The sequence below is a fragment of the Delphinapterus leucas genome, chromosome 7, assembly GCF_059928025.1.
Source record: "Delphinapterus leucas isolate spDelLeu-1000000601 "Yukka" chromosome 7, BTC_Dleu_Yukka2, whole genome shotgun sequence".
Classification (NCBI taxonomy): Eukaryota; Metazoa; Chordata; class Mammalia; order Artiodactyla; family Monodontidae; genus Delphinapterus; species Delphinapterus leucas.
Window position 1 is genome coordinate 68,495,637 of NC_143135.1, and position 288,358 is coordinate 68,783,994.

General features: G+C 42.6%; 3 protein-coding genes and 1 pseudogene across 3 annotated transcripts; 2 read left to right on the forward strand and 2 right to left on the reverse strand.

The window, feature by feature from the left end:
- The first annotated feature begins 10,528 nt into the window (after positions 1–10,528).
- Positions 10,529–163,169, forward strand: FAT3 (FAT atypical cadherin 3). The gene is made up of 24 exons (XM_089915870.1): positions 10,529–10,551; positions 11,130–11,220; positions 15,539–15,853; positions 18,179–18,389; positions 26,980–27,119; positions 54,025–54,300; positions 56,743–56,953; positions 61,783–65,856; positions 70,023–70,219; positions 71,239–71,392; positions 73,683–73,916; positions 105,015–105,404; positions 107,950–108,164; positions 109,420–109,557; positions 110,699–110,842; positions 113,819–114,016; positions 117,111–117,909; positions 129,283–129,417; positions 131,447–131,604; positions 139,115–139,583; positions 152,121–152,274; positions 154,583–155,238; positions 158,856–158,969; positions 162,544–163,169. Exons 1-24 carry the CDS (start codon positions 10,529–10,531, stop codon positions 163,167–163,169), a joined length of 10,122 nt encoding a protein of 3,373 aa, XP_089771996.1.
- Positions 163,170–187,067: 23,898 nt separating this feature from the next.
- LOC149748760 (elongation factor 1-alpha 2-like) lies at positions 187,068–188,093 on the reverse strand. Its single transcript, XM_089915871.1, has 3 exons — positions 187,952–188,093; positions 187,396–187,660; positions 187,068–187,314 (listed from the first exon to the last, which is right to left on the reverse strand). Exons 1-3 carry the CDS (start codon positions 188,091–188,093, stop codon positions 187,068–187,070), a joined length of 654 nt encoding a protein of 217 aa, XP_089771997.1.
- A 39-nt stretch (positions 188,094–188,132) lies between these two features.
- Positions 188,133–189,523, reverse strand: LOC111167970 (elongation factor 1-alpha-like; annotated as a pseudogene).
- Positions 189,524–226,134: 36,611 nt separating this feature from the next.
- On the forward strand, positions 226,135–238,994 carry MTNR1B (melatonin receptor 1B). Its single transcript, XM_022561377.2, is given in 4 exon segments — positions 226,135–226,493; positions 237,880–238,278; positions 238,281–238,612; positions 238,827–238,994. Coding segments are annotated over 4 exon segments (1,122 nt in total). The 5' UTR covers positions 226,135–226,270.
- The last annotated feature ends 49,364 nt before the right edge of the window (positions 238,995–288,358 follow it).

Genomic DNA, 288,358 nt, shown 5'->3' on the forward strand with positions numbered 1-288,358 from the left:
GGGAAGCCTAGCTCTGCCATTTTTGAAAGGAATGTGGATAGTGAGAAATATTTCTCTACTCCGAGAAAAATGTCTGCACAGTATTGATGATGAATGACACCTGACATGGCGGCAGTTAGGAACACAATAGAGAGGGGTGGGCCAGTTATTGTGATTTTTTCAGGAGACACTGGGCATTTGAATTTTTATGTGATATCGCTCTAGTTTTCAATGGAGACAGAAATGTTTTCAATAAACTGTATGGGCCAAATAAAAGTATACCTCTTGGCCGCCAGTTCATGATCCGTCCCTTAGTCCATATGTGCGATCATATGTACACATGGGCCTCAATTTTTTAAATTAATAGCCTTAAAATTCATATCTTTAGGTAGACAAAGTATTAAATGACCCGCTAAGTTGCCCTGCAAACCTAGGTTGAATTGCTGAGAGGAGAAAAGCTGTGTTTCCTGAGCTGGTAATAGAACAGTGTCCTTATCTTTGCATTAAGCCCTTACTGTGGAAAGAAAGACCAAAAATCTGGTGCCTGGAGAGTGTTAGAGCTTACAACCAAATCACATCATCAATGGAGCTAAGGCATGAGAGTCTGCCAGGATAAAAGTCACGTAAAGTGTGAGGTCTGGTGCTGTGAAATAGAGGGGAAAGCTACTAATATACACTTCCCATTATAATTCATACCTGGTGGATTCTGTTTCACAGAGAGGGGAGCGTGGAATCGTGTATTGATTGACTGAGGCCTTGGTGTCAGGGGAATTGTGAAATAGGGCAGGGGGATTTAGTCCCAGGGGTAATGTGATGTCACACCTTGGTTCGTGGCAGAACTTTCTTAATGGCCCACATGTGAGCACACAGATTGGACCCATCTGTTTGAAAGGGGGAGTTAGCACATGTGTGGTAATCACCATCCTTCTAAATAAACTTTGAGGAGGTGTTTAGCTCCTGCTGATAGGGAAGATTAGAATCAAGCAAGTTTTATGAATAGAAAATGATGAGCGGATGAGCCTGGAAGGAAATGGAAATGTGATGAGATTAGTAGCTGATGTATACCTCTCTGCAGGGAAAGAAAAGCTTTAAGAGATGTCAGGGTGGGAAATACTTTATTTCCTGAAGTGTGAAGAAGAGATTTGGACAAAGATGTAATATTAGCAGCCACTGCCCACGTGAATCGGTCAAGGATCTTTCTTAAAAAGCTGCCATTTAGCAGTTGCTGGGTCTACACGTGACAAGGAAATGATGCCTTCGTTGTCCTGAGATACAAGGTTCAAACGTGCATTCAACCAACAAATACTTACTGACCACCAGCTCTGCGCTAGCACTGCACTAGCCCTGGGAGTGGCTCACAGACTTGTGGGAATCAATGCCCTGCAGAAGACAGACCACAGGCGCACTGTCTCTGGATGGACTGTGAGCAGATTTTGTCCTGGGGCTCCCCAGGGAGTGTCTTTGGGCAAGGAGAACGATCACAAAAATGAAGAGTATGATTCAGTGGCCTGAAGACTTAACTTCCATGGTTCCATGGTTCCATGGGTCACGGAGCCCCTCTGGTTTGTACCTTTTCAAAAACAACTTTTTAGGAAAAACAAACTTTCTGAAAGACAGTTCAGAGCAAACTCTCATTAGATTTTTCCAATCTGTTCCCCAAAGATTGGCAATCCTAGCATTTAGTGAATGGATTTTTTTTCAATTGAAGTGTAGTTGATTTACAGTGTTGTGTTAGTTTCGGGTGTACAGCACAGTGATTCAGTTATATATTTATATTTTTTTCAGATTCTTTTCCATTATAGGTTGTTACAAGATATTGAAGATAGTTCCCTGTGCTATACAGTAAATCCTTGTTGCTTATCTATTTTACATATAGTCATGTGTATCTGTTAATCCCATGCACCTAATTTATCTCTTTCACCCCTCCTTTCCCCTTTGGTAACCATAAGTTTGTTTTCTATGAGTCTGTTTCTGTTTTGTGAATAAATTCATTGTATTATTTTTTTAGATTCCACATATAAGTGATGTCATATGACATTTGTCTTTGACTAACTTCACTTAGTGTGATAATCTTTAGGTCCATCCATCTTGCTGCAAATGGCAACATTTCATTCTTTTTTGTGGCTGAGTGATATTCCATTTTGTATATATACACTGTATCTTCTTTATCCAAGTGAATGAATTTTCTTATTTCCATGACTTTGTCAATGGCTTTCTCCTATTCTCTTCAGAAGACTGCTCTATTCCATCCAGATTCACCTCTTCTTAAATCTTACCTACCTACCTGCCTTCCTTATTTCCTTCCTCCCCTTCTTTCCTTCCCTACTTCACCACATACTTTAATGTTTTCTTCCTCCTTTTCTTTTCCTTCCTCTCATCTCTTCCTCCCCTCCCTCCTTTCTTTCCTTTCATTCCTCATCCCTTCCTTTTTAAAAATTTCAGATAGAGACTCTTCCCTTATAAAACAAACCGTTCTCTAAATGTATTCAACCTAGTAAATATACATCTCCCGAAATACCTGAGAATATGTCCCTCAACTGTACCTAATAGATAGCAACGTGGGATAGAGAATGCAGGGTGGGAAGGGACCAGGATGCCTTCCCATCCCCACATGGTTTCTTAATGCCAAATTATAGGTCAAATAAGAGGAATTACATGTAATAAATCTAAAGGCAGATAGTTCATGGCTGGTTTTTTATTTCTTTTCCTCCTCCATGGAAAATATGAGTGATACTGGGGGTTTCAGAAAGTTTATCTTCAAGAGTGGCTCCTAGGGCTTCCCTGGTGGTGCAGTGGTTGAGAGTCCGCCTGCCGATGCAGGGGACACGGGTTCGTGCCCCGGTCCAGGAAGATCCCACATGCCGCGGAGCGGCTGGGTCCGTGAGCCATGGCCGCTGAGCCTGCGCGTCCAGAGCCTGTGCTCCGCAACGGGAGAGGCCACAACAGTGAGAGGCCCGCGTACCACCAAAAAAACAAACAAAAAAAGAGTGGCTCCTCCTTTGAAACCTACCCTCTAATTTACTGTTTGCTCATAGTTTCCTTTCTAGAAATGGCAGGAAGCACTTGTCTTCCCAGCAATGCAGGAGTCTGAACCCATAGGCAGACAGGTCTGAATTCCACCCCCTGCCTTGGTATCAGCCCCTGATTATTATTTGAGAAGGTCATTCTCTGTTGCTTCACTTGTGAGGAGGAGATAAAGTTGTTTTCAACCTCTCCTCTGCTATCTTGGGTGGATTAAAGATTTAATGTTTGGGAAACATTTTGAAGATAAAAAGTAAACATGAAAAGTAAACATAACATCTACTCTAAACACATTTCTTTTATTGTTTCAAGAGTCTAGCATTTTGAAAAATACCTAAATTAAAGCCTCTGCCATATTGAAATCACACAGATATTTATATCTGGGAATTTATGAATGTATGCCTCATTTGAAACTCAAAGGGCAGCTTGAAATTGTAGAACTAATCTCTTGGAAAGATTGAGGTTATTGCCAGTAATATGATGTTGGGTTAAGAAGTTCATTGGTCTACACCCATTTCCTCATCTGTAAAGTGAGCAGATTGAAGCAGAATGGGGTCTAAACTCCACGTACTCTTGAATTCTCTTAACGTCTAGTGACTGTGCTTTCCTGAATATAATAGAGGTAAGGAAAGAGACTTTCTCCTACCCTGAGGTTCTGCAATACATATGGCGACATGGCAGGGATAAGAAAATACTCAACAGTGGTCCTTTCATCCATTTGCCTACCTGTGTGGTGACCATAAATGGAGACACCCAAGCACAGGTAAGTGGTAAAAACTGTGCTATCCACAACTGGTCCTTGGTGAAAGTAGATAGGCATCCTCACCAGAATTAACTGTCAGCGGCACCAGCATCTAAAATCCTACCCACGGAGAGAGTGTCCTTTGAATCCAGTGACCTCCAGGCATATTGTGTTAGAATATAATCAGATCCAAGAGAAGGGTGACATTATTTGTAATTTATTACAGGGCTTCCTAACCATTTTCCCTTTATGGTGCACATAGAAGATGATAACATTTGTATGATACCTTTAGGTAAAGGGAAAGGCCAGCCCCAGTTAGAGATCCAGCTGTAAGAGGTCACAGGCATCTACTCAAGAGTTAGGAGGATCAAATATTGCAGCACATCTGACACTGACTTGCCTCATGTGGTTGGAAGCTCTTCCTTAGTTTAATTGGCTTTATCTTTAGATTTCTTCCTTGCACAGAATCTATTAGCCAGATCTTTAGACTTTTGATAATGAAACGGGGGGGAGGTAAAAATAAATCTCCTTTAAGCTTTGTCTTCTGCTTTAGAAAAGTATCAGGTGCTGAAATAGCTCAGACCAATCAGGAGACTCAGAAAAAGGGCACAGAGTACTTCGGAAGAAGAAGGGGTATTGCCAGATGGGCAGAAGGTATGTGGCAGCCAAGTCGGGAGGCTGAGATATTTGGGATTTGGGGCATGTTCAGCCTAGACAGTGGCAGATGGGTTGGTAGTAACAGCACTCTGGATAATTTCATCCTAGATGTGTGAGGCCACATCCCACCTGCGGTGTGAAGAGTGAACTGTTGATGCCTACTGTGGCCTCAGGGTGCAGCTGCCAGATTGGAGCAGCCAAGGCCCATGTGCCATAGACTTGCCAGCTTTGCTCAAAGCTGAAACGATGGTGCCGAGGCCAGTGAAAGGGCATGTTCCAACCGTGTTCACAGGAAGGAGTTGGGACGAGCATTTAGATGAGAGAGAGCATGGGGTGGTGGTTAGGGGCACAGACCCTGGCCCAGGTTGAATCCACTTTACTTTCTAAGCCTCTTTTTTTTTTTTTTCTGTTTCTTTGATGTGGACCATTTTTAAAGTCTTTATTGAATTTGTTACAATGTTGCTTCTGTTTTATATTTTGTCATTTTGGCTGCGAGGCATGTGGGATCTTAGCTTCCCGAACAGGGACCGAACCCGCACCCCCTGCATTGGAAGGCGAAGTCTTAACCACTGGACTGCTAGGGAAGTCCCACTAAACCTCTTTGTGATCTGCCGTGTGGGGATAATTATCCCACCTTCCCCCTGGGACTGATACAAGGATAAATGAGTTAATATTTATTAAGGACTTAGAAGAGTATGTGCACAGAGTAAACACTAAGTGCCTGATGAGTAAGCGATAACAGAAATGGCCACTGGGGACCACTCAGTTTCACCCTCCCTCCTCCCATTGCCTTTATCAGGGCGAAGGGCATGGCGAATTCTGTAAGAGGGAGCTGAAGGTGTAGACGTGTAACAAAATAGTAAGAGAAGGTGTAGCTGCACTAAATAAGTCTTGGAGAGCTGAAAGAAGTTGTAGCCACGACCCATGACCTGGTGGCAGTCTTTCAGCAATTGAGAACAGGAAGGGTGCCACAAGGCAGGAGACGAAGATGATCCCGATTATCAAAGGAGGGAAAAGCTTGACTCTAGAAGCACAGCTACGAGCTTGATGCTGATCCAAAGCCACACTTGGGGAGGGAATTTTAAACAGATGGTTAACAGATGCTTCTACACGGGACGGGCTGCTCAGGATAGGGAAAAGAGCAGGAGCTGGGACGCCAAGCTGACTGGGGTGCAAACCCACGTCCCGTCACTTACTGGCTGAATGGCCTTGCAAAAGTTACAGCGCTTCTGGGTCGTATTGTCTCCAGCTGTAGAATAGAAATGGCAGTGTCTCCAGGGTTCCTGGGAAAAATCGTGATAATGTAAACGATCACACAGAGGACTGAGCAAAGCAGACATGCAGTCAGTGATATCCGTGTAACCAAAGAGGCAGCGGAACACAAGGTTTAGAAGAGAGATCGTGGCAAACTTTTCTGTAAAGAACCAAATAACAAATATTTTAGGCTCTGTGGCCCATACAATCTCTACTTCAAGTACTCAACCTACACCTTTAAAGCAGGAAAACAGTCATAGATAACATGTTCATAGATGGTATGAATGGGTGTGGCTGCAACCCAATAAAACTTTATTTACAAAAACAAGTGTCCAGATTTGGCCTGTAGTGTGCTGATCCGTGGTTTAAAATCAAGCAGCTAGGAATAAAACAAGGCCTTGCCACGATGAGCAGTGTGACCTTGCACAAGTCCATAAATTGAGTTGTTTTGTCTATCAAATGGCTTGTAATAGTACTACCTATCTCATGAGATTGTTTGAACAACAAAAGGAACAATTAAAGGAGCTTGGGCTGTGCCTTTCACGGTGAGTCCTCGATGCCTAGTAAGCTTTTTTTTTTGGCAGTACGCGGGCCTCTTACTGCCGCGGCCTCTCCTGTTACGGAGCACAGGCTCCGGACGCGCAGGCTCAGTGGCCATGGCTCACGGGCCCAGCCACTCCGTGGCATGTGGGATCTTCCCGGACCGGGGCACAAACCCGCGTCCCGTGCATCGGCAGGCAGACTCCCAACCACTGTGCCACCAGGGAAGCCCCCTAGTAAGCTTTTGATACCTGCTTCCTGTCATCGTTAGGATTATCCCAGTAACCTAGAATAGGGAGCCAAAACCTCCAGTAAGATTAAATTGAATAGGAATGAATGTAAAATCCTGTACTTCGGCCTTCAGAAGGAAACCACACACTTATAGTTTAGTGCTTCTCATAAGAAAAAGACCTAAATGGTTTAATTCAATCATGTCACAGAGCTGTGTGACAGGACTGCCACTCAATATAAGTAGAGTCATGAGCTGAATAAATGGACTTGAGATTGTCTCTAAGACTACAGCAATTTACACAAGTCTGAGTAAGGTTGATATGCTATTGTTTTGTCCTGGCCATCGTATTTTAAGAAGGAAGCTGGTATATAAGAAAACATCCTGACAGAGGCAACCAGTATAATGAATAGCAATTCATTATACATAATGAATGACCTGAGAGAACATTATATGAATTAGAATTTTTTCAGTCTGGGGTGTGGATTCTCAAATATCCTTAAGGATTTATGAGTATGGTAGTTTTAAAATATAGCTCCCAAATTACTTGACCCTCTTCTCATCTAGAGGTGGGGTTTATGACCCCACCTCTTGAATCTGGACTCTGGGACTGCTGGCCAGCAGAATATGGATCAAGTGATGCTGTGCCAGTTTCTGGGTTCAAGCCTTAAGAAACTGGCACCTGCCACTTCCTGTCCTTTAGGGCTTTTGCTCAGAACCCAGCCACCATGCTGTGAGGAAGCACAGGCCACACAAAGAGGCTACTTGTAGATATTGGGCCCGTTGACCTCAGCCCCAGCTGAGGTCCCAGCCAGTGGCCACCATCAACCAAAAGACTTGTTTGATGACCACAGGCCCAGATACCTATGACTTGAATTGCATGAAAGATTCCACACAAGAACTGCTCCATTCAACCCCTAGAACAAGGAGAGTTAATAAAAAGATTATGGTTATCTTAAGCCACCTAATTTGGGGTTACTCAGCAGTAGATACCTGGGACAATGTGGGAGAGGAATTTGAGTTTTTCTGTAGAGTTACAAAGAGTAAAAGTAGTCTATAGGAAGCTACAGTCACTCTAGGCTAAGAATAGGTAGATAGAAACAGGTTCAATAAGAAGAAGAACTTTGGGAAGATTGAACCTATCAAACAACAAGTGGACTGCTTCATAAGGGATTAGTTCTTCTTATTGAAAATATCTAAATTAAGGCCAGATGATTGCAGGTCGGGAACATTGCAGAGGATTTGGGGCATGGGGGAGGGGTGAATTTGATAGGAATCCATGCTCGCTGGTTGGTTGGTTGGTTGGTTGATGTCCCAATTTGCCTAGAAAAGAGTTTTGTACCTAGAAGGCACTGGAAGAATATTTTATTAATTCATTTAACAAATATTTATTGAATGCTTATTACACCCACTGTTGTAGATGCTCAGGAAATATCTGTGAACAAAAGAGATGAAAATCCATGCATATACGGAGCTCATATTCTTAAAGAGGGAGACATGCAATAAACAAGCTTATATGTGAAGTGTATATAATATATCAGATGATATAAAGTGTCAAAGGCAAATATAACGTGGAGCAGGGGGGGAGATATGTAATTCTTGAAGAGAGGTTTATAATTTTAAATATAGGGGAATTCCCTGGCAGTCCAGTGGCTAGTGGCCTGGAAATAGCCATTTTTGGTAAATTAAGGGTTGAAGAGAATGACAGAATTGAACTCTTCATCTTAAAAATATTGAATATATTCTCAGACACTCTTGTAATCACTGGGGACAAGGCAGTGGACAAAACACAAGGTCTCGGCTCTCAGGCAGCTTATGTACTTATATTCTACTACATGGAGAGGTAAAACTAAAATAAATACATCAGGCAGTTTCAATGATTGAGAAACATGGCCTTCCAACAGCTGCCATAACTCCAGAATTCTCAACGTTCACGCATTTTTGGTCCTATAAAGCTCTTGCATCGTCCATGGATAGACTTAACAACAGGTTCCTCTTTGTAATTTTGTCATCATAATGCATTGGGCCATGCTGATTGCCTTCTGGCTCTGCCTGGTATTCACAGACCACAAGGGTATCATAGAAAATTGAAACCGGCTGTGCTGTCCTTTCAGGGGTCCTGTGTTATTTCCGGTTCCTTTTGTTAGCTGTAAATAACTAAAGAAATTAATCTTTCAGAACTTTGATTAATTGCCAAGCCACTGACTATTGATCAATAATGAGAACAGAAAATCTAGGTTAGGGTGGCAGAGTGAGAGGACACATGGATAGTTTCTAAACATTGGCTAATTCCTTGCATCATTAATGAAAAATGATGCAGAGGAGGAGATAATGGGGATTCATCTCAGTTTGGCTTAGGTCTCCAGTGCTATTCCTCCCTCCATATAGGCTAATTCCACGTGATGGGCTGAGGTGTAGGGCAGCATGAAGTGTGAAGTCTGAGGAGCTGATGGAATTGTCAACAATTAATATTCCAGGTACCAACATGGCTGGAGACGTGAGTGGGTCTAGAGGAGTGATAACGGACCTTAAGACTTTGAGTTAGTTCAATTCAGCAAACGTTTATCAAGAGTACACTAGTTTCCAGGAAAGAGATGAAAAAAACAAGGTTCCTACCTTCGAGTGGCTCACAGTGTCCTGAAGGAGCCAACACACAAATAGATCATTTGAGTAAACTGTAGACAAGTGTCCACAGTGGCAAGCACAGTTTTGGAAGTAGCTAGAAATCGTTATGAGTAATCATGGGATCGGCAATGTCCTCAGTGACGCAAGATGGGTATGAACCCCAGAGTGCACAGTTAAAATTGTGCCTACCTCTACCTGACCCCATTCAGAGAATCATAAAGCACTTGGGAGATCTTACGTTATCAGTCTCTTCATTTCCTACAGGTAAAGAAGCAGAGACCCTTCACTGTCTGAATGTTCTCTCCATTTATTATCATAGGGAAGAGTTTGGGGTAGATTAATTCTCAGTTTCACTCAACAACATGTATTTGGCACTTAGAACTGTCCCAGGTGTCAGAACAGAACAAGGAATGAGATGGTCTCTGACCTCAAGTTGCTCATGGTCTGGAAGGATTGAGCGCAGACCAACAAGCAAACAGACACATAAAATTGTAAGATGATAATTAGCGTCCTGGAACTATGCACATAGTGGAGTGGGAACAAGGTGAGGGTGTCTACAGCAGTCTGCAGGAGGCAGGAATGGCTTCGCAGAAGGAGTGCTTGAATTGAAGCTTCTGGAATGAGTCAGGCGTATTCCCAAAAGAAGGCCTTCTATGGAAACAAACAGCTATGCAGAGGAATGGAGGTGTAAAAGCATGGCATACTCAGGACCCCCCAGGCTCACCGTGTAGCTGAGCATGGAGGGTGGAAAGGGGCAGGTAGCACATGCTGAGAATCAAGGCAGGCCAGATCCTCAGCCTCAAGGAGCCCCTGAAAAAATGCTATGCTGGTCAGTGACATGATCAGATTTTTGAGGAAGAAATAACACCTTACAACAAAGGTGAAGGCTAGAGGCAGGGAGACCAGGAGGCCCCTGTGGGAGTCCAAGCAAGATGCAAATGAGACCTGTTCCAGGGCAGTACGGCAGAAGAGGTTGGCGTGAGGGGTGCACATGAGAGATGCCTGCTGGCCTTCACATTTGCTTGGATGTGGATAGTTAGAACAGGGACACTAGATGGATGCCCAGGGTTCTGGTGCAGACCAGTGTGTGAGTGAATGTGGGGGGGTGGTCATCACTGAGACAACACAAATGGAAGAAGGAGGAGGTTTGAGGATAATGATTTGTCTGTGACTTTTGGGGGGTTGGGGTGCATGTGAGAGGTCCACAGGGAAGATTCCTGGGAAATAGTTGAACGCATTGGCTTGGAGGTAGGGAACGTGGTTTAGACACGAGAGTGCATATCAGGGAATGATCAGCAAACAGGTGGTGGTTAAAGCCTTGGGTAAGGAAATGGAGGCGTTATGGGTGGAGAGGCAGCTTGGGGTGACTTCATAAAGGGCCTTGAATGATCTACGAAGCCTTTACAAGGTGAGACAGCTTTGGCTAAAGATCTTGTCCAAATAGGACCTGAGTTAGAGTCTAATTTATTAAATAAGTAAACATGAAGCACGGCTTGACACAAAGGTGAGAGCAGTGAACAAAAAGGCAAAATCTGTTTTTGCCCTTATGCAGCCTATCAGCTTGGTGGAGAACCATGTATTAATTTCCACAACCGTAAGTGTTGCAAAAGAAAACTATAGGGTGAATTAAGAGTACATAATTCAGGAGGTGGAGAGAGTGGGGGGCTGGCGCTTGGTCTGTGAGGTCAAGGAGGCGTCTCTGAGGAAATGGCATTTCAGCTAGATCCAAAGGATGAGTAGGCAAGATCCAGTGAAGGGAGGGGGAGAGGACGGCGTGTGCAAATGCCCTGAGATGGAAGACACTGTGTTGGAGCACCTGAAGGATGCCCACGTGGCCTGAGGGAGCATGAGAGCTGGTACCCAGGGTGAGACGGTGATGTAGGTGTGCCTGCTTCCCATCTCATGTGTGGAGGCTGCTTCATGGGCCTCTGCAGCTGCCACCCTTCTCTGCCTATAAGCGGATACCTCGAGGACCTGGGTTTTTAAATCCAGGTCAACCCTGAAAGGAAGCATCTTTATAGCAGCAGAATCCTCAAGTGAGCAGTGAACTGCAGCCAGGAGGGCCTCTCTGTTCCTTGGCAGCCACCTGGCCCTGAGGCAGCCCCAGAGCTCCACCTCGGAGCCCACTGCAGGGAGTTTGTTGACGAGCAATGAGGAGGTGATTTTGTGCACGGTAAACACAGCGAGAGGTGTCTGGATTTGGAAAAGGAGCCGTTCAAGCAGTAAAGAGAGGCAGAGGAGTTGAGCAGCCAAGAAATCAACATGTTTTGGTCAACACAGCTCACCTGGGAGTATAACATTTTAGTTCAGCAGCAGCAGTAAAACATGCCTCTCCAGAAATTACCATGTCCAAGAATTAGCTCAAGAGTCAAAATCCAACCTTGGCACCTAATGGCCTGACGTGTTTCTTTTGTAAAACATAACAAACCAATTGGGAGAATAACCTTGGAAGGAAACTGGATGGATTTTTCTTTTTTTTACACAGAAGGTTCTTATTAGTTATCTATTTCATACATATTAGTATATATATGTCAATCCCAATCTTCCAGTTCATCCCCCACACACACACACTTTCCCCCCTTGGTGTCCATGCATTTGTTCTCTACATCTGTGTCTCTATTTCTGCCCTGAAAACCGGTTCATCTGTACCATTTTTCTAGATTCCACATATATGCGTTAATATACGATATTTGTTTTTCTCTTTCTGACTTACTTCCCTCTGTATGACAGTCTGGGTCCATCCACGTCTCTACAAATGACCCAATTTCATTCCTTTTTATGGTTGAGTAATGTTCCATTTTATTTATGTACCACATCTTCTTTATCCGTTTGTCTGTCGATGGACACGTAGGTTGCTTCCGTGACCTGGCTATTGTAAATAGTGCTGAAATGAACACTGAGGTGCATGTGTCTTTTTTTTTTTTTTTTTTTTCTGTACACAGGCCTCTCACTGTCGTGGCCTCTCCCATTGCGGGGCACAGGCTCCGGACGCACAGGCTCAGTGGCCATGGCTCACGGGCCCAGCCGCTCTGCGGCATGTGGAATCTTACCGGACCGGGACACGAACCCGTGTCCCCTGCATCAGCAGGCAGACTCTCAACCACTGTGCCACCAGGGAAGCACACATGTGTCTTTTTGAACTATGGTTTTCTCAGGGTATATGCCCAGTAGTGGGATTGCTGGCTCATATGATAATTCTATTTTTAGTTTTTTAAGGAACCTCCATACTGTTCTCCATAGTGGCTGTATCGATTTACATTCCCACCAACAGTGCAAGAGGGTTCCCTTTTCTCCACACCCTCTCCAGCATTTGTTGTTTGTAGATTTTCTTATGATGCCCATTCTAACCCATGTGAGGTGATACCTCATGGTAGTTTTGATTTGCATTTCTCTAATAATTAGTGATGTTGAGCAGCTTTTCATGTGCTTCTTGGCCATCTGTATGTCTTCTTTGGAGAAATGTCTATTTAGGTCTTCTGCCCATTTTTTGATTGGGTTGTTTGTTTTTTAATATTGAGCTGCATGAGCTGTTTATATCTTTTGGAAATTAATCCTTTGTCCGTTGATTTGTTTGCAAATATTTTCTCCCATTCTGAGGGTTGTCTTTACATCTCATTTATAGTTTCCTTTGCTGTGCAAAAGCTTTTAAGTTTCATTAGGTCCCATTTGTTTATTTTTGTTTTTATTTCCATTACTATAGGAGGTGGGTCAAAAAAGGTCTTGCTATGATTTATGTCAAAGAGTGTTCTTCCTATGTTTTCCTCTAAGAGTTCTATAGTGTCCAGTCTTACGTTTAGTCTTTAATCCATTTTGAGTTTATTTTTGTACATGGTGTTAGGGAGTGTTCTAATTTCATTCTTTTACATGTAGCTGTCCAGTTTTCCCAGCACTACTTATTGAAGAGACTGTCTTCTCTCCACTGTGTATCCTTGCCTCCTTTGTCATAGATTAGTTGACCATAGGTGTGTGGGTTTATCTCTGGGCTTTCTCTCCCATTCCATTGATCTATATTTCTGTTTTTTGTGCCAGTATCATATTGTCTTGATTACTGTAGCTTTGTAGTATAGTCTAAAGTCAGGGAGTCTCATTCCTCCAACTCTGTTTTTTTTCCCCTCAAGATTGTTTTGGCTATTCGGGGTCTTTTGTGTCTCCATACACATTTTAAGACTTTTTGTTCTAGTTCTGTAAAAAATGCCATTGGTAATTTGATAGGGATTGCACTGAATCTGTAGATTGCTTTGGGTGGTGTAGTCATTTTCACAATATTGATTCTTCTAATCCAAGAACATGGTTTATCTCTCCATCTGTTTGTGTCATCTTTGATTTCTTTCATCAGTGTCTTATAGTTTTCTGAGTACAGGTCTTTTACCTCCTTAGGTAGGTTTATTCCTAGGTATTTAATTCTTTTTGTTGAAGTGGTGAATGGGATTGTTTCCTTAATTTCTTTTTCTGATCTTCCGTCATTAGTGTATAGGAATGCAAGAGATTTCTGTGCATTAATTTTGTATCCTGCGGCTTTACCAAATTCATTGATTACCTCTTAGGATTCTCTATGTAGAGTATCAGGTCATCTGCAAACAGTGACAGTTTTACCTCTTCTTTTCCAATTTGTGTTCCTTTTATTTCTTTTTCTTCTCTGATTGCCATGGTTAAGACTTCCAAAACTATGTTGAATAATAGTGGCGAGAGTGGACATCCTTGTCTTGTTCCTGATCTTAGAGGCAATGCTTTCAGTTTTTCACCATTGAGAACAATGTTTGCTTTGAGTTTGTCATATATGGCCTTTATTATGTTGAGGTAGGTTCCCTCTACGCCCACTTTCTGGAGAGTTTTTATCATAAATCGGTGTTGAATTTTGTCAAAAGCTTTTTCTGCATCTATTGAAATGATCATGTGGTTTTTATTCTTCAATTTGTTAATATGGTGTAGCACATTGATTGATTTGCGTATATTGAAGAATCCTTGCATCCCTGGGATAAATCCCACTTGATCATGGTGTATGATCCTTTAATGTGTTGTTGGATTCTGTTGGCTAGTATTTTGTTGAGCATTTTTGCATCTATATTCATCAGTGAGATTGGTCTGTAATTTTATTTTTTTGTAGTATCTTTGTCTGGTTTTGGTATCAGGGTGATGGATTTTTAAAAGAAAGCAAGAGCGCCTACGAAAATTTATCTGAAATCTATTAAATCCATTCTCCTAAGCTGCTTGTAAGAGAAACCTAACTAGATTGCAGTTCCATTTTGTAAAAAGCCATAAATTTGTTTTTCCACATTTTGGGCCTTTTTTTTCCCTCATTTTTCCTGTCAGGTTGCTTCATTAGGTGGAAAACTGGATGACCAGAGGCTGTAATTTACTGTTGTTTTTCTCCTATTGATGCTGAGTGCATCTTTATGTTTCTTCCAGCCTCCAAATATGTATTTTGAGGTAATAAGCTGTCTTATTCAAGGTAATGATTTAAAGATTGAGTAGAGGTTCCTCTAGGTTTTGTGGTTAAACACAATATCAAGAATTGCCAAAAGTTCAATACCTGACTTTAGGCTTAATAACAATGAGACCTCAAGCCTCTGTTTTCTCACCTGCAAAATGCGAGTAAACAAAACTGCCCCACTTACTGAGGAGAGTGTTTTTGGAAAATGAATGAGATAGTACATGGAAGAGTGCTTATATGGCCTCATCTGCATATTAAGTATTAATATGATAATAATTATCATCACTATGACCAAGAAGAAGATTATTCACACTAAGACTCAAAGACATTTTACATCTGCCATGCAAATTCCTTATCTACATATTCTTCTTTTCTCTCTTCTGTCAACTTTCACAGACACGCATAAGAATAGCATCTCAGATATGGAAAGGGGTTGGCCATCCCCCCCACTTCCCAAAGAGGAAAAAAATTATTTTGTGACTGTTAAGAACATATTTTAACTGTCAAAGGTGCTTACAACCAGCCGTCAAAATTGTGAAGTATACATCAGAGTTTTCCTTTTGTTCGGTGACAATGTAAAAATCACAAATTTTATAGGAAGATGGAAAAGAAAGAAAGGAACATGAATACTGAAGGAATTCGGATGCTGATAGCAGTTCCCAAGAATTAGATGAAATACCCATGGGTTAACATATAATAAAGGTTATATTGTTTTTTGTGTCTGTTGAGGGGAGCATATTTTAAGTCTACTACAGCTGTATAACCTGACACATTTCATAAAGTCAATCCTATTTCTTCTCCCTCTCCACTCCACACCACAATAAGAGCCCTGCCTCCTTCCTGCCCTTTCAGCAATGATTTCCATGACTGGATTTAGGGCCTTCCCTGCTTTTATGGATGAACTATGAAGAGTTATGCATTTGACATGAACTACAGGAATAAGAGAAGTTGAGATGCCCTAAGGCACAGAATAGACCTTTCATGGGGTGGCAGGGGAAAGAGTGGTGAAAAACGTTTTTCTCTTTTCTAATTGTAAAATGCTTTCTCTTTCAAAACTCAGGTGACTGTGACAGATGGTGGTTTCTCTCCAAAACAGTCAACCATTTGGGTGGTGGTTCAGGTTTTGGATGAAAATGACAACAAGCCCCAGTTCCCAGAGAAGGTCTACCAGATCAAGCTGCCAGAACGTGACCGGAAGAAGAGGGGAGAACCCATTTATAGGGCTTTTGCATTTGATAGAGATGAGGGCCCCAATGCAGAAATTTCCTACAGTATCGTGGACGGGAATGATGATGGAAAGTTCTTCATTGACCCTAAGACTGGCATGGTTTCTTCCAGAAAGCAATTTACAGCAGGGAGTTATGACATTCTAACGGTAAGATTTTTCTGAACCTCAATAACATTAATGCGGGGGAGGAAGTTATTTTCTTAGTCATGTATATTTTTTAAGCAAAAAATCTCTGGGGTAAAAAGTGCAGCCACACAACAGTGGAAGGCTACTTTCTGTTTCAGTGATATTCTTAATGAGGCCATTTCCTTTGGTTGTGTCCTATCAGCCAAACTCCCCATTCCCAGTACACAGCCTGCTCCATCATTTACTCAATTACACTTACTGTGGCCCCAGATCATTTCAAGGTACTGAGCATAGATGTAAACTGAGGGGAGGGGAATAGCAGAGTGACATAACCTTCCCACCACTCATTATGTCCTGAAAATCTCCCAAAGAAAACAACTCTTGTAATTGTTGACAATGGGTTAGAACATGAATTTAGCTGTATAAATTGTGAGACACAAATCATAGCTAGGCTCATTCTGTAAAAAGTGAAAAAACTTAAGTAAAAAATGACTAAATTTTTCATTGTTAGAAAATTAAAAATAAAAACAAACATGAGCACCATCTCAAATAGAGGCTTAAACTCCCATACCTAAGGTGCCAGCCTGCACTCCCCACCCCTAACCACTTTAGACTTGTAATGCCTATGCCCAAAGGGGGACTGCTCAGCCTCAAAGGTGATGGGCACTTCCCAGGGTCTCAACAACTGTCAAGAGTTAGCACCATCTTCCATCCTTCTCTTAGTCTTCAGCCTTGTCCACTGTGAATGGTCAATCCTTTATTAATTTAAAGGATAGTCAGAGTGCATTTATTTATCTTTGCTACTCCTATGGCCTGGACTTGGATTCCTTTCCCTGCTCAGTAATGTATCCAGAAGAGTGGGCAGAGAAAAGAAAATAACAATAATAATAAAAAACAGCCCTGTTTCTGCCATTAGCAGCTCTCATGTAATATGTGCTGTTGCAGTTGTGTGAGACTTGCCAATGGGAATCTTTGAGGACTGGATGGATTGCAGTGGATACTGTTGGTACCCTGTCCAGATCCCCGTTATCAGGCTGGTGCAGACATCCCCCAACTCTTGTGAGTGTTAGCTGCTAAGGGCTCACAGCTGTCCCCATCTCCAGAGGGTCATCCTTGGCTGAACTTTTCGGCCCAAGAGGTTCCACACTCCTACCCCAGCCCAGCAGCCCACAGCCAATAACTACTAACTGACACCAGATATAAAAGTCCAACATCCTTGCCTCCAGGTGGATCCAACACTTTGATACAATTATTCAGAGCTCCCTTTGGGATCAGGCTGAAGTTAGACTTCAACTGAGACCACACCCTTGCTTAGCATCTTCCCCGTCCATCCTGCTTTCTTCACTCCCTTTCTCCTGAGAACACTTCCTCCTGAAACCATTTGTACACAAATCCCTATCTCAGACTCTGCTCCTAGGAAACCCTACCTAAGACATCTACCTTTAAGCATCCTTCTTCTCACAGGAATTTTCTGGGGCAGAGTGATCATCCATGAACATAGCATTAGGGAGCTATGAGTTGTCACTCTTTTTAAAGGCTATAGCTATTAGCTATGCACCTAAAAATGTTTTTATTGATGTAATATTTTTAAATCCATTTTTTATTTTGATTTTTAAATTTCTGTCATTGATGTCTGCTTGTCGGACTTAACTTCATTCCCCCCCACCCCACCCAACACACACATTTAAATCCAGGACACCACAGCTGTTAACCCTGCATATCTGAGCAAGGAAACATGCTTTTCTCAGTCCTTATATCAGACCATAAAGAAGAGTCATTAACACCCTCTTCCTTACCCCACTGGCTCGAGGAGCCCATGTTTCCACCAAGAGAGGTCTCTTTCACCTCTTCAGAGTTAGCGTAACTGAAGGGCCTCTGAGATGAATTTTGCAAGGCTGATGCCTTTCCCATGCCCCCTCCCATTATCCTCCTGGAATCCTATGTGACAATTCTATGTGTCTATGTGATGCACTTTGTTCCCTTTCCAACACTACCACCAGAGGTATAAGGAATCAAATTAGCTCTTGCTACTCATGTAACTATCATTCGTGTCCGTAAAACACTAAAATTTGTAAGTGCACCATTTATTTTTCAAGTTTTCCACATCTGCAAGGTTGGCAGTGATTCACATCACCTTCTGGCAAATGTGGTGTGGGCCCCCTACGTGACCAAGTTGTTTTCCCCAATTCCTGAGCCCATTCTCTCCAGATCTCCATTGTCTTCTTCCCCTTGCTGACCCTGTGATGAGGATGGACTCTCAGCCCAACAACATATGAGTGACAGGTCGAGACTTCCACCAGGATCCGGGCTCTAAGACAGTTTTCTGTTCTCTCCGTGTGTGAGTAGATAAAGGCAGTGGACAATGGGCGCCCTCAGAAGTCCTCCACGGCCCGCCTCCACATTGAATGGATTAAGAAACCACCTCCTTCACCTGTACCGTTGACCTTCGATGAGCCATTTTATAATTTTACAGTCATGGAAAGCGATAGAGTCACCGAGATTGTAGGGGTGGTGTCTGTGCAGCCAGCTAACACCCCTCTGTGGTTTGACATCGTTGGTAAGTTCGAGTCCTCCAGAGCAGTACTGGGCAATGTAATCATTGACTGTTCAGAGTAACTAACAAAACAAACAAACAAAAAACACAACGATTAGCACTAAGATTAAAAGATATATAGTGCTGGAATGCAAAAGAGCCAGTAAAATGAATAATCGACCTGTGCTTTCATTCTGACTCTGTAGCTAAGCTGAACAGAAAGTGCTCTCTGGCTGGATTTTCCATAGTACGTTATTTACTGCAATCTTAATGTCTTTCTGTGTGTCATTTAAATTCTATTGTCGCACTTGGCTAATCTCATTTCTAAATGTATTGATGGTACTGGACTTGCTGTCCTTCATTTCTCTCTTTTTCTTCACCTTTTTCTGCATTCTGTTCTTTTTTTTTTTTTCTGCTCCCGACTGCCCTGCTTCAAGGTGGCAAGCATGCTCGAGAGATGTTCTATATTCTACAGACAGCTTGTGGGCAGAACTGTTCAACAGAAGGTACCCTTAGTGCAAACACATTTGCTAAAATACAGCTATCCAATCTGCCTTTTACGGGTTTTTTTTTTTAAGCAAATTAAATTACATCTTTCATAACTGCCTGTGACAGGCTGAAGTGCAGCCCACAAATTTCATACATGCCTCTAACAGCTATTGCATTACTCGTATCCAGTGACTCCTTTGTTTGAGGTTTGATGGGTTTGGATTTGGGGCAGGGGTGGGGGGTTGTTTTGATTTCTTAAAAAAATTTTTTGTTCTTTGCTTTTGAGGTATGTGGGCTTTTTGTTGTTTTGTTTTGATCTTTTTGTAGGTTGGTTTAACTGGGCCTTTTCCAACTGAAAATTAAATTCAAGTAGATCCCAACCCCTCGGTTTTGCAGCAGGAGTGCCATTCGTAGACCAGAAGGCCCCACCAGGAGAGTCTCTGGCTGCTGTCCACAATAGGAAGAGCAGGAAATGCAGCCTAGATATATAGCCAGGGAGAGCTTCCCGTGAGAACCGAATACAGAAAGCAGATGGATGCAGGCAGGATAGACCTTGGAAGCCAACCTTTAAATTCCTTGAAAGAAAGCAAGCAAGCACGCAAGGCTACAAAAAGAGAGGGCAAAACAGCACCACTGCCCTCCACAACCAGGCAGCGAGAGGCAGTGGAGAGGAAATAAGTGCTGAGGGCCAGGAAACAAAACGAGGGGAGAAAGTGTGCGCCAGCCCTGGATCTGACACTGCGTCGAGCTGGAGCTGACTTCCCACGGTTCTCCGTGGAAGGCAGCGAATCTAGAGAGCTGGTCTGGGGGAATCATTTCCTTCCACATGTCACTGCTTGGATAGGATGGGTAGGAACCTGCCTCTCTTCCCAGGAATGGCTGGGTCTGGGGAAAGCATTTAGAACATTCCACATCTGTTTCAATGAAGCACAGAAAAAGAATGCCCCATGGCCCCCAATCAAACTTCAGTAGAGGGTCCTCTGAACTCCCCAAAAGAAAGGGCTTGTTTTCTGCCTATTTCATTTTATGGAATGCCAGTAGAACGTCTGTGTTTTACTTAATGGGCATTAATCACACCATCCCTGTACATGGCCGTCCTCATTCCCAAGCTTTCAACTCCGACTTCATTTCCACTTAATGCATTTGAAATGGAACCTCTTCTGATCCATGAAAGATGTCTTCGCTTCTGTATCTTCTCAGTCATTTTCACGTCATTAAGTTATTATCCAATGCAGTGTCTTCTTTCTTGGTGAAACAGAGGGTCACACCTATGCATCGTCTGGTTGTCTGTGCTGTCACCTTTGGTGATTCCTTCAGAACCACCCTCAGTCAGTCACAGAAGATGCATCTCAGTCTCAATGTGTCCCTGGTGCAATCATGACTTCTTTTAAATAACTTGAGGAAGAGTACAGTGGAAAGCCAACAGGCTGCAGGGCTCCTGCCGTGCTGTCCCGAGATGTGAGAGGAGTTGCCCTCTGCCATCAGCCACCATTTCATCTCCCTCCTCCCCTGACGCTCCAGTTTGCAAGCACCTCTACAGCCTGACAGCACCGCTTCTCTCCCTTGTGTGACGCATGCATGCAACCTCCTGACGTGCAGCACATCCCACCCACCCCAGGATGCCCTTGCTTGCACTTCTTGTCAGAAATCTTGCAAGCACAGCTTTTGCTGATGCTCAGTCTGACCAACCACCTGACCCCCGTTATCCAGTCACTTTTGCAATTCCTCAGCACCCCTGCATGTGTGTGTATGGTGTGTATAGGTAAGCATGCCTAGTGGTGCTACATGTAACCTTACTTGCATGAATTCCATGCCAGCATTATTAGTGCTAGTGTACATTTTCATTTGTGTTTATGTTAGCTTCAATGTTAACCCTTAAGGTCAAGGTCTTTTCCTCCTGATTCCTTCCTTCTGCCAATGCTTCTTTTGATGTCCATCCATGGTGAGTGGAATAAACAATGGTGACCGATGGAGATGCCCCAGGCAGCCCATGTGTTAACACTACTGATGCCTCCTGAGACCCATCCAGAGTCAGTGTGACCTTCCACTGTATTCCCAGCCTGAGCAACACAGCACCTTTGACCAAATGAGGACTGGTCCAAGAAGAGATGGGCAGTTGACAGATGAAAGTTCTCACTGGAAGGAGTCCCTTTAGGCTGCTTCAAATCCATATCCAGGAATCATGATCAAAAACATGGCATCCGTTTTCATGTTTCTCCATCTTTATTCCTAAATCTATACTCTTTTTATAGAATCCTCTCAGTTTTAGTACACAAGTACTTCTCTTAATGAAGACCTACCGGGTTGTTCCTCTAGTCTAGATACTTCCATCACAGATTTCACTGTATATCTCGTGGCATCTAGTCAAGCTTCCCCTGAAAATTGAACTTACTGGGCCAGATGCTCAAACAACATGATTTTATTTCCATCCCCGCATCCAGCCAACATATTAAAATGTCAACTCTTTATTTCACGGCAAAACTACAAACTTTTCCCCGGGTGCTGGCTACACTCAGAATGGATATGGTCCTCCTTCCAGAAAATCCCCCTCCTGAAAATCCTTTCTGATCTAAGAGAGTCATATATTTTTCAACCTGCTGACAACACCTTTCCCCTTCTCTGAAAACCTATTGTTTCCTTTATCATATTCAGATGTTTCATTCTTACTTTCAAGCTTTCTTACTTGTTTATCCTTGGCCACTGAAACTCTCTGCTGTCTCTTCCCTTCCTCCTTACCTAAACATCTTCCCTGGCCAGGCTAACATAGAGGAGAGAGAGGGAAAGTGATTCTCAGTACTTAAGAGACATAGCAGTGTACTATAGCTGGATAGACACCTATACAGACACTTATGGTTACAGACAATACCACCTCCCGGCCTAACAGTTATGGCTTACAAATGCTATAACGAATGAATTCTCATGAAATCAGCAGAAATAGTGTTCCAGCATGCCTTTTCCCCTGAGAGTATTGTCTCCTCATTTCCATATTTTGAAATCTGCCGGAATCTTTTTTAACTGCATTTCTTTTCCTCCCACCATGATATGAATTCACAAAAACCATGTCGAGAGCAAGATTTCGTTCCCAGGTCCAGACCCCGCCAACAAGGACCTGCCAGATACTTTCTTGTGCCTCCAAAGAGACCACTGCTTACAATGTTACGGAGCTGGACTCTCCTCAGCTTCCAGAAACAGAAGCCCACTTGTAATCGAGTTAAGAAAGCTATAATTAAAAGGAAACATTATAAAGTTCAGCTGTTCTGTGGTTAAACAGCCCATTGCACAGCATGTTCCTTCCCTGTGTTAAAAGGGAAAGAAAATGAAGGGAACAAAACTAACCCACAATCCTTTGTGGCTTTATCACATATCTTCACACTTCTCAGGAGACTATGATTTCAACTCAGCAGCATCTTGATTTACATACTCTCTAATGTGCATGCAATCTGGTCCCTGTATCCTTATCCCACGGGCAAATATTTGTATTGTAAAGATCACCGTTATTACACACTTCAAACAACTCCTCTTTACCTCCAGTTTGATGGGGGATGCTACCACCCACTTTTCTAGCTTTTCCCCTGACTTAGACTAGAAAAACTGTTTTCCTTGTAGACAGTAAGCACTTAAAATATCTCTGTTTATTTGCCTCACCCAATATGTAGAGGAGAGAAAGGCTGTTCTTTGAAAATAATCCTCTGATGGTACAAGGGAACACATGGGTCCAGCTCTAGCAGAAATACATTTCTGTGTTGCAGGTACAGAAGGACTGCCTGGGCCCTTAGTTTGTCATAGGTTCCTGTGGAATTTGGGTTCTTGACTGCTTCTGTTTCATAAGCTTATACCTGTCCTTAGACAACCTTGTCCCTAATGGAGCCATCCCTTAATAGGGTTCCATCAAATAGGCAAGGTAAAGTCTTTGATGGCACCCTGACTAGCACTTCATCTCTCTGGGTCTTCTCTAACCTCGTGGCCAGATTTCTTTATCACAAAACTCCCGCACACCCCTCCCAAGTGAAGCCATGTCTGTGTCCCATTTTTAATACAGCTCTTCCTCCATCAGGATGACGCTTGCTCAGAGTCATCAGTTGACATCATTTCTTCTAATTGGATCCCGAACATGCCTCTCTTTTCTCCATAGCAACAATATGGTCCATAGAACACACCTGAAGAGATTTTAGGAAAATGATAAAAAGCCTAAAACAGCTTCGGATATTATCGTTTGTAAGAAAATGAATTTCAAACCAGATTCTAGACATGATTTTCCTTCCTACCACTGTTTCCCACCTCCAGCCTGCATCTCCTGCCTTCCATGTAAATATCCGTTGTAGCCCCTTACTGTGCTTGCTTCATTCCAAGGCAGAAATTATTCATGATCAAACCATAGAAATGGTGTTTAGCATTTTTCCTTAAGTTAGGTGTACATGCTGAACTTGAATGAACAGCTTGCGAACAACTCCTGTAATTCATTGAGATTCAGCGGCTCAGTGTTTTAGAAGCTTCTCCCATAGCTCGTCTCCCTTGGTGACTACTAGATTTTGGTTGGTATTTTTACCATCGCACGTAGAGTGGATTGGAATCATAGCTAGGGGAGCGGCCCGGAAGCTTCTCTAAAGGGAAAGCTGTGAGATAGTCAGCATTGGATCTCATTATGGAGAGATGGTGATTCTTTAAAGAAAAGCTTAACTAAAGCATGGCCCAACACCCAGCTGCCCGGTACATTCCAGCAGTAGCTGCTGGCTCAAAGTATTTTCATTCCTGTCCCATTTTTAAAGCTTTTTGGGACACTCTGACTTGCAATGTTTAACTTTAGAATCCAATAGAAATCCAACACGCCTCTCTCGTGCTCTTTGTTTACTCCTTAACACCCGTCTTGACCGAAAATGGTCAAAGAGAAATGTCCCTGACATGAACTCTCTGTTATGTGGGCTGTTCACAACCTCGCTTTTAACCATGTCTGCCTCACACCCCTGCAGCAACGCTCAGGCTGTGACTTCTCTTAATTCCCCACTTTGTTGAAATCAGACCAGCTCCGCAGTGTCCTCCCTCCTCCCCACCCTTTGTTTAGCCCAGCGCTGCTGCCCCAGCACACTCTGGCTTTGCATGTTGTTACTGGCTCTGAGGAAGCACATCTTCTTTAAACAGAATGCTGCTAGTGAAAGCAGACTCCTTCCATTTAATATTCTCACCCCAGATGAATTGGACATGGGTTCCTACAAAATGAAATAACCTTTCAGGCTAAAAGGGAGCCTGAAAACTGAGGCCTGGGGGAGAGAGACGGAGTCGTTCATGAAATGGGAGGCTTAAGTGGTAGGTTATGAAATTGCGGGAGGGTTGATGGTGAACTGCTGGTCTAGATTCTGTATTCCTTGTCAGAAATTCATCTTAAAACTCAGGGACGATTTGGGGAACCTGGTTTTACATGAAATCTTGGTTTAACTGGGAGCTAAAGCTCTAGAAGTGAGTATCAGAGGCTGCTAGCCTTATTGATGGATGGGAAGACACTCACAGGCTTTCTTTGTCAAGCTTAATCTCCCCTGCCCCTTTCAACTTTTCTGTTCTAGAGTATTTGAAACAATAAAGGTGAATGGGGGAGACACACACACACACACACACACACACACACACACACACACACAGGCAGGAGGAGAGAAAACTGTAAAACATCACTACCATATTGAGGAGAGTTCCCTGTGCTCTGCCCAGTATTCTCCAATAACCTAAATGGGAAAAGAATTTGAAAAAGGGTGTAACTGTATAACTGAATCACTTTGCTGTACACCTGAAACTAACACAACATTGTTAATCAACTATGCTCGAAAATAAAATAAAAATTAAAAAACACCATCATAAAAGTAGCCAAAAATGTTTTTTGATACAAAAAATGACTAATAAGAAGGTGCCCAATCTATCTGCCATATGTAAAATATGTAAATTTTATGCCACTAAGCACATGAAAGGATGATGTATTTCTGTATAGGGAAGGCCCCGAGGAAAATGTGACTCTAGGGCAGTGAGGGAGAGGAAATAGAATTGCCCCATGGAAACAGTAACTGAAACTGGAAATCTTTGCTTGTGTGTTCTCTAAATTTCATTTTTATTTTCTTCAAACTGGAGCAAATCAAAGGCTTATAGTTAGTGTAGTTTCTATTTTACTTTGACCTACAAATTTTCACCTTCCAAAATAATTGACCCTCCTCCACCCCCCAAAAGAAATCACAGTACTCAAATTTAAGAAAGTAAAAATCTTGGTTAGGAAGACATTCTAAAGATGATTTTAAATGTGATTTAAAATATGATTTAATACCCACTAGAAATGGCTTGAGAAGTTGCTTGCCCATCTTTCCTTCTACACAGTCTGAGGCAATTTTATGTCTTTTCTTTGAAAGTTTCCATGGCAGAGGGTTTTTTTTCATAATATACCACTTGATAGCAAATGATTTTTCTTTGCTCATTAGGACGGTTATTCAAGACACTTGAATCAGTCGTACATTTCATTTCATGTGGTTATCAAGATGAAACATTCCCTTTGAAATAGGCATGGTGACCTAAGGCTTACTTCCCTTTCAGCCTAGATTTCCTCCCCTTTCTCTTTATCCTGTTCTTCAAAAGACATTTTTTGGAGTTAACATTTAGTATTTCTCAGTAAATCAATTAAAGATATTAAGTGGAAGATGAGTCTCTTTTTGAGATGAAATTTTTGAAAAATACATCTCCAAGCAATTCTCTGGTACACCCATATCTCCTTAACTTTAATTAAATGTCAAGGGCAATTATGTTCTCTCTAGCAATTAAATAATCTCAAGTGTATATGACAGCTACACGCAATAAGTATCTGAAAAACCTGGTCATATGTATGACCAGGTTTTTTTTAAATACACCATATTATTTATTTCATGTCATTATACATCAGATTCCAGCAGTTCAGGTAAAATTCTCTTTTCCTTTAACTCATCTGCCCATTTCTAATTCTAATATCATAGAAATTGTATATTGTTGACTGATCATCAAAATTAAATGCAAAAAAGAGAAGCCAAGATTTCTTTTCTAAAATATGAAATTCAGTAAATGCATTGCCCTATGTGCTGTAGTTAAATAAAATTACTGTCCAAGAACAAAATTTGTGGACATGATGAAATTTCAGGCTAAAGTAAATAGAGCTTGTGAACATATACTGATACTTAATTAAAATCGTTCCAGCACTTATACCAATATCTTCTCTCCCCTTAAAAAAAAAAAATCTTTCATTTTGAAAAAGATCATAAACTACACTTTGGTTCACAGAGATGGAAACACCTACAGTAATTTCCACAAAGTCTATGCTGTCTTAGGCACATTAGTTACAGATTATGGATTACACCTAGTTCAGGGGGAGAAAAGTAAAGTTTTCTAAACTTTTCTATGAATTATTTTATCAGTTGATGTTCCATAGCTGATGTTTTCATCTCCTTCTTTCCAGATTTCATTTTGTAAATCTCCCATAAACTTTCTATTTTGGGGGGAGAAAGTTAATTCACACTGTCAAGATGGCAAAAATATATTTCTATAAATATCCCAACTTACAGAGAGAGAACTTTTAATAAGAAATTCAATTTTATTGCTTTTTCTTATTTTCTAGTATTTATAACTTTATTTCTGACATCTAATTGAGGGAATCTGAACTCTACCAACCACATGTTTACCATCAATCCTGGAATGGATTTCAGAGTGTCTACTCATTTTTGTTAATAATAATTGGAATGTTTGTTTACCTAGAATTTAATCTATCAATACTTTGGAAAAGCAAAGGATCTACAAATTCCTAGCCCATAAGCCACAAGGGGTTGAAGGGACTTTAGCTTTCTAAATATTTTCTGGAGTCAGTTTATGCTTCACTGCTATAACATTAGTGCTGAGGGGATTTTTGCAATACATTCTTTTTTGTGATATCTGTTATGCATTGTAGAGGCTGTGCTTTGAAATATGAATTAAGTTAAAAAACAAAGGGTCCCATTTAAGATGTACAAAATTGAGCAATAGGGATGCCTGTCAAAAAACGTTTCTATATAAGATCTCCCTTTAAAGCTGTATGCTTCAATATGTGTAATAACTTTTCAGATATGCTAATTTCATGTTGTTTTTGTGAACTCGTCAGGGGGCAATTTTGACAGCTCTTTTGACGCAGAGAAGGGCGTTGGGACCATTGTCATTGCAAAACCTTTGGATGCAGAGCAGAGGTCCATCTATAATATGAGTGTGGAAGTCACCGATGGGACAAATGTTGCTGTCACTCAGGTAAGATGTCAAATTACTAAACAGTGGGAAGGCCGAGAAGTCTGCTAAAGTCAGAGGTGCAAGCAATTAAAATATGTGTTGAAAGTAGTAAATTATGTCCATGGATTTTTAGCACTTAAAAAAAAGCATTTGCAAGAACAGCTTAGACAAAGGATTCTATCAACAATATTACATAACTTAGCTGCCTCTTTCAAGAAATTATGATTGTTCATGCATGGAAGAGTGATGTGTATTTGTTTCCCGATCATTTCCTGTAAGATTTATCTCTTTGACAACAAAGTCAGCTTTCCTTGAATTTACAAAGAGAAGGACATCTGTAGTGTCTGAGTTAACACACCATGATATTCTTCACCTCCTCATGCTTTAGTCACAGAAAGTTAAAGCTAGAGAATGCCTGAGTCCAAATTCATTTTACAAACTAAGATAATCTAAGTAATATATCCAAGGTCACACAGCCTTAATAAAGAACAAGAGAGCTGGGTGTCCTGACTCCCATCTCCCGTTCCAGACCCTATGCCAGTGGTTCTTCATCCTGGCTGCACAGTAAAATCCCCTGGTTGTGGAGGATGTTAAAACCAATAAAGCTTGGGCCCCATCCCCAGAGGTCCTATGTGATTCTAACATGCAGCCAGGGTTGAGGACCATCACTTCTACTCTGCTACTTGAGTGTTCATGAAAGGGCGCTGAGAACAAGGAAGAGGAGAAAAAAATCTCTGGGTGAGGGCTTCCCTGGTGGCGCAGTGGTTGAGAGTCCGCCTGCTGATGCAGGGGACACGGGTTCGTGCCCCAGTCCGGGAGGATCCCACATGCCGCGGAGCGGCTGGGCCCGCGAACCATGGCCACTGAGCCTGCGCGTCCGGAGCCTGTGCTCCGCAACGGGAGAAGCCACAACAGTGAGAGGCCTGCGTACCGGAAAAAAAAAAAAAAAAAAATCTCTGGGTGAGACTAATACAGTGTTAGATATCAATATGGAGCAGATTTATCCTACATATGAGATTTTTGTTTGTTTGTTTTGTATTTTAGCACCAGAGACCTTAAGCCAGTTATAGCAGAGGACTGGCACACACACACAGCCCCTAACCCCTCCCACCCTCCCTGCCTCTCTCTTCTGTTCCCATGACCCCAGAAACCATCACTAATCGATCAAGGGTCTTTGTTTGTTTGTTTGTTTTGGTTTCCTTCCTGCTGAGCGCAGATGTGGCCTCAGAATCCTTCTCAACACAATGCTTCAGGTATTGAAGATGAAATGTTTACCAACCCTAAAGTAAGCAAGTGTTGATTTATTTCAAATATGATGTAAGCTTTTATAACAGTGTGGTTTTTAAAAGGGGAGAGGAGAAGGGTTTTATGTGTTTGTCTGTCCAGCTGTGTCTCAGTTTGAAGCTGTTTCAAAAACATAATGAGACTCTTTCCTTTGAGACTGTTTGTAAGCATAAAGTGGCGGAGTTTGAAGGAAACAGTAGCTTTGGTTTTAGTACAACCCTTTTACTTTTCATTCAGATAAACTGAAACCCAGAAAGGGGACGTGACATGCACTTGATAAGGCAGCCCGTGTGTATCAACTCCTGATCTTTCAACCCATGTCCTTTCCTAGGATGAATATACGACCCTATTTGCCTGAGAGAATCCCATTTATACTTATTGCACTGGTGTAATTATCACGCTCAAAGTTGCCCCAGTTGAGACAGTAAATTGTATGGTCACCCTACCTAAATCCAGACTGCTTCAGAGTATCTTCAAAAGATAGAGATACCTGGAAAGGACCCCAGGATTGAGATCCTGCATGAATCACACAATCTAAAGACTAATACAAAACAACCCACTTGTAGCATTGCTAAGTCTTTAGTGCTAATTCACTTTAAATGGGAATTTAAATTAAACTTTTTAAATTAGCCGTGTCTTAACATATCCAACTTCAACTTTTTAGCACCACTTAGAAACATAAGATGTATTTGAATAAAATACAAATAAAAGTATGGAACCCTATTCATTACTTACTTTTCTCCAGAGTTTCATAACAGTGGAATTAAATGGTGATTCATTGTGCCCAGAATGTTATAGATACATATTAAATATTTTAGAATGAATTAATGGATAGTAGATATTACATTTTCAATAGGGTCTGAATGGCAGGTATGCTGGATCTCCAAAGCACACAACTGATAAATGTTAACCAAAAAAAAATTATCTATGAAACTTTTATTTCAGAAATTCATTAGGACCAGATGATAAATCATTCAACAGCATCTTTTCTACAAATATTTCTTGAGTTCATACCATGTGCAGGGAACTGTAATACATGCCTGAAGTCACAGTGGTTCAGAGTTTTAAACCCAGATAACTGATGTGCACCCACTTTAAAAAAATTAATATGGAAGCATGTATTACAAGACTTTGAATGTACACGTTGTTCACATCCTGCTTTTGCTGATCTTACTTCAGACTAGTGTACAGTTAGGCTTGTCTCTAGAGCCGTTCAGGAATTAGAGAATTGGGGTGAACTTGGAGGTTCCCTTTGGCAAGCCCAAGCTCAATAGGTTAATAAATTAGGATATCAAGAGATTTTCTTGTCAAAAGCTCCCAAGTTACCCTGTGTCTCCAGGGCCATGACCTTCTCAAGAAGTGAGAACTAACAGTTTCCAAACCATAAATTTGTGTGCCATCATTATTACCATCAGAAAACCAATATTCTGTCTATCTGGGCGTATTTGAGCCTGAAGACCCACCAGCCTCTGCCAGTCCAGGCCTCTGCTCACGTTTGCCACGGCTCCTCTGGCAGTGCTGACAGGAGCAATTTCTGAATTAGTCAAAGCCCTCAGTGTCAAGGACATTTTTACTAAAAGGATATTTGTGGAAAGGAAAGGCATTCTAGGCTTCTTTTAGAAACCACTAAAGCACACTCAAACCCATGACCTGAGGCAACTTAATGATTTACCATCAAATGGAGATTCTTCACCATATAACAGAAATGTCCTGTAGCCCCCAAAACACCTGTTCAGTTTTCTTTGGGGAACTTTTCGCTACTTTGTTCATTTGGAACCATAAGACATGGTATGACATGGGCTTCAAATCAGCCATAAAAAACCTGTTGAATTTCACTTCACAAATGTCAAATAAATCACAGCCTCAGGGACCTCTGTGTCTACAAGAAAACCGTTCCTTCATCTTCAGTTTTGGCCTGTTCTCCCAGAATTCTTGTGCCTCAGAGCTACAATACCTGGTGACGAATAAACATCCTTTTCCTCTCTGAGATTCTCTAGCATGAGTACAGAATGTAAAAGGGTTCGGTGGACTTCAAGTTATAAGGATGCAGACGTACTAAACACAAGAACAAAGCATCCTCTTTACAAAAACCTCCTGGACAAGGGCCTCAGTATAAAAGAGTTGTTGATTTTATGTAGGTTATTATTGTGCTTTATATAAATAGCAGAGTATTTGACAAACTGGGCTTTGTAGGGAATAAATCCATGTCCTAATCCCAACTCTGCTATTTACTAACTGAGTCACCTCCAGCCGGTGCAGGTCACTTAATTTCTCTGCACCTTCATCTATGAAATGGGGGTACCAGTACCTACATCATTAGAGGTGCTGTGAGGATTACATGAGTTTACATATACAGAAAAATAGCAAGGGAGATTGGTTCAAAATGGTGGAGTAGAAGGACGTGCTCTCACTCTCTCTTGCAAGAACACCAGAATCACAACTAACTCCTGCACAATAATCGACAGGAAGACACTGGAACTCACCAAAAAAGATACCCACATCCGAAGACACAGGAGAAGCCACAGTGAGACAGTAGGAGGGGCGCAAAAACAAAAATCAAATCCCATAACTGCTGTGTGGGTGACTCACCAACTGGAGAACACTTATACCACAGAAGTCCACCCACTGGAGTGAAGGTTCTGAGCCCCACGTCAGGCTTCCCAATCTGGGGGTCCGGCAACCGGAGGAGGAATTCCTAGAGAATCAGACTTTGAAGGCTAACGGGATTTGATTGCAGGACTTCGACAGGACTGGGGGAAACAGAGACTCCACTCTTGGAGGGCACACACAAAGTAGTGTGCACATCAGGACCCAGGGGAAGGAGCAGTGACCCCATAGGAGACTGAACCAGACCTACCTGCTAGTGTTGGAGGGTCTTCTGCAGAGGCAGGGAGTGACTGTGTCTCACCATGAGGACAAGGACACTGGCACCAGAAGTTCTGGGAAGTACTCCTTGACATGAGCCATCCCAGAGTTCACCATTAGCCCAACCAAAGAGCCCAGGTAGGCACCAGTGCTGGGTCGCCTCAGGCCAAACAACCAACAGGGAGGGAACCCAGCCCCACCCACCAGCAGACAAGTGGATTAAAGTTTTACTGAGCTCTGCCCACCAAAGCACCAGCCAGCTCTACCCACCACCAGTCCCGCCCATCAGGAAACTTGCACAAGCCTCTTAGCCTCATCCACCAGAGGGCAGACAGCAGAAGCAAGAAGAACTACAATCCTGCAGCCTGTGGAACAAAAACCACATTCACAGAAAAATAGACAAGATGAAAAGGCAGAGGGCTATGTACCAGATGAAGGAACAAGATAAAACCCTAGAAAAGAAACTAAATGAAGTGGATATAGGAAACCTTCCAGAAAAATAACTCAGAATAATGGTAATGAAGATGATCCAAGACCTCGGAAAAAGAATGGAGGCAAAGGTAGAGAAGATGCAAGAAATGTTAAACAAAGATCTAGAAGAATTAAAGGACAAACAAACAGAGATGAACAACACAATAACTGAAATGAAAAATACACTAGAAGATATCAATAGCAGAATAACTGAGGCAGAAGAACGGATAAGTGACCTGGAAGACAGAATGGTGGAATTCACTGCCGCGGAACAGGATAAAGAAAAAAGAATGAAAAGAAATGAAGACAGCCTAAGAGACCTCTGGGACGACATTACACGCAACAACATTCACATTATAGGGGTCCCAGAAGGAGAAGAGAGAGAGAAAGGACTCGAGAAAATATTTGAAGAGATTATAGTGAAAAACTTCCCTAACATGGGAAAGGAAATAGCCACCCAAGTCCAAGAAGTGCAGAGAGTCCCATACAGGATAAACCCAAGGAGAAATATGCCGAGACACATAGTAATCAACTTGGCAAAAATTAAAGACAAAGAAAAATTATTGAAAGCAGCAAGGGAAAAGTGACAAATAACATACAAGGGAACTCCCATAAGATTAACAGCTGATTTCTCAGCAGAAACTCTACAAGCCAGAAGGGAGTGGCATGATATACTTAAAGTAACGACAGGGAAGAACCTACGACCAAAATTACTCTACCCAGCAAGGATATCATTCACACTCAACAGAGAAATCAAAAGCTTTACAGACAAGCAAAAGCTAAGAGAATTCAGCACCACCAAAACAGCTCTACAACAAATGCTAAAGGAAATTCACTAAGTGAGAAACACAAAAGAAGAAAAGGACCTACAAAAACAAACCCAAAATAACTAAGAAAATGGTAATAGGAACATACATACTGATAATTACCATAAACGTAAATGGATTAATGCTCCAACCAAAAGACACAGGCTTGCTGAATGGATACAAAAACAAGAACCATATATGTGCTGTCTACAAGAGACCCACTTCAGACCTAGGGGCACATACAGACTGAAAGTGAGGGGATGGAAAAAGATATTCCATGTAAATGGAAATCAAAAGAAAGCTGGAGTAGCAATACTCATATCAGATAAAATAGACTTTAAAATAAAGAATGTTACAAGAGACAAGGAAGGACACTACATAATGATCAAGGGATCAATCCAAGAAGAAGATTTAACAATTATAAATATATATGCACCCAACATAGGAGCACCTCAATACATAAGGCAACTGCTAACAGCTATAAAAGAGGAAATCGACAGTAACACAATAATAGTGGGGGACTTTAACACCTCACTTACACCAATGGACAGACATCCAAACAGAAAATTAATAAGGAAACACAAGCTTTAAATGACACAATAGACAAGATAGATATAATTGCTATTTATAGGACATTCCATCCAAAAACAGCAGATTACACTTTTTTCTCAAGTGTGCACGGAACATCCTCCAGAACAGATCACATCTTGGGTCACAAATCAAGCCTCATTAAATTGAAGAAAATTGAAATCATATTAAGCATCTTTTCTCACCACAACTCTATGAGATTAGAAATCAATTACAAGGAAAAAAACACAAACACATGGAGACTAAACAATACGTTACTAAATAACCAAGAGATCACTGAAGAAATCAAAGAGGAAATCAAAAAATACCTAGAGACAAATGATAATGCAAACACAACGATCCAAAACCTATGGGATGCAGCAAAAGCAGTTCTAAGAGGGAAGTTTATAGCTATATAAGCCTACCTGAAGAAACAAGAAAAATCTCAAAAAGACAATCTAACCTTACACCTAAAGGAACTAGAGAAAGAAGAACAAAAAAAGCCCAAAGTTAGCAGAAGGAAAGAAATCATAAAGATCAGATCAGAAATAAAGGAAATAGAAACAAAGAAAACAATAGCAAAGATCAATAAAACTAAAAGCTGGTTCTTTGAGAAGATAAACAAAATTGATAAACCATTAGTCACTCATCAAGAAAAAGAGGGAGAGGACTCAAATCAATAAAATTAGAAATGAAAAAGGAAAAGTTACAACAGACACCACAGAAATACAAAGCATCCTAAGAGACTCTATGCCAATAAAATTGACAATCTGGAATAAATGGACAAAATCTTAGAAAGGTATAACATTCCAAGCCTGAAACAGGAAGAAATAGAAAATATGAACAGACCAATCACAAGTAATGAAATTGAAACTGTGATTAAAAATCTTACAGCAAACAGATGTCCAGAACCAGATGGCTTCACAGGTGAATTACATCAAACATTTAGAAAAGAGCTAACACCTATCCTTCTCAAACTCTTCCAAAAAATTGCAGAGGAGGGAACACTCCCAAACTCATTCTATGAGGACACCATCACCCTGATACCAAAACCAGACAAAGATACAACAAAAAATAAAATTGCAGACCAATCTCACTGATGAATATAGATGCAAAAATCCTCAACAAAATACCAGCAAACAGAATCCAACAACACATTAAAAACATCGTACACCATGATCAAGTGAGATTTATCCCAGGGATGCAAGGATTCTTCAATATATGCAAATTAATCAATGTGATACACCATATTAACAAACTGAAGAATAAAAACAATATGATCTTCTCAACAGATGCAGAAAAGGCTTTTGACAAAATTCAACACCCATTTATGATAAAAACTCTCCAGAAAGTGGGCGTAGAGGGAACCTACCTCAACATAATGAAGGCCATATACAACAAACCCACAGCAAACATCATTCTCAATGGTGAAAAACTGAAAGCATTTCCTCTAAGATCAGGAACAAGACAAGGATGTCCACTCTCACCACTATTATTCAACATAGTTTTGAAAGTCCTATCCATGGCAATCAGAGAAGAAAAAGAAATAAAAGGAACACAAATTGGAAAAGAAGAAGTAAAACTTCACTGTTTGCAGATGACATGATACTATACAAAGAGAATCCTAAAGATGCTGCCAGAAAACTACTAGAGCTAATCAATGAATTTGGTAAAGTTACAGGATACAAAATTAATGCACAGAAATCTCTTGCATTCCTATACACTAATGATGAAAACTCTGAAAGAGAAATTAAGGAAACACTTCCATTTACCATTGCAACAAAAAGAATAAAATACCTAGGAATAAACCTACCTAGGGAGACAAAAGACCTGTATGCAGAAAACTATTAAGACACTGTTGAAAGAAATTAAGGATGATACCAACAGATGGAGAGATATACCATGTTCTTGGATTGGAAGAATCAGTATTGTGAAAATGACTATACTACCCAACGCAATCTACAGATTCAATGCAATCCCTATCAAATTACCAATGGCATTTTTTACAGAGCTAAAACAAAAAATCTTAAAATTTGTATGGAGACACAAAAGGCCCTGAACAGCCAAAGCAGCCTTGAGGGAAAAAAATGGAGCTGGAGGAATCAGACTCCCTGACTTCAGACTACACTGCAAAGCTACAGTAATCAAGACAATATGGTGCTGGCACAAGAACAGAAATATAGATCAATGGAACAGGATATAAAGCCCAGAGATAAATGCACACACCTGTGGTCAACTAATCTCTGACAAAGGAGGCAAGGGTATACAATGCAGAAAGGACAGTCTCTTCAGTAAGTGGTGCTGGGAAAACTGGACAACTACATGCAAAAGAATGAAGTTAGAACACTCCCTAACACCATACACAAAAATAAGCTCAAGATGTATTATAGACCTAAATGTAAGACTGGACACCATAAAATTCTTAGAGGAAAACATAGGAAGAGCACTCTTTGACATAAATCACAGCAAGATCTTTTTGATCCACCTCCTAGAGTAATGGAAATAAAAAGAAAAATAAACAAATGGGACCTAATGAAACTTAAAAGCTTTTGCAAAGCAAAGGAAACTACAAACAAGATGAAAAGACAACCCTCAGAATGGGAAAAACTATTTGCAAATGAATCAATGGACAAAGGATTAATCTCCAAAATATATAAACAGCTCATGCAGCTCAATATTAAAAAAACAAACAAACCAATCAAAAAATGGGCAGAAGACCTAAATAGACATTTCTCCATAGTGGAAATACAGATGGCCAAGAAGCACATGAAAAGCTGCTCAACATCACTAATTATTAGAGAAATGCAGATGAAAACTACAATGAGGTATCACCTCACACCAGTTAGAAAGGGAATCATCAGAAAATCTACAAACAACAAATGCTGGAGTGGGTGTGGAGAAAACAGAACCCTCTTGCACTGCTGGTGGGATTGTAAATTGATACAGCCACTATGGGGAACAGTATGGAGGTTCCTTAAAAAACTAAAAATAGAATTATCATATGACCCTGCAATCCCACTACTGGGCATATACCCAGAGAAAACCATAATTCAAAAAGACACATGCACCCCAATGTTCATTGCAGCACTATTTACAATAGCTAGGTCATGGAAGCAACCTAAATGCCCAGCAACAGACAAATGGATAAAGAAAATGTGGTACATATATACAATGGAATATTACTCAGCCATGAAAGGGAGCGAAATTGGGTCATTTGTAGGGACATGGATGAATTTAGAGACTGTCATACAGAGTGAAATAAGTCAGAAAGTGAAAAATAAATATCGCATATTAACGCATATATGTGGAACCTAGAAAAATGGTACAGATGAACCGGTTTGCAGGGCAGAAATTGAGACACAGATGTAGAGAACAAACGTATGGACACCAAGCGGGGGAAAGCAGCGGGGGAGCCAGGGTGGTGGTGGTGTGATGAATTGGGAGATTGGGATTGACATGTATACACTGATATGTATAAAAAGGATGGCTAATAAGAACCTGCTGAATAAAAAAATAAATTAAATAAATTAAACAGAAGAATAATAGCAAGAGGTTGAAATGTAATGAGTGCTCAATAAATAGTAGCTACTACTGCTATTATTATTACCATTATCACTTAACGTCTGTGAGCATTTGTATCATGGGGACTGCCCCACAGGTTGTTGTGAGAAATAAGTGAGTGCCTGAGACAGTGCTCTGAAAAAGGGATTATCCAGTGCTGCATCCCAAGCCTTTAGTGGAGAACCATCTTGGAAACCATCTGACTAGTCTTGGAGTAGAAAGTGAGAGATGATCCATTAAGGCACTGTCAATGCTGATGAACCATATAGAAATTGTCAAGAGCTCTGTAAGCACACAAGACCCAGAGTATGTTAGTGGGCTTTTCCTGATTCCTGATGGTCCCTCCCGGGTTGGCCACATTTGACAGCTCTTTGACAGCCTTTTCTTTGCCTGAAACCAGCCAACATTTTTGAGTGCTTTCTGTATTCCAAGAATTATCCCAAGTTATTAAGAGCTGACTTCCAATTTCTACATATATAATATTGTGGAATGGTAGCAAATAATTCATGACTGGCACCAGAAATAACATTCATTGGTCTAGACCAGAGCATGAATAATGTTGAGTGGAGAAATTTAAAACCAACACCCTGGTTCCAGCTATGTTCCCTTCTGTCCACACCCCCTCCCAACCTCCACATCCAGCTGCTTCCAACAAGCTGATGCAAATCAGAACCTAGTTGTGCAAACAAATTAGACTCTTCAAGATAGTTTGAGTCCCTGGCAGATCCTTGAAGCTTATGAAATTGTTGATATATTTTGGTGTGCATGTATATTTTTTCAGAGAGTAGCCCCTTAGTATTTATCATGTTTTTAAGTGGGTAGGTGGCTCAAAAATGGTTAAGGTAAACTAACTCCTCAATATTTTCATTACTCAGAAACTCTAGTTAAAAATTTCAACATGCAGTCACCCAGGCTTCCTAGGAAACATACATACCTAAGGGAGTTGTTGGTTTTCTGATGCCTCCCTGCTCTGGTGACTGGGATGGCTGCTGCCGTGGTGTTTCAAAGCACTGTTGTTCTGGGTTAAGAAAGAGTTAAGTTTGCCTACCAAAGCCCTGGATAGCAAATAGGAAGTTAGCTCCCTTCACGAAATTTTTTTAAAATAGAAATAATCTGTGAAAAAGGGTATCAATATTCTTCAGCATTATGGAAGTATTCCCCACTTGATGTCGTAGAAGGTCAGAGATGAGCAAGGGTGTCTGGCTTAGATGAGAAGAATGAAAAAATTAAGAGAAGTGGGACAGTCTGGTTGGCGGAAAGGTGAGGAATCACAGGAACACTGGCTGTTATAAATAAGAGGGGAAGTGGGAACATGCAGGTGAGATCAGAGGTTCATAAGGGACAGGAATAATGAGATGCTGAGAAGGATGAAGTTATTGTCCAAACATACAAGAGCACTACAAATCCATTTGAAGAGAGATTCTACTCTTAGCAGCCAGACTGTGGTCTCTACATACCATTTCCCATGGAAAGGAACCAGGATTCCTCATAGAAATAGCTGATTCCAGGTTTGGGGCAGGAGCCTGGGCATCTTATCCTGCCACAAAAACCTAGTGGAATCTTGTTAGAAGGTGACGAGAGACAACTTGAACTGCCTTCCACTGGTCAAAGATGGGATAATTTGAGCATCAAAAAGAATAATTATTATAATGGACTGAAACACTTAAAATAGATGAAAAACCCGAGTGTTTATATTATATTCAAAAACAAACAAACTCACTTAACTCTCACAATTACTCCATGAGGCAGGTACTATTTGTGGTGGGCAGAATGCACCCACGTCCCACACCCAAGATGTCTATGTTGTCCTAGTCGTCAGAATTTGTAAATATGTTGCATGGCAAAAGGGGCACTGCAGAGGTAATTAAGGATACAGATCTTAGGGTAGTGAGACTCTCCTGGGTTATTTAGGTGGACCCAGTCTAATCACATGAGCCCTTACACAGATGATTTTGTCCAGCTGGAGTCGGAAGTGATGCAGCAAAGGGGAAGTCAGAGATTCCAAATATGAGAGAATTTAAAACATCATCGCTAGTTTGAATATGGAAGATGCAACACGGCAAGGAATGTAGGCAGCCTTAAGGATCTGAGAGAGGATCCTGCTGACAGCCAGCAAAGATGCAGGGACCTCGGGCCTTTAACCTCAAGAAACTAAATGCAGCCAACAACCTGAGTGACCTTGGAACTGATTCATCCCCAGAGCTTCCAGAAGGGAACACATCTCTGACGACCCCTTGATTTCAGGCTTATGAGACTCTAAGCCACACTATACTCAAACTTCTGACCTGTAGAACTAGGAGATAATAAATGGGTGTTATTTTAAACTGCTAAATCTGTGATAGCTTATTACGTTGGAAATAGGAAAAGAATCCCCTGTTGGCATCCCCATTTTACACGTAAGGAAATTGAAGCAAAACGAGGTTAAGTAACTTGAGTAGATCAGGGTTTAGATGTAGGCAGTTGGATTCTAGAGACTGCTCTGCACTCTCAACCACTACACGGTGCTACCTCGCAAAAGTAAGATTAAATCTTTGCTACCTATTCTAAGGCGGGAAGAGACGCTCATCTGGCTCTACTAGTTATGAGGGGGACACTTTTTAAAGTGGTTGCCCCGTAAACATGGCACCACCTATGGCCATTAGAATGTTTCATAGCTGGTCATACACGCTAGGAAGAGAGCAAAATACCCCAGCCTCTTTATAGCCCTCCCTGCCACCCACTGAGCTTATGAGCTACAGAGACACACACTACCAAGGATGAGAAATGACAAATTTTAACAACTTTCCCCATTATCTACCAAACCCATGTGAGCTGCTGCATCTTCATTGCAAGTTTAAATAAATCTAGAGCCTGGTTCATCCAAAAGACCAAGAGATGAAAATTGATATATAACACCTGTTATTTGCATAATAGCACTTAACAAGCCTCATTCTAAGCTTCATTTCCCTGACACTCTGGGAGTAGTTAAATCAAGTTTTATCATTGCATTCATTTTTCCAGTGAAAAACTGAGGCACAGACAGGTTAGGTGGCCACCCTAGGTGTACACAGGTAGATATACAAAGCCATTTCTTCCTGCTCAAAATCAGATGCCATCTTAGGAACTTTCCCTTACATGTCTATGTATATAAAATATACAGCTTAATTCATTAGGGGAAGTATTTGGTCTAGTGGAAGGAGCACTGCCCCTGAATCAGGTGACCCAGGTTCAAAGTCAGCACTTAACCAGTGGTTGACTGTGTTACCACAGAAGGAAGCTCTATCTCTTGTGAGACTCAGTTTCTCCAACATAATGCGAGTAAGATCTTACATACCTCAGGGGTTATTTTAAGAATAAATAAGATATTATGTGATATCATGAGAGCTGTGATGTGTCAGACACATGTAGGTTTTATTATTGTAGTCTCTTTTCAACTTAAAACTGTAATAATATACCTACTAACTATAAAATATTATGTGTGTGGCTTTTACTCTTATTCATGAAAGGCAGCAGAGATATTCATGCCCAAATAATAATCTAAAAATTACATCAATTTTATTCAGGGACTTATGAAACGTGCTTTTGTGATTTTCATAGGCTTTTCTTATTCAAGTCCTGCTTTGATCTATAAAGATATGAAAATCAGCTTGTATTTGTATGCTCCACAGCCAAACCTGAGATTAAAACTCTCTTTCAGATCATTTCCACATTTCTTAAGCCCCACAAGGCAGTTAATTTAGATTGGCCGCTAAGTCTTCCAGCCAGCGGGTCCCTATTCTCTGGGGCTGGGAGGTCTGTGATGTGCGTTCCTGGGTTAGCCTTGCCCTTGACGGCCATGGGGATTCCATTCCTCTCTTATCTCTAGGTGATGTTGGGAATTCCTAACTGGCCTTCTTTCTTAAAAAGCAGACTTTAACTTGAAGATTTGGATTTTGTCTTACCCTTTTCCTCCACTTTGCACCTGCTTAAAAGGAGGTGGAGGGTAGAAACAAATCACTTTTGCTAATGCTGTTCCATGATCCCTGGATCGAGGGGCTTTCAAGGGACACCCTCATTAAGGGTTTTCTTTTGTTTCCTTTAATATCATCTCCCTCTTAGCAGGTGAAAAAGGCAGTGGCCCAAAGCTTCCTTGTATATTTAGGCTAAGACAATGCTGGAATAAGTGCAGTTATATAGATGAAATAAGGCAGCAAGCCAACTCTACTGTGAGACTTTCTGTTAAAAAAATAATAATGATAAAATCTCACTGAATGTAATAGATCCGTGCCTGACAACTTATGAGTAAATCAATTCTTAAAAATGGATTCCAATTTTAAAGGCAGCAGGGAACTTTCTTTATTTTTAATGTATAATTTTATTTTATTTATTTATTTTTGGCTGCATTGGGTCTTCGTTGCTGTGCGTGGGCTTTCTCTAGTTGCGGTGAGCGGGGGCTACTCTTCATTGAGGTGTGCAGGCTTCTCATTGCAGTGGCTTCTTTTGTTGCGGAGCACGGACTCTAGGCGCGCGGGCTTCAGTAGTTGTGGCATGCGGGCTCTAGAGCAGAGGCTCAGTAGTTGTGGTGCATGGACTTAGTTGCTCCACGGCATGTGGGATCTTCCCGGACCAGGGCTCGAACCCGTGTCCCCTGCATTGGCAGACGGATTCTTAACCACTGCGCCACCAGGGAAACCCAGCAGGGAACTTTCTGTTCAGAATAATTCCATGATTAATGTTCCTGAAATGAGAATGGTCGTGTCAGTTATATGTTTGGTAAATTAGGATTTCCGTATTGCAAGGTACATAATATTTGCACACATGTTTGTTCACATGTATGTTTTGTACATTTATAGTTAATGTGTATATAATTTAAGTGCACGTGGAAACTGTATAATGGAATGCATACAGAATTTGGCTCCGTAAGACCTAGGTTTGAGTGTGGCCTTGCCCTTGTGACTTGGGCACATCCCTTAATTTCTCTGATTCTCATTTTCCTCATTGAGAAACAAGAGATAATACAGTTTAAGAAATGAATATGGTACAGATTTATAAACCGGAAAACAAGCACACGATTTTTCTCCTTAGGCATTCAAAAACAAAACTTGTAAGCTTGGAGAGAATACAAGAGGCATCATCCTTGAAATCACAACTGTAGAATGTTTTAAGTATGGTTTTGAAATGCAAACAGAGGCAGGACAGAATTTTCAGTAATTCAGGATTTAATTGGTTCTAATAAAAGACAGAGGCCTTACCCTCCAACTCACCCCATGGACACTTCATGCCATGAGCCTTTGTAAGGCTGGACTTGGCATCTACCCAGACTTAGCTTAGACGAGCCTGCAAAACCCAAAGTGTTTGTGGTGAGCAGCACTGAAACCAGCTCTGAAGAGGCTTCCCACACTCAGGTTTCCTCCTGCTTTGAATCCATTGTACTTCTTTAGGCATTTCAATTACCATTTTGAACACAACATCTTTGAGAGTTACTTTGCTTTGTTTGGTAGTTCAGGAGCTCACAAATGGCCCCAACTGTGGGAAATAAAAAGCAAATGAGGAAAGGGAAGTCTTTTACAGAGAAACACTTGTTCAGACTGTAGATTAGGCTCAGGACAAAGCAAGCAGAAAGAGGCAAGCTTTTCAAGAGCACATCAACTTTGAAACCTCAGGAAGGTCAGGGCAGGCTTGCTGGCCGGAAAGGCTCTTTTATCCCATTAATATGACTGCTTCTGTGAACACAAATATTTTAGCATCTTGACTAAGTTAACTGGAACTTTTTAAAGGAAAGAATTGGCATTCAAAGAATCTAGTATGGCTTTCCAAATACAGTGGAGATAAAACAATACCCAAAATGCTATAGGCACACTTCTCTAAACTTTTTCTACCATAAACTACAAGCAAAGCTTGTCCCCGCGTCAAACTCGCTCCCACGGCAAGTCGTCCTGGCACAGAAGTCGTAGCACGGCCCTTTTCCTCTCACTCAAAAAAGCACATCTCCACCAAAGTGATGGATAGTACAGTTATTTATAAGAACAACCATGGTCTGACTAAATTTATTTCTAAGAGTAAATAATTGTCTAGAATGCAGCCAGATGCTTGCATATTATTTAATGGAGAACCACTAAAGGCTTTCTTATTAGTCAGGAATAAGACAAGAATATCACTGATTCCACTACTATTTAACATTGTGCTGTAAGTATTAGCCAATACAATTAGCTAAGATAAAGTAATTTGTGTTATAAGAATTATAAAGGAAAAGGTAAACTGCCCTCTATTTACATGTAGTGTAATTATATATCTGAAAAGCTCCAAGGAGGGAATGGAAAAACTACTTCAAATGATAGGAAAATTAGTAAAGTAACAGGTTATAAATTTAACATACAAAAATTAATGGCCTCCATATATAGCCCACCCCCCCCCAAAAAAAAACAGTGAAAAAGTGTAATGAAAAAGAACCCATTTAGGTTAGCACGTATATAAACTTTAAAAGTGTTCAAAACCTATTTGAGGAAAACTAAAACACTCCTGAAAAACAAAATAGTAGATATGAACAAATGAAAAAAGACAAACTATGTTCTTGGATAGGAAGACTCCATCATGAAGAAATTAGTTCTTCCTTAATTATCCTGTACTTTTAACATAACCCCAGTTTAAAATGCTATCATTTTGTCAGGTGCTATAGAAGTTGATTATAAAGTTAATTTAGAAGAACAACAATCGGGACTTCCCTGGAGGTCCAGTGGTTAAATCTTCACCTTCCAATGCAGGGGGTGTGGGTTTGATCCCTGGTCAGGAATCTACGATCCGACATGCCTCATGGTCAAAAATACAAAACATAGAACATAAGCAATATTGTAACAAATTCAATAAAGACAAAAAAACAACAACAACAACAATCAAGAATAGCCATGAAAATCCTGAAGAGAACAAAGAGAAGACCTAGCTTTTCCAAACAATTAAAATATATATAATGGAAATATGGAATCACTATTTGTGCACCAGGAACTAACATAGTATTGTGGGTCAATTATACTGCAAAAGCAAACAAATAAACAAATTCATAGAAAAAGAGATCAGATTTATGGTTACCAAAGGCAGGTGGGAGGGAGAGGGGGAACTGGATGAAGGGTAGTAAAAAAGTACAAACTTCCAGTTATAAGATAAATAAGTACTAGGGATATAATGTACAACATGACAAATATAATTAACACTGCTGTACGTTACATGTGAAATTTGTTAAGAGAGTAAATCCTAAGAGTTCTCATCACAAAGAAAAATGTTTTTTCATTTCTTTAATTTTGTATCTATATGAGATGATAGATGTTGACTAAACTCATTATGATAATCACTTCATGATGTATGTAAGTCAAATCATTATGCTGTACACCTTAAACTTACACAGTGCTTTATGTCAATTATGTCTCAAGAAAACTGGAAGGAAAAAAATACTATAAAGCCCCTGTAATTAAAACATTTTGATGTTGTCGCATGAAAAGACAGATAAACCAATGGAACAAAATAGAAAAGCCAGAAATATACTGTGTGCATAGGTAGAGTTAGCATACAGTAAAAGTGACTTCTCAAATCAGTAAGGAAGTGATGGTCTGCTAAAAAGTAGCATTGAAATAAATAGAGAGCCATGTGGAATAAAATAAAATGGGACCCATTCCTCACATAATATACTAGGAAAAATTCCAAGTGGATTAGAGATGTAAATGTAAGAAAAAGAAGCATTTAAATTCAATTTTTAAAAAATAAGCGTGATCACCAAAATCTGGAAATGTAGAAAATATTCTAAACTATGACTTAACATCCAGAAACAATAAGGGAAAAGACTGATGCATTCAACTACATGAAAATAAAAATAAAATCTTTTGCATGGCAAAAAAAAATTACCATAAACAAAATAAAGATAAATGACAAAATTGAAAACATTTGCAATGTGTATCATCATGCTCCCAAAATAAAGGGAAAAAAGTACCATCTAACCCGTAGAAGAATGAACTTATATAGTTTTAACAGAAAAAGAAATGCAAATGGTTCTTCAACATATGAAAAGATGCTCAACCTCACTCATAACAAGAGAAAGGAAAATTTAAAATACATTGAGATAACATTTCTCATCTATCAGCTTGGCCAAAAACCCAAAAGTTTTACAGCATGCTCTGTTGGCAAGGCTGTGGGAAGACAGTCATTCTTAAATACTGCTATAGAAAGGCAAAGTGATCAAACTTATAGGTAGGGGAATATGGGAAGTATCTCACAAAACCATATAAGCACTTCTCCTTTGATTCAGCGATCCCAATTCTAGGGACAGAAATATATGTTAGCAAAAATGTGAAAAGACACAAGCACAAGGCTCTTCATTGCATGGTCCTTCGAAGAGCAAAAATAGGAATGCACGTCAATAGAGGACTGATTGAGTTAACTATGATACATTTATCCATGGAGAGAAGTATTTCTGTACTGCTGTAGCATGGTCTTCATGATATAAAGCAGCAACATTATTGACCTTTTGAGTCGATAGCTCTTTGTTGCAGGGGGTTATCCTGTGCATTTTAGGATGTTTAGCAACTCCCCTGCCTTCCATCCACTAGGTTCTAGGAAAATGCCTCCCCCGAGCTGTGACAACCAAAGATATCTAGACATTGTGAAATGACCCCAGGAAACAAAGCCATCCTCAGTTGAGAACTATTGATATAATGCAGCAGTCCCCAACCTTTTTGGCACCAGGGAGTGGTTTCATGGAAGACACTTTTTCCACGAGGAGGGGAGGGGGAATGGTTCAGGTGGAAATGTGAATGATGGGAAGCAATGGGGAGCAATAGATGAAGCTTCGCTTGCTTGCCTGCCGCTCACCTCCCACTGGGCAGCCCTGGTTCCTAACAGGCCACGGACTGCTACCGGTCCACCGCCCAGAGGTTGGGGACCCGGGATATAATGTTAAGTGAAATAGCCTGTTGAGGGGAGTGTATACAGTATGTTAATATTAATAAAATAGATGGATAAAATGTACCGTTACTGAAAAAAAAAAAGGTTACCTGAAGAAGAAGGGAATACATGAAAGAGAAAGATACAGAAGCTAAGCTTGACTATAACTTTTTGTAAATTTAACATTGGTAATTTTACATATAATAGAAAACAAAATTAAATGTTAAAAAAGCAAGTCTAAAATTTGCAAGTAAATGGAAGCAGATGAACATATATGTGTATCCAGTTGGGAGCATGTATGCACAGGGAAGAGCTATTCTAAGTGACTTTACATATACTAATTTGACTGTATATGCCTAGTGGGATAAATCCAAAGGACAAAAAGACAAAATAATATCAAATTAGTTTGAATGACCATAATTGTAATGTGATTATAATAACAATGTTGGTGTTATTCAGAGACTTGGGCATGTATTTCAGATATGTGAACATTCAGATAGGTGAATAATTATGGTGATGTCATTGAGCATGAGAAATGTCATCATGAGAGAAAGAAGATAGGTAAAAAGAATGAGATTAAGTAAAAACCTTGATGGGTACCTTAATATTGTCTTTTGTTTTGTTTTTTATTGAAGTATAATTGACTTACAACATCGTATTAGTTTCAGGTGTGCAACATAATGCCTCGATATTTTTATGCATTACAAAATGATCACCATGATAAGTCTACTTACCATTTGTCACCATAAAAAGTTACTATAATATTATCAATTATACTGTATTCCCTTTGCTGTACATTACATCCCTGTGACTTATTTACTTTGTGACTGGAAGTTGTACCTCTTAATCCCCTTAACTTATTTCACTTATTTCCCCACTTCTCTCCCTTCTGGAAACCACCAATTTGTTCTCTGTATCTATGAGTCTCTTTCTGTTTTGTTATGTTTGCTTTGTTTTTTAGTATCCACATATAAATGAAATCATAGAGTATTTGTCCTTTTCTGAGTTTTTTCACTTAGCATGATACTCTCTGTGTCCATCCATATTGTCGCAAATGGCAAGGTTTCATTCTTTTTTATTGCTGAGTAATATTCCATTGTTTGTGTGTGTGTTTCTGTGTGTATGTATACACACACACACACACACACACACACACACACCACCTTCTTTATCCATTCATCTATTGATGGACACTTAGGTTGCTTCCATATCTTGGCTATAGTAAATAATGCTGCCATGAACATAAGGGTACATATGTCTTTTTGAATTAGTGCTTTTCTTTCTTCAGAGAAATACCCAGAAGTGGGATTTCTGGATCATGTGATAGTTCAATTTAAAAATTTTTAGGAACCTCCATACTGTTTTCCATAGCAGCACTACCAATTTACATTCCTACTAACAGTGCATGAGGGTTTCCTTTTCTCAGCCTCTTCATCAACGTTTGTTATTTGTGGTCTTTTTGACCATACTGACAGGTGTGAAGTGATATCTCATTGTGGTTTTTATTTGCATTTCCCTGATGATTAGTGATGTTGAGCATCTTTTCATGTGTCTGTTGGACATCTGTATGTCTTCTCTGGATAAATGTCTATTCAGGTCCTCTGCCCATTTTTTATTCAGGTTGGGTTTTTGATGTTGAGTTGTATGAGTTCTTTGTATATTTTGTATATTAACCCCTTATCAGATATATCATTTGCAAATATCTTCTCCCATTCAGCAGGTTGCCTTTTTGTTTTGTTGATAGTTTCCTTCACTATGAAAATGTTTTTTAGTTTGATGTAGTCCCATTTGGTTTGTTTTTGGCTTTGTTGGCTTTTATTTCCGTAGCCTGGAGAGACATATTCAAAAAATATATTGCTAACACAACATCAAAGAGTGTTATGCCTATGTTTTCTTCTAAGAGTTTTATGATTTCAGCTCTTACATTTAAATCTTTAATCCATTTTGGGTTATTTTTGCATAGGGTGTAAGAAAGTAGTTCAGTTTGATCTTTTGCATATAACTGTCCAGGTTTTCCAACACAATTTACTAAAGAGGCTGGCTTTTCACCATTGTATCTTCTTGCCTCCTTTGTCATAGATTAATGGACCATATAAGCATAGGTTTATTTCTGGGCTATCTGGTCTGTTCCATTGATCTATGTCTCTGTTTTGGTGCCAGTACCATATTTCATTGATTAATGTAGCCTGGTAGGATAGTTCAGGTAGCGTGATACCTCCAGTTTTTTTCTTCTTTCTCAAGATTGGGGTCTTTTGTATTTCCATACAAATTTTAGAATTATTTGTTCTAGTTCTGTGAAACATGCCAATTTTTTTTGATAGGGATTGCATTGAATTTGTAGATTGCCTTAGGTAGTATGGTCATTTTAACAATATTAATTCTTTCAATCTAAGAAGATGGTATATCTTTCCAACTGTTTGCGTCATTGTCAGTTTCTTTCATCAGTCAGTGTCTTATAGTTTTGAGTACAGGTCTTTTACCTCCTTGGTTAGATTTATTCCTAGGTATTTTATTCTTTTTGATACAATTGTAAGTTGGATTGTTTTCTTAATTTCTCTTTCTGATAGTTCATCATTAATGTATAAAAATGCAGCAGATTTCTGTATATTAATTTTGTATCCTGCAACTTTACTGAATTTATTTATCAGTTCCAATAGTTTTTTGGTGGTGGTGTTAGCATTTTCTATATATAGTATCATGTCATTTGCAAACAGTGACAGTTGTACTTCTTCTTTTCCAATTTGAATTTTTAAATTTCTTGTCTGATTTCTGTGACTAAGATTTCTAATACGTAAAAGAATTTCCAATTGCATGAAAATGGTGAGAGTGGGCATCCTTGTCTTGTTCCTTTCTTAGAGGAAATGCTTTCAGTTTTTCACCATTAAGTATGATGTTGGCTGTGGGTTTGTCATATGTGGGCTTTATTATGTTGAGGTGTGTTCCCTCTATACCCACTATGTTGAGAGTTTTTATCATAAATGGATGTTGAATTTTGTCAGAAGCCTTTTCTGCATCTTCTGAGATTATCATATGATTTCTATTCTTCAATTTGTTAATATGGTGTATCACATTGACTGATTTGTGGATGCTGAACCATCCATCCTTCCATCCCTGGGATAAATCCTACTTGATTATGGTGTATGATCCTTTTAATGTATTGTTAATATTTTGTTGAGGATTTTTGCATCTATGTTCATCAGTGATATTGGCCTCTATTTTTCTTTTTGGCAGGTATCTTTGTCTGGTTTTGGTATCAGGGTTCCACTGACCTCGTAGGATGAGTTCAGTAGCATTCCTTCCTCTTCAATTTTCTGGAATATTTTGAGAAGCATAGATACTGACTCTTGAAACATTTTGTAGAATTCGCCTGTGATGCCATCTGGTCCTAGACTTTTGTTTGTTGGGAGTTTTTTGATCACTGATTCAGTTTCAGTACTGGTAATTGATCTGTTCATATTTTCTACCTTCCTGATACAGTCTTGGGAGATTATAAGTTTCTAGGAATTTACCTATTTCCTCTAGGTTGTCCATTTTATTGACATAAAATTTGTCATAGTGATATCTTATGATCCTTTGTATTTCTGTGGTATCAGTTGTAACATCTCTTTCATTTTTAATTTTATCTATTTGGGCCCTCTCCCTTTTCTTTTTGATGAGTCTGGCTGAAAGTTTTTCTTGTTTCCTGAGGTAGGCTTACATCGTTTTGCTTCCCTCTTAGAATTGCTTTGGCTGCATCCCATAAATTTTGGGTCATTGTGTTTCCATTTTCATTTGTCTCCAGGTATGTTTTTTATTTCTTCTTTGATTTCCTCAGTGACCCATTGGTTGTTTAGTAGCATATTGTTTAACTTCTACATCTGTGTTTTTTGCAGTTTTTTTCTTGTGGTTGATTTCTAGTCTCATAATGTGGTGGTTGGAAAAGATGCTTGATATGATTTCAATATTCTTAAAGTTGTTGAGATTTGTTTTGTGGCCTAGCACGTGATCTCTGCTGGAGAATGTTCCATGTGTGTCTGAAAAGAATGTGTATTCTGCTGCTTTTGAATGTAATGTTCTATATATATATATATATATATATATATATATATCAATTAAGTCCATGTGGTTAATGTGTCATTTAAGGCCAATGTTTCCTTATTGATTTTCTGTCTAGATGATCTGTCCATTGGCATAAGTGGAGTGTTAAAGTTCCCTACAATTATTGTATTACTGTTATTTTCTCCCTTTATGTTGTTAATATTTGCTATATATATTTATGTGTGCCTATGTTGAATAAATATATATTTACAATTGTTATATCTTCTTGTTGGATTGATCCCTTTAACATTATGTAATACCCTTCTTTGTCCCTTGTTACAGTCTTTGTTTTAAAGTCTATTTTGTCTAAGTATTGCTACTCCAGCTTTCTTTTGATTTCCATTTGCATGGAGTACCTTTTCCCATTCTCTCACTTTCAGTCTGCACGTGTCTCTAGATCTGAAACGAGTCTCTTGTAGGCAGCATATATGTAGGTCTTGTTTTCTTTTTTATCCATTCAGTCACTCTATGTCTTTTGTTGGAACATTTAGTCCATTTCCATTAAAGTAATTATTGATGGATATGTACTTATTGCCATTTTGTTAATTGTTTTCTGATTGTTTTTGTAGTTCTCCTTTGTTCCTTTTATTCTCTTGCAATCTTCCCTTGTGATTTGATGACTATCTTTAGTGTTCATTTGGATTCTTTTCTCTTTATTTTTTTTGTGTCTATTAAAGGTTTTTGATTTGTGGTTACCATGAGATTCATATATAACATCTAACATGTATGGGTATCTATTTTAAGTTGATGATTTCTTAAGTTTAAATGCATTCTAACAGCCCCACATTTTTACTCCTTTCCCCCCCACATTTTATGTTTTTGACAACATATTTTATATCTTTTTATTCTGTGTATTCCTTATCTACTTATTGTAGATAAAGATGTTTTTACTGTTTTTGTCTTTTCACCTTCCTACTAGCTTTATAAGTGCTTGGTCCACTACCTTTACTATATTTTGCCTTTACCAGTGAGATTTTTCCCATCATAATTTTTTAAATTTCTATTTGTGGCCTTTTCTTTTCCACTTAGAGAAATCCCTTTAATATTTCCTGTAAGGTTGCTTTAGTGGTGATGAACTCCTTTAGCTTTTGCTTGTCTTTAAAACTCTTTATCTCTCCTTCAGTTCTGAATGATATCCTTACCAGATAGATTATTTTTGGATGTAGGCTTTTTTCCCTTTCAGCACTTGGATATATTATGCCATTTCCTTCTGGTCTGCAAATATTCTGCTGAAAAGTCAGCTGAGAGTCTTATGGGAGTTCCCTTGTTTATAACTAGTTGCTTTTCTCTCGCTGCTTTTAATGATCTCTCTTGGGACTTCCCTGGTGGTCCAGTGATTAAGAATCTGCCTTCCAATGCAGGGGATGTGAGTTGAATCCCTGGTCAGGGATCTAAGATCCCACATGCCACAGGGCAACTAAGCCCGAGCACTCTGGAGCCCATGCACCACAATGAAAGATCCTGCATGCTGCAACTAAGACTCGTGCAGCCAAATAAATAAATATTTAAAAAATAAATTATAAAAAATAAAAATGATAAAAAAGGATGAGTATCTTTAATTTTTGACATTTTTATTATTATTTGTCTTGGTGTGGACTCTCTGTACTTCCTGGGCCTGGATATCTGTTTCCTTTCCCAGGTTAGGAAAATTTTCAGCTAGTATATCTTCAAGTATGCTCTCTGCCCCTTTCTCTCTCTATTCTCCTTCTGGGACCTTTAGTGTGCTTGATGTTGGCCTAGAGGTCTCTTAAATTATTCTCATTTTCTGTAATTCTTTTTTTTTGTTGTTTTCTGTTTAGCTTGGGATTTCCACTACTCTGTCTTCTAGTTCACTGATCCTTTACTCTGTATCATCTAATCTACTGTTGACTTCTTCTAGAGTATTTCTTTACTTCAGTTATCATGTTCCTCAGCTCTGTTTGGTTTTTCTTCATATTTTCTAACTCTTTGTTAAAACTTATGACTCTGCTCATCCATTCTTTCTCCAAGCTCGTTAAGCATCTTTATGATCATCCTCTTAAATTCTATGGGAGTAGATTGCTCATCTCCCCTATGCTTAGTTCTTCTTCTGGGGTTTGGTCTTGTTCTTTCATTTAGGACATATTACTCTGTCTCCTCATTTTACCTTATTTTCTGTGTTTGTTTTATGTATTAGGTAGTTCAGTTATGTTTCCTGGTCTTGGAGAAGTAGCCTTGTGTAGGAGACATCCTATGCAGCCCAGCTGCACACTACCCTCTTTTCACCAGGGCTATATATTCTAGTGGTGCCTCCTATGTGGGCTGCATGGGGTCTTTTGTTGTGGCAAAGTCAACTACTGTGGATGTGCTGGTAGGCTCTCAGCTCAATTGGCTGCCAGGCCCTGCCACATGCAGTGGCTGCTGTCCCACAGTGGATGGGGTTGGATCCCAGTGCAGCTGGCCACATGATTCGGGGGGTCCCAGGGCTGGTGCCAGGCCACTGATAGACAGGGTTGTTGACAACTTAATTTTGAATTAGTAGTATCAATATGAACTCATGAAATAATTGTTTAAAACAAAACACTTTCCTGACTCTGTCCACTGAAAAGATAGCAAAGCTAGCAGCAGTAAGCATTCCTAGCACCAGACTGTGGTCTCTAAGTGCCACTTCTAACTAAAAAGAAACCAACACTTCTTGGAGAAATGGATAATTCAAGACTGGGGCAGAAAAAATGTAAAAGATGACCCTGAAAAAATTGCCAGCAGCAATTATTGGAAAGCAAGGAAGCTATCAAAGACTACTTGGGTTGTGTCAGAACATTGCAGAAGCCAACTTGAAGAGGCTCCCCATGGCCAAGGAAGGACCATTTGTGCATCAATAAATATAGTAACTGCAGTAGACAGAAACACATTAGATGTGATTGAATTCATGAGCTCATAATGATGCTTGAAAAAAAATACCTTATTGATCACTTTGGGAGGAGCTGAAGAACCAACTCATTATTTTGAAAAGATCAAGGAAAAGAATTCTCCTTCCTTTTCAACATGAAGTGTACTTCAGAGTAACCAAATAATTGAAGAGAACTTTCTTTTTAGAACTATTCTAGCTAATAAGTGAGGAAGAAATCATAGAATTAAAACACTACTGTTTTGTATTTTTAATGAATTAATGTTATCTGTATCATCAATGGCTGCTAATATCATGGAACAAGATAGAGAACTAGACATTATATTTCTCCAGATGGAAATATATCACCCATGAAAGATTTTTGTCAAAGAAAAAGAAGGAAATTGAATGTGAATTTTATTGTCTCCTACATAAAACTACCAAGTTATAAGAAATACACGGGACAGAGGAACATGTAGAACAAAACCATGGGGATACAATAAGCAAAATTCAGACTGTGGGAACTAAAGAGGAAATGGCTCAATTTTTTGATTGCCAACAATAACAACATAAAAATTGCAAGGAAATCGATGAAGATAGAGAGAGAACCTACAAATTAAAAGATAATTAAAGGAAATGTCAATCAAATGCAATGTCTGTGCCTTATTTGATATCCTGGTTAAAAGAAACTGAAAATATATATGCACATGTACACAAACATATATAACTCATTACAAAACAATTACAGAAGTATGAACACCAACTGAATATTTAAAGACATTAAGGAATTCCTGTTTTCTCTGTTTAGGTGCAGTAGTGGTATTGTATGTATGTGTGTGTTTATTTTGAGTCCCTATCTTTTAGAGATGTACACTGAAATTATATGATGCCTGGGACTTGCTTCAAAATAATATGAGGGAGCAGGTGGAGATGAACGGGCATAAAGATGAAACAAGGTTAGCCATGAATTGATCACTGTCAAAGCTGAGTGATGAATATTCAGGGTTCGTTAAACTATTTTTATAAAATCTGCCTGAAAAATTTTGAAACAACTTGGGAACTTCATATTTTAACTCTCATTAGTACCATGTTCTTTGCTCGACACCTCCCATCTGAAGGAGAGCCACCTCTGTATTCACACCTCTCTTTCCTCTGCCTCTTTGTTACTTATCTTGTCACTGCCTCCACATTAGGTCTACTATAAGAAGCACATAACAAGAATGTAAGATAATAGGAACTTAACAAACTAAGGTCACCTTGTGATCTCTTACATTGTGCCTCAAATAATCTCCTAGAATTATCACCCCCCACCCCAGAGGCTGTCTCATCTGTTCACTTAATCGTGAGAATATTGATCCTCATAGTTTATGTTCCTGCTAATGTGAACTATGGGTTTATCGCCAACCTCTAATTACAGAGTGCTTTCATAAGAATCTTCCTACATATTAAAGTACTTGCTAGAAGCTGGGATCCAGGAACATAGAGGGAGGAGAGAAGGAGGGAGCCTCTTTTACTAGAAATGAGTAAATTGGCATTAGTCATCACTCTTGTCTCCTTTTAACTATAGGTATTTATCAAAGTGCTGGATAATAATGATAATGGCCCAGAATTCTCTCAGCCAAATTACGATGTGACAATTTCCGAGGATGTGCTTCCAGATACTGAGATATTGCAGATTGAAGCCACAGACAGAGATGAGAAGCACAAGCTAAGCTATACTGTCCACAGCAGCATAGATTCTGTCAGCATGAGGAAGTTCCGGATTGACCCCAGCACTGGCGTGCTCTACACAGCTGAGAGGCTGGACCACGAAGCCCAGGACAAGCACATACTCAACATAATGGTAGGACCAAACTGCTTAATATGCTCTCCTAGCAGAATCACTGACCATCCAAGGCACATGCCTTAGCCTTCAGATGTACAGGGCCCTTGAATTTTGTAAGTAGTAGTAAATTTGGTCTTTTCAGCAGCAGGGTTGCATTCATTCTTGCCTTTTTAGTTCAGTGAGGAATTACTATTGTTAGATAGTGACTTCATATGTTTGCCAAACTGAAATATTAGATGAGCTCTACAGACAGTGGCGGCTCAGTAAAGGCTGCTGACAGCCTGATTTGAGCAGGAAGGAGCAGGCCGTGTTTCTGTACTGGTTCACATCCAGAAGATTTTGTGGAAAAGTTTAAAAGAAGTTCCTTGAGAAGTTAATTACAAGGGTAATCATTTATTCAACCTGTACAACGCTCAGCCCTTGGAAGCATTTAGAGAACTGATTGATTACTTATTGCACTGGCATTGGACCTAGTGGTAAATACTGGCCCACAAAAGAGATCTCAAAACTCACCAAAGCCTACAGAGAATGTTGAATTTGGGTTCATGGGGTCTCCAAATTATGTAGAAGATGCTTTCATTTTAAAACAAAGTTTGGCTAGTTTACATAATTGGGAAGTAAAGATTAGTAATAAACACCCTTGTTTATGACCTAAAACCTGTCCCTTTAACTATCCAAGAACCCTATGGGCAATTGTACAACCACTGCCTAACAGGGCCCCCCTGAGTTCCTTAAGACCAGGTAGGATGGCAGAGATGTAATCTTTGTACTGATTGGCTTTAAAATACACTAAGATGCTACCAATTCCCAAGCAGCTGAAGTACAGTTCCACTAAGTACTACTCTTCCTTTCCAAGTCTCTGGGCAAGAAGAAACTAGAGTTCCATGCCTTCGGCTGTGGTTTCCAGATGAGACTCCAGGGAACGGAAGAGGGACTCAGGGTCCATCAGATCCATCCCTCTGGCCATTCATTCATTCATTCAACAGATATTTCTCAAGCACCTACTGTATACTAAATTCTGTTCTAGGCACCGAGGATATAAAAGAGACAAAGTCCCTGCACCTTTGGACATTCGATTGGAACAGACCTAGATTTCAATAATCCCAAAGTACAGAGTCAAGTTTGGTCCTTGGGTGGGGCAGGCTGGTCTACAGACAGGGAAACTCATCACACTCACCGGCTAGCTTTTTGCATATATCTCTTCAGGAGCAGAAATCTACTGCCAGTGACTAACTCTATTCTCATGATTTCTTCAAGCCATTTCTGTTCATTCTTTCCTTAACAAACTTAGAATTCAGTGCACTTACCCTGTATCATTTATGTAAGTGAATATTTAGAGCAAACAACTCCTTTATGCTGCCTTTCTCCAAGCTAAGCCCTTATAGTCATTTTGCTCAATTCCTTTTAGGTAATATTTCTGAAAACCCCTTTCCCTTTGATAGCTTTTCTTGGTATATTTTCTAATTTCTTCAAATCTCTCTGAAGTTAGGGGATCTAAAATTGAACAAGCAAAAAGCACACATTGGATTAATGCTACATACAATGACAGCAAAATCATGTGTTTGAGTTAAAGAATTGATTAGTTGCAAGCTTCTGCCATATGCAAACCAGGGAAAACTTTAAAGCAGTCAGGCAAGGTTCTTTGGTGATTTCACAGTGCTGGAGTCTCACATTTCAAAAATTAAGATTTGGTTCATCTTCCCAGTGGTCAGCGTTCTCTCTTAGTGCTGGGACTTCATTTATGTTCGTTCTTCTTGCCTGAAATATATGCCACGCACCCCGCCCCCCAGCACGTTACTACTTCTACTTGGTTTTGTTACCTTTTCCAAGCTAGGCTAACATCCTTACTAATTACTCATATTCTGGCACTTACCTCTGGGCCTATCTTTCTACTTATTTGTTTGGATTCCCCAGTCAACTATAAGGTTCTTGAGGTCAGGAACTGTATCTCATCCACCGCTGAACCACAAGAGTCAACCCCAGGACTTGGTAGATAATAGATGATAATAAAGGTTTGTTGAATGAATGAATGAATGAATGACAATGGCTACATTGCATTCATTAATTCCACATTTTAGTTTCCCCTTTACAAGGGCGTCCATCCACCATTCCATTAGCAACTGTATACACAAATTCTGGGGGGTGGAGGGGGGCGGGGGGCAGAGGAAAGTGCTGTGTTTGCGATATCCTGACATCAGTTCTACAAGCACAGACTGAACACAGACCAGAGGCCAGGCGTAATGCTGAGCAATAAAGACAGCGTGGCCCCAGCTCTCGCTGTGTTCACAATCAGCATCCTCTCTATAATAGCACTGCTTACTGAATACCTGCTCTGGGCCTGGGACTGGGTCAGGCGGTTTTTGTGCATTATTTCATTTTGATTTCACTTTAGGCACAGCCAGGTGAATTCTTTACAACTTAAAGATTTTAGTCCTACTGCTTCTTATATTTTGCCTAAAGGTCAGAGATCAGGAGTTTCCTTATCGAAGAAACTTGGCCCGAGTCATTGTGAACGTGGAAGATGCTAATGATCACAGCCCCTATTTTACCAACCCGCTGTATGAAGCATCTGTGTTTGAATCGGCTGCTCTGGGATCAGCTGTACTGCAAGTGACGGCTCTGGACAAAGACAAAGGGGAAAATGCAGAACTCATATATACCATAGAAGCAGGTGAGAGCTGGTGCAGATTGCAGTGTGATGCATGGCATTGGACCCTCAGTAGTATTTATCACCATGTAAAATTCACATAGCTACCACTGGAATGTCTCCAGATGAATTTTTTGGCCAAGCAACTGCCCTATTTGCACAACGATGGTGTATCAGGTTCCTGGCATTTCAGTAATATGTTTTTCATCATTGACAGCAAAGAAGGAGTTTCCTTTTACTGTGTTCAATCTCAGATTTTTCTGGAATGGAGAAGAGAGAAGAATGTGTAATAAACTCGGTGGCTTTTACTGATGGGTCAACAAGCCTTGGCCTCAGACTAAAATAACCAAAGCCTCCCGTCATTTGAGGGCTGCCAGAGAGTTTGGTGAATTGAATCTTAAAGGTCAATGCTTACTTGTCAGTAGGTGAGCTGTGGGCTTGTGGGCTTCAGAAATTCCTAGGGTTAGGGTTAGGTTTAGCACAAACTCACTTCATTGGAGGTGATCTGAGTAGCAGAGTAGCTGGTAGGTACTGAACTGCTTGCTTAACCTGACAGATAAATAAATGCAGATTCTCGTGTTGTTAAATTTGAGATTTTTTTTTAAAATCAATTTTAGTATCTAGAAAGCAACACCGTAGTTTCCTGGTGGTTTGCAGTTGGACAGTTACAAAACATTTATGGCAGAAGAGATGAATGTCCAAGCAAAGACAGGACTGTGAGCCTAAAAATTACAAATATCCTTTATCTGCTCTATTTTCCCTTCCCCTGTTCTGTCTTTTTTGAATATTCAAGCCTCATATTCCCAAAACATTCTGCAACATTATGTCTGTCGTGCATAATGCCAAATGCTGTTTCCTTTCCTGCCAGCACTGGAAAGGCTTCTTTCCCTTGATGTAAATATGGAGCATTTTTGTGAGTGGTTGAATTAAAATATGAATGCTAGAATGACAGTTCTGGACTAAAAAATATTGGAAAAAAAGCCAATGACTTTCTTTAAAAATAGCCGCTGTATTTAATGACAATCTAAATCTATTTCCTTTATTAGGCACCTACATTTTACATGAGTCTGTGCTAAAGTCTATACCAAAAAAGAAGAAAAGATGTTGGTTCAGAACAGCCAGGTACCCCAAGAGAATTCACCCCTTTCTTTTCCAGATTTCCATGGAATTTCCTTTTAGCCTAAAGCCTGACAGTACTCTTTTTATAAACGCTATTTTTCATCTCTTGTTTGTCAGAGGATATTTTAATTATTTCATTACACAGTCCTTGTTCTTTTAGCTTCACAAATAATATAGGGAAACTTTAAAATACGTATATTTAAATATTGCCACAGGAAATGTCACCTAACCCAAGAACTCTTTATGTCCGTTCTATAGTTTTCCCCTAATCTTATGTATTTTTTCTTTTCTCGTAATTCATTCATGCATATACATTGTTTCATGACATTGTAATCATTTTGATATAGGGTTTTATTTCTACTTTTCTTAACATCTTCTAAGCATTTGTCTGCGTGTGTACTTGCTTTTTATATTTGTCATGAAGGCTACTACATATACTCCTCTCAGATAGCCAGACATTTTGAAACCAATTTGGAGGTTCTCAGAGTAATTTAAGAGTAATTTACCATAAAGCTGAAAATTCTGCCTCGCTTATCTTTCAGCTTCCACAGACTATAGCCGGGTGCTGAACATAGAGAAAGGACTCAGTCATTTCTTCAACAGTTGGCTAAAACTAGAGAGAAAAGTTATTTCCTTAAAACATCTTTTATATAGAAAAGTCGAGTTTCCCGAAAACCCACAGGAATGCTTGGTATCTCAAAAAGTATCCTTTGATTGGGTGTGTAAAAAGCTAATGAGAATTACAGGACAGAGAGACCTACACTTGACCTGGACTGGTTTTAGTTAAGTCAAGTTTCTTCACGGATCATGGTAGGATACAAGCAGATCCCAGATAGTTCAGGACTTTGAATCAAATAACAAGAGGTTGGTGTAAAGTATATGTTTTATTTAAGTGCTCTCAAAAACCTCAGAGAAGCAAGATTTTACTCTGTTTACTGGTGGGCCATACATTTCCTATCCCCTGTCTGGCCTAAAGCAACTACTGAACCTTTTCATTTTGGCCCGAAAGACTGAGGTGGAATTCAAGTGCAGAACTTCGAGTCTTATATTTAGTTCAGGTTTGATGTTTGGTGCCAACAGTGGTTCATGGGTGGCTCAGAGACAGGGCAGTACAGGAGAGACCAGGACTAAGAAAGTGTTCAGTTAGGATGGGGGCATATTGGACCCCAAGATATATACAGATAGAGACTTAAACATCTTTTTTGATCTACCTCTCTCAATCATTCAACAAATATTTATTGAGCACCTTTTATTTGTGCCAGGCACTGTGCTGTATACCAGATTAATAATGATAAGTAAGGTCAGCACAGCTTTTGCCCCGTTGCCAAAAGTCTATAAGAAGTCATAGATTCCAAGAAAGCAAGCAGAGATTAGCCTCCAAAGATTTAAGTACAGAAGAAGAGAATAAGCAGGAAGTGGATTCTAAGAAAATGGGACAGTGCATTGGAGAGGGAAAGAGGCAAAGAGCCCATTTGGACCTGACGTATGAGCACAGCATCCTGGAAGGGGGTAACAAGCAGGTCAGCAGCCATGGAACAGCAGGGTGGGGAAGCTCTACTCAAGGTTGGAAGCTGGCCTTCCTTCATCCCTGCCATATATATCTTGCTGTGTATGCACGAGCCTGGAGTAAGAAAGGACTCGCCTCGAAACTCCACATGGGACACCATAATGAGGATGTGGCATTCATCATTCAGGGTTGCATGTGTTGCCACTGCTGGAAGGTGACCATTACTCAGGTATCTCTATATTTTCCTCCCCTGAGATGCTAAAGTGAAATGATTCCTGCCTCCTTGTGAGGGTCTATGAATCGAATATTGCAATCACACGTAATTCCACAGTGCTATTTATTGAAAATTTGCAAGTTTGTTCATGAGTTCATTGACCTTCTTGTTGTCACCACAAAATGGTCATGTTCAGGTGGCAAAGTAAAAAATCATGCTGACGTCAAAGATAATTTTGTTTAATATTCATATTTGGGGCCTAGAATCAAATTCTTTATCTCTTTGTTGGACTTGCTCCCTCTTGAGAAATAAGCAAGCATCTTATAGAAATAGATTTTATACAAACATGACGTTTTTGTTTTCAGACATGGAAAAGTTTAAGTAATAAGTATGTAATAAGAAGTGTGCAAATAGCTGTATGTGTTGTATATTCCAAACACATTATCTAACTGCGCTCTCAATCCTGGAGCCTATCTTAATGATATGACATTTAAACTCTCTGTATGTTGCCATACTATAGCACTTCAAAAAGAAAGAAAAATTCAGATATAATTGAATAACCAAACTTTTAACTTGTGATGTAAAAAACACAAGCATGTGTTCTTTGAGAAGCATGGGAAAGCCTCATGAGAGAAGCAAAAAGTAACATGGTGAAGGATGCTGCTTCCCACTGTTCACTACCTGTGAGACACATTCTTTACATTCTTCAAGTTTTGTGTTCCCCATTCTCTCCTCCTCTTTTCCACAGTGTCATGGTTCACAGCCCTTCCCATTTCAGGTTTGTCCAAGTGGGGTGTCAATTTCTTAGTTTCATAAGGATTATGCTCAAGTTCTTGGTTTCTGTGCTGCTTCAGATTTTTAACACTTTCTTATTTCATCAGAAACGTCTCAAATATTGAGCAAATAGAATGGTTACAGATGGAACCATTATACATTTTGTGTCTACTTTTATGTCTGTGTGTGCATATGATGTGTGCGTTGGGGTGTAGGGAAGTGAAGAATAGAAGGAGAGTCAGAAAAAATTCTCACAGCTTACAAAGCAAATGGTGACTTGAGAAGAATTCTCCATACCTGAACAAAGCCCCGTCACCAAGCAGTGTTTGGGATGAAGTTGGTTTTGATGATATGTATGAAACTATACCAACTCCACATAGCAAAGCTTACCTTTGGGAGAGTCTTAAACCGAATGACTATATGATAATGTTCTGAAGCGATTCCTACAACCCTCTTCCTTTTTAAATTTTTTTAAATTTATTTATTTATTTTTGGCTGCGTTGGGTCTTCGTTGCTGCGTGTGGGCTTTGTCTAGTTGTGGCGAGCGGAGGTTACTCTTTGTTGCGGTGCGTGGGCTTCTCACTGCAGTGTCTTCTCTTGTTGCAGAGCATGGGCTCTAAGTGCATCAGCTTCAGTAGTTGTGGCACGTGGGCTCAGTAGTTGTGGTTTGCGGGCTCTAGAGCGCAGGCTCAGTAGTTGTGGCACATGGGCTTAGTTGCTCCGCAGCATGTGGGATCTTCCTGGACCAGGGATTGAACCTGTATCCCCTGCATTGGCAGGCGGATTCTTAACCATTGCACCACCAGGGAAATCCCTACCACCCTCTTTCTTATAATGTAGAACACAGAATTATGGCACTGGTTTCAGGATAAATGCCTTTTTATCAGTGTCATTGGCATGTGCCAGCCCAGTCTGGAAATAAGAAAATCCTAAGCAGGGAAGTCTTTCCTACAAACTCTCCTATTTCCCAGTTTGAATGTACACAGAGGTGTGTTGTTGTTCTTGTTAACCTGAATTAAGAAGATACTGATCTGAAATTCACAATTTACTGGAAAACTCATTTCAGTTGCTTTTGAATACCCCTAAAAGGGAAGTCTCTCATTTTATTTCAGAATAAGGAGGAGTGAAAAATGAATAATTGCTGTTTGCCATGTTGTGTAAAGTAGCCTTAAGATGAAGAGTTAATCTTCAGAAAATGACCCACTTGAACTCATTTCCCTGTTGATTTTTCTATTGTAGGGAACACTGGGAACACATTTAAGATAGAACCAGTCCTGGGCATCATCACTGTTTCTAAAGAGCCAGACATGACAACAATGGGTCAGTTTGTCCTGTCAGTCAAAGTCACGGATCAGGGTTCCCCGCCGATGTCTGCCACCGCGATTGTGCGAATTTCTGTCACCATGTCTGATAATTCTCACCCCAAGTTCACTCACAAAGACTACCAAGCAGAAGTAAATGAAAATGTTGATATTGGAACATCAGTCATTCTAATCTCTGCCATCAGTCAATCCACCCTCATTTATGAAGTCAAAGATGGAAACGTTGATGGGGTTTTCACCATAAATCCCTATTCTGGAGTCATCACCACACGCAAGGCACTGGATTACGAGCATACCTCCTCTTATCAACTCATTGTCCAGGCCACGAACATGGCAGGAATGGCTTCCAACATCACAGTCAATATTCAGGTTGTTGATGAAAATGATAATGCGCCCGTTTTTCTCTTTTCTCAGTATTCGGGTAGCCTAAGCGAGGCAGCCCCCATCAATAGCATCGTCAGGAGCTTGCACAACAGCCCGCTGGTGATTCGAGCCACCGATGCCGACAGCAATCGGAATGCTCTGCTTGTGTATCAGATTGTTGAGTCCACGGCCAAGAGGTTCTTCACAGTGGACTCCAGCACAGGTGCGATCAGAACAATCGCGAACCTGGACCATGAAACCATCGCCCATTTCCATTTTCATGTGCACGTGAGAGACAGTGGTAGCCCCCAGCTGACGGCAGAGAGTCCCGTTGAAGTCAACATAGAAGTGACAGATGTGAATGACAACCCACCTGTGTTCACTCAGGCTGTGTTTGAGACTGTCTTACTTCTACCTACCTATGTCGGAGTGGAGGTTCTGAAAGTTAGTGCCATGGATCCTGACTCCGAGGTGCCCCCAGAACTGACGTACAGCCTAATGGAAGGTAGCTTTGATCATTTTTTAATTGACTCAAAGAGTGGAGTGCTCACTATTACAAACAGCAGCCTCTCCAAGGATCACTACAAGCTGATAGTTAAGGTGTCTGATGGAAAGTTCTGTAGTACTTCCATGGTCACCATCTTGGTTAAAGAAGCCATGGACAGTGGCCTCCACTTTACACAAAGCTTTTACGCCACCTCCATCTCAGAGAACAACACGAACGTAACCAAAGTTGCTATTGTCAATGCAGTGGGAAATCGCCTTAATGAGCCCTTAAAATACAGCATCTTAAACCCAGGAAATAAGTTCAAGATAAAATCTACCTCAGGGGTCATTCAGACCACCGGCGTCCCCTTTGACCGTGAAGAACAAGAGTTATATGAGCTGGTTGTGGAAGCCAGCCGAGAGCTAGACCATCTGCGGGTGGCAAGGGTGGTGGTCAGGGTTAACATCGAAGACATAAATGACAATTCTCCAGTCTTTGTGGGCCTCCCTTACTATGCTGCTGTGCAAGTTGATGCTGAGCCTGGCACCCTGATTTACCGAGTGACAGCCATTGACAAAGACAAAGGTGCAAATGGAGAAGTGACCTACCTCTTACAGGATGACTATGGCCACTTTGAAATTAACCCTAATTCAGGGAAAGTTGTTTTAAAAGAAGCTTTCAACTCTGACTTGTCCAACATTGAGTATGGAGTCACCATCCTAGCCAAAGATGGTGGAAAACCCTCTTTGTCCACATCCGTGGAACTTCCCATCACTATTGTCAACAAAGCAATGCCTGTGTTTGATAAGCCTTTTTATACAGCATCCATCAACGAAGACATCAGCGTCAACACCCCCATTCTAAGCATCAACGCCACCAGCCCAGAAGGCCAAGGCATCATATACATCATTATTGATGGGGATCTTTATAAACAATTTAACATTGACTTTGACACTGGGGTCCTGAAAGTCGTTAGCCCTTTGGATTATGAAATTACATCTGTTTACAAGTTGACAGTAAGAGCCAGTGATGCCCTCACTGGGGCCAGGGCTGAAGTCACCGTTGACTTGCTACTTAATGATGTAAATGACAACCCCCCTATTTTTGATCAACCCACGTACAATACAACATTATCAGAAGCTTCTCTCATTGGGACACCTGTTTTACAAGTTGTCTCTACGGATGCAGACTCAGAAAACAATAAAATGGTCCATTATCAGATTGCCCAGGATACTTACAACAGCACAGATTACTTTCACATAGACAGCGCAAGTGGCTTAATCCTGACAGCGCGGATGCTGGACCATGAGTTAGTGCAACACTGCACTTTGAAAGTCAGAGCCACAGATAATGGCTTCCCATCACTGAGCAGCGAGGTCCTGGTTCATATCTACATCTCGGACGTAAATGACAACCCTCCAGTCTTTAATCAGCTCATTTATGAGTCATATGTGAGTGAATTAGCCCCCCGGGGCCATTTTGTAACTTGTGTGCAAGCCTCCGATGCAGACAGCTCTGATTTTCACAGGTTGGAATACAGCATTTTATCTGGGAATGACCGGACGAGCTTTCTGATGGACAGCAAGAGTGGCGTCATCACGCTCTCCAACCACCGGAAGCAGCGGATGGAGCCTCTGTACAGTCTCAATGTGTCCGTCTCTGATGGACTGTTCACTAGCACTGCCCAGGTGCATATCAGGGTCCTCGGGGCCAACCTGTACAGCCCTGCCTTTTCTCAAAGCACCTACGTAGCTGAGGTGAGAGAGAACACGGCCGCTGGGACAAAGGTGATTCACGTTCGAGCCACGGATGGGGATCCAGGGACATATGGGCAGGTCAGCTACGCCATCATCAATGACTTTGCTAAGGATCGATTCCTCATAGATGGCAATGGACAGGTCATCACAACAGAAAGGCTCGACCGGGAAAACCCTCTGGAAGGAGACATCAGTATTTTTCTGAGGGCCCTTGATGGCGGAGGGAGAACAACTTTCTGCACCGTGAGGGTGATTGTGGTGGATGAAAATGACAACGCCCCCCAGTTCACGACGGTGGAATACAGAGCCAGCGTCAGGGCAGATGTCGGACGGGGTCACCTGGTCACTCAGGTTCAAGCCATGGATCCAGACGATGGAGCGAATGCAAGGATTACTTATTCCCTCTATAGTGAGGCCTCGGTCTCGGTGGCTGACCTCCTGGAAATCGATCCTGACAATGGCTGGATGGTCACAAAGGGCCATTTTAACCAGCTGAAAAACACAGTGCTGTCCTTCTTTGTCAAAGCAGTGGATGGGGGCATTCCAGTGAAGCACTCCCTCATCCCCGTCTACATCCACGTCTTACCCCCTGAAACATTCTTGCCGTCCTTCACCCAGTCTCAGTATTCCTTCACCATTTCAGAAGATACAGCCATTGGGAGCACGGTGGACACCCTGAGGATTTTGCCCACTCAGAAAGTCAAGTTCAGCACAGTTAATGGGGAGCGGCTGGAAAATAACAAAGGAGCTGTCTTCATCATAGAACAGGAAACAGGCACGATCAAGCTGGACAAACGTCTTGACCATGAGATCAGCCCAGCTTTCCACTTCAAAGTAGCAGCCACTATACCCCTGGACAAGGTAGACCTTGTGTTCACGGTGGATGTAGACATCAAGGTATTGGATATGAATGACAACAAGCCAGTCTTTGAAACTTCAAGCTATGAGACGATCATCATGGAAGGGATGCCTGTGGGCACCAAACTCACGCAGGTGAGAGCCATCGATATGGACTGGGGAGCCAATGGGCAGGTCACCTACTCCCTCCACTCAGATTCCCAACCTGAAAAGGTGATGCAAGCGTTCAACATTGACAGCAACACAGGCTGGATCAGTACCTTGAGAGACCTGGATCACGAGACAGACCCCACATTCACCTTCTCCGTGGTGGCCTCCGACCTCGGGGAGGCATTCTCTCTTTCTTCCACAGCATTGGTCTCTGTCAGGGTGACGGATATAAATGACAACGCTCCTGTCTTTGCCCACGAGGTGTACCGAGGGAACGTGAAGGAGAGCGACCCTCCGGGCGAGGTGGTAGCTGTCCTCAGCACATGGGACAGAGACTCTTCTGACATCAATCGACAAGTGAGCTATCATATTACAGGTAAATCTGTCACCCTTGGTTTTCACTATGTGCTCTGCTTTCTAAAGAAAGATGGAAGGTGGCAGAGGGGTAAGAGTAGGAGAGAAGAAGGAAGATGAGAGGAGGGTTTGAGAAGTTATCTTACCTCTCTGGGGCTGAGGAAAATATCTGAGTAGCGTCAGTTTTTTAGTTGTTACTAACTCAGCCTTAGTTTGGAGTTCATTGTTTTGCCTATGACAGATTACCCAGATTGGTACCCAGTCCTTGAGTCAATTTTTACCATTTAAAAAAGAGTCCAGCCAAATATCTCAGTGGAAGAAATGAAAATAACAGCTCTTTTTGATTGGGGGCAGGGGAATGTATGTTTATTTTAAGTATATGCCTTTCTCCTACTTTTTGTAGCAGTAAGAAAAATAAATAGCTTTACTTACAAGTCTTTCCTGGTAGTAAAAACTCAGATGCGTGCACGTACACAACACACACATATACAAATCAAAGGGCATGGTTTGACCTTTTGCTGAAAAATGTTAAATTATAACTCCAAGTCAAAGGGTATGTCTTCTGACATCACAATTTTCTTGGATCCCTTTTCTGTCTTTCCAGATAGAAAATAGCAGTTCAATAGGAAAGCCAAGGTAGACAAATGAGGTCACCCAGAGTGCACAAAAAGCATCACCATTACTCTAAGGGGCAGAGGATCTCATGTCAGAGTGAAGAAAAGGTGTCACTGATCAGGAAGAGCTTTCTGGGGGTGACTGGCCTTAAACTGCAAAGAGGAGAGGGTTGGTGGTATGGGAGCAGCCTTCCTAAAAACTATTTGGGGGTTTTAAAGCTAATATTTTGATGCCATGACATTCAAAGGCAGAACATAAGCAAAGTGCCAAAAGATTTTAAAGAATCCATCCGTACTTGTAGTCAGGTGGCCTCCCTTTAGAAAAACTGCATTATTCAAAGTGAAAAATGAATTAATTAGAGTGCCCTCAGGGCACAGAATCTGCTTAAGTATGTTAGTGGGAAAGTTAATTAATCACTGCAGAATAAGATCCACAGAAGAGCATATGTGTCATTGCTCGGGACCACCACACCTCCCCTCCACAGCACTACTCTTTTTCTTTATGGAACTGTTTTCTTGGTGCTGTTTTCTCTTTAAAGGTCTTAATGCATTTGTGCTTTGTCTGATGCCGTTCATTTGGGGTTTTTTTTTCATTGAAATGTATATTTCTGCAGTAAAGACATGAGTGATAGTGGTAAGGAAAGAAAGGTGAGTAAAGCAACAACTTTGATTCATTTGCATTCAGTTTCAGACAAAAAGCTTCTTAGGCATTCTTTTTTTTTTAAGTTTTTGAAAAATTTTTATTTATTTTTGGCTGCGCATGGGCTTTCTCTAGTTGTGGCGAGCGGGGGCTACTCTTCATTGCAGAGTGCGCGCTTCTCATTGTGGTGGCTTCTCTTGTTGTGGAGCACGGGCTCTAGGCATACAGGCTTCAGTAGTTGTGGCTCGCGGGCTCTAGAGCGCAGGCTCAGTAGTTGTGGCGCGCAGGCTTAGTTTCCGCAGCATGTGGGATCTTCCCGGACCAGGGCTCGAACCCGTGTTCCCTGCGTTGGCAGGCAAATTCTTAACCACTGCGCCACCAGGGAAGCCCTTCTTAGGCATTCTGCGGATAATTTTCTATTTGGAAGAATGGTTAAATACTCAGCTTTAATTATTTACACATCGTCTCTGAATTCTCAGTGGATGGTTTAAGGGACCATCCCACTAACTTTACCAAAGTAATGAGAACAGAGTAGCTTCAAGCTACTGCTACTATTAGCCGTGCCAACCACCAACGGATTTTTATTAGATTTAACTTTTGCTCTTGATGTCACACAACTTGGCTGCCACTGATGAACAAAGGACGATTAATCATTTTATTTCGCAAAAGAGCAGTGTGGGCCTGCACCAGAAGCATTTAATAGAGAGGTTACATTTGTGAATGCTGAAATCTTATTCAACTGAAGTAAAATTGCAGCGTAGCCCGTGGTAGAGGAAAGTGATTTTCCAGGGAGGACCCCGTGCCTCACCAGAGCATGTTTCTCAGCCTCAACATTATTTGCGTTGAGGGCTGGATAAGTCTCTGTTGTGGCATTGTAGGATGACTACCAGCACCTCTGGTTTCTTTCCACTAGATTCCAGTAGCACCACCACCAGCATCACCCCTGATGTGACATTCAGAAATGTCTCTAGATGCTGACAAATGTCCCGGGGGTTTGCGCACAGCCGCTGTCAGTTGAGTTGAGAACCACTGTCCTAGAGGAATGTGCAGCCCTCACCTTCTCTGCACTGTCTGCCCAGTACGGTCCATTTCTCCTGTCATTGTTTTGCCAAAGTTTGGCCTCTGTGCACCGGTGCCAGATTAAATCTTGGAGACAGAGTTTGGGGTGAAGTAGAAAGAAATCGCTTTATTGCTTTGCCAGGCAAAGGGGGCCACAGCGGGCTAATACCCTCAAGACTGTGTGTCCCACCCTGGAGAGGGTACTGAAGAGTCATCTAGTGTTCAAGGAGCAGGGCGTGATCAGCTCACAGACATTCTGATTGGCTGGTAGTGAGGTAATGGGGAGTCAGCTTCATCAACCTGCTGGTTCCAACCGGTCTGGGGTCTACGTGCTTGTGGGCAGCACACGGTTAAATTCTTCTACCTGGTGGAGGATTCAGTATCTGCAAAACAGCTCAAAGGACATGGCTCAGAATATTACCTATAGCCCTTGAGAAGAAGAAAGGCCTTGACTTTGTTTAATGGCTAAAGTATTATTATTTTGTCTTGCTTGACTGTTTTCCTTTCTTTCTTCATTTCCTCACTCTCTGATTGAATTTATTCTTTGACTAAAGTTTTCCTACAGACAAAAGGCAGGTGGAGGTCTATTGTAGGAAGGCCTCATAGGGTCCTTCTTGGTTACAGTTGTTCCACACTGCTGAGCCCCTGGATGCCCGTCCCCCACCCCCCCGCCCCGCCTCCCATGCCTTATATCCAGAGTGCAGTCTGAAGCTCAAAGTCCCACTACTTCTCACTCAGTCCCTCCGGCAGGACCATGGGTTTGCCCTCTGTTCTTTTAAAGATTCATTGTAAGAAGATGAGATGGCTCCACTTTTTCAGTGAAGCAGCAGCCATCAGGCTTTCCTTATTTATTTGTTTATCGTCAGTCTTTCCCATCAGAAAGTGAGCTCCACCACGAGAGCAGGGATTTTGGTCACTTTTGTCCACCGCTGTAGCCCCACTGCCTGGCACAGTGCCTGGCCCAGAGCAGGTGACAAATACGTGGGAATGCTCAAACAAACGAGACAGCGATGACCTAACTGGATTCCGGACTTCTCGCCAGTTGTCTCGTCCAGTCTTCCTCCGTGTTTGAAGTGACATTATTTCCCCCTTCAGGTTTGGAAGGTCAAGGTGGTTTTCTTCTTCCTTCCTCCAAGCTGCTTTTGTCTCCCTGTAATTCAGTGATGTGGGAAAGTCATATTGCTGGGACTACATTCATTGTTTCAGCCTCATCAAGAGCGGTTCCACTCTAGCTTTTCTACGTTTCTTCCATTTTCACCAGCTTCACTGTGTTAAATTTGATCTAATTGCAGTGCTTATCTTTGAACGGCTCCTTCAATGACCCTGCATTGGGGCTATTTAATCCTAATGAGTCTTCCTCTGTCACACAAACTTTTCTTCCCCAAACTTCAGTCCTTATAAGAAGAGCTGCTGTATGATAAAGGCTTCATTAAGATTCCTTAATAGAACTGACTGCCTTTCCTTGATTGCATAATCAACGGCTAATGAAATTGTCTTGGTAACAAGAGCTATAGTGTATTACATCCTCTCTTGAGACGAAGTGGAAAGACAGTTGTATCAGCCCGATAAGAAGATTGATTGTTCACAGTTTGAATTTGATTGTCCTTAAGGGGAGCTAAACAAGAGATCATCTCCCGCTTCTCTAAGTGCATTTTCTTCTCTTGGAAAGTTACTGTTTTACTTTCCACACAAGCCAAGCATATAAATATCATGCTTTGTTGCAGGAGAGTCAAAAGGAAGTGAGTGTCAATTTTTTTCAGCATCGTAAACGATGCAGTTTGAGAGGCACCTGGATGACCCCGCACAGGCCTCTTGCTGTAGGTGGAGATCAAAGCTTTTCATTTCACATCTTCAAAAACTCTTTTTTCACCACAGGAGGGAACCCCCGAGGAAGGTTTGCCCTGGGCCTGGTGCAGAGCGAATGGAAGGTCTACGTGAAGAGACCTCTAGATAGAGAAGAACAAGACGTTTACTTCCTCAATATCACTGCCACTGATGGGCTCTTTGTCACTCAGGCCATGGTAGAAGTGACTGTCAGTGATGTGAATGACAACAGCCCAGTGTGTGATCAGGTGAGATTTGCGGCTGTGTCGGATATGTCACTGCTTTTTACTCTGCTTATTTAAATTAAGTCAAAACCCATTTCACTTTTCTCCTTAAGGCCAGGCTGCTTTCTCATCTTATCTCCTTAATTAACGAGCTCCAAATGGTTATAAGAGGGTAAGAGGCGGACTCTAGGATGAAATATTATAAACATGAAAAGAGTATAGTTAGCACGATCAGTACCTAATTCTGCCCACCAAAAAAAATCAAACAAACAGAAAAATAAAACCAGGAGTCTCAAAATTAAATAATTTTTAAGGACTCATAAAGGACACTATGAATTTTTCTGTCTGAATCACCTATTTCATAAAAGAAGAATGGACCACTCAGAAGTATGAATTACTTTTTTCGTATAAGGTTACACAGCTGGTTGGTAGCAACGTTGGTAATGAAGCTGGGTCTCCAGACCCCTTATGAAGTGGCCTTTCCACCACAGTTCAAAGCGTGACAACGAATGCAAGGTGCCAGTAATTGATTTTATTTCCTTTCTTACCAAAGTTAAATCACCCTTCATTTACCTTTTCCTTACATGTGGATTGAGAGACAGTATTGGTGCTCTTTAGCTCAGAAAAGTGTTGCAAATAGATTTAGTCTCTCATACTAATGCCAGATGTTAGTAGTGGCTCTTTAAAGAGTTGAAGGGTCCCAAGGACTGAGAGGGGCATGATCAATATGTGATGTGGGTCATGGTTCCACAGGGGTGGGGATTTTTGTCTCTTTTCTTCTCCGTTGTACTTCTAGCATCTCAGTGGTACCTAGCACATAGTAGGTGCCCAATCAGTAGTTGTTGATGATGAGCATGGGAGGCACAGAGCAAGAGATATTCTCTGTTTCATCATATGGTATAAGATGATTCTGTGGTAAAGGAAAAACATAGCTGAAGATAAATTATGCGAATGCATTTTTAAAGAAATCATTTATAATACTATATATGACAATTGCCCCACAAATACTAATGATTCAATTACTTTTCTTTACCTTTGCCTAGGTTGCATATACAGCATTATTTCCCGAAGACATTCCGTCAAACAAAATCATCCTGAAGGTCAGTGCCAAGGATGCTGATACTGGATCCAATGGAGATATACGATACTCACTCTATGGATCTGGAAACAATGAATTTTTTCTAGATCCACAAAGTGGTAAGGCGAAATTTATTCTTTGGGTAAATGCCATTGTTAATCCACGAGAGAAGTTAAACTCTCACATGGTCTTATCACTAGGGGGTAGTTAGTATACAAGAGCCTTGATATGATGCCCTGCTATCTTGGACTCTTAAGAAATACCAGTAGCACATGGTGTTTGGAGGACAGAAACCTCACGTGGCCTATAAAACTTGCCCTGACTTTACCTACATTTAGCAGCACCAAGTAATCAGATGTGTCTGTTTGCTTCTCCTCTTCCTCATATCCATGAGTTAAAGCAGCTGACCTATAAATAGTATAAATAGAATTCTATCACAAATGCAAGTTTCCATGCAAACCAGACAGCAGTGCATAGTAAGGAGAGTTTTGCCCTGTTGAAATCCCTTTTGGGTCCCTATGCTTATTAACATACTTGTCTGGTTTTTATTCAACATTCCTGTCTAGTTTCTCCAAAGCTATGAGTCCTCAGACTTGCTTACATATTGAGGTAAAATTTATAAGGTGAAAGGTTATGTACCCTAAAGGCAGATGCCCGCATTGAAGGCCATAGATAATGGAAAAGGCATTTTCTATGGAGGTAAATTATCTCAGTGTTGTGTATTGGATGGCCCATCCATTGACAATTTTTCAATGAAGTGTAAAGATTGAATAATTTGCATATTTCCAGTGTTGTGTTCATCAGAATGAACAACAACTAATTTCTGAGTCTCCAGAAGGTATTAGTTCCTCCCTAGCTCTCTCCCATGTCTGGTGCATCTTACTGGGAAGGGCTTAGCTACATAACAATATGCTACTTGGCTAAAGAGGCCTGGCAATTTTTTATTGAATAGGTAACATTTATTAACTACTAGACCTAAAAGTACTTTATGGGATATTTGTGTTCGATTCCAAGATGAACCAAACAAAGCATCCCCAAGGGATATTGTAACCCAGTGGAGAAGACAGAGCTGCAAGTCAATACTAATAATGACAGAAATAACAACAATAATAGTGAAAGACAGAATGAGTGCCCGGGAGAGATATCAGGAGAGATATATCTGGGCACAGAGGAAGAAGTAGCTAATATTCTGATAAGAGGGAAGGAGAAACTTTTAAAGCAGAGCTGGCATTTGAAATGAGCCAGGTTTCTAGGAGCTAAAGCAGGACACTGCCGGTCACGGGGGCAGCGTGGGCAGAGAGCACGGCACATCCAGGGAAAGCTGTGTACAACATTGTCACTGGTCAGAGGAGCCACAGAATGGCTCGTGAGACAAGTGGTGGAAAAACAACTTTAGGTCAGATTTTGGAGGGTCTTGAATGCCCAACTGAAAAACCCCTGGGTGTTTTGGAGAAGGGGAGAATGATCCAGGCTAGATTTGAGAACTGGCTGCAGTCAGGAAGCCATAGGAGGCACAGCTTTATAAGTATAGATGGCTTCGTCCCAATGACTTCTACTGATTTTGTTAAGAGTACATAATAATATTTCATGAGTCCTACTTTTCACCAAACAGTATTTATTCAGCTCTGTCATCGTGCTTATTGCCATCATCCATTGAAATTTAGGTAGCAAGAATAACAAAATCCCCACAGGGGCTGACACTCAGGACCAGTACAGCTATCTGAGTGATGAAAATACAGACATAACCTCCCTCCATGTTGGTTGCCAAAGAGCTGCTGCTTTAAGCTTCTCAGATAACCCCCCACTGGAATCCTCCCCCAACAGCCACAGGCCCTACCACTGTCCAGCAAGTGGGGTGCGCCTGGCACAGCTGGACTCCTTCATGACCTCTTTCTGCTAAAGCCAGCCTGTTTTGACTGTTTTTCTCTAAAAGGTGGGGTAAAAAAAAAAATGTTAAATATCTGGAAGCAGACAGACTGCCCCTTCTGAGTTTACAAATCATGGACCTGATTGACCGTTAGAGAACTAAGGATACTGGTCCATTTTTCATGCTTTTTTTCTGGAGAAAATCCAGAAACAAGGCCGATCTCCAGAGCAGTTCTTGAGATGTTTAAAGAGGTGTGGAGCTTCTCCATGCTGCCAAGAGAAGGAATCCCTGAAACAAGAGGCTTCACGGTGGGATTCATTCATCTGAAGGTCGTACAGTTGGTTTTTTGTTGCGTCCAGAATCCCATCACTTTTTCCCTGATGCTTAAAAAAATTGAACTTGCTCGATTTTTCAAAGCATGACGCACTGGAGCCAAATGTCAGCGATCCTTCCTGTACTGGGGATTCTGTATGTACAATAATTGATTCTCTGCTCTTCAAAGAGAGACAGTTTTTGAAAAGCTAGGTCATTTATTTTCACAGGTGAGTTAAAAACTTTGGCTCTGTTGGACCGGGAGAGGGTCCCTGCATACAGCCTCATCGCCAGGGCCACCGACGGGGGTGGCAGGTTCTGCCAGTCTGATGTCCGTCTGATCCTGGAGGACGTGAACGATAACCCCCCAGTGTTTTCGTCCGACCACTATAACGCCTGTGTCTATGAGAACACAGCCACCAAGGCTCTGTTGACCAGAGTTCAAGCAGTAGATCCCGATGTCGGTAAGTCAGCTGCACTGATGGGATGCCTCCCTGTTTGTACATCTGACACATCTTCAGGTGCTACCTGTCCTTTAGTTTCATCAGCCCACCTTGGCTCCTTACCATGAAAACAAGTACATTAAACCACATTTCAGCTCTTCCACTGACACACTTCATATGCACAAGAGAACTCTGCAAGGCATCTTCCTGCCTCTTTCTAGGATTTGAAGAAGCGATACTATGAATTCCTTTACCTTTTAACAAAGATCTTGGGGTTTGCACTTTTTTTAACCTTTAGCATAAAAATAATAGCTTTCTTACTTGCCCATTCCTCCTGAACATAGTTAAAATGCTGTGTTGTGTGGCAGGGAGAATTCATTTCCATTTCTATAAAGAATTGCATCCCATGCTTTAGCTGAAATATGGCAATCTCGATTTATGGTGGTACCCCATAGTGCAAAGACCAATTACGAAATGTGCTGCCAGTCCAATGTGGATTTTTTTTAACTGCCGTTTTCCAGAGTATTTTGCTCATATAAACTGACATTACTAAGAGGGGTGTGGGTGTGGGCGATAAGAAGGAATTAGAATTGAAAGTTGCTAATAAAGTTTGTGTTCCAATCCACTTTACATAATGAGATGGTGAGTTAGAAAAGATCGGAGTTAATTGCTAGGTAGTCCTTCTGAGAATGCATAAGTTATTGAGGTGACTGCATGATGGAATCTAAATACGAAAGGGCATATAGACAGCCTCTTGGTTGTGCATTTTAAGAGCTGTAAATCAGGGGACTGGAGAATGATGGGGTGTGTCTGTTATGCTAAACAGGCCTTTATATAATTCAGGGTCTTATTGCTTAATTCTGAATTGAAAGAAAAATTATTGGACTAATGGAAAAGTAAATACATGATAATTAGTTGAAAACAAATGTAGAGCCCAGGGTCTCTGCATATTTCCCCTTAGAGAAATTAGTGGCTACACTATGAATTATTGTTCTTACCTCATTAGCATAATTTCTGAGGCTGAGAACCAACCCTTTAAAAATCTGCATATTGTAAAGCTTGGTAAAAAAGAAAATGATAAACAGGAAAAGACTCTTTTCATTTTGGCTGTGCCACGTGGCTTATGGGATCTTAGCTCCCCGACCAGGGATCAAACCCAGGCCCTTGGCAGTGAAAGCGCCGAGTCCTAACCACTGGACCACCAGGGAATTCCGGAAAAGACTCTTTTATTGATTTATAATTATGTAATACTTACAAATACTCTTTTTTAAATGAGGATTGGAAAACATTCTGTGGACTCTTGATAGCAGACTTTTGGGGAAAAGAGGACAGAAATCATGCAAATGAATCATTAGTAATTTAAATTTGACTCTGAGAATGTGTATTTGGGCCAGAGATGAAATTTTAAGATCTAAAAATGTTTTAATTTAAACTAAAATTTCAATTTTAAAAAATTGGAGTTTTTCTACTCACCTCCTTCCTAAAGGAACTGGGTATGCTCTATGTACTAGAGATTGTACAGAACACAGAGGGAGTCTGATCAGTGCACGTGATGTTTCAGACAGTGGAGGTGGGGAGAGGTTATTGACTCACAGATGTGGTTGTGCTGGAGGGTATGCAGTTAGCTCCATCCTTCTCACTTCTTCTGAGTCAGCTGTCCGGGTTGGCAGTTGGGGAAGAAGGGTTGACCAGACTCTGGGCATTAGCAGGACAGAGATGATAAAGTCTTTCAAAGACCAAACCCAGAATAACGACCTTATCGGCACCTCCCTCTGCTCATTTGCACTAATTAGCAAAAAATTAGCTTACGCTCAGAGCTTCAAACAGACACGGAGTTATGAGTGCTGCTCATATAAGATGTGTTCACCAGGCTATTGTATTCGCTTCCGGAAAACCAGAGCATAGGATACCAGATTCTGGGTCATATTCTCAGTTTTTGTAGAATTCATTTAGCTTTAAAAAAATAAAAACTAAGACAGCCGGGAAAGAACAAATGAACACCTCTAAAAAGGCAAGCTGAGCACCTGCTATTTCCAGGCACCATGCTGAAGAGGTGGGTGTGAAGGTCTAGGTCAGAGCCTGCAGGGGGATTCCAGAGTCAAACCCACATTCTCCAGAGTCCCGGGTGTCAGTGACTGGGGGCTCATGCCATTTTCATTCGCAGCCTGATTCCCCATTTCTCCGTCTTCTGTAAGGCAGCACAGAGGAGCGTTGAGCCGCATACTGAGATGACCAGTGTGTGGAGTGGGCGAATCATCTGGTGGCCAAACTCAGCCTCTGGTCTGAAGCTGAGTTTGCACATGAATCATTAAGACTGAATCCAGCCCTCCAGTATTTTTAGTTTGGCTTACATACAGTGTTCCAAAAAGTTTGAATTAATTAATTGTCAATAAAAGTCAAGAGATATTGATTTGAATTTTCAATTTCTGGCATTTTCTAAAAACAGCACTCAGAAGACTCAGCAATTCCAGGTGCACAGTCTCACCACGGTAGGAGCCTAATAGCAGCTGCCTCCTTGACACCAGCCAGTTCTCACCCTCCCAATCCCCAGCCATCTCACTTACTTACGTTACCACCTGACTTCATAGGCCCCTCTCTAAAGTGACAAGGAAACGTCTGATTTTTAAAGAACTTTTAATTTTGAAATAATCATAGGTTCACAGGAAGTTGCCAAAAACAAAAATGTACAGGAGGTAGCATGTACTTTTCACCCAACCCTTTCTCCCAATGATACCATCTTGCATAACTGTAGTACACTCAGATTTTGGCGCAGGTGCGTGGGTGTGTGTGTGGTTGTGTGTGGTTGTGTGTGTGTGTGTGTGTGTGGTTGTGTGTGTGTGTGTGTGGTTGTGTGTGGGTGTGGTTCTATGCAGTTTTATCACCTGTGCAGCTTCATGTAACCACCACACCCACCTCCTCTGCACACTTCCTTCCCAGTCTCTAACCCCTGGCAACCACTAATCTCCGTATCTATAATTTTGTTATTTCACAAATGTTATTTAAATGGAATCGTGTAGTTTGTCACCTTTTGAAAATGGCCCTTTTCACTCAGCATCATTCCTTTGAGATCCATGCAAGTGGTCTAACTGGTTTCTGACCCTAGTGAAGAACATTGGTTCCATTTGTAAAAATGACAGGGCTATTTGGTCCATGAAACTTCTTTTGTTAAGCATATTCCTTTACCTAAAGTTACAAACGATTTCAACAGCATTTGGCTGCAGTATATACTAAGTCACTACAAACCGCAGAAAAAAGACAAAGATATATTAATCTGAAATCCGATTCCATTGCTTCGTAAATTCAAAATGCTTACAGTGACTTGCTAACCTTTCATATCCTGGTTTCCTAATTTTAAAAAATATTATTGCTTTTAGCCAAACAACTCTTTTCCTATGCCAGATTCATTATTCATAATGAACCAACTGCCTAGGTCAGGAATAAAATAAAAACAGAGGAAGACAAGACCATTTTAGCACCCAATTTATGAGTTCTAAGAAATAGCATGGCAACTGTCTAGATTTCAGCGTTAAATTCTTAGTTTTCCTGTAAAATGGAAACACCCTCAATCCCATGAACTAATGACATGACTTTAAGACCGAACATTTACAAAAATTTAATACTTTCAGTAAAGATTAGGAGACCTTTTGTTGCACCACCTCTTTGGGGTTAATATTTTACTATTTACCGTACCTCTTAAGATAGGAATTGTGTCCAGGTTCTCAATTTTGAGGGTTTTTTAAGCTAGCAAATGGAATATGCAGAGGTGAAAATTGGAGCTAAAATCTGTGACCATTTTAGGCAAAGTGACATGGAAATAAAATGTAAACTTGCACTGGAAAATATGCCAGAGACCATGATTTATTGAGAGGCGAATGTCCAGATATTTGAGATTCAAGAGGACATATTTTTCCTCTTATGGATCAGGGACATAAAGCAAGGAAATGTTCTAAAGAGCAACTCACTCCTTTCCTGTAAAATATTTCCTACAAAGTTTAGAGCTTCTTTCAGGGATTTTGGAGAAACTTGGAAGCTTGTAACATTCATTACATTTATTTTCCATTCAATATAACTAATTAATGAGTAGCTACGTAGCAGGCATTCTGGAAGGAACTATACAAGGAATGTGCAGTGACAGGCCCAGTTTCTATGCAGTAGTGAAGGGCATGAATCGGCAACACATAGACCTTGAATAAAAGGCATAGCTCGCAGAATGAATGGGATTCAACAGGCGGAGGGAGAAAGGCCTTCAGAAAAACAGGAACCAGGAGGATGAAGTTGCAAAGCTGGGAAACTCTGGACCCAATTAAATAGTTGGGAGATCATCACATGGTCAAGGACAGAGAGAAGGCGGTGAGATGAGAGAAGGCATCTGGGCCTGATTGTGGTGGTTCACAAAGACCAGGAATTTTGTGCTTAAACCAATAGATAGAAAAGAACCACTCAGCACTTTGGAGAAAAGAAATTCATCAGTTCTGGGTTTGGGAAATGCTAATCTGATAGGAGCATCTAACATCGGCGTTAGGAAATCTTCTAGTAGAGTATCAAGAAAGATCACGGGGGCCAAAATTCGAGTAGTAGCTTTGGGATTTAAAAGGAAGGAGCGGGGACTTCCCTGGTGGTCCAGTAGCTAAGACTCCATGCTCCCAATGCAGGGGGCCCAGGATTGATCCCTGGTCAGGGAACTAGATCCCCCATGCCACAACTAAGAGTTCACGTGCTGTAACTAAAGATCCCGCATGCTGCAGTGAAGATCCTACACACGGCAACAAAGATACCGCATGCCGCAACTAAGACCCGGCACAGCCAAATAAATAAATAAAAGGAAGGAGCAGAGGAGAGAGAGATGTTACATGTGAAATCTGTCGATTTTGGTACTGACTGGATTGAAGGCACAATGGACAGGCTAGACAAGAACTCAAACTCGTGCACCAGGTGCAGGTGCTGTTTGCACAGAAATAGCTTAGGTGGCCTGAAGCAGGACCTGGTGTAGAAAGATCAAAAACTGGAGACACATTGGGAATTAAAGTACAGTCCTTCAGGAAAAAGTCAGGAATAAAGATAATAAGATTGTTAATCATGACAGAGTAGGGAGGCTTTGCCTTTGAGTGGTTTACAGTCATAGTGGGAAACAGGCAAGCACAAAAGAACATTCAAAGAAAAATGGAATCAGTGTTATAAGAGAGTTGCATCTGTAAAAGTAGGAATTTTGCTTATTTTTAAATTTAATTTCTCTTTTATATTGGACTACAGTTGATTTACAATGTTGTGTTAGTTTCAGGTGTACAGTAAAGTGATTCAGTTATACATATACCTATATTCATTCTTTTGCAGATTTTTTCCCATATAGGTTATGACAGAATATTGAGTAGAGTTCCCTACACTATACAGTAGGTCTTTGTTGATTATCTGTTTTATATATAGTAGTGTGTATGTGTTAATCCTAGACTCCTAATTTATCCCTCCCCCCATGTTTCCCCTTTGGTAATCATAAGTTTGTTTTCAAAGTCTGTGAGTCTGTTTCTGTTTTGTAAATAAGTTCATTTGTACCGTTCTTTTAGATTCCACATATAAGCAATATCATATTATATTTGTCTTTCTCTGTCTGACTTACTTCACTTAGTATGATAATTTCTAGGTCCATCCATGTTGCTGCTAACGACATTATTTCATTCTTATTTGTGGCTAAGTAATATTCCACTGTATATATGTACCACATCTTTTTGTCCATTCCTCTCTCAATGGACATTTAGGTTGCTTCCATGTCTTGGCTTTGTAAATAGTGCTGCAACGAACATTGGGGTGCATGTATCTTTTGGGATTATGATTTTCTCCAGAAAAAATAGGGATTTTGTAACGATTAGTCAATACATGTAAAAGGCTAGCACAGGTCCCTGTGGGAACATGAAAACATGAGCAATGAATTTTCAAGTGGGACAATTCAGGAAGGATTCACAAAGTGGTATTAGCATTTAAGTTGGGTTTTAAGGGTTGGGGCTTTTCAGAGACCTTCAAGATGTCGGAAGAGTAAGGCGAGGCGATCACCTTCCTTCCCACAAATACATCAGAAATACATCTACATGTAGAACAACTCCTACAGAACACCTACTGAACGCTGGCAGAAGACCTCAGACCTCCCAAAAGGCAAGAAGCTCCCCACGTACCTGGGTAGGGCAAAAGAAAAAACAGACAAAAGAATAGGGACAGGACCTGCACCAGTGGGAGGGAGCTGTGAAGGAGGAATGGTTTCCACACACTAGGAAGCCCCTTCACTGGTGGAGATGGGGGGTGACAGGAGGGAAGCTTCGGAGCCACGGAGGAGAGCACAGCAACAGGGATGCAGAGAGCAAAGTGGAGAGATTCCTGCACAGAGGATCGGTGCCGACCAGCACTCGCCAGCCCGAGAGGCTTGTCTGCTCACCCGCTGGGACGGGTGGGGGCTGGGAGCTGAGGCTTGGTCTTCAGAGGTCAGATCCCAGGGAGAGGAATGGGGTTGGCTGCGTAAACACAGCCTGAAGAGGGCTAGTGCACCACAGCTAGCCGGGAGGGAGTCTGGGAAAAGGTCTGGAACTGCGGAAGAGGGAAGAGACCATTGTTTTGGGGTGCCTGAGGAGAGGTGATTCAGAGGACCACCTAAACGAGCTCCAGAGACAGGCGCGAGCCGTGGCTACCAGGGCGGACACAAGAGAGGGGCATGAAACGCTAAAGCTGCTGCTGCAGCCACCAAGAAGCCTGTGTGCACGCACAGGTCACTATCCACACCTCCCCTCCCGGGAGCCTGTGCAGCCCGCCACTGCCAGAGTCCCGTGATCCAGGGACAACTTCCCCGGGAGAATGCACGGCGCGCCTCAGGCTGGTGCAATGTCACACTGGCCTCTGCCGCCGCAGGCTCGCCCCGCATCCGTACCCCTCCCTCCTCCCGGCCTGAGTGAGCCAGAGGCCCCGAATCAGCTGTTCATTTAACGCCGTCCTGCCTGAGCGAAGAACAGACACCCTCAAGAGACCTACACACAGTGGCGGGGCCAATCCAAACCTGAACCCCAGGAGCTGTGCAAACAGAGAAGAGAAAGGGAAATCTCTCCCAGCAGCCTCAGGAGCAGCAGATTAAATCTCCACAATCAACTTGATGTACCCTGCATCTGTGGAATACCTGAATAGACAATGAATCATCCCAAAATTGAGGCGCTGGACCTTGGGAGCAATGATATATATATATTTTTTTTTTTTTCCTTTTTCTCTTTCTGTGAGTATGTATGCGTATGCTTCCTCAAGTGATTTTGTCTGTAAACTTTGCTTTACCATTTGTCCTAGGGTTCTGTCTGTCTGTTTACTTTTATTTTTATTTTTTTAAGTATAGTTTTTAGCACTTGTTGTCATTGGTGGATTTGTTTTTTCGTTTGGTTGCACTCTTCTTTCTTTCTTTTCTTTTTTTTTATTACTTTTTAATTTTAATATTTTCTTTTATTTTAATTACTTTCTTTTCTTTTCTTTCTTTCTTTCTTTTTTCCTCCCTTTTCTTCTGAGCCATGTGGCTGACAGGGTCTTGGTGCTCTGGCCAGGTGTCAGGCCTGTGCTTCTGAGGTCGGAGAGCCAAGTTCAGGACATTGGTCCACCAGAGACCTCCCAGCTCCACGTAATATCAAACTGTGAAAGCTCTCCCAGAGATCTCCACCTCAATGCTAAGACCCAGCTCCACTCAACCATGAGCAAGCTACAGTGCTGGACACCCTATGCCAAACAACTAGCAAGACAGGAACACAACCCCACCCATTAGCAGAGAGGTTGCCTAAAATCATAATAAGGTGACAGACACCCCAAAATACACCACTGGACGAGGTCCTGCCCACCAGAAACACAATATGCAGCCTCATCCACCAGAAAATAGGCACTACTACCCTCCACCAAGAAGCCTACACAGCCCACTGAACCAACCTTAGCCACTGGGGGAAGACATCAAAAACAATGGGAACTACGAACCTGCAGCCTGTGAAAAGGAGACCCCAAACACAGTAAGTTAAGCAAAATGAGAATACAGAGAAACACACAGAATATGAAGTAGTAAAGTAAAAACCCACCAAACCAAACAAATGAAGAGGAAATAGGCAGTCTACATGAAAAAGAATTCAGAGTAATGATAGTAAAGATGATCCAAAATCTTGGAAATAGAATGGAGAAAATACAAGAAACGTTTAAAAAGGACCTAGAAGAACTAAAGAGCAAACAAACAATGGTGAATAACACAATAAATGAAATTTAAAATTTTCTAGAAGGGATCAATAGCAGGATAACTGAGGCAGAAAAACGGACAAGTGACCTGGAAGATAAAATAGTGGAAATAACTACTGCAGAGCAGAAAAAAGAAAAAAGAATGAAGAGAATTGAGGAAGTCTCAAAGACCTCTGGGACAACATGAAACACACCAGCATTTGAATTATAGGGGTCCCAGAAGAAGAGAAAAAGAAAGGGACTGAGAAAATATTTGAAGATATTATAGTCAAAAACTTCCCTAATATGGGAAAGCAAATAGTCAATCAAGTTGAGAAAATGCTGAGAGTCCCATACAGGGTAAATTCAAGGTGAAACATACCAAGACACATATTAATCAAACTATCAAAAATTAAATACAAAGAACAAATATTAAAAGCAGCAAGGGAAAAACAACAAATAACATACAAGGGGATCCCCATAAGGTTAACAGCTGATCTCTCAGCAGAAACTCTGCAAGCCAGAAGGGAGTGGCAGGACATATTTAAAGTGATGAAAGCCTACAACCAAGATTACTCTACCCAGCAAGGATCTCATTCAGATTCCACGGAGAAATTAAAACCTTTACAGACAAGCAAAACCTAACAGAATTCAGCACCACCAAACCAGCTTTGCAACAAATGCTAAAGGAACTTCTCTAGGCAGGAAACACAAGAGAACGAGAAGACCTACAATAAAAAACCCAAGACAATTAAGAAAGTGATAATAGGAACATAGATATCGATAATAACCTTAAATATAAATGGGTTAAATGCTCCAACCAAAAGACATAGACTGGCTGAATGGATACAAAAACAAGACCCATATATACGCTGTCTACAAGAGACCCACTTCAGACGTAGGGACACATAGCGACTGAAAGTGAGGAGATGTAAAAGATATTCCATGCATATGGAAATCAAAAGAAAGCTGGAGTAGCAATTCTCATATCAGACAAAACAGACTTTAAGACAAAGATTATTACAGGAGACAAAGAAGGACACTACATAATGATCAATGGACAATCCAAGAAGAAGATATAACAATTGTAAATATTTATGCATCCAACATAGGAGCACCTCAATACATAGGCAAATGCTAACAGCCATAAAAGCAGAAATCGACAGTAATACACTCATAGTAGGGGACTTTAACACCCCACTTTCACCAAAGGACAGATCATCCAAAACGAAAATAAATAGGGAAACACAAGCTTTAAATGATACATTAAACAAGATGGACTTAATTGATATTTATAGGACATTCCATCCAAAAACAACAGAATACACTTTCTTCTCGAGTACTCATGGAGCATTCTCCAGGATAGATCATATCTCGGATCACAAATCAAGTGTGGTAAATGTAAGAAAATTGAAATCATATCAAGTATCTTTTCTGACCACAATGCTTTGAGACTAGATATCAATTAGAGGAAAAAACCTGTAAATAATACAAACACATGGAGGCTAAACAATACACTACGAAATAGCCAAGAGATAACTGAGGAAATCAAAAAATTCCTAGAAACAAATGACAATGAAAACACAATGACCCAAAACCTACGGGATGCAGCAAAAGCAGTTCTAAGCAGGAAGTTTATAGCAATGTAATCCTACCTCAAGAAACAAGAAACATCTCAAATAAACAACCTAACCTTACACCTAAAACAATTAGGGAAAGAAGAACAAAAAGACACCAAAGTTAGCAGATGAAAGAAATCATAAAGATCAGATCCGAAAAAATGAAAAAGGAATGAAGGAAACAATAGCAAAGATCAATAAAACTAAAACCTGCTTCTCTGAGAAGATAAACAAAATTGGTAAACAATTAGCAACACTCATCTAGAAAAAAGAAGACTGAAATCAATAGAATTAGAAATGGAAAAGGAAAAGTAACAACTGATATTGCAGAAATACAAAGGATCATGAGAGTTTACTATAAGCAACTATATGCCAATAAAATGGACAACCTGGAAGAAATTGACAAGTTCTTAGAAAAGCACAACCTTCCAAAAGTGAACCAGGAAGAAATAGAAAATATAAACAGACCAATCACAGACACTGAAATTGAGACTGAGATTTAAAATGTTCCCACAAACACAAGCACAGGACCAGATGGCTTCACAGACAAATTATATCAAACATTTAGAGAATAGCTAACACCTATCCTTCTCACACTCTTCCAAAATATAGCAGAGGGAGGAACACTCCCAAACTCATTCTACAAGGCCACCATCACCCTGATACCAAAACCAGACAAAGATGTCACAAAAAAAGAAAACTACAGGCCAATATCACTGATGAACATAGATGCAAAAATCCTCAACAAAATACTAGCAAATAGAATCCAACAGCACATTTAAAGGACCACACACCATGATCAAGTGCAGTTTATCCCAGGAATAATCCCAGAAAGGATTCTTCAATACACGCAAATCAATCAATGTGATATACCATATTAACAAATTGAAGGATAAAAACCATATGATCATCGCAACAGATGCAGAAAAAGCTTTCAACAAAATTCAACACCCATTTATGATAAAAACCCTCCAGAAAGTAAGCATAGAGGGAACTTACCTCAACATAATAAAGGCCATATATGACAAACGCACAGCTAACATCATTCTCAATGGTGAAAGACTGAAACCATTTACACTAAGATCAGGAACAAGACAAGGTTGCCCACTGTCACCACTGTCATTCAATATAGTATTTCAAGTTTTAGCCACAGCCATCAGAGAAGAAAAAGAAATAAAAGGAATCCAAATCGGAAGAGAAGAAGTAAAGCTGTCAGTGTTTGCAGAGGACATGATACTATACATAGAGAATCCTAAAGATGCTGCCAGAAAACTACTAGTGCTAATCAATGAATTTGGTAAAGTAGCAGGATACAAAATTAATGCACAGAAATCTCCTATACACTAATGATGAAAAATCTAAAAGAGAAATTAAGGAAACACTCCCATTTACCATTGCAACAAAAAGAATAAAATATCTAGGAATAAACCTACTTAGGGAGACAAAAGACGTGTATTCAGAAAACAATAAGACACTGATGAAAGAAATGAAAGATGATACAAACAGATGGTGAGATATACCATGTTCTTGGATTGGAAGAATCAACATTGTGAAAATGACTATACTACCCAAAGCAATCTACAGATTCAATGCAATCCCTATCAAAATACCAATGGAATTTTTCAAAGAAGTAGAACAAGAAATTTCACAATTTGTATGGAAACACAAAAGACCCCCAATAGCCAAAGCTATCTTGAGAAGGAAAAACGGAGCTGGAGGAATCAGGCTCCCTGACTTCAGACTATACTACAAAGCTACAGTAATCAAGACAGTATGGTACTGGCACAAAAACAGAAATATAGATCAACGGAACAGGATAGAAATCCCAGAGATAAAACCATGCTCATATGGTCACCTTATTTTTGATAAAGGAGGCAAGAATATACAATGGAGAAAAGACAGCCTCCTCAATAATTGGTGTTGGGAAAACTGGACAGCTACATGTAAAAGAATGAAATTAGAACACTCCCTAACACCATACACAAAAATAAACTCAAATTGGAATAAAGAGCTAAATGTAAGGCCAGGCACTATAAAACTCTTAGAGGAAAACATAGGCAAAACACTCTACAATATAAAACACAGCAAGATCCTTTTTGACCCAATTCCTAGAGAAATGAACATAAAAACAAAAATAAACAAATGGGACCTAATGAAACTTAATAGCTTTTGCACAGCAAAGAAAACCATAAACAAGACGAAAAGACAACCCCTAGAATGGGAGAAAATATTTGCAAATGAAGCAACTGACAAAGGATTAATCTCCAAAACATACAAGCAGCTCATGCAGCTCAATATCAAAAAAACAGCCCAATACAAAAATGGGCAGAAGACCTAAATAGACATTTCTCCAAAGAAGATATACAGATGGCCAACAAACACATGAAAGGATGCTCAACATCACTAATCATCAGAGAAATGCAAAACAAAACTACAAAGAGGTATCACCTCACGCTGGTCAGAATGGCCATCATCAAAAATCTACAAACAATAAATGCTGGAGAGTGTGTGGAGAAAAGGGAACCCTCTTGCACTGTGGGTGGGAATGTCATTTGATACAGCCACTATGTAGAACAGTATGGACGTTCCTTAAAAAACTAAAAATAGAACTACCATACGACCCAGCAATCCCACTACTGGGCATATACCCTGAGAAAACCACAATTCAAAAAGTGTCATGTACCACAATGTTCATTGCAGCTATATTTACAATAGCCAGGACATAGAAGCAACCTAAGTGTCCATTGACAGATGAATGGATAAGGAAGATGTGGCACATATATACAATGGAATATTACTCAGCCATAAAAAGGAACTAAATTGAATTATTTGTAGTGAGGTGGATGGACCTAGAGACTGTCATACAGAGTGAAGTAAGTCCGAAAGAGAAAAACAAATACCATATGTTAACACAATATATATGGAATCTAAAAAAAAAAAAAAATCTTCATGAAGAACCTAAGGGCAAGATGGGAATAAAGATGCAGACCTACTAGAGAATAGACTTGAGGACATGGGAAGGGGGAAGGGTAAGCTGGGACGAAGTGAGAGAGTGGCATGAACATACATACACTACCAAATGTAAAATAGATAGCTAGTGGGAAGCAGCCGCATAGCACAGGGAGATTAGCTTGGTGCTTTGTGACCACCTAGAGGGGTGAGATAGGGAGGGTGGGAGGGAGGGAGACGCAAGAGGCAGGAGATATGGGGATATATGTATATGTATAGCTGATTCACTCTGTTATATAGCAGAAACTAACAGACCATTGTAAAGCAATTATACTCCAATAAAGATGTTAAAAAAAAAAAAGGGTGGGGGCTTGAACTTGGGTCAAGAAGAGGGGAACGATCCAGTAGCAAAAGAGAAAGAAAGAGATGAGGGTTGTATTAGCCAAGATAGGCTTGACGAGACTGAGGTAACTTTTTAAAAATCTCAGTGGCTTAGTCCAGCCAAAGTTTAATTCTTGCCCCGAAGTGCAGGTTCGCATGAGTCCATTCAGTGACGTGGAGATCTGGTGCCTCCATCCTGTCAACAGGATCTTCTTGACCTTTGGTGCTCAAGGTCACTGCAGCAGGAGAGGAGAGGGATGAAGGAGGCACACAGGCTTTTAGCTAACTCAGCCTGGGAGAGACGCAGATCACTCTGTCACTTTCCCTTGCCCAGAAGTAGTCAGAAGAGTCTGGGGAATTTAGGAGAGGCCATGGGGTATTTGGTGAGCACTCGTTGTCTCTGCCACAATGATGAAAGCAGGAAAGGACAACTGCCCCAGCAGGTCCCAAAGAGACTGGAGAGGTTAGCATTACTCATATGAGTAGGGAGGGTGAGCCTCAGCAATTTGGAGAGACCACTTGACCTTAGAAATCAAAGGAAGGAGAGGGGCAAAAAGAAAAAAAAACAACTGACACTCAAAGGAAGAAACTAAGAGGGAGATGCTGAGGATAACCCAGTTAGGAGGCACACATCACCCTCAGACATCTCCATGTGGTAAGAGGAGACTAACATGGCGGCAGCTGGGCTGGGCGCTCTGAGGTGAGAGAAGGGAGCTAGTTTCAGGGGCTAAAGGCAACATGAGAGGGAGTCACAAAGAAGTGGGGAAGAGAAATTCCTCACCCACTGAGGGCTCTGTAGGTGCTGGGTTATAGAAATGAACAGACCCAACCAGTAGAGTGAATTACATAAATAGAAAAGATGAGAAGTTCTCTCTCAGAGTCTTTCAGAATGGTGCTTTTCCCTCTAAAGTTAATAGTTAGATCCTCATATTAACAGAGAGAACAAGAAAGAAACAGAGAACACGTATCTCTTGACATAACTTTTCCATTTTTTTTTTCTGACTGCGTCGCGTAGCCTGTGGGATCCTAGCTCCCCAACCAGGAAGTGCAGAGTCCCAACCTCTGGACCACCAGGGAATTCCCAGAACTTTTCCATTTTTACCCAAGTGTTTGTTTTCCAGCAGTCCTCAGCGTCCTTAATTTTGCACTGTCATTCACTGTAGTAATGTAAGCTTGCAGTCCATTTGGGGATTCATTTTCTGCATATTTCACGAGGGAGATAGATGGCATCATGTCTCCAAGCATGCTCTCATGGGGCAGAAGCTGGAATGAACTTGGTTTTCCAGAGAATGGATCTTGTTAGAATAAAGGGCTGGCCCAGTATCTCAGAGCATCATTTGCTCTGAGCGTGTAGCTCCTCATGAAAGAGCGGGAAATTATTTACCTGAGAGGAATGTTCACGAAAATAACCACTGAGGGTTATTAAATAGAGATCTTTCTGACCAAACCACTTTAAATGGATCTCTCCAGTTGTTTCTTGCCTCTTCTGACACATTCCTAGCCTTGTGTGGCTGCCACTTGTTGAGCCGTGAAAAAAGACTCAGGAAGAACAGCTAAGAGATGAGTTAGGGCAAGTGCACCACAAAGTGCTGGAAGGATGACAGAAAAGCATGTGGGTCGAGCACTCTGGGCTGGCTGTTTCCTGCATCGCCCTGGGATGAAGTCTGAGGGAGGGTCATTCAGACCAGTCTGTCAGAGTCAGAAACATTTGTCTACTGGAGCTCTCCCTTACCTTCAGATATGATGGCCAAAGCTTCAACTCCTGGGATGGTGTTAGATTTTAAATATTCCCTCGTCACCCTTCTGGTCTCACAGAGGTCCCTGTAACGGAGTTTGATTTTAAATCTTTCATCATCACCTTCTAGCCTCATGGAGGAAAACAAATATCCATTCAGCATGTACTCTTGGAAGGACTTAGCTGAATATGTTACCTTTACACTGGCCCCCAAAAGCAAAAGAAAAATGTCACATCTGACAAAAGAGATAAATTCTGAAGCATTCCTTTTCCATAGCCTTTGGCACCCAGCTGTGTGGGGCAGAGAGAAGTGTCAGTCTGTGGAGTCTGTGAAGGAAGTTGGAGGTACCCATGTATCCCACAATGGAGGCATGCAGGTGGCCTGCCATTTTTCTCTTTTAGGACTTCCCAAGTAGATAGCTTCTTGGCAGCCTCATACCTCAGCTGAGCCAGCACCGCTGGCCTCCTCTGTACCCTGCATATCATGGGGTTAATCCCTAAATGTCCTTCAGGGACACATCTCCTAGTAACCAGAGATCAAGAGGCCACATGGGTGTGTGGAAAGCCCTGGATGATTAGTGCCCTGTGCTGTGTGCAAGCTTCATGACCTTCGGCTAGTAACTGGTCTCCCTCAGACTGTTTCCTCTTTTATCAGTATAATGTTAGAAGGACAGGTGTAGTGCTTGCTTTGCCAACCTTGAAGGATGAGTGAGAGGCTCACCCAAGAGTGACTAGAAATGAGGGAACTACATTGAGCCACATCTGCCCTCTTTGCAGCTGGATATCCTGCTCTAATCTCCAGCAGCATCTCAAGATTTTCCTTACATGGAACTGCTTGCATATCTCTTCTCTCCTACTCTTAAGCCCCGAAAGGCAAGACTGGGGCTTGGTAAGAATTTTAAATGACAAAAATCATAATACGACTAATAACACTTACTTTGTGAGCTTCTACTACATACCAGGCACCGTGCCAAGTACTGCAGATATATTATTTCCTCTTCTCACAACAACTTCTGCAGGTTGGCAGATATTTTTGTTATTGTTCTATTTAGCATATGAATAAACTCTGAAGGGTTAACTTGCCCTGAAAGAAAAACTAGTTAGTGGCACCAAAGGAGGCTTGGTTAATAGATATCAATAGTTATATTTTAGTCAAGGGCAGTGGTTTTCAAAAAGTGGTCCTTGGACCAAGAGTATCACCTGAGAGCTTGTTGGAAATTGGACTAATTCCCAGGGGATATTAATGCTGCTGTCCCAGGACCGCACTTGGAGAGCCACTTGCTTAGGAATTCCTAAACTTTTTGTGCCACCAGTACTTTAACAGTTTGGTGACACCTACAGATCATGTCTCAGGATAATGTTTTACAATTCATAAAATAAAATACAAAAAGTTACAGAAGAAATGGGGTCCAAATATTTTTTAAACTTGTTATATAGTAATATGAATTTCTGCCTTAATACATTAAATAAGATCTAGCACAGTAGATCTCATAACTTTTATATTTTGGAGTAGTGGTAAGCAGGGTGGGTATGTGCCACAACTATAAATTATGAAAATAGTTGTGATTTCTGTTGGTTACAAAAGCACAGCTGCTGCCCATACTACAGTGATCGGTTGCCAACATTTACCATTGAATGTTGTGCTAAATCCAGTTAGAGGTTAATGAAAATAAAGATGTAAATTTTTCCCTTGGTGGTAGGCAGCTTCTAAGATGGCCCCCAATGACCACCCCCCTACCTCTTGGTCTTCCTATCTCTTTCCTTGAGAGTCCGCTGGACATACTGACTCCTGACTCACTTCTAATGAATAGAATATGGTAGAAGTGATGGCTGATATCACTTCTGAGATTAGCTTACAGAAAGACTGTGACTTCCCTCTTGGGCATGCTCTCTGTATTAGTCTGCTTGGGCTGCCATAACAAAATACCATAGACTGAGGGGCTTAAACAGCAGAAACTAATGTTCTCAGTTCTGGAGGCTGGATGTCAGCTCAGCATGCCAGCATGGTCAGTTCCTGGCTCACAGGTGGCTGCCTTCTCACTGGGCGCTCACATGACCTTTCCTTGGTGTGCGCAGAGAGAGAAAGAGCTCTCTCTGCCTTCCTCTTCTTATAGGCCACCAATCTTGTTGGGTTAGGACCCCACCCTTATGACCTCTTGAACCATAATATCTCCTAAAAGCCCTATCTCTAAATACAGTCACATTAGGGGTTAGCTCTTCAACATTCGGATTTGGTGAGGGACACAATTCTGGGCAAAGCAGTCCCTCTGACTCTCTCTTGCATCGCTCACTCTGGGGAAGAGAGCTAGGATATGGTGAGGCAGCCCTGTGAGGGGCCCACATGACAAGGGACTGGGGACCACCAACGATTGCATGAGTGAGCTTGAAAGTGGACCCCACGCCCGCCTCCACTGGAAACTTCAGATGAAACTGCAGCCCTGCCCAACAGCTTGACTGAAGCCTCATGAGAAACCAGGAGCCACAGACAGCCAGCTAAGCCATTCCTGCCCCACAGAAACGATGAGGTACTAAATATTTGTTGTTTCATGCTGCTAAGTTCTGGGGTAGTTTGGCATGGAGCAATAGAGAACTAATACATTAGTGCAAGTTCATGGACCTCCTGAATTCTACCCACGAATCCTTAAGAATTCTCCACCATAGCCATTATCCTTTCACAGGCTTTACCCAGAGGGAAGAAGGGCTCAAGTGGGTCAGGGGCAATCAAAACAGGGCCTTGCCTCCAGGAGAAGCGGCTCAACCAAGCTGAGAACACGGCTGCCATGACGTGGGCAGGGTGAGTGATGACGTAACAGCTGTTGGCTGCTCTTTGCTGCTCTTCTCCTGGGTTCATGGATTCTCCCTGGGGCACTAGGCCTACTCCTTCTGTGAATCATAGTCCTTATAGATCTTGGGGTGTTATGCTGGGAAAGACCTGAGACTACATCCAGTCAAAACCCTTCTTTTTCTGAGGAGGGAACTGGGGCTCAGAGATAAAGAGACTTACCCAAGATGACTTCGTTAGTGGCAGAGCTGGATCTAAAAGGAGGGTACCCTGACACCTCAGTTCAATGCTCTTTTCTATTCTCTAGTCATTTCTGCCAGAAGATGTTGTGGGGTTGTTTTTTTTTTTATATTTTAATAGCTTTTTTTTTTTTTTTTTTTTGCGGTTCGCGGGCCTCTCACTGTTGTGGCCTCTCCCGTTGCGGAGCACAGGCTCCGGACGCGCAGGCTCAGCGGCCATGGCTCACGGGCCCAGCCGCTCCGCGCCATGTGGGATCTTCCCGGACCGGGGCACGAACCCATGTCCCCTGCATCTGCAGGTGGACTCCCAACCACTGCGCCACCAGGGAAGCCCTTAATAGCTTTTAATAGCTTCATCAATTCTTCTGACAGAGATGAAAATTTTATTTTTAAAATTAAAAAAAAATTTATTGAAATATAGTTGATTTACAATGTTATGTTAGTTTCAGGTGTACGGCAAAGTGGTTCAGTTATACATATATAAATATATACATTCCAGAAGATGTTTTGAGAAGGATTCAATTCTGATGTCAGCCTGTGTGCTCTTAAGTATCACGCATTCTATGTCTTTCCTTAACGCCTTAGAAATTATTACCTCTAAGCTGCATAAATCAGTGATTTAATATGTTTTTTTTCCTTCCCCAAAGCCCTGGTATTTTCTTTTTTTTTTTAAGAACTCTTATGATTTATTCTCTTAAGTTTCAAGCCCTGCTATTTTCTGAAGTATTAAATCTTTGAAGGCAGCTGAGAAACTGTTAAAATGTTTGTAAAAACTAAATAATCCCCCTAAAGACAGAGACATGAGCTGTTCTCTGGAGCACATTGTAGCCAAAGCCCTTTGCCTGTTGTAGATATCAAAAAAGATAATCTCATGTTTGAAGCCTTTCTCCAAAGAGCCCCAAACCCTTACACATGTAATCTTGCTACGGCTAGGGCAGACCTTGATACTCCCACTGACAGGTGGAGAAACTGAAGTTCAAAAAGGCTTCGTGCCCCCTCCCAAGGCGTCTGTAAAATGGGTAGTAGTCCTGAGTAAAGAGCTCCAGGGTGCCGTAAAACCCTCCCCGAATTCTTTACCTTCCACTAGCATCAGGACGTCTGCTGTAATACATGCAGCTACGTGGCAGACTGTGACACCCCATCACCTCTGGGTCACATTGTCCTGTCACTTTGGGAATCACAAAGGGGCTTTGGGATGAGACCAGATTAAATATCCCAGTTCCAACCCTTACTAACTGTCTGGCCTTAAATAAGTTCCCCAACCCCTCTGAACTCCTCTTCCTCCCTGGAAAAATGAGATATTAATTACTTGTTTTCTCTCCAGACTGTGAGCTCCTGGAGGGCTGGCATACCAGCCCAGTCACCAGTGCAGGCAAGGCACCAGCCACCCAGTACATGCTCGATGCATGTCTGCTGAACTGCCAAGCTGTTGGGAGAACTAAGTAGACATTCCACCTAAATCCCCTAACGTCATGTCTAGAACATATGTGGATTCCTTTCTCAAGTGTTTTTACACACAGAGCCTGGGCTCCCTTGTGTAGAAATCTCAGAGGCTGAAAATTCCCCTCTCCAGTCATTGGAGATAATATTTCTGTCACACGGGGCTTAATTTGGGAATGGACTGACCTCCCCTATGCCCAAGAAAATGGGATGCCTTCAGTTGATTAGGGCACTAGGAACTACCCCCTCCCAAATCCAGAATCCAGCAGCAGAGATAAAATAACACATAAAAATCAGACAAACTGGTTGTCAACCCTGGCTGTACACCAGAATGCCCTTGGGAGTTTTTTAAAAATAAACATACAGGCCAGGGCTCCATCTCCAAAATCTGATTCAGGAAGTCTGAGATGGGTCTGGACGTACATTTTTTTCTATAGTTGACTGTGATGTCTTGCCTGGTTTAGGAGTCTTTGCATTGGACACATATAAGTAATTATTATTACTCTTTTTAAAATCTTCCAAGCAGGGGGAGGTCAAAACAATTAGTTATCAAATAAAACAGCGCATTCCTTTCAGAAAGGAGTATCTTAGTGAACTGTTTCAGCGGTCACCTATAGGCAGGGAATTCTGATTTCTAAGAGTTGATCTCTGTGACTCATTCCCGTGAATTCACACGTTCACACGCTGTCTCATCCATAGATGCCACAGGTTGGTAGCAGCCTTCTGAGCTGCTCCTTTGAATCGATCCTGATCCAACACACAGCAGTACACAGGATGGCTTTAAGGGAGCGCTAGCTGTCTGGAGGAATTTCTAATCACCCCTGTGCATTTTGTGCAGAATCCAAGGACCCCAGCTTTGGCTTGGTGCCTCTGCAGGGTATGTTGAGAGTCAGTCGAGTACGCTTATCAGCTTTGCTGCAGGATACATGCTATCATTTCACCTTGTGAAGCCTCCTTGATGGGGGCAATTATGTTGTCCATCATCAGCGGGGAGCTCTTGGAATAACTTCTCCCATATTACATAGCACTTCCCACCCACACACCCTCTCCATCTCACCCCTTCCAATCTTCCTTCTTCTCTCTCTGCTAATTTATCCGTTAACTTCTGCCCAGTTTTTCATTTACTATAGCTATAATTGCTTATAACAGCTCTGGTAATTTGCTAGCAGCTCCGAAAACAGACAGCTTCAGCACCTGCCCTTCTAAATGTGTAATTTTGCAATACTGATCCCTTAACCCTTCTCTGAGTGCCCCTTGCAATTTCATCTTTCTTAACTTCACATATGTTCACATCACCCGAAATGCCCTTTCTTCTTGTCACTTTCCCACTTTGGTACTCCTGACAACTCCTGTATTTCCTTCATGGTTGAATTCAGTTGTTTCCATCTCTGGGAAACTTCCCCTGGCCACCTCTCTCCAACAATCAGCTATATACATGTTTGTCTCCCGAGAAATAGGAGACATTTGAGGGTAGAGATACTGTGACCCTCTTCTTTGTATCCCCAGTGCCTACCATATGGCAGAAATCCTGTGAATATTTATTGGATGGATGAATGAATTGATCCAATGGTCAGAGTCAACAACCCACCCAGGAAACATTTTTAGTGGTACTGCTGAGTGGCAGTTCAGCACAGAAGTTCTGTGCCCCAATAGAGATGGAGTTTTGAGTACATGGTTGATGGATTAATTTATTTATAAAATAAATTAATAAATTTATTAATACATAAGTAAATTTATTGACTATCCCAGTTAGCAAAGTGCCAAGCCATAGATGCTTGAAAGAGTTATACCCTGATGAGCTGCAAGTTCTGAGGGATCACAGAAGGCAATCTCAGCAATGGGGCCAGCTTTATCAGTGTGCAGCCTTTGCAACTGTACAGGGCCCCGTGTTTAGAAGGGCCCCACGTTGGTTTAATGTTCTGCTGTGGCTGCACTGAACTTCTTCACTCTTTTTTGTAATTGAAGTATAGTTGATTTACAATATTATGTTAGTTTCAGGTGTGTACAGCAAAGTGACTCAGATATATACATATATATATGTATATGTATATACATATATATATATATTCTTTTCCATTACAGGTTATTACAAAATATTGAATATAGTTCCCTGTGCTATACAGTAGGTCCTTGTTGTTTATTTTATATATAGTAGTGTGTATCTGTTAATGCCTCCCCCTTAGGTAACCATAAGTTTGCTTTCTCTGTGAGTCTGTTTCTGTTTTGTAAATAAGTCATTTGTTAACATTTTTTAAACAAGTGTCCCTAGATTCCACATATATGCATTAATATAAGACATTTGTTTTTCTCTTTCTGACTTACTTCACTCTGTATGACAGACTCTAGGTCCATCCACGTCTCTACAAATGACCCAATTTCGTTCCTTTTAATTGCTGAGTAATCCAAAAAAGAGGGAATATATGTATACATATAGCTGATTCACTTCGCTGTACAGCAGAAACTAACACAACATTGTTAAACAGCCATACCCCAATAAAAAAATAAATAAATGAATTTATGAAGGATAAACAGAAACACACACATACACACACACACACACACACACAAGGACCCCTGCGTTTTTATGTTCTGTGAGAACTCACATCTTGTGGCCAGTCTTACCCAGCAGAGCCGGTGCCAGCCCAAATGACAAGTCCCCAAGAAGTTTCTGGTACAGTCAGGATCTCCCTTACTCTGTGGCTGGTGCTGCCTTCTGTCTTTTTTTTTTTTTTTTTTGACTATTCAAAAAGAGTCAAAAGGGACTACTGAACCCCAGAGTTGGTATTTTGCATGTGGGAATGTGTCAGGATTAGTTATCACCCAATGAAAAACTTTTAAAAGGCACTTAAAGCAGACATAATTAGAGAGTCTATTTAAAAGTCATTTCTAACTTCAGAAGTAATTGCAATTCCATGGAACTCCTCAGGGCAACTTTCTGCTTTATTTCCTATCATCTGAAGGCATATTTTAAAGACAGAAAAGAACGTTCAGTTTGAGCTCTTTCACTGTGATAGAATTTTATTTGCCTCCCACAGACAATGAGAGAAGAATTTGAGGCTAGCAATTTTCTTCTACTGCTTAAATAGTTTTAAGAATGTATCCCTTGAAATAACTTTATAATAAGAACTTTGACCCCCAAAAAAGTGATTTTCTAAGTAAAGTCAGTGCCTTTCTGAGCAAAAACTAAAATGAGGAATGGAAAGATCCAGAAAAAGAATCTTATAAAAATACCTTTTTCTACAATTATTTCAAGTAGTATGTATGTTGAGAAATAAACTGGCCTGGAAAATAACCTGAAAATTTGACTACTCTCTAAGATTGAAACTAAAGAATTATTTTCTATGTACGTGAGTTTTATAATAATTCTTTTACTTATTACAAACATGATCTGTGTCCACTGTGTAAAATCTGGAAGGACAGACAAAAAGAAAAAAACAGTCAATTCTAACCAATGTTACCATTTTGATAGAAGTCCCTTCCACCTTGTTCTTTACAAAAATGGGCTTCTAAACTAGATACTGTTTTGTAACCTGCTTTTTTCACTGGCTTGCAAACATATTTCTGTGTCACTATATACTCTTTTACACTTTTACGTAATGATATATACAGTATCCTGTGATATGAATGTACTGTGCTCTATTCAGCCAGTCCTTATTCTTGGGAAATTGTGTAGTTACTAGTTTATTTCACAAATGAGAACATCTATTTAGCAATAGCTTTGTATATAATCTATGAATTTTTTGTTGTTGTTGGTTTTTTGTTTTGTTTTGTTTTGTTTTTTGCGGGCCTCTCACTGCTGTGGCCTCTCCCGTTGTGGAGCACAGGCTCTGGACGCGCAGGCTCAGCGGCCATGGCTCACGGGCCCAGCCGCTCCGCGGCATGTGGGATCTTCCCGGACCGGGGCACGAACCCGTGTCCCCTGCATCGGCAGGCGGACTCTCAACCACTGCGCCACCAGGGAAGCCCTATGAATGTTTATGTACATTTTTAGTATTAAATATTTCTGACTTCTCCACTTCGCACTGTTCGGAGGCTCTTCAGTTCTTTGGCCCATGCATTTGCGGTGGGCATGTAACAGCAGTGTGCACACCACCCCTACCTTCATCGTGTTAGCAGCTCATCATAAGCTTGCTGTGGTACCCTGACTGTTTCTTCTGCAGTTCAACATTCATTCTCTCCTGTTGTGTGCCAGGCCCTGGTCTCAGAACCAGGATACAAAGATAATAAGACACAGCCCCTTAGCAGGGGGTGGGAGTGGGGAGTATCAGATGGAGGCAGTCAAAAGGTACAAACTTCCCATTATAGTTATAAGATAAATAAGTACTAGGGACGTAAGGTACAACATGATAAGTATAATGGACACTGCTGTATGTGATATATGAAAGTTGTTAAGAGAGCAAATCCTATGTGAGTCCTCATCACGAAGAAAATTTTTTTTTTTTAAATTTCGTATCTACCTGAGAGGGTGGCTATTCCCAAACTTACTGTGGTAATCATTTCATGATATATGTAAGTCACATCATTATGTACACGTTAAACTTATATAGGGCTATATGTCAATTATATCTCAATAAAACTGGGGGGAAAAGTAAAGTGGAAAGGAAAAAAAAAGACATGGTCCTTCTGCCTAAATGATACATTAATCTAGTGGGAGAAAGGATATAAATATAACTAATGAGAATGCAATAATGATGTTAAGGAAGCAAAGGGAAGGGAGCAACTGGGGAAGTTAAGGAAGCTATCCCAGAGGAGACCCTGCAAAGAATATGTAGGATTTTGACAAGTGAAGGCGGGGAAGAGGATGTTCTGAGTAGAAGGGAAAGCATGAGCAGAGGCCTGCAAGAGTAAATGTGAGTGTGTCTTCAGGAGCGACTGCAGTAGACCACCCAACAGGGAAGTGGGGCAGGAAGTGACCTGGAGAGTGTGGGCTGGGACCAGACTGGAAAGGACTGGAAAGCCATCCTCAATCGTTTTTACTTCTTGCTGTAAGAAGTGAGAAGTTGGTAACTATCTTGAGCAGGTGGGGCAGGACTGGACCCAGCGTTTTAGGAACTTAACTCTGGTTAAATTTAGCCACGAAAGGATGGAGTCCGAGTTTGCAATTAGGGGTCTCTTGCAACAGTGTAGGTGAGAGAAGGTGGAGCCTTGCCTGACTGTGAGTCCCGGCCACAGACATTCAAGAGGTCTCTCAGAGGTAGAATCAAAAGAACTCAACATTGAAGTTCAGGTAGGATTGGAAGACATGCAGGAAACCATAAACTATCTGATAGCTAAGATATTACTTTAATACATAGTTAATAGTTTACGTAATTCCTTGTCAGGTTGCTAAGCTCCTAGGATTAGGGAAGCATCTTTTGGGCTCCACTTCACCTCAGCATGGTGCCTGGAATAGTCAAACAGGTGGCACTTGGCAAATCCTTATCAAATGGGAGGGTCATAGCCAGGGTCTCTGGTGAGAAAGACAGAACCCTTGTGCTTCTCAAAAGTACTATATTTTAAGGATAAGCCTATTGCAAAGGAGTGCAATGACATATTCAAGAACCAAAGCTTTGTTTAGCATTTTTCTTCAAAAGGTGATCCTTGTAGCTTAAATAAGAATGTGTCTTAATCACCACGCCTGGGTCCTAAAGACTGAAATCTAAATGTACTTGTGGGATTTCAAGCACTGATAAATAGACATTCATGAAGGCGGGAGAAAGTGTTGGTTCAAAACAACTTATTAGATTGCCTAGGTCATGGGATTGAGGGACTGACGGCCATGGGACATGAAGGAACTGTAAGGGGCAATTGCAATGCTCTGTATCTTAATGTGGATAGTGGTTCCACGGAGATGTACATTTCTCAGAATTTATGAGCTAGACACTGTACATAAATTATGACACCTCAGTATATCAGTCAAGCTGATACGAAACCACATGATTAGAACCAAAATCAAAAGTGTTTCTAGAGTATGATTGTTGAGACTGTTTCAAATTACTTTTTCCCCAGATATCTATTCTGTATAAATTCAAGTCCCTTTAGAAAAGCCAGTTTACAGCAACTTAGTACAACCCCCGTTTTCTGTGTGCTGCCTACAGGCCAGATCCTGTGCAGGCACTGGAGGATAGAGTGTGAAGGTCACAGACACGGCCCTGCCCTGACAGAGTCAAAGCAGCAGCCGTCATGAGACCCCCTGAGTAAGAGCAGAGCTCTTGTAGTTTCCTTAAGCCCAGGGAGCTTGATCTCAGAAGGAGGGGAGAAAACATTTTTAAAGACCAGGTTAAAAAAAGTCTCAGTGTCCTTGCTGTGTTGGCTGCTCTGGCCATTTGGTTTTGGTACTGATTCTAACAGTCTCAAGTATCAAGCTGAGCTCATCTGACACTAGGTGAGATCCTTGGGGATGATCCTAGCAGTGGGCGTTATTTCTCACTGAGGTATAAAAGCCTTGCTGTAAAATATATGTGTGAACTCTCAACATGTAACTGAATGGTATGAAACTACTGTGTTAAGTTTTCATCCCATCCAGAAGAGTCCAATAGCTCATCCTCACCGGCTTGAATGTGGACTTTTCCTTTGGTGACTCAGCCCATTTATGCCCAGGTCCAGCAACTCATGGCCAGTTGGAGGAGAGGGTCAGCCCTTTGAAAATAAAAATGAAACCAACTCCATTAATTAACTTGCAAATGAATCACAGTGCTGGAAGATCATCTTACACTTCAATGGACTAGGTTCTATCATTTTAAAAATGAAGACACCTGAGACCCAACGAGGTTAAGCTACATGAGTATACTTGGGAAACCCATGGGCTAAAGCAAGATCTCCTGTCTTCCAAGACTGCACCACACTGCCTTCATTCCTAAGCATTTAAAACTTTGACTTTTCTGTACAGTCCATGCTCCCCAAACAGTCCCTCTTTTCATTTGGCCCAGTTGAGAGGAACCTAGCCTCCATTTAGAAATCTTCCAAGGGAGGGAATATAGATGCCCAGGATTTCATAGCCTTCTCTCTGGGAATTTGTACGTGCTATTTCTTTCCTCTCACCCCACTCCACAAAATGCCACTACCTGTTACTTCCTTTGAGCAAATCGGGATTTTAAGCATTCTCTGTTTACTTGATTTTAATCCTCTGAAGGCCTGCCCGCTCCATGCGCCACAGTTAACGCACAGAAACTTCACATGCAATGAAAATCATACTTCTCTTGGTAGTCTGGCATTTCAGCATCTTAAGAAGCTGAGTAGCTCCGTCCTCATTAAATTAAGTGCAAATGGGAGAAGAGAATTAGGTACTTAAAAACACAGACACGAAATGATGGATTAATGTTATACCTTAATATAACACGTCGTGACATGTAGTGAGAGCGTTAGACCAATTAGCAAGCAAGTCTTCTGCTCGGGTTCATCTTTTCTGCCCGGTACGTAGCGAAAAGCTGGTGATTTGAAGAATGGCATTTATCAGACGCCCTTGGATAGAAAGTTTCCACTTTAGTGACGGGACCTGCATTCATTTAACAAAGAGCCCCCATTGCCTGGTAATACAGCAAAAGACCCGAGTGCTCCAACAGAAGTATTGCCTGCACGTTGACATTTATGCATCTGACTTGATTTCTAGAAACCACTGAAATCTGTTGCAATTGTGTCTAAATTGGAGTTTAGATACGTTCCAAAAATATATCCTGCTCTTTTCTTCAGAACTACCAAATCACAAGAGATACCACTTAGCAGGTTTGTTGGTTTGGGTGCCCACCCTGCCCCAACCTTTTCTAGTCTTACTTTCATATAAGTCTGACTGGTAACAGAAAGGAGAGGTAAACCGTAAATCTCCCTGTTCCTCCTGGTGTGAATGCACAAGATACTGTCAGAAGCAAAATATACGGGGAGTGGGGGGAGTTCGGGTCCGCAACTTGTTGGGGATGGTTTTCTGCTGTGATAAAGCAGAAACTCCCTGTCCCTAAGCTTTAAAGGAACAGAACCTACCCAGAGGGGAGCCGTGGTCTTTGTGTGGCTGATCAATGTCAGCCTTGTAAATGCAGGGTTCCAACAACAGGGCTAGCTGGCTGAGCTGGAAGCTCTGAAAACACGGCCTCTCCTGCTTGGAGGTCTGGGCAGAGCCGAGGGCCTCTGAATAGGGCTGGGAGAGAAATCTGCAGACTGGGAACACAGGCAGTATTTTTAATTAGATTTCAGCTATCTGTCCCAGTGAAGGAAACACAGGCAGTCATGAAAAGCACCTTCCCTTTGCGCCTTGCTGCCACAGAGAGCGGCAATGTGCAAACCCAGCCCCTACCTCTCCTAACTCAGCGGGTTGGAGCACCATGGCTTTCAGAACAGGGTCAGAAATGGCCTTCTTCCTACGTGACCTTCAAGCCTGAAGAGGAAGCTTATCCAGGAGCACATCTGAAAATAGGACTTTGTCGCTCCTGCTTACCTACATATGCTAGTGGCACCAGGGAAATCCCTCAGCCCTTGGTTTATGCGTCAGTGAAGTGGGTGTTGTCAGCAGATGTTCAGATGAAAGATCCTGCATGAACTTCCTGCCCCATCTTATTGTTGGTAAGGGAGCTCTTCCATATGCTGGGGCTGGGAGTCAAATCCAGGGAACATGTGTGATTTGAAAACCCACGTGGTGTATTTATGTCAATCACTGATGTGTTTCCATAAATGCATTTTTGTGCCTTTGAGAGGTGTTCTGACACTATCCCGTCAGTCAAGGCAGCTCCCAGGGCACACAGTCAGCTCCGACACCCAGGCAGGGTTATTGTTTTTCAGGTGCAAGCTTGATCACCTCCACGATCCTCTGTGTATTCACCCCAGGAATTTATGTTGAAAAGTTTAATCTTGCAGCCACCTGTAAAAGTAGCCAGAAAGCAACTCTAAAACACCTGCTTTGGGGCCTTATTTCAAGGGACAGCAAGGAAAGAGCAAAGACTTCTTGTTTTTCATCCCAGCACCAATAAAATCAGAGGTTGATGTTTATATATCACGGGGTGGTTGTTTTGAAAGAGAAATAGAAGTAAATGATGAAACTTTGGAAAAAGTGGACTCTCTGGAATGGAACCATGAACAAACTCTCAATGTTGACCTTCTGGTTAAAGCCACATAATGCAATTTCTGTCATTCCCTCCATGATTTTATTGGTTTGCTTGGAATTTTGGCTTAAGGGAAACTGTACATTGAGGGAGTAAAATGTTTAACTCTTATTACTGCCAAAGGCCTGTCCCCATGGTGAGATGGTGTAGTAGAAAATGACAGTGCGTAGGCCCTCCCTGTAAGAGCTTATATTCTAGGGGTCCATGATTCGCAAAAGACATTTTCAGGTAGTTGTCATAGCTAAAGTCATGACTAATGACTGTCTTCATTAAGAGCGTCTAGGCTCAACCTGATGCTTTTTCAGCCTATGAAGTTGTTATGTTTTCTTTCTTATAAACTGTAACTCCTAGTGAATTTGAGGTTTATAAACCATTTTGAAGTGCTGAGCTCCTCGGATGAAAACAGTTAAATCAATCTTCAGAATCGGAAGTTGGTCCAATCATCATTCACTGATTTGTTGGTTGTTAATGAACATTTCCTGGTTGGTAGGTTTTAGCTTTAGTATATATTAAGGTAAAATGGTATTTTGGTAACTACGTGCATTTCTTTAAGTCATGGAACTGGAGACCACCCTCTGACTAGATCCTCTCCCTCCTTTGATGGGGTGCTCTAGGCTTACTGGCCACTGTATTTCTTTTTTCCCTTTATATTCCCCCTTACGACCGCATCCATTCTTTTTTTTTTTTTTTGTGCAGTATGCGGGCCTCTCAGTGTTGTGGCCTCTTCCGTTGCAGAGCACAGGCTCCGGACACGCAGGCTCAGCGGCCATGGCTCACGGGCCCAGCCGCTCCGTGGCATGTGGGATCTTCCCGGACCGGGGCACGAACCCGTGTCCCCTGCATCGGCAGGAGGACCCCCAACCACTGCGCCACCGGGGAAGCCCATGACCGCATCCATTCTTATGGCTCTGCTGGCTCTCTGAATGCTGAAAACCCTCAAAAATGTAACTCCAGTTTGGACCTCTCCTCTGATCTCCAGCCTCCTCTGCTAACTTCCTACTTGAATCTCCACTTAAATATAAAATGTCCATCTCACACTTAATCAGTGCAAAACAGGGCCCGTGATCTTCATCCAAATCCTGTAGTCTTCCCGCAGTCAGTCCTCTCCATGGCAATTGATGATAACTCCCTCTTTTTAGTCGCTCGGGCCCAAACCTAAGAGTCATTCTGGGATCTTCTCTTTCGTTCACATCCCACATCCTGCCAGCCCCACGGTGAGAAAGCGATCTATTCTCACCACCTCCAAGTTCAGAATACATTTAGGGCCCCTCACTTCTCACACCCACGTGTTCAGAGTACATCTGGAACCCGACCACCTCTCACCTCTTCCAACACCACCATCCATTCCAGCTGCCCTTATTGCACACCTGTCTTCCTGCAGGAGACTGCCAGTGGGTCTCTGCTTCCTGTCTTGCTGTTCTGTTCATAACCAGCTGCCTGAACCATCCTGTTAATATCTAATTCATATCGTGTGACTCCCCTCCTCAGAGCCCTCCAGCGCGTCCCAACTACCACCAACCACCACCCCTCCGGGCGATCTGCTCCCCAGTGCGTCACCACCCTGCTCTCATCGCCTGCATCTCTCTTCTTCACTCTGCTCACACTGGTCCTCTCCCCCGTGCTCCTCAAACACACGAGCTCGGCTTCCACCCCAGGCTTGCCTGGGTCCCTCTGCCTGCGGCGTTCTTCCTCAGATTTCTGCACTGCTCACTCCCTCCCTCCCTCCTTCGGGTCTTCACTCAAATGCCAAACTTCCAACCACCTGTATTAAAAGGACCACCCTTCTCCCCAGCTCCCAAACTCCCTCTCCCCCCAGCACTCACGATTACCCCCCATTATGGCTTCATTCTTCTCCCTTTTTATTCCCAAACATACCATGTATTTTACTGATTCTTTGTTCTTGTTCATTTCTTATTTACTCTCACCAGAAAGTAAAAATTTCCCTCAGGAAATGTTTGTCTCTTGTCCATTATGAGAATCTCTAGTCTTTGGAATAGTGCCTGATAGAGTCTAGATAAAAATTTGTCGAGTTAATTAATTAATTTGCCTTTCTCTTTCTGTGGCACATCTTGACGCTTATACCTATTGGCATCTTAGAGTTTTTCTTAAGGATGCATGGTGTTCTTTAATATATTAAGAAGATCCAACTATTTCTTTTTTTATTAAGTTGCTGGATTGTTTATTAGGAGACGCATAATGATCCTCAGGATAAGTTTCAGATGGAGGTTATAAAGATATGAAGAAATTGCTTGAGGGCTTGAATAATAATAGGTTATATGTTCTTCGCTGTTTTCAAAGCGTTTTTCATCTTACTTGTGGCCTAGGCAGGTAAGAAAGACTGTAACTTGTCCAAGCCACACGAGCCAGAAGAACTGAAGTCAGTTTCTCTAACATGATCAAGACAGTTGGTCAGTTATTTGAAAACATTGAAGGAAGGACTCATAACAACGTGACACATGCATGCAAAACGTTTTGCTTTAGATCCAACTATTTCTGATATTTCTTACCAATATTTTCCGCTTCTTTACCATTTGGTTCAGTTGTATATTTGTTATAAACTGAAGTTGTCGTAGGACCAGAGCCATTGGTTTCCACAGTTACCGTTTTTCTTTGTGTGGCTGTTAGACAGTCATCAAAGCCACAGTCTTCTAGTGCAGAGAGCGTCCGGCTGCGTCACTCTCCACTCACGCTCTCGCGTCTCCCACAGGCACCAACAGGAAGGTCGTGTACTCCCTGGCCGACTCAGCCGACGGGTTCTTCTCCATCGACAGCTCGTCTGGCATCATCATCCTGGAGCAGCCACTGGACCGAGAGCAACAGTCCTCCTACAGCATCAGCGTGCAGGCCACCGACCAGAGCCCCGGCCAGGCCCTGTCCTCTCTGGCCACTGTCACCATCACCGTCCTGGACATTAACGACAACCCCCCCGTGTTTGAGAGGAGGGACTACCTGGTGACGGTGCCTGAGGACACCTCCCCTGGCACCCAAGTCCTTGTTGTTTTTGCCACCAGCAAAGATATAGGCACAAATGCCGAGATTACGTACCTCATCCGGTCTGGAAATGAGCAAGGGAAATTTAGGATCAACCCAAAGACAGGTGGGTAAACAGCAACCAACTTAGAATCTAAGGCTTCACTATACCCTGGTTCTCCTCCTAACCCTCTAATCAACCGCCCTTCTTGGTGGAAACAAGTCTTCTCAGAGAAGGACCTGCATGCTGACCTCAGAGTGCCCTCTGACACTCTGTTCCAACGATGCCCCCTGCTAAGTTTCAGCTCCTTGCTGTGGGCTCACTGGGCAAATACTTGGCCCCTAGGTTGGCACCAGGATTTTTCAGATTGACAAGCTCGGGAACAGTCATGTGGTTCAAGATGGAGAGATAGTATTTGCAGATGGAGCCTCAGGGTCTGTTTGTTTCTCTCTCTTTTCTGTTTGCTTGTTTTTGTTACTTGGGTCCTATATTTCTGTGCTGGAACAGCTCCTGGGGATTAGCCTCCAGTTGCCACTGTCCACGCTCAGGTTGCCACTCTCTGGTCACCTACAAAGGCAGATGTTAATGAGTGATCTGCACGGTGACCTTCAGGCCTTCTAAACCCAGCACCCGGCCGGCTAGAATGGGCATTGTATTTGATTCCTACTCACTGCTCCCATAGTCAGAACACTGCCATTTCTCACCACACCCTTTTCAAACTCTGCGGGAGGGCGTGGCATCTCCTGGGGAAGAGATGTCTAGAAAGAAACCAAGAGAACATAGAGAACCCTAGGGCTTTCTCTTCCTCGGGCAGTTAATAACTATTAGGGCTGTTTTGAGTAAGTGAAGAGGATAATTCAGAAAAAAGTTTGGCTATTCTCTGAAAAGTAAACATACTCACACTTGCGTTTTCAAAGAGTGTTTATGTTAATATTTTCAAAGCTCTTTTGTGGATATTCTTATTTGTTTACCTATCCCCCTGTGAATAAGCAAGGCAGCCCATTTCACAGATGAGAAAGGTGAGTCCCTCATACCTTCTGGCCACTGGACATAATTCCGTCATCACTCAAGGAATATGTACTTGTTGAGCAAGAGGGCAAAGGAGGTCTGTTTTCTGTTGGATAATCCAAGACATATGAGCAAGAAACTATCGCAATTAGCAACGTTCATGTAACATGGCAGATACACCAGATTCCTATTAAGTCGTTAGTTACTTCTCCCATTTTCTGTATGAGCAAATCGGCTTCAGAGAGGTTAATTTTTCCAATGTGAATAAGTTGTGGGTGGTGCAGGGATCCAGGATTTGAAGTCAGATCTCCCTGACTCTGGAATACATGCTCTAACCTCTATATAGCACTGCTATGCCATGGGGGTGCAAAAATTGCAGGACACGTAGTCCCTGCCTTAGTATAGGAGGGTGGAAACGTTAATGGAAGGATTGCAGCAGCAGCTTCTCCCCGTAGTAACCCTGTTTATTAAGTGCATTACTTCAAATTAAAATGTATGGGGATTTTCCTCATTTAAATATGTGTTAGCCTTAGCATGTCTAGTTATGGCCATTGTATATGAATACCATGGGGAAATGGTTGAGTACTGTTTAAATCTGGCTCTGGATAACGAGGCTGGGATGCAAAATAAAGCGCTAGGGGTGGTAATTGCTAAGAAAACATAATTATGGAGAGAAAGAGGCTCTTGCTTTAGGTACGACTTCTATTTCTCACCTTAAGTAGAAGGGCAGGCTTAGCTCCCTGAGAAGCTGCCTGTCTGGAAAGAGAACAGATGTGATGTACTCACCTTGGTCCTAGTGACTGTTTTCCAGGTGGGAGAGAGAGGTAAATGCCCTCGAGAACTGCTCTGCAGACGGTACAATGACCAGCTACCAAGTGCAGGAGGCAGGACTGGGTCGCCCACCAGAAAGGGCTAGGATGGGAGGGAAAGAACACTCAAGGAGCCCCTCGCGGAGGTGCCCCCACCTAGCTGCTTTCACCTGTTCTCCTTGCTTAATTTAAGTAGCTCTGTGCCATGGGTATTAGCTCTGCTCTGTAGTTGTAGACACCAAACTCACACTTGCTATTTGGCAACAGATTCCCAAGTGTTTCCTTTTCCGTCACATCACTATATCCTGAACTTTCTGAGGTCTTTGTCCTCTTTGTGCCATAAAAGTTTCAGAAAAGCGGCTTATGAGTAGGGGAGGCACCTTAGTGGTTAATTCAGTCTAAGAGTTAGGTTAAGTCTGCAAGTACATACGTACTGATGAGGGACGGGGTCATACAATCACGTGCACGCATCTTGGCACATTCTCAGCCTGCCTGGGCCCACCTGAGGAATCCTGGGGAGATGCTCACAGGGGATGCTCGCTCCAGTCCCTCCTCCCAGATTGCCTGACAGTGAATAATGCCAGAGATTTTCAGGCTGCCTGAGGGAAGTTCAGAAGCTATTGCGGAAACATGCAAAGACCTGATTCTTCAGCATCGTGTCTGATGGATAGCAATGTTTTAACTGACAGCATTAATCAGACTCCGGGTTGCTTTCAGCTGGGTATTAAGTAAACAAATTCCTGAATATCTCAAACTCTTGGCTGGAAATGATGTTACAAATATTACCATGATTGTGGGACTGCTGACCAGAGTTTTTCCTAATCAAATCTAAAGCTCCCCATTTTCCTTCAAAGGGAGTATCTCTGTGTCTGAGGTCCTGGACTTTGAACTATGCAGAAAGTTTTACCTGGTGGTGGAAGCGAAAGACGGGGGCACCCCCACCCTCAGTGCCATGGCCACTGTCAACATCAACCTCACAGATGTGAATGACAACCCTCCCGAGTTCAGCCAAGATGTCTACAGTGCTGTCATAAGTGAAGACGCCTTGGTCGGGGACTCTGTCATTTTGGTAGGTGCCAGGGGCGTGGTCCAGACACCTGGGACTAATAATCCTCAAGAGAGTGAAAAAGTGAGCAGAGTCTATCTTGGATTCTCTTCGCACTTTCTCTTTTCAGCATCCTTTGGTCCCCAAGAACTTTAGTCAGACACCAGCCTTTCAACTACTCCTTCTCCACATTCTGTTAGAAAGGGTCTGATAAAGTTCATTTATATCAAGGTATAAGTGATCACTCATCACTTTCCTCCCAGGAGTGTATTTTTTTGAGAAACAAAACAGACCATGGAATGAATTTCTAATGATAGCTCCTACTAGTTTGTGACCTCGGATGACAAGTTAGTAGATGGCTAAGGACAGAATAAAAAATCCTCCCCACCCCCCCAAATACACACATACACACACACACACACACACACACACACACACATATACAGAAGGGCAGCTACAAATGGGATCAAGCTTAAGACTGACTGGTTACTCTTAAAGGAGCTCTTTCTGGAAGGAATTTTTTCTATACCAGTAAGAGCAAACTGTGTATTAGGAGGACACAGGTTCTCTTAGACATAGAAATTACATTTGGGAACAGTGAGTCAGTCCCGTCCTCAGCACCCTCATTACCCGTAGGTGGGAGAGGTCCCTTCCACCCAGCCTCATATCTGGCTCCTGCAGCACCAGGTGTTCATTCTTTACACATCCAAGGTAGACTTCCCAGGCCATTTCTCCTGGGGCCTGAAACGATTACAAGACTATTTCCATACATATAAATCCCAACATCACCAATGTGGAGCAGCAGACAGTGGGGCTGTGTGTTTGCCACGTGGGAAAGGGAATTTTCTTGGACTCCCTTAACATGGGAATGCATACGTTTAGAAAATACCTGACTCAGTGGCAGAGACCATTGTTTTGCCGAATTGGGAAAGAATCACCGAAGTATCCCTATCAGTTAGTGTTGGGTCTATCCTTACTGGCTCAAGGCCGGAGGAAAATCAGGCCTAACAAGCATCAGGCTGTAGGCAGATAAAAATGAACATAAATAAAACGGCAGCTCTAGTAATGGTGCTTTCCTCCTTCGGCCAACCCCAAATCTCTTCCCATGGCCAACCCCAAATCTCTTCCCCTGGTGCATGATCACTGGCATTGGTGAGTAGAACGCCTAAGAAAACTCTCAGAGTTGTGCCCATTTGTACAGACCTGGGACCCTAAGAATAAACCTTTTCTCTGTCTGTCATGTCATGTCTTTGCTTTGTTTTGCTTGTGTCCCGTGAAGCTAATAGCAGAAGATGCAGACAGCCAGCCCAATGGACAGATTCGATTTTCCATTGTGAATGGAGATCGAGACGGTGAATTTGCTGTGGATCCTGTCTTGGGACTTGTGAAGGTTAAAAAGAAATTGGACCGGGAACGGGTAAGCTAGTTTAGACCTACTCCCTTCCCATCCACACCCACCCCTTCACTGAAATCAGGCACAGACTCCATGAGTATAAGTAGGAAGGTTCTCCATTCTAAATAACGGGAGTGGGAATTCCCTGGTGATTCAGTAGTTAGGACTCTGCGTTTTCACTGCCGTAGCCTGGGTTCGATCCCTGATTGGTGAACTAAGATCCCATCAGCCTTGAGGTGCAGCCAAAAAAAAAAAGAAACAAACAATCAAACAACGACAACAAAAAAACACACATTGAATAATGGGAGTAAATAGGGATGGACTAAAATGCAGCAGGAGGTATTTTCATTAGACCTTAGAAAGAATTTGTTGCCAGTAGATGCTGGTATTTTCTTATTTTTGGAGGCTTTAAAGAAAAAGCAAAAACCTGACTTTCTAGATGGTTTGAATTTTGGTCCTTCCAAAGCAAGAAAGCAGAAAAGTATATTCAGCGTCGGGATCCTGTGGTCCTGGTTTCATGAACAGCATTGACCCTAAGTGAGCAGATACAAAAGGATAACCTGAAGGTATCTAGGTCAGAAAGAATGATCCAGCAGATTCCTCTGCCCGAGGTTAAACTAAGTTTCTAAACACTGCCTTTTTTGACCAAAAATATGTCTTCAAAGTGAAATTTAAATATGGAAAAAGATGCCATAGGCGTGACGCTTAAACGTGGAAAGACTTCACTGGGTAATAGAAGCCCGTAATATACTCCCAAAGTATCAAAAGTAATACTTAGGACAGATCAGTTGTGACAACTGTTATAGTTTGAACAACGGCCAAGAGCTGTGGTTCTAACCCGGGCTGATTTTACCCCCAGGGGACATCTGGCAATATTTGGAGACATTTTTGGTTGTGACAAGCAGGCAGAGGCAATATTGACTTCTAGTGAGTAGAGACCAGGGATGCTGCTAAACATCCTGCAACGCACAGGTCCGCCCCCGACAACTAAGAATTATCTGGCCCCAAACGCCAGTTGGTGCCGAGGTTGAAAAACCCCGGTCTAAAGACTCAACGTGAAGATGGCTCGTCTTCCGCAAAGCACTGTGAGCCTGCAGCGCCTGAGTGAGCCCAGAAGGAAGCAAGCGCTGTGATTCTTTACTGTCGGCCCTTTGTGCTTTGGCAGGTGTCTGGATACTCCCTGCTCATCCAGGCAGTAGACAGCGGCATTCCTGCGATGTCTTCAACTGCCACTGTCAACATTGATATTTCTGATGTAAACGACAACAGCCCAGTATTTACACCTGCTAACTATACCGCTGTGATTCAGGTGAGCAAATCTGGCCTCCCAGGCTCTTGTCCTTATGCACTCATCCTCCTTCCTCCGCTGTTAGTTACTCATCATGGTTTACTCTTGTTTTTACCTAATATCAACTCATCCCATCATAGGGCTAGTACGAAAAGAGCCTGATTCTTCTACTGCAACTGATTCATAAAACGTCGATCAGCGCTATGGCCAATGGGGCTCTTTCAAGTGTCAGGTGCTTTCCGTACAAGGTCTGTCCTCACGACCGCCCTCACTTTACAGTGAAGGAGGTAAGGATCTGAGAGGTTAAGTAGCTCAACCAGGATCATGAAGCTGTTAGGTGATAAAGTCAGCATTTGAACTCGGGTCTGTCTTCTGAAAAGACTATTCTCTTCCCACAGTGACAGACTGCCTTTAAGCCACTTTGTGCTATTCTAGCAGGGGAAGGAGGTTGATACGAACCATCTTGTTTGTCAAAGGGAGATTGGCCATCAGGCTAGAGCTGCTCCTCATTAAAATCAGTCTTCCAGGGCTTCCCTGGTGGCGCAGTGGTTGAGAGTCCGCCTGCCGATTCAGGGGACACAGGTTCGTGCCCCGGTCCGGGAGGATCCCACATGCTGCGGAGCGGCTGGGCCCGTGAGCCATGGCCTCTGAGCCTGCGCGTCCGGAGCCTGTGCTCTGCAACGGGAGAGGCCACAGCAGTGAGAGGCCCGCGTACTGCAAAAAAAAAAAAAAAAAAAAAAATCAGTCTTCCATAAGCAGTTTGTTTACCAGTTTAAACCCACTTGCTCTCTAAAATTAGACTGCAGGAGAGAGTGACTTACTGCTGGTGTTCTGCTCTCAGAGAGAACAACTTTTCTTCCCAGCTATTTTTGTTTTTTTTTAATTCAAAAGATATCTCGTGAGCACGGTACTAAGCGCCAAGCTACTTCCATTTCCCAGTATTTCTAGAAGCTGAAAGTCCGACTTCAAGAGGATCAGGAAATCCAGTCCAGGAATACTGTCAGCATGGAGGACTTACAGGAGACAGGGATGGATATATGTGTCTTGTGGGGACCACAGATACTTTAGGAAATCAGCCTCAGAATCACCCGCCCATCTTGAGGGGCGCCTTTGGAACAACATTCAAGACTTTGAGTCTGGCCATCTATAGGACCCCAGCTCCCCACACCACTGAGCCCCCCCAGAATCAGGCTGAGCAGCTCTCTGCTCCCTTCCTACCCCTTTCTCAGAAAAACCCGATTCCTTCCCCAGCGGTATTTTGGTTTCCTCTCCTCTCTGATGCTCATTCCAGCAGCTGTGCATTCCTACCCCTCTCCAGCTTCCACAGAGCTCCCCGCCAGGCTCTGCCCCTTCCCCTACTGCCGCTTCCCTCACGGCTCTGCTCCCCACCTGTCCCCACGATGCTGCTCTCTGCCCCCCCTCCCCCACCTCCGCTCACTAGCCCAGCGCCAAATGGGCTCTGCCTACTCAAGGCCAGTTTTATGACACGCGTCGATCAGCCTGACAGACTGCTCTCACATGCACTCCAGGAAGTCAGCAGGGAGAGAACAGAGACTCTGAGCCCACGAGCGGTGACCGTGGCTTCTTGTCTGCAGCACCGGGCCCGTCTGTGTTCTATTTCACCCTCCTTCCTCGGATGCGACCCCTCAGGCACACATCCTCTTACCCTCTCTCTTGTATGGAGGAAATGGCTTTTATAGAGAGAGCAAACAAATCAATAAATCTTCTGTTTTGTGTGGTGCTGAGGATACTGTCAGCTTGCACCAATAAATCTATGCTGGGCTGGGACGTTTCCACAACTTATTCCAGAGGGAGACGGTGTCTAGTTCCCGATAACCAAAAGGTCACTTGAGAGGAGAAGCAACATGAGAAGTCTCTGAGGTTCTTTTCTCCTGCAAAAAAAATGCTCCTCCCGTTGTTCACCCCAGAATAATTTTCTTTTTCCAACACATGGTTCTCATAAGACTAATTCAGCGCCTAAAACATGAGTGCGCCCGCCCCGCCCGTGACTGCTGTCATGCAGGGTATCATTGTCTCCATCTCTGTGACCCAAACTCAGTTAATCCAAAGTCAATGTCATCAGAAGGCCTGAACTAATGAAAATGATTTCAGGCCCGAGCCGTGGGAATGCTGAAGTCTAAACAGAGCAGAGCAAGGAAACCAGTGCCTGAGCCACCGAGGAGTTCAATTTGGTGTTTTCAAAGTAAGGACAACCTTGGGCCCAAGAAGGAGTAACTAGGAGCCTTTGTGTTTCCATCTGGGGTAGAAGGCAGAGTTTCTGCAAAATCATGTTGGCATAATGACATCCGGACTTCCAAAACTTACAAATTCCTTTTCTCTTCATTCGCTAACTGAGGAATATCCATCCCATCCCCTTTCCCTTCCCTTAAGAAATAGCAAAACTGTGTTCTGATGGCTGGGGTGAAAAGCCCTGTTTTTCACCTGACGCCCACCTTTGTATTTTTCCTGGGAAGTCGCCAGGATGTCCCCCTAAAGAGTCCGGTATTGTGACTTCGTGTCACCATGTTGGGCCTCCGCGTAACCGTGCTGTGGTAAGTGTGACGAAGTGCTTTCCCATCCTGAAAGGTTGATGTTTTCTTGTCCCGAGAGGATTTCTGACATCGTCATGAAGGCTGATGAGCACCGTGTATCTCTGGAGCCGTTCGGGTGAACTCAGGGCAATTCCAGCCTTTCGAGGACAAGGTATAACCAGCAGCATCCTTGGAACCTGCAAACCCATTCAAAGCCAAGTCCTCATGTTTTCACCTGCAGCTCACTGTCTCACAGGGCAGCTGTGGAGTGGCAGGGAAGGATGGGAAACATGACGCTCACAGAGGCCAGCACATTTTCAGAAGACAAGATAACATCACAGGGAATCCCTTCCGCAAAAAGCCCTGTTTCTAGCACAGCACTCTCAGCTGGTAATGATGGGTTTTCTTTTTAGATGTGAAGAGAGGTGTAATTTTATCTTCCCTTTTAATATACTCTCTTATGCAGGAAAATAAGCCAGTAGGCACCAGCATTTTGCAGCTCGTGGTGACAGACAGAGACTCCTTTCACAATGGGCCTCCCTTCTCCTTCTCTATTTTGTCGGGAAACGAAGAGGAGGCGTTCGTGTTGGACTCGGATGGGATCCTGCGCTCAGCCGTGGTCTTCCAGCACATGGAGTCTCCAGAGTATGTGCTGTGTGTCCAGGTACAGCCTCATCCTCTGGCCGCATCAGGCCAGCTTTCTCTCGTGCTGGTTGCTGGGCCCGTTGGTTGGGTTTTCTTTGTCAAGCAAGTCAACATAATTCATTACTCATTTTAATCTCAAATTCAATTTCACACCAATAAAAGTGGCCTCTGTATGTGAAGTTGAACAGGAAGGAAAGGAAGCATCATTGTTGAAGTGGGACGTTCCTGTAGGGTGTGCCGGGCTGACGGTCACTGGGCTTAAATCTGCATTCTGAAAATTCCTGGGGTTCTAGTTGAGCCCCAAAGACAACTCATTTGTCAAGGCTTGCTGCTTGGTACTGAGAAGTATTTCCCAGGTCAAGCCAAGTGGGGAAGGAACCAATCCTTGTCCTAATGTGATTGAGCTATTTCATGGCCTCTGCTTTTGAAGAGACCTCAACTTGGTAAGTTTCCGCAGTGAGATGGGAGGGGAACAGGGATTCAGATGGCAATGGCCTCCCAACATTTCAGCTTCTTCAAGGTCATGGTGTAAAATGAAGTGAGACAAAGAGGCAAAAGTGGCAGTTATGGGAAGGGTGTGGATAGGAGCAGGAAAGAGAGAGCACCAAAAATTCACTGGGTGCAAATTTTGCCAGTACCAAGATGTGGGTCCCATCAGTGAAACTGAGTGACTTTTTTTACCCACAGTTGGCACAGAGGGCAACCTAAACTCATTATTAATCGTGGCAATAATAACAATAGCCATTCTTTATGTAGCATTTCATTGTGTACCTTATTTCTTTGGATAAATTATGGCTTACTCTACTCCACGAAACCTTCCAAATTAATGACTTTTGGGTCCAAGCACATTGATAAACTCTTCAGTTGCCACCCATGCGTCCAACAATATTATGTGAATGATTTTATATCACAGTATAGGTCCTCAAGGGCAAGGAGAGAGTTTTAGTGCCTTCTCACAGAAGCTAGTACAGTTCTTTGCATAACTTCTCTGGTTGTTAGAGAGCATATTTCACAACTCAGACTTCGTAAACACCATGGAGAGCTTCCTCCTACTAGTCCCTTATATTAAACTACCACCAAGTCGCACGTTTCTGCCTTCATAAGGTCCCCGTGTGCATCGGGTATGTTCCCTTTGCCATCACCCCACTTTATTCTATATCGCCCGATACTCATACTATTGCAGAAGCCTCCCGGGTGTTCCTCTGGCTTCAGCCTCATTCTTTTGTGATCTATCCCTACACCCCTCCAGGCTAATCATTCCACTTTGATTATATCAGTCCACTTTGATTATGTCATTCCACTAAACCAGAGGTCAACAGACTATAATAGCCCCTGAACCACATCCTTTCCTCAGCCTGTTTTTATAAGTAAAGTTTTATGAGAACACAGCCTCACCGATTCATTTACGTATGCTCTGGGCTTCTTCTCTGCTGGAATGATAGTTGAGTAGTTGATAGAGATCATGTAACCCCAAAGCCTAAACTATTTCTTATCTAGCCCTTTACAGAAAAAGTGTGCCAACCCCTAAACTAAATCCATCTGAGCTCCCTAGTGCCTGAAAACTTGTGAATTCTGACTCTTTCAGACTTTAGGCAGACATGACTGTGCAGTCCTTCTCAGGCCACAAGCCCATGATTCTGCCACCTTACACCCAGTGGCTTCATGCCTTTCTGTCACCTTTCTGGTTTTCAACATCTGAGTGGGCAACCTCTGGCCTATAGTGTCCAAACTCATCACTGTCTTTTTTTTTTTTTCGGTACACGGGTCTCTCACTGTGTGGCCTCTCCCGTTGCGGAGCACAGGCTCCGGACGTGCAGGCTCAGCGGCCATGGCTCACGGGCCCAGCCGCTCCGCGGCATGTGGGATCCTCCCGGACCGGGGCACAAACCCGCGTCCCCTGCATCGGCAGGCGGACTCTCAACCACTGCGCCACCAGGGAAGCCCCATCACTGTCTTTTGAGGCCATACACAGTTTCACTTCAAGTTCAACCTAATTTGCTAAATTTATCTCTTCTTACATGAATTTTCCATTTCAGCATCTCCGGTTCATATAATTCATTTTTAAAAGCATATGGTGATGGTAATAATAACAATGACAACATTACATTAACTCTCACATACTAAGTACTTCTATGAGTCAAGCCTGTGCTAAGTACGTTGCAATCACTGTGTCTGTTAATCCCCACAGTACAAGAATCCTGTGAGGTAGATATGACTATTTTATTCAAATTAAAGATACAGAAATTGAAGCTCGAAGAAGTTAAGTGACTTACTCCAGGCCAGACACATAGAGGCAGAGCCAAGATTCAAACTCAGGTCTCTGTGATGACCAAGCCTGTGCTTTTCTACTGCCTTCTACATACAAGGACACATCTCCTCAGATGGTACCTGGCCTGCAAGGTCCTTTGCAGCCCCACATCTTGAGATACCCGCCCTGGGGACCCAGCCCCTGAGAACCTGCCCTTCTCAGAAGTCCTACAGCACTGACTACCTTCACATTGCACATGGCAGGTTCTCAGTAATGATCTGTTTCAGGGTAGTGGTTCTGTCAATTCTTATGTAAAGAAGGAAGTCAAAATGGGTTTTTTCAGGCTACCTATTTTGCCCTTCAGTGTACCATCTTTTATTCTAAACCCTGATATTGTGTACTTCTCACTTTAAATAACATTGTTTCTTAAATGTGCAGAAAAGTGCTGTCTGGTCCAATCAAAAGCAAAGAAGCCAAAGAGAACAAAGATTTCTCCTACAAGTGGGAATGCCACTTTATGGGGTTCCCCTGTGGCTTCTGTCCAAAATTAAAATAAGGCCAGCCTGTTGTGGGCATGCTGGATCCTATAGCACCCTCTGTTCTCCCTCCCAATTCACCCCCATGGCTTTATTGTGTTGACACATTTTATTGTCCATAACAGAGTGTACATATGGGGACCCCAGGTGATAAATCACTCCTCTTACTTAAATGCACATCCTCAACATTTTGCAGAATAGTGGCAGGGGATGGAGGAAGAAGCAAACATGGTTAAAGGAACAGACACCTTCAGAGTTTTGTTGATCTTTTTTTAATTATTATCTTTTTTTTCTTACTTCCTTGGCTTTCTCCCTCTTGGTTGTTTTAGGCAAAAGACTCAGGCAAACCTCAGCAAGTTTCTAACTCCTACATCCGTGTGCGGGTCATCGAGGAAAGCATCCACAAGCCCACAGCCATCCCCCTGGAAATTTTCATTGTCACCATGGAGGACGACTTTCCTGGTGGGGTCATTGGGAAGATCCATGCCACAGATCAAGATGTGTATGATGTCCTCACATTTGCCCTGAAATCGGAGCAGAAAAGCTTGTTCAAGGTGAACAGTCACGATGGGAAAATCATCGCCCTAGGAGGCCTGGACAGCGGGAAGTACATCCTGAACGTGTCAGTGAGTGATGGCCGTTACCAGGTGCCCATCGACGTGGTCGTGCATGTGGAGCAGCTGGTGCACGAGATGCTGCAGAACACCGTCACCATCCGCTTCGAGAACGTATCCCCCGAGGACTTTGTGGGGCTGCACATGCACGGGTTCCGGCGCACCCTGCGGAACACGGTCCTCACCCAGAAGCAGGACAGCCTGCATATCATCAGCATCCAGCCCGTGGCGGGCACCCATGAGCTGGACATGCTGTTCGCGGTGGAGACGCCCAACGGTGAGTTCTACAAGCCGGCCTACCTGATCCAGAAGCTGTCCAACGCCAGGAGACATCTGGAGAACGTCATGCGCATCTCAGCCATCCTGGAGAAGAACTGCTCCGGGCTGGATTGCCAGGAGCAGCATTGCGAGCAAGGCTTGTCGCTGGATTCCCACGCGCTCATGACCTACAGCACAGCTCGCATCAGCTTCGTGTGCCCGCGTTTCTACAGGAACGTGCGCTGCACCTGTAACGGTGAGTGCGGTTCGGAGAGTTCCCTCGCCAGTCCTGAGCTTTCAGAGGTGGCCTGGATTACCATCCTGGCATGCATACATTCGTTCATTTACTCATTGGACAAAATATTTACTGACCGCCATGTCTTGCACATTGTAAATAGTGCTGCAATGAACGTTGGGGTGCATGTGTCTTTTCAGATTAGAGTTTTTGTCTTTTCTGGGTATACGGCCAGGAGTGGGATTGCTGGATCATACGGTAACTCTATTTTTAGTTTTTTGAGGAACCTCCATACTGTTCTCCATGGTGGCTGCACCAAGTATCATATGAGATCACCTACATGTGGAATCCAAACACAAATTATATGAACGAACTTATTTACAAAACAGAAATTGACTCTCAGTCATAGAAAACAAACTTATGGTTATCAAAGGGGCAAGGTGGAGGGTATAAATTAGGAGTATGGGATTAACAGATAACAGTACTATATGTAAAATAAACAATAAGCACCTACTGTATAGCACAGGGAGCTATATTCAATATCTTGTAATAACATATAATGGAAAAGAATCTGAAAAAGAATATACATATATATATGTAGAACTGAATAACTTTGCTGTACACCTGAAGCTAACAAGTCATTGTAAATCAACTATATTTCAATGTTAAAAAAAAAAAAAAAGTAGGAATTAGATGTGTGTTAACAGGTAGGGGAGGGACAGCATTCCAGTGGAGGGGCTGTTTGTATGAGGCTTAGGGGCAAGACAGCAACCTACAATGAGGGGATTGAAAGAGATTTCCAGTGATGACAAAGGAGACTTGTGAGTCGGCCCAGTGATCACAGAAGAGCCATTAGCCAGGGTGAAGTTCTAGAAATTATCTCAAAGCAGTGGGAGCCATTGGCTCATTTGAGGGGGGAGAAGTGACAGAATCAGGTCTGTATTTCATGAAGAGCCTGCTGGCTGCAGAGGTGAATGGGTTAGACGGGGCCGGGCCAGAGGCAGGGAAACAAGTTCAGAAGCTGTCACAGAGGGGAAAGGCAGCTGGATTTGCTTCAGTGAAAAACAGGGACCAGATATTCTGGAGCACAGTCAAGGGGTGGATTCAGCCCTCAGAGTGGCAGAGGTGGAATGGTTTGTATTTGTCGACGTAACTAGAGTCACTGAACCTTGACCTTCCCTGGTCAGAGGCCATAGCTGCACAGAGTTGCATGACCACGGTGGTCAGCAAGAAGCCTTGCTCTCTCCCTCTTTTTCTCTCTCCGACATGTGGCGCCATAAATTCACTGCCCTCTTCGAAGAAAATTGCACCTGGAGTTTTTCTAGCCAGTGAAAACTTGGCCTAAAGGTACTGTGGCCAGAAGAGAAGCCATTTATAAAACATCCTTTAGGTAATTGAGGACAGGCAGGGCCCCTGCCCTCTTCCCTTGTAGAAAGTTTTGTGTTGCACTTTGGAGAATGAGTTCATCAGAGGAAGGCCCCAGAGATCACAGCTCCCTCGAGAGACCTTTTGATGACCTCCAAGCAGCCTAGAAGAGTGCTGGCCACTCACTTTGTGGTCCCCAGTGAATTCTGTTTGTGTTTTCATCACGTAGATGCAGTGATATCCAAACTGTTGAATATGTAAATTAGCTCCAAAGTAGCTCCAGAGTAACTCCAAGCATGTGTGCTAGGTGAAATGCATTTCTGGCAGAAGCCACCAACATGCAGGATTTATGAATGCCAGTCGTCCAGACCCTACCTATATTTCCTTTGTAGGCAAATTGATTTATGCACCAAAGCTCTGCTAGAGCCTTCCTGCAGTGATTCACAGCAGGGTTCAAAAGAGGTTCGAGACAGGACAGTGCAGACTCTGCAGGAGAAACTAAACCAGCTAATTAATCCTTGTGCTCTGGGAACTCATTTCATTCAGTAAAAAACTGTGGTGCCGGCAATGTCCTAGGCACTGCAGATTCAAAGTGAAAAAAGACACAGTCCCTGCTCTTAGGAGCTGGCTATTGTGAACTCAGTTGTTGCAAGTACCTGTTTGCATTAATAGTGTTATAAGGAATGCTGGGGAGGAAAAAGGACAGAGTGCCTATCATGGCCAGAGGAAAGCTTTCTGTGACATTTAGGCACCAGAGATCACCTATATTCTAAGTTTTGAGGGATGAGTATGAGTTCTTCAAGAAGAGACAAGGGGAGGGCAGACTTAGCAGTTTTCTTCAAAGCAGGGATTTAGATTTTGTTGGAGAGAGGGGTCTTGCTCTGCATTTTGCATGAGACACTGATGTTTGAAATGCAATGAGTTTCAAGGTGGCATCCTGGCCCAGGACTCCTGTCCTCGAATCCCCATAAATCTTTCCACTCCCGGGAAACCCAGAATGCTGGAAGTTTTTGTGATTCAGCCCCGAGACGTCCCAAGAGGAGGCTTTCTCGGTTTAAAAAGCAAGCATTTCCTGAACAAGAGCTCTGTGCAGACTCAGCCTCACTTCTCAGCCCCTTTGCACCTTTAAGTCACTCTTGTAATTAAGCTGCAAAATAAAATACTGGATGTTAGTGGTAAAAGGACCTCAAAACATCATCTGGCCCAATCCCCAACTTCAGCAGCTAATATACGATAATCTCCCTTTTATAAATGTGGTAGCTCCCTGCCTTGCCCAGGGCCATACGGCTGGTGAGAAGGGCATGCTGATTCAATAAAGGTTCATCTTGGGCCCTTGTTTTATTACCTGCATCTTAAGAACAGGAACTCTTCCATTTTTTATATGATTCATAACCCCAGTGCTATGTACTCTATAAGAATATTCAAATAACCCCATTTTTCCTGACTGATCACCAACCTCATAGACCCATGGCAGAATAGCAGAGGATCTCAGACCCCACTATGCCTGTGGCTTACTAGAAATGCCCACTACTGAGAGCCACACTCAAATATAGCAGGAGGTTTTGGGTGGAGCCTAGGAGCCACTATATATGTAGCCTGGGTGATTCTAATTCTGGCGAGTTTGGTGAGGAAACCAAACTCTAAGAAATCTCACATCAACATAAAATAGAAACAATTTCCTCTGGGTTCAGAGGGCAAACTCTTAATTATCATAGTAATGGTTCTCTCGGTTTTTCTGAAGTACCCTCGTAAATAAAAATACAGTGAAGAACTGTTAAGGAAAGCATTAATCATTTTAGACATTTTCTCATTTATTGGAAAGGAGAGGTAATTGAAGTCAGTAAATGCCCCCAGGCCCCCAAACACACACACACACACACACACACACACACACACACACACACGCACGCACGCACACCCAGTATTGCTGCTTGTCTGTTTACCCTAGAAGGTTGGCAGATACAATAAACGGACTTTCCCACCACTTGGTGGAATAATTAGGATGATAAATAGAGGTAGCTGCCCATTCTGGGCTGTGTAGTAATATTTATACAGATTTGGCCTCAATATTCTACCCTCCTCCCAACTTCCAACCCATCTTTCTCTCATGCAGACTTTTGGGTCAAATTAACATCATTTACATCTTAAACCAAAATGCTGAGTTGCTTTGACAAAATACAAACAGGCTTGAAATTTAGTGCCAAAGAGCCTCATTATATTCCAGCCCCCATGAAGCATCACGTTTGAACAAAAGTTTGAGAGCTACAGAGAGAGTTCTGAGGTCGTGCGGTGGCTCCTGGTAAACTTTAGATGTTCAGTGAACTTTGGCACTTGGGTAAGAAAGCCCGACACCAACCTAAACGATGGGGAATGATAAAGGCCCTTGAGCTCCTCTGCGGAAGCCAGAGGACAGAGCATTGGGGCAGCCCATGGGGCCGTGATGATTGTCCATTTTGGAAAATTTTCATTGATTTTTCAAAAGTCTAATCTAGAAATATATCAAAAAGGAGACGCTTGTCCAAGAGAATGGACTTACCACGAGACCATCAGAGTTTAAGACCAATGTGTTTATGAGAATGTTAGTGGAAGTGGATGCCTGATTTGTCTAGTCCTGGTTCAGATATGGAACCCAGACTAGAAACTGGAGCTCCAGTAAAACGCGTGGAGCGTCTGCCGTGGGTGAGCCCTGTGCTGGCAGGGCTGAGGGTGACAGCAGCCGTGCCCTCAGCCAGCGGTGTTTGATACCACTGTGAGGGTTTGCAGGGCAGGGAGAAGAACGCTGAGGGTGATGCCACCTGCACTAGGTCTGAAAGGATGCCTAGAATTAGGTAGGTGATGGCGAGGGAGTGCTCAAGCCTGAGGAACATTAGAGCCAAGGAATAGAGGCGAGAAACCGCGTGCAGTGCAGTGCACAGATAAAGGCAGGGACAAACACAGCAACTAATGTTTAGTGAGCGGTGACCTGTTACTGTGCTGTTTTTCACACATGTGTCATTGCATTTAACCCTCATCATAACCCTAAAGAGTAGGTATCATTAACTTTCCTCAAAAGCTAAGGAAACTTGGACTTGGAAATATCAGTTGACTTGCTCAAGGTCACAAACTTAGTAAGGGTCAAGCTAGGATTCACACCTGGCAGTCCTAACCACTGTACCCTATCACCTCTGCACAGATGTGAAAGGAACTTGAAATTCACCCAGTCCAACCTCCCACCCACTACAGACATCCTGTTTACTGCACTCCTGGCACAATAATTCAGCCAAGGTTTGAACCCCAGTCCGGGCACTCACTACCTCACAAGATGGACCTAACACAACTTCTCTCTTCTAGGGCACCAAAATCCACCTCCTTGTGATGTCACCCAGCTCCACCATTTAGAGCCATACAGAACCCGAGCTGTCTAACCCCTCCTGTACAAGTTGCTCTCCAGTCATCTAAGGATAGTTTTTAGGACCCCTGGAATCTCTTTTTCTAGACAAACAACAGAAGTTCCTTTGCTCCTTGGCTGTGAAAAATAGGAGCTAGAAAGAGTTGTAATTCCTGTAGTTGGGGCACAGAATAAGCATAAAGGAAGGAATCCTCTGTCCTACTTGAAGGAGTCCATGCAAGGCATTGGAAGCAATGAATAGTCCTGGGAAGGTATTTTGAGCAGAGAGAAAAGTGAAGAGAAAAGCCCAGGGATTCGGGGCACCCTTTCATTTGCTCACTCACTCAACAGTGAATTAAATACTTTTCCAAGCCCTAGGCGGGCTGCTGGAGATACAATGGTGAGCGAGGCTAACATGATCCCCATTCTCATGGACCAAGAACCGGCATCGTGTACTGAGCGAACAACAGGGAGCTCAGCTGGATTGAGTTGGATGGTGGGGAGTCTGGACAGTCCTGGAAAAATATGGTAGGATAGGTAAATGGAGCCTGTGAGAGGCAGCCACAGTGATGTACTTCTCATAAGCACAATAAAATAAAATAAAATGATGAACGCTTCTGCAAGGCAGTAAGACACTTAAAACTTAGCCTTGATGAGATTTTAAAAAACATAAAACAGGCCTTCCCTGGTGGCACAGTGGTTGAGAGTCCGCCTGCCGATGCAGGGGACGTGGGTTTGTGCCCCGGTCCGGGAAGATCCCACATGCTGCGGAGCGGCTAGGCCCATGAGCCATGGCCGCTGAGCCTGCACGTCCGGAGCCTGTGCTCCGCAACGGGAGAGGCCACAACAGTGAGAGGCCCGCGTACCGCAAAAAAAAAAAACAACATAAAACAACCTGAGATTGGGTTTGCACTTGGGCTGGGGATTGTTAATGCTAATTCTCAAAGGACAGAGCCCATTGTCCCAACTCCAGGGATTCTGAATAATTTAGTGTTATCTCCGAATCTTAACCAGATTCCCCCTAAAAACTGGGAAGTTTTTATTTCTCATTCACAACAGATATGTCTCTGCAGATCCCTGATCTCCAGCATGCATGAGTCCTGAAGTGCCAGGAGAGGTTTGGAGGTACCCAGTGTGGAGGTGATACCAGCTTCTCACCATGTGGATAACCCCTTATATATTCCATCCACACACAGCTGCCCCAGAGAGGATATGTTGAATGAAACTGTACTCAGCCTTTAGCAGAATCATCCAGAAAATATGGCGGAGCCAAGCAAACGCCAATCAACATGATTCTGTGCTTCTAGGAGAACCACAAGAAACCACTTCAAAGCCAAGGGACCTTAGGAGAATGTGTTTTAAAACTTCATGCAGGCCAGGAATTAAGAAGGAAGCTTATTGACTTATGTGGCATTGGCTGAGACATGGCATCTTGGCAAAGCATGCGAACTCAGGGTGTAGGATGTTTACCATCAGTCATTAGATTCTCAGTATAATGAGGCAGTGATATAAATCAAGAGGTTGAATAAGCTCAAAGTGGCAGCAATAATAATCACAGCTAAATACTGATGTATTAGCTAAAGGCATAGACTTAATGCTGGGAGCTGTGGGAATTCTGGGGAGATAAGGAGAGGAGAGTCATACATAGGGAACTAAGACCCTTTTAAAACCACGGGAGGATCACCTTCCTCCTCCCTGCAGGTTCCAAAGCTCTGAGCTTCTGCTCAAGTGAATTGTATATTGTCAGCTCTGTAGAAAGTGACCTAAATTTCCAACCGAGCGAAGTTTCAGGGGTGGGAAACCTTGTGATGAATGGCCACATCATGGGCACATTTCTCCTGGTAGAGAGACTTTGTGAAAAGAATACCTCTGCCCGAGATAAGCTTGTGAAGGGGCTAACCCAGCTGCACATGGCCTGTGACGCTGATTAACAAAAAGCTCCTCCCACGCACACAGTATTTCATATCATCTGTCAGTTTACAAATCGTGAATCTGACCCAGAAAGAACAGCAAGAAAAGGATTACACTGGAGTTTAGATCTCTGCTATATTGTCAGCCTAGTGTCTCCAGTTTGGGGACCTTGTAGTAATTTGTTTTTATTCTAAATTTTTTTCTTTACAAGTTGCTTTCACATACATTAGCCCATCTAATGCACACAACTCTATGAAGAATCATTATCCTCATTTTTCACAAAAGAAAAGCAAGACCCAGAGAAGTCAAGTGACTTGTTCAGAGCCACACAGGAAATACGTTGAATAAACAGTCAGGGCCAAAATCCAGGGCTGCTGCTTGTCAATGCCGCACCCTTTCCTATTACAGTGCCCCACCTTCCAGAGGGGACCTAGGGATGGGAAACAGAGATTTCTCTGCCTGCTTTATGCTCTGACAATTGCTAAAAACATCTGATCCTTCTGCCCTGCCCTGACTCACCACAAATGGTGTCAGTGGGTTTGATAAAGTGGGACCTTTCTCCCTTCATGCTCACTCTGGCACCAAACTGATGGATGCCTGGAGATGCAGATCGTGAAGGTCTACAGCCTGCATTCCCCCCAAGCTGTCACTGATCACAGAACAAGTTAATTAAACCTGGATTATTTAACGACAGTTAATAAGATAAACTTCCTCCCAGAAGCCAATGGGAGGAGACACTGTTGTCCCTTAATGGTTGTACGGGAGTGGATGAGGCACTTTCCTCCACCAGAGAGAGGGTCTTTAAGACTCCTAACGATAGTAGGTATGAGTGCTTCTCTGCAAAGGGGATGATGTGAGCATATGTTTTCTAAAAACAAGTTAACCCCTCAACACCCATTGAAAGCATACTGGATTCTATGTTGCTGGAAGCTTTACGGCTTTAGCTGGGAAGAGGGTTGTTATCCCCAGGAAAGTGTCCCCAAGACCCAGGCCTGGGTACATCGGAGGTCAAAGGACACACAGCATTGTTCAGGGTTGGCGTATGAGGGTCAAGTCCCTCTCACGATAAATATTTCAGAAAGGACCTAATTTCTTATCATAGTTGAAGAGAGGGAAGAACTACAGTATCGCATATGGGGAGTATTTGGTTTGGGGAAACCTGTTTTTCAGTAACCAGAAGTCTTCCTCTACTTGGAAAAGACTGCATTTCGTGCGCATGCTCACATCTGTCCCCAGCTAAGGAGCATGTTACATTTACACTGACCTCCAGACTCTAATCTGCCTTCATACTTCCTTGAGCCACAAGAGAGCAGACGGTGAACAGAGCAAACTGACAGCAGCAGCTGGCGCCAGAACATTTATGGCTACTCCCGTCCCGGGCCAGGAGGCAGGGAGGAGGCCCCCTAGGATTTTTAAAGCATCGAGAGACAGATCGCTTGCCAGAGCTGTCCCCTCTGCCTTAGGAAACCTATTAAAAAGAAAAGGAAGGAAAAATAACCTATCAAAGTCAATGACTGCTGGAATGAATAGAAATATACATTATTATATGTTTAATATTTACATTAATTTAGAATGCACTTATTATAATATATTAATATATTTTCTATCTGTCTTCCAGCTAGAGTTTTTATAAGGGGAGCTGGATCTAATGCAATTCATTAATTTAATGAATTTAACTATATGGGTTCTACGGTTATGACATAAGGAAAGAAGAAGAAAAAGAGCTGTGAATTTGAACTCCAGTTACTGATCTAAGTGACTTTGTGCTTTAACCCAATATAAGCGATATGGGTGATAAAGTGAGAAGCCCAATGCTAACTACCAGGGCAGGACTGGTGGTAAAAGAAAAGGCCAAAACATGTGAATAAAAGGGAGAAGTACTCAAATGCTGTGTTTATTCTGAAATACAGTGTTTAGCCTTTATTATATGCACTTACAGCTGGGTTTTTTTTTAATTTTTTAAAAAATTTTTCTTAAATTTTTTTTATTATTATTTTATTTATTTTGTGTGTGTGTGTTACGCGGGCCTCTCACTGTTGTGGCCTCTCCCGTTGCGGAGCACAGGCTCTGGATGCACAGGCTCAGCAGCCATGGCTCACGGGCCCAGCCGCTCCGCGGCACGTGGGATCTTCCCGGACCGGGGCACGAACCCGTGTCCCCTGCATCGGCAGGCGGACTCTCAACCACTGCACCACCAGGGAAGCCCTATTATTATTTTTTTACCGTAACTCCTGGCAGGAGAAAATAGCTTTGCTATCATGGGTTTGAAATTATCTAGTCCTCTTTTCCCCTTTAAAACAGAGGCTTTGAAACTGCATTATTGATAATGCAAGTTTTCTAAGCAATGTAGCCAATGCATTAGGGCAAAAAAGACTCTGAATGTAGTATATGTAGCTGTATCTCAGAAACAAACACAGACATTTATAGAAAGGATATCTTTTGGCCGGCTAAAATAGGACATGGGAAGAGGCACGTCCACAGAATGGAAAGGAACAGACTTCTTAAATACATAAATTACTGTTCCCATGTCTAACTGGAAGTTAATGCCCAGGTAATTTAGAGTTACATCCATTTGATGGGATGAATTCTGTGATTCATTTATGCTCATTGCTACCTCCCTGTGGCGTGGTTCCATTTTTGAGCCCATGCTAACTAGTCAACAGGTAGGAGCCACCTAGGAGTTTGCAGGCCTCAGAAACGGAAATGAATCCAATCATGGAGACAGCACAGAGTAGGCTGGGAGAGTTGTGAACTTACCGTAAGTAAACATTAACACGTGCATGCAGTCATGCCACTAACGATGGTAGATTCATTCCCAAGAAACACAGTTCCTTGCTACTCAAAAGAGCTCATCCTTCAAGCCAGAGTTTTTAAAATGCTTTTTTCCTCTGCAAGGACTTCTGACATTCTCCCAGGAAACACAATTGTTCCTTCTCTAGGGCTTCCCTTGCACTCACATACCTCTCGCAATGCAGTTACTTTATTGTACTGTAATCATGTTTTTGTGTATGTGTGTTGTTTCCTGTGGGGAAGAAGAGATGGAACTTTTTTTTTTTCATCTTTATATGTCCAGGCCTATTACCTCGCTGGCCCTAAAAATTTTTTTTTTGTTGGATGAATGCATCAAAAATTCCAAAACTGGTTATCAAAAGCCTCTTGAAGGGACTTCCCTGGTGGTCCAGTGTTAAGACTTTGCACTTCCACTTCAGGGGGCACGGGTTTGAACCCTTGTCAGGGAACTAAGATCCCACATGCTACATGGTGTGGCCAAAAAAATTTAAAAATTAAAAATTAAAAAAAAAATCTGGTATCAAAAGCCACTTGAAACAGATCATAAGGTGGCTGAACAGCTGTTTTAGGTTCTATAAATATTGATAAATACATGGCAGGAATAAAGATTTCTTGGAATGAAATGAGGAAGATGTATTTCAGGGCACTTAGGTCTTTTAGAACCATTTGTGAAGATCAGTCCGAATTTTCAGTTAAAAATCCCTTCATCTTCTAAGACTTTGTAAGCTGGGTCATTGCCAAGAGTATCTTTTATGGCTGAGCTCTCAACCAGTGGAAAATAAGATTTATGAACTCTGAGTTTGCTAGTGCTATACTTACATCTCTCCCCTCCAGGATTACAGTTCCTAAAATGTTTATGTGTGGTTAGCATTAAATGTCTGCTTTCTCCTGGGCAAAGAAGTGACTGTATAATGGAATAATATGCTTAATGAGGAGGAAAGAGTTGGTATAGAAAGGAAGAAGAGAATGGGCCAGATCTTGCTGAAGAAAGATGCTGCTAAGGCCCAGTGTGTTCTTGGTTCACAGAGAAAAGGTGCTTCTTTAGTCCACTGCTAACCCAGCTGTGAGTTGTTTTCAATTTGTGTCTTCTTTTCTACAGTCCTTTTACCACCTAAACTCTCGCCTAATTACATTTGAAATATCCAAGACCTTTGGAAAGTGCATTTTCTTTGGTGGACCCATAGTTGCTGTCACCACAGTTCTGAAAAACTCCCTTGGGTCCTGAATTCCACCTTAATCAGATAATCTGCCTTCCAGAATTTCCTTTCTGAGGAATTAACCTTTCATCTCACTGTGCTATGAACATCGAACAGGTGAAAAGGAAGCCTTCCTTCGCCAAGGAAAATTCTGCTATGTTTGATAGCCAGCAGGGCACATTTACAGCTAATCAATACAATAGCAGGGAGTAGAACGGATTAGGAAACGATGTGAGTTGTGCTTTCACAATCTAGAATGAGTCATACTTTTCTTTAGAAAAGTCTTTTTTCCCTCAATCTGAAAACAACAGCTAACGTCTTGTGAAGTCTACCTAAGATTTTCAGGGCTCCAGGCAAGGAGCATAGAAGAAGTCTAAACTCAAGTGATGCATTCAAATGGCCCCCAGTATGCAGGAGCCCCATCCAATAAAGACTACCCGAGCCCACGTGGTATGATCTTTCTTCACCAGAAGTTGGCCCAGTCACAACCTTAGCATATTTTAGCCTAAACAGAGGAGCTCCATTGACTCTTTGCCCCCAACGTACTTCACTCTGGCAGTGAGCTTTTGGCAGATGCAGGGATGTTTGATGGACACCCACACCAGGTGAAGCTCACGCAGGCATTCCTGCTTCTGGGCGGCCATTTTGTCTCTCAGCTCAGAGCCTATAGAGCCCAGCTCTTGACCCATCCCTGTGCTTCCTGGACTTCCTGGAGTGTAGAGTGATTGCCTTTCTACTGATCATGCGTGTTCCCCTCTGTCACAGGAGGACTGTGCCCGGGGTCCAACGATCCTTGCGTGGAGAAGCCGTGTCCGGGGGACATGCAGTGTGTCGGTTACGAAGCCAGCAGGAGACCGTTCCTCTGCCAGTGTCCACCGGGGAAGCTCGGAGAGTGCTCAGGTGCAGAGCGGGGCAGGATGACGAGGGTCTAAATTCACATTCTGTCTGCATGCAACGTTTTCCTTCCACATGGACCCCAGCTAGCCTCCCCCCTCAAATACTTGAGATTTATTACAGCTGCAGCCTGTGCTCAGGAAACATGCAATGCCTGTGGGCTCCTTATATAATGGGAGGTCACAGCATGTGTTTCGATCATGTCACATGGATGTTAAGGGCGTGAAATTATGGAAAATAGAAGGCTGTTGGTTAGGCAGAGGAGTCGGAGTATCTGTGGCATGGCCTTTGATGTTCAGAGCCTCCACCTTTCAACAGAAGGTAAAGCTGAGCCAGTTCAGCTGACCTTCTGTAGGGTAAGTCCAGCCTAGATCAAGAGACTCTCCACTGCACATGTACAACTAACTGCGTGTTCCCAAAAGGCGAGGGAGGTGCTCACCTCTGTTTCTTAAAGAAAGAAAAAAAAAATCAGTATTTGTGTTACTTCAATCCAAATGATCCTCCATTTCTGATTATCACTCAACTTCAATACTTCTTTTGATTCACATATGCTCTACCACTTCTTTCCTCTAAAAAGAGTCCTGTTCATTTTTGGTACCAATAGAACCTTTTTTTTGGTAGAAGATGTATTTCAAATATAGGCACACTGATACCAATTTCGGAATCCAAGAAATATTTATTGAGTAATGATTATAATAGCCATTATAATGGGAATAAATATGCCTAGTATTTGCAAGGCACTTGTTAAGCACTGGGTTCTAGAAACTCAGCCTTTGCAAAGACAAGCACCGTTCTTAAAAATGGAAGCCAAAGCTCTTTCAGAGTTGACTTCGAGAATGGAGCTGCCCCTGAACTGAAGAGATCACCCGCATACTTGCCTTTGAAGGCTTCTAAGGCTTAGACTTAAAAGATATTTATGCTGACCTCACCCCAACACACCTGCTGTGTATACAGCAGGTGGGTCTGCAGGGTGACAGTCAAGGCCAAGCCTCCTAACTTCAGATGTCCCTTTCTGCCCATCTCCCTTCTCCTTTCCATATGGAAAACTCTTCATAATCCACGATTATCATCCATTTGGCATATTTCCACACTTTCCACCCTCCCCCCACCCCCAGCCAGAGGGCTTTTCAGCCATTACTTTGCTTGTTAAAACATAAAGATGGAGACAATAATAAAAGAGAGGGTTAACTCAGAATTGGGTGATGTGGGTGCAACTAAAGATTCTAGGAAGGGGAGCCTTGAAATTAATGGTCAAAAGGCAGAGCTGTGACTGCACAAGACATGAACTTCCTTTATATCATTATCCTTATCAGCATTTGTGCAAATGACCTAAGTTGTCTGTTCTGCATTAGGAAACTTGGGGAATATGGATATTCTTTTTTTTTTTTTTTTTTTTTTTTTTTGCGGTACGCGGGCCTCTCACTGTTGTGGCCTCTCCCGTTGTGGGGCACAGGCTCCGGGCGCGCAGGCTCAGTGGCCATGGCTCACGGGCCCAGCCGCTCCACGGCATGTGGGATCCTCCCGGACCGGGGCACAAACCCGCGTCCCTTGCATCGGCAGGCAGACCCTCAACCACCGCGCCCCCAGGGAAGCCCTGGATATTCTTTGAGAATATCCAGGATATTCTTTGAGTTTTGTCTTTCCCTTGTTTCATAGCATTGAAAATTCTTAAATATCTAAGTGATGAGGGTGGGCATAAAGGGATATCTTTTAATAGTGCTAATTTTAGAAAATAGGAATTGGGAATTTAGTGACACTAAGAAAATTCAGGTTAGAGAATATACCAAGTTGTCCTTGACATGAGAGAACTAAGATTTTTCAGCATCTGACTAGTAAATTTTTTTTCACTTTGAAATTAGAGTGTGACCTGAAATGGAGAAACAGCTTTTAATCCAAAATGGTTTTTCCTCAGTGGCTTCCCTAACTTCCCATGGTCTTTCATCCACTTGCTTGGTAGTTGTTGGGTGATTTCATGTGTCCCTGCTCGTTTCTGGATGTTAAAAGTATCTATATGTCCTCGTCATGGTCTTTTCAGGGCACACTTCTCTCAGCTTTGCTGGAAACAGTTACATCAAATACCGGCTTTCTGAAAATAGCAAAGAAGAGGACTTTAAACTGGCCCTGCGTCTGCGAACACTGCAAAGCAATGGGATTATAATGTACACCAGAGCAAACCCCTGCATCATTCTGAAGGTAATGAAAATAGGTTCTCTTTTCCCGCAGTCAGTTCTCATGTTAGTATTTTGGCTCTTGGATTGGGGTCTGAAATCATTTTGTCTTTTAAGTTCAGAAACCAGAAGCCGGCTTTAGGGCCAGGGGAGCAGCAGCAGAAGTGGGAAGTGTGCCAACACCCCATTTCCTTCCGTACATTCAGCTTCAAAATTAGCTCTTCGGAGACTGGGGCACCTCTCTCTGGAGTACGTTCAAGAGCCGGCCTCCCCTGAGTTATAATCACTTAACGGTTCATTAGAATGTGTTTCCTGATCAATTCCACGGCAGGGTGGTCCTTTCAAAAGACTGACTGTATCCTCTTCTACCACACGGGTCTATCCCCAATGACCCCTGAAGGTCACTTGTGTTCTCGCTCAGGGAAGAAGCTGGACATCTGGGCTGTAGAAGATTCCATAGGCCCTCTTATGGCCCAAGTAGCCCAATTTTTAAAACATGCCCAGCCTCAGAAACCCTCCAAAGGCACCAGATTTCCTTTAGAGGAGGGGGTCCCCAAGCCCTGGGCCGTGGCCTGGTACCAGTCTGCGGCCTGTTAGGAACCGGGCTGCACAGCAGGAGGTGAGCGGCCGGCGGGTGAGCTAAACTTTATCTGGCGTGCCCCATCGCTCCCCATCGCTCGTGTTACCTCCTGAGCCATCCCCCCCATCTCTCCAATTACCTCCTGAACCATCCCCCCATCGCTCGCGTTACCGCCTGAAATACCTTCCCCGCCATCGCTCGCGTTACCGCCTGAACCATCCCTCCGATCGATCGCTCCAATTACCGCCTGAACCACCCTCCCCCCATCACTCGCATTACCGCCTGAACCATCCCCCCCATCGCTCGCATTACCTTCTGAACCATCCCCCCCATCGCTGCAATTACCACCTGAACCATCCCCCAATCGCTCGCATTACCTCCTGAACCATCCCCCCCATCGCTCCAATTACCGCCTGAACCATCCCCCGCATCGCTCCAATTACCACCTGAACCATCCCCCAATCACTCGCATTACCTCCTGAACCATCTCCCCAACCCTAACCCCACCCCAGCCTGTCTGCGGAAAAATTGTCTTCCACGAAACTGGTCCCTGGTGCCAAAAGGGTTGGGGACCACTGCTTTAGAGCAAGTCTGGCATTTGTAGTCAGGTCAGAGCTTCTGGTCTCTTCATGAAAACAACAACAATAATGCTAACAGCGTGACATGCCTCATTTGATTTGTGTCATAAAGCTAATATAATAAATGTGTTATATATGTATGATCAGCCCCATTTGATCAAGGAGCATATAGAGGTTCAGAGAGTTTAAGTTATTTACCCAAAGTTGTACACCTAATAAGTGGCAGGCCTGGACCTGACTTCCAGTGTCTCTCACACCATGCTCTTTATCTCCATGCTCTCCCCAGCTCTCAGTTTTGTAACATAACTCATTTCATCCAGAATCACATCTGGGCATCTGTAGACAAGATTAAGCCTTCCAGGATGAGAGGAGAAGGGAAAAGTAGGAGGAAGACATGTTTAATTGAACGTTATTCTCACCAGGCTGCTATGCCAGCCCACCGTAAGTGTGTTCAGAGATGGGTGAAGTCTGTCCAGTGGGAGATACCCATCCAAGTGGAAATGGCTAGCGATTTTCTCCTTCCTACTGCTCTGTCACTAAGCTTAACTGGGATCATGGTGGGCCTTTTTAGCTTCTGTTCTTTGATTGCTAGGTCACATCCAAGTTGATTAGATGACCCAGGCTTTAATCCTGGAGGGAGGAAAGTATGTAGAACATTAAATGCCTGTGGCTCCTCCTACCACATAGACCTTTACGTACCTCCTTCTTGTACTGCCAGGTATTACTTGGTGTCCAGAGGGAGTGAGCACAGAGCTGGAGTTTAAAGTTGGCCGTTTTCATGGGCAATCTCCCAATACGCTGACTCATTCAACTCAGAGAATAATTTCAGCTCTGTTAGGAAAGCAGTGTTTTCAAAAGAAAACGAGATAAACGCTCTGGACGCACAGTTTTAGAAGACAATGAATTCAAACCAGATCTTCATGGTGGAAGAATATAAATTCAAAAACCTAAGTTCTGTCTTTTTAACCTTCTAGCCTGTGAAGCAACCTGCCTAGGGCCCTTAGCTCACTTTCTAACTAGCCCTGAGCAGTGGGGTTTGTATAATTACTGGGAAGGTGCTCTGCCCATTCAGTCGTACCAGCTCCCAGGGGCTGTGCCTGGGTGTTGCTGACCTTGCATCTCTCCCCTTCAAGCTTTAGTAAGGCTTGTTGCTGAACGTCCTTAGGAGGCAAATACTTTCTATTAGCAATTCTCTTAAATGGCATTAAATTTGAAAGAGAGCAAAAATATTGGATGTGAATGGCTCGATCCTAAAATGGAGCTTGCCATTTGACACTTCACTGGCAAGTGTCTAAAATGTGCAGAACCCTGGAGATGGGAAAGAAGAATAATTAAACCTTTTAGTCAGCGCTAGCTCCTAAGGTATATTGTATTTCGTGAAACAAGCGTGTTTCTGAAAGTTGTGTAAATTGAATCTCTATAAATGGAATTCTAATAAACTAGGGATGGTTGCTATTTGAAGGAACCCTTCCCTTAGTCCCTCTGTGATGTGAATAATCACCCCCAATCTGTCTGTTCTGTAAGTTTGCTTTTCATATGTTGGCTTTGCCCAAAGCAGGACAGAGCTGTACTGAACTACTGCAGATACTTTCCTACAGTTGCCAGGAATATCCACTTAGGGGATTTGAATCTGTTTGCTTAACATTTTCAGCCTCATGCAAGATTTAATTTCATTGGCTTTAGGTACAGTATGTGCCTTGCACTTTGGTTCAATGACTACGCTGAAATGCTTTGTTTAAACTGCACCTCTTGGTTGTTTATATTTTCCCGGTTAAAGCACATTCCCTAAAAAGTACTTAAGACGATCTGTGGGGTGAAGGGCACCCCTTCAAGACTGTTGAAGAACTGCATGGAGACCTCGGGAAGTGAACATTCTCATGGACGAGGAGCAACGCTGTCTTTTAGCAGCAGTAAAGGCACTCATTCTTCTGTTCACCATTGATACCCTGTCTTCTTCCAAAAGAGATTCCAGGCTTACCATAAATACTCAAATGCAATAAAATCAAAGCACCATTAAGATGAAAGCAAGGATAGGTAAAATAGGGGAAGGGGATCGGGAGGTACGAACTCCCAGTTATAAGTCATGAGGATGTAATGTACAGTGTAGGGAATGTAGTCATTAATATTGTAGTAACTTTGTATGGCAACCAGACTTATCGCTGATCATTTTGTAATGTATAAAAATATCGAATCATGTGGCACACCTGATAAGTCAATTATACGTGAATTTTAAAAAAGATGAAAACAAAAGGTTAAGACTCAACCAATGAAATGGGGACGGACAGAATATCATCATTGAAAAATCTAGACCAGGGGTTAGTTGAACACAAACCATAACTCTGAGTTTCCTGGCAGCCAAAGTCAGGATGAAAATGGTGGGATAGATGCTGTGGCTGTCCTCGAACCTATAAAAGAAACATGTCAGATCACCAGGAGAGACACAAGTAACTTTTCCCCTATGTTAGTCTCTCAGGTGCAATATTATAGCAGAAGCACAAGAAGTACTTGCTTGTTAATCTAGAAATATCACATTTGATCTTTGGGGAAAGTTATAGATGAAACATGACTTTATTTTGATGATTCTCAGACATGGCTAGTTAAGACCCCAGGACTAAGAGGAAGATAGTCAAGGAAAGCTCATTTGGTTTATAAAACAGTCCACTGGGAAGAGCCAGATCCTTGCAACACAGATCAGAAGAGTAACAAGGAAGACCTCACAAGATTCCAGAGTTTCAAGGATATATGAAAGCTATCACTGAGAAGTGAGCTAACTTATAATTACACGTTATAGTAATAATGAAATACCTAAGAGTTTATGAAGTACTTTCACATACATCTATTTTTATTCTTACTCTCCTGTGCATAGAGGTGAGTGCCTACTTTTTCGCCTGTGAGGAAACTGAGATTCAGAGAGAATCATTGACTTGCCTAAACTAATCAGTAGTGGACCTGGCCCTCTGGCCGTGGCAAGCAGGTCAGGAGTACAAGTGTTTATCAAAAGAAGAGATTTGAAGGACTGAGATTTATTCACTCATGTATTCATTCAAAAGTGTATTTTTGGAGCATCTACTGTATGCCAGATAGCTATTCATGGCTGCCTTAAAAATAGGTTTTCAAGAAGTTCGCTTTTCAAAGAATATTTAATGACCCTCTTAAAAGTTTTATCATGATGGTGCATTTGCTAGAGCCACACATGAACACATGAACTGCTTACTGAAGCAGTAAGACTTATGCCATAATTCATACTTTTTACATACTTTTTACTTTTTTACTTTTCACTCAAAATCCTACTTTCCTACAAGATGACTTCTTATAGCTCTGATAGCTTGTCTCCCAAGCTCCAGGCCACAGAAGATCCGGGTTAAATCCACTGATTTCAGACAACCCTGAACACCTGCATATTTCGTAACAGTAGGGCCACACTCTGAATTATGCATTTCACTGAACACATTGCCTACGTGCCTCTGCCCCCTCCCCCGTCCCCCGCACATCATTCAGATCCTTGCTGTAGACTTTTCTTACAGTTTCATGCACACCTCAGTTTCTATTAAAATAGCTTGCCCTCTGCTTTGAGAAAGCTTTGTCCTCTTAAAAGAGAGATCCTTTAAAACTGGATAAACCCTATTCTGAAGACAGAAAAACTAAATATGATCAGCTCATAATTTTCCAAGATGAGAGGACTCAGATATGAAAGTGTTCTTTCCTCTCGCTGACATAATATACTTGTGAAATGGCCAAACATTAACTTTTTGCAAGGTAGCTTTTGGCATCCACATTCTTGTTTGTCATCTAGACAAGGCTTATAATTCCAAACTCCTAGAATTTTGAAGGTACGGATCATTTTTGTTTTCAAAAGCCTGAGGCTCATGTAGGCATCTGGCTTTCTATTCATTCAGCGGTGTTGCCGCTCTTATTTTTTTCAACAGGAAAGAAAAAGGGAAACTTAACCATGCTCGGTGTTACCATGGGAGAATTTTATGTTCCTTAGTGATAGAACGTTGATGTATGTGAGGCTGTCAGAACCATATCAGTTCTCCTGGATGAGTTTCTAACTTGGTTATTATCCCAAGAGGTAGGGCCTTAGGGAGGGGAATGGACCAAGTAATACATTAATTGAATACATCCTTTTCCAAACCTTAGATGAACTGCACCCTCACCACAAGATTTTCCTTGATAGACTGGAGACCCCACTCTGTAGCCACTGAGCAGAACAGCAGACGGACTGTGTCAGGGGCAGGTAGTCCCTAAAGTCACATTTGATCGTTTGATTACTTACACTGAAATAAAGATATGGATATTATCCAGGAGTTGTCACTGAGCAAGTATTCTGGCGTGATTTACAATATTCATTCGGTCCATTTTGTTGAACAACAACAGAAAAAATGACAAAGGCAACAGCAGAGATTACACACACGAAAGGTCTCTGAAAAGAAAATTAACATTTGTCTCCAGTCTTTTCACATTCGTACATTTGCATTACATTACAGAGTGCAGGATGTCTGTACTAACTGCGAATGAGGGGCTGACCGTTCTGCAGTGGACACAGTCAGTCTCCTTGTAAAATAAGTCACAGCAGTTATCTCTGCTTTCCATAGAAGGGGTCTCAAACCCAGAGGGGCCAACCAATGCTCTCCAAGGGACCTGGATGATACATGACAAAGCCAGAATTAGATTTCTCATTTCTAAATTCCCAAGGCTCTGCCTGGTTCACAGAGCCCCCCTACCTTTCATATACACACATTTATGTGGCATAAACTTTACATGCAGGAAGAGAGGGTGACAACAAATTCATAGAGCCATAGGGGCAGTAATGAGAGACCCTAAGAATTAGTTGTCTGCGGAAGACACTGAAGCATAGAAAAATACCCCATTTGTGAGGGTGGGTGAGGTTGTGATCATCCCTAACAGATCTATCAGTAGCCAAATGCATTTTGGAAAGACTGGTTCAGTTTATTTCTATGAATTCACTTGACATTTGTACCTCCTTGGCACTTAGTGCCTGGAAGGTCTGTCTTCCCTCCCCTTCTGTCCCTTCCCCTCTCTTTCTCCACAAGTTCATGTTCTCTACCCAGGTTTTCACATAGGACTATACATAGATCCTAAGTAAAGGCCAGCTGCCCTGGCGTGACTGAGACACTGGCCTCCACAAGATCCAGGGACAAAGACCAGAAAAGTAGCTTCTGTTTCACAGTTTTCTAGCTGTGAATTCCTTCAGGGACCAATAACAATTTGTTGACTAGACATGGGTCCAGCCCTCAATCCCTGTATCCTCAAACCATCTTGCATTTCTGAGAAATGCAGATGACGGTGGACGACAGAGGATTCAAAGGCCAGCCTGTGTCCTTGGCAACAGTTGAACCTGGGTCTCCATGGAGGACCAGTACCTGCCCAACAGCTTTCAACTCGCCAGCATCCTTCAGTAGCACGCTTTCCTGATTTTGGTGTCCCTCTGGGGTCAGGCTGCTGAGGGTGGGGGGACTTGGATGCCCTCTCTGCACCAGTGCAATAAAAAAAGCAGGCAAGTCTCTGTTGTAGCTGACCCCAGATCAGAGGCTGGAAGTATCTACAAGGTGTAAAGAGTTAACCAGATCCTTCCGGAGTTCCACAGGTCATCAAATATACATACATTCTTAGCAAATGGCCAAGGCTTGAGCACTTTGTGAGATAATCTTAACCTAAATGATGAGCAGCAGTCCTGAAGAACTGTTTTAAGAAGATGGCTAGTGTTTAATAGGAGGGTTTTTACATCTTAAATATGTATGAATCTGGGAAGTAAGAAATCTACCTGGCCTCTTTCTCTCCCCTACAGCACAGTCACACAAACTTACCTGGGGAGTATATATGTATTTCTGTGCTGATCTGATTAATAGCCATCTCCCCCACTCAAATATAAGCCCCATGAGGGCAGACCACTTTTGCTAACAGTGGTCCCCATAGCACCTAGCACATTGCTTAGCACATAGTAGATGTTCAATAAATATTCGTAATTAATATTAATGAGTCCACAGAAATCATTCCTGTGCTGGTAGTAACTAGGAAGGGCACAGAGAATAAACAGACTCCCTAAACAAGAAATAGCTGTGAATTTTTAAAGGATGAAGACGGAAAGAATAGGAGCATTCTTAAATATGTAAGTGTGGCTTTCTGAACCTGTGCTCATATTGCTAAATACAAGAAGCTTTGTGAAATATCAGGCATGCATTTGCAAGGCATATAATGAGGAGGGAGAGTTACTATTAAAAATCAAACCACAGCAGATTTATGGCTGGATCAAAAGCGTTGTCCATTCTAAAGCCCAGGCTGGTTGGGAACAGGGTGTCGAGGAACTTATTGCCAGATGCATATTAAAAAGCGCTGCGGTGTTCGTTCCCGCACAGATCGTGGACGGCAAGCTGTGGTTCCAGCTGGACTGCGGCAGCGGCCCCGGAATCTTGGGCATCTCGGGCCGCGCTGTCAACGACGGGAGCTGGCACTCGGTCTTCCTGGAGCTCAACCGCAATTTCACGAGCCTGTCCCTGGACGACAGCTACGTGGAGCGGCGCAGGGCGCCCCTCTACTTCCAGACGCTGAGCACCGAGAGTACCATCTACTTCGGGGCCCTGGTGCAGGCGGATAACATCCGCAGCCTGACCGACACGCGGGTCACGCAGGTGCTGAGCGGCTTCCAGGGCTGCCTGGACTCCGTGGTGCTGAATAACAACGAACTGCCACTGCAGAACAAGCGCAGCAGCTTCGCCGAGGTGGTGGGCCTGACCGAGCTGAAGCTGGGCTGCGTGCTCTACCCTGACGCCTGCGAGCGCAGCCCCTGCCAGCACGGAGGCAGCTGCGCCGGACTGCCCTCCGGGGGTGAGTGAGCCTGCACCCTGGGCACCCTGCCCGTGCCGGGAGGGGGTGGGGGGAGGTAGGGTGGGTAGGGGCGATGGGGGGCAGACCTGAAGGGGGACTCGCTGTCACAAGCATGACCAACCCAAGTGGTCTCCCAGAGAGGTGTATGCACCCATAATGCTGGCCCAGCTTCTTAATCCCCTTTAAGGAAGTCACAAAGCTTGACAATTACAGGAAGGTCCAGTTTAGCCAACCCGTTTGCAGCATCCCACAGGCGCAGTGAGCTGGCTGCAGGAGCCCAGAAGATGCTGGCACGGCTGCCCCCTTCCCTGCCCACTCCACACCCTTCCAGGCCTCAGCAGCCTGGAGGAATAGGATCTCCTTTTAAGTATCTGCCCCTTTGGACCACTTGCAAGTTACTGCAGAACAATGGGTAGCAGTCTGAGTTATGGCATCCATGCACTATCCTTCCACAGGTAGCCATATAATTTTACTAGAAGCTAAAGGATGTGTGGGGTGAACCCACCACCCCAGAAATAGAAGTGTAGTGGACATGTTTTAGAGCATGCTTTTAAAACGTGTGTATTACAAATAAGTCTAGGGACAACTCTATGAAGGATTAGAAAGTGGAGAATAAGGAGAGGGCAATTTACATGAAATATCAAGACAAACCAGTCAGTGAGGGCAATGATACTTTACCCCTGTAAAATTCCCCCCAGAGATACATCATGAAGACGAAAGAAAGAGCAGGGTAGGCCAAAAAAGAGGGGAGGAGTGGTGTAGATTTATAGAGGGTTTCTATAGTTTGAGGGAAAAGCCAAGGTTATTTAAGTCCTAGGAGTCTGACGATGAAAGCATCCCTGACTTTACCCAGATGCAGGATCCGTGTTGATATAAACTAGGTCAGGCGCTCTCCTGGTTGAAGGCTTTGCCACCGCAACAGCCTAACTACTGATTCCACTTTAGCTCCTCTGCAGAGCCTCTCAGTGGGAAGTGTGATTACCAAATTTAAACCTTCCTCACAAATCACTTAGAGATTCTGCTGTGTGCATTACCATCTAATGTTCGTGAAGCCCAACTCGAAATGTAGAGTCGATTTTATTATTATTAAACTGCCCATGAAATGATGCAGTGCCGAAACACAGACAACGAAGTTACTTACACTTGCATATGTTACTGCCACAATGAGGGCCCAGTGCCCTGGGGGGAAATTTCTGCTGTCTCGATTTAAGAAATCTATTTGCTGTTTTTACTGTCTCAGCAGTATATGTAAATAAAGGGTTGTTATGGTGCCATAATTCCTGAATGAAGGGCAGTAACTATACTTCAGTGGTTCTATAAACCAGCCCATTATGACAAGTCATGGCCAGTTTTTCACCAGGCAAAATAATTCTGCTACTGTGAGCCATCCACAATATGTAAAAGGAGCATGTAATTAAATTTGGGCTGAAATAGAACACCACTCCATGTCAAATGCTGGGTACATAGCCACAAATTGTAACATACTTTTAACGATGGCAGGACGTTGTTTTTGCCGGCAAAGCTATGGGCTTCCACAATGGGTTAGCTTTAAAATAATAATAATCACTGTATTAAGGAAAAAGACTGAGGAATCTTGCTTTTTCTTCAGTGTACATTTTAATTTTTTAATTGCCATGAAATCCCTGAGCTAAATATTCAGTGCAGGTATGTTCATTAAATGACTATGACCCCTATGACCCACATCAGAAACAGCAATTTTCCTCTATTTTTTTAATCTTGTTTGGTTTAACCAAATTTCAGGACTGAGGACCCACCTGCCATATACTTTTTCACGTGGTCTAAAGAACCTGCTTTCCCCTCCCCAGGGACCCAACTTTACCCATGGGTTGCACCCTCTCTCAAACTCCTCTTTGTTCCCTGTTCCTCACTTTCCCCTGTGATTGGGCTTGGGCTTGGGCTTGGGATTCTACGGGAGGTACTCTTTCTTCCAAGGGAATAAAGCCTTTTATCAGCTCAAGCTCTCCTTTGTACCAGGAGGCTAATGTTTTCCTTAGACAAAGAAAGTGTCTTTCCTCACCTCCATCTATACAACTCCCTTCTCTCAAGCCTACTACCTGTTTAGTTGAGAGGGCCCAGTGGTCCTTATTTCAGGAGCCCCCGGGTGTGGTCCAGATGGAGAAGTACCGTGCTCTCATGCACAACAGTACTGAGCCCAGGGCCACCAAACTCGTGGCCACTCACCAGGAAATCCAGGAAGAGTGTTTCTGTTGCTTCCCTGGGGAATCAAAGGCACCGGAGCCTTTTTTTTTTTTTTTTTTTTCTGGCTGCGTTGGGTCTTCATTGCTTTGTGCAGGCTTTCTCTAGTTGCGTCAAGTGAGGGCTACTCTTCGTTGCGATGTGCGGGCTTCTCATTGCGGTGGCTTCTCTCGTTGTGGAGCACGGGCTCTAGGCGTGAGAGCTTCAGTAGTTACAGCACACATGCTCAGTAGTTGTGGCGCACGGGCTTTATTGCTCCGCGGCATGTGGGATCTTCCTGGACCAGGGATCAAACCTGTGTCCCGTGCATTGGCAGGCAGATTCTTAACCATTGCACCACCAGGGGAGTCCAGGAGCCCTCTTCTGATGTGTGAGGAGGTACCTACCTGCTTCCTGGCTGTCAGGATTGGGGTTTTGGTTTCTAAGAAAGAGGAGAGAGAATCCATTTTCTTGCCCCCATTATCAGAGGAATTCTTGGTAGGTCTCCGTATCCTATCTGCAAATTCCCTAAATTGGTGCCAAATAGTAGGGAGGGATGGGAGGACAAGAAAAGGAAGAACCAACAATTTTCCCTTTACCTCATATCTATGAAAGTATTTAGCTAATTATAAGCTTATTTAAAATAAAGGAGGGCTTCCCTGGTGGCGCAGTGATTGAGAGTCCGCCTGCCGATGCAGGGGACACGGGTTCGTGCCCCGGTCCGGGAAGATCCCACATGCCGCGGAGCGGCTGGGCCCGTGAGCCATGGCCGCTGAGCCTGCGCGTCCGGAGCCTGTGCTCCGCAACGGGAGAGGCCACAACAGTGAGAGGCCCGCGTACAGCAAAAATAAATAAATAAATAAATAAATAAAGGAAAAGTCATCTTAGTTGTGAGTGATGGTTTAAAAAGAACAATATAAATAAATAAATAAAATAAGGAGAAAAATAATACTGAGTCATTAATGAAAGAATATTCATGCCTGGAAGAATTCCCTCTGGCTACCAGGGTATCTAATCACAGGAAAAGAGTCTTGCTTCCCCAGATCGAAGGCTAGGATGCATGGAGTATTCAGATAGGAAATGTGAGCTGGAGAAAGTAGAGTGAGGTGCTTAAAATGACTCCATGTGAGAATGTTGATAACACAAGTTCATGGTTTGAACATCTTACTGTTGTTGGAACCCTGAGTTATGTGTTGCTCTGAAATTCCATGAGACATATTTTAGCATAATCATTCTCTTGGCCCTTCAAGAATGCTGGGGTATTGGTCATTGGCTCTCCTGGTGACAGACTCCACTCTCTAATTGTGACAATCCTAGCACCAGGCCCTTGTTCCAGAGCATTCAGAGTTTTAAAAGCAGGCAACCCACAGCAAGAAGCAGATTTCTTTCAGAGAAGCAGGATTTTGCTCCAGCCACCTCCAAACCCAACCAAACCCTTGGCATAAGGGGCAAGGAAGCCGAGTCTACTAGCTTGGAATGGCATGGTCAGCAGATTTGCCCAGGGTTATCCCTCTGACTGTCCCAGGAGCAAGCCACGGGAACCCCAGGGGAGTCAAAGCCCAGAACGCTGACTTGTAATAAGAGGGTAAATATGACTCTGTAAGTCAACCACAGAGGGAAGGCTCTCTCTTGGTAAAGCCTTAAAATTATATGTATTTCATAAACATGGACTGGAAATAGCAACCACCATGGAAAAGAAATGGCCTAGTCCCATCGTGACCCCTGCATTTCCAGACCCAGTGGGTGGGCAGCAGCCCAGTGAGCACCCACGGTCTGAAAAGGAGGCCCCAGTCCTTCGTGCCTTATCCTATCCTACTCAGCTCAAGCCCATGACCGGAAAGCCAAGTTGAGGCTAAACTATAATTTGGCGAAGCAAGGCAGCAACTGACGACTATCAGGCCAGAAATAGTCATTCAGATGGCTTTCATGAGCCTGCAAGCTTAACTCTTAAAATGAGAAGTTGATAACTTTTTCGATGGCAGAGTTCCATTTGTTAGTTTGCCATTTTGTTACTATGTGCTTGGTACTGTGTTATCTGTGCTGTGACACAGTTCTCACCCCAGTACTCTGGATCGGTACTACTCTTTGCTCCCTTCAACCCCCATGTTTCAGATAAAGAAACAGGCCAGAGAGGTTAAGTAACCAGCCCAACATCACACAGTAAAGTGAAGAAGCAGGATGTGATCCAGGTTTGCCGAACTTCTCCCCCCCCCACCCAGCCCCCCAGCCTATGCTCTTAACCCTTGTTACTCAAAGTGTGTTCCAGGGACCAGCAGAAGCCACATCACCGGAAATGTTAAAAATGCAGCAACTCAGAATGAAACAGCATCTGTACTTTAACAATATCCCTAGGTGATACGTTGATTTCTCTCTCTGTCTCTGAACTGCCCTGAAACGCCAAAAAGAAATGAGTTTTCTGTTTTCGTGTGTTGTATATAGTGGTTCTCAAACTCCAAGGTGCCTCTGCACCATCTGAGGACCTGATTAAAACAAGACCTTGTTATAGAAGAGTCTTTTGGTTGTTAAGGAAAAAGGAGAATCTGTTGACTTGCCTCTGTCATCCACTGTCCACATCCAAGGAACATTCTCCTAGGTCACTGAGTTGTATTTGCAAGTTCCTGAATTTACCACCAAGAAAAAATTTCTCAGTGAAAACTTTGGAGGAAGAAAGAGACCCAAACCTACGAATCAGAATCTCAGAATCTGCAAGAGTGGAATTCGGGCATCTCTGTTTTTAACAAGCCTCCAAGACAGTTCTATGCAATTCTGAGTTTGAGAACCACTGACATTTGGGAATCCCAGTAAACTCTGTATTTGCCAGAATGTGAATCAGTGAATTACAGGAGACATAGGACATTCAGAAATTGAATGTCAGATGCACAGCCTGCATTTTTAATAACTGATTTAGGGTAAAGATTGAACTTTGTTCCCCAGACAGTCAGAAGTTTGGGGTCACCTGAGTCCCCTTTCAAAGATAATAGTACGTACCTACTCCCTCTAAGCAAGGTGCATAAAACAACAAGTTCCCAGGTTTTGTTAATAGTTGGGCATAGAAGCATCTTCAGCTACAGAGTGACCTGTGCTACTTTGAGTAGCACATCATTTTGCTGAGTATTTTGGGCCCCTAGCTTGTAAGTGTCTAGATTAATTCAGTCTATCAGACTTAATCAAGTGACTGATTTGTGTCGAGCTCTGTGTTGCTGTCTCTGTGACCAGTGGATCCACTTATGTGGCCTCCCTCCCTTCACAGCTGGCTTAAGGGAATTAGACAGGTTCCCTGTATGTGCTCAGCCCACTGGCCCACTGAGCACAGGGGGACAGAGAAAGGAAAAGCCAGCCTCCCAGATAATATACTATGGACAAATTTGACTGAGCTTTGCAGCTAATGGGGAAAAAGTTTTTTTTTTCTGGGTGACTTTCTTCTAAATACTGAGGTAATTTGGGGGGGTACTTTAGAAAAGCCTCATGGTAACAGCGTTAATAATATAATATTGATATTAATAGAAAAACCCAAAACCCTAAAGCAGCCAGGTTATGTGCAGACACAAAAGAACATGCCAGAAGGTGAAAATTTACTTTGTGCTTAATGTTAACACATTAAATGTTTCCAGGTCCTCAAGGAAAGTATTAGAGGTTCAGCCCAATATACAATATGTGAAATGTGAGCCAGCTTTCCTAAGGGAAATTAGAGGTCTCACCTGCAAAGGTTTTCATCTTACAAGGTCTAAAGTTATTGCGTGGACCCTGCTTAGGGAAAGAGAAAAGTCAGAGTGACTACAAGTTGAGAGGGTGAAGTGATGACAGAGGCCATAGTCCTCAGCTAAGCTCATTCCACTTATGATTAGCATCTCACGTGATAACGTGGCCACCAGTTTTCTCAAACTCATCGAGATTCATGTGGACTAGAATTTTCAGTATTTCCCAATATTCAGCCTAAAAGTCAGAGTGAAAAAACTCCCATGGCTTTCTTTTGTTTGGTTTATGAGCAACCCAGAAATGAAGCTGATTTCAGAATCCATAGTAATTACAGTAATTACAACAATAAAGCACCTAATGTTTGTGGGCTGCATTGTGGTTGATGAATCCAGAAACATTATTATCCCCTATGAAGTGGGTATTAGTGAGGCTTAATTATCAGATAAAAACAGGGAGGTCCCTAGAGGTCAGGCGGCTCGGCCACGATCACACCCAGCTGGTGAGGAGCAGCCAGAACTTAGACGTGGACCCACCACATCACAGCTGCCTCCCCAAACTGTAAAGTTCCTGGAGTGTCTAAATGCAGTCATAATTCAGCAAGCATAGTGGTTGACGCTGACTTCAGATCCCAAGTGCTAGTTGCACATCTGTCATTACTTCCACCTTCGTGCGGAAGGTAGATGTTTCCTTATCGAGGCAGCCAAACTGGATCAGAATGATGTTCACCTACCCCAGGTGAACAGGGCCGAAGGTGGACGCTATTACTTGGGTGAATCAGGTCGGAAAATGACTTAAAGTCAAAGGAGTAAGATAGGAATTATCTTGATTATGTGCCTACACAGCCCAAATTCATTCTATAATTGCTCAAACCACTTCTGTTTTTGCATTTCATAGGTTTTGCAATGTTTTTCTTTGAGCAAGGAAAGGAGGGGGCATTTTAAGTCCATCTGGGTGCAGATTTCAAAACCATCTGTATCGGCTGTAACTAGAAGGATTGTAAACAAGAGCACAGCTTTGAGGCAAGGCTTTAAAATACACTTCTCGATGTGGCACATGTATACAATGGAATATTACGCAGCCATCAAAAGAAATGAAATTGAGTTATTTGTAGTGAGGTGGGTGGACCTAGAGTCTGTCATACAGAGTGAAGTAAGTCAGAAAGAGAAAAACAAATACCCTATGCACATATATATGGAATCTAAAAAAAAAAAAATTGGTTCTGAAGAACCTAGGGGCAGGACAGGAATAAAGACGCGGACATAGAGAATGGACTTGAGGACACGGGGAGGGGGAAGGGTAAGCTGGGACGAAGTGAGAGAGTGGCATGGACATATATACACTACCAAATGTAAAATAGATAGCTAGTGGGAAGCAGCCACATAGCACAGGGAGATCAGCTCGGTGCTTTGTGTCCACCTAGAGGGGTGGGATAGGGAGGGTGGGAGGGAGACGCAAGAGGGAGGAGATGTGGGGCTATATGTATACATATAGCTGATTCACTTTGTCATAAAGCAGAAATTACCATGGCATTGTAAAGCAATTATACTCCAATAAAGATGTTAAAAATTTTTTTAAATAAAATAAAATACACTTTTCATTTCACAAGGATTTGAGAGGAGAGAAGCTATGGCATTGTTTGTTTGTTTGTTTTTAATAGGTATTTCAGTGCTCGTGCGACAGTTATCTTTTTTACATCTGGAAACTGGTACGAAGTAGCATCTGCCACTTACTGACTGTAACTTTGGGCAAACAATCTTATGTAAGCCTTAGTTCCCCTTTGGTAGAATAATAGTACCCTCAGCAGAGGGTTGTTGTCAAGTATTAAGTGAGATAGTGCATGGAAAGTTCTTAGCATTTTTCCTAGCGCATAATAAGCTGCTGTTCTTGGTGATAGTTTACTTATTTGACATTCTCCCCCAACCCAAGACAAAAAAATCTACTCTTTTTAATAAGACTTTGAGATTATCCACTGAATTTTATTTTTCTTTTACATTCACAAAAGTGTTAAAATATTATTTGTGATCAAATAATGCCTGGCTATCTTTGGGAATTCTGTCCCCTCTATTTGTGTTTTATATCAACATATGGTAATGCTTTGGGAGAGCAGAAGCTTTATTATGCTATTAGCTTTATTATTTGATGATTATTTGGCTCCCAGAAGGATGTCTGATGCTGTCCGTCTCACTGCATCTCATTGGCTCCCTGGAGAGTTGTGGGGAGTAACTACAAGCCCCTCCTGATTCCTAGTAAGTTGTGAGTTCTGGCTTACTGACAAATTCCAATGCCAATACAGTCTTGTAGAAAGATTTGAGAATCTGAAAGCCTGGATTCAAGTTCAAACTCATCATTTACTAGCTATACATAGTTGAACTAAGCCACTATTCTCTCCAACACCCCCATAGAGTAGGGACGTTAATGGGGCCTCTTATTTTCCTTTCATGGGATTATTGTGATCCTTCATAGAATGACAAAGTGATTTTAGACATTACATCACTTAATATCATTATGGCAGACTTGTTGACATTTTAAAAATTATTAATAATAAGGCCCAGGCCAGGATAATGAGATCATAAATAATGCTTCATTAGAACAGGTTAATTTTATCAACAAGCCTCTTTCACAAAGGCTAAATAGCAAATATAACTTTTCTTTCATTAAAAAAGAAAATCTGACCACTTTTTAAAATCCAATTGCTTTTCCCTTTCATCATGTTGACATAAAAATCCCTCCAAATTTAAAGTTTTTTCTTGCTTTTAGGCAAGATTTCTTCAAAAGGGTCTCTGCCTCCCTTGTCCCATGGGTTTGACATCACGAGAACAGATTCTAGAAAGTTTGCTTCTCTTTTTAATAAACAGAGAAATCCAGATAGAGAGTGTAATAAAGTATGATTGTTAAACTTACAATTCAGGATAATACTGAACAACTCAGGACTCTGGAGCCAGACTACAGGGGTTCAAGTCTACACTAGTTTCATGACTGTAAATAAGTACTCTACTTCTCTGTACCCCGGTTTCCTCATCTATAACATTGGAATAATAATAGTACCTTCATTGAAGGCTTGTTTTAAGATTTAAATGAGTTAATACATGTAAAGTGCTTAGAACTGTTCTTGGTCCATAAAAAATGTCACTATATGTTAGCTACCACCATCATCTTCTTCAAAATGGACAACTAGTTTTCTCAGAGGTAGAACAGGGCTTCTGCCTCGTACAAAGTTTGTAGTGCTCTCTGTGCTCGTCGATGGTGTTTTTCTGGCTTTGTATCCCCAGTCCCTATTTCAGGGGTGTGCTGGAAAACCAAGTCTCTAAAAACAAAAGCCCTGATCTGCCGTGTTTGCTGATTTCTGCGGTGTAAATATTCCCAGCCTTGCTGGCATCAGGCTACCAGCGGTTTAATAACTGTCTGCCAAATTCTTGAATACTTAAAATTCAGTACCCTCGACCCTAGATGAGCTGGCTCCAGCACACCACTGCCGATGGCTTAGACACTCAGTGAATAGGTTAATCAGGCTGGCGGCTGCATCAAGTAGCACTGGATATCCCACAGAAGATAATGAAAATGACAAAATGCAGAAGGAAATGTGTGAGAGTAAAACAGTGCACTAGAGGGAGTGCCTCATCTTTTGTTTTTTTGCGGTACGCGGGCCTCTCACTGCTGTGGCCTCTCCCGTCGCGGAGCACAGGCTCCGGACGCGCATGCTCAGCGGCCATGGCTCACGGGCCCAGCCGCTCCGCGGCATGTAGGATCCTCCCGGACCCGGGCGCGAACCGCAGGCGGACTCTCCACCACTGCGCCGCCAGGGAAGCCCCAAGGGGAGTGCCTCATTTTAAATTCTGATTTTCCAAGGCAGAAAGACACCCAATCAAAGTAATTAAACCCGTGACCCTCGTTAGAATCCAGTTTCCATAATAGTGATTCAAATGTCCCTTATTTCCAGACAGTTAGTTCCTCCTTGCCCCTCCCTGGCCCCCTACTACTGCTGCTATGGTTTTATTTGAGAAAAGGCCAGGGCTTGTCAAATAGGAGCCGGAGAGGGAGGAATTGTACCTGAGCTGACCCACCTTGCCTTAGGTTCCCCCTCCTGACTGCCCTCCCTACTCATCACTGCCCTGCTTTGCAGATTCCCTACTGTCGTTGTTCCGCCCCGCCCTTTAGTCTTGAAAGGAATTGAATTCATTCTCACAAGTCACTCCCCTTCTAAATGGCATGCCATCCTCACCAAAGACTAGCCAGGTGACATAAAGAAGCATTTTTCCCAGGTCTAACTGCTTTCAGCAATCCCCACTTACATTTAGGTGAGCAACTGCCCAAATTGGAAAAAAAATTACCCCAAGTCAGCAGCATAATCTGAAGCAAGCAGACCTCAGACTAATGCATCCTGCCCATAGACTTCAGGCCACCCATCTCTGGACACAGTTTGCATCAACAGTGGTCTTTCCTTATATATTAGTTCCCTGGTGTTTCATTGGTGTTGCATTCAAGAGTATTATGTCTCTCTCTCAGAGCCTCAACCTCTGGCCCTCTGGGTTCTTAGTGCCAGGGAGGCTGGGGCTACCCAGTTCCTTCCTCTTAGGAATGTAAAGATTTCTCTCTTGCCTCTTCCACTTGCCTCCTGAAGATGAGTCCTTCTCTCTCCAAACCTATGAACACCCACACACAGTCATAATGCCCTCCTGTATGTGAGAGTTCTCTGGAGTGGGGATTCAGTAAAACGTCCATGAGAGCATGCTGTATTTCAATCTATAGATTATTAGCTATCTTATACCTATAGAGATCAATCTACAATATCCCAGCATCAGTCACTGACCACTTGGGGAGCAGAGGTTAGCCCAAGAGCCCTTCAAATAAGAGTGAGGATGGTTATTTGCAAACCAAAGTAAATATGATGTGCTTGTTGGATGCTGAGACCCACAAATACTCTTCCTCTACTACCACCCACTCCCCCAAACCTTAGAAACCAGGCCTTTACCCTCCCTCTGGGCAGATGATAGAGCCATTAATGTGGAAATTAACCAACCTTGACCAACCCAAGGGTACTGACACAGTATTGTTGTTGACCAGCCCCACTGATGTGCTTAGAGCTTCCTATCAGATTTCGATTTCTAGTTTTCTTCGACCCCACTCTTCAATATGAGCTGATAAGCCAGGATTACCAGAAAAAGGAAATCCTCTCATGTGGAAGAGATGGACTATATTAAGGTTCTCCAGGGACACAGAAACAATACGATAGATAGACAGATAGATAGATGATTGATGGAAAGGTAGATAGATACATTATAGATAGGTAGGTAGAGAGAGAGATAGACTGACTGATTGATTGATTGATTGATTTTTAAGAAATTTGTTCACAAGATTGTGGGGCTAGCAAGTCTGAAATTTATAGGGCAGGACAGCAGGCTGGAAATTCATGAAGAGTAGATTTTTCAGTCTTTACTTTGAAATCCTCGTAGCTGGAAATTCAGCCAAGATTTCTGTGTTGCAGTCTTGAGGCAGAATTCCTTCTTCTTAAGGCCTTCTTTTGAATGGATAAAGTCCACCCACATTATGTAGGGTAATCTGCTTTACTTAAAGTCAACTGATTATAAACGTTAATCACATCCACAAATACCCTCACAGCAACATCTAGACTAGTGTTTGACCAATAACTGGGCACCGTAGCCTAATCAGTGTGATACATAAAATCTACCTTCACAGAGACCAAATCACAGAAACAGAGAAAAGCAACTTGGAAGAAACTATTTATGACAACATAAATGAAAATCTCAATAAAAGTTTCAAAAGATGAGAAACTCTCTCGGAAAGTAAAGCAAACCCCCACAGAAGTGTAACATGAGAGAAAGATAAAATTAAAGGAAGATCCAAATGATCTAAGATCCAAACCATGAAACTTCCATAAAAACAGAATAGAGAAAACAAAGGAAATCATCAATGCAATAAAGAAAGTTTCACAATCTCCAGATTGTGAGAGCCCAGTACTGGTTCAAGTTAAGTGTACATCATTGTGAAAGCTCAGAAAATTGTTGGGGACAGGAGAAGCCCCTCCAAACTGTTAGCGACAAAAAGAAACTAGGTCACACACAAACTTCAGGAACCAAAACAACTTTGGATTTCTCAAAAGTAACATAGAGGGAATTGCTTAGAATTCCATACATAATTATCAAAGAAGTGTAAGGGTGGAGTAAAAACATGTGCAAGGTCTCACAACATTGACTTCTTATAAACCCCTTCTCAGGAAGCTACTGTAGAATGAGTTCTAATGAAATGAGTATGGAACCTACGATAAACTCCTTCATGGAGACATCCTACCTTTTACAGTAGCAGCCTGGTGGGGAAAGCATCTTCTGCCCCATCCTGGCTTCTGTTCTTGGGATCTGTTCCCTGGGTGTCGCTTACCATTCTCACTAGCATTCATGTATGTGGTTAATTAGGTGAATTTTTGTGGACTAGCACAAGCTTCAAACCATTACTTGGCATTTTTATGCAAGATGGGTTCCAAGTTCAAAATAACCAATTTGCTAATCATCTTGGGAATTTGGGCCCTGCCTAAGATTTGATTCAGAGGAATTAGGCCATGTATGGCCAAGTCCGTGCACTCTGAGCATTACCAGTGGCGTCCATGGCTCATGAGTTCCTCTGTTTCTCCAGGTTATCAGTGTACCTGTCTCTCCCAGTTCACCGGGAGAAACTGTGAATTGGAGATCACAGCCTGCTTCCCAAACCCCTGCCGGAATGGAGGCTCCTGTGACCCCATAGGAAACACTTTCATCTGCACTTGCAAAGCTGGGCTCACCGGAGTCACGTAAGTGAGATTGTGCAATTAGTCTTTCTCTACGCTGCTTCTTGTTGCTAAGGAAACCAAACAGTAAAATACTAACTGGGATTGGGACTTCCCTGGTGGCCCAGCGGTTAAGACTCCACGTTCCCAATGCAGGGGGCCCGGGTTCAATCCTGGGTCAGGGAACTAGATCCTGCATGCCACAACTAAAAAAGATCCTGCACGCTGCAACTGAAGACCCCGCACCGGCGATTAAGATCCCGCATGCTGCAACTAAGACCTGGCGCAGCCAAATAAATAAATATTAAAAAAAAAAAACAACACCTAACTGGCATAAAATATTCACCACTAATAGGATGGGCAGAGGGTTAATATCTGAATATAAAGCGTGCTTACAAATGACTAAAATGTTATCAGGGATTATCTCTGGGTAGTGGGGTTATGGGTTAATTATATTTTTACTTTATACTTCTCTGTATTTTCAAAAATTTATACAATTACTATGTGCTCTATAATCAGGAAAACAATCCCTTTAAAGAAAGTCTTCTCTGACCCCTAATATTTCCAGTATAGCTCTGAGGCAGATATACTATCCATTCCTCAGAACTCATAAACTGGGCTCTACTTTCTAGCATTTTATGATCATTCTGAGACACTGAAAACTTACGTTTCCTTTGCAAATCTTTTTTCCCCCAAGGAAGAGGGAAATTAAAGTGTGAGCCGAATGGAAAGGGAATGTTTTAAGTTCTTAGTAAAACAACGCTTTCAACCATCCTTGATGGTTTTAGAAGTATATATATATATATATATATGTATACGTAATCTCAAGCAAAGTGATATTTTAATTACAGATCAGTCTTACGTATTCATTAAAGTAAATCTCCCGAGGACTTTACCAGGAAATACTTAGCTGACTTTGAATTGTTGGATGTAATTTAAAGTAATAAAGCTGCATTTATTTTTAAATACTCTGTGATTCTGACTAATTTCCAGCTGACCTGGCCTCAATCTGTTCAAATTAGGGACATTTGACTACATTTTAAGAGGTGGATTACCAAAGATAGAAGTGATCGGGCCTTTTAAAATGAACATGTCAGAATAACTGGGGAAGTAGAGGACAGGGAAGAAGAAAGATCTATGTTCTTAAATAATGTTAAACTAAGAAAGAGTAAGACTTACATGTTTGCCTTATAATTATACTCAAAACAAGTCATGGATTGCTTTGAAGAGAATAAAATTGATTTATTTTTCATTAGAATGCTTTAATCATTTTTCCTGATAATCTGCGTTAGCCTTAGCCTTTAACATAAGCATAGAATCCAGAAGATACGATGCTATGTAGCCCTCCACCCACTACCTACATACGCCCTATTACCCCTGCTTCCCAGAGAGACCAAAAATGACTGTATCTATTAGAGAGAAATGTCAGAACCAAAAACTTTCTCCTCCCTGGAAACTCTATCATAGGGTGTCTAGCTTCACAGCTCTTTAAGTGTAGCTCTACAATACCAGAAGCTCTGAGAACTAAAAGGACTGAGGATAAATTCGTGGCAAACTAATTTGGTGGCAAAGTCAGCCAAACCCATTCTGAGGCTACTTCCAGTCTTTATTTCCCTCGTTTATTGTGAATATCCATATGTTTTACTGTAGAAACACTGGCATATTTGATTATGGGTCCTATGTCAGCACCAGTTCCTGGGATGGGGTGGGTATTCTACATAATATGAAAGATATGTACTGTATGTCATTTCTAAAATTGCAATATTTTACATTCTGAGATGCATCTGGCCCTGAGCATTTTGGAGACCAGTACGTCTTCAACAGCGTCTGTGGTTTCTTTTTCTGCTCCTTCTCTTTTCTCCGTTTCCTTCCTCCGACCCGCTAGGGTCAGAATGTGGGAGAGATTGCATTGGGAGAAATCCCTTAATGCATGATGATCACCGGGGTCTACGGTGGGCGCATAAATGCTCACCCACCTCCCGTATACCCTGCATCACATCATTTTTGTCTTGCTTCAGGTACCCTTTAGGTACTTTCTCTCTTTTTTTTTTTTTTTGCGGTACGCGGCACTGTTGCGGCCTCTCCCGTTGCGGAGCACAGGCTCTGGACACACAGGCTCAGCGGCCATGGCTCACGGGCCCAGCCGCTCCGCGGCAAGTGGGAATCTGCCCGGACCAGGGCACGAACCCGTGTCCCCTGCATCAGCAGGCGGACTCTCAACCACTGCGCCACCAGGGAAGTCCGCTTTTTCTCCTTTAAAGATGTCGGTTTAACATGGAACGTCCGCAGGTCCCGATGTTTGAGGGGGGCTTTTGTGTGTTCTGTCGCGAAGGTGCGAGGAGGACGTCAACGAGTGCGAGCGGGAGGAGTGTGAGAACGGCGGCGCCTGCGTGAACGTGTTTGGCTCCTTCCTCTGCAACTGCACACCAGGCTACGTGGGGCAGTACTGCGGCCTGCGCCCCGTCGTGGTACCCAACATCCAGGCCGGCCACTCCTACGTGGGGAAGGAGGAGCTCATCGGCATCGCCGTGGTCCTCTGCGTCATCTTCGTCCTCGTTATCCTCTTCATCTTCTTCCGCAAGAAGGTCTTCCGCAAGAACTACTCCCGCAACAACATCACACTGGTGCAGGACCCTGCTACGGCCGCCCTGCTCAACAAGAGCAACGGCATTCCATTCCGGAACCTGCGGGGCGGCGGGGACAGCCGCAACGTCTACCAGGAGGTGGGGCCCCCGCAGGTCCCCGTGCGCCCCATGGCCTACACCCCGTGCTTCCAGAGCGACTCCAGGAGCAACCTGGACAAGATCGTGGACGGGCTGGGCGGCGAGCACCAGGAGATGACTACATTTCACCCCGAGTCACCGCGCATCCTGACGGCCAGGCGGGGTGTGGTCGTGTGCAGTGTGGCCCCCAACCTCCCTGCCGTGTCCCCCTGCCGTTCTGACTGCGATTCCATCCGGAAGAATGGCTGGGATGCCGGAACTGAAAGTGAGTCGGAAGTAGTAATGCATCATTATTTCTTCCGCTCGTGTTTACTGGAAGGAAATTCGGGAAGGGAGAGCGCCCCAGAGGCACAGAGCTCTCAGTAGGACATGTTCTGACCCTAAATGTTCACACCAGCCCTGAAATATTGCCCTGGTTCTTATCCCCATTTACAGATGGGGAAAATGAGGCTCAGAGAACATACATAATGTGCCCAATATCACACAGCTAATAAGAGGAAGCTGGTACTCCAATACAGGGCTGCCAGCCTCTAAAACCCATGCTCTTCTTCTTTTTTTTAATTAAAAAAAAGTTTTATTTTATATTGGAGTATAGTTGATTAACAATGTTGTGTTAGTTTCAGGTGTACAGCAAAGTGATTCAGTTATACATATACATGTTATCTATTTTTTTCAAATTCTTTTCCCATTTAGGTAGAACCCATGCTCTTCTCACAAAAGCACACTATTGGCAGTAAAACAAGCAGCGTAGCCACTTATGTGATATACAGGAAGTGTGCTATGGAAGGTCAGAAGAGAGTATTTCTAGTCTTAGGGTGAAGACTTGAGGGGAGCAGAGGGATATTCGAGTTGGACCATGGTGGATCAAAGATCCAGGAAAACGAGGGTGTTCCACCACATAGAGGCACCCACATGATCAGAAGAAAAGCAAGTCCATCTGTTTGGCTGGAATGCAGGGTTCAGGAAACAAGAGGGTGAACCACAAGCAGGAAAAGTGGTCCAGGCCAGATGCTAGTGTTTCCCTCTCCTTTTGGCCTCATACAGCAGAATTCTAGGCAAAGAGAAGAGCCACAAGTGCAAAGGCCCTGGGGTGGGAAAGACTTTAGTATATTGAAGAACATAGACAAGGTCAATGTAATTGGAGCTTGGTGAGCAGTGGGGAGAGTGGATACATTTTAACAGCAACACTAATGCAGTTTTTAATCAGGTAAGTAGCTTGATCTAATTTACATTTTTAAAAGATGGCTCTGACTGATCCATGGAGAAGAGACTAAATAGGACCAAAGAGGGAAGGGAGCAGAGACCATTTTGTTGTCCTATATGAACACCTGGGGAGAGGTGGTGATTGTTTTCTCTGTCCTAACATCAGTCAGAATGAAACTAAGGCAAGCTCCGTTGTATCCTACGACTTTTCATCAGGCCTAATGGCTTTATATTCGAGTAGCAGTGACACCCTGTGTAGCAGGAGTTTCCAAAGGCTAGGATTACAGTACTATGATGTATGTCGGGGTAAACGGGGAGGGGGGAGGCTGGTTTCAAATGGAGCTAGAAAGCACATGCACCCAAGGAGATACAGGGCGTCTCCATGAAGGAAGGGGGCATTCCTACTGGTGTCTTTAAGCATGAGTAAGATTTGAGTAGGAAACTATTGGAGAGGGCCTAATGGGAACAGGAAGCAGCTCAGTCAGTGCAGGGGACACGTGAGGGGTTACCTGAGGGTGCCTGGCTCTGTTGTTTAGGAGGAAGGCAGCCAGAGGTGAAAGTTTGGACACCAACTACATGAAAAATGATTGAATCTCTGAGAGTGTGAGCTCACCGAGGGAGCAGGAACAGAGAGAGGATGGTCCATCTGGGCCTCAGAAAGGATCTTGGAGATGCCTACATGTGGGAGGTGGGCAGGGAGTTGGGGCCAGGAAGGGAAACAAACACATGTCAACAAAAAGAGGGCAAGGAAAGCGGAAAGGGCAGCCAAGCAGAAGCCAAGACTACCAATAAGGTCAGCAGGGTTGAGCACCGTAAAGCCATCCAAGAAGACACAGTCTTAACAAAATACTGCACTTGACACCTAGAAGTTTCTTAGCGATCTCAAGAATGTCCCAATGAGTCCTCAAGACAGAGTTCAGCATGCAAGGGTTAAGGACGAAGAGATCTGGTGAGAAAACAGAGGCAGCAGATGAACATGGAAAACCACCACTGCCGTGTGCTGGATCGTCTCCTTAAATCCCCGCAGCTGCCCCACAGGGGACCAATCGGAGGAGTGGACAAGTGAAATGACTTGCCTTAGAGCAGTAACGAGGAAAGGGAGGGGTGAGGATTGGCATCTGGTGCATCAGGGTTCAAAGCCTGTGCTTTTACCCAGACCGCTCTTGGGAGCTTTACCAGGGAAGTGGGAGAGGGACAGGAGAGGGAGAGGGTCTCCTGATGATGGAGGACAGCCTCTATTCTAGTACCACTCCAACTATGCTCTCTGCTGACTCCACCTTTGAGTAGACACACTTATACTTCAAGTCCTTCCCCTTAGATTTTAACCATAAATATATTCCCTCTCGAATTAGTGGTAGAGTTAGACTTTACTGCAGCCTTGCCAATCCCCTGGTTAGTAGAAAGCCTCCTTTTATTTAGCAGTGAAGATTTTGAATAAATGGAAGAGTGGAGAAAGGAGTTTTGTGCACAGCACTATACTCACCAGGGTGGATCATTTGGCATTTCCTTCCTTGTGTTCAGCCTGGTGCCCACCTTGTGCTTTTCCAAGACACATGTTTTCTGCCACATGGCTGTTGGGAGGTGAATATCTCCCTGGCATCTCTGTCCACTTGTATCGGTTGCTTATCCAACTCATCGTTTTGCTGTGGCTTCAGCATCTGATGGCAGATGCAGAGCTGCAGTGCCTGCATGCTTTGTGGAAGAAACAGCGATTTCTCTAGTCATGAAGAACAACTCTTCCCTTAATCACGAGTCCCCGTCTCTTCATACCGTCACATTCCGTGATGATTTTCCTGGTGATCAGTTCCCTCCACCCACTTCGTAATGTGACAGCTTTATTTCCAGAATCCACCTCAGGCCCAAACTCACATGTCCCCCCAAAGTATTGTTGAGCTTTTATCGACTACATCTCCCCCTTTGTTAAGCAAGGCAGAGCTAGCTGGCGAGACAGTCTCTGGGTGACTAATTCATTTTTCACTTGACAACTTCAAGATATGGGTTTTTATTGCTTCTTTTAGTCCATCAAATAAGAAAGTAGCCCTGTAGTGCGTGTGTGTGTGTGTGTGTGTGCAGGCTCTCTTTGTATGGCAAAGAAGGAGAAGTGTGTGGCTAAGAGCACATCCACACCGCTGACTGCTGTCCTCCGGAGTGCCGAATGCTGTCCTTCCCAAAAATGATGTGGCGCTGCCCTCTAGAAGGCAAAGCTGAGAACTCCACTCGCTCCCCAGAGAGGGAAGTTCGGATTAGTGTAATGGCATTCTTGCCTATAAAATATTTATACTCCTATTTTAAAAGTAATCTCATTTAACCTGGTGTTGACACATCAGTTCATGTAAATGATCTAAATTAACTCTGAATGGCAAAGAGCAGCCCAGCCACTTCATCCTAGCTTTCCTCTTCACTTAGTCGCTTCCCTTTGAGGACGGAACAGCGACTTTCGGCTGTCAGCTATTTGGAAGCTCATTTACCACAGGTTAAGGGTTTCGAATCCATAATGTAAATTTCTTGATTGACAGATCTTTGCCCCTGATGGTACAATCAGTTTTCTATTGTGCACTAAATTATTTTCTCTAAGCAAATGAAAGTGCCCCAAGAAGTGAACTCTGGCAGGGGGCGGGGCTGGAAATATGCACAAGGTAACCAGTGTCATTTCTGCTTTCTCTCTGGCTGTCCACGAAGACAAAGGGGTTGATGACCCAGGAGAAGTGACCTGCTTTGCAGGCAGTAATAAAGGCAGCAACTCAGAAGTTCAGTCCCTGAGCTCCTTCCAGTCAGATTCTGGTGACGACAATGGTAAGAAGTCATGGAATTTGTCCCTCCCGGTGGGCTCTGTTTCCTGTGCTGGCGATCACTGGTTGAGAGGAAGGTGTTGGGACCCATCCTGTTTCCTGGCCCAAGCGTGGACTTTTGCTTATGCTCACAGCTTTCGCTGGGCTCCACTGTTGCGTGTCCGCTGAAAAAGCAAGCACTCATTGAGCCGCAGCTGGGAGCAGGCACAGAAGTAGAGGAGGTTCCCGCAGACCTCCAGTAAAGCGTCCTCTTTGACTTAGTTCATGATGGAACTGCCTCATCCCAAAGGATACTCTCTAGCAAAGTGTGATGTGTTTCCTTTTTTATTCTAGCTCATGATGATCTCTTCACACTTCACTATCCATCCAACCTCCCCATCATTAGAAATTAGTTCAGAGGCAAGACCTCCTTCTCGTAGAACCTCCTTCCCAGAGAGGTAGTATCTTCATTCTTCTTCAATCATTTGAGGTCATGGGCCTTTGGAGAATCTTATCTTAGATACGATGGATCAGCTCCTTAGAAAAATACACATACCCCCAAAATGTTGCATACAATTCCATGTGGTTCATGAACCTCACTGACACCCCAAAGCTGCAGCCTCTACCTCCTGTGAACCCATGTTTATGGAGAGGGCGTTAATGAAGGACTGGGTTTTCTGAGCTTGAGGAACCAGCTTTAGAAGATGGGTTGGTCTCCCCAGGGCAGGGAAAGGGTGCAGAAATAGTCATAAAACAGTGAGAATTTACCACATGGTGGTGAACAAAGAATAATTTCACGTAGTCATTGACAGTGACAGGCAGGCTTACCTTAGTCTATACCTTATGCTACTTTCCCATTTATCAAGAATTGGCAAAATTGAATATTTATAATTTATGTAATCATTCACCCCATAAACCCTTGCTGAGTTTCTCCTGAATGTTGAATCCTGTGCTGGGCATTTTGTAGCCTGAAGAACAAAATGAAAATGACATAGTCTTTGCCAACCACCACCCGCCCCCACCCCGCCCCAGGTAAAGACAGGAACAAAGGAGCCCCGAGGCCATAGAAGTAGTCATGGAAGTCATATAGTCTACTTTCCCCATCACCACCCCTAAATCTCTTCCACCTCCATCCCAAATCCCTGGCACTCCTGAGAGGTGCGGAAACCTCAGTGTATCTGACCACTGGGGTAACAAACCATGTAACAGTGGATTTCTTCTGAGCAATCTCAGAAGGTCAGAGGCAGGCCTCCAGATTTCTTTACCTTGGTGTTTACTCCCTTCTTCATCCCCAGCCAGAAGAAAAGTTGTCGCTGGTTTGCATTTTATGTAGAAGCAGCCAAGAACGTAGTGTTTCCAAACTCCAGGCAGCAGCTCCAGCGATGATGCCTGGTTGACTTTTCTCACAGGCTCTTCTTCATCACACACTTGGGCTTTCAGGCTTAGCATTCTAGGTTGATCCTGACTAAAGCAGGCTTCTTAAAGTGCCTGATCACCTCTCCAGAAGCTACTGGTATCAGGTACTAAGGCAACCCGTATGAGCACAGAAATCTCCTTCCCAGTTTCTGACTATTTCAGAGGCCAAATGCTGACTCTCATCTACACTTTACGGGTGGGATCTGGGCCTCGGGTCGTTCTAGGCTATCGGTGACGTCATGTGAGTGTGAAACCATGAGTGCTGCAAAGGTTATCCTTCATCACTGGCATTTGGCTCAGAGCAGCATGGCTGACCAGCAAGTAATTATCCCTGGGAATAGTGAGATCTTCCTTGGAGCCTTTAGGAGTCACTAATGAGAAATTAGCATAAGCTTATGGCCTTTGCCTTCCTAGATTGATTTCACTGGGCCACGAGGTGTGAATTTATGACCCAGCAATTCCTGCCGATCGTGCCTTTCAGGAGGACTGGCCCCAGATTTGCTGCTGTTTCCCTTCCTCCAAGAAGCCAGGGGGATGAAAGTGTCCACTGGAGTCCAATGGATGGACTATGGGAAGCTTTGGGTGTTTGCATGTTGTGCCTTTGTTGTTACCATTGTTGTTAAGACAAGTGAATGTATGTTTAAAATACGTAACTAACCTGAAGCTGTCCTTCTCCTCCCTCCTGTCTTCTTTTCCTGGCCACAAGCATCCATAGTGACTGTCATTCAGCTTGTCAACAATGTAGTTGACACTATAGAGAATGAAGGTATTTACTGTTTTCTTCCATAGCATTTCTTTGTGCAGAGTTAACCTTTTGGAAATATCACTTCCCTGTTACTTTGAACTAGGGGTGACTTTTTTTTTTTTATTGAAGTATAGTATAGTACAATGTTATATAAGTTTCACGTGTACAACGTAGCGATTCACAATATTTGAAGGTTATACTCCATTTATAGTTATTGTAAAATATTGTCTATATTTCCTGTGCTGTACAATATAGCTTTGTAGCTTATTTATTTTATGAACTAGAGGTGATTTTAATCAGTTGGCAGCAGAGGGGGCGGTACAGGTGGTTTCAATGAGACGCTGAACGTCTCTCTCTGGATTGGAGTGAATTTTACAATTTCGAAAAAAAATCCAGGTCATAATTCTTTTCATATGTGAGGCACTCTTTTCATAAAATCCCTTCCGAGAGAAGAGTACCCACTTAATCGAAATCCAGATTAATACTAAATTCATTCTTACATTCAACATGTATTGATTGAGCACCTACTGTGGGCTGGGGATATTTAAGAAATCATTCAAAACTACAATGTTATGGGAATTGATTTCAATCGGGTAACTTTTATTAGTGATTTAATACTATTAGGGCCTGGTACAGATGTGACTTATCTTTTCGTTTCGCAAATAATAACAAGGAGAAATAGGAACATTTTTTTACATCATCTAAAATGTTCTATTGTACCTTCTTCACATGACTTGGACTGTCAGTTTTACTTCTCACTTTGTATTTAAACAGTGTCTGTCACGGATCAAGGACAGAACTACAACCGAGGTGATTCTGCCATGCCCCCAGCATAATATGTTACTTATGCATTTGGAATTGCTGAGTTTGTTCTTACCCTGTCACTCTCCCTCCATCTTTTCTGAGTTTCTTTGATCTGAATTTTGCATGTTCCAGGTGTCTTGTGTGCTTGGTACTGGAGGTGAAAGCCCCAGCCCAGCATCCTCCCTCCCCCAGCCTCTCCCCTGCTCCAGCAACTCATTCGTTTGCACGCACATCTCCCTGCCTCCTGTGGTCCACAGGACGCCTGATGCATCTACCTCTTCGAGCATGTTGCCAGCCTGGATGTGCACTTAGCCTATGGCTAGGAAGAGGAGAGAGGGTTCTAGAACTGTTGTTTGCTCGGCATGCCCTCGCTGGCCATCGCTTCCGGCATGGCTGAGTGGGAGATGCTGCAGCAACCAGGTGTCATCCTCAGAGTTGCCATTGCCTTGTAGTTCCCGGGCCAGAGCATGGCTGGTCCTGAGAGACCCTTGTAAAAAGCATGCGGGTGACCCTGGCTTCTTAGGGTCTCCTGGATGTTAAGAATTGCATGTCAGGTTCCTTGCCTGCTCCTTTCTGAGCCCTGACTCCAGCTCCATTCTGGAGGAAACTAACTGACACGGCTTCTCTCTCACAGCCTATCACTGGGACACCTCTGACTGGATGCCGGGGGCCCGCCTGTCGGACATAGAAGAGGTACCCAACTACGAGAACCAGGAGGGAGGCTCGGCGCACCAGGGCAGCACGCGGGAGTTGGAGAGTGATTACTACCTGGGCGGCTACGACATCGACAGCGAGTACCCACCCCCCCACGAAGAGGAGTTCTTGAGTCAGGACCAGCTGCCCCCACCCCTGCCAGAGGACTTCCCGGACCAGTACGAGGCTCTGCCGCCCTCCCAGCCGGTCTCACTGGCCAGCACGCTGAGCCCAGACTGCAGGAGAAGGCCCCAGTTCCATCCCAGCCAGTACCTCCCTCCCCACCCCTTCCCCAACGAAACGGATTTGGTGGGCCCTCCCGCCACCTGTGAATTCAGTACTTTTGCCGTGAGCATGAACCAGGGCACGGAGACAGCAGCGGGCCCAGCAGACAGTATGTCTCTCTCCTTGCACAATTCCAGAGGCACCTCGTCCTCGGATGTGTCAGCCAGCTGCGGCTTCGAAGACTCTGAAGTAGCCATGAGTGACTATGAGAGCGTCGGAGAGCTTAGCCTCGCCAGCCTTCACATTCCCTTTATGGAGACCCAGCACCAGACCCAAGTGTAGAGGATGCGTTTGGGTGATGCGCGCGGTTTGTTACAGAAACGCGGAGGGAGACTGGCTGGGCTCGCATCTCCACGAAGGGTCCTGTGTTGAGCGAGCGGGAAATGCGGTATTTTCTTCTGAGAACTTCTTCCCGAGCCATACTGTCACAAGCAAGCTCGACTCTAGCTGGCTGAAAAGGAAAGGTTCAGAAATTGCTTCTGAGAGGTGACCCATCACCCTGGCAGTGTGTCCCTGCGCTCATGACCGACAAGACGCACCTAGTTTTTAAAGGGGGAAACAATTTCACCCATTGTTCTACAGTCCATCTGTATGGCTTTGTGCAGTACTGTGCCCTGGAAAAGTGTTACAGCATCGGTCCTTGCAGTATTAATAACTGGCAACAAGCCAAGAGGCATTGTTGCATGTAATTTTGAGCCAAGGGGGAGGGGGGAATGAAAATAGTAGTTATGATTGTTGGAAAAGTTAGTCTCTTAGGCAAAAGAAAAGAGGAATAAATATTATTAAATAAATAAGAAAATGGGATGAAGGCTTTCAAATCAACTCTTTTTTTTTTTTTTTTATCTGCCCAATTTTCAGCTATAAAATTAGGTTTGGGTAACATGTTTGGTATGCTCAGTTATTTTTGTTTGTTTGTGTTAAGCATCCAGTATAATATAGTTGGATTTTATGATCTTTGAGAAAGATATCAATGAAGAGGAATACGTGAGGGTATTTGGGTACCATTTTGTAGGTTGTGCAAACATTAGAAAGAATGTGATTATCTTTCTTTGTGTTTTCCAGTAAATATTCTTGGCTGTAACTTTAATTTTAACATTGCTGCAGAAATTGGGCTTTGTTCTGAGAATCAGGAAATAAAAAGACAAATAAAGGAATATTTTGGTACATTGTTCTCTAGAATGAGAGATATTGAGAGGTTTAAGCAGAATTCACAAATTCAGGGAAAAAAAAGAAAATATAATACTTTCAAAGTTTTCAGCTAGATAATCACAATTCTTGATAATGCAGATAAAAGGTACGTGTTGTTTTAAACTGTTAGCATCATCACTATAAATGCAATTATGTTTTTTAAAAAGGAGAAGAAAGTAGATAGTTCTTGTGTGTAAATTATAATAGTGTGTGTTTCTGGTCCTATGTACAAATATGTGCTTGCACTCAATAAGGCTGCTCTTGAGGAAAGCTGACAGGAAGGTTTTAGGATATAGACTATGTTAAAAATCCTGCCAATGAGGCCAACCTTCCAATTTCTCTGATCTTGATGATATTAGAGAAACACCAAATGCCGTATTTTATTCTGGTTCAGTTAACTTTATTTTGGTACTGCCATTTATATGAACTTGAAGCAAAACTGTGCTTTCTTAGGGAAAAAAAAAACTGTATTTTGTTATAATTTTCCAGAACTAAACTCTCATTTGAAAAATGTGTAAAGTTTCATTACACCCTGGGGTTCTCCTCTCATCTGACCTGTGGGCTTCAGCCTTGAGTTTCCAAATTTGACAGGAGAATCAGCCCACTGGGAATACAATAACCCGGTAGTCGAAGCTTAAAGTTGACGAGTTGAGTGACTTTCCTCTTTTGCTTCAATCAGATCGTGGCCACGGGTGCAGCGGCCATGGTTAAATAAATGCATATTTGCACTCTCTGCATATAAGCAAATCTCTGTGTCCACGGTTTCTGATGACATATGGCATTGGTGTGTCCACCGTACTGTCCTGATCTGTGTGTCATCCACTCAGACATATTTTTAATTGCTTCAGTTGTGTTTAATCCACTTCTTTGCAGGAGTCAGTGTTTCTGAAAGATCGTGGTTAAGAAAAAAAAAAACAACTCCTTTTCATTCCCAAGCTTCCTGAGTATATGCATAAACTTCACAGGTTTCTCAGCTTTTCTCCTCTTCCTATCTCCTAGTCAGACCTACTCATGGAAGCATTATCCACACTGTGGTCTTGAAATAAATGAATTTCACTAAGGCTGCTTGGGAGAATAAAGTCTTTGATATTTCTCTTATGTAAGAAACCATTTGCAAGAATCATGGAGAAAATGACGAACTAATGGTCTAGAATAGAACTGCTGCTACACTTTCGATAATGCAATGACATAAAAAACAAAGTAAAACCAACAATTCATTTCTTGCCCCCAGGAAATATTAGAAGGAGATTAATGCCCATGAGTCAGTCCCGCTTACACAGCATCCCCTCCAGGCAGAGTGCCTAACCAACACAGTAATGAAGGAATAAATAGACCCTAATGCGGTTGTGAAATCACCCATGAAAACTGTGCCCACTCTTGGCTCTGACCTGTATAAAATACCTCTTTCTTCAGGATATCTTCCCCTGATTTTCTGCAGAGTAGCTCTGTAGCTAAATGTATCCCAGATAACCTTGTGTCATACATTGATTCATTATCTTTAAACATGTGATATCTTTTCACTTTTTGGATAGCTTTCCCAGTAGATTCTGAAATGGTTTGCAGTCAGGCCAAGATGGAACTAGGTGGGGTGACCACTGATTCAAGTGCTGGAAGGGTCCTTAAGGTCTGCTTGTCCAATCCCCTTATTTTATAAAAGAGTAAACATACCCAGAGAGGGGAAGGGACCTCCCCAAGCTCACACAGGAAGGTAAGTAGCTGAACAAGAACTGGAACCCATCCATTTGGCCTGCTTCTGCTAGACCTTCTGATTTCTCAGAAGGAATATACTAGAATATACTAGTATATATGCTTTGGAATATACTAGAAGAGAGAACTCATGGAGAGTATTGGAATATACTCTCATGGAGAACTCATGGAGAGTATTTTTCTGGAAGCCTCATGATCCTAGGTTTCCTTGCAGCCCCCATAGGAAAGGTGCAGTTACAGAATTCACACATATCTTTGGACATCTATCAAAACTGCTTTCGCCAAATGAATATTTACTAAAATGAGGATGGAATGATAATTACAGAATGGAACTAAGACCAGTCAGCAAATTCAGTAAAACTTTGATTATATTACCTACTAGGTGCATTTATTTTTCTTCTTTTTCCCCCATCCCCACCCTGGTGTTTATTCCTAACCCATTCACCATGCTGAACCACGTGGGAAAGATTTAAGCCAATTAGTATCTTTCCCATACATATTTTTCTAACACGTATGTGCTACCTCTGGAAGCCATTTTCCATAGCCTATTGTAGGCATTTTACTTGCATCGCACACATTCTGATTAGGTTGAGGATAGCTGGACTAGTGATGTTTGTCATATAGTAAGCAGAAGCTATAGGGCTGTAAAAGATAAATAAAATAGGTGTTGAATTTATTTGCTCTCTTCTATGAGTATTTTTCTGCTGAGTTTTGTTCCATGCCAGCTTTCCATGTACTCATATCCTGCCAGTTCATGAAATGCCATTGAGGTAGACTTAGTGATATGAATAGGTCAGGTCTATGCATCTGAGGTTTACCCTATCAGACAATCAGGGTGAAGACCTAGAAAGGGAATTGATGATGCATTCCTGGAACTTACCTGGAACCACCCTAGGGAATCACTAGCAGAGCCTGGGAAAAAAAGCAAGGAAAACACTATTGGCCAACTCCTGTTTACTTCCCACCCTCACCCCGCCCACTGCCCCCACTAACGCTGAGTCTACATAATCAACGTCGGGGAATAGACATTAGCAAAATAAATCACTTAGGACCCAGAAAGCACTTTCATGGGAAATAATTCAGGAAGATCTGGTGTTCATTTTGCATGGGTTGCCCAGATAATTGTCTGGGCTGTCCACTCTGCTGCCTTCCCAGTGCACAGATATTGCTAAAGTGGTTAGGCTTTTATGTTTTGTTTTTAGCTTCAAACCATGAGAAATGGAGATTTGAAGAGGCATTTCTTTAGCGTCATCATTTTGTGTGGTCTGTGAGAAGGCGGGTTCTGTGTTTGTGTTGAGTTTTGTCCTGCAATGTTCAACTGCACAGTATTCTGGTGGAAATCCACAATGTCTTTGAGCTTCTGGTTGTATAATTCTAGGGTTTAAAGTCTCCATGTGTGGATTTGGCATCAGTTAACATTTAGCCAGCTAGCTAAGAGACAGGAAAAGAATAAGATTTTCTTTCCTTATGTAATAATGAAAAGCAATAATTACAAGTATGTAATATTACACAAAGGCCATAATTAGTCTCTTCCAGTGTTTAGAATGCACTCGAGAATCATAGAGTCATTTGGAGCGTGTTTGGACCCATTAGTATGTACTGTAGTACCCTTCTGGCAAACAAATACCTGAATTGCTACTATTTAACAATTTTATGAGCCCATAATACTGCATTTCGGGAAGTGACAAACGTGTTCAAATGTGTTCGGAAATGGAAGCAGTTCTTTTTAAGCACTGTATCAGAGAGATTGTCTTGTAAATTTACCTGTTACAAACAGGCTGGTTTGTAAAAGATGTATGTTTTGGTGTTTAAAATGTTTATAAAATTGTATATAATGGTTTCAATTTTCCAGGCTTTTGTAGATATACTGTATTTGATGCCTATCAGGATGCTTTAATTTGGGGGGTCGAATATAATTCTAAGTCATCCATGTTGTTGTTCTGCAAACTTCTGAGGTAACTACACACACACACAAAGCATTTTGAAAGTGATGTTTTTTAAACATTTCCAAAAGTACTGTAACCTTTCTTTGGTTCTACTATTTTCATTTAACTCTCTCTGTTTCCAAGAAAATGCTTTTATTGATATTTTAGAAAACAAGTGTGTTTGCTCAGTTACTAAATACCTGATTCTTATGCCATTTCAGATTCAGAATGAATTACATCATTTCTTCACACACATGTGCACTCACCTAAACTTGCACACACATCACACACCAAACGTTATGCAAAGGGAAAGCTAACACTTAAAGTGGGTCTTGTCCCTTATGGAAATAGATTTTTTGTGCATATAATGCTGTTGGCAGTATTCAGTCTTGTGTTCTTTTTCTAAAAAATAAAAGAAAAACAAAAAAAGACAGCCAAAAAAAAAAAAAACCCAACAGTGTACAGGTTTGTAACTGCCAAAATTTGATGGTTAAAACAAGTTTTCAAGTAAAAAGAAAAAAATGAAATTAGCAATTGTGTTGACTCTTTTTAAGTGTTGCCTTTTATTTGTCTTCAGCTAATTGCTCCCATGGCGCTTATATTTGTAGGGATGGCAGTTTTCTCAGAAACTTCTTACCTCCAGAAAGATTTCCATTGGCTCTGGTGCACCCGTGCTGGAACTTTATGTAGCTTCTTACCGGGCACACACCCTGTAGGGTTTTCTCCTGATTAGAACGAAAACAGTGCTCGAGATTTGAGCAAATAAGGGTCATCGAGCCACATCTCTGCAGAACTCATTCGTAAACACATCCCCATGCATTCTAGGCAGCTTTTCCAACAAGCCTCGTCCCCCCTCAAAAAAAAAAAAAAATAAATCCAAAAGCTTGGGGCACAATTAGCACTTGAGTTTTCCTCCAAAGACCAGAGCTCTAGAAATTTTTTTATACAGAGTGAAAGTCAAAATATATACAGGACAAGTTGGGGAGGAGGGACAAACTGACCTTTCAAAGAAGTGACATTACAAGAGGTTAGCTTGAGACCAGGAAGGGCTCCAGAAGGGGAGGGGCACCCTCTGCCCAGCCTTGGTGAGGGAAGGCAAGGTCCTGCTGTAAGAACCACACTGTCTGAGCACCAGCTGCATAAAGGCCCCTCCTCAGGCCCTGGGCCACCCCTGGAGTTGGCCCTGCCTGCACCAGCAGCAAAACTCCACCTACCTGCCCCTGACCAGGATCCTGGAGCCCTGGAGCCACTGTCCCCTGGCTAGGCATTCAGTCTCTTCTTACTGGAAATCCTTACCGCGGGCAGAGTTAGGTGTGCTGCATCCTCTGGTTACTTGTCCATCCACGTATTGGTAGGCACGTAAATGCTTAAGAACTGGATAAAAGAGAGGGTGCACCAATTTGTTGCATTTGCCAACTTCCGTGGTATCGATGCAGAAAACTCGGCCTCTGTGCACCAGTGCCAGATCGAATCTTGGAGACAGAGTTTTGGGTGAAGTAGAAAAGAAGAGCTTTATTGCTTGCCAGGCAAAGGGGGTTACAGTGGGCTCCTGCCCTTCAACACTGTGTGTCCGAACCCGGGGAATTTGGTGAAGAGTTTTATAGCAGTGGTTCAAGGGTGGGGTTGCTGATGAGAACCAGGGTGTGCAATCCTTTAATCTGGTCTCAGGTGGTCTCCTGATGAGCTTCTGTGGTTCTCCTGAGGTTATCAAACTGTGACCTTCTCTCTGGAATGAAGAATACTTCATCAAGTAGTTAACATCCTCCATTTGTTGGGGCTTTGAGTTCTGCAGATACAGTTATGTGTATCCCTTGAGGCAGAACCAGGATCCTGTCCCAAGTCTGCACTATTGTTTCTTGGTGGCTTCTCCCTTGTCTCTGCATCCCCTCCCTTCCCTGATTAACAACTGCTTGAACCTACCGTTTGGAACTCAGGGAAGGTCATGGAGGCTGAAGCCTATTCCCTACAAACAAGAAGCGGGGGACACAGAAAGACTTCCATGCCCAGGAACCCCACAGCGTCCTGCTGGGTTTCAGTATAAACACTTGTGTCATGTCTGGTTTCAAACTACCAAGGTAATGTGAACTGGCTCACAGATTCCTGGGACTCTAGAAAAGCAGTATAAGCCAGCACCAGCAGACCACTGGCTCCCCCATTAGACCAGAAGGCAGAGTTGAGCCTTCACTGTCTTCTTTTTTTTTTTTTTTTTTGCGGTACGTGGGCCTCTCACTGCTGTGACCTCTCCCGTTGCGGAGCACAGGCTCCGGACGTGCAGGCTCAGGGGCCATGGCTCACGGGCCCAGCCGCTCCACAGCATGTGGGATCTTCCCGGACCGGGGCACAAACCCACGTCCCCTGCATCGGCAGGCGGACTCTCAACCACTGCACCACCAGGGAAGCCCTGTAGTTTGTATCTCTTAATTCCACACACCTATTTTGTCCCTCTCCCCCTCCCTCTCCCCACTGGTAGCCACTAGTTTCTTCTCTATATCTGTGAACGTGTTTCTATTTTGTTATATTCATTAGTTGGTTTTACTTTTTAGATTCCACATATAAGTTAATCATGCTTTTCTAGATGGACTGCTTTAATGTTTGGATATTACAGACAAGGCTCTCACAAACATTCTTATGTAAAGGTACACACATGTTAGGATTTCTGAAGGATGGATTCTGGAAGCAGAATTTTTTGGTCAAAGAATATGTCCATTTTTAAGTCTGAGTGTTTCTCCCACTTTAATTGCTTTCGAAATGGTTTCATCAAATAATAATCCCACCAATAGTTCCACACAGTATGTAGCAACATATAACTCACTCTCTCCACCAAGTACATGGAGCTGGCCCCATGTTCCAGAGGCCATACTGCTGCTCTAGATTCTTAGGAGCTCCTAGGTTGGGGACCGCTACGGCAACTTGCTGCCACCATGAGAAATGGCCCATTAAGTCTCTATAAATATTGTCACCTGTGCCACTCTTCTCTGCCTGTGCAGGGCAGGGCTCACAGAGGACGGCCAGATAGCTGACTGGCAGAACCACCTAGAACTCATTCTCACTGGAACACTAAATGCCTGGCTTTCAGGCTGTACATTTGAACAGGAGGGTCCGGGCAAGACAGATTTTGGCAAGAAAAATGTAAGCAGATTCTACAGAGCTTGAATGCTGAGGTTCTCATAACATCAGTCCGTGTCTGAGCCATCGTTATTCCACAACCTTGAACCTGAAGATTATCTGTGTGATGTAGAAAAACTCAAAGGAAGCCTTAAAACATGAATTTCCATATGAGCTTTTGTCAGTTGAAAACAAAAAAAGGACCATCGACAGGAACTATAATGTACTGCTTTAGAGGCTGTGGAGTTAGGCTCTACCATCCTGCTTCTCAAACAGTGGTCCATGGGCCAGCAGCATCAACCTCAGCAGGGAGCTTGCTGGAAGTACAGAATCCCAGCCCCACTGAATCAGAATCCATGTTAAGAAGTTCTCCAGGTGATACGTATGTATGTACGCGAACGTCTGGGAAGCACGGCTGGACTTTTGACTTGGACTCCGATACATACCAGCTGTGTGAACTTGGGTGAGTTACTTAATCACTCTGTATGTACTTCAGTTGCTTCATCTGTAAGACAGGCAGGTTACAGGAAGACAATGATGCAATGCATACAGAGTGTCTGACAAGAAACACTCAAATCGTAGCCACATATGATTTCTCCTAATTTTCATCCTGGTCCTCCTGTATAGAAGCAGCTTTCATCATTTCCAAGAGCCCCAACTAGTCTGGCTGCTGGAGGAACAGTTCAGTTCATAAAGATTAAAGCTATTAATAAAAAAGACAAATCCTTTGAGTTAATGCTCCGGTGTTCTCTGGAGTCATGCTTTGCCAGAAAACTCTTTGGAACATTATCCAGCCTTTTATTTAAATAAATGTGTTTTGCACAGATAGGAGGTACGGGGCCTTGATGCGGCTGCACATCCGTGTTGAGGCCCATCCTTTCTCTCACCCAGTTATTTTCTAATGAAGTCGAGCCCCTGATCAATTTCAGGAGCTCTTTCTCCAGGCATAGATTTTTTTTTTTTTTTTTTTTTTTTGCAGTACGCGGGCTTCTCACTGTTGTGGCCTCTCCCATTGCGGAGCACAGGCTCCGGACACACACGCTCAGCGGCCATGGCTCATGGGCCCAGCCGCTCTGCGGCATGTGGGATCCTCCCGGACCGGGACACGAACCCGTGTCCCCTGCATCGGCAGGCGGACTCTCAACTACTGCGCCACCAGGGAAGCCCCAGGCAGAGATTTTTAAGGCTGTATCATTCCTGTGACCCCCCCCACCCAAAAAAAGAATGTCATTTAACTAGGTCACAAAGGAATTCAGTGACAGGTGACGAGATCTTGGTATGTGGGGAGGCTAACGGTCTGGATGCCTGTTCTAAATGGTAGGAAATTGACTCTGAGAGGAATGAGATTAAAATGACCAAAACGGCAGCAACTTCAGGGGCAAAACTGAAATGCAGTGATAAGATTTACTGTGTAAATAATTCACCTAGCACAGGAAAAAGCTTAGGATGGGCTCTGAGCACAAAGGGACTTTTTCATGTCTCAGAATATAATTAATTAAGAATTCAAGATACAAGGTAATTAGAGAAACTGTAACCTGGAGGCATGCTTCTGAATTATTCTGATCATTTTTAACAATGAGAAAATTTAATTTTCCTGTCATGTGGCATAGAGTTTAAATTTGGATAATGTAAAGAGCAATGTTCAGACAGTGCAATGAGCAAATTAAATTATTTCTTTTGATTTTGCAGGAAAAGTTAGGATCAAATGATTGAATCTAAATCATGGAAATGATTGTCAGAGCTGAAAAAATACTTGAGAGAAAAATGTACAAATTACAATTGACTCTCATTTTCTCTAACACTAAGTTGCCCATGTTGCTCTCTTTGTAATTACTATGTGCATGTGTGTGTGTGAATCTATTTCATTACTTGCCCTGGGACAAAGGGGATGAATAAATTATTCTGATATATAATGGAGGTTATGTTGAGTTACCACCAAATTAAACTCTCTTTCCTTGACAGGAAGAGGCTGTCAACAGCTTTAGACCCCAATTAGTACTCATAGTTAAAAATTAAAAATTAAATTCACTTTTTAAAAAATTCACTTTTTGATGAACCCAGCATTCACAGAAGATGGGCTACAATCTACTGTGCTTAAATTACCCATTTTTCACATTCTTTCAGGCATTGCTTATTTAACTATTTCCAAGGGTACTTGAGATGCTTTTTCATACATCAATTATCCGACGTGCATTTTCAAGAGAGTTACAATGATGTTCCAATATCTGTTGCCTCATTTAGTACCTATAAAATCTCTAACTGTACTATCAAGATTTCAGAAGGTCCCACTCAGAATTTTGTACCCTGAAAAGATGTTGAAATCCTAGCTCCAGTGCCTGTGAATGTGACCTCATTTGGAAATAGGGTTATTGCAGATGTAAGCAAGTTAAAATGAGGTCACACTGGGTTAGGGTGGCCCCTAAGCCAGTATGGCTATTTTCCTTATAAGAAGAGAACACACACACAAGGAGAATGCCATATGAAGACGGAGACAGAGATTGAAGTGGCATGACTACAAGCCAGGGGGACCAAGGATTTTTGTCAACCACCAGAAACTAGGAGAGAGACTCAGAACAGATTTGTCCTCAGAAATTCCAGAAGGAGCAAACCCAGCTGACACATGGATTTTGAAATCTGGTGTTAAAAAACCATATCTACCTTACAAAATTGGGATGAGACGCTGCTTACAGGTACAAACATGATAGGTGCTTGGCACATGCTAGGATTCTAGTTTCTAGTTCCAGGAGGCCTAGAGGTAAGAAACAAACCCAGTAGAGATAACTAACCCTGTCCTCCTCAGGCAAAATGACTGTTCTTTCATTTTGATTGAATATTTTTGATTGATAAGCAACAACAGCAATATGAAATAAGCTTTTGTTGCAGGAGAGGAGAACTCGCCACACTGCTACTACCCTAACAATTTCTATTTTCATTTTCTATGATTACTTTACAGTCTTTCATTCATTTGCATAATGTTTCATAATTGTAATCACAGTATAGACATCATTTCATCTTCTATTTTTTCACTCTGTTATATTTAAATATTTTTCTTGCTTCTACAAAGGCATCGTAATTAAGTGTTAATAATTTACCTTTGAGAGACGGGCGCGAGCCACGGCTAAAAGCACGGACCCCAGGGACGCGCGGGAGACGCTAAGGCTGCTGCTGCCGCCACCAAGGGGCCTGTGTGCAAGCACAGGTCACTATCCACACCCCTCTTCCGCGGAGCCTGTGCAGCCCGCCACTGCCACGGTCCCGGGATCCAGGGACAGCTCACCCGGGAGAACGCACGGCGGGCCTCAGGCTGGTGCAACGTCACGCCGGCCTCTGCCGCCGCAGGCCTGCCCCGCACGCAGTGCCCCTCCCTCCCCCCGGCCTGAGTGCGCCAGAGCCCCCGAATCAGCGGCTCCTTTAACCCCGTCCTGTCTGAACAAAAAACAGACGCCCTCCAGCGACCTACACGCAGAGGCGGGGCCAAATCCAAAGCTGAGGCCCTGGAAGCTGTGAGAACAAAGAAGAGAAAGGGAAATCTCTCCCAGCAGCCTCAGGAGCAGCAGATTAAAGCTCCACAATCAACTTGATGTACCTGTATCTGTGGGATATCTGAATAGACAACGAATCATCCCAAATTGAGGAGGTGGGCTTCGAGAGCAAGAGCTATGATTTTTTTCCCCTTTTCCTCTTTTTGTGAATGTGTATGTGTATGCTTCTGTGTGAGATCTTGTCTGTATAGTTTTGCTTCCACCATTTGTCCTAGGGTTCTATCCGTCCATGGTTTTTTTAAAAAATTTTTTTCTTACTAATTAATTTTAATAACTTTATTATACTTTACCTTCTTTCTTTCTTTCTTTCTTTCTCTTTCTTTCCTTCTTTCTTTCTTTCCTTCCTTCCCTCCTTTAGACAACAAATCACCACAAATTGAGGAGGTGGTCTCTGAGAGCAAGATTTATGATTTTTTTCCCCTTTACCTCTTTTTGTGAGTGTGTATGTGTATGCTTCTGTGTAATATTTTGTCTGTATAGCTTTGCTTCCAACATTTGTCCTAAGGTTCTATCCGTCCCTTTTTTTTTTCTAAATAATTATTTTTTAATTCAATAACTTTATTATACTTTATTTTATTTTACTGTATCGTCTTTCTTTCTGTCTTTTTTCCTTCCTTCCCTCCTTCCTTCCTTCCTCCCTCCCTCCATTCTTTCCTTCTTGCCTTCTTTCCTTCTTTGCTTTTTCTTTCTTTCTTTCTTTCTTTCTTTCTTTCTTTCTTTCTTCCTTCCTTCCTTCCTTCCCTCCTTTCTTTCTTTCTTTCTTCATACTTCTACTAATTCTCTCTACTTTTTCTCCCTTTTATTCTGAGCCGTGTGGATGAAAGGCTCTTGGTGCCTCAGCCAGGAGTCAGGGCTATGCCTCTGAGGTGGGAGAGCCAACTTCAGGACACTGGTCAACAAGAGGCCTCCCAGCTCCACACAATATCAAACGGCGAAAATCTCCCAGAGACCTCCATCTTAACACCAGCACCCAGCTTCACTCAACGACCAGCAGGCTACAGTGCTGGACAACCTATGCCAAACAACTAGCAAAACAGGAACACAACCCCACCCATTAGCAGAGAGGCTGCCTAAGATCATAATAAGTCCACAGACACCCCAAAACACACCACCAGACGTGGACCTGCCCACCAGAGACAAGATCCAGCCTCATCCACCACAACACAGGCACTAGTCCCCTCCACCAGGAAGCCTACACAACCCACTGAACCAACCTTAGCCACTGGAGACAGACATCAAAAACAACGGGAACTACGAACGTGCAGCCTGCAAAAAGGAGACCCCAAACACAGTAAGTTAAGCAAAATGAGAAGACAGAAAAACACACAGCAGATAAAGGAGCAAGATAAAAATGCACCAGACCTAACAAATGAAGAGGAAATAGGCAGTCTACCTGAAAAAGAATTCAGAATAATGATAGTAAGGATGATCCAAAATCTTGGAAATAGAATGGACAAAATGCAAGAAACAGTTAACAAGGACCTAGAAGAAATAAAGATGAAACAAGCAACGATGAACAACACAATAAATGAAATTAAAAGTACTCTAGATGGGATCAATAGCAGAATAACTGAGGCAGAAGAACGGATAAGTGACCTGGAAGATAAAAGAGTGGAAATAACTACCACAGAGCAGAATAAAGAAAAAAGAATGAAAAGAACTGAGGACAGTCTCAGAGACCTCTGGGACAACATTAAATAAATGCACCAACATTCGAATTATAGGGGTTCCAGAAGAAGAAGAGAAAAAGAAAGGGACTGAGAAAATATTTGAAGAGATTATAGTTGAAAACTTCCCTAATATGGGAAAGGAAATAGTTAATCAAGTCCAGGAAGCACAGAGAGTCCCATACAGGATAAGTCCAAGGAGAAATACGCCAAGACACATATTAATCAATCTGTCAAAAATTAAATACAAAGAAAGCATATTAAAAGCAGCAAGGGAAAAACAACAAATAACACACAAGGGAATCCCCATTAGGTGAACAGCTGATCTCTCAGCAGAAACCCTACAAGCCAGAAGGGAGTGGCAGGACATACTGAAAGTGATGAAGGAGAAAAACCTGCAACCAAGATTACTCTACCCAGCAAGAATCTCATTCAGATTTGATGGAGAAATTAAAACCTTTACAGACAAGCAAAAGCTGAGAGAGTTCAGCACCACCAAACCAGCTTTACACCAAATGCTAAAGGAACTTCTCTAAACAAGAAACACAAGAGAAGGAAAAGACCTATAATAATGAACCCAAAACAATTTAGGCAATGGGAATAGGAACGTACATATCGATAATTACCTTAAATGTAAATGGACTAAATGCTCCCACCAAAAGACACAGATTGGCTGAATGAATACAAAAACAAGACCCTTATATATGCTGTCTACAAGAGACCCACTTCAGACCTAGAGACACATACAGACTGAAAGTAAGGGGATGGAAAAATATTCCATGCAAATGGAAACCAAAAGAAAGCTGGAGTAACAATTCTCATATCAGACAAAATGGACTTTAAAATAAGGACTATTAGAAGAGACAAAGAAGGACACTACATAATGATCAAGGGATCGATCCAAGAAGAAGATATAACAATTGTAAATATTTATGCACCCAACATAGGAGCACCTCAATACATAAGGCAAATACTAACAGCCATAAAAGGGGAAATCGACAGTAACACATTCATAGTAGGGGACTTTAACACCCCACTTTCACCCATGGACAGATCATCCAAAATGAAAATAAATAAGGAAACACAAGCTTTAAATGATACATTAAACAAGATGGACTTAATTGATATTTATAGGACACTCCATCCGAAAACAACAGAATACACATTTTTCTCAAGTGCTCATGGAACATTCTCCAGGATAGATCATATCTTGGGTCGCAAATCAAGCCTTGGTAAATTTAAGAAAATTGAAATTGTATCCAGTATCTTTTCTGACCACAACGCCATGAGACTAGATATCAGTTACAGGAAAAGATCTGTAAAAAATACAAACACATGGAGGCTAAACAATACACTACTTAATAATGAAGTGATCACTGAAGAAATCAAAGAGGAAATTAAAAAAAACCTAGAAACAAATGACAATGGAGGCACAATGACCCAAAACCTATGGGATGCAGCAAAAGCAGTTCTAAGGGGGAAGTTTATAGCAATACAAGCCCACGTTAAGAAGCAGGAAACATATCAAATAAACAACCTAACCTTGTACCTCAAGCAATTAGAGAAAGAAGAACAAAAAAACCCCAAAGCTAGCAGAAGGAAAGAAATCATAAAAATCAGATCAGAAATAAATGAAAAAGAAATGAAGGAAACAATGGCAAAGATCAATAAAACTAAAAGCTGGTTCTTTGAGAAGATAAACAAATAGATAAACCACTAGCCAAACTCATCAAGAAAAAAAGGGAGAAGACTCAAATCAATAGAATTAGAAATGAAAAAGGAGAAGTAACAACTGACACTGCAGAAATACAAAAGATCATGAGAGATTACTACAAGCAACTCTATGCCAATAAAATGGACAATCTGGAAGAAATGGACAAATTCATAGAAATGCACAACCTCCCAAGACTGAATCAGGAAGAAATAGAAAATATGAACAGACCAATCACAAGCACTGAAATTGAAACTGTGATTTAAAATCTTCCAACAAACAAAAGCCCAGGACCAGATGGCTTCACAGGTGAATTCTACCAAACATTTAGAGAAGAGCTAACACCTATCCTTCTCAAACTCTTCCAAAATATAGCAGAGGAAGGAACACTCCCAAATTCCTTCTACAAGGCCAGCATCACCTTGATACCAAAACCAGACAAGGATGTCACAAAGAAAGAAAACTACAGGCCAATATCACTGATGAACATAGATGCAAAAATCCTCAACAAAATACTAACAAACAGAATCCAACAGCACATTAAAAGGATCATACACCATGATCAAGTGAGGTTTATTCCAGGAATGCAAGGATTCTTCAATATACGCAAATCTATCAATGTGATAAACCATATTAACAAATTGAAGGAGAAAACCATATGATCATCTCAATAGATGCAGAGAAAGCTTTTGACAAAATTCAACACCCATTTATGATAAAAACCCTGCAGAAAGTAGGCATAGAGGGAACTTTCCTCAACATAATAAAGGCCATATATGACAAGCCCACAGCAAACATCATCCTCAATGGTGAAAAACTGAAAGCATTTCCACTAAGATCAGGAACAAGACAAGGTTGCCCACTCTCACCACTCTTATTCAACATAGTTTTGGAAGTTTTAGCCACAGCAATCAGAGAAGAAAAGGAAATAAAAGGAATCCAAATCGGAAAAGAAGAAGTAAAGCTGTCACTGTTTGCAGATGACATGATACTATACATAGAGAATCCTAAAGATGCTACCAGAAAACTACTAGAGCTAATCAATGAATTTTGTAAAGTAGCAGGATACAAAATTAATGCACAGAAATCTCTGGCATTCCTATATACTAATGATGAAAAATCTGAAAGTGAAATCAAGAAAACACTCCCATTTACCATTGCAACAAAAAGAATAAAATATCTAGGAATAAACCTACCTAAGGAGACAAAAGACCTGTATGCAGAAAATTATAAGACACTGATGAAAGAAATTAAAGATGATACCAATAGATGGAGAGATATACCATGTTCTTGGATGGGAAGAATCAACATTGTGAAAATGACTCTACTACCCAAAGCAATCTATAGATTCAATGTAATCCCTATCAAACTACCACTGGCATTTTTCACAGAACTAGAACAAAAAATTTTGCAATTTGTATGGAAACACAAAAGACCCCGAATAGCCAAAGCCATCTTGAGAATGAAAAAAGGAGCTGGAGGAATCAGGCTCCCTGACTTCAGACTATACTACAAAGCTACAGTAATCAAGACAGTATGGTACTGTCACAAAAACAGAAAGATAGATCAATGGAACAGGATAGAAAACCCAGAGGTAAACCCACACACATATGGACACCTTATCTTTGATAAAGGTGGCAGGAACGTACAGTGGAGAAAGGACAGCCTCTTCAATAAGTGGTGCTGGGAAAACTGGACAGATACATGTAAAAGTATGAGATTAGATCACTCCCTAACACCATACACAAAAATAAGCTCAAAATGGATTAAAGACCTAAATGTAAGGCCAGAAACTATCAAACTCTTAGAGGAAAACATAGGCAGAACACTCTATGACATAAATCACAGCAAGATCCTTTCTGACCCACGTCCTAGAGAAATGGAAATAAAAACAAAAATAAACAAATGGGACCTAATGAAACTTCAAAGCTTTTGCACAGCAAAGGAAACCATAAACAAGACCAAAAGACAACCCTCAGAATGGGAGAAAATATTTGCAAATGAAGCAACTGACAAAAGATTAATCTCCAAAATTTACAAGCAGCTCATGCAGCTCAATATGAAAAAAACAAACAACCCAATCGAAAAATGGGCAGAAGACCTAAATAGACATTTCTCCAAAGAAGATATACAGACTGCCAATAAACACATGAAAGAATGCTCAACATCATTAATCATTAGAGAAATGCAAATCAAAACTACAATGAGATATCATCTCACACCAGTCATAATGGCCATCATCAAAAAATCTAGAAACAATAAATGCTGGAGAGGGTGTGGAGAAAAGGGAACACTCTTGCACTGCTGGTGGGAATGTGAATTGGTTCAGCCACTATGGAGAACAGTATGGAGGTTCCTTAAAGAACTACAAATAGAACTTACCATATGACCCAGCAATCCCACTACTGGGTATATACCCTGAGAAAACCAAAATTCAAAAAGAGTCATGTGCCAAAATGTTCATTGCAGCTCTATTTACAATAGCCCGGAGATGGAAACAACCTAAGTGCCCATCGTCGGATGAATGGATAAAGAAGCTGTGGCACATATATACAATGGAATATTACTCAGCCATAAAAAGAAACGAAATCGAGCTATTTGTAATGAGGTGGATAGACCTAGAGTCTGTCATACAGAGTGAAGGAAGTCAGAAAGAAAAAGACAAATACCGTATGCTAACATATATATATGGAATTTAAGAAAAAAAATGGCATGAAGAACCTAGGGGTAAGACAGGAATAAAGACACAGACCTACTGGAGAACGGACTTGAGGATATGGGGAGGGGGAAGGGTGAGCTGTGACAGGGCGAGAGAGAGTCATGGACATATACACACTAACAAACGTAAGGTAGATAGCTAGTGGGAAGCAGCCGCATGGCACAGGGATATCGGCTGGGTGCTTTGTGACCGCCTGGAGGGGTGGGATAGGGAGGGTGGGAGGGAGGGAGACGCAAGAGGGAAGAGATATGGGAACATATGTATATGTATAACTGATTCACTTTGTTATAAAGCAGAAACTAACACACCATTGTAAAGCAATTATACCCCAATAAAGATGTTAAAAAAAATAAAAAAATAATTTACCTTCTTTATATTTGAGGGTCATGGATGAATTCATGGAAAATGAAGCTTCCAAGCTGGGAAAGCTGAGAGGAGGGGAGAATGAGAAGAATCTTGAATCTTCTGAGGCTGGTATCAGAAAGAAGGAGGCCCCCTTCTCTCTGGACATTCCAGGATCATGAGCCTGTCCACTGGGTTGGGAGGGTCTTGTGTTTGAGGATGAGCCCCCTTGGAGGCATGGATGCTTCCATGAGGCCTTGGGAGACCTAGAGACCAAAGTCCAGGGCCCTGCTGCTCATGAGGAATGGGTATGGGTGCTTTCTAAAACTCCATGCCTTGTTTTCCAGAGGCAATCTCCACAAGGTCCTAGGAAGACTTTCTTGAAGCTATTTTTGCAGGCCAAGCACACTCTTAAGGTTTCACATTTATTTGGGGTGGCTGAAAATTGTGGAGCTCTAAACACCCCCCAAGTCACCGTGTTGGTGTTGTCACTGATCACATGTTTAGCTCAAGGACTGCCTGGAGGATCCACCCCTCCGCTGGGGGAGTCATTAGTCCACTAAACCATATGCTCCTCGTATTAGTCAGGGTTATCCAGAAAAACAGAACCAACAGGACGCATAGGGAGAGAGACTTATTTTAAGGAATTGGCTCATGGGGTTGTGGTGATTTAGTGGGTCCAAAATCTGATAGGGTTGGCGAGCAGTGTGGAGACTCAGGGAAGAGTTATAGTTCAAGTCCAAGGGCAGTCTGCTGACAGAATTTCTTCTTGCTCTGGAGAGATCAGTCTTTGCTCTGTTAAGGCCTTCAACTGATCAGGTGAGACCCACCCATATAATGGAGGATAATCTGCTTGACTTGAAGTCCACTGATTTAAATGTTAATCTCATCCAAAAAAACACCTTCAGAGAATACTGTTTGACCAAAATAGTGTTTAACCAAACACTATAAATAATGTTTGACCAAATATCTGGGCACCATAGACCAGCCAAATTGACACATAATGTTAACTTTCTCCAGGGCTGAAAGCCATGCCCTCTTAGTCATCTCTGAATTCTTCATATGTTTTTATTTTAACTATAAAAGTTATCTACACACATTTAAAATCAGAAGACAAATAGAGAAGAAAGCTAAAATCTTTCCTATCTTCAACTCACTCCCCAAAGTCACCCCCATATAATAATTTGATTTGTATTCTCTGGCTTTTTAAAATAACAAAATGTAAATGTGTGAAATTTGTTTTACAAATATGGGACCCAATGGTACACACTGATCTGAAACATGCCCTTTTCACTTTGTGGAAGTCCCTGGACGTCCTCCTATAGTCAGTACGTTCTTCCAGCAGCTGCATAATATCCTACTGCATGGATGCGCCCTAATTTATTTAACAGCTCCCTTGTTGATGGATATTTTTGTTTCCAGTTTGGGACATTGAACACATTTTAGCAATCCTGTGCAAGAATATTGTACAATAAAGATCTAATAGCAAAATTATAAGATCAAAGATATACTCATTTTAAATATTGCTAGACCTTCCTTATCAAATTAACAGGTGCTTAAGGAGTGTTTGTTGAGTTGATCTGAAAAGACACAGAGTTCTGAAGCAAAGCCAGCCTGGAAGGAAAGGAGAGAGAAAAGGAAAGGGAAGGAAAGAGGGAGATTAGGAAAGAGGTGGACAATGTTTGGCAGCCCATCGGCATTTGGCTCTAGACAGTACTTTGTATCCATGAGGTAAGCTCTAAGAAGGCAGGGCTTCGTTTTGTCATTGATGCAACCCAAGCTGTTCAAACAGAGCCTGATTGGGCTTCCCTGGTGGTGCAGTGTTTAAGAGTCCGCCTGCCGATGCAGGGGACACGGGTTCGTGTCCCGGTCCGGGAAGATCCCACATGCCGCGGAGTGCCTAAGCCCGTGAGCCATGGCCGCTGAGCCTGCGCATCCGGAGCCTGTGCTCCTCGACGGAAGAGGCCACAACAGTGAGAGGCCCGCGTACCGCAAAAAAAAAAAACAAAAAAAAACACACACAAAAAACAGAGCCTGATTAAAAAGAAGAGGCTAGATAGAGAAATACTTGTTGAATAAATAATACAAAGAAAACCAAGACCCATGGAGGTTAAGTTAAATAAGAAAAGATATGTAGTAGTGTGTATCTGTTAATCCCAAACTCCTAATTTATCCCTTCCCTTCCCCCCTATGGTAAGTTTGTTTTCTACATCTGTGAGTCTGTTTTGTAAATAAGTTCATTTGTATTTTTTTTTAGATTCCACATATAAGTGATGTCATATAACATTTATCTTTCTCTGTCTTATTTCAATTAGTATGATAATCTCTAGGTCCATCCATGTTGCTGCAAATGACATTATTTCATCCTTTTATATGGCTGAGTAATATTCCACTGTGTGTGTGTGTGTGTGTGTGTGTGTGTGTGTGTGTGTGTGTGTGTATCTCACACCTTTATCCATTCATCTGTTGATGGACACTTAGGTAGCTTCCAGGTCTTGGCTATTGTAAATAGTGCTACTATAGATAAAAAACAAGGACCTACTGTATAGCACAGAAAACTCTATTCAACATCTTATAATAACATATAATGTAGAAGAATCTAAAAAAATATATATATATATGTGTGTGTGTGTGTATGTATATATAAGTGAATCACTGTGCTGTACACCGGAAGCTAACACAACATTGTAAATCAACTATACCTCAATATAAATAAATAAATAGAAAGATATGAAAAGCATATTGCATGCTGTATGCACTCAGTGCATGGTAGCTGCCTTTATAATAGCAGATACTAAATTGGGTTGTCAGTAAGCATTGGAACAGTGAATACACTCCAGTTTGCTGCCTGCTAAGCGAGTGACTTCCCACTGCCCCACATGGGGTGTCCTTGGCTGAGGGAAATCATCTAGAAAAAGTGGAATTCAGGTTCTATACTTGGATTGAAATTCAAGGACAAGGTAGAGTAACTGAGAGCGGCACATTTTGCAGTAAGCAAAGCAGGGGGGCCTGAAAGACTTGAGCGTGGCCTCTGGTTCCATTTTTCACTTAGGCTCGGGTTGCCAGCTCTATGGGGCATAGAAGGAGGGAATACAAATGTTTTCTTCTGTAGAATTTCCTCTTACAACAAACAGACCAGTTTTAATGATGGTGTTAAAAGAGAGTGGCACAAACGCTGTGTAGGTTCTGCCACACACCCTGTAGCTGTGGCAATTACACCATTTTGGATAATTGTCTTGTAATTGCCGCTGTGATTTAAAACCTAATGTTATCCTCCAATTGTTCTGATGTCTTTTCATGAATAATGTAATCGTCCCATGAGCCCTCCCCCAGTTTCTCATTTAGATTGGCCCTGTGTTTGAGTTATGAACCATTGTCTTACACGCCATTGTCTCATAAAAGGAATGTGCCAAAGACAATACAGGGAATAATTAGGGCTTGGCTAATTATGGGAATGTCAGTGAGTAAGGTATGAAGTTTTTCTCTGGAAATATTTCCAACTTCAATTTGACCTGTAAGTAAAGAGGAGGGGGGCAGATTTCTCTTTGAGGGTCTTCGTCTACTGCTATCTGTGAATGCTGGACATGTTTGTTCTGTCTGATGTGGTGGGATTTTTCTTTTCAGAGCAGAAGGAAGACAGATTTTCCATAGGGTGGCTTTTCTCAGTTGTGTTACGTTGTCATCATTAAATGTAAACCACTCTGTAAATATGAGCTGGTGCATCTCCCTACATGGCCAAAATACCAATTGTTTATATGAATGGGCAATGGCAGCTTGGATTTGAGTTTCTGGAATCTGGGACTTGGTTTAGTATAACAAGAAGAAATCCATTGTATTCAGACAAATGACAAGGGAGTCATTTTAGAATTCCAATTTAGCTTCTACCCTGGGAAGGGAATATCTCAGTCTGGTAGATTTGCTCCTTTATTTCCATGCCAATGACATGGATGCCCTCACTACTAGGCCCTCTCAGGCCTGGTGAACGTGGGTGGAGGGGTACCCTGACCACCTAGCAGAAGAGGGGAGTGTCAAATCAGATCTAGTCACCATGTTCTCTTTGCATTAGAGCCCAAGATAAGTTTCCGAGGCAGATCAAAGCCTACAATTCTCATGCAGAGAAGGACTATTCACCTGAGCTTGGCTTCTCACTGCCTTCATCACCAAGTCCAGACACCCCAGCTTGACATCACAGCCCTTCAAAGACCTGCCCATTCTTGCCATTTCCAATCCGCAGGCCCACCATCCTGACCTCCGGGCTTCGGCTCCCTCTGGGCCTTTGTACCTGTATTTTTTTAAGAGGTCAATATTTCCAGTAAGTTTTCTCTGATTCCTCAAGCTTTGTTGTTGCTCCTCCTGTGTTCTCCATAGCGTCCTGAAGTTAGCCCTGTCACAGCATTTCTTACATCATGTTATACTTTTCTATTCACTTGTCTGTCTCCCTTGCCAGATGGTGGGATCTAAGTGAACAGGATGAAGTGTACAATCCATTTCAACCCCATTTGCCATCAATGAACATCTGGTGAAAGAGGGGATGAGTGAATGAAAGAATAAGTGACTTTGTGTCTTCCTGGCCTCACTCAGGTGGAGGCAGCAGGGCATCCACAGTGAGTCTTCAGGATCGGGGGCTATCAGTTGCAGCCTGGTGTGCTGAGTGGCTGGGACCCGGTGAGAGCTGTGTGTCAGCGCAGAACGAGCTCCCTTCACGAAAGCAGACCACCCCAAGGAGTGAGTTGGGAGCTGCAGATCCTCCTTATTTGGTCTGAGGAGATGGGCTTACAGATGACCTGACAGGAAGCTTTTTAGAGCCCTGGAGTCTGACACAGGCACAGACTGAAATTTCAGAGCCAGGGTGCTTCCTTTTGGGTCTGAGGCTTTTGGGTGATCCAGTGACAGCAGGGAAGCTCCCCCAGCATCCATCCATGATTGGAAGGGAAGCAGCTGCCCAGAAAGTGAGTCAAGCCTCCCGGGAAGTGAGAGAGGAGGCTGGGTTGGGGCAACATGACCTCTCAGGAAAGAGTGGGCCCGAGGTGGAGTGTTGTGACGGGGTAGGGTAGTTTTATTCTGTACAGTAGGGGTGGTTGTTTAATATTTGAAGTTCCCTAAGTGGGACAACAGACTCTAGAGATGGTTGTTTAGCATTTGAAAGAGTAACCAGAAGCCCCTCTGACCTCAGAGGTGTAGGGGACAGCATAATCACAAGTCTCAACCGTATTTATCTCCAATCAGCACCAAAGGGTGTGTTGTTTGTTGTCATGGGTATTAGTAAAGAGTGTTCACTGGTGAAGTGAGCAGAGTTGACACATGGGTTGACTAGAACTATTGTACGGGCATCTTCCTGGATGAACAGGTGAACCCAGGGTCCTTGACCCTTTGAAGTGGCAGCCAAAGCCTAAGGATTCTATCCTGTGTTGAGTCATTTTCAGGGGCTTCTGTCCCCCACTAGAAGGTTAGCTGAAACCTACTGCTGGGATGGCATCCACCTGCATACCAGGTGCTCATCAGAGACCAAAAGGTCTCTGGTGGCTCAGAGACTTCATCAGACTCTACAACAGACATGTGATTGTTTTATGCCTGCTAATAGAAGCATATGTGAAGGAATTGTCTGAGACTTGCTTCATTGTACCAACTGGTCTCAGGGGTGGGCGTGATATCTAACAAGTAGAGGCCTCCAATACCTGCCAACCAAGAACCTAATCACTGTGAACGAACAGGGTGCCTGTGCAGCACAGCACAGCAAAGAGCCACCAGAACTGGCTGAGCCACCAGACTTTGGCACCAAACTGTGGCTCTGGCAGTTCAGGCTTGTAGTGAGAGCTCCGGCATTTTACCTGAGAAGTCGTTCCTTGGAAGAAACCGTGACAGCTAGTCTAAATTTTATTATTAATTTTATTCAGTCAATACACAGAAGTATCTAATCTACATAGTGGAGGTTGCTGAGGAAACTGAATTGCAGGGAGAAGGACACGCTTCATTTCTTGCTGGCTTCACTGCTGACTTAGTGACCGTGGCCACAGATGCCGTCTTCTCCACAGCCTTGATGACGCCAGTGGCCAATGTTTGCCTCATGTCGTGCACAGCAAAACAGCCTGGAGGAGGAAGGAAGGAAGAAGAAAGAGTGAAATTTCTAGAAAGAGGCATAGAAGGAAAGGCTCCTTGGCCTCAGTCAGAGGTGCTTTCCTTCCCAGGACTCAGCAGCCATCAGTCCCTGGCTCACCTAGAGGTGGGTACTCAGAGAAGGTCTCCACACACATGGCCTCGCCGGGGACCATCTGCATTATGGCTGCGTCAGGGCCTTGGGGTTGTCCTCCAGATTCTTGCCTGAGCGCCGGTCAGTCTTTTCCCTCAGTTCAGCAAGCTTGCAGGAGACGTGGGCCGTGTGGCAGTCCAGCACCAGGGAATAGCTGGCATGGGTCTGTCCCGAGTGATTCAAGATGATCCCCTGGCGAGGGGAGGAGGATTGAATTAGAAGAGATCGGATGGCACCTGTGATCTGGGGCCAACTCTCGGCCAACCTGTGCCTTCTGTAGAAGTTGGGGCTAATTTCTAAGAAGCATTTCCATCACCACCAAGCACCAAGGCCCGTGGCCTCCCAGGCAGCTTACCTGCGCCACAAAGCTGCCGGCCTCCATGGGAGGCAGGGGGGGTCGTTCTTGCTGTCTCCGGCCACATTGCCACAACGGATGTCCTTCACAGACACGTTCTTCACGTTGAAGCCCACATTGTCGCCAGGCAGGGCCTCGGGCAGGGCCTCGTGGTGCTTCTCCACAGACTTGACCTCAGTGGTGACGCTGCAAGGGGCAAAAGTGACCATCATGCCAGGTTTCAGGAGGCCGGTCTCCACACAGCCCAAGGGCACAGTGTCGATGCCTGTGCAATGGGAAGGGCACTCAGAAAGATTCTAGACCCACCCAGTGAGAACTGGCTTCTGGGGGAGTCCCTTGTCCTGGGGCGCAAGGACCAAGGCCACCTACAGGACTAGTAGGAAGCACCAGGACCCAGGACTGGCTTAGTTATGCTATGTATCTATCAGATACACTGGAAACGCTGGGGGCTTTGGCACTTTATCCTACCTTAAAAGTCAGGATCTGAACCCTGGCAAGTCAGACACCAGACCTCATTCTCAGCTCCTTCATTCCTTAAGAAGCCCTGTCACCTCACCTTCAATCTTGTACACATCTTGCAGAAGCAGCCTCAGGGGCTTGTTGACAGGGCGAGTGGGCGGGAGGATGGAGTCCAGAGCTTCCAGCAGAGTCACCCCAGTGGTGCTTCGCTCAACCTTCCAGCCCTTGAACCAGGGCATGTGCGGGAGGATGCAGAACGTAGTGGAGGTGAGCCTGGGGCATGGCTCCCGGTGCGCCCACCCCAGTAACAGGACCAGGACCGGGAACAAGACCTGCGACACTCACCTGCAGACCCGGTCCGCACTCACGTTGCTGCTGGGCTCTAGTATGTTGTTGCTGTGCCAGCCCGAGAAGGGCACGAAGGCCACGGACGCAGGGTTGTAGCCAATCTTCTGATATCGGTGCTCACTTCCTCCGTGATCTCCTGGAAGCGCGCGGCGCTGTAGGCGGGCTCGGTCGAGTCCATCTTGTTGATGGCCACGATCAGCTGCTTCACGCCCAAGGTGAAGGCCAGAAGCGTGCGCTCGCGGGTCTGCCCGTTCTTGGAGATGCCCGCCTCGAACTCGCCCACGCCGCCGGCCACGATAAGCACTGCATAGTCGGCCTGCAGGACACAGACACCACGGCGTCAAGGGCTTAGTTAGGGGAGGGGGCGCCAGCCGGACTGGGAAGCCTGCTAGAGTTTCGGGCAGTCCCGGGTCCCTTGGGAAAGCTCGGGGACGGGATGCTCCCCAGAAGTTGATAAGTTCGTGGGTCTCTTGGTTACTGCTGTGCACAGAGGTCCCGCCTCCCAGTTAAACTCTCACCTAGTCCCATAAATGAGCTTTTAGTTTCTTCCTCCCAGACGGACCCCAAGTGATCTACTTGTCTGGGCGTCAGAAAACCTGGTCCCTGCCCCAGCCTGAAAGGGGGCCCGTATCTGAGCCTCACAGTCTGTCCTCCTCTGGTTCTTTCAGAATTGATGATTGGCATGGATGAGGAAAACCTTCTAAGGCTTATGATCCCCTCCTTCCCAGAGCCCCGGAAATAAAGCCTGAGTTTCCTCCCTTCCTCTGCGCCTGCCCCGCCCCCATCCGAAAGGAGGGCCCTGGGAACAAGGGCTGCTTTACCTGGGAGGTGCCCGTGATCATGTTCATGGGGCATCGATGATGGTGATGCAGTACTTGCTGGTTTCAAACTTCCACAGGGAGATGTGGATGGTGATGCCACGCTCTCTCTCTCTGCCTTCAGTTTGTCCAACACCCGGGCGTACTTGAAGGCGCCCCTACCCATCTGGGGGGGGTGGGGAGTGAGTAGAGCACACTGATGGCGAGCAGACGGATCTATCCCAGGGAATTCAGTGGCGCCCTACAGCGCACCCTACTGTCCGCGCTCTGCCACCAGACCCACCCAGAAGTGGGTCATTCATCCTCCAATCCTCCCCGCCCCCACTGCTAGACACCAACACCGCGCGTGAGTGTCTTACCTCGGCTGCCTCCTTCTCAGACTTCTCAATGGTCCTCTTGTCGATCCCCCCACACTCGTAAATGAGATGCCCGGCGGTGGTGGACTTGCCAGAGTCCACGTGGCCGATGACAACGATACTGATATGGGTCGTCTCTTTGCCCATGGCAGCGGGTTCCTTCCTTCAGTCACTGCTAGAGGGGAGCACGGTGCGGGTGAGGCCACAGTGTTCCAGGCCTGCCTCTCTCCTCTCCTCCCCTCCACTCTGCTCCTGCCCAGCACCCCCCTCCCCACTTCACAGCCTAGGCCAGAGCCTGGGACATGGTAGCATCAACTGAAAAGTAAAAGACTTGCCAGGCTCACGCCTTGGCAGGGGTCACAATCCCAGTTCCATAGCCGGTACTTCCAAGCAGTCCTGGCCCATCCATCCTTTCTCCTGTGTGGGCCTTCCCCCCACCCTTCCTCCCATCCTTCCAATCCCCCCATGCAACCCTCACCCCCAGCACACTTCCTGTACAAGAAACCCCAACACGCCATAGTTTGCAACTTCTCTCCTTCCCCATGCAAGTCCCTACCTCCAGAGGAAAAGAAACAAAGTTAATCCAGCAAGAGCTGCAGCAGCTGTGCCTCCTGCTTTTATAAACCTAGCACTGGACCCTCCTCTGGTTCCACCCAAATCTGATACCAGAGCTGGAACTGGTTAAGTAATGCCTCTCCCTACCCCCAAGCCCAGTTGCACAGACTACTTCTTGGACTGATTGAATATATGGGTGAAGAGAGGGTGGGTGAGAAGGTGTGTGGGTGGAGTGGGGGAAGGGAAGATTTTGGAAATAGGAAAAAAATAGAAAGAAAGAGAAATAAATAATTTTGGCGGGAATGAATGCTGCATGGCGCCAGACTTTGCATGCAACTTTCCAAGACTAAGGTGCTGAAAGGTTGTGGCAATTCATTCATTCACTGAGCAGTTTATTGAGAAGTATAGTGCTCAACACTCTGCCGGAGGCTGAGGCTTCCAAATTAGGAAGCAGTCATGGCCTGACTTCGGGAAAGCTCTCAGGCTCCATGACGGACAGCAATCCCAGCTGGGGCTCCGTCAAGTCAGCAGTCTGGGATTGCGGAGGGAAAAGCTTGTGGGACTGCTTTGAGGCTGGCTGTGGCTATTTGGGGTTTTCTTCGAAGCTGAGCATTGTCCTCTTCCCTCCCGGGGAAAGTTCTCAGCAGAGCTCAATCCCTCACACACGGTCAATGCTGACTTTCTCCATCCCCTCTCCCCAGCTCAAGCTTGGACCCAGGATGGCAAGAGGCCAATGCTCTAGACTTTCAGTGTTCCCCATCCCATTGAGGCCCACCTCCTTGAGCATTGCCCATTTCTCATTCTTAAATCATCATCCCCACCTTTACCCCTAAAGAATCAAAAAGCTAGAATGTCAGAGAAGTGGGGTCCTCAGGAAACATCTGTCCCTTCCCTTCCCTCCCCCAATTTTATAGAAGAATCAAGGTCTAAGATGTTCAAAGGATTACCCAAAGGTTCTGCAACTCCTTGGTCCCCCACTATTAACAACTTTCCCTCACCCAGTCACTTTTTAGAAGAGAAGAAGCAGAGCTACGTAGCCCACTGATTCATTCCACTAACACGTAAGAGGGACCACTGCTTAGCTCTGCCTTGGGAGCTGTGGATTCAATGTGAGTGATGCAGCCCCTGTCTTTGAGGGGTTCACACTTTAGTAAGGGAGACAGACCACAAAGAAACTATTTCCATGTAATGAGTGCATCATGAGGGCTGAGAATGAGGCTCTTTTGGAGAGTTCCCAAGTGTGTAGGGTGATGAGGACCTCTTCACACAGAAGTTTTAACAGGTCTTCAAGACCATGGCATCTCAAGGCCCATAGCGGAGGGAGGCACTGGTCAGGTAGAATAGTCAGTTGAACACAATTCTGTACTCAATTTGCCTGGAGGACAGGAAGTGGATGGGAGAAAACAATGGCTAAAGAGATGAAGGGGGTATATCATTATGCATTAATTCCTCAGAGTTTAGTTTTCCTAAACTGTAAGTCTAATTATGTAATCCCCCTGCTTCAATCTCTTGATTACCCTTTATTGCCCTCAGGGGAAAAATGACTCTGTTCCTTCAGCGATGAGAAGCTCCGAGAGACTGAGGCTGTAGGCAGGGAGCCCCTTAGGAGGCCACCACAGGAGTCCTGGCAGTGGGGAATGGGGCCTCAGCCAAGGGGTGCAGCTGACGTGTATGCCACATAAATAGAGGGGGGGTCAGAAAAGAGATGGGGGACCACGTGCCATCGAGGTAAGGAACACACGACTTTGTCAACATCTTCTCCCTCATCCCAAAGTCGAGCTCAAGCCCCTGAAAGAGTACCCAGAGGACCCTGCAGTGAATTCTAAAGGGTCAGAGTCTAGACTCCTTCCTGACTCTGCAGCCCTTCCACCTGGTGCAGTTGAGCTGATCTCTCCCTGGTCTGGATCTGAAATTCCCTAGTCTTACAATGAGACTATAGTACCATCTCGTTTTGGCCTCTTTGAAATAGCACAAAGGCAAATTCAGAATGTAAGACAATTGCACTTCGGAATCAGGTAGACCTGAGTCTAAATCCTGCCTCTTCTACTTCCCAGTTATGTGAATTTTCTATCTCTGAGCTTCCGTTGCCTCATGTGTAAAATGGGGATAATACTTACCTCCTGCTTTGCTTGAGGTTGAACTTGATCATCCTGCACAGTGCCTGGCACGTGGCCAGTGATCCATAACCAGTATCTACTATGGTCCTCTCTTCCTCTCCCTGTCTTGTGTTGCCAGACTCCACTCACTGAGAGGTGAAGTGCTCACATACAGACCAAACAATTTACCCAAGGTCACGGAACACATAAATGAAGAAACAGGAGGATACCCCCTAGTCTCTGGGTTTCCAGGCTTCTGCTGAGCCAGACTGTCTCCTCATTAAGAATTATTATTATTATACTTCTTCCATTTAAGCCATTCACATTACATCTCTGTGGTTTGGCTGACTCAGAACTGAAGAATAATCAGAATGAAGAGGTTTTCTGACATTGGAATCAGCTGAAGGGTAAGTACTCCTGATAGAACGACTTTCCCAGCCTAGTGTAATTGGCTGTCACTAGGGAAATATTCCCATTATTTACAAATTCGAAGGGTCCTGGCAATTATCATTTTATTAGAAATAGTATTTACAATGTATAAACAGAAAGTCATCAGGGTTTCTGGACTGGGACAGTTAAGAATTAGAAGTGAATCTATAGTGACTGTAATGCAGGCTTCAGAGGAGTTGGGATGAAATAAAATCATTTAGAATGACAAGCACAATGCAATGAGAATTCACTGAGACAAATGAAGTTATAAGATCAAGATGTGCTTGTTGGACAACTGCATAAATACAAGAAGAGGTGACTTTGTAGTGAAAAGTTACTCCAGAGAGGGTTGATTCATAAAAAACTAAACAATGTGACCAATATTGGCATATGAACTAAATAATTTATCTACATAACTATTAACTAAAGCCCCTTGGTCTTTAGAGTTAGTGAGCAGAGGTGTAGCTATGAGATCTCCCCAGTTTATTCAGGTTTCTAGAGACAGAACTCATCACAGACATAGACTAAGTCTGTACAACAGTACCAGTAAATTTTAGAAGAAACCCACAAAGTGAAACAAACTGGAGTTTGTCATGGGGAACTTTAAAGGTAAGGGTTCAACACCTAATACTGATACAATAGCCAGGACATGGAAGCAACCTAAATGTCCATCGACAGAGGAAGAGGAATGGATAAAGAAGATGTGGTATATATATATACAATGGAATATTACTCAGCCATAAAAAAGAATGAAATAATGCCATTTTCAACAACATAGATGGACCTAGAGATTATCATTCTAAGTGAAGTAAGCCAGCCAAAAGACAAATATTATATGATATTGCTTATATGTGGAATCTAAAAAAAAAAGATACAAATGATCTTGTTTATGAAACAGAAATAGACCCACAGATGTAGAAAACAAACTTATGGTTACTAAAGGGGAAAAGGGGGGAATAAATTACAAGATTAACAGATACACACTACTATATATAAAATAAACAACAAGGACCTACTGTATAGCACAGGGAACTGAACTCAACATTTTGTAATAACCTAAAAGGGAAAAGAATCTGAAAAAGAATATGTATATTTCAGTTATATATATATATATCTGAATCACTGTGCTGTACACCTGAAACTTATATGTGGAATCTAAAATACAACACAAGTAAACTTATCTATGAAACAGAAACAGATGCACAGACATAGAGAACAGACTTGAGGGTTGCCAACAGGGAGAAGAGGTGGGGGAGGGATGGAGTGGGAGTTTGGGGTTAGCAGATGCAAACTATTATATATAGAATGGATAAAGAACAAGGTCCCACTATATAGCACAGGGAACAATATTCAATATCCTGTGATAAACGATAGTGGAAAAGAATATGAAAAAGAATGTATATACATGTATAACTGAAATTGCTTTGCTGTACAGCAGAAGTTAATACAACATTGTAAACAAATTATATTTTAATTTAAAAATTAATTAATTTAAAAAACGAATTGTTTTGACTTAGTTCAGTCCAATTTCAAGTGTGTGCATGAGAAGAAGGGAAAGCTGACTTTCCTAGGGTCTGATCACTTGAATATGGAGATATCCAGTTTGCAGACCTGCAAAAGTAGGAAATCAAATCCTAAGAAAGAAGGAGCTATTTCTTTGCACAAATACCTACAGAGCATCTTTCCCGTGGTGGTCTTGAAGCTTGAGGCAGGCTAGGATATCTGCTTTCTCTGACTCAACAGCACGAGGGGGAAGCAAGACCAGGCTCATCCAGCCCACACCCCAGGAGCTGAAGTCCAGGCACCGGAGGAGACAAAGAACTGGATATTGGAGTGACTCTAAATTAGTGATTTTCTACTCAAACAACTCCTTGCACAGAGACAAAGGGAGAGGGCCTTCAAGTTCCAGAGCTTGACAACTTTAAGGGGAACGGGCAGTGTGGGAAGATCTGGTGAAGCCCCATTAAAATGGAAAGCTTTTCCTATGAGCTCTCTGAGCATCAGTCATTCAACAAATATTTCCAGAGCACTTTGTGTTACTGCATCCCCACCCCAAAGCTGTTTTTGCCTAACCTCCATTTCACATATGGCTCAGAAAAGTAAAATGAGTTGTCCAGACCACACAACCAGCATGTAGGCAGGAGTAGGGGTGGAATTTTAATCAAGACATGTTCCTTTCTAAAAACAACATACTTACCACAGCCAGGACATGCTACCTCCTGGAAGTTCCCTAGGCATCATTCTAGTGCAGCACCTCATCCTAGATGTAAAAACTGAGTCTCAGGCAAGTCCTATTCAATCTGATTTGAATACGTAAACATTTACATGTCAGGTGTGGTTCAAGAAGGATCCGCACCTTTAGGAATTCCCAGGCAGCTAGGGTGACGCACTCACACCCACACACAGTAGGCTATCACAATACAGAGGTCTGTACACAGGCAGTGGGAGCAGAAGCCTTCAGTAGACCCTGCTGACAGACCTGATCACAGGTGCCTCTATTGAGCATTCATCCAACAAAAGAAGCTTCCCATCATATTTATTTACATAATTGCTTTTCCTCCCCAATGTTCTAGGGGTGACATCTCTCTGCCAAGACTGCAGTTAATTTGGAGTCTCCCAATCTCTCCTCACTTTGGATCATAAGCCAGATAGAAGTATAAATCCAAAAGCAAGTGAATTCTGAACTTCAGCCCAGAGGCAGTACAGGATGGAGACTGAAACTGTTCAAGGCTTCCCCTTCTCCAGCCCCACGCCCTGCTCAGAGAAGTGTCCCAGAGGAAGAACTGGGGCAAAGGAGGGGCTCCTTTCATCTGTGGTTCAACAGGGATGGAGAAGGAAATAGGATGAGGTAGGGGTGGTGGTGGCATAGCTAGAAGAGAGATGCTACAGACACAGGTAAGGTTAATGTCCCAGGAGATTTCCTTTTGAAGCCAGCAAGAGTCTGAGAAGTCGGTGGAGGATGTCAGCATAGAACTGCCCATTCGTTCATTCTTTCATCCATTCATGTAGCAGTGTGGAAGTACATGTTTCCAATTCTAACTTTTTTCATTGTGAAGCATATGCTGTAGGGAAAATCATTTTGTGGATATACCACATATGTGTGCACCCTTCCCTCCCTTGATTCTAGAAATCTAAGTTCAGGTTCTTTCTCTCATTTATCAGTGTGAATTTGCATGAGCTATTGACACTCTGAATCGCAGGCTCTTCACTTGTAGAATAGGACTGATAAACATTCCTGCTTTTCCCTCCACCAGTCCTTAAGAGAATCAGCCAATCAATGGGTTGGTAGTGAAACTGTAGGGTCCACGAGGGATCCACAGAGCAACTGTGCTCAAAGTGAATAGAGATTGAGAACTTTAAACTTAATTCTGCAAAGCTGGCAAAAATAGATGTTACTTCCAGAGCACTGGAGGAGAAAAGTGATTATGTAAATATCATTAGACGCTTCCTGTTTTTGATGGATGCTCAGGGATCATGACGAGCTTATTCATTGCTGTCTCCAAGATGCCATTCACAGTGATTTGCATAGAGTCCACTAATGAAGGATCAAAGGAAGTAGATATCTATTGTGTTGATTCGTTAGTTAATATTTAAAGCATCTTATAAATCTGAAATCATGCTGTTAGCCCTTGAACACATACATGTTTTATGACTACTTTGGTCTCCTTTGGAAATCATTTCATTTGGTCTACTGAGAGACAGTAAGATACCGACAAAAAAATCAGAGGGTAAAGCAAGGCTCTCCTTCCTCTGGGTTGCTCCTAAGGCAAGCACACTCTCTTCCTTACCTCCCCAGATGCACATCTGTTCTAATCCAGATGTTAATGCTCCAGAATTGACAGTACATCAGGTGAACATCTAAAATATTATCCTGAGGAATGTCAGATTCACTGCATAGTGTTTATAATTTAACTGTTATTTAGCCTTTATGGATAACACACATACTTGCATATTGTTTTACAATCGTTTTATAGTTGCTCTGTGAGAGATAATTAAAGGAAATCCACTTTAAGTGAAGCTACTCAGAGGGACAAAGTTGTTGTTTTGCCAATAATGTGCTATGTAAATGCAAATTATCAGGATTTGTATTATAGGGAGACTGCTTAAATCATTTTTCATGAGACCAATATGTAAATGTTATAATAGTTCCCTGATTTATAGAGCACTTTTCTCCCGAAAAGATAAACATACCTAGCCATGCATTACTTAACAGAACTTCCCAAATTCCAGCAGGAGGAAATCCATTCATTTATTGATCCTTTCAATCAGATCCTACAACACTGCCCAGCCCATAGTAGGTCCTTAATGTTTAACAAGTGAACGAACGAATGAGGAGTTACTTTAACAAGGCCATAAACATTTGTAGCCTTCATGCAAAGAATGAGGGTGCAGAGGGGGATGTAATGAAGTAGAAAAGGTCAAGGTTGCCACCTTTGGTGAAGCACTGAAGTAGACAAAAGACTTGGCAAGAACAGAAGGAATGAAAACAGAAAGAATGAGGGTAAGGCTAGGCAGGTGAGTTGAGGCTATTGTCAGCATATGGAGGAAATCTATTTTTCTAACCCTCGGAAAATGAAACTGAAAAAGAAGAAACAATGAGAAAATTCATTAGTAATTGGTGAAGTTAATGTTCTGGAGAAGTGCCCCAGCTGAACAGTAATCCGTACAGGGCTTCCCTGGTGGCGCAGTGGTTGAGAGTCCGCCTGCCGATGCAGGGGACACGGGTTCGTGCCCCGGTCCGGGAAGATCCCACATGCCGCGGAGCGGCTGGGCCCGTGAGCCATGGCCGCTGAGCCTGCGTGTCCGGAGCCTGTGCTCGGCAACGGGAGAGGCCACAACAGTGAGAGGCCTGCATACCGCAAAAAAAAAAAATCTGTACAATTTAAGTACCTGAGAAGCCAAGAAAAATGTAGTGGCGGGAGAACTGTGTCTTCATTAGCACAGGGTAGACCAGCAGTCTCATCAGTGATGAGAACAAAGCAATCCATGCTTTAGATTCTATAGGAGCCCTGTTTCATTGAAAGAAAACTCATCTTAGAGTTCACTCCATGTATTTGATTGGGGAACCCTTTTTTAGAGGTACACAATTAACCACTCATGGAACTAATGTACTAAGGAATACAGTTTGGAAAATAATGGTTTAGAGCCTAGAAAAATAGTACAGAAGAGCAGTCCCCATGGAGGTCATATTTCTTTTCTTTTTTTTAAGATGTTGGGGGTAGGAGTTTATTAATTTATTTATTTTTGTTGTGTTGGGTCTTCGTTTCTGTGCGAGGGCTTTCTCTAGTTGTGGCAAGCAGGGGCCACTTGTCATTGCTGTACGCGGGCCTCTCACTGTCGCGGCCTCTCTTGTTGCGGAGCACAGGCTCCAGACGCGCAGGCTGAGCAGTTGTGGCTCACGGGCCTAGTTGCTCCGCGGCATGTGGGATCCTTCCAGATCAGGGCTCGAACCCGTGTCCCCTGTATTAGCAGGCAGATTCTCAACCACTGTGCCACCAGGGAAGCCCCCATATTTCTTATATAAAGAAACAAATCACATTCCTGTTCATCTTTGGCACTTAACAATCACAAGAGATGTCCCCAAACCTTGAATCCCCAGACTTCTGAATACTACATATAATGTATGTATGTATAGGATATTATGCTTATCATTCCCCTGAATATAACTGGGACATTGAAATGACCCCTTCAAACCCTATTGATTCTATAAACGTGAGAATAAAGTTTTTTTTAATGTAAGCTATTGCTGTCCTTTTTTCACACCATTAAAACACAAAATAGTGCCCTGTCTCTGACCATTGGATCCATGTAGATCCCCATCTTGGGTCTGGACTGGGAAGATAAAAGGCTCATACCTCCAGCCTGTTTTGATGATTGTTGAACAAAGCAAGAGCCTGAATTGTAAACTGCAAAGATCACCGCTAGACTTGTCACCCCAAGGACTGGGTTACCTGTAAAATAAGAAGAATCATTAAGAGTATGTACTGGCCTTCCTAGTGGCGCAGTGGTTGGGGATCCACCCACCAATGCAGGGGACATGGGTTCAAGCTGTGGTCCGGGCATATCCCACATGTCGCGGAGCAACTAAGCCCGTGCACAACAGCTACTGAGCCTGCGCTCTAGAGCCTGCAAGCCACAACTACTGAAGGCCACACGCCTAGAGGCCGTGCTCCACAACAAGAGAAGCCACCGCAATGAGAAGCCCGCGCACTGCAAGGAAGACCCAACACAGCCAAAAATAAATAAACAAAATTTTTTTTAAAAAAGAGTATGTATTGACCTTCTGACATGGTTTTGAGCACTCTGCATGCATTGCATCATCTCATCCTCACTATAACCCTATGAGCTGGACACTATTACAATCCCTGTTTTACAGCTGCAGCTGCTGAGATACAGAAAACCCGTTGGAATATTGCTTTCCTGATATAATGCAAGTATATTTTGTTATTCTCAGGTCTTTATGGTAGAAGTGGCATTTCATGTAGGCCTATGGGAGCACACTGGATATTTTCAATCATAATGAATAGGCTGGGACCCTAACCAAAAGGAGATTTAAATGATCCTCTGAGCTTGAAATAAAGGTCACTAGGTCATCTTTTGAAAGCTTCTGAAGGGTCCTCTCCCCTCCAATACCTTTTTCAAGTTGTGGCACTGAATTGATAGAATGATTTCAAGTTCAAGGTCATAACAAGAGATAGGGAAAACAATGGTGATGGTGGAAGAAACAGGATTTTTTAAAAGAATATGGAATGATATAAAAATAACATAAAGGAAGGAAGGAGATGAGGGGACTTTGGCAATACTTTATGCTGATGGTGGAAAATGATGAAATACACTTACGGCTTTAAGGTTGTGGGCAGAATTGTTAGAAGTTAGGAGGATCTGGAGTCAGACCACTTGGTCCAAACCTCACTCTACTACTTCCTATAGATAAATGACTGTCAACCAGTTAAACCTTCATAAGCCTTGGTTAGCAGCATAAAATTGAAATAATGATATTATCTACCCTCTTACATTTGCTTTGATCCTCTCATGGGAGGATCTATAGAATGGTGCCTGGTATATATTAAACTCTCAGTAACTGACGGTTTTATTATGCCTCCCTTCTCAACAAATCTGTTACACTTCCAAAGCTGGTTCCTACCAAACTTTCTCTGTTAAATAGGTCTTCAAAGAGAGAGCAGCCCATCATGGTGATGAAGAAACCAATTCTACTTTGAAATCATTTTATAAATGAGGTACAACGTGAAAAATCCCTTAGCACAGCGTTGATTGAGCACATAGTAAGTGCTCAATAAATAAAAGGTGTTGTAATATGAATCATTATTTATAATTGTAATATGAATCATTATTTATAATTGCACAATGAATAAGAAAGGATAGAGGCAAATTCACCCCAATTCTTAAACAAGTTACATGTCCAAAGAATGTCAGAACCCCCATAACCCTCATTCTGCTCACATATGATGCACTGTTGGGAAGATGACTTGTGTGCTGAAAACCAGCCCAGGTACCCCAGGGGTAGGAGGGTCACAGATCCTTTGAAGGGACAGAGTGAAGGGAGAAAGGTAGCTGGTCAGACCCTCAGGATGAAAAGGCAGCAGGTGACAGGAGGATCCTCCCTACGGATGGTGGGGAAACACAGGCCTGATGTCACACACTCGGCGGATCTCAGTATCTATCCACATGAAAGGAAAGGGACCCATGGGCAGTCTCAGCATCACCCATAATAAAAACAATATCTACTATTACTTTACAGCAGAACTTGACCAACTATGACCCGTGGGCCAAATCTGACCTGCACCAGCTTTTGTGTGGCCCGTGTGCAAAGAATGACTTTTACATTTTAAAATGATTGAGTAAAATCAAAGAAAAGAAGGATGATTTATGGTATGTGAAAATCAGATGACAGACATTCCAATTTCAGTGTCCATAAATAAAATTTAATTGGAACACAGTCACATCCATTCATTTACCTACATCAATGGCTGCTTTGGGACACACCAGGCGACTGAGTGGTTGCAACAGACCCACAGAGCCTGAACTATTAACTCTGGACTTTTGTACATAAGTTTGCCTGATTTAGAGCATTGTGCTTTTTAGTGTTTTACCATTCATTCATTCATCCATTCATCAAACGTTCTTGAGCATCGCTCTGTCCAGGCACTAAGGAGACTGAGATCCAGGGATGCAGAAAAAGAAAGATGAAACCAAAGCATCCATAGTGCTTTAATAGAGAGGTAACACACAGCTAGGGTAGCGCAAACGGGAGGCGAGAGAGTGGGAGGGTTCAGTAAACGTTTCAGGAAAGAGATTCTCTCAAACATGACAGTCACACAGTGACCAGACTGTTACTCTTTTCTTGGATGCACTATGCATGGCATGTGGCACATGGGATCTTAGTTCCCAGACCAGAGATAGAACCTGCACGCTCCCTGCAGTGGAAGTGCGGAGTCTTAACCACTGGACCATCAGGGAAGTCCCAGACCATTACTATTTTGCAGATGTAGATACTGAAGCAGAGAGAGGCCAACAGCTTGCTGAGGGTCAATTGCTAAAGCAGGGTCAGGACAAGGCCAGAATCTACTTCCAGGCTTCCCAAGTCCAGGCCCATGCGATCTACCTACCAAAACAGGCTGTGTGACAAGAAGGGAAGAACCATCTGTGTAGCAGCGTGGGAGACCAAGGAGAGGGGAAGACGAGGTGACTGTGTCAACGAGTAGATCAGATTCAGTCATGGAGACAGCCAGTGCTTGCTGGTGCAGGACAAATGTATGTTCTGAATGACCATTTGAGAAGGTAGCCAATTTCTGGACCAGAAGTAACTCTCCTCTGAGAAGTGTGTGCAGTTTATTTCAGGAACACTGCTGCCAAAGCCTGGATTTTGTTACCTGCTTTGAAATCACTGGGACCATCCCAAGCTTGCAGTCTGGTTTATTTCCATCACTCTGGTTTGGGACATATCCACAGAAGCTTGGAAGGGGAGAGCATTGTCATTTTAAGTTTAGCCATTTTCTAACCATTTTTGTTTTGTTTAGCAAATGTGTTAAATGTTTACCATGTGTTAGGAAATTTTACATTATGTCATTTCAACAAATCATGGTTACTAGTAAATGGCAATTGTGTTGAGCGGAGAAAGGTTTTGTTTCATTTTATTCTCATAACGAATGACTCTGTGAAACACAGGTTTGTAAAATTGGAAGTGGAAGGTCAGGATGAGAGGTGAAGAGGAAAGGAGAATTGATATTCATTAAGCACCAATCACAGAGTTCAAAAGGTGTTTTCATTTTTTTACTGTTATGAATATTGCTACAGAGAATAACATTAAAATAAAAACATTTTTGTCATGCAAAATATCTAAATTGTTGATTAATATTGACATTGTCTGAAGCTACCCTATATTTTCTCTAGGGGCTTCTTAATGTCCCTGAGGGCAGGGCGTATATCAATCTGATACTGAGCCTGACCTTGGTAATGGTCTTATTCTCCCCTACTCCCCTCAACACACAGGAGAGAATGTGAGCATCTTTTGAAAATATGTAGTTGGGGACATAATTCTCTGAAGGATCCAAAGCTTTGAGTCTATGTCCTGTCTCCCTTCTCTTTCCCCCATCCTACTTCTCTTACTCCAGCCCTGAAGATTAGACCGCCCCTGGGGGTCCTTGGAGCTACTACCAGTGATCCTATTGCCTGAGAACAGGAAGGGGCTTCTCTGTTTTCACTTTGGGATTTGGGTTTTCCCAGCCTAACAATAAACATCTACTCAGGTGAGACTAGAGCATTTTCAGGGAGTCAGTGTATTTGCTAATTAAAGTTTACAGCCTGTAAAAAATTCACCTTTAAGGAACTATGATTTTTCCCCCATCCAAGCCCCTTGATGTCATGATTATTAAATGAAAATCCAATAACTTTATTAAAAACTAATGAGATGCTCTTTGTTCTACCTCTGCATTCCTATAAGGCTACAAGAGGAGACTGAATGTAGATATTGCGTGGAATGCTTCCCTTGTCAGGGTGGTATTAGCCATCTGGCTAATTAAACTCCATATTTAATCCCTTATTATTTCTCACGCATTGCAAAGGCAACTCAGCATTAGGGAGTGCGGCCCTGACACCTTTAGATTTGGGCTTAGACTCCAAGAGCTCCCAGGGATTCATAACAAGGGAGAGGCACAGGAAGACTTGGGCTTCTGCACATACGTAGCCCAGGCTGCTGGGAACTTAACTCTAGCTTTGCTACTTACTAGCTGTGTGACCTTAGGCAAGTCACTTAACATTTCTGAACCTCAATTTTTCATCTGTAAAAAGAGGATGATAACAGTACCTATTTCATAGGATTGTGACTATTAAATGAATCAGTTCATGTAAAGAGCTTAAAACAGTGCCTGAACATAAGGGCCCAATAAATGTTAGCTATTGTGATTAATTATGCTTGTCATTGAATCATGGAAAGGACACATCCAAGTCAGAGCTGCGCCGAGAAAAGTATCTCACCCACGGTAGACAGATTATAATCTGCAGCTCGGATTATACTCGGATCTTCACTTTAAATAAATAAAATGCATTTGCTATTGAGGGGATTGATGTGCATGAACCGTCCGTACATTTTTCATCTAGTCACTCCATGAGTTGAGTTGAGATCCAGGGATAAAATCTATTCATTTCACGAAACTTATTATCAGGCTCTGGGCTAGACTACAAATAGAGATCCACATAGCATGTGTCCATTCAACAATTCTAAATCGAGGTAACAAGTGGTTACATAAAATGGTTTATTTGCTTCCAAGCTGACCTGGAAAGCCTGGTTTGAATTTAGAATTCTTGGAATTCTCAGAGTTCTGGGCCCAAATGTGGCAGGACTGCTGACCTTGACCCCGCCCATGGCCTGACACCTTTTCTTCCCATCCCAGCTCAGTCTGCACACTGTGTCCTTGTACACAGGCATATGGATGCTCTAGCTTGCGTGTCCCAACTGCACTGTGCAGGCCTGGGGGGGGCTCACCCTGATGGCATCATCTACCCTTGTGAGGGGAAACTCAGGTAAGACGTGTTTACGGGGGCAATCTAAGTGGATCCCAGGCCTTTGAGGTAAATAATTCCAGGGTCCTGGGCATCCAGAGCCTTGAATAGACAATTCCCCTGGTCCTGTAGACTCCTTGCACCATGAGAAGAGGTATCACTGGAGCAGGGCAGGAGCAGGAGCCAGGCAGGGACCTTCTTGCTTATGTCTAAGGGCCTTTTCTTTGTTGCCCACACTGTCCTTGACATGGGAGATACCATGATGAGAAGACAGACAGGATACAGAGCATAGCATATGAATAAGCATTAAACAGCTACTTAAATAATTTCCTCCAATTGTGATGATGCTGTGAAAGAGAAATCCAAGGTGTTGTGAGTATATGGAGAGAGAGCCCTGACATCACCTAGGGTTTGTGGGAGGTCTTCCTGGGAAAGCTACATAAGCTGAGACCTAGAGGATATAGAAAGTAAAGAGGGTGACAGAGAGTCTTCCAGGCAGAAGAAACATCACATGCAAAGGCCCTAAAGTGGGAAGCAACCGAAGAAGGTTAACACGTCTGGAGTACAGAGAAGGATGGAGAGGGTGTGGGGAAAGATTGGAGACGCAGGAAGGGGTGAGGTGCTTCAGGGTATGTTTGGAATTTTGTTTTGTGAGGATTTTGTTTAGTAAGGATTTATATAGGAGCCATGGGAAGGCATTTAAGGATTTTAAGCAGGGGTATGATCTGTTGAAATCTGTATTTTTAGAAGTTCTCTTTGCCTCAGCTTAGGGAAGGGGTGGGGATTGGAGGCACAGGCGTGGACATTGTGAGTCCAGCTGGGAGGCTAATGCCAACACAATGGTGGCCTAGAGAAGATGTGGAGAAAAGTGGTGACTCCAAGGCATGGAGCTAAGTGAATGTGGAGGTGAAGCAGGGGGAGGTATCAAAGGTGAATTTCCAAATGTCTGGCTTAGCAACCGGGTGGGTGGTGGCATGTCTAAGAGGGGCAAGACATGCAGACTTGGAGGTGACTTTAAGAACCAGATAGAAACGCCGAGAAGAAGCTCAGAGAAGATGCCTGGGTAGGACCTGTCATTGAGCAGAAGGCAATTGGAGCTGTGGGAGGAGATGGGGTCACCCAAGTGGCATCTCACTACAGGGCTCTCTCCTCAGGGAGAAAAGGTCATGGTTCTTCTCTTCAGGGAGAAGCAGGCATGGTTCTTCTCCTCAGGGAGAAAAGGTCAGGGTTCTCCTCAGAGAGAAGAGCCCTGCGGAGCTCCACAGTGCCCTGTTGAATTCCATAACTTCTCACCCTTATACCACCATCACTCTGGTCCAAACCACCATCATCCCTGTTCCCCACAAGGCAGTCAGGGTGTTCCTTTTAGAACACATGTCAGATCATTTCTCTCCTTGGCACAAAACCCTCCAATAGCCCTCAGCTCACTCAGGCTGGTGGACCACAAGGCCCTGCACAATTTAACACACACACTCCCCCACCTGATTTCCTCTCTGACCTTACTGTCAACCCTTCACCCTCTTGCTCTGCACTAGAGCTTTTGTACTGGCTGTTCCCTCTGCCTGGAATGCTTTTCCCTCAGATGCTGCATAGCTTGCCTCCTTAGTTCCATGTCACTTTATCAGTGAAGTGACACTGATCACCCTATTTAGCCCCACTTGCACCTGGCACTCTCCACCTACCTTCCCACTAAACCATAAGCCTCATGAAGGCTGAGATTTTTGTCTTTCTGTTTTTCACTGCTGTTTCTCAGCACCAGGAAGAGTGCTTGGCACATACTTGGTAGTCAATAAAAATGTGTTGAATGAAAAAATTTAAAATCAGGTAGGATGATAAGGAATCTGAGCTATATCAGCCATTTAAGAAAAATACTTGAGTGATTAGATTCCATTGAAGATGAAGTAGAATTGAAACAGAGCAGGACCCTATGGGGCCTTCCCAGAACAGAACCACCCCTGCATGTCCTCTGCCTGCCTTTTGTCTGTAGAAAAACTTTAGTCAAAGAATAAATTTAATCGGAGAAGTGAGAAAATGCAGAAACAAAAGAAAAGCAGTCAAGCAGGACAAAATAATAATAGTTTAGTCATTAAACAAAGTCAACGACCTTTAGTTCCTCTCAAGCGCTACAGATAATATTCTGAGCCATATCCTTTGAACTGTTTGGTAGATACTGAAACCCCCACCAGGTGGAAGTTAACTACACGATGACCAGATTGTAACCATTACATAAGCTGACACTATTCTGAGAACTGGCCCCAAAGAAATGGAACAGAAGATTAACTCTACTGAAAGCAATCAAGACGACACTGACCAGACCACTGTATGATTAACTTCAAGATGACTGTCGGAGCTGACTCTACTGTTTCCGCATGCAGCCCCCTCCCTCTTCCTATACGCTCCTGAAACTCTCTTTTAAAAGCTCTTGCCCACTGATCAGCAGTGGGGAGTTGGCTTCTGGACATGAGTCCGCCTCTCCCACTGTTGCCGGCCTCCAAAATAAAGCAGACTTTCCTTTCTACCAATACTTGCCTCTCGAGTACGGGCTTTTGAGTGGTGAGCAGCCAGACCTGAGTTTTGGTAAGAAAATGAAGACTGAAATGTGACCTTTGCACTCCTACATGACCAGCTGGTGAGCCACATGAGGACAGGGATCTTTGCTATTTGTTTACAGTGTATTCTCAGTGCCTGGGACAGTGTCCGCAGCACAGCAGATATTCAAATATACACCTTGAATTCATGAATAAATTGACACAGCCGTCATCTGTTGGTGACCTTGGTGATGGCCCCGTTGGCTGTGCAGTGAGGGTGTGAGGCTGACTGAGGGGGTTGTGAAGGATGAGAGGTGAAGAAATGGAGTGCCATGAGCTTGGACAATCTGGAGAAAACTGGCTGAAATACGGAGAGGAGAAAGATGAGGAAGTGGCTGGAGGGAGGTGTGAGATCAATGAAGATTTTCATTGGTTCTTAAAGATGGGAGAGGCAGAACCATGTGCAAATTTTGATTACAGTAAGTCCCCTACATATGAATCTTCAAGTTGTGAGCTTCCAAAGATGTGAACAAGTTTGCATGTCCAATCACATCAGTTAGTACACGAAGGTTGCAGCAGCCATTCAGAATGCAATCCAGTGTTACTGTGTCATCTATGACAAGGAAAAAGAGCTACTACCCAGACATCACTGGATCGCTTTTTCAATTGAAAAGGGGAGATAGAATTGAATCCAGCAAGGAACCAGAACCTGTGTGTCAACAACGTCAGGCGTGACTGAAATTGCAGCCTGGCCTCCGTCTCCTGTTGCTGACGATCCTTCAGCTCTACCATCTCCCACCTCCTCTCCCTCCTCCAGTCAGTAACTCTTCTTGCCTGTTCACTCGATGCCAGCCCCTGTGTGCCAGCTGTTGTACCGTACTAATGTACTTTTCAAGGTACTGTGCTGTGAGATTAAAAACATTTTCTTTGTTTTTTGTGTGTGTTTGTTTTTATGTATTATTTGTGTGAAATGTATTATAAACCTATTACAGTACAGTACTATATAGCCGATTGTGTTAACTGGGTACCTAGGTTAACTTTGTTGGACTTAACGAACAAATTGGATTTACGAACGTGCTCTTGGAACAGAACGCGTTCGTATGTAGGGGACTTACTGTAGAAGGAACCAGCAGAGGGCGATGTGGGAGATTTATGAGAAAGCGAGGAAACCAATATGGTATAAGTTCCTTAAGAAGGCATGATGGCATGGTACCCAGACACTGCACTGGAAGAGACCCCTGTTCTCCAGGGACAGGCAAGGAGCGGCTGGTGCATCCGTGGAAGTTACAGGCATTTCCCCTCATGGCTTCTACTTTCTCTCTGTAGTAAGTAGGAGGAAGGTCAGAGGGAGATTTGGAGTCTTTCAGGGAAATGAGAAGACATTTGGACACAGAATGACAGAGGGTGGGTGTAGGCAGCGTTAATAGGTGGGGGAAAGTGTTTGGTGGAGCCCAGATGAGGAAGTCTCTGGTTATTACATAGAATAGATCAAAACAGATATAAGAGTGTGGGTCAGGGCTCTAAGTTCGATGGACTTCAATCCCCTTCTATATTTGGAGGAAATGACCTAAAATCTCTTTCTACTTTTACGTTTTATAACTCTTTTGAGCCCAGGCAGGTATTAGGTATCAGAACAATGGTGTTGGCTCCCTATAGTATCTTAAGGTAACTGAGAGGGCTGCTTAGTCTCAGAAAGAAATTCCATTAAACACAGGGCTTTTGTCTATCTTCCAACCTCTCCACGAAGCAATAATGCATTATTTCATGAACTAGAAGTAATTAGCCTGAGAAGCTTTGCTGTTTATATTAGGGAATACTGGGTGAACCCTGGCTTCCATGGGCCCACTCCAGGGATTTGAGGCTTCCAGTGGAGGATAAATTGATGTAGAGTGCACAGCCCCTACTCCCAGGAGACCCTGTTGGAGAACAGCAAAAATATGACTAGATCTGGAGTCTTTATCTGGATTCGAATCCTGGATCTTCCACTTGGGGAAAGGAAGGCATGTTGATTTTGAGGGGAACCTCTCTGAGCCTCTGTTTCCCTATGGTCAATCAACTACACACAAATACCTACTGGAATCCTTAACATTCTATGGGCCAGCCACTATTGTGAGTGTGTCTTCTATCAAGCCATTTATCTTCACAACCCTCTGAGAGGATGCTGTTTTCATACTTCTCCGACAGATGAGGAAACTGAGACCGAAAGATGTTAAGTAACTTCCCAAGGTCACCCAGGTAGTAGGAGCTGAGCCATTCTGGCTGCAGAGCTGGTGTGCTTACCCACACTCTGCAGCTGCTTCCAGGCACCAGGGAAACTGACTGCTTACTGAGATTTGCCCACATTACAGATGTTGTTGGGTCCCAGGGCAGGCTGCCCCCAAATATGCCTCAATGTCATATTGATTATTTCGAACTAAAGTTAATTGAGAAAGAGCCTGTGGGGGAAAAAATGAGATTAAAAAAACAAAACCCACGGCTTCCCTGGTGGCGCAGTGGTTGAGAGTCCGCCTGTCGGTGCAGGGGACGCGGGTTTGTGCCCTGGTCCGGGAGGATCCCACGTGCTGTGGAGCGGCTGGGCCCGTGAGCCATGGCCGCTGGGCCTGCGCGTCTGGAGCCTGTGCTCCGCAACGGGAGAGGCCACAACAGTGAGAGGCCCGCGTACCGCAAAAAAACAAACAAACAAAAGAAACAACAAAACCCAAAACACCTGACCCCTCTCTTTCCCCCAAATGCAGGAAATAAATCTCCCGTGTAAAGGTGTCCTCCCCATACCAGGAAGATAAAAAGCATCCTTATCACCAGAGTCAGGGAATTCAAGGCTAAGAAAGCTGTATAGAGAGACTTTGTTACTTCTTCATTAGTCTGCTGCCCCAAGCACAAGCCCCTTTGTTTTGTCAAATCTTCACAAATAGTTTCTTTGTCTGAAAATGATACTTTGGTCATTTCCTATTGTCCTATTTCTATAAGAGCTCTGTGCATATGAATTAAATTTGCTGTTTTTCTTTTCTCCTGTTAAGCTGTCTTGTATCAGTTTAATCATTAGGCCAGCCAAAAGAACTCATGAAGGGGTAGGGGGGAAATTATGCTTAATTATCCCAAGAACCTGCAACATCATTATCACAGGTCATTCATGCGTGAGGCTATAGATGCTCTCAAGTGTTAAATCACTTGTCGGGGAGCACAGAGTCCCTCCGGGCACAAGCCTAGGTTTCTGGCTTCCTTCCACATCGAGGTATCTGATCTAAATAAGGTAACACACGGAAATGCTTGGTAACTTGTAAAACACTGTATGGAGAATGGTATCACCATTCTCGGCAGTTCTGGCTCTCTCCAGAGCTCAGAGCTTCACATTGCTCTTACAGATAAGAAAACTGTGTTTCAGAGCAGGGAGTTACTTTGCCAGCGTGACATGGACAGGAAACAGGAGAGCTGGGATTGGACCCAGAGGAGCCTGGCTCCTTGAGGACCATGACCTCTATGCCCTTCACACTGGGGACCCTTAGGCTCAGGGGTCATGGGTAAGGTGCTTTGCATAAAGTTGATGAATCCTTCTACAGAGTTGACTTTATTCAGAGACTTGGGTAAAATATCATTTTATGTTAAATATAGTGATATATTAGTGCACTGGAATGCAGCATTCACATGAGTTTTTTTTATAATAAATCATGAAACTTCAAAACAATTTTGGTTTGGCTACTGCAGCTTAGGACTATCCCCCCAGGCCCCCAGAGATATAGATTAGTCCTCCTGGCCAGTAGGGTATCTGGGAAGTTTGAGAAGCTCCTCCAACATCTTACTCCAAAATACTGGGGACAAAAATGCAGATACAATAGAGGCATTTGTATCTTCTGGACGTTTTTGTACTAGTGGAGGTGCTGATTGCTTAGAAGTGAATAAAGCTGCTTAACACGAGGTGAAAGGCAGGGTGTTTCATCGTTGTGTGTGTGTTGCTTTCACCCTCTGTGGACACCGTTGTGCACAGTGTCAGTGGAGACTCCAGGGCATAGGTGACAGATGCTACCTTCCAGCTTCCTAGACTCCACTGCTTGTATTTTCCCTTCTCTACCACCGGGGGTCACAAGCGCCCACAGTAATGCTCCATCTCTTTCTAAGAAAGCAAAGGAGTTTCTTTTTTGTAAATGAGAGCTGTGTGTGGCTGCAGCAAGGTCCTTTTGCCCCTTCACTGATAAAAGGGGCAAGTGCGGGGACAGCGCGGGTGGGGAGGGGCAATAAGAGGGGGCGGAGCTTGGAGCTGCAGGGCAGGAGAGCAGCCTCCTCCCAGGGAAGCCGCCACCTCCCTGCTGGTGACCCCTCGGGGTGAGGTGGGAGTAAGTGGGTGGTAAAGCAACTGTGGGGTGATGGGAAGAACTGCCCCATGTGGACCACATCTCCTTCACCCATAGGCTAAATAGCCCCCTGATGTGCTGCTAAAGGACAGCCAGTGTTAAGAACTGGCTTAGATGAGGTCAGAGTTTAGAGGCGAATCAACTTAAAGAAAACATTGAATAAGAAAATGTTTAGGTAACCGTAGGTTTGTTTTCTATGTCTGTGAGTCTGTTTCTGATTTGTACATAGATTCATTTGTAATACTTTTTAGATTCCACAAAGGGGAAAGAGAAGGAGGGGAGGGATAAATTGGGAGTATGGGATGAACAGATACAAACTACTATACGTAAAACAGATAAGCAACAAGAACTTACCGTATAACACAGAGAACAATATTCAATATCTTGTAATAACCTATAATGGAAAATAATCTGAAAAAATATGTATTATGTAACTGGAAAACTTTGCTGTACATCTGAAACTAACACAATATTGTGACTCAACTATGCTTCAATTTGAAAAAAGAAAGAAAGCAGGAAAAGGTTTAGGATGTCCATGCGTATGGCCAAATGAGGGACTGAGCTTGGGAAATGGTTATTTTTGTTGGCTCTTTCTAGGCTGGGCACCTCCATGTTCTCAGGCTTTGTGTTGCCAGAGCCTGGTGTAGCTCCTTGGTGGTGGTAGACTCACAGTAATTGCTGGAAGAAAGTAGAGAGGAAATGAGGGAGGAAGGGAAAAGGAAGGAAGGAAAGAATGGAAGGTACATATGTTAAGCCGGTATAAGTGGCAGATGGCCCCCAGTGACTCCATCTTCCAGTATCCGTGCCCTTGTGTGACCTTCCCCTGAGTGTGGGCTGGTCCTAGTGACTCACTTCTAACAAACAGAATATGGCAAGTGTGGTAGAGTGTCACTGCCAAGATTAGGTAACAAAAAGGCTGTAACTTCTGTCTTGAGCATCCTTCTTGCTCTCTGACTCTGGCTCTGAGGGAAGCCAGCTTCCAAGTTGTGAGCTGCTCCATCAAGAGGATGGTGTGGCAAGGTCTTGATGTCTGGTCAACAACTTGAGAAGACCTGATTTCTGCCAACAGTCAAGTGAGTGAGCTTGGAAGCTGGTCATCCCTGTGAGCCTTCACGACTGCAGCTCCAACCAACATCTTGACTGCATCCTTGTGAGAAACCCTGAGTGTGAGACACCCAGCTCATCACACCGGTTTCCAGACACACAGGAACTGTGAGACAGTAAACGTTTGTTATTTTAAGGTGATAATTTTATGATAAATTATTAGGCAGCAACAGGTAACTAATATAGATTTTGGTACCTGGAAATGAAGTGTGACTGAAATAAATATCTAAAAATGTAGGAGTGCAGGCAGTGGAAGGAGGCTGGGAGGATTTTGAGGAGAGGGTTAGAGAAATCCTAAATGGGCTTGAACAGACTTTCTGTAGAAATCTGGGCTTTAAATCCTCTGCTCTTAACTATTATATCAATACATCCACACATCTCAGAGAATGCAGAGACTCTGCACATATGCAAGAATCTTTATGCAACTGTTTGTCTTCCTCTTCAGCAACTCCAGAGAAGTTATTCCTTTTCATGTTTTTAAATATGGGCATGCTATTATTGTAACTATCCAACAGACATTTGAACTCCTTCTGTATGCCAAGCACATGCTTGGCAAGACAAAGGTGAATAAAATCATTTTTGCCCTCGAAAACATAATCTAGTCAAGTATTTTGTTTGTTTGTTTATTTATATTTTTTGTTTTAAAACTGGACCCCCAACTAGAGGAGTCCTTGCATCTGAAAGCTACGTGTATTAATTTTACTGAGCGCAATGATCATTCCAGAGGCTGTACACCATTTGGGATATAATAGATTTGAGTTAAGCACACACACAGAAGCTCTTAGTAACTCACCATTTTCTCCTTCTCAGAGCCACAATATCATGTCAGCACTGACCAGCTCTAAACAATATGTTGAAGGTGTCATGTTGCAAGAGCTGAAAAAAATCTCTGATGTGCTTCTGTGGACCACATTTGACTGAAAGTTGGTTTAATCACTGTGCAGACCATAGAGGAAAGAGAACTGGGCTGAGGGTCAGAAGCAGGGTTCTAAGTCTTGTCTTTGCCTTTGACTGAGTGATGCTAGGCTAATCGCTTGGATTTTCTGTGCTCTAGAGAATCAATAAAAATGGAGAAACACACCTACAGGTTCTTGTGAATACCATAAACAGAAAAATAGCTAAAATTTCCTTGAAAAAAATTTTGTTCCTCACGTGTATGGTGATAATATTGCAATGTTTATAGAGATCTAATTATAATTTTCCTTCTTTGTTTTTTTTCTTGACAACAATTTCCTATGTTCTGACAACTTTCCCAGAAGTATTTCAGAGATAAGCACCAATGGCCAATAATATATTCCAGATTTAGCATTAATCGTATAAAATTTATAGAATCAAAATGAAATACCTCTTGTCAATGTTTTCCCCATGGAATCCAACAAGGCACATTTTCACTTCCTTCACATGCACCTGCCTCATTTCCTCTTTTCCCACTTTCCTTCTGTCTTCCCTCCTTTTCTTCCCCTGGAAAATAAAGGTGCTAAAAGCCATTTGGCCAAATAAAGCAGATAGGTAATATTTAGGGTTAGCAAGGCAACAGAGAAGAAGACACTTTTCATACTCTGCTGCTGGAATTATAGATTGGCCTGGCTTTTTAAGAGCACCAAGTGGCTATATTTCAAAAATTTTAAATTTTGACCCCCGAAGTTTACAATTTGACCCTAAAAGTTCACTTCCAAGAATTATTTCAACAAAAATTACTTGCACAAGTCATATCATGCATAAGGAGAAACAATCATTCCCAATTCCGTTTAAAATAATGAAAATTCGGAAAGAATATAAATGCCACCAAGGTGTTTATTTACAGTAACTGATAACATGGACTGGTATGCAGCCATTCAGAAGAATTCAATAGATCCGTATATCTACTGGCATGGAAAGATCTCTCAGACATGAGCAAGAAAACAAGTTTACTTTTTCACTTTACTCATGGAACAAATATTTATTTAGCACTTACATGTCGAGCAGTGGTATAGGTGCATGAGATATAACAATGAACAATTCAGGCAAAACTCCTGTCCTCAAGAGTTTGCATTCTAGTTGAAGATCAGTGTTTAAAGTATGACCTCGTTTAGGTTAAAAAGAATCACATATGGATATGTTTGCAAATGAGTAGAAAATGACTTGAAGGATATAAAGATGAATCTGACATGGGCTTCCAGGGCGCAGGAAGGATGTTCCTCTTGACAGCGTGAGCTCAGAGACAGGGACCCGGGTAGGTGGGTACACCCCGAATGTCTGAGTCACAGGGAAGTGTGCTGGATCATAAGGTAGAAGTATGAGTTAGGCAGCTGTGGACTGGCAGGAAGAGTACTCGGTTATTTCTCTCTTTATCCATGTGGATTTTACATACAGATTGTGTTAGTTGGGTACCTAGGCTAATTTTGTTGGACTCACAAACAAATTGGACTTATGAACGCGCTCTCGCAACAGAAATCGTTTGTATGTAGAGGACTTACTCTATTATCTCTGAACAAAACCTGGGCAGTGGGGAGTTGGTTCTTTGGGACATGAGTCCACCTTCTTCCCAAGATTGCTGGCTTCCTCAATAAAGCTATCTTTCCTTTTACGCAACACTTGTCTCTCAGTATTAGATTGTTGAGCAGTGGAACCTGAGTTCAGTAACACCTATAGGATGGTGGCAGCGAATGGAAAGAATTGGATGAATATGGGAGGTCTTCTTACAAGGAGATGAAAGAGAACCAGCAGGTTTGGGGATGGCTGTGGTAACTTCATTTTTAAAGCATTAAGGATAAGATGCCAGTGGACTAGTTTGAGGAGGGCATGAGGCTATTTGAGGGCATCCATTAAAATAGCTGGGTTAGTCCTCACAGTGGGCGCACAGCAGTGAGGGACCAGGTGTCCATCTGGCCACCCCTTCCTGTGAGCCCACACCCCCAGCTCACACGAGCATCACAGTCATGATACAATGATGCTCCTGCATACCCAACTTCCTTCAGATGTGGGAAAAACTGCAGGTGGGTTTGGTTCTGGCTTCTTTCTTCCAGTGTCCCCACCCCACTCAGGGTCTCCCTCCACATGAGGAGGGAGCAGTGAGGAATAGCTGTGAGAGGGGACAGTGATGGAAGGTGTGAGAGTTTCTACTCAGCAGAAAAATATTTTCACTCATTCGCGGAGCAATTTTCAGCTTATTGCATGTTGGGTACCACGTGAGGAACTAATGGGGCTAAAAAAGGAAAAGAAGGTACACTCCATCCTCAAACTGTTCTGGTCTAATGAGAGGGAGAAGGTACATTTATTAGAAACCAGTAGGGAGTTAAATGGGGTATAAAATAAAGGTGAAGTAGACTAGAGAGAGAGGTAGGCACAAATAAGAAATAAAATCATCATTTTTCCGAGGATACTTGAGGAATACCTATGTTATTTCCCCAGCCCTAACGTCACCCAGTGACCTTAGCCTCAGAATTCTTTGTGTTTCCCCAGCAAGTACCAATTTTATTGGGAAAGGAGCTGTATAGTTTAACTATCATATAAAATCTAGACACATAGTGTGACAATGAATTTTTCTCCCGAATTATTAAAATTATTTATATGAAAATATATATAAAGGCATAAGAATTAGATCACATTTGATTGCCCAATTAATAAATTATCCTTATTTAAAAAGGCATAATTAGGGGTACTGGAAAATCTAGAACAGATGCCCTATAATATTATTTGTTGCTTTGTCAGTGTCTCTCCTGCCCACCCCACCCCTATTTGGCCAATTCTCTTTGAGAAAGGGGGCCTAAGCTGAGTGATTTAAAAGATTATAAATCAATCTCTGGACTAAATTGGCTGATTCACAAAACTGTGAGCAATTTATATCTAACTTAGACTTGGCTTGTAACAACCCAGCAATTGGGAACTCTCTACCATGGTTTACTGATATCGTGCTGCTAAGATATTTTTGAAATATTTCTCCTGCTTACATATTCATAGGTGTTTCAGAAGATTTTGGACTAGCTGGCCCAAAAGGGCACTCCAAGGTTTGTCGAGGGACCAAGGAGGGGCTACTTCTCTTGGGCAGCAGCGGGAAAGAGGGAGGGAGGATGCAGGAGAGCAGACATTAGACAGTGAGGCTGTCCCCTGGCCTGTGGGATTTAATCTGGTCATTCAATCCATCGGGAATTGTGGGATGTCTGCCACACATCGGCACCAGAACCACAAGAAGCTAGGAAAGAAGCACTCAATTATGTAGGCTCACAACCTTGAGTGCTTACAGGGGCCAGGCAGGTGAGATCAATGAACTAGTGGGTAGGAGCAAGGGGCACAACCCCCGAGATCTCTTATTTACCTATGTTTAACTTTAACTATTTACCATAAGGAAATAGTACAAGCATGCTGATAGACGGCAATTGATTCTTCTTTGGTATGAAGAGCACAGTAGAGAGAGGTGGTTCCCTGTGGCATGCAGGCCCCATCTAAGGCAGGTGGGAGTGGCAGCTCCAATGAAGCTCTGACTATGGTCAGGCCAGGCATGCCAAAACTCCAATTTTTCAAGCGAAGCCAGATGTCAATTTTTTGGGGTCAGATCTTATTTCTTTTCTATTTTTTTTTTTTTTTTTTTGCGGTACGTGGGCCTCTCACTGTTGTGGCCTCTCCCGTTGCGGAGCACAGGCTCCGGACGCACAGGCTCAGCGACCATGGTTCACGGGCCCAGCCGCTCTGCGGCATGTGGGATCCTCCCAGACTGAGGCACGAACCCATGTCCCCTGCATCGGCAGGCAGACTCCCAAGCACTGCGCCACCAGGGAAGCCCCAGACCTTATTTCTAATGGTTGGCATCTACTTAAAATATTTAGAAAACACCTTTGGAGCCATAATTCTGTGGCCAAGCCAACCTGGTTTCATTCCCTGAAGAAATGGGCCCTGTCCTTAAGCAAGTTGCCATATCCCTGGATGAATAACACATACTAACTTGGGCAGGAAATGAGAATATCTCTGGCATATAATGGTTGCGTGATATATGTTCAACCCCTTCCTCTTTCTCATTATGAAACAATATTTTTTCATATCTTTCCTACTGCTTTCTAAGAAGGGTGAAATCCCTTTCTCCAGTTGGAGAAGGAAAGTGGGCAAGAAAAGAAACACTGAGAGTTTGTTTTGCTAACGAGGGTGACGGGTTAAGGAGGTTAGTAGAGACCTATATTTCTCTAGAATGGACTCAGGGCCGGAGAATCTGGAGAGGAAGAGAAAGGCTGGGGCAAAGGGGGACAGTAAGCAGCAGCAAAGAGATTCAGCTGTTGAAGGGAAAACAACTTTAGGAAAAGAGAAGGCAAAGCTTAAAGGGACCTCAACATATTTTGCCATGTGGTATGTACATAATCCCCTGTACAACCAAGACGTTTAAAAAATAGTCTACAGTCCTCTTCAATGCGTTTGTAGTCCTATTTGTGTTTTCTCTGAGATGAGAATGAAACACAGCCAGGGTTACCTAAGCCTGTGCCTCAAAGAGTGGTAATGACTAAAGGTGACAAAGGTGTGCTGCCTGCATTTTCCAACCAAGAATGGGAGGAACCCAAGTTCTGACAACAGAATGAGATATTTGACCATAAAGGAATGTCATAAAGAGTCGAGGTTCTAAGATTGGCTATGGTAACCAAAAAAGAAGGCTCATTAAAAAGGGAAGATATGAAAGCAGAGGGCAGGGGAGGTGAAGAGGTGCCTGGTGCATCCTGAGGATGGGGGTAAGCAGAAGCTTTATGCCCAGGATATGTCTCATTTTCATGTTAGGAGGGTGGGGCCTGAGTCACCATCAGCTGTAGGTTAGCTTTAATTTAGTCGAGGCTCCAAGCTTTGCTCCCTTACCCCCAGAGTGTCAAAGGACTGTAGGTAAGACCCTCAACATCACATCCTTAGAGACCAGGCTGTCAGACAGTCACTCCAAGGTTCGGATCTTAGAAACATTTGCATGCGTGCAATGGGCACTTGTAACTTCACCGGTTATATTTTTTCCTGCCTGTAGAATCTGGGTCTAGACATTCAGAACTAGCCAGTTCTGCTGAGTCAGTTGTCTGTGTAAGCCTGCACACAGCAAACTCACGAGGTTGGCTACTGAGGAGGTGTCTTCGAACCTGGGTTGGGCCACCTGTCTCAGTATGCTTACAGAGTGAGAGAGGAGAGGTCCAGCGCAGGGATCCAGAAGTTGCCTCTGGCCTGGCTTCCCCACCAGCTGCAAAATCCTCCAGGACCTCGTTGTCAAATGAGGACATTACTGGATCTGCGTGTGAAGATTTTACATTTTATATATTTTTCATTTTTATATATTACATGAAGAAACTAAGGCACAGAGAGGTTAAACAGCTTGTCCAGGGTCACACAGCTAGTGGTCTGGCTCTAGGGTTAACTACTACACTCTATATCTCAGAGATATTATTAACCAAGAAGACAAGAGGCTTTGGAATCAGACAAGCCTGGGCCTGCCAGTTCTTAGCTCCATGGCCTTGGGAAAATTAGTTAATGTCTCTGTGCCTCAGTTTCCTCATCTGTAAAACATGGATAATAAACTTACCTACATCAGAGAGCTGTTGTTTAGTAATGCACAGGAAGTGGTAACACATTATCTAAATATGCTCGATAAACAACTATTATTACTAGATGCAGCCCTGGCTAGGGAATGTAGGTGCAGAAGTAAAAAGAAGAGGTGTAGGAGTAAAGGGTGACAATGAGAGGCCTGGGGATATAGACCCCACAAGAGGACCAACCTTATTTTGCTTTCTCCTATTGATGAAGGTATATCCTGAATGCCAGAGGATCCTGTGTATAGGGAGTGGAGGCGGGGACCAAAAGTGGGGATAGCTGTGTGCTGGGTGGAACAGTGGACAGTGAATTCTCAGGAACTTCAGCCAAGTGCCCATCTATTCCCATGATGTTCCTGGGCACAGGATGAAGAATCCAGTCTCCTCTTAGGACAGGCCACTTTCCAGGTCAAATCATTCATGTCCTCAACAACAGATCACAGGAAGTCAATCAAGTGGTGGCTGGCAGTATTCTGCCCCCTGCCTGGTAGCGCAGGTGATGACAGGCCCTTCCAAACAAGCTGGTTTTCCATGTTTAATCCATATGCTCTTTAATGACAACCAGGCTTGTCTGGTCTATAGGTGACTTTTAGGCCAAAGATACAGGCACTGCCATGCATTATGGAGGGCTGCTTCTCCAAGTGCAGGAACAGACTCAACTCTCTATAATCAAGAAGGCTTCAGCTGGCTGTGGATATTAGTTTGGGGACCAGGCCAGGCCTTGGCAAATTAACTTGGCTGGAAAATAATAGCATGAATTAAGCAATCACAGGGAGAACATAGAGCAAGTCACTCATGTTTAAAATTCTGCCCCAGGCTGAGTGTCCCATTCACTGGCCTTGGAGGCAAAGGTATGACACTACTGACTGAGGCCCTTGGGGGCTGATAAGAGCCAGTCTCTGGGGAAGAGGCCTGGTCTGCTAACAGCATCTCCGCAGGAGCACGGGGGTATTCTCCTAAAATAAACATGCCTCCATGATACGGGAGGGTGGTTACACACCCCACCCAGCTGAAGCTCCAGGAGGGTACACCAGCACCCTCTGTCCCCGGAAATGGAATCCACATTGGCCTTTGGACCATACTTCCCTAATAGCTCGGAGACCTCTCTTCCCTAACAGCTTGTCCCTTGAATGAATTTCCCTGTGACTGGGAAATTTCCCTGTGACTGGAAAGCATTAAGATTCCAAGGTAAATTTCCTTCTGCAGAAGTCAAAACCCTCCCACATTTGGTGTAGCCCTTTCACTGGAATCTTGCTGCTTACGATTTTCTGCTTCAATTTATTTTTACTAGGAAAACATACTGTTCTGGTTAATTGTAAACTATAAACAAAAAAATCTTCCAATAAAGCAAGAATTAAACAATTTAAATTATTTATATAAATACATAAATGATACATATATGCTAAATAATTCATTCTAGATAGTGTGGGATAATAAACACTGATCTGGAGTTCACTGGATTCCAAGGCAAGGGTCAAGCCCTTCTGCTTGAACATTGAGCTGTTAGATTTGATTCAAATCTGAAGTAACCAGGACAGTAACTCTTAGGCTGATGCCTCCTCTGAAGGGAAAGAAAAGTCAGAAAAGGTAAAGATCGTGCAACCAGCAGCGGAGAGAATTTGCTGCTCTGACCTTGCCTGGCCCAGCTGGGTCCCTGGATCACTCTACCGGTCTCTGCCATGAGCATGTGCTGGGTAACAGGAGGAAGACTGTCCAGAGGTGGGGTTTTTGTTGTTTTTGTTGTTTTGTCTTGTTTTCACTCCTTTCTTGTACAATATCCCTCTTTCCAGATTACACCTCAGGAAAAGATTAGGGCAGCTTCTCGATGCTAAGCACTGGTATATCTTCTAAGTTATCTAAATAAAAGTCATCTTTTTCAAAACTCACACAAGCTTTTTCTTCCAGGGTTCAACCTGTCCAACATCATCGAGCTCCCCTTCTCTTAAGGTGAAAAGGAGCCCAGAGGTTTTAATAATCCCCGATGCAAGGGAAAAACTGTACCAGGTTTTGGAATCATCCTAGCTCTGAGACCTACCAGCTGAATCTCAGTTTCTTCACAGTAGACAGTAATCCTACCCATCCCATAGAGATGGGAGGGTTAAATGAAAGTATCCATATGTCTCCTAGCACACAGAAAACACTCATTGTTAGCTGTGGCTGCTATGATTATTTCTTCTGGTATTACTAAAAGGGCAAGTGGCTCTTTCAACCATGTTGCAAACTGATTACCTAAAGAAAGTTTTGATTATATGCTTTATATATTTCATATGGGGGAATATAAGCCATTATACATTCAATCAAAGAATTGGATTCTGGGACTTCCCTGGTGGCTCAGTGGTTAAAACTCTGTGCTCCCAACGCATGGGGCTGGCATGCATGCTGCAACTATGAGTTCATATGCCACAACAGAAGCCAGCAAGCTGCAACTCAGCAGCCTGCGAACTGCAACTAAGGAGCCCACCCGCTGCAACTAAGACCTGGTGCAACCTAATTAATTAATTATTTTAAAAAAAGAAGAAGAATTGGATTCTGTTAGACAGCTGGGTTACAGACTCATCTTGGCCATTCATCAGCCACCAACCTTGGCACATTATTTATCTCCAAGAGTCTGTTCCTTTCTTTTCCAGCTGGGCCAATCATACCTGCCCCCCCAGGCCTCACAGAGCTGTTGAAAGGAGATACAAGATGGCCTGGGTAAAAGTGGTTTGGAAAAGGTTTCAAGTACAATTCAGAGTGAAAGATATTATTGTTGGGATGTGGGAAGCTGAGCTTTTGTGAGCATATTTTGATTTGCGTTTGAACTTGGGGGTCAGGCATAAAGAACACCAGTACTGCTCATTTTTGTAGCCCTAGGACACTCCATAGGTGTTCAAAATGTTGATTTACTTTTTAAAGAAACCAGCTAGGAATCTTGAACCTCTCTCCTTTGGCTCTCTCCTTTCCCTTCTCTAGGGTTTGAATTTTCTTCCCATATAATTTAATTTCACCGTTGGCAGCCACTGTTGGTTTCACCTATTATGAAAAGAATCCTCTTATGTTAAGAAGCCATGAGCCTGGAACACTGGAAGCAATCACCACCGTTCTACACTTGGACATCAACATGGGAATTGCATTCTGTGGCAGACATCCTCTCTGCATTGCAGGGGAAACCTGCCAGAGTGGGGCAGGATGCAGATGCCCGGCAAACCCTTCAACAGATTCTACTGTGCTTGGGATCAAGTCCAGAGTCCTCAAGGTGAACTTGAGGCCTCCCTGGACCAGTTTCTGCCCTATTCTCTAGCCTGATTCTCAGGCCTGAACTTACTTCTTTCGGGATGTCTTTTCAGTTCCTTGAATGTGATACCCTCTCTCTTAAATCTGGGCACTCCTCTCCATCACCTTGGATGTCATAGCTCCAATCTCCCCATCATCATGACTTCTCTCCCTAGATTTGCTTTAGTTTGTCTTGTTGATAGTAGGGTAGATTCTGTTTCGCCAGAAGATGTATGAATCACCCAAAGTCCACAGTTTACATTAGAGCTCACTTTTGGTGTTGTATGTTCTATGGGTTTGGACAAATGTAATGAAACGTATACACCATTGTGGTATCATACAGAGTAGTTTCACTGCCCTAAAAATCCTCTGTGCTCTGTTTATTCATCTCTCTTTCTCCCCTAACCCCTGGCAACCACTGATCTTTTTAGCGCCTGCATAGTTTTGCCTTTTCTAGAATGTCATATATTTGGAAACATACTAGCCTTTTCAGATTGGCTTCTTTCACTTAGTAATATGCATTTAAGGTTCTTCCATGTCCTTTCATGACTTAATATCTCATTTCTTGTTAGTGCTGGAAAACATTTCATTGTATGAATGTACCACAGTTTATTTATCCATTTACCTATTGAAGGACATCTTGGTAGTTTCCAGTTCTGGGAAATTATGAATCAAGCTGCTATAAACATCCATGTGGAGGCTTTTGTGTGGAGATGAGTTTTCAACTTCTTTGGAGAAATGTCAAGGAGTACAATTTATGGATCATGTGATAAGCGTGTGTTTAGTTTTGTTAGAAACGGCTGAACTGTCTTTTTTTAAAAATTTATTTGCTATTTATTTATTTTTTGGCTGCGTTCTTCGTTGCTGTGTGCGGGCTTTCTCCAGTTGCGTCAAGCGGGGCCTACTCTTGGTTGCGGTGTGCCAGCTTCTCATTGCAGTGGCTTCTCTTGTTGCGGAGCATGGGCTTCAGTAGTTGTGGCTCATGGGCTCTAGAGTGCAGGCTCAGTAGTTGTGGCACACAGGTTTAGTTGCTCCGCGGCATGTGGGATCTTCCCAGACCAGGGATCCAACCCGTGTCCCCAGCATTGGCAGGCGGATTCTTAACCACTGCGCCACAAGAGAAGTCCCAAACTGTCTTTCAACTTGGCTATACCATTCTTCTGACCTTTTAAGGCACAGCCTGGTCAGCTGTGCCAGGAGACAGCATGGACTTCTTGGCAGCAAGTACCCCAATTCCAATGTCCAAAGGTCTTGAGATATCTGTTGTGGCTATGTGCATGATCCCAGGCCAGGACAGCACAGGGCAAATACCCTGTGTTTCATACACAATTAACCAATTGTGTGTTATTGGTGTGTCTGAACTGGGGCAACATATATTGTATTTAACTTATCTATTGCTCTGAGGGCCACTGACAGCCAGAGAAGTGCTACTCTATGTTTGCTACATGTGCACTTGTAAGAACAGGGAAAGCATGGCTGTCCCTTCTTTGAAAATGCCCCTAGACACCACCCAGCTGTGCCTCTTCCTCATTCCTGTTGTTCTCCTACAGACTGCCTGCTCATTCCTCCTTGTTCATTGGGGATTCGCCCCCAAATCATGGGTTTCCTTTACTCTCACCACCATAACATTCAGCCCGTGACTTAGGTCCTCGACCTTCTCATTTCAAACAAGCTTCGTCCAGCAACCCACTCCCATCATCACCTCAGAGCCCTCATATCAATAAAATCCATACTCAGAAATGTCAGTTTCAAACAAGTCACTCTCTCAATCTCACAATTTATGTTTTCCGATTCATCCACCATAACTCTTTGAATTCAACCCCTCCCAACCCTTGATCCCGCCCCTTTCCCATGACCCACCAGCGCCCCCCTCCCACCGCCCCATTTTCTCAACTTCTCTTGTTTAACGTCCTCCTAGGGTCCATCTTCCCATCACACCCTCATTCTTCCTTTTGTTAGTTACTCCTCACCGGCAAATCGAAATCCTGAGCGAAGCTCACTCTGCCTTCTCTGTGTCTATCCTGAGCGGCTTAATAACCACCAGCAAGGCTGACTGGCTTCATTTCAAACCATCATCTTAAGCTGTACAGTGGCGCATGCTCTCCTGACACACCTGCCATGCTTTCCTAGTTAGCGTTTCTCTTTTCTGTAATGACATTTCAGACCTTCTCCTGTCTTCAAATCTTCCACACTCTTTTCCCCTGAATCTAATGAGGTAGCGTCGAACACCCTGAGAATACAGCAGCCAGAGAGGAACTCCCTCATCTCATGCCAATCTAGAAACACTTCTGAATTTGTACTGGCTTCTGCTTCATTTCTACTGTAGGGAAGAAAGCCTCTCTCTCCTAACAATAATCTACCTTCCTTGGGCTCCGGATGGGCTTACCTCTCAAGGAGTTTATTGCTTTAATTATTATCTTCTCCCGCATCATCACGTCATTAGAGTCCCTCCTCTCCACTGCATTCGTTTTTGTTTTTATTTGGGGGAGGGGTTGGTGGGAGAGTATAATTTACATATAATAACATACATACAAATAACATCCCAGAAATTCATTTCATGTTCTGTTCCAGTCAATCCTCACCCCCATGGGCAACCATTGCTCTGATTACTATGACCATAGATGATACTTTCTTCCTTTTGGCCATTCTATAATTGGAATTGTATAGAATGTACCCTTTCGTATCTGGCTTCTTTTGCTCAATATAATTTTTTTTTAGATTAATCCATGTTGTTGTGTATATCAGTAGTTTTTATTGCTGGGTGGTATTCACAATTACCACAATTTGTTTACCCGTTCATCTCTCGAGGGACCTTTGGCCTGTTTCCATGTCTGGGTTACTATAAGTAAGGCTGCTCTGGATAATTCGGGCACAGATCTTTTTGTGGGCATATGTTTCATTTTCTCTTCATTTCTGGTCATAGGATGGTATATGTTTAATTCTATAAGAAACTATCAAGCACTTTAAAGCGGCTGTACCATTCTGCATTCTCATAAAAGCGATGTACGAGAGTTCCAGGCACTTTACTTCTTCGCCGGATAGATAATCAGTCATTTTGATTCTAGTGATGCAAACAGAGCTTAAGACAGTGCTTGGCATAAATTTACCCTCAAGACGGATGAGCAGTTGTTATTATCAGAGTAAAAGTGTTCAAGCATTTTAAAGGAAGGGCATCTAAGTTCCTTCTTTCCTATAACCATAGTGCTCTCTTCTTCTTGTTCTAACCCCTCCAAAAACCACATTATAATAACCCCCAGTATTGACCATACATCTATTTAAGTGTTATTATGTTTAAATAGATATTCCTAAATCTATTTAAGTATTGTCATGGCTTTTTAAGGAGGACAGGGCAGAGACATCACCAATACTTCCCACATAAACAGCAAGTGCTCAATAAATAGCACAGGTTCGTCTTTCTCCTGCAGCTGCCTAGAGTGTAACCCTCTCCCTTATTTTGCTCTGGGATCTGTACCCATAGCCTGGAGTCACCACCTCTTTGGGGCTGTACAGCCCCATGGGGACCTCAAACCCTGCCCTTCTTTTTTTTTTTTTTTAACATCATTATTGGAGTATAATTGCTTTACAATGGTGTGTTAGTTTCTGCCTTATAACAAAGTGAACCAGTTATACATATATATATGTTCCCATATCTCTTCCCTCTTGCTTCTCCCTCCCTCCCACCCTCCCTATCCCACCCTTCTAAGTGGTCACAAAGCACCAAGCTGATCTCCCTGTGCCATGCGGCTGCTCCCCACTAGCTATCTATTTTACGTTTGGTAGTGTATATATGTCCATGCCACTCTCTCACTTTGTCACAGCTCACCCTTCCCCCTCCCCATATCCTCAAGTCCATTCTCTAGTAGGTCTGTTTTTCTCTTTCTGACTTACTTCACTTTGTTTTGTTTTTCTCTTTCTGACTTACTTCACTTTGTATGACAGATTGTAGGTCCATCCACCTCACTACAAATAACTCAGTTTCGTTTCTTTTTATGGCAGAGTAATATTCCATTGTATATATGTGCCACATCTTCTTTATCCATTCATCCGATGATGGACACTAAGGTTGCTTCCATATCCTGGCTATTGTAAATAGTGCTGCAATGAACATTTTGGTACATGACTCTTTTTGAATTATGGTTTTCTCAGGGTATATGCCCAGTAGTGGGATTGCTGGGTCGTATGGTAATTGTATTTGTAGTTTTTTAAGGAACCCCATACTGTTTTCCATAGTGGCTGTATCAATTTACATTCCCACCAGCAGTGCCAGAGGGTTCCCTTTTCTCCACACCCTCTCCAACATTTACTGTTTCTAGACTTTTTGATGATGGCCATTCTGACTGGTGTGAGATGGTATCTCATTGTAGCTTTGATTTGCATTTCTCTAACGATTAATGATGTTGAGCATTCTTTCATGTGTTTCTTGGCAATCTGTATATCTTCTTTGGAGAAATGTCTATTCAGGTCTTCTGCCCATTTTTGGATTGGGTTGTTTGTTTTTTTGTTATTGAGCTGCATGAGCTGCTTGTAAATTTTGGAGATTAATCCTTTGTCAGTTGCTTCATTTGCAAATATTTTCTCCCATTCTGAGGGTTGTCTTTTGGTCTTGTTTATGGTTTCCTTCCGACAACCAATCAGCAGGTCCCTGACGAACTGCACCTTTTCTAGTCCGAAAATATGGGTGTCCCTAAACACAGCTTCTCTGACGGTGCGCTCAGGCACTGAGGCCCGAACTGGGCCAGGCACGTGCTGGGCTCCGGGTGGCAGTGCGGGGCGGCGCCGTCGCAGCTGCTCCTGAGCTAGTGGTGGGGGGGCGGGGGACGCGCTCCTTGGGCAACGCCTGCACCCCAAATCCTCCTCCTGTTCCTACGTTTTTCCTCTGTCCCTTGCCCATGTTTATCTCTTCCAGGCCCCTCCCCACTGGCCTTCTCCCTGGCCCGCGCGACCTGGGTAGGGAAGGGGGCGGTAGGAGCGCCGGACTTGGCACTGCGCACCCAGCCTGCGGAGAGACTGGGTGCGTGGTGGCTGGCGCGGTGCGGGAGGGTCCACGATGCCCGAGAACGCCTCCTTCGCCAACTGCTGCGAGGCGGGCGGCCGAGCGGAGAGCCGGGTCTGGACTGGGGCAGGAGGCGCGCAGCCCTCCGGGACCCCCCGGCCGCCCTGGGTGGCGCCCGCGCTGTCCGCCATGCTCATCGTCACCACTGCGGTGGCCATCGTGGCCAACCTCCTGGTCATCCTCTCGGTGCTCGGGAACCGCAAGCTCCGGAACGCAGGTGAGCACCACGCCCGCTGCTGCGTCGGGCCCCTCTCTGGTGTCTGGTCTTGCCCCTGACCCTGATCCTGTCCGTCGTCAGGGCCCCGCGCCGCGTTCCCTTCTCTCTCACCAGTCCCCGAGTTTGGTCTTGAACTCAAAAGTTAGGGTGAGTTGCTGCCTTTCCCCGACTTGCAGCTCTAGCAAGTGGACCAGGAAGCACTTGGCGCATCAGCGCCAGCGTGAATCGGGCGAAGTTTTTCTTGCGCACTTTTTGGCAGACCGGGGCGCTGTGGAAATCCAAGCAGCTGGAAGCCATAGCTCTCCAAGGCGCTCCAATGTGGGCGGGTCCCCATGGTGCCCCTCCCTGGCCACAGAAATCTCACCATCTTCAACACCTCCATCGCCTGCCAAGCACTGTGGTTCACGCAGCAGGTGCTTAGGAAATATTTGCTGAGACAATGAGTGAATGAATGGAAACGCTCCAGTGAATTTTCGTCCTAGACTTACCTCCTCATCTTGGTTCCAAACAAGAGAGTGCCAAAAGCAGACATCTGCAGCCTCTGCTTGGATGGAACTAAATTGTTTTGTGATAACCGTGGTCTCTAATGAAGACGGGGAATGCGTAGGACTAAACGAAGGTTAAAATAGCGATTTGGCAAAATAGTGTTGCAATCCTGAGAATATTTTTCCCCTTTCAGTCCACTCTCATTTCAACTTTCCCATACTCAGGTGTGCCAGGGAACAAAACCAGAGGGAAGGAGTCTCTAAACTCTCGCCCTGAGGGTCACTGGAGCACACTGACCATTCCAGCTTGGGGAGAAGCTCAATGACCTGTTTGTCAATTTGTCATTTCCCAGTTTGGATCTTGGAGGCAACTCAAATATTAGAGTGAATTAAAATGAAAAGATAGCAGAAAGCCAACTATATAGCTTAAACATTCTTTTCTAAGGAGGCTGACCATTCAGAAAGGCTATTTTAAACAAATTGTTATATATATTTTATGTGGCCCTGTGACTCCATGATTTTTATCTAAAGAACAAACAAAAAATAAAAATGTGAGCTTCTGTGCATAATATTGGAAACTTCATATTATTAAGAAGAAGAAACTGTATGGTGACAGATGGTAGCTAGACTTATCATAGTGATCATTTTGAAATGTTAAGAAGCATCGAATCCCTGTATTGTGCCCTAGGAACTAACATATTGTTATAGGTTAATTATACTTCAAAAACAAAGAAAGAAACTCGTAGAGAAAGAGTGGATTTGTGGTTACCAGAGGCAGGAGCTGAGGGGAGAGGGAACTGAGAGAAGGCAGTCAAATGGCGCAAACTTCCGGTTACAAGATAACTAAGTACTAGGGATGTAATGTACAACAGGCCACATATGACTCACTCTGCTGTGTATTACGTATGAAAGTTGTTAAGAGAGTAGATCCTAGTTCTCATGACAAGGAAAAATGTCTTTTTTTCTATTTCTTTTTGTATCTATATGAGATGACGGATGTTCACTAAACTTATCGTGGTAATCATTTCATGGTATATATAAGTCAAATCATCATGCTGTACACCTTAAGCTTATACAGAGCTGGATGTCAATTATATCTCAATAAAACTGGAAGAAAAAAAGTAAGCTTTCTAACTCAGTCATTTCAATAGTGGATGCTCGTATTATCTGCAGTAACTTTTTCAAGATATTATTGTGTCCTTTGAGTAGAGGCTTATCTCCTAGGAAAGAGCAGGTTACTATCAGAAAGCTGTATTTAGTATTTCCATCCTATCGCCCTTTTGTAGCAGCCACAAGAATTCATTTCCTGCCCAGGGAGGCAAGGAGGAGGCAGGGCCTCTCTTCCTGACTAGCAGGGTGTTTAGAGGAGACCCGGTGGGCTGCCTACCACGGGTGGGGTGGCTGAAGGTTGAGGGTGCTTCTTCCTTTTGCCTGAAGGAGACAAGCTTATTCTCCCCTCCTCCGTCCCGAGGAGGGCTGGCCTCTTCTGCTGTCCTAGCGAAGTTCATGGAAACCTTATTGATTTGGCCTGGGTGGGTAATGAGCATGTTAAATTGCTGGCACACCGTATGTCCTATCCTTCCTAACTCCCTTTGAGTCTGCTACAGCCCGGCACCAGAAAAAATTTTAACACTTTATCTAAATGATATTAATTCCTGACACATTCATTAAAGGCTGTTCCGGTCACACAACCAATTTTTATTTGACCCATGGCTTTATTGATGATAGTCATACATACTATGAAAAATCATAGTATTAATGTAAACTAAATAACTTTGGCAGATTGAGATTTCAAAAGATGCCTGAAAACCTACAGCAGTTTGAATAGTTAGCACCCATTCCACTATTAATCAGGTCTTCTCTTACTGAAGAGTATGGACTTACTTTAAGAAACATTTATCTTAGAGCTTTCTGTAATTGAGACTGGTTCCTTAATTCATCGCTATTAAGAAAATAGGGCTGTGACAATGAGAACATGTGTATTTCCGATGACTAAGGCACACAGCCCATATTAAAGTCACAGCAGCATTCTCAGCAGGTGTCAGTATCCTCTACTTGACTATTACAAACCCAGTTTCTCTGTGCAGCAGACTCTCATCATTCATAGCAGGGATGTTCCTGACAGCGGGGTAGGTGGTTAGATTAACTGTCCTTTTTGAGGGAGGGACTCCCCTGTCTTCAGGTTCTGTTGCTCGTGCTTTCGGTTGACTTTTTTAGAGATGGCACTAGAGCAGGGCAGACAGGAAGGGATGGAGGGAAGATGGCGGACAGATTCAGGGCACTGCCCCAACTTAGAAGGTAAGGCCAGGTGTGTGTTACACTCTTTGCTATGTTTCCAGAGCCTCACACATTGCGTGGCACTGGTGGCATTTCATATTTCTCGGTGTGTGCTTTCTGGGGCCCGCCACACTTCAGGCTCTGAGGACTTTTCCTTGTGCCCGCCCCTGTCACTCACCCCCCAGCCCAGACCTCACCAATGTTCATCCCTGTATTTTCTCTCTCTTCCTCTCCTGCTCTCACAGAACTTTCCTCCATCAAGTTCCTTCTCTCTCTTCTATATTTTACATTTCTGTCTCTTTCCCTTTAGCTTACACACACACACACACACACACACACACATGAGGCTCCTTTGCTTAAGAGAAAAAAATCCTTCCTTGGTCTTATGTCTCCTTCTAATTTCGGGGCTACCTTTCTCCTCTTTTCAGCCAGACATCTTAATATAAGAGTTTGCATCCATTAATCACCTCATTGCTTCCCATTTCCTCCTCAGCCCCCTGGGGTCTTCCCTCATGGGAAATGCCCCTCTGTGCTGTGTGTGACACTGAGGGCCACTCCCTCCTTGAGACCTTCCATTCCCTCGGCTTACCCGATGCTAGTTTTTGGACCTCCTTCCTCTCTTCCTCTCTCGGACACCTGATCCCTGGGAGTCCTCTTTGGTTCCTTCATTCCCCAAGCCCTCCTGACTTTTGTCTCATAGCATCTCCCCATTTCCCCCTTTCCTGCCCCCCTACTCCTACTGCCCCAATTTACACCCTCATCCTCCCTTGAACAAACCATGTCCATAGTCACCAGACAGCTTTCCCCACTCCTCTACCCTCCCTGTTACCACGGCCAGGGTCACCCCTGCCTCCAGGGACCACCCTCCATCTACAGAAAGGTGTCCAGCTCCAGAGCACGGCTGGAACAAGCCTCCGGGACCTGCCTAACCCCCTCAATGTCACAGACTTGTCTCACTTCTCCCACTCAATGCGACACGAGCTGCTGTCTCTCCCACACGGTCTGTGTTCTTTTTTTTTTTTAATTGGGGTATAGTTTTACAATGTTGTGTCAGTTCCTGCTGCACAATGAAGTGAATCAGCTATATTTATGCATATATCCCCTCCCTCTTGGACCTCCCTGCCCCCCGCCATCCCACCCATCTAGGTTGATGCTCTATCATCTTGGGAAGCTCTCTGCCTCTTTTCGGCTATTGAATGTCTCTTTCAAACCCCTTCCTCAGCTCCCCTGCGGGTTGTTGATTTTTATCGTTAATAGCATAAAAGGTGTGGTTACTGTCTTTCCCCCTCCCCAGCCCAGCCCAGGCTCCTGCATGCCCTCCCCATACAACACCTCCCTCACTGTATTGCTCTTAGTTTTTTTTCTCTCCCCACTGGACTGTGAGATCCTTGAGAGCAGAGACTTTTATTCCATTTCTAAAACTGAATATAGACTTGCTGAAACAAATTGAAGTGGACAAGATGCCAGGAAGGCAGTGAGACAGAAGGTATTAATTTTGCTTCATGAGGTGAGGTCCACTCAGCACCGCTCACGCCATCAGTACAATTCTCATGGAACTGAATTGCTCTGAGCACTGAAAGCCCAAAGTACACCTGACTCTCGTCCTCAGACACTGAGTGGCACCTGCACTAGGATGTATCTTGATCCCTGCTGTTCCTGTGTGGCCAGGGGGCTCCGTAAAATTGTGCCCCAGTGACTCCTTAGGGAGTTTGTCTTTTTTTTTTTAAATTTTATTGCAGTATAGTTGATTTACAGTGTTGTGTTAGTTTCAGGTATACAGCAAAGTGCATTAGTTATACATATATATATATATATATATATATATATATACCCACTCATTTTTTTTTTTTAAGATTTTTCCCATATAGGTCATTACAGAGTATTGAGTAGAGTTCCCTGTGCTATACAGCAGGTTCTTACTAGTTATCTATTTTATATATAGTACTGTGTATATGCCTCTTGCCCGTCTGGCTGGAGGCTGCCCACTTTAAACTGCCTGTAAAATTGAGCTTCCTGCCCTTACCTGCGCCATCTTGACTGTCAGCCACACAGAAGAGAGCTGAGAGAAACGTGTCCTTACTGTAACATCGAGATAGTCTCCATCAGCAAGGGGAGAGCACAACAGCATTCATGATTCTTGGCCCATCAGTACAGGGACCCTAATTTCCCTGGTGACGATCAAGAGCCATGGTCTGACAATGGATTTTTGTACGGCAGATGGATTAAGAGGCTGTCGGAGAGGTGTTATTAGTGAGCGGATGCATATCCATACCTAGGACATCCCTGTGATTTGTAAGGAAAAAGGATGTGGACTATTTGACAGGAAAACATGGAGGATTTGCTTGCCGAACACCCAGGTCCTTGTCCGGAATCCACTCTGTCCTCTGGAAGCCCAGCGATGCGTAGAGTCTGCATCATCTCTTATCCAGAACCGGTGACTGCATTGCAGACTTCCTGATGGGGATTTTCAGCCTGGCATGTGTTGGCATCCCCAGTTACATTAGAGCAGAGCCTGCCATGTGGCCCCTTTTCCTCCCACTTGTTGATGGAGGAGGTAAATGATGATTGAATAAGGAGGCTGGCCCTAGGCAAAAGCTCTTGAAAGGCCTGGAGGAAATATTTAATAGACCCACAGCCCCTGCCCTTCAGGTGTTACAAGGTAAGGTGGAGCCCACTTCATCCAGGCTCTATCCTACCACTGAATACACCTGGAGGTGCCCCTTGGTGACAGGCGTCTTTTAACCTGCTGAGCTTCTGGGGTTCGGAGGGCTTTTTATCAGCTGAAAACCAAACTGGGCTCCATTGGACTCCATCCCTGGTATTGCCTGAACTTTCCAACTTCACATTTCGCCTCTGAATACTTATTTTCTCTTTACCAGGCAAAAATGAAGGCATTTTAAATCTCTTAATTATGTCTTTAGCCAAATAATCAGGAAAGCTCATAATCCTCGATAATTCCTCCCATAGAGTCCTTAGCAGCCCCGCGTGTGAGCACTTTCATGTTAGACTGCCTTTTTCTTCCCCCCGCACAAAGCCGGAGTCTGTATTTAGCATGATATGCGGCAAAACTCAGAAGATCCTGATGCTGCTGTGAGGTCTTACAGTTTAAAATACTTATGGCTGAAAGAGGAAAAGTTAGGGGGTTGGGAAGTAAAGTTGCAGTTTTGAGGGTATTTACACTCTAGATGCAATGTCCTAATTTCTTCATCGTCCTCACCCTATAGGACTTCTCACATCTTATCTCCCAGGGAGCTTAGTCCAACCTTCTGAGCCTCTTTCTTGTTCTTTGTAATAATAATATAAAACTGTTATAATTGTATATAATTATAATAATATAAAAACTAATAATAATATAAATAATAATGCAGCCGATAATATAAAAATTACAATAATAAATAATAGCTACGATTGTTATGTGTAGGGTTAGCAGATGCAAACTATTATATATAGAATGGATCAATAACAAGGTCCTACTGTATAGCACAGGGAATTATATTCAATATCCTGTGATAAACCATAATAGAAAAGAATATAAAAAAGGACGTATATAGATGTATAACTGAATCGCTTTGCTGTATAGCAGACATTAACACAACATTGTAAATCAACTATACTCCAATGAGAAAAAGATTGCTATGTGCTTATTATGTGTCAGATACAAGCCTCTCTCATTTAAAAGAGAGAGAAAGAGAAGAGAAAAAAAAATATCTTACACAATCTCTCCATCAAAGGATAGCCCTTTCCAAGTACCATCCATTTCTCTCCATTTCTCTTGAAGGCAAAGCTGGTTGGGAGGGCAGCCTCCAGTGCAAAAGTTTATCCTCCAACACTCAACAGAATTCACCCTTGCTAACACCACTGCTGATCTCCTAACTGGCAGGTGACATGGGCACTTTTCTGCTTTTTCTCATTCTTGTGGATGACCAAAAACTCTACACCCTTAATCCCTTTGACATTTCTTTTTCCTGGTTTCCTCTTGTTTCTCTTTTTGCTTTTTCTCCCTCTTTCTCTGTTCACATATTCTGGGTGTTGGTTTCTTGATCTGTAAAATGGAAATCATGCAATCAACCTTAAAGGATTCTTGTGAGAAACAATTGAGTCCGTTTACGTGAATGCACATTATAAACGTCAAGGTACTATACCAATTGTGGGTTGTTTTTTTTTTGTTATAATTAAAGTAATAAAATGACTCCGTAAGAGTTTCCAAGCAATGCCTTGATGGTTATGGAATATGATTTTGTAATAAGCATCTCAGTTAATTATTGAAATGGGTGCATATGCTCTTAAATATATTTTATTCTTTTAAGTGGTTAAAATACCCCCATCATATTTTTTATACGATTAGCTTGCTTAGTAATCCTTTTCTTTTTAAATTAACGTGATGTTAGATTTCAACTCAGCCCTTGTATGATTCATCCACACGCTCCAGGGTTTTCACAATGTGATTTGGGAAGAAAACAATCTCCACCCTCAAAGAATTTGGGAATCTAATTAGGAGCTTATGTTAATATAAAAGTGCATTGTTTTAGTATTTGTGAGGAAGTCACATTTTTAATAAATTATCTGTTCAGTTATTTCAAATGCCTATCCCAGAATATAACTAACAAGAATATCTCACATTAGTTTGGAGACTGTTATTATGTCTTAAATTTTTTCCCATGCAGGATCCCATTTGAGGTGAACAGCCATCCTGGGATGGAGGCAGGCCTTTGTGGTTTTGTCCGGCCCCTTGCTGAATTGTCCTGCTTAACCAGCCCCATCCTCCAGTACTGCCCTCAGCCCCAAGATGACTTAGTTCTTCCCCACTGTTCCCACCACCTCGTGCTAGCCTCCAACCCACTCTCACCACACTGAAGAGCCACTGTTTCTGTTGTCTCTTTCCCCAACAGCACTGTTAGCATCTCAATGGCAGGGGCGTGTCTTTCACCCATCACTGCACCCTACCCAAGTGTGATAGGTGCTCAATAAATATATTACACGTTTGAACAAATGGAGGATGGAAGAAAACCTCAAGGCATGGAAAGTTTAACCCTGTTAGAAATGATAGATCATCTGTTTACTTCCCTATCGTAACCCTCATCACGTCTTGATTTTATTGAATTGTCTCTTCTATGTTTGTAAGAGGAGGGGATGTGTCTCTCTTGCTCACCATGCCCCAGCATAGGCCAGAGCCAATACCTAGTAAATACTCTGCAGTATTTATTGAGCAAATGACTCAATGACTATCTATTTCTACATTGCCAATTGTAGCTCAATGACCAGAGACAATTTAAAACCAAGAAATTCCTCTAGGAAAATAGGGTGGGTAGAGGGAAGAGCTTTATCTTCCAGAATTCTCCTATCTGATGAAAACTAGATAGCTGAACATCTGCTGGGTCCTTCTCCGATTTCCAGATTCCCATTAAGGACTAGGTTTCCCAAAAATAAGGAGAAAGTAGGCCAGGGGGGAGGGGATTATGGTGGCTGTATGTGTGGAGGGATGTGCTTTGTATATGAATGCAAAGGGAAGAGAGTTCCATATCAGTACAAAACCTTGTTGTTGAGGTCTGTCTCCACTAATACGCCCTGTCTGATAGAGGCAGATGGAAATAAGTCACGCCAAGACTCGTGATATAAATATTCATTAGAAACCTGTGCACCAGATGATAAGCAGTGCTGTGTGTCCTGGTTGATTTCTCACCTGTCTGGAGAAAACATGAATAGAGAACTCGCTCTCCCTTTGACTGTCATCTAGACAGGGTCTGGCTTCTTACAGATGGGAGACGAAGCAAGAATTTTATTCGTCTAACTTGGAATTGAGTCAAGAAAGTCAGGAGATGGTATGATGTCTGAGGGCAGATGGATCTACAGCAGAAACTGGTTGATTTCAGCCTTATAGGAACCCCAGAAATAACGGGGGAGAGTAATTGAAACACTTTCCACGTGGAGTTGAATGTATTCTTCCCACTAGTTACAAGCTGTTTGCCAGCTTCTGGGGCATTATTAGGGGATGAGCCACATGAACACGACAGAGCTTGACTTGCTTTCCCGGGAACAGCTGGCTGAGCTAGCACCCGCCCCCAGCCGCTCTTGACTCTCTCCACATGTGCTTGCAAGGGCCAAAAGCTTCTTTGCCACTCAGCCAGGAAGCCAGTGGGCGCTGTGGAGACCAGTATTCCCACATGGGAAAGAAGGGATTTTCATCACAGAAAGAATCATGTGGAGTGTGTGAGGAGGGGGAAGGAGGGCTCCAAAAGAAAAGAAGGGAACGGAAGAAAAAACAGTCACAGAGAAAAGAAGTTCAGTGACTAGGTCAAGCTCAAAGTGGCAGGACTGAGATTACCCCAGATCACTCCAACTTCCAGCGCCACTTCCCAATGTCAAAACAACATTTAATTTTTTTTTTTTTGAGGAGTCTCCATACCGTTTTCCACAATGACGGCTTCAGTGTACATTCCCACCAACAGTGCACGAGGGTTCCCTTTTCTCCACACCCTCTCCAGCATTTGCTATTTGTGTTCTTTTTAATCATAGCCATTCTGACAGGTGTGAGGTGATGTCTCATTGTGGTTTTCATTTGCATTTCCCTGATGATTAGTGATGTTGAGCATCTTTTCATGTGCCTGTTGGCCATTTGGATGTCTTCTTTGGAAAAATATCTATTCAGGTCTTCTGCCCATTTTTTGATCAGGTTGTTTGTTTTTTTGATATTGAGCTGCATGAGCTATTTATGTTTTGGATATTAACCCCTTATCGGACATATCATTTGCAAATAATTTTCTCCCATTCAGTAGGCTGCCCTTAAGATCCAGCAGTTCCACTGCTGGGTATATATCCCCCCAAAAAGAAAACACTAATTTAAAAAGATACACGCACCCCAATGTTCATAGCAGCCTTATTTACAGTTACCAAGGTATGGAAGTAACCTATGTGTCTATCAACAGATGAAAGGATAAAAAAGATGTGGTGTATACACACACACACACACACACACACACACACACACACTGGAATATTACTCAGCTGTAGCAAAGAACGAAATTTTGCCATTTGCAACAACATGGATGGACCTGGAGGGTATTACGCCTGGTAGAATAAGTCAGACAGAGAAAGACAAATACTCTATGTTATCACTTATATGTGAAATCTAAAAAATACAGCAAACTAGTGAATATAACAAAAAAGTAGCAGATTCACAGATATAGAGAACAAACTAGCGGTTATCAGTGGGGAGAGGGAAGGCAGAGGGGCAACATAGTGATAAGGGATTTAGAGAGACAAAATACTATGTACAAAATAAATAAACTATAAGTACTGCACAGGGAATATAGCAAATATTTTATAATAACCTTAAATGGAGTATAATCTATAAAAATACTGAGTCACCTCTGTGCTTTCATTAATGCTATCTGATTTTTCATCTGCTTTATCTGTCTCTGCAGCTTTTTGAAGGCAGGAATTATGTCTTGTGTCTGTATCACTTTCCTCCCAGTTAATCAATAAATGTTTGTTGAATGAAAACAATCATACTGAATCACTATGTTGTACACCTGAAACTAATACAATATTGTAAATCAGCTATACTTTAATTAACCAAAAAGAACACTTAAAATTCTAGAAAGAGACAAGGACTCCTGATTCAGCTGAAAACAAGAAATTCGAGAGAGGAAGTCCCTCTCTTTCTTGAGACCAAGTAAGTTCTCAGTAGTGGAGTCAAAACCTGAAATCCACCAGTGGAGACAGAGAACAAGGCTGAGAATTAAATGAACAAGAAGGAGACTCCCCCGCATCCCAAGCAGGTACTAAGATGTATGTTTCTTGCCTTGTAGTACCAACCATACAGAATTTGAGGGGGCTTTTCTCCCATTAAGTAAATAGATCCCTGAGATAGTAGAATAGGAAGGAATCTCACAGTTCAATCTGAGGCAGGCTTCTCCTTTACCATTCAACTTGTACTTGAATACCTCGAGAGACACGGAAGCTCACTACCTGGAAAGCACTTAAAGTATCCAAATCATCTCCTTCTATTCAGTTACATCCTGTCTCCCTCGGGTCCTAACCTAGCTCTGGACTCAGGAGCAGTTGGGTCCTGAGAACTCCCAGGGAGCTAACAGATGTCTTTTCGGTCAGTTCTAAGTGGAGTTACCCCGAGCATCTGAGGTCAAAATAGGCACTTCAAGAAGGCTGCCTGTGGGTCTTCCAGCTTCCCAGACGTCCTATGGAGTCTTCCCTGAGATGGGTTGAGACTGAGTGTCAGGACATGGAGGGCTGGGAACGCCCTTTCTCTGCCTTGTGGGTTTGCATGTAGCTGCAAGTACAGAGTCTGCTTTGCCTGAGGGTCTGACTCAGGGGAACTCCCCACTGAGTGGCTCTGAAGCTCCCTTTCTCCAAACCCCCTTGAAGCCAGACCACAGCCTGAGTTTTCTGGTTGCTGTGTCTTCTGGATCCCTTCCCTCTGCCTGATGCTTTGGACCCCTGAGGTGGTCACAGCAACCTCCACAGAGTACCCACAGACGTATGGTGGCGGTGGCGCATCAGTGTCCTGGGAGAGTCCCTCCTATGAGGGACAAAGGCTAGAATAGTCTACAGAATAGAGATCGTGGGGTTTTGTCCTGACGACTCTTGCTTCCTGTTTCCCGCTCCAGGTGATTTGTTCTTGGTGAGTCTGGCATCGGCTGACCTGGCCTTGTGCCCCTACCCGCTAATCCTCTTGGCCATCTTCCACGACAGCTGGGCCCTGGGGGAGGCGCGCTGCAAGGCCAGCCCCTTTGTGATGGGTCTGAGCGTCATCGGCTCCGTCTTCGACATCACTGCCGTTGCCATTAACTGCTACTGCTACGTCTGCCACAGTGTGACCTACCACCGCATCTGCTGCCACTGGCACACCCCCCTCTACATCTGCCTTGTCTGTCTCCTCACCCTGCTGGCCCTGGTACCCAGCTTCTTCGTGGGGTTCCTGGAGTATGACCCACGCATCTACTCCTGCACCTTCATCCAGACGGTCAGTGCCCGGTACACGGTGGCAGTGGTGGTCGTCCACTTCCTCCCCCCACGGCTGTTGTGTGCTTCTGTTACCTGCGCACCTGGGTGCTGGTGCTCCGGGCCTGCAGGAAGGTCAAGTCGGAGAGCAATCCATGCCTGTGGTCCAGTAACATCCGGAGCTTTCTGACCACGTTCGTGGTGTTTGTGATCTTTGCCATCTGCTGGGCACCGCTGAACTGCATCAGCCTTGCTGTGGCCATTGACCCAGAAGTGGCTCCCCAGGTCCCAGAGGGCCTCTTTGTCGCTAGCTACTTCCTGGCTTATTTCAACAGCTGCCTTAATGCCATTGTCTATGGGATCCTGAACCAGAACTTCTGCAGGGAACACAAGAAGATCGTCTCTGGGGCTTCCCTGGTGGCGCAGTGGTTGAGAGTCCGCCTGCCGATGCAGGGGACACGGGTTCATGCCCCGGTCCGGGAAGATCCCACATGCCGCGGAGCGGCTGGGCCCAAGAGCCATGGCCGCTGAGCCTGCGCGTCCGGAGCCTGTGCTCCGCAACGGGAGAGGCCACAACAGTGAGAGGCCCGCGTACCGCAAAAAAAAAGAGAAGATCATCTCTGCCCTCTGGAACCCATAGCACTACCTGCAGGACTCTTCCAAGGGCAGCCAGGCATTGGGGCCAGAAAGCCAAGCTCCCACAGTGGTTAACATCCAGCCCCCTGTCCAGGCAGATGCTCTCTTGCCTGATTCCCGGCCGGGCAACAAACTCATGAAATGATGGGAGTGAATCTGCTCCAAGGGTGAGATCAGGCGGCCTCCTGGACCATGCCAGCCATTCACAGGACAGCACACAGTTTGTGGAACTTCATCCTGTGGACAAGAAGCCCGTCAACACCCTTGGTTCAGGTTGGTCAGAGACACCTGCAGGTACTGGGGGCCACGTCCCAGCAAGCACAGCTATGGACCTGGCAGACCCGCTCTCCCGGGAGCGCTAGGGCTTAGCACAGACAAGGGCCAAGGAAGGAACAGAATGCGGAGGCGCCTGGGGTGGAAGAGGCCAGTTCCTTCCCACGGGCTGCCCTCTTGTCCTCCTGCTTTGGCCTCCTTGCTGCTTTTGCCCTTACGCCTGAGAGTGGGTATCTCCTCTGTTAGCAAGGACGGAAGATCAAGCTCTGCAGTGCTGGAAGGTGGGTAGCTCTGCAGGGTCTCTGGGGGCTGGCGTGGTGCAGAGGGTAAGCGTCCTGTACTCTCCACCACTGACCTTCCCTACATATACGTGTGTGCGCACGTGCAGGCATACACACGCACACACGCACACACCACCCTATATGCACTGTACACACCACCACATCACACTCTACACACACACACACACCACACACGCTCTACACAGTCTACACACCACCCCGTATCACCCTGTAAGCACACACATACCACACACACACACACACACACACACACACACACACACACACACTCCTCAGGCATCTGGAGCCTGCCAGGCTCCCTTTCTTGGTTCCACCCTGTTCAAGCTGTGTGACTGGGAGAGGTCCCCTAACCTCTGTTTTCTTCAGTTTACAGCCCTTAAAATGGAGACCATGCTGCTGCCTGCCTCCCGGGGTTGTGTGAGGAGTTGCTGCGATGATACTGTTTAAGAGCTGAGGACCGTGGCTGGCACTCAGTTATCATTCCCTCTTATTATCATCCTAACTACTTAAAATGAAAGGTAACCTTGAAGGAGAGGAGAAGTGACACACAAAGACAGGGAGGGAGGGAAGAGGATGGGAAGGTGTGTGTAGAGGTGGGAGCGGCTGCATCCCAATTCCTTCCTCAGGCTGTGTACTCCCGGGTTTTCTTTTTATTTTTCCAAAACTTAATAACATTGGAATATTATTATTAAACATTCGGTAATCATATTTAAACATTTGACATTTCAGAGAAGGGACAGTTAGTCTTCAATGTAGCTGCTAGATTGTTCTAGCAGTCAGTAAACACACACCTGGGATACCAGGTAGATGCTCACTTTTCAAGTGAAAAACTGAGATTGGTAGAGAAGCAGAACATCGCGAGGGTGATAGCTTATCTTTTCTAACGCTTTCTTTTCTTCATATTCTTTTTTTAAAAATTTACTTACTTATTTTTATTGCAGTATAGTGGATTTACAATGTTGTGTTAGTTTCAGGTGTTCAGCAATCAGACTTTCTATCAGTAGACGTCTCAGGTCCTCATCTGGCACGAATGGATTTAGCCTCCTTCTTCAATTCCACAAAGCATGAATTGAGTGCCCTTTGCTGGCGGGTCCAGAGTGGGGAGCAAAAGGCCTGTTGGCCGCCCTCTGCGTGGTCAGTGTCTGCTAACATTCATGGGGTGTTTGCTTGTATCAAGTGGGGTAGTAAGTGCTGAATATGCATTACCTCATTTAGTTCTTACAAAACTCTTTGAAACGATATTATCCATGTTTATACTAAGAAACTGAACCTTAAAGAAGTGACGTGATTTCCCGAGTTCAGAGCTATTGAGTTCAAAGGTAGGTGTGGAGCCCCGGTCTGTCTGGCAGTAACACCCCCTTCTGCCTGACTCCCCAGACACACACCTCGGAATGTGTGGCAGGAGCAAAGCAGAGTGGGCAAAGTACCCAAATGCAAGAGGTAACTGGGGCATCCAGGGAGACAGAAAGGTTGCCTCAGGCAGCCGCTGCTTTGCAGACGAAGAGACCAGAATGCTGACCTCAGTGTCAGGCTAGATGTTCTCACTTCCCTTATAATGTTAGGAATTAGGATGGGGGCTGTGCCTAGTCACTGGGTCACCACCTAGGAGCTTGTTAAACAGGAATACGCTCCAGGCTCCACCCAAAACATGTCGACTGCGGAGATCTTGGGAAGGGTCTGGGAATCTGATTCTGACCCTGGTGGTCTTTAACCAGACTGTTAGGAATGTAGGTGTTCCAGCCCTGGTTACCTGCAGGTTGGGATCCATCTACCTGGTGTGGAGAGCCCCGTCCAAGGAGGCCTCCCAGTCCAGACCTCAGGCTGAGAGAAAAACCAAGAGCCTAAGGCTTCTCCCTGGGCTGCAGCCACTTTTCTTGTCTCTGGGTGGAGCCTGTGCTGACTGGGTCTGGCATGGGTTTGCTCTCTGTTCTCCCAGTCTCCTACTCGCTGGCACCAACTACAGGGGTTGGCCCATCACTCCTGACATGGAGGCAATGGGGTGTCCCCCAGCTGCTCCCCTTAGCCCTATCTTTTAGCTCCAGGTTGAGTGTATAGCACAAGATCAATGAATACAATTGAAGGAACAAAAGCTCGCTTCAGTTTGCTGGGCCCGCAGCTGTCACCTGGTTTGCCAGGGCTCAGCACTGACAGTCCACTAACTGGGACCTTTTCTCGTTTCCATAGGTTTCGGTGGTGATGGTCCAGGAGCCAAGAGAATGAAGGGGCATACGGAAAACCCATGGCATCGGGCACGTACATGCTCACGCGGAATGGCTTCACACTCTGGACTCTGATTTTAAATAAAGACAATTTTGCTGCAATAGTGTGGGAACTCTGTTCACCCTCTACCTCTTTGATGCTGGACAATCTTGTCAAAGATACCACCTTGCAACCTTCCTTCCCATCTGCGTTAGTTTGCTGGGGCTAGCATGAGAAAGTACCACAGAGCAGGTGGCTTAATCCCAAGAAAACCCTGTTCCTACCCTCAGAATGTTTGAGGCTAGTGTTGAACAGAATCTAACTAAAGCTGCAAGACTAGACCTGGGTAACTACAGGTTAGACTGAGGCAGGAACCCCCCCGCTCCGCCACTGCCCCCGCCACATGCACACACATACCAGAAGCCTGACAGAACAGATGTGCCCTTTTCTGGGAATAAGTTGTTTTTATTTCAGTTTTAACTGCTCTTTTCACAAAATAGCTGGCATACCACAAACCAGAAAAATATGAGACACGCAAAGAGGAAAGAAAATTCAACCCCTGGACAAGAGAAGAATCATCCATAGAAGGAAACCCAGAGATGGTGCAAATGTTGGAGTTGGAAGATAAAAACTTGAAAATAACTGTAAAAAGTATGTTAAAGGATATAGTAGAAAAGGTGGACAACATGTGTGAAGGGGAATTTTAGCACAGAAATGAAAATTATGTTTAAAAATGGAAATGTTGAAATAAAAACTGTGATAACAGGTACGAAAAGTTTATTTGAAGGGTTTAACAGAGAACTGGACAGAGCAGAGTAAAGGAAACAAAGCAAAACTGGCAAAGGAAAAGGGGACCTGAGGGAAATCTGGAGGAAAACAGGTGCCATCTTCCAAGAGTCCTCTCCTAGTAGAACCACACAGGAAACAATTATTCCAGCAACAAATTATTATAACACAGGACTTCCCTGGCGGTCCAGTGGTTAAGACTCTGTGCTTCCACTGCAGGGAGCACAGGTTCAATCCCTGGTGGGGGAACTAAGATCCTGCATGCCACATGACATGGCCAAAAAAAAAAACTTATTATAACACACATGAAGCGTTGTCTCCCAGGGAAACTTGCCTGAGCTAAGGTGCTCAGGGTTTTTATTGGAGCTCAGGAACATAGGCACCCTGTGCTTAGCATGGACCAAAACTCCAGATTCCCCAAAAGGAAGCAGGTGTTCATCACTAGAAACATTATTTGTATAAACAATTTCAGTACAGTGAGCCACTCTTTCAATTATCAAATGGTGAGAACCCTCTCGGAATCCAAGTTCCTAGATGGGGGTCAAGGGCCAACCTCACAAACAGACTTTTCTAAGGATGACAGTCTCAGACCTGCTATGTTAACTCTTTTCTGCACATTCCCTAATTGCAAATTAAGTACATACGTCTAAAAAACCATAGGCCAAAGAAAAATCACAAGGGAAATAAAGTATTTTGAACTGAATGGTAATGTAGAAAGTAATGTATCAGAATTTGTGGAATGAAGCTAAAGCAACACTGAGAGTGATTGCGACTTTAAAGGCCTATATCATAAAAGAAAAAAAGATACGAAATTAATAACCTAAGTTTTCACCCTTAGTGAGACCTATTAAGAAAAAGAGAGTGAAAGAGGACAGAGAAGTAAACAAGTTACAAATATCAAGAACAAAAGAGCGAGAGTTACTATAGATTCTAAAGACATTAAAAGATAGTAAGGCAATTATGAATAATATTATGCCAATAGATTTAACAGCTTAGAAATAATGGATAAATTCAATGAAAGCCACAGATTACTAAAACTGATAAATAATGAAATAGAAAATTTGAAAAGCTCTGCATCTATTAAAGAAATTGAATTTGCAATTAAAAAAATCTTCCCACATAGAAAACTACTGGCCCACATAATTTAATTTGTGAATTCTATCAAACATTTAAGAAAGAAATAATACTAACCTTACACACACATAAAATAGTGGAAGAGAAAGCATTTCCCAATGTATATTGTGAAACCATCATAACCCTTATAGCATACAATGTCATTAGAAAAAGAGAAAAAATTACGTGCAGAAAAGAAAAATTATATCCTGCATAAACAAAGATGCAAAAATCCATAATAATATATTAGCAAATTGATTCCAAAAATATACAAAAAAAGATAATACATCATGATCAAGGTGGTGGTGGGGGGGTTATCCAGGAATATAAAGTTGATTTTTACATTTGAAAATCAAAGTATTGATAATTTATAATATTAATAGAACAAAAGAGAAAATTATCTCAAAAGATGCAAAAATTCATTTTACACCATTCAACCTTCATTCATGATAACAACTTTTGGAAAACTAGGAGTAGAAGGGAATTTCCTCAATCTGGTAAAGGGTATCTTTGAAAAGCCTACAACTAATAGCATACTTTGTGGTGAAACCATGAATGTTTTTCCCCTAAGACAGAACAAGGATATCTACTCTTTCATTGTTTTGCTGGAAGTCCTAACATTACAATAAGTCAAGAAAAAGAAAAGTCACACATATTGTAAAAAGAAGTAAAACTGTCTTTATTCTCAGATTACATAATTGTATATGTCGAAAACCCTATGGAAACTTAAAAAAAAAAAAAGCTACCATAATTAGTGAATTTAGTAAGGTCACATGATACAGGGTAAATATTTTTTAAATCTATAGTTTTTCTGTAGACTACCAATGATAAATTTAAAATAAAATTTTAAAACATACTATTTGTAATAACACAAAAATAAACAGGATTCATCAAACAAAATATGTACAAAGCCTCTACACAGCACTACAAAATACTGCAGAGCAAAAGTAAGGAAGACCTAAATCAATGGAGAGATATACCATGTTCTTGGATTAGAAAAATATTGTTAAAATACCTATTTAAAAAGTTCTTCTACAGATTCAATGAAATCCCAATCTAAATCCTAGCAAGAGTTTTTCAAAATATTAGCAAAATCTGACTCTAAAATTTATATTTAAATGCGGATGATGTAGAATAACCAAAACAATCAACTAACATTATCCAATTTCAAGTTGTGTTATAAAGCGACATTAATAAATTCAGTGTGGTCTTGGCATACGGATAAGCAAATAGATCAACAGAACAGAATAGAATCAAGAAATAAACTCATCCATACATGGTCAATTGATTTTCAACCAAACCACCAAGTCTGTTCAATAGGAAAGTAGACTCTTTTTAACAAATGGTGATGGAACAACTGGATATTAGTAAGGAAAGAGCAAACAAAACTTCAATCCCTCCCTTACTCAGTACACAAAAATAATTCAAGATAGATTAGAGCCTGAACCGTAGAAGATATAATGATAAAGATTCTAGAACACTACACAGGAGAATATCTTTATGCCTTTGGGGTAGGCAAAATTTTCTTAGCCAAGACATAAAAGAACTAACTATAGTCTTCATTACGATACATCAGACTTTATCAAAATTAAAAATGTCTGCTTATCAAAAGATACTATTAAGAAAATAAATAGATTGGGAAAAATATTTAAAATACATATACCTGACAGAGAGATTGTATACATAATATATAAAGAACAGCTACTATTCAACATAAAAAGACAAACAGCCCAATTAAAAATGGACAAAAGCAAATAATGAATCGACATAAATCTCACTCTTTATAGAAAAATCAAGTCAAAATTGATCACAGATTTAAATGTAAAATATAAAACTATAAAAGTTTTAGGAAAAAATAGGAGAAAATCTTTGAGATTTGGGGCTAGGCAAAGAGTTCTTAGACTTGACACTAAAAGCACAATACATAAAAGAAAAAATAAGTAAATTAGACCTCATCAAAATGAAAAGTTTTGCTCCATGAAAGACCCTGTTAAGAGGATAAAAGGACAAGCTATAGACTGGGAGAAAATATTTGCAAATCACATATCTGACAAAGGACTAGTATTTACAGCATATATAAAGAATTTTCAAAACTCAACAGCAAAACACTAAACATTTTAATTAGGACGTGGAAAAAACCCCAGAAATCTCACCAAAGAGGATATATAGATGGCAAGTAAGCACATGAAAAGATGTTCAACATTATTAGCCATTAGAGAAATGAAATTAAAACCACAGTGATATATCACCACATACCTATTAGAATGGTTAAAATAAAAAATAGTTAACACCAAATGTTGGTTAGTGTGCAGAGAAACTGGATCATGTATACATTGCTGGTGGGAATATAAAATGGTACCCACCATTCTGGAAAACAGTTTGCAGTTCCTTATAAACTAACCATGCTGTTATCATATGACCCAATAATTGCACTCCTGGGCATTTATCCCAGAGAAATGCAAACTAATGTCACACAAAAGCCTGTACACAAATGATCATAGTAGCTTTATTCATAATAGTGAAAAGCCTGAAAACAACCCAAATGTCTCTCAGTGAGTAAATGCTTAAGCACGCTGTGGTACATCTAGACCATGTAATACTACTAACAGTAAACAGGAACAAACTATTGATACAAAGAACTTGGAAAACTCTCCAGAGATTTTTGCTAAGTGAAAAAAAATCCCTGAAGGTTACGTACTGTATGATTCCATTTCTATAGCATTTTTTTTTTTTTTTTTTTTTGCGGTAGGCGGGCCTCTCACTGTTGTGGCCTCTCCCGTTGCGGAGCACAGGCTCTGGACGCGCAGGCTCAGCGGCCATGGCTCACGGGCCCAGCCGCTCCGCGACACGTAGGATCTTCCCAGAGTGGGGCACGAACCCATGTCCCCTGCATCGGCAGGCGGACTCTCAACCATTGCGCCACCAGGGAAACCCTACATTCCTGCCTTTTGATGATAGATTTAAAATTTGCAAACAGTCAAAAATCATTCAAAGAGAAATTAGGTGTATCTGTTAAAGAAAGAGGAGTAATTCTCCGTCCTTGCTGCACGTTAGAATGGTTGGAGAAGTTTGAAATAATCAAGAACGCTCAGCTATTCTAACTTATTGGCTTATGGGAGGCCAGTCATGAGTCTTGTTTAAAGCCCCATGAGGTGAGTCTAAAGTGCAGCCAGCATTGAAAACTACACCTGGAAGCTGAGCTTGATTTTCTTGTGCAGTTTATAGACTGACATCTAAAGGTAGTTCCCAAAGAGGAAGTTCCACATGTCCCCTGGGACCACAGCATTGTAGGAACATGTGTACAATGCCCCAAGAGGACTGTCGTGAAGAACAACACACATTTGGATGTATGAATCTTAGTGTGTTTTCAAACACATATTTTGCCTCTTTAAGACCCAACGACCCAATGGAGGGAGACTAAATGTGAAAGATCTACTGACTGGCCTAATGACCTTAGCGAATAAATTCAAACGGTTAAATATAAAATTTTCCAAAACGCATTTTTGTTTTACTAGGGTAAACTAAGTAACTCTCTTCTTTGTTTTTTCAGTTTTGGGCAATGAAAAAGATTACAAGTAGTAATACAGTTCTCTATTTCTTCTCTTTAGAAAATCCCATGCTGACAAGTTATGATCAGCTCTGAGTACACTCATAGAGCAGCAGTGCCATTTCTTTTATGGTAGTAAAGTGGAAGCTTGGAGGTCAACAAGCCACCTGCAATGCTCACAGACGAGGCCCACATCTGCTTGCCAGCGGTCCCCACCCTGAAGCTAGGTCAACAAAGGGCCGAATAGATACATGTATATGTATAACTGAATCATTTTGCTGTACACCTGAAACTAACACAACATGGTTAATCAGCTATACTCCAATATAAAATAAAAATTCTTTTTAATTTAAAAATTGAAAAATAATAAAATTAAATTAAATTAAAAAACCCAAAGGGCCTCGTGGAATGAAGCAATTTGCCAATAACCTGCTTCAGATGTCCACTGTGCATCCCCAGACATGCCTGGTGTGAGAGAGGGATGGTGGCGTTGATTTGCCACCTGCCAAGTCAGCTGCACTCAGTGATTCTTACCTGTGGACTGCCTTACCTGTGCTTGGCACTGTTTGGTCAGCAGAAGGAGGTGCAGATGGTCTCATCCCTCTGAGCAGCTCACAGTTCTATGGGAGGGACTTCAAAAGCAAGGAGAAAACTCTTCTAGGCTTTCCTTCTAAACCCCTGACTAATTTGGTCTCCACACCTCTGTAGTAGAGAGGGGCAGTAAAGGGGGGGATGGAGGAGGTGGACCCCAGCAGGAGGTGTCAGTTCACATGGAAGAATCCAGGGCACTCTCCAAGCCTCAGTCTCCCCATCTATAAAACCGAACAATCACTTCTGCCCACCACCACAGGAGTAATGTAAGACTAGACTAGTTAGACACGTCATGTGACTGCTGAAAATAAGGTCCATATCATGGAAAGCCCCACTGTGTAAATATCTCATAAGGTACCTATTTGTTTGGCAGGCACACTGACACGGGTATCAATTTAGATTATCTCTAAGCAAGCATCTTTTTTCTTCAAAGTATTCTTAACTTTGCTTCATTATCCACAGTATCTCTGAGGGGGCTCTTTGTTCCCAATAACCCCCTTCTCAGGGGCTAAATTCTCTTTAATAGCTATGGTAGCACATTTTTCTAATTGTGTATGGAAGTTTAAAAAAGCAGAACTTTCTTAACGTTGGACCAAGTTGCAATTTCCAAATCAGGATCTGTACCGCCAACAGCCCACAGTCTGAGCCCGTACACTGCTGTTGATGATGAAGGCATTCTAAAGAAACCGGGAAATTTGTCTTGATGTGGGGCATGAAAATTCCCCAGCCCTCATGTTTCCTTGGCTATCTGTTTTCCTTAGCATGGATTGCAAATCACGTCATTTTCATCTTCATCACGCGAAGAGGAATTCTAGCCCACTCCTGGGCTAGCGTGACCCATCAGGTGCGGAGATAGTCACCGTGCACACACAGTCAGCATCACTCATCTGAACAAAGCCTGGCCTGCGCCAGGAGAAGAAAACAGCTGGGATGTACCTGCTGGTTGCGAAGATGCTGCCACTGGGCAAGGCTTTCTGAGACCAGCGCGAACTTACAGACTGCAGTGAGCCCTACAGCCTTGCAAAACATGTACTCTTTCTCCTTAGCTGCAAAGGCAGATTTAGGTAGGATGACCAAATGCTTCTGGAAATGAAAGAGGAACTGTTAATGATTCTGTAAAGACAATATGTCCAAATCAGACTATCCCGGGTAACGTGGAAACTATGGTCTCTAGGTTTAGAGAAAATCCACTGATACAAGGGAAAAGGGCAAGAAAACTGATACGGTGGATCTGTCAGAACCAGTCATGCTAGCTTCTGTCCACCTGAAGTCAAATGCTTGCAAGAGAAATGGAAGAATTCAACCCATTAAAGGTTTAAATTGAAATACTCCTTTAAATGCCTCACTCCCCATCCCCCTGCAAGGCCTGTGAGAACCCAACATAACAATGTTTGCAGAGCGCTTAGACAAGCCTGATCCAGAGAAAGTGCTCATGAATGTAGCCAAAGGTGGTGGTGGAGAGTGGGCGGAGAGTGTCAGGGGTTGTGACAGTAACACCAATAAAGAGCAGGATCGTGTGCTGCAAGAAAAGAGGTGTGGGTAGAGGCCTCTCCAAGGGGGGGACTTAGCTGGCCACCAGGAGCAGCCTGTCCCTTGAGGAAGGAGCAGAAGGATGAAGCCACGTTGCTCTGGAGGTGGAGATGCCGAGGGACCCTTTGCACTTTGGGTTTGCGCACTGAGCCTCTGAAAGGCAGCGTGGGCTGGCGATCAAACAGATGTGGAATTCAATACTGACCTGCCACTTACCAGCAGTGAGAACTTACTCATTGTCTAAATTCTCTGACCCGCATCAGAGGGTCCTCAGGCTCCTAATCTGTGAAATGTGGAGGTTAATAATCGCCTGCAATGCTCACGGGGAGAACTGATGACTGCATGTAGTCAAGGGCCTGGCACCAGTTTGTTCAGCAAAGTAGTTGTCCCATCCCTAGAACTTCATATATAATGCAGGAGAAATGATGGTAAGCAAGAGTGAGAGAAAACTCATGTGCTTTACAAACCTTTTCCTGAAACTAGGGTATTATTTTTTAATATATTGAGCACCTTAGAAAGCTTCCTAGTAGGCAACAGTTTACTTATCAAGACTTGCTATTCCTAAACTATTATGTCACAAAACTTGTTACCTCAAATTAATTACCCACCGTGAAAGACTCACCTTAAACCACTTAAACGCAGACCCCCCCCCAAACTTTACAAATGCCCTCCCTGACCTCCCCCTTCTGAGATACTACTAAGTCCGTCAATGTGGTGTTCTCCCTTCCTGCAGCCGGCTGCATGAACTTAGCTTTGACCAAGAGGCTTTCTGGTGATCTTCTACAGAGCTGACAAGCATCAAGCCAAACCCAGCCATCTGAGGTCCACCACTAGACAGGATTCCCTGTGTTTTGTCCGCACTGCCTGCTTGAATCCTGTCTTTCTCAGAGACCATGATCACACATGGTTATGCATGTTTCCCTCGAGCTCTGAGGCCTCTCCCTTCTCTGAAATGCCGTCCCCCTGGACACACACATTCTTGCTGTTACCTCCTTTACTTTGCCTCATATTAGAGCTGATTATATATTTATTTTGTCACTGTCTGCAGTGCCACCTGTATTTCAATTGAAGATGCCAACATTGGGCCTTGCACATGACCAGGGCACAACAAGCTCATTCTAAAAGTGCTTTGAAAGATTTCCAAAATGTTTAAGGAGAATAAGTCAAAGGGAATGTAAAATCCTTATTTTTTTCCTTTTAGGCAAAAAGTATAAAAGCTAGACCTCTGTTAAAATTCAGAATTGCATTTAGCTTTACCAAATTGGCTTCTTCTAGTTCTTTTCAAAGTCTTTGGTGATTCTTTTTTAGTCTGTTTTGTATTCTTTACACACACACACACACACACACACACACACACACACACACAAAATCCACACACCAAAGCTCATCAGCTTAGGTATCCTGGGATAGTCCTGTACTGTTGTTATAGCTGTCTTTCTCTTTTCTATCTTTTGTACCTTTGGTTTAGTGTGTTGAAACATTTATCTACTTCTTCCCCTTATTATAAATCCCCCTTGAAATGTGTCCCAGGCACTGTGTTGGGCGCCTTATGTAGTGGGGATCCTGCCTGAATGGAGCTCAGGTTCGGATATGCTGCTGGGGGAAAACAGGTGACAGCACACCACACAGTATCTAGACACATTGTTTCTAATGAAAGCTTAAGCATAAACAGACAAGGGTTGATGTACTGCTGAAGTGGTTGTGATGGAAGCAAGATAGCATGGATGGGGGGAATGACAGAAAAATCATCAAAAGTGAGTGGAAGGCGTCAGGCGCAGTGGGACACAACCCGCATGAATGCCTGCATGTCAGTGTCAGGGAGGATAAAGGAGCCAATCCAAGGTCTTCTTGGCCTCATCATGTCAACAGGCTATGGATGTCTTAAGACTTGAGCAAGGTTAAATGAGAAGAAGCAAATATGCCCACAGCTCTTTTACCTTGTTACATTTCACTCTGCTGTCCAAGTTTGCCCTCTCTACTCCCCCCACTCCTCTTTGCTGTCACTATAACAACCACATCCTATGACAAGTAGCAGAACCATTATCAGGAAAGATAGACGATGCAAACCTGCCCGATGACTCCTATTTGGTTCAGCCTCAGATTTCCTGTCTAATTCTCTTCCCTTGAGCTTTTAGTGTCTTGAGATAGATGATATCTGCTCATGAGTTACTGAAAACTTTCCAGCTGGAGGTTAGAACCAGTTCAGGGGTGTTTCTTTGATTCTTGCCAAATATTAACTGATCAATTGATATTAAATGAATATAAAATAAAAATGTGGGTAAAGACAATGGTGAACATTTCTAGCGCAAAAGGAAATGCCCGTGTTCTTTCTTAGTCTGTAAGAAAATGCAGAGGGACAATGGGTTGTATCCTGAGGGCCAAGTGGAGATGAACTATTTTCTAAGCATATTGGCTTTCAGATCCCTGCTGCTTAAGTGGGGAACACCCCCTACCCCAATCTGATTGGAGCCCCTTTCAAGAGCCCTTGTAGGGTACTGCCTGCCTCACCAGTTATCCCAATACCATACCCAGAATCATTGTTTAGAACTGATTGGATCTAAAGTCATGTTTTAGACCTCAAAAAGATCGATGTCCCCTCTCAAAATTTCATCCAGGGAGAAGATTAGGTTGGCTGGAATTTAAAATGTAGCCTGAGATTAAGTCTCCTTTATTTTGGTGACTCAGAAAAATCTTTCTAGGAGCTTATTTGTAGGCAAATTTTATTGCCCAGTTTCCTGTTTATGTACATACTTTGTTGACTGTTTTACCTCATTACCGATAAAAATCAATATGCTAGCAGTGTATTTGTGAATTCATTATTTTGCCTTTTAAAATGATGAATCATTATTAATGTAGCTTGAAGGGCTATTTAACCTATTGAATGATGTGTGAACAACCCCCCCCTCCACGTATATACATATCACAATAGCCTGGATGTTATGTGGCAACAATCTTTTAATATTGCTGTGGCTCTAATCTCACTCCCTTCTAATCTGTTTTTCATAATCCAACCAAAGTGATTTTTCCAAAATGTACAAATGGTTATTTCATCCTCCTATGAATATCATTCTTGTATGTCTTCACATTTATGAATTTCACAAGCTCTTCATGATTTTTTCCTTGCCTTTCTCTCCAACTGCATGATCAGCTGCTCCATTGTCTCCTTCTCTTGTAAATGTACGTACGTACCTAACAATTTAACTTGTGGGACAATTTGTACCATTTGGTATGAGAATGTATATCACCTCATTATTTGTAGCGCTGAAAAATTGGATTCTATATCAACAGAATTATGGTTAACTAGAAAATAGTACATACAAACTATGGAATACTATGTAGGTGTTCAAGGATAGATTTACATACGAACATGGAATTGTGTCCATTATGAAAAACAACAACAAATTGAAGATAATCATGTATAGTATGGTATCATTTCCCCCCCACCAAATATATCTTCTTTATGTGTGTTCATCTGCTTATAATGTGTTTCACACAATAAAAAGTCTCGAGATATATTTACCAAATGTTTACCTTTGGAGAAAAGGATGGACTGTGGTTGAAGGAGAGGGACCCTCAGTTTACACTTTACTTCTTTATTGGTTTTTTCAATGTGAGGATGTCTTATTTAATAACAATTAAAGATTTAAAAACTTTTTTTGAGGGGGGGCCATGCTGCACGGCATGCAGGATCTTAGTTCCCTGACCAGGGATCAAACCAGTGCCCGCTGCAGTGGAAGCACAGAGTCCTAACCACTGGACCACCAGGAAATTCCCCAAAAATGTTTTTAAGTCTACTACATGGCTAGGACTTGTCATCTCTCATGATATCACTGGGCAAGGATAGCTTAACCACAGCAAAAGAGGACAGACAGAGCAGGGTCTGGATGAACTCTTTGGATCTGCATGTACTAACAGAGCAATGGGGTGAGGGAGATGTTGTTGCATTGATAAGACTGGGAAGAAGTACATCCAACATCTATAATCAGGTATTCAAGGACAATGGTGAGAGGTAACAGGTTGAGGCAAACCGCCAGTGTCTGTGGTCCCAGAGATGTACAGGATATCCTTACCCCTGGGTGGCTAGCTAGGAGTGTAGGCTGGAATGTGCTTGGCAGCAGCAATCAGAGGCCTAGCCAAAGCCTCAAGTGCAAGGGAAGGGTCTCGGCCCTTAGGGTGGAGCAGAGGGAGGTGACAAGAGCAAATGAGAACCTTCAGAGGACACATAAACTTGAGTCAGGGAGAATGACAGGGCCACAGCCATGGACCTGTAAAGGAAAAGGCAGAGCCCAGTTTTAGAACAGAGATAAGAGATCCACTCACTTATAACATGACCACTGAGCAGTGTGAGGGGTAGGTCCAAGCCTACACTTGAGGGTCAAATGTTCTGAGCTCTGGGTAAGAAGGCTGTAGGGAGGGAACACGGGCAGACGTTGGTGCCATTCCAGGTGATTGAGAAAGTGCTGTAGACCTTAACCTCTTGGTTGGCTCTCCAAAGCTGTAGAGTCAGAATGTGCTGGGTCTGGACTGTGGCTCAAAAAAAGGAATCCACAACAATAAAGAAATATTAGAAATAGAATTGACTCAAAGTGAAGGCTTCTAGAATTTCTGATAATATTCCTCAGAATAGACTTCATATTTTGAGAGTCATTAGGAACTGAGAGTCTGGTCACAGTAATGCACACCTCCACATTAAGTCCATCAATCTTGATGGCTCTGTCTGAAGCCAGTAGCTACCTACAGTTGATGGAGTGGCAGGCAAAAGGAAGAGACACAAGTGCTGTCTTAGATTTATGACCTCCTGTCTCACTCAAGATAAAAACTCCAGAATTTAGAATACTATATTTTTATCTGATACATGGGACTAGATTAAATGTTGAACTACATGATAGATGAAGGTGGAATTAATTAATGTCAGTTCTCATACAAATGGCTTATGATGAGAAACAATGAAATTAAGGTAAATAGATGTGATACATCATCATTTCTCTTCATTTAACCTAGCTTAGAAGTAGGCTAGGAGGAAGACACATTGCGTAATGAGAAAAATGGGCACAGTTGGTGATAAAGGCACATTCATTTCCCTTTCAGGGTAGTCAGGAGTGGTTCTCATGAACCTCAAATTCATATTTAGTGTACAAACTAGCTCCACGGTTGCAATTAAAAGCAATCTGCCTTGTTCTATCTGTCAATAATATAACCTTTTATTTAAGTGATGAACATTTGCAAGGAAAATTGGGAGAAATTTTCCATGGCTGAAATATTAAAGCTATAACACCTTTCTAGTTAAGTCTTGGATGGGGTGAGTTCCCTTGAAGCCTGGCACTCATGACAGCAGAAAGGATTTAGTATTTTTCCAGATTTGCTCACGTGCATTCAGAAGTCAAAGCCAGACCATTTCCAGGAAGCATGGAGTCAGGTCTGATGATGGACTCTACAGTTCTTTTCCAGTCACCATCTCCATGTTGTCTGCACGGAATGGGTACTAAGAGGCAAGGCAGGGGAGGCTCCTGACGCAGAGAGGCTCCAGTATGGCAGGGCATCACCCAAATATATCAGAGAGGATAAAGTACTTCAAACTACGAAAATCTATTGTGCTAATTTTGTCACCAACTCACATGCAACCAAAATATTTATAGTGTTCATTAAACAAGTACATATGAGCTAGGCCTGGTGTTGGGTGCTGAGGACCCCAAGGTGATTAAGGCTCCTGTCTTAGAGAAATTAATAGTCAGGAAGATAGACACCTAAACAAATAATGTAGAACATGTAATAACAGAAAGTACAACGTGCTGTGGGAACATGTCCTCTGCTTGTGGGATTTATAGAGACTGGCCTTTGGGCTTTGCTCAGAGTAGATAGGCCACCGGTCAGAGGGAGCTGGGTGCGAGAGGCAGAGGAAACTACGAAAGCAATGGCACAGATGCCTGAGGTGTAGAGTCTGATTTCTTTACCTATCAGATTGCCAGTGATTAAAAAATGTATATGCTACCGTGCGGGCAGCTGTGCTGGAAACAAACCCTCTTGTGTGTTGCTGGTTGCAGCGTAAGCTGGGCTGAGCCCTACTGAGGACAGTTTGGCAGATCTCTCATGATTACAAAGGCACCAACGTGTCATCTAGCAATTCCTCTTCTAGGGAGTTGTCCTAGAGACACACTCATCCTTGTGCAAAACATACTAGGTTAATTATTGCAACAGTGCTTGTAGTAGCAAAAGACGGGAAACAATTTAAATGTATGTCACAGGGGACTGTGAAAAGAAACATCAGTGTAGTCCTACAATGCAACAGTATGGCACCATAAAAGAATGACAAGTCTCCTTATAATTCGATATGGGATGATCTCCAAGATATAGTATAAAGGAAAAGCACAAGGTGCAGAACAGCAGGTAGGGAAGACCACTATTTATGTAAATAAAGCGGACAAAATAGAATAAAGGATAAACAGAAGTATTCAGCAATGTATGCATAAGATGTCTCTGAAAAGGAACAAGAAACAAAATGTGTAGACTCAGAGGAGGGAAACTGGGAGGTGGGGTGCAGAAATGGACAGGAGGGTGTCCATGATATACTTTTTGAATGTAACCATATTACCTGTCAAACATCGTCAGATAAATTTTCCCCAGTTTTAATGAACTGTAATTGACAGATAAAATTGTGTACAATTTGATATTTTGACATAGATACATACAGTGTAATAAGTGATCACCACAATCAAACTAAATAACATACCTGTCATCTCACATAGTTACCATTTTCATTTTTGTAGTAAGAACACTTATAATGTACCTTCTTGGCAAATTTCAAGTGTAAATTACAGTGTTGTTTACTGTAGTCACCTTGCTGTACACCAAATCTCCAGAACACAGTTTTCTTGCATAACTGAAACTTTATACCCTTTGACCAACATCTCCCCATTCCTTCTTCCCCACAAGCCCTGGTAATCACCACTCTATTCTCTGCTACTATGAATTTGACATTTAGGTTAATTACATATAAGTGAGATATGCAATATTGTCTTTCTATGCCTAGCTTATTTCACTTAGCATAATGCTTTCCAGGTTCATCCTTGTTGTTGCAAATGTCAAGGCTTCCTTCTTTTTAAATGCTAGATAATATTCCATTGTGCACGTATACAACATTTTCTTTATCCATTCACCTGTCAACAGACAGGTAGGTTGTTTCCATATCTTGGCTATTGTGAATAATGCTGTGATGAACATGGGAACACAGATACCTCTTTGAGATCCTCATTTCATTTCCTTTGGATATATACACCCTTCGATAACTTTAAAGTGTATCGTGTATTTAGAGAATCGTCTACTATGACCGAAGTTCAGGGTGTGTATGACTGTGTTGGGCAGGTGGAGGTATGGGAGATAAGCCCCCAAAAGTTGGAGGTGTAGGGCTTTTTATCCCAATTGTGAAAAAAGAAATAATAGTGTGATGGTGTGATGTTCAGGGCACTGGCTTTGGCAGCAGAGAGAACCTAGTTTTGGAATTCCGCCTGACACTTCCTGACTACCTGTGGCCTTGAGCAAGTTATTAATGCCCTTCAGCCCACATCTCTCAAGTGAGGTGTTAATAGCTTGTGTGATGGTGCCTGGACACAGTAGTCTGGGTAAATCTCTCCTTCCTTCCTTTCCTTTCTTCTTTCTGCTATGTTCTGGCTTCTCAGTTCTTGCATTTATATAAATGGATCAAAGAAAGAAAATGTTTGAGAAGGCCATCCTCCACTGACCCAGCTTAGCTTGGTAATAGGGCATTGAATGAGGTAGGCTTGAAGAGGGGGCATTTAACTCCATGGTACCCGGTGCTTTTCCATGTTCTTTTTCTATAATAGAAAAGGTTGTTACAAACTGAGACCTTCCATTTTAATTATTTTGTTCAGCATGGGACACATTACTACAGTTTTATGCAACTAACAGAAAGGTCTCATGAATCAATATGGCACAGAGAAAATGAATTGAAAATGGAATTGAATGTGAGAGGGTAATTCTGAACACAGAAGTGCATTCAGATTAGCTCAGGCAATTCCATTTACCGTGGCTCTCACCATTAGGAAAATATCATTACTCAGTACTTTACTTCCTTCCTGCGGTGACTAAGTGGTCAAGCAAGACTCAAGATGCAATGCGAGCAGTTTGTCATCATGGTACAGAAAAGGAAAAGTGGGTTTAGAATGTAGTGTGCTTTCTTTTTTTTTTCTTTTGGCCATTTATTTAAACAAGAGGAAAACAGACACATGCTAAAGAATATGAAGAGCACAAAAGAGCACACAATGATATGTTAGCAGCTCCATCCTATAGGTAACTGGTATCAAGTTTTTCTTCTTTCTTTCCAGAAATGTTTTGTGCAAATACACATATGTATTCTTTTTTTTTCTCATTTAAAGTTATTTTATTATGATGAATGTAGTGTGCTTTCTAATGAAGCATGGAGGCTGTAGACCTGGACTGTCAGAAGTCAGAGCCCTCATGGTGGCAGGGCCTGAGAACAGGAGGGACGGAAGACTTAAACCACCCTGAGATGGGAATGGGAGGGGCTGCACTTCTGAGGGACTTAATCATTTATTTTGGTGGAAAGTAATATTTTGGTTTCTACATTTTTATAAATTAGAAAGTGCCTTTCTACTTCTCCTGGTTTCTTTCCTTTCTTGTTTGTTTTTGCATTTATTCAACACATGTTTGTTAAGTGCCTATTACCTTATTTGTCTAACATTGTATAAGGCAATCAGAATACAAGGAAAAATAAAACAGAGTTCACTCCTTGGTGTGCCCCTTCACCTCTTCCCTACTGAAATGGCATTCTTCGGTTCAGAATGTCCATCGATATCAACATCAAACACCCTACTCCCCACAGCACACACACACACACACACACACACACACACAGCTTGTTGTTGCTAACTAAAAGATAAGTAGTGTAAAAATGAAACCGAGCATGACCCTGTGGGAAGTTCCTGGGGACAGACATTCCCTCCCCCACCCCTTTCCCGTGCTTCTTCTTTGTAGAAAAACTTTAGCCTCCTAGGCCTCCCCCAAGTTCCAAAGACAAATTTAATCAGAGAAGTGAGAAAATGCAGAAACAAAGGAAAACAGTCAAGGCAAAATAATAATTGGTTAGCCATAAAACAAAGTCAAGGACATTTAGTTCCTCCTCATGAGCTATGGGTAAAATCCTGAGCCATATCCTTGAGTTGTGTTGCATATACTAAAAAGCCCCACCAGGTGGAAGAACTTAACTGCTGCCCACCATAGATCCCAGACCAGTTTAGAAGGTTGATAATTAAGATTCCCCAAATACCAGCTAGTGACCTCACCACCAACCAATTAGAAGAAGCAATATCCATGAGCTGATCAGGCACCCTGCAACCCTCTCCCTCACCTTGCCTTTAAAAACCCTTCCCCAAAAGCCATTCGGGAGTTTGGGCCTTTTGAGCATTTGCTGCCCATGCTCCTTGCTTGGTACCTTGTAATAAATGCTTTACTTTCCTTCACCACAACCCAGTGTCAGTAGATTGGCTTTTCTGTGCTGCTTGGGTAAGCAGACCAAAGTTTGGTTCAGTAACCAAAATACAAGGAAACTTTCCATTTTTTGGTGGAGAAATCAACCCAGACATTGGCATGTGTGATTTTGATGCTTTGCCAAGAGAGATGGTCAAGAAGGTAAGAGTGAGTCAAAAACTTAGTGTGCATGTCTCGACTATGTAGCCAAACTTAGCATGACTGGTAAGAGAACAAACTGCATTATGCATCTCCAGATGTAATACAATGGGAAATACACATTATCTGAATCTAGTTAGAAGAAAACAATCAGACAACTCTAGAACGTGTGGTATCCTATAAGACAGTTGGCATGGACTTTTCAGAACGTCAATGTCATGTGTGATAGCCACCATCTAAGATGCCCCCCCCCACAGTGATCCTAAATTTTTGGTATCCATGCCCTTGTATAGTCCCTTCTCACACTGACTAGGGCTGACTTGTGTAAATAATAGGGTATTGCAGAATTGACTATGTAAGGCTTCCAAAGCTAGGTCATAAAAGACATTGTGGCTTCTGCCTTGTATATTCTTAGTTGTTCCGGAGGAAGGTAATCACCATGTCATGTGAAAGACACATAAATAGTCCTGTGGAGAGGTCCATGTAGTGAGGAACTGAGACCTCTTGCCAACAGCCAGACCATCTTGTCCACCATGTGAATAAGCCACCTTGGAAGTGAGCCCCCAGCTTCAAGCCTTCAGATGACTGCATCCTCAAGTGACTTATGACTGCAGTCTCATGACCAACCCCAAACCAGAACTGCATGGCTAAGCCATTCTCAAATTCCAAACACACAGAAAATGTGGGTTAACAAGTGTTTAGAGTTAAATCACTACGTTTGGGGTAATTTATTATATAGCAGTAGATAACAAATACATTGTGAAAGAAAATAAAAAGCAAAGAAATTATTCCAAATTAAAGGAGACAAAAAGAACATGGCAACCAAATGTAACACATAACTTGTCATTGAATCCTGGAAATGCAGGTGACAGCTAACAGGAATTTGGAGGATAATTGGGGAAATTTGGGTAACATTTCTGAATCAATGTCAAAAGTTGGGGCATGCTACTAGTGTTGTGGTTAAAGGGTTAGTGACTTTTGTTCTTAGGAGATGTGAAATGGAGTAGACAAGGGTGAAACGTCATGTTTGTAGTATTTAATACTTTCCAAAATAAAATTATAGGGAGAGATAAAGCAAATGTGGTGAAATGAATTTGGTGAAAGTTATATGTTTATTGTACTATTCTTTTGTTTTTCTCTATACTTGAATATTTTAAAAATAAAAATTTGGGAGAAAATGTGCACACAACTTGAGACAGTAGTTAACTTCCAAGAATTTATACTAGTGATGTAATTAAAGATAAGCACAAAGATTTAACTACAAGAATTTTGATCTATTTTATAGTAGTCAAAATGCAATTTTCACATGGATATTTTTGTGCAATTTTTAAAATATTGTTAGGTCTATTTTAAATATGCTCCAGGGGGAACCTTCAAGATAGTGGAGGAGTAAGATGTAGAGATCACCTTTCTCCTCACATATGCATCAGAAATACATCTACGTGTGGAACAACTCCTACAGAACACCTACTGAATGCTGGCAGAAGACCTCAGATTTCCCAAAAGGCAAAAAACTCCCCATGTACCTAGCTAGGGTAAAAGAAAAAAGAGAAAAACAGAGACAAAAGAATAGGGACAGGACCTGCATCTCTGGGAGGGAGCTGTGAAGGAGGAAATGTTTCCACACACTAGGAAGCCCCTTCAGTGGCAGAGACAGGAGGTGCAGGGGGGAAGCTTTGGAGCCAGGGAGGAGAATGCAGCAACAGGGGCGCAGAGGGCAAAGTGGAGAGATTCCTGCACAGAGGATCGCTGCCGACCAGCACTCACCAGCCTGAGAGGCTTGTCTGCTCACCCGCTAGGGCAGGTGGGGGCTGGGAGCTGAGGCTCGGGCTTTGGAGGTCAGATCCCAGGGAGAGGACTGGGGTTGACTGTGTGAACACAGCCTGAAGGAGGCTAGTGCGCCACAGCCAGCTAGGAGGGAGTCCGGGAAAGTCTGGAACTGCCGAAGAGGCAAGAGACCATTGTTTCGGGGTGTACAAGGAAAGGGGATTCCTTCACCGTATGCCCACAGAAGGCAGAGCACCGCCTAAGTGAGCTCCAGAGATGGGCAAGAGCCGCAACTATCAGCTCGGACCCCAGAGATGGACATGACATGCTAACGCTCTGGCCGCTGTCACCAAGAATCCTGTGTGCAAGCTCAGGTCACTATCCACACACCCCTGGGAGCCTGTGCAGCCCGCCACTGCCACGGTACCATGATCCAGGGACAGCTTCCCTGGGAGAACGCACGGTGTGCCTCAGGCTGTTGGAACATCACCCTGGCCTCTGCCACCGCAGGCTTGCCCCGTGTTCCAATTACGACTACTGTACCCCTCCCTCTCCCTGGCATTAGTGAGCAAGAGAGCCCTAATCAGGTGCTGCTTTAACCCCCTCCTGTCTGGGCGGGAAATAGATGCCTATGGGCAACCTACATGCAGAGGTGTGGCCCAAACCAAAGCTGAACTGCAAGAGCTGTGCGAATAAAGAAGAGAAAGGGAAATTTCTCCGTGCAGCCTCAGGAGCAGTGGATTAAATCCCCACAATCAACTTGATGTACCCTGCATCTGTGGAATACCTGAATAGACAACGAATCATCCCAAAATTGAGGCAGTGGGCTTTGGGAGCAACTGTAGACTTGGGGTTTACTGTGTGCGACAGAAGAGTTTCTGATATTTATGTTTATCTTAGTACTGTTTTTAGTGCTTGTTATCAATGATGGATTTGTTTATTGGTTTGGTTGCTCTCCTCTTTTTTTTAATTATTATTTTTTTATTTTAATAACTTTTTTCTTTCTTTTTTTCTTCCTTTTCTTCTGAGCTTTATGGCTGACAGTGTCTTGGTGCTTCTGCCTGGTGTCAGGCCTGAACCTCTGAGGTGGAAGAGCTGAGTTCAGGATGTAGGACCACCAGAGACCTCCTGAAACCACATAATATCAATTGGCAAGAGCTCTCCCAGAGACCTCCATCTCAACACAAAGACCCAGCTCCACCCAATGGCCAGCAAGCTCCAGCAATGGACACCCCATGCCAAAAACTAGCAAGACAGGAACACTGCCTCGCCCATTAGTAGAGAGGCTGCCTAAAATCATACTAAGTTCACAGACACCCCAAAACATACCACCAGATGTGGCTCTGCCCACCAGAAAGACAAGATCCAGCTCCACCTACCAGAACACAGGCACCAGTCGCCTCTACCAGGAAGCCTACACAAGCCATTGAACCAGCCTCACCCGCTAGGGGCAGACACAAAAAACAACGGGAACTATGAACCTGCAGCCTGTGAAAAATAGACTCAGAACAATGTAAGTTAAACAAAATGAGAAGACAGAGAAATATGCAGCAGATGAAGGAGCAAGGTAAAAACACACCAGACCAAACAAATGAAGAGGAAATAGGAAGTCTACCTGAAAAAGAATTCAGAGTAATATAGTTAAGATGATCCAAAATCTTGGAAATAGAATGGAGAAAATAAAATAAAATTTTAACAAGGACCTAGAAGACTAGAGAGCAAACAAACAATGATGAACAACACAATAAATGAAATTTAAAACTCTCTAGAAGGAATCAATAGCAGAATGACTGAGGCAGAAGAATGGATAAGTGACCTGGAAGATAAAATAGTGGAAATAACTACTGCGCAATAAAGAAAAAAGAATGAAAAGAATTGAGGACAGCCTCAGACACCTCTGGGACAACATTAAATGCAAAACATTCAAACTATAGGGGTCCCAGAAGAAGAAGAGAAAAAGAAAGGGTCTGAGAAAATACTTGAAGAGATTATAGTTGAAAAATTCCCTAATATGGGAAAGGAAATAGTCAATCAAGTCCAGGAAGCACAGAGAGTCCCATACAGGATAAATCCAAGGAGAAACATGGCAATACACATATTTATCAAACTATCAAAAATTAAATTCAAAGAAAAAATATTAAAAGCAGCAAGGGAAAATCAACAAATAACATACAAGGGAATCCCCATAAGGTTAACAGGTGAACTTCAGCAGAAACTCTGCAAGCCAGAAGGGAGTGACAGGACATATTTAAAGTGATGAAAGGGGAAAACCTACAACCAAGATTACTCTACCCAACAAGGATCTCATTCAGATCCAACGGAAAAATTAAAACCTTTACAGGCAAGCAAAAGTTAAGAGAATTCAGCACCACCAAACCAGCTTTACAGCAAACGCTAAAGGAACTTCTCTAGGCAGGAAACACAAAAAAGGAAAAGACCTACAGAGACAAACCCAAAACAATTAAGAAACTGGCAATAGGAACATAAACACTGATAATTACCTTAAATGTAAATGCTCCAACCAAAAGACATAAACTGGCTGAAGGACACAAAAACAAGACCCATATATATGCTGTCTACAAGACACACTTCAGACCTAGGGACACATACAGACTGAAAGTGAGGGGATGGAAAAAGATATTCCATGCAAATGGAAATCAAAAGAAAGCTGGAGTAGCAATTCTCATATCAGGCAAAATAGACTTTAAAATAAAGACTATTACAAGAGAAAAGAAGGACACTGCATAGTGATCAAGGGATCAATCCAAGAAGAAGATATAACAATTGTAAATATTTATGCACCCAACGTAGGAGCACCACAATATATAAGGCAAATGCTAACAGCCATAAAATGGGAAATCGACAGTAACACAGTAATAGTAGGGGACTTTAACACTCCACTTTCATCAATGGACAGATCATCGAAAATGAAAATAAGTAAAGAAACACAATCTTTAAATGACACATTAGACAAGATAGACTTAATTGATATTTATAGGACATTCCATCCAAAAACAAAAGAATACATTTTCTTCTCAAGTGCTCATGGAACATTCTCCAGGATAGATCATATCTTGGATCACAAATCAAGCCTTGGTAAATTTAAGAAGATTGAAAGCATATCAAGTATTTTTTCCAACCACAATGCTATGATACTAGATAGATATCAATTACAGGAAAGAAACTGTAAAAAAATACAACCACATGGAGGCTAAACAATACACTACTAAATAACCAAGAGAATAATGAAGAAATCAAAGAGGAAATCAAAACATACCTAGAAACACATGACAATGAAAACACGACAACCTAAAACCTAAGGGATGCTTAGAACATCCTAAGGGATGTTCTAAGAGGGAAGTTTATAACAATACAATCCTAACTAAAGAGACAAGAAAAAGTTCCAATAAACAATCTAACCTTATACCTAAAGCAATTAGAGAAGGAAGAGCAAAAAACCCCTCAAGTTAGCAGAAGGAAAGAAATCATAAAGATCAGATCAGAAATAAATGAAAAAGAAATGAAGGAAACAGTAGCAAAGATCAATAAAACTAAAAGTTGGTTCTTTGAGAAGATAAACAAAATTGAACCATTAGTCAGACTCATCAAGAAAAACAGGGAGAAGACTCAAATCAACAGAATTAGAAATGGAAAAGGAGAAGTAACAATTGACAGTGCAGAAATACAAAGGATCATGAGAGATTGTTAAAAGCAACTATATGCCAATAAAATGGACAGCCTGGAAGAAATGGACAAATTCATAGAAAAGCACAACCTTCCAAGACTGAACGAGGAAGAAATAGAAAATTTAAACAGACCAATCACAAGCACTGAAATTGAAACTATGATTTAAAATCTTCCAACAGGGACTTCCCTGTTTGCACAGTGGTTAAGAATCCACCTGCCAATGCAGAGGACACAGCTTTGATCCCTGGTCTGGAAAGATCCCACATGCTGCAGAGCAACTAAGCCCATGTGCCACAACTACTGAGCCTGCGCTCTAGAGCCTGCGAGCCACAACTACTGAGCCCGCATGCCACAAGTACTGAAGCCCGTGTGCCTAGAGCCTGTGCTCCACAACAAGACAAGCCACCGCAATGAGAAGACTGCACACCACAACAAAGTAGTCCCCACTCGCCACAACTAGAGAAAGCCTGCATGCAACAACAAAGACCCAACACAGCCAAAAATAAATATATAAATGAATAAATTTATTAAAACAAAAAATCTTCCAACAAACAAAAGCCCGGACCGGATGACTTCGCAGGCGAATTCTATCAAATATTTAGAGAAGAGCTAATACCTATCCTTCTCAAACTCTTCCAAAATATAGCAGAGGGAGGAACACTCCCAAGCTCATTCTACAAAGCCACCATCAGCCTGATACCAAAACCAAAGTTGTCACAAAAAAAGAAAACTACAGGCCAATATCACTGATTAACATAGATATCAAAATCCTCAACAAAATACTAGCAAACAGCATCCGATAGCACATTAAAAGGATCATACACCATAATCAAGTGTGGTTTATTCCAGGAATGCAAGGATTCTTCAATATACACAGATCAATCAATGTGATACACCATATTAACAAACTGAAGGATAAAAACCATATGATCCTCTCAATAGATGCAGAAAAAGCTTTTGACAAAATTCAACACCCATTTATGATAAAAAACTCTCCAGAAAGTGGGCATAGAGGGAACCTACCTCAATATAATAAAGGACATATATGACAAACTCACAGCCAACATTGTTCTCAATGATGAAAAACTGAAACCATTTCCTCTAAAATCAGGAAAAAGACAAGGTTGCCCACTCTCACCATTATTATTTAACATAGTTTTGGAAGTTCTAGCCATGGCAATCAGAGAAGAAAAAGAAATCCAAATCAGAAAAGAAGAAGAAAAACTGTCACTGTTTGCAGATGACATGATATTATACATAGAGAATCCTAAAGATGCTACCAGAAAACTACTAGAACTAATCAATGAATTTGGTAAAGTAGCAGGATACAAAATTAATGCACAGAAATCTCTTGCATTCCAATACAATGATGATGAAATATCTGAAAGAGAAATTAGGGAAACACTCCCATTTACCATTGCAACAAAAAGAATAAAATACCTAGGAATAAACCTACCTAAGGAGACAAAAGACCTGTATGCAGAAAATTATAAGACACTGATGAAAGAAATTAAAGACGATACAAACAGATGGAGAGATATACCACGTTCTTGAACTGGAAGAATCAACATTGTGAAAATGACTATACTGCCCAAAGCAATCTACAGATTCAGTGCAATCCCTGTCAAATTACCAATGGCATTTTTTACGGAACTAGAACCAAAAATCTTAAAATTTGTATGGAGACACAAAAGACCCCAAATAGCCAAAGCAGTCTTTAGGGAAAAAAATGGAGCTGGAGGAATCAGAATCCCTGACTTCAGACTATACTACAAAGCTACAGTAATCAAGACAGTATGGTACTGGCACAGAAACAGAAATATAGTTCAATGGAACAGGATAGAAAGCCCAGAGATAAACCTGCACACATATGGTCACCTTATCTTTGATAAGGAGGTAAGAATATACAATGGAGAAAAGACAGTCTCTTCAATAAGTGGTGCTGGGAAAGCTGGACAGCTACATGTAAAAGAATGAAATTAGAACACTCCCTAACACCATACACAAAAAGAAGCTCAAAATGGATTAAAGACCTAAATGTAAGGCCAGACACTATAAAACTCTTAGAGGAAAACATAGGCAGAACACTCTGTGCCGTAAATCACAGCAAGATCCTTTTTGACCCACCTCCTAGAGAAATGGAAATAAAAGCAAAAATAAACAAATGGGACCTAATGAAACTTCAAAGCTTTTGCACAGCAATGGAAACCATAAATGAGAAGAAAAGACAACCCTTACAATGGGAGAAACTATTTGCAAATGAAGCAACTGACAAAGGGTTAACCTCCAAAATATATAAGCAGCTCATCCAGCTCAATATAAATAAAACAAACAACCCAATCAAAAAATGTGCAGAAGACCTAAATAGACATTTCTCTAAAGAAGATATACAGATTGCCAACAAACACATGAAAGGATGCTCAAAGTCACTAATCATTAGATAAATGCAAATCAAAACTACAATGAGATATCATCTCACACCGGTCAGAATGGCCATCATGAAAAAAATCTACAAACGATAAACACTGGAGAGGATGTGGAGAAAAGGGAACCCTCTTACACTGTCGGTGGGAATGTAAACTGATACAGCCACTATGGAGAACAGTATGGAAGTTCCTTAAAAACCTAAAAATAGAACTACCAAACGACCCAGCAATCCCACTACTGGGCATATACCCTGAGAAAACCATAATTCAAAAAGCATCATGTACCACAGTGTTCATTTCAGCACCCTTTACAATAGCCAGGGCATGGAAGCAACCTAAGTGTCCAACGACAGATGAATAGATAAAGAAGATATGGCACAGATATACAATGGAATATTACTCAGCCATAAAAAAACCCCAAAATTGAGCTATTTGTAGTGAGGTGGATGGACCTAGAGTCTGTCATACAGAGTGAAGTAAGTCAGAAAGAGAAAAACAAATACCATATACTAACACATATATATAGAATCTAAAAAAAAAAAAATGGTTCTGTTGAGCCTAGGGATAGGACAGGAATAAAGACGCAGACATAGAGAATAGACTTGAGGACACAGGGAAGGGGAAGCGTAAGCTGGGACAAAGTGAGAGAGTAGTATTCACATATATACACTACCAAATGTAAACTAGATACCTAGTGGGAAGCAGCTGCATAACACAGGGAGATCAGCTCGGTGCTTTGTGACAACCTAGAGTGGTGGGATAGGGAGAGTGGGAGGGAGACGCAAGACAGAGGGGATATGGGGATATATGTATACATGCAGCTGATTCACTTTGTTATACAGCGGAAACTAACACAACATTGTAAAGCAATTATACTCCAATAAAAATGTTTAAAAATAAATAAATATGCCACCCAAAATTTAAAATTTCAATTGCCAACTATCTACATATTCAACCAGTAGAAGAATCATCAAGTTACATCAACGCTGTGGAATAGTATGCCATCATCAAAAATGATGTTAAAGATGAATAGTTATTGCTATTTTAAAAACGTATTGTTGAGTGAATAAAAGGCACATAAATCAGCAGGGGTAGCATGACCTTACTTCTAGAAAATATTTGTGTTATAATACATGTGGAAGGGTAATCCCTCAAGAGATTCCCCCAAGGGGCCATCTCTGTGTCACAGGAGAATGGGTATTTTTTCCTTCTTTTCACTTGTCTGCATCTTTTAACTTTCTTCCATGAATATAAGGGAGAGAAAAGGTTATCACTGATTTAAAATGATGGAGATACTGCTTCATTTTGGTGTCATACACTTATATGCAAATTGGCTGGTACCCTCACAAGAAAAATCAGATTAACCTCCTTCATGTAGAAGGCATGAATTGTAGAGATGATATGAATCTTGGTCAGGTTGGAAAGATCCACTGTTTCCCCAACAACTTAACATACAGATGTATCCTAACCAGCCGTAAGGAGTTGAATTTCTTTTCTGTGGTTAATTTGGACAGTCCAATACAAAGGTGACCCTATAATCCATCCTGTCCCTTTGCCCCAGATGCCTGAGGCAAAGCTCCCCTTCTGAGTGTCCCTATGAGGATTCCTTGGTTTCCCCTACTCTCACACTCTCTGTAGCTGCTCCTGGAAGGCCCTCATCCTGGCGTTGCCTCTCTTGAATGACTGTAATCCCCACTCATGAAGGCAGGAGGCTCCTCTGGGTCTTGCCCATTGGCCTTGTTAGTACCACTAGCTTTCACTCTCAGTGATTACAGGACCCTCTTTCCCCCCTTACTCAGAAAGAAGAAACCCCACATTTTCCCTAAGACTCATACTTATACCTGGATTGCACTAGGTATCACCCAGGTTTTTAGCCCAGGAGCTGAGACAAGATGGACTCTAAGTCACAGCCTTCCAGTCCCCATGTAGAGATACGTCCCAGGGCGAGTGAAGTGGGGCACCTGAATCTTCTGACTGTGTCCCTCGCTTTGCCTACCCCGGGGGAACTTGCCTTTCCATTTTAAATTGTGGCCTAAGGTCCCAGCCACTGAGGGCGCATGCAGATTCTCTGGTGTCAACAGCTCTTACCTCAAGGGTGTAGTTCAGGCCTCAGGGCTTCAGAGTTGTTAAAATGCCTTCACATTTGATTATCACAAGTACTGTGAGGTCGGCCATTCCTCTTTGAGAGAGGAGACAGTGGGCTCAGCAAGTGAGTGAAAGAGGCTGGTCCATGTGGTGTGTGATAGCCACCATCCAAGATGGCCCCCCAGTGCTCCTGGCTTGAAGGAGGCTGGTGGTGGAGCAGGTGGATAAGCTTTCCAGGCAGACCTGGGTGCAAATCCTGACCTTGCCACTTACCAACCACATAGTACTGGGCACGTTTTCCAAAGTCTCGAAGTTTCCTGAGTCTCAAAGTTTCCTTATCAGTAGAGTGGAGGTAAAAATATTTAGCAAATTGAACTGTGATGAAGATTAAAGTATTGGAAAATAGTAGGTGCTTAATAAATTTTAGTTTTCTCTGCTTAGTCCAGGTTTCTTCTGGCTACACTGTGCAATTTCTCTTAATAGAAACATTCCAGCTCCTTCAAGCCTGGGGAATAACACTCTCAGTTTTGATGAGATAGGTTAATGGCAGAAAAGAAGAGTTCCTGCCTGTGAAATGCAGCCACAGGTTGAGCTCCTATGAAAGGCTCCTTGATTCTAGCATGAGCATATGCTGCTGAGACTTGGCTCATGGCAGAAGTCACCTGGAAGCCGGGCGCCCAGCTGTGTGGACCATTAGTTAGCTGTGCAGCTCAGCTGTGGGATGTCAAGAGCAGAGGCTCGGCTGGCTTTGAAGCAGGTGCAGGCTTGTCATCAGTGAGGCAACAGCTAAAGGTAAGCAGAGATCCAACAGGTTGGCTATCCCTTCCAGGTCCTGGGAGCCCTGTGAATACCAGTATTAAATATTTGTGCATTTGCATGGATTATTTCCCAAGGAGAATAGAGAGAGCCCACCTGGTCTGCACTTGGGGGCCCGGGGGGGTCTGTGAGGAAGGCTTCAGGCTGTGCTGGCCGTGGGATGGGCAGGCAGGTCCGGAGGGCCTTGTGAGTTGACAGATCCACTGAGGTTTGCTGTTTCTCCCTTCCTGGGTGGTTAAGGAGCAGGGGAGGCTGCCGGCGAACCTACAGCGACCCAGGCCTGGGCTCGACTTGCCTGTGGCACAGGGTGTGGGATGTGGAGGCTGTCACGGGATGCAGCCTGGGGTGGACTTTGGGCCAGAGCCAAGGTAAGAGTCTGAGTCCAGTGTGTAAAGTCAAATGAGAATAGATGAGGCGTTAAACAAGCAAGCAGGTTGGGGATTTCAGAGAACTGACTGTCACAGTGGGTGGAGGGTATACGAGCTTGGAGGAGTTGAGCCAGAATTGAGGGACGAGCTTACTGCTTTTCCACGGGGTGTCCGTGACCACTGGCATGATTGGGCCTGGCCAGTTAAGGGACCAACACGAGACAGTGTTATTCTTTTTGCCCGAAAAAAATGTTCACATGTTGAGTTATGGGGAAGTCATTCTGGCTTACACATGATTTAACTTGAACTTTAGGCCAACCAGAACAGCCTGTTTATGGCCTATTAAGCCTGCATTATACATCTGCTTTACCCATTAAAGAAAAGAATGCATTTAAAAAATAAAAATGGAGTAACTGTGGTTCATTTAATATAGAGTTGAGAGGCCATTGTGGACATGGTTTCAGGCACGTTCCTGTATCGCTGAGAACTTGAACTTTCTGAACTGTATCAGATTCAAGGATGCCACCAGCCTGTTCTCAAAACAGTGTCTGTTAGCAGATGCCAACTGCAACCTTATGGTCTCAAGGTCTCCCCTTGTAACTATGTGACCATTTCAGACCCCAATCAATCCTTGCTTAACAAGCACCCTTACTTCTTGCCCCTCCAGTCATAATTCTTGACAAACAACTTAGGTATTGATAATTTTGTGGGTTTTACCTTTATAAGACTTCCCCATTTTGCAGTCTGGTGGAACACAATTCAAGTGCTTCTTGAATCTGTGTCTCCCAGGCTATATTCCTCAGTTTGGCTCAAATAAAACTCTTCTATTTCTATCATAAATTGGCATTGATTATTTCGGTGGACAATTTTTATGTTTCTAATGTGGTGCCTGACACATGGTAGCTACACACCAAATTCTGTTGAATAAATGGGGCCAAAAAATAAAGGCCAGTTTTACATTTCTCCTCAGACCCGGTGAAGGGGATTTGTGTGAAACTCTTAAGCCTCCTGGCCTCTTCAGGCATAAAGAAGTTCAAGAGATTATTTTTGTTCTCTATGAATTGGAAGCTGTCACGAATCTGTCTAGATAAAATATTAATCCAATATATCTCTGGTCCTTACCAAGAATAAGTTCTACCTCTGAATTCTAAGGAGGGCCAGAGCTTTCCTGGAATGTGCTCAAAGCAGTGATGAGATGGATTTAGGAAAAGCAGAGTGAGGGAGATGCAATTTAGCAAATGCTTTCCATGTGCTGCCCTGGGGGCTGTAAATGACTGTGGTGGGATCTATGGTCTCCATCATTGGAAGGTTGCCATGCAGACTCCTAGGGCAGAATAACCACCAGCTTTTGTTGTCGGAGTGGTGCCAGATCACACAACTGACATATGGGGATTTTGCTTTTTGACTAAAAGCTCCCAGTTTCTTTACAAGATCTGCTCTGGCTAAAAGGTTTGCACAAAGCAACCCGCTCAGAGTCCAGTGCAGACAGTTTTGTAGAAAGAGCTATGCCCGCAGCTTCCTGAACTTTTGCAAGCTGTTTTGATGTATTTGCTTGTTTGTTTGTTTTTGACCAAATCTGAATTATAAAATAAAACCATCTCATGTTATTTCATTAGATTTGATTCATGTCTCCAGTCTGCCGAATATTTTCTGATCCTAATTATGCAATCAAATATATCCGACATTTATTGAGTAGCTACTCTATGCCAGGTGCTGTATATATTGCTTTTAATTTTCATAACAAGCCTCAAGGTAAATATTATTAACATTCCCATATTAAAGGTTATGAAAGAAAGGCTCATCAATGACTTGCCCAAGATGACACCCTAATAGGTGGGCAGAGGTAGAACTTGAAACCAGCATCTTTTCACTCCTACTCCGTGCCTCGTTTGGTTTTGATATACTGCATTCCATGCATGGTCCCAATTGTCATCTACTATGTTATCAACTTTGATGAGGATGCTGTTTAGGTCTTTACCCAAGTCACTGGTGAAGATACTGAGTCTGTGGCCAGGGCCTGGGTCCAAGCACAAGCCTTGCCACTCAGAAACTCCCTCTGGGTCACCTTCTTGACTTGAGGGCAAATGTTCTAAATTTCCCTGGTGCTTTTCTGTTATAGATTTCTCCATGCTGACCAGAAGGGTATCATGGCACTTCAGGTAAGACCTTGCCCAAACAGAGGTACCTATGCTCCCTACCTTCCTTATCTATTTGTCCAATCTAATTCTTTATTATTAAAGAAGGAAATTAGATTTGTCCACCATGATTTGTTGCTCAAAGAAACCATGCTGGAACCTACGGTCATGGTTTTCTCTACCAGGTTTACATTCCCTGGCCTCCTTTCTCACCTCCTCTATCTTCCTGCTGCGTTTATCTTGTTTTACTAAGGATCTGAAAGTGTCTTATACAGAAAACATACATTGTAATGGTAGAGCACAAATAAGCAAGATAAAGCAGGACCAAGGAGCTCTAAATCAGAATAGGAAGGTTGACCAAGGGCAGAAAATAGAATGCAATTGTGCAGACTGTAAAGGTTTTCATAGTTGATATGTAGAACCTAAAGCTATTTCCTAGGAGCTTACAGTAAAATTTGAGACAGTACACTGCATAATTCTTATCGAAATTGAAAAAAAAATTCACGCTGGTTACTAGCAGGAAAAAAGCTTTGTCTACTATTTAGTTCTACAAGATGGTCACATCCTGTTTTATTAAGAGTGCTAAAATCAAATCTGTATGATCACAATCAACCCTTCCCAGAATCTTGCTTTGAACTGACCTCATCCTGACCTGTCAGAGACTTGCAAAATCCGCTTTCTTCCTCTTTACGAAAAATGGAATTAATTCAACTCTGGTTTCTAGTACTTTCAACAAGTTTACAAGTCCCCACAGAGGCTTCCAGTGCAACTATAATTAAAATCAAGGGATATTTCCTAGGAGAAAAAAAGAGATAGACTCTTTATACTGAAAAGGATTGTATGGATGGGATATGCATTCATTTGAAAAATTTAAGCACCTACTGTACGTGGAATTCAAGGATAAGCTTAAACTTAAATCAAACTTCGCAAGTATTAAAAGAAATGCTGTTACTATGATATTTCATAGAGAAAATAATTTTGTTGAAGGAAGTATATGGAGAATCCAAGTGTTGGATTCTCAGCAAATGAGAAAGAGAAAGTCAGGGAATATTTGCACTCTTATGATCACAGGAGCACAATGAAAAAGGAGCACCATCAGGGGATTAGGCAAGTAAAACAAAGGTCTTACTTTTAAAAAATACCATATGATTTCACTCATATTTGGAATATAAATAAAAACAAAAAAATATATGTACAAACTAAACAAAAACACATAGATACAGAGAACAGAGTAGTGGTAACCAGAGGGGAAGGGAGTTGGGGGAGAACAAAATGGGTAAAGGGGACGAACAGAATGGTGATGAATGGAAATTAAACTTTTGGTGGTGAGCAGGTTGTAGAGTATACAGAAGTCAGAATATCATATTATATGCATGAAACTTTATAATGTTATAAACCAATACAGAATAATTAAAAGCAAACAAATAATAAAATAAAACACTGCTTCTTTTCTCATTGTGAAATGTAACACATGCAAATAGTGCATAATGTATAGTATGTAAGGATTATTTAGTGATAATTATAAAGCAAATATTAACATATCTACCACGGTAGTCAAGCAAGAGAATATTGTCAACACCCCAGAAGCCCCCTTGTACCCCTTCCCCATCACAAACCTCTCCACCCAAAGAGTTAATCACTGCCCTGAATTGAGTCATAATCATTTCCTTGCTTTTCTTTATCACTTTATGACCTAAATAACATCAGTCAGTTTTGCCTGTTTTGGAATTTGGCACAAAGGAATCATACAGTGTGTGTTCTTTTATGCCATGAACAGCCATGTATCCTGGTGCACATGTTTTGTTAGAGAATACTCCTAGGAGCGGGGCATCTTCAAATTTACTAACACACCCAATTGTTTTTCAGAGTGATGGTGCCTATTAAGACTCCCTCTCCTGGCCACCGTTGGATAGCGCAAGATGTTTTAAATTTTGCCAATCAGGAGGACAAGCAATGTTATCTCCTTAATTTGCATTTCCTTGATGACTGGTATGTTGAGCACTATTTCATATGCTTATTGTGCATTTGGATCTCTTCTTTTGTGAAGTACACAGTTCAAGAATTTTGTCTATTTTTCTACTGGGTTAATCTCTATCTTATTGACTTGTAGGAGTTTGCTTTGTATTCTGGATTCTAGTATTTTGTTGGTTTTATGTGATATGAATACCTTTTCCCTCTCTGTGCCTTACCTTTTTATTCTCTTTATAATTTTTTTGGTGTGGTCCAACATATCAAACTTTTCCTCTGTTACTACTCTTTTTCTTTTTTTTTTTTAACCTTTTACCTTTTGAAAGAATCATCCTCTATCCTTTATAATCTGCCCTTCTACATGGACTTGACTTTGTGTATGGTATAAGGTAGGAATGCAATTCCATTTTTATCCATATCCATATCCACTTGTCTCAGCACCACTTCTGGTAAAATTACTGAGTCCAAGCTCATACTGCTCACCACACAACAGCCTAATCAACCAAGAAACAAGCTGTTGGCGCAAGGAATAGCAAATTTTTTCAGAAGTCCAGCAGACAAAGAAGATGGTAGACTAATGTTGCAAAGAATCATCTTGCTCAGGTTTGGATGCTGGTTTCTTTTACAGAGCAAAGAGAGGGGGTGTGGAAGTAAAGTAAAAAAGCTGATAAGTTGTTGCAAATGTTTTCTGGTTCCAGCCAGACTCCTGAAGAGATGTGTTAATTTCTTCTTTCCTGCAACCATTCACAGGTGGGCCTGGTCAGGATGTTTCCTGTGAGCTAAACAAAGGTATTTTAGATTCAACTCAGGCATGGGAGGCAGGGTTCCAGGGGATAGGCCATTATGTATATTTTAAACTGTAGGCAACATCACTTTAGTGATTAACTGGTAGCAAAAGCAATAGAATGCAAAGGTTAAAGTACAGGAAAAAAATCTAATATGGAGTCAGATTTGTTCTTCCCTGTTACATAAAGACTGACCTTGCTCCATTATTCTGCAGTGCCACTTCTATTATGTGTCTCGACCTATATATTAATAGATGTATTCCAGGGCTCTTTACTTTGTTTCGTTGATCTATTTATCTATCCCTGAACTAAGCCACATGTTCTTAATTACTGTAACTTTAAAATGAGACTTGATTTCCTGTAGACCAAAATCTCTACTCCATTCTTGCAATTTCTATTTTAAAAAATCTTAGAATCATCTTGTTGAATCCACAGAAAAGTTAGAATTTTGATTGGAATTATAAAACTCTGTACATAAATTTGGGGAAAAATTTACATTTTAACAATATTGAGTCTTTGATTCTATGATTGTAGTATACTACTCCATTTATCTAGGCCTGTTTTAATTTATTTCAGTAACATTTATAAATTTCTCTGTAAGTTCTTTTTATTTATTTATTTTTGGCTGTGTTCTGTCTTCGTTGCTGCACATGGACTTTCTCTAGTTGTGTCGACAGGCTTCTCATTGTGGTGGTTTCTCTTGTTGCAGAGCAGGGGCTCTAAGTGCACAGGCTTCAGAAGTTGTGGCGTGTGGGCTCCATAGCTGTGGCTCGCGGGCCCTAGAGCGCAGGCTCAGTAGTTGTGGTGCATGGGCTTAGCTGCTCCGCAGCATATGGGATCTTCTTGGACCAGGGCTTGAACCCATGTCCCTGCATTGGCAGGAAGATTCTTAACCACTGCACCACCAGGGAAGCCCAGTAAATTTCTCTGTAAGTTCTTGAACACATTTTATTCGATTTTTTTCAAGTTACTTCATATTTTTAAAGTAAGTGAACCCAGAAAGTTCTGTTCCACAGTGTCCTTTGCACCTGTTCCACCAACCAGGTTCACCCACATGAGATTTCAATTTAGAAGTGAGCAACTTGAGGAAGGCGGCCCCCTGTGGGAAAGCCTTCACGGGCGAGGACTCTGACAGAATTATTCAGCTTTGAAGGGCAGTCACAAGGTTGAGTTCCAGAGCAGAGAAGGCATCAGTCAGGGCAGGAGTGGTTGAATTCCTCTCCTTTTCAGGGCAGTTCTGCTGCGTGATTTTAAACCATTGTTCCTAGAAGCTTAGCATCAACATGAGCTACCCAATCGCCGGAGTCAGTTACATTGTTTGCAACTAACAATGCTGATCCTATTGTAAATGGAATACTTTTTTAAATGTCATTTCTAGAATTTTCTTGTTAATATGTAGAAATATAGCTCACTCTTATATATTGATTTTTTTAAAATGTGGCAACCCTGCTAAATTCTTTTATCAATTTCAGTAGATTTCATTTAGATTTTAAATAAATATATGCATTATCTTCATATAATGATAAGTTTATTTCTTCCTTTCCAGTATTTATACTCTCTCTCTCCTTTCTCTCATCTTCCTCCTTTCTCTTCCCTTCCTCCCTTTTCTCCTTTTTCTTTAAAAAATATATAGAATTTGCATTTGGAATAAGCTGGGCTTGTATTCTGTGTGGGAAGTTCTTTACTACCTGATTTAAATTTGTTAGATGATTTTCACCTGATTCAAAGTTTTTATTTCTCCTTGTCAGTATTGATAAATTGCATTTCTCTATAAATTTGTCTATTTCATATAAATTTTTAACGTTTTTGCCCTAAAATTGTTTATAATAATACTATATTTTAATATCTGCAACATCTGTAGTAATATTTCTTTATATTTCTATCATTGATTATTTGTACCTTCTCTCTCTTTCTTAATTGAATATAATTGACAGATTAGTTTAGGTGCACTACATAATAATTCAATATTTATATAGACTGTGAAATGATCACCACAATAATTCTGGTCAACATCCATCACCACACAGTTACAATTTTTTTCCTTGTGATGAGAACTTTTAAGATCTACTCTCTTAACAACTTTCAAATATGTAATACAATATTATTAACTATAGTCACCAAGCTGTACATTATATCTCCATGACACATTTAATTTAGAACTGGAAGTTTGTACCTTTGAACCCTCTCTCCCATTTCTCCCATGCCCTGCCCCCTACCCCCACAATCACCAATCTGTTCTCTGCATCTAAGCGTTCAGTTTTTTTTTTTTTTTTTAGATTACACATATAAATGAGATCATATGTTTTTGTCTCTCTCTGTCTGACTTATTTCACTTAGCATAATGTCCTCAAGGTACATTCGTGTTGCTGCAAATGAGAGATTTCTCTCCTTTGTAAATTCTCTCTCTTTTACTTTACGAATCTTGCTAAGAATTTGTTAGTTTTCTTAATTTTACAAAGAAAATTTCTGTTGTATGTTTGTTTTCTTTTTCTTTTTTAATTTTTATTGTCTCATTTAAAATTTTCATTGCATTCATTTTGCTGTTTGAATGCTTAGCTCTTTAATTTTTTAACTTCCCTTCTTTTCTATTATGCACACAGAAAAGATAAATTTTCCTTTGAGTCTGTCTTTAGCTGCATCTCAAGTTTGATATGTCATAGTTTGTTAATTTTTAGTGTAAAATGTTTTCTAAGTTCAGTTATAATTTCTTCTTTGATTCATGAGTTATGTAAAGTGTTTATGATTTCCAAAATATAGATATGTTCTAGTTATATTTTTAGTTTTATTTAATTGTGGTCAGGGAATATGCTCTGAATGAGTGCAAACCTTTGAAATACATTGGTCATACACTATGGGCCTATTTTGGTCAATTTATAAAAACATTCTATGTAGTCTTGAAAATAGTATGTATTCTGCATTTGTCAGATAGAGCATGTATACATCTATTAGGTCAGGATTGTTAACTTGTTAAAATTTTGTATATGGTTAGAAATCATTTTTCTGCTTCTTCTACAAATTACTAACAGAATTATTTTACAATCTGTTGCCATATTTTGGATTTATTTATCCTTGTGTTATAAATTTTTGATTTATACATTTTAAGGTGACATTATTGGTGAATAAGATTTTATAATTGTTATGTTTCCTGGTAAATTAATGTTTTATCATTAAAAATGATCTTTTTATCATTAATAAGGCTTTTTGCTCTAAAGCTATTTTAACTGATATTAACGTAGTTATATTTCTTTTGGTTAATATTTGCATTGTGTATCTTTCTATTTTCTTAATTTCAACATTTTTCTGTCCTCATTTAAGCAAGATCAATCCCCTGGTTTCTCAATTTTTAATTGTTTTGTTGAGACATTTAATACATTTATATTTAATATGATTACTGACTTACTCGGGTTTAAGTCTACCAGTATACATTCTGTACTTTCTATTTGTCCCGCTTATTCTATATTCCTTGTCTCTTCTTCCTTGCTGGTTTTATTGGGGGGGGCTCTTTTTTTTTTTGGTAATTTCCTTTTAATTCCAATAGTTTGGAAGCTTCTTTTCTTTTAGTGGTTACCCTAGAAATTAAACATGCATATTTAACAGACCTCTGGAGTTAATCAAATCTTATACCCTCCTTCTGGATCACACAGGGACATTAGAGCACTTACTTCATTTACACCTCTAATAATTCCTAGATTATTGGTTTCATTCTATTTTTAAAATCCTACCAACCATTGATATTGTTTTATACAGTCCACATCCATTTTGAATTACCCACAGATCTACCATTTCTTAGCTCTTCCTTCCATCTGGTACCCCAGACTTCCACCTGTACTTAAAGTACATCCATAGAATTTCATTCTAATCAGGACTGATTTTGGTGAACTCTCTCAGTGTCGGTTTGTCTGGAAAAAAATGTCAATTTTACTCTCATTAAAAAAATTATTTTTATAGGTTTGAGAAGGGAAGTTTACATTCTCTCAGCACATTGAAGATAATGCTTTCCTGTCTCCTGACACTCCCACAGAAGATCTTTAGCAGTCAGCTGGTGATCTAACTAAATTGGTCCTTTGAAAGGAAACTACATTTTTTTTCCCTTGCTGATTTTAAGATTTATTCTTTGCATACAAAACTGTACACACTTTCACTATGGTGTATTGGATGGGATTTCTTTATGCTTATCCTACTTGGGAATCATAATTTCAGATCTGTGAATTGGTATTTTTCCATCAGTTCTGGAAGACTCTCATTATCTAACCAAATATTGCCTCTGCCCCATCCATTCCTTCTTCCTTCTAGCACTCAGATTAAACATATATTAGAACGTCTCACTCTGTCCTTCAATCTCTTAACCTCACTTCCATGTTTTCTATTATTTTACCTGTCTGTGCTGCATATGACTTTTTTGCTGGCCTCTCTTTTAGCTCTCTCTTTTCGTCTATTGTCTAATTGGTTTTTAAACCTGTCTGGTAGGTCATTAATCTGCAATAGGGAACTGCATTTTTAGAAGTTCTATTTAATTCATTTTGTAATCTTCTACATCACTGCATTCTTCCCTGCAGTTATTTTCACGTTTGTCTCTAAACAAAATAAGCCTCTTTAAAAGCAAAACCAAAAATGCTTCTGATGATTCTAATATCTGAAGTCCTCATAATTCTCTGTCTGCTAACTCTTGTTTTTTGCTGTCTCTCACTTATAGTGCTTTGCTTCCTTGTGTACTTAGTAAAGTTGATCTTACCGTATACTACCGATCACTGTCCTGGAGATATTACTTGTGGTGTTCTTTTAGGTCTAGGATAAAAGATCCTTCCTGTAGGAAGAATTTGTGTTTTCTTCCGTAAAGCATCTAAGGAGGCATTTCCAGGCTAATGCCACCAGGTGATGTGATGAGAATTTGGACTATAAATCCATTATAGGGCTAGATTTTGGTTTCAATTTTGCAAGGATGAGTTTTGGTTTTTGTTTTTAATCCCTTCCTGGCTGTACTCTATGCTAAGGTAACTTTCTTGGAAGTCTCTTGTGCAGAGAGTGAGTTTCCTTCTGACTCAACCTTACCCTAATGTGTAGTTCCTTTAGGATTCGAGGATAAAATGATAGGGGTCTCCTTTGACAGTCCCTGGACTTTGACCTCTATCCCCAGCACCACAAGACCATCAAAACCAAGTTCAAATTTTACCAGATCAGCAAATGTCTCCAAGGTAAAGGCAGCTTCTACGTGCTCTATTCCTGCTTAAGCCATCTGGGTTCACATTCTCCCTTACAATTTAGTCTGGTAATTTCTTACGATCTTAATACATAAGTCAGAATAAACTAATGTATGCTGCAGTACAAAGCCCCCTAATATCAGTGACTTAAAACAACACAGATGTATTCTTGATTACATACATCTCTGTGTCAAGTTTGCAGTGGTGTGTTCCACACTTTCCCTTCTCACGGATCCATGCGGGCTGACAGAGGCATGATCGTCTGCAGTGTTGTTGGCTGTCATGGTGGGAGGAAGGTGTCGTGGTGAATCACACATTGATCTTGAAGGTCTGCCAAGAGGAGTACAAATCTTTTACCTCTGCTCATATTTCACTGTGCAAAGCAAGTCACAAGGCTGCATCAGCTTCAAGAGGGTAGGGAAGTGCAAAGCTACTATGGGCTCAGAAAGAGAACTTGAAATAGTGCTAGACGTCCCTGATAACTAGCATACTTGTCAACTCTTCAATGTTTTTAAGGAGGTTTTTTTTTTTAATTGAAGTATAGTTGATTTACAGTGTTGTGTCAATTTCAGGTGTCCACAGAGTGATTCAGCTTTTTCAGGTTCTTTTCCATTATAGGTTATTAAAAGACATTACATATAGTTCCTTGTGCTATACAGTAGGTCCTTGTTGGTTATCTATTTTATATATAGGAGTGTGTATCTGTTAATCCCAAACTCCTAATTTATTCCTGCCCTCTGTCACCTTTGGCAACCATAAGTTTGTAGTCTATGTCTGAGTCTATTTCTGTTTTGTAAATAAGTTCATTTGTATCATTTTAAATCAATAGATTCCACATATAAGTGATATCATATAATATTTTATATGATAAAGAAAATGTGGTATATATACACAATAGAATATTAGTCATAAAAAAAAAGAATGAAATAACGCCATTTACAGCAACATGGATGGACCTAGAGATTATCATACAAAGTGAAATAAGTCAGACAGAGGAGGTATTTTTTAAATATAGTATTTGCAGTTGTTTTCAGGAGCAAAGTTGGCCCAAGTAATCCCTGTCTGTATTATGTTCCCTTTTTCAGTGCCTACTGATATCCAATGAATCTTGGTTACATATCTCTCTCTTGATTAAAATTTCTCTCTTTCTCTCCCGCCAATAATTCCAGGGTGTTGAAAAGCAAGTTGACAGTTCTCCAAGATATTCAGTTATTTAACTACAAAAATTTCATTTACTTTCACAGCACTGTAAATTTTAGCCATACATTTGTTAGAACCACAAAACTTGTTTAACATTTATTCTAGGAAACTTTATTTGCTCATTTAGACGGTCAAATCCACTTGTTAAAGGAAACTGATTTTGCTCACAAGCCTTAAATGCGCACATCAAGTCTACTCTTAATTAACACATTATTTTATATATGCTGAGTGCTTTCTTTCATTAGCGAGAAAACATCAGAATCTAGTAAAGATTTTTCCCTCTGCTTGAACTAAAGAGCACCCCTAGCAGATTTCAGTTCAAACACAATATGAAGATTCTTCCCCAAGAAGGTCAAATATGTTTGAGCACATGGGAAATATAAATGAGACAGGTAAGGCTCCTGGTTCTATGGAGCTGACATTCTCAATCAAGGGTCAGCAAACTACAGGCTGCAGGCCAAATGTACTCTCTCTGCCCTTGTCATATGCCTGGGTGTCCTTGTCCAGAGTGACCTTGGGAGCCACACATGAAAATGGCATCTTTCAGCTGGACAGAAAGGAGACAGACTCCCCCACCATGAATGAAAAGCAAAATTCTATTGAATTAAGCTGTTCACCTTTCAGAAGTATGGACACACACACAGGGTTCTGGATGGCGGGTGATGTGAGGACACACTGGGTGGCATAGATACAGAGGAGGAACAGCAGCAAGGGACAGGTTTCGGGGAGAGAATAATGATCATGTGTGGGACACTAGAGCCAGTGGACAGCTGGATGGATCTGTCTGTCTGGAGCTCAGGTGAGAATTCCTGGCTGGAGAGAATAGATCTGCAGCTGCCATTTTTCTAAAGGTAATTAAAGCCCTTGGTGAATGGAAAGGCCCACAAAGCAGCTGAACGTTTCTCTTCTCTCTGGGCACAGAGTCCATGTGCACAGCCCACCTGTGCTGTTCCAGTCCTATGTAATGGTGAAAGAGTGACCTATTCTGAAAAATGCTTCTTGTTGCCCTATGAACCGTACTGGAAGGTACCTCTCTCCTTTGGAAACATAAAGCCACTCCTCTCTTATTCCCAGGGCGTGAGCAAACAGGTGAAGTGGTGGTCTCTAACTCCCATTCACAGCTAGAGAGTACTAATGAGAACAGCTGCCTTCAAACACCAGAAGACGTGTAAACAAGCAACCAGCGATGCTGTGTGTCTGAGAGAGGGAATCAACATCACTCTTTGGCTAGGGTTTCTGAAAATGTTCTCCCGGGGGGGTGGGCAGGGCTGATGGGGGAGAGTGACACTCTCAGTTAAACAAATCTTTCTGAATAATATAAGGTTAACCTCAACAGGGATTTATACCACACTTTTACTACTAAAGTATTTTTAAATAAATTACTATATAGAAAATAGACCATATTTTCTAAAAGTATAAAATTCTCACAAAGTCAGACTCAAAAATTCTCACCATTGACCTTTGATGATTCTGGAAATTGTTAGCAATACAAAAACACACCTCCCCTATTCCTATACCACTGAAAAATTAAATTTTTCCAAAAAAGAGACAATGAGACCTAAAACGAAACATTCCATCGGCATGCATATTACTCATTTTAGACATGACTTTGGAATGAAAGGACTTGGATCTATAGATCCTGGCACTCCATCAACTCCCAAGGTTACTGTGGGAGGGGTTAAAATAATTCCCAAAAGACTCATTTCTGCTACTCTAAGTAGTATTTTTATAACTTTTTGTAGGAATGAGTAGTAATTTTATTAACACATTTTGTCAATGATACGTAGAGGTATCTTGTCTGCATATGAGCATAGCATCCTTTCATTTGAAAAATAATGGATAAAGGTTTGCCAGCACCAACATGGATGGAGTAGTTCCAAAAGTATGTCTCATTAACCACTTAACAAGGGCATGATCTTGTCATCAGGATCATAAATTTTCCTAACTGTCAGATGGTATAATGTTGATCTCCCCGGCAGTATTTAAGAAAGAAGCTTTGTGAGTGGGCTATCTCTGGACCAACCATGTAACTCCAGGAGGATTCAAGTCTCCAGAAAGACATCTGAAGCAAACAAATCCCTGGAGTGGGGCTGGTGATCTTATTTGGGGACACTAGAATAAAGGACACTTTGTTGACTTGAAATGGCTCAAATGCCTCCTTATTCCTCAGGTTGTGGTAAGAGTCCTTTCCTGACAATCTAGAAAAGACTCAAAAATATAGACGGTCTATGTAGTAACTAACCTGGTTTTTGGAAGGAAAGATGTGTCTCTCAATTTGTGCTTTATTTTTGCCTTCATGAACAAAAATAAAGGGGTAATCTGAGCCCACTCTTTTCTCTCCACGTTAGAGGCTGCATGCCCACCTGCTAATCCCACCAGGTCACTTTGATTGATCCCTGAATCTCACCTGCCAGTAATTTGAAGCAAACATTTTGGGAGTGAATATGGGGCAGTTCTTACCCATTTGAATAAATTATGGTGGGAAATGGTGGGAGGCTGGTTTGTTGTATTGATACCTTTTCACCCCATGTGTCCAGTTATACCTACAACACAAGGTAAGTGAAAACATTTCCTTTTTGAGGGTTAGTAGGAAAGTATGTTTAAAATTGGTTGTATATAACTTTTTTTTTAAGGAAATGTGTGGGTTTTTTTGGACACATATTCCGTCTTCTATATAATGGTGATGGCTTTTGTTATATGAATATGAGAGAAGCTGCAATAAAAATGGTGGTATTCAAAAACAGTTTCAAATACCACCCCTAGCCCTCCCCTGGATGCACAAAAACGTGCCAGTGATAAGCCTGCTAAGAGTTGGAAATTGTGATACAGGTGTGTGCTATTGAAAATTTTAATATTACAAATATGTATATATAATATATACATATATTTTGTATGTATGTAGATTATAATATTATGTAGTCTGGCTGAAAGCAAATAAACCACTGTGGGGTTAAAATAGCAAGCTCTCATCCATCTTGATGGAAATGCTTAGCTACTTACAATAACAGAATTGAAGTTAGAAACACAGATTATTAAGAATATGGCAGAGGCTTCCCTGGTGGCGCAGTGGTTGAGAGTCCACCTGCCGATGCAGGGGACACGGGTCCGTGCCCTGGTCCGGGAAGAGGCTGGGCCCGTGAGCCATGGCCGCTGAGCCTGCGCGTCCGGAGCCTATGCTCCGCAACGGGAGAGGCCACAACGGGGAGGTCGAAAAGATTTTTTTTAAAGAAAGTGAGAATTTCTATGTGAAATTTTCATAGTATTGACTATGACCACAAATTCCATTTTGGGAATGGAAACCAGACACTATAATTTATAGAAGCCATCAAGAGTTTGCAGAGACTCATTGGAAGAGGTGGACCTCGAGGTTAATAATGATAATCTCCAATAATCAAGAGAAGTGTGAACAGCCCTGGGCCTCATGTGAGTCCAGCAGGCTGTGGGCTTCCTTGTTGCAGAGTAAAGCAAGCTTATTGATGATAGATTGAGGAGGATAACATGATGGTGGTAAATAATCAGAGGGAAGGGCACAGAGAAATTTAAAATCTATTCTTTGTACTCAGGTGATTCATTATAATGTTCAGTACCTTGTGAGTTTTAATCCCTTGGAGGCTCACTCCTATTTTTGCTGCCGCTCTGATGCAATTCCCAGAGAAAAGCAAGATGCTGCTGGTGCCCCATGGTGAATGGGAACACCTTGTTTCTGGGGAGTCAGCGATGCCCCCAATTTGTTTTTATACATTTGTACTCTGATTGTTATAACAGAATGACAAATAGGATGTTTCTGGGTTGACTCGCATCTGTGGCCAATGCCGTGTAACTTGTAAGAATAAACACCAACGCAATTGCACACATATTTTTCTCACAGCTGTCCATCATCATAGCATGAGAATTGTTCCACACCGCATTCCCCGCTCCTCCTAAGCTTTCAGAATGGCACAACGGAAAGACAATACCACACAGATTAGTTTTCAAGAAAGACACTGAATGGTCAGAGTTTTGATGTGTTTCCTCAAAGAAATATGAATGTGAGGCTCTGCTATGGCATAAGTGGAGGACTTTTATGAAGGGTAAATATCTATGTGTTTTTGGATCCCCAAAATACTTAGAATATATATAAGAACCCAGGCTACACACCTCATATTAAATTACATAGCACACATGTTCAGAGTAAGTTAAAGGGGGAACTTGAGAACCAATTTTAATAGTAGTTAAACAAATTTATCAGTGCTGATCTTTGAGACTGTTTATCCCCCACAATTCAAGACTTAGCAAGAGTGCATTACAGCAGACGATCACTTGGGAAGAGACCGCTCTGAGCCCTGGGCTTCCTGGGGAATATGGGACAACGCCCCCATTTTACGAAAATGCTTCAGAATCAAAAATATGTAGGTCCATGAGAGCTCTGAAATATTAGAGGTCGGCCAGATGATGCCAGTTGACAGAGAAGAGCTTTTACAGTCGAACGAAGAGAATAAGTTGTTTGATCCATAGAGAGAGTGATGGCGTTGCTGTATGAAGAATGTACAGCTTCTGATTACGACTGGTATTCTACAAAGATAGTACTCAGACAAATCTATCTTTTTGAATATGTATGCAGTGGACATGACCCTCTCTATTCTATGTGCATGGCTGAGCAGCCTCAACTGTCAATACAGGCGTGCTGACTTGGTGACTCCCCGATGGCCACCTCTGGGTGGGAGGGTCATTCCATCCTGGTTAGTTGTCGAGTGCTAGGGTATCCAGTGTACTGTAGGACATCTCCACGTGGCCTGCCTGCTGCGATGGGAGCAATGATCATTGGAGTCAGTGTCCAGTGAATTTAGTGCTTGTTTTCTTCTATGGCTACCTCACCTGCTTCAGAGGAGTGAGCGCAGTGCTGTGATTAGAGCAACCTGTGAGGTGATATCCACTAGGTCCCTGGTCAACTACATTCTCTAGAGAGTCTCTCTTCAGGATGCGCTTTCGAAAGCTTCACGGTTGACCCCTGCCTCTGCAACCCAGGGATTCCTTTTGGGGGAGAGGAGTTTGAATGAATGCTATCTGCTTATACCACTGTTCAAAGACGGGTGAGATGGCACCCCATTCTGCCATTCTGATAGCGTAAGTTTATATTACTTTCAGGGTAAGATGAAATACACCCACAGATTAATTATGATACCTTTGAGATACTGAAAACCATCATTTTGATCTGGAAAAGGGCCAAAATGTATTCACTCTAATGGGCATGTTTTTCTGCTCTGTTCTCAGGATGGATGGAAAGCTAATATTTGTGCTCTACTGCACCCAGGCTGAGATCAGCTAACCCATCCCTCTAGGCATATAAAGCCGCAGCAGTGACTTGGTATTCTGTAGGGTACTGTAGGAGTAAATGCAGTGCTGGAAGTGACAGATAATGTTCCTGAGATTTGTGAAGCTTGGCGTTTTAAAGTCCTCTGGGTGATTTTGTTCATCACCTTTGTCATAAGCAGGAAGCATTACTTTCCCAGCTGGGGTGCGGTTATCAGCGGTCCTGTATTGAGGACAGTTGCTTTAGAGAGTGTTTACTTTGAACCCCCAGCATATTAATGAGATTGCTGCTGGAGGAATAAATTTGAAGCATGGTCCAATCTCTCCAATACCACTTTATGGAGAAGCGTGGGAGCTTGCAACCATCAATTTTCATCTTCTTCGGATATGTCCTCTTGGAAACTCAGAGGTGCTGATATGGCTTTGTTTGGTTGGAAGGATGCCAAAGGCCCCACGTGGACCAGAGCAGACATCATCAGAGGCTACTTTACTACAGAATTACAGAGCAGGTGTCTTTGGCACGTGTGGCCCTGAGATTTTCAGCATCACAGAGGAGGACTGGAACCCATCTCTAGGTAATTATCTAGGTGAACATTCCAGTGAATTACTACTTGGGTATCACATTGAGGATTTATTTCTGCAGACACCAAGTATTATAGCTCTAAAACACGACGGTCTCAAAATAATGATACCACACTGAATGCTGGGTAGAGTGGCCAAAGTTAATTTTGACGGGTTAAAGGACCCCAGGTTTGATTATTGCCAAAAGGGAAAATGAACCCTCAAGTGTTGTCAAGCAGCAGTAGGCCATCATTTGTAAGGAGGACTGTGAAGAATAGAGAAAATGTGGAAAAGAAACTCTGCAAGGGGACCTTATGCGTGTGATTATTAATGACTTTAAAGCATGCCTTTATGGCTGCTGAATCCTTTGAGAGACAGTGATACGAGCCAGGCCCTTTAATTCTGGGAAAAACTTGTGTACGCATGTGAGGGTGTGTCGGGGGTGGGGGGTGGGATGAGAGGGGACAAAACTAGTGGGAAATGGAGATAAGATGTTATCAGAAGTTTCTTAGGAAATTGTCTTGTGCTGGCAGTCTTTACACAGTGAGGAAGACTACTGTCTTCCACACATCTGATCTATGGAAACTTCCTGCAATACTGAGTGCTGCAGGGCGGTAACTCTGTAAGCTTGTTGGTACGGACAATAGGGAAAGTCAATAAATGCCTCACCAAGCATGTCATGCTACCATCACGGTCCTTAACCTTATTCTAAATATGTTCTGACCAGGGCAAGGGAAACCATGCTGTCAATATAATCACAAAATTTTTATCACCTGCCTAAGGCAAATTACAGATAACTACATAGGCTAGAAAGATGTACTCCATCCATGTGTGCTTCCTCCTGGAAGCCCTCCACAGTGCCACCTAGTTGTCCCTGCAGAGACCTCTGGGTAAATTAAATGCGCCGGAGGCTCCTCAACGTTTTGGCTCCTTGATGAACTCCCACTGAAAGCAGGTGTCTTTGCACCCAATCAGCTTCTTCTGAGTGTCTCAAGGAAATGCTCATTCTGGGAGGCTGAAAGGAGGGTAATCCTCCAGCAATCTGGCCACATGCTTCTGCACCATGCAGACTTGGCAGTGTCTGACAGCAGGCTAAGGAATCTGAGCCTATTGGAATTACTTATGTGAGCATCCTCCAAACACAGCAAAACTACAATCTATTTCCTATCATCATGGAAATTGCCCTTGATACCCTTAAGGGTAAAATCCCTCTAATCCACCCA

What these genes read in the sequence shown, in the direction of transcription:
- FAT3 (XM_089915870.1), top strand. Translation starts at nt 10,529, where the DNA reads ATGAAGCACGGCTTGACACAAAG. An exon ending in AGCAGTAGATCCCGATGTCG is followed by an intron (nt 73,917 to 105,014) that starts GTAAGTCAGCTG and finishes CGTCTCCCACAG; the next exon opens with GCACCAACAGGAAGGTCGTG. An exon ending in AGATTCTGGTGACGACAATG is followed by an intron (nt 158,970 to 162,543) that starts GTAAGAAGTCAT and finishes TCTCTCTCACAG; the next exon opens with CCTATCACTGGGACACCTCT.
- LOC149748760 (XM_089915871.1), bottom strand. Translation starts at nt 188,093, where the DNA reads ATGCCCTGGTTCAAGGGCTGGAAGGTTGAGCGAAGCACCACTGGGGTG. An exon ending in AGATGTGTACAAGATTGAAG is followed by an intron (nt 187,661 to 187,951) that starts GTGAGGTGACAG and finishes CCCATTGCACAG; the next exon opens with GCATCGACACTGTGCCCTTG. An exon ending in CCGGCAGCTTTGTGGCGCAG is followed by an intron (nt 187,315 to 187,395) that starts GTAAGCTGCCTG and finishes CAACTTCTACAG; the next exon opens with AAGGCACAGGTTGGCCGAGA.